General features: G+C 43.3%; 2 protein-coding genes across 5 annotated transcripts; both read left to right on the plus strand.

Moving 5' to 3' along the window:
- The first annotated feature begins 13665 nt into the window (after nt 1-13665).
- Nucleotides 13666-218273, plus strand: LOC106587564 (carbohydrate sulfotransferase 8). The gene is made up of 5 exons (XM_014176072.2): nt 13666-14403; nt 51010-51215; nt 212810-212847; nt 214552-214986; nt 215180-218273. Exons 2-5 carry the CDS (start codon nt 51041-51043, stop codon nt 215864-215866), a joined length of 1335 nt encoding a protein of 444 aa, XP_014031547.1. The 5' UTR covers nt 13666-14403; nt 51010-51040; the 3' UTR covers nt 215867-218273.
- Nucleotides 218274-229105: 10832 nt separating this feature from the next.
- Nucleotides 229106-258057, plus strand: LOC106587522 (BTB/POZ domain-containing protein kctd15). 4 transcript variants are annotated; one of them, XM_045708453.1, is made up of 5 exons: nt 229106-229933; nt 232857-233032; nt 239342-239486; nt 245107-245412; nt 254345-258057. In XM_045708453.1, exons 1-5 carry the CDS (start codon nt 229925-229927, stop codon nt 254501-254503), a joined length of 795 nt encoding a protein of 264 aa, XP_045564409.1. In that variant the 5' UTR covers nt 229106-229924; the 3' UTR covers nt 254504-258057. The 4 variants fall into 4 exon arrangements, with proteins under 4 accessions (XP_045564409.1, XP_045564408.1, XP_045564406.1 ...); XM_045708452.1 differs by lacking the exon at nt 229106-229933 and adding an exon at nt 229958-230282; XM_045708450.1 differs by lacking the exon at nt 229106-229933 and adding an exon at nt 229959-230368.
- Nucleotides 258058-260672: the final 2615 nt, after the last annotated feature.

A 260672-nucleotide genomic window follows, 5' to 3' on the forward strand; every position in this document is an offset into this window, starting at 1 on the left:
ATCCTTCTTTAACCTGTCTACTCCCCTTCATCTACACTGATTGAAGTGGATTTAACAGCTGACATCAATAAGGGATCTTAGCTTTCAACTGAAATCACCTGGTCAGTCTATGTCATGGAAAGAGCAGGTGTTCCTAATGTTTTGTACACTCAGTGTATATCTCCCTATTGTGCGAGGGAATACTTTTGAACAAATATCCAAAATTAAAATCACTTGGAGCTGATTTTGTGGTGTTTTTAAAGTATTTTATGTCTAACAATAAAAATAATAAAATAAAATACAACTTTGTACATTTTTTATGCTCAGAAAACTTTGGGGGCCAAATAAAATCACTCGCGGGCCGTCAGTTGGGGAACCCTGCCTTATTAGGGAACTATTTCTCTGTCGCAATATTTAGCAGACTGAAAGTGTTATCCGTGACATTGTGTGCCTCTAAATGTGCATAACCTGGACATGGATGGGAAAGATATTGGCACCACTCTTTTGGATTGTTCCCTGCAGATGCTCTAGATGCTCAAACTATTAACAAACTATCGACTACCACAAAATTTGGGTTAAAACAAAACAAAAAGAACTCAGTTTATCGACAAACACATATACAATTCACAGACTTACTCCTACCAAAAAGCCATCTTGTGAAAACTGCTATCCTACTCAAGACTGTGGACGTGTGGAGTTGGCATAAACATGTGAGTTTAAAGTTTACAGTATACTGACCTGGCTGTTATTTCCAGAGCCATATTGACAATCCATGCAATGGCTAAGCAAATACATGTTTGATGCCTATGAATTTTTTCTACAGATATAATAAAACTTGTGTTCAGTATCACAACCTAAATGTGTAATTGAGCTGTGGTGTAGCTACAGTATTGGTATAGTGTACACTTAGTGCCTTATTAATTTATATGCCAAAGAGGTTAAATCAGGTAATTAACTCGGCCAACCAACATTGAAGATGAAGGTGGCATAAATCTACTGTTAAGTGCAACTAAATGGCTTAATGCGCACTTAAAACCATGTTCATACATTTAATTCCATTTTACACCACTTCCCTGATCCATTCAATGCACTGGTGATAATTATTCTGCTAATCTCATTTCTAAATGTTGACAAGCAGGCCCTCTGTACCCTGCAACTAACCAAGCTCATCATACAGTGCCTTCAGAAAGTATTCGCAACCCTTGACTTATTCCACATTTAGTTGTATTACTGTCACGTCCTGACCAGTATAAGGGGTTATTTGTCATTGTAGTTTGGTCAGGGCGTGGCAGGGGGTGTTTGTTTTGTGTGTTTCGGTGTTTTTGGTGTAGGTTCTATGTTTTCTATTTCTATGTTTAAATCTAGTTTTCTATTTCTATGTTGGGTTTTTGGTAGGACCTCCAATTAGGGGCAGCTGGTTGTCGTTGCCTCTAATTGGAGGCCATATTTAGTTGAGGTTTGTTTCACTTGTGTTTTGTGGGTGGTTATTTTCTGTATAGCCTGGGAACCTTATGGAACTGTTTTTCATCTTTTGTTTAAGTGTTTTCTTTAAATAAATTAAGAAGATGAGCACTTTACCCGCTGCGCCTTGGTCCAATCCTTATGACGCCTATGACAATTACAGCCTGAATTTAAAATGGAATACATTTTGATTCTTTGGCTCTGGCCTACACACAATACCCAATAATGTCAAAGTGGAAATATATTTTTTTATTTTCTTTTACAAATTAAGAAAAAATGAAAAGCTGAATTGTCTTTAGTCCATAAGTATTCAAACACTTTGTTATGGCAAGTCACATAATAAATTGCATGGACTATGTATGCAATAATAGTGTTTAACATGATTTTTGAATGACTACCTTATCTCTGTACAACCACACATCTGTAAGGTCTCTCAGTCGAGCAGTGAATTTCAAACACAAATTCAACCAAATAGACCAGGGAGGTTTTCCATTGCCTCGCAACGAAGGGCACCTATTGCTAGATGGGTTAAAATAAAAAGTAGACATTAAATATCCCTTTGAGCATGGTGAAGTTATTAAGTACACTTTGGATGGTGTATCAATACACCCATTCACTACAAAGATACAGGTGTCCTTCCTAACTCAGTTGCCAGAGAGGAAGGAAACCACTCAGGGTTTTCACCATGAAGCCAATGGTGACTTTAAAACAGTTACAGAGTTGAATGGCTGTTATAGGAGAAAACTGAGGATGGATCAACAACATTGTAGTTACTCCACAATAATAACCTGATTGACAGAGTGAAAAGAAGGAAGCTTGTACAGAATAAAATATTCCAAATCATGCATCCTGTTTGCAACAAGGCACTAAAGTAATAGTGCAAAAAATGTGGCAAAGCAAAAAATGTGGCAAAGCAATTAACTTTTTGTCCTGAATTCAAAGTGTTATGTTTGGGACAAATCCAATACAACACATTACTCTGTACCACTCTCCATATTTTCAAGCATAGTGGTGGCTGCATCATTTTATGGGTATGCTTGTAATCGTTAAGGACTGGGGAGTATTTCAGGATAAAAAGAAACAGAATGGAGCTAAGCACAGGCAAAATCCTAGAGGAAACCTGGTTCAGTCTGCTTTCCCCCAGACACTGGGAGTTTAATTCACCTTCCAGCAGGACAATAACCTAAAACACAAGGCCAAATCTACACTGGAATTCCTTACCAAGAAGATAGTGAATGTTCCTGAGTGGCCGAGTTACAGTTTTGACTAAAATCTACTTGAAAATCTATGGTAAGACCTGAAAATGGTTGTCTAGCAATGATCAACAACCAATTTGACAGAGCTTGATGAATTTTGAAAAGAAAAATGGGCAAATTTTGTCCAATCCAGGTGTGGAAAGCTCTTAGAGACTGAGCCAGAAAGACTTACTTTAATCGCTGCCAACAGTGCCTCTACAAGGTATTGACTCAGTGGTGTGAATACTTATGTAAGATATTATGAGATATTTTAGCAAAATTTTGCGCCAAAAAATACATTCACTTTGTTATAATGGGATATTGTGTGTAGATGGGTAAAAAAAAAAAGAATACTTAATCCATTTTGAATTTAGGCTGTAACACAACATGTGGAATAAGTCAAGGGGTATGAATACTTTCTGAAGGCACTGTAAGCTTGTAGAAAAATGCCTGAGCCAGGCTGGTTCACTAATGAAGAATTTGCACATTCTGGCCGTATCACAATCACAGCCATTGGCAGTCCACATTTGTTCATAACAAGATCATATTGTATGCATGAGACTATTTATGATCTGTGACCAGGAGAGAATGGCCACTTACAGTAGGGAGAAAAAAAACTGTTTCGTAAAAAACTCATTAGTAGTGACTGCACTAAGAAAAAAGAATAACAGAAAAAGGATTTCCAAGAGTTCAGGGACTGCTCATGGTGAAAAAGTATTTGTAAAGCCTTTGTAAAAAAAATTCTCTGTAGTTTTAGTCTTTTGGTGACTTCCTCTTTCATGTATTTTTTTGTTGCCTTTTTTGTCTTTATTGGTCTCATTAATGTCAAAAGTTGACATACTCCAAATGATATTGCAGATTCCTTATAGTTCAGTAGCGATGAATCATGAGATCTAGATGGATGGACGTCTTGTTGTGAGGCTCTGTGGGATCCCTGGAAAGGGCACAGTGCACAGGAGGTTGGTGGCATCTTAATTGGGGAGGACAGGCTCGTGGTAACTGCTGGAGTGGAATAAGTGGAATTGTATCAAATACATAAACACATGGTTTCCATGTGTTTGATGCCATTCCATTTGCTCCGTTCCAGCCATTATTATGAGCCATCCTCCCCTCAGCAGCCTCCACTGGCACAATGGTATTGGTGGTGGCCTGCTCCAGACATCAGCTTGAGCCCCAGAGTGCATTAGACAGCCATTGAAATTGTGCTCTTAGAAAGAGAAAGGAACAGGCCTAAGTGCTTTAAAGCAGCCCAGTAGTGCTTTTAACATCACTTTACGTGGTGCCTCCGTGGATTCTGTGGGCTTTTTCATCATCATGGATCGGATGTTCCTTCTCTGACGCCCCAGTATAACCCTCACTAACCCCAGCCCAATACCACACACAGCAAGTCTATATACAGTAGTACTGTATGAACAGGCAGGTCATCCGTGAAACAAGTCAGTATTTGACGTCCATCCATGTCTGAGGACGTCGGGAGATGAAGTGGAAACCGACCACTCGGGGAAACAGTGAGCGTTGTTACCTTCAAGTAGGTTTCACTTTTGCTGAACCGGGTGTTCTGGATGAGGATGTTGGATGGGCGTAAGCATCTGCCACTGATTCCAAAGGGCCAAAGTTTGCAAGTTCAAATCTAGCGACAAAAAGTTGTTTTTGAGATTTTTGTTTTAAGCCTTTCCCAAACCGTAACCCTTAACCATTCGGAGTTAGTGCCTAACCTTAATATTGTGTAGTTAATGCCTAAACTTAACCTTAAACACTTTGAAATTTGACGTTTCCAACAACTTCAGAATTTGATGTTTGAAAAACATGGATGAACGTCTAATTCTGAAGGGAGACTGTGAAAGCCAGTTGGTATGAAAACCTGACCATAGCATAACACAGGTACTATAGGGAGAGCTTCATTCATAGCATCTTTCAGATTACTTTCTGATGTGGCATGCTGGAAAAAACTAATAGAGGTGGAGAGAGGACCGGATGTATTCACATGGACTAAGAGTCAGAGGAGTAAATTGAGCCAAAGGGGTAAGTTGAGCCACCCTTGTTTCTAGGAAACCCTACACAAAATGCATAATTTGAGTCTGGAGTCTTTCATTGAGTCTCTGAAGAAAGAACCCACATGGAAAAAGTGGTAAGAAAGTTAGGTCCAAAAAACTGATTTTTCACCAAGTCAAATTAATTTCTTGTGTTAGAGGCTTCATGATACTTGTATCTAAACCAATGTAGATCATTTTAAGTTTGTTCTATAATTCAGTTGGGTCTCTATAAGCTCAAATATTAGGTCCTAAACCTAGCATGAAAGTGCATCCTTATAGCTGTCTTGGCTAATATAGTCAAAATGTTTGCCTTTGGGTAAATTGAGCCAATGGTGGAGCTAATGGCAAGTTGAGCAATTTGAAGTGCTTTCTTCCCAGGTGTAATCCAAGGCATTATTGCTGGGATATGAGGTAACAACAGGGACTGGCCTATGTTAAACATGTTTAAAAAAGTACAAAGTGTTTGTGAGGTGTTAAACCTGTGTTAAAATCATAGACATTAAAACCAGTAAATACTGATAGCGCTGACGTCATCCACCTATTCCTATACAAAACTCCATCGGCGCATGAAGTCTGAATTTTTGTTAATGTGAAGAGCGCCACATTGCTGAATGTGGCTGAATGGCACCAAAAAATCACTAAGGATCATGGTGAAAGTGGCCTGTAACTAGCAGAGGATCATGGTCAATGTAGTCGTCAAACAGAGCCTCCTTATAGCCTGCCAGCCTGTGATTGGTCTGTGTCAGCATGTGGTCCTGTGTGATGACAAATGTAGTAGTCAGAATGGATCACTATTTAATTAAATATCTCGATTTGTAGCGAACATTAAAATAACTAAATCGAACTTGATCATAATGAACAAATTTTAGAGCCCAAAACGTCCGTCTAAAATGTTTTGTTTGGCTGTTCTGGCAATCGTAATTTACATAGGCTTTCTAGAGCAGACAAGGGCTTTTGGCACCGCTATGTTGCTATGCAGGAACTGCCCAGCAGAGCTAGTCACTTTACGCTCCAGACCGAACACTGGGGGCCTGGTTGAAATATGCTTAAAATTATCAAAAGACAAAAAAAATGATGATTGTGTTGAAATTGTGTTTGGGAAATATGGTTTTAAAAGGTAGTGGTAATATTTCATTCAGTACAGAAATGTATAGGCGGATTAACTTACTCTGTCCACTTTTTTTGGACAAGCTATGTTTTCAAAACTAATGTTTACATGAATTCTGATTATCTCCAGGGATACACAACATCCTGAAATATATGTAGATATTTTTGTTAGAAAGAATACTATATTTCCCATTACGGAGGGATGCTGAATGTAAAAATGGCTCAACTTACCCCACTCTCCACTACTGCATTTATATACCACATATTAGGCTTAGTAGTTTCCCCTGATCAGAGGGAATGTGATAAGGTGATATTATGCAGATGCAACACCCAGATCTGTAGCAGGCAGGCAGGGAGAGGCAGCACTGGCGGTGGCTGCTGCAGTGCGGTATGAATGTCTTCCCTTTGGCACCAAACACGTGTTGCTCCACCAGCCGCCTCCACACAGATACACACCCACCAGAGATGGGCCTAGCCTAGTAGTCCACTAGCAGTTACAGATAGAGGGGGGGGCTCTCTGCTGCCTTGGCTTTGAAACGTCTCCAGGACTCCTTTGATACTGACGTTTAAACATTCAATTTCAGTTGGAATTGAATTATTTCTGAAGTGTTGATAATGTATTTCAAATCAAGTTGTAGGCTGTACACCCCATCATGTATGAATAGAATACAGTCCTTGTCTTTGGTTAAAAAAATATAAAAAAAAATAATAATAATAATCTTCTGTCCCGCTAAAAATCCTGAACTATGCTGGGATTTTAAAATTCCACTCAACCAAGAGTCCTTCAGCTGTTTCTCATTCACTGTGGTATTTCCACATCATTTGATGAGACCCTATTGTGTGTTGCTGTTTTATGGTATGAAGTCTGTTATTAACTATTTGCTACACATGCCTACTTAACTTTTGCAGTTATTTCTGCCATGGATAATGAATTATGGTTGGATCTTGAGGGATTTTTAACATCATTGGAAACACTGCTGTATGCTTCACAATTTGATGTTTGATGTTCTGTTGGGAGGATTTGAATCATAATCTCCACGGTTAATTTTAGCCAATTATACAATGTTACATTATTACGATGTGCATCAGTGTATGAAATAAGATGGGAAATAGATTGAAAACCTAAAGATTTAATCCACTAATTTCAATCCACCCTCAGTGGAAATTGTGTATTAGTATTAACAGTCATCATCATTAGTTCTGATGAAGGCAGTGAACTGCACCATTCCACCTCTTCAATGGAAGAATCTCTCATCAAACTATCTTTCCTGACTTCAAACACCAGACTTTGTAGGAAACAGCAATAACGAACACCCTGTTAATTTTTGACTGCATAGCCCTAACTTCTATCAATGGCCAATGTTATGGTACAACCAGACCCCCATTGTAGTCAAAAAGTACAATACTATGACAGTAGTCTTAAGAAGTAGTGTCTTAACTTTTAACATCTCTGACTTGTATCTGAAGTCAACTAAATTATAAGTGACCAAAGATACATAACTGGAAGGGTATTTCAGCAAGTGATATAAGCTGAAATCAATATTTAATGTTCATTTTCACTGTGTGTTCTGATCCGGAACTCTAGAAAATTGGTTGCCTCGCACCTTGCCGACCCAGCCAGATATTGGAGCTAAATATATGGCTGGAGGACAAGTGAAGTCACAACTCATCACTTTATACTTCTCCCTCTCAGCCAGAGAGACAGATCATCCTATGGCCCTGACACAAACATGAATCCTCCTGAGCCAAATTAAGCCATCTAAAGCAGACCAGACTGCCTACTCCTAAGCAAGGTGCACTATCTGAACCAGATACCAATCGCCACATCAACTGTTGCTACTTTTCATTCTTTTAGAGGCCACTACAAAACAATAAATACATTTTGGTTTCTCAGACTTCCCAAGAATAAGACTAGTCCTCGACTAACATTCATTCTCAATGGAGACTTTTCATTGAAAATATATCTTAGTCCAGGACTAGGTGTACTCTGGGTCTGGGAAACCAGCCCAAGAAGACTAACAAAAACAATTATATTACAGTTGACACAGGAAATATACATTTTCACTCTAACGTCGTCACATGAAGTTCAGTGAATTAAACTTAATTGAATTTATCCTTCTACTCCCCTGACATAGCAGCTAGTCATGATACCCTAGCTAGAGGTTGTCCACCCAATATTGTGAGTCAGTCAGGTGTATCTAATTCTTTCCCAGCCTCCACATGCCCTCAGCCCTCACTATCGCCTTAATGCTCTCTTCTCCAGACTGCAGAGCACTGGAGCACTCAGCCAGGGGATTGGTTAGCCCACACTCTGCTCGGCTCTGCCATGTCTGCCCCCACATCTATTGATCAGGACCTGACTCCTGCACCGCTAGTAGCACTGTGTGGTGTGCCCTCACTGGAAATCTCAAATGAGCCGCTACACAGATACATTCATCTTCATCAGAGTGCAGCAGCATATTTGGATGGTTCAGGAGAAGCCTTGTAATACAGAGAAAGCAGTAGATTCAGTTGTTGTGGTTGGCCCTATCTACAGTACTTCGCAGAGTGGAGCAATATCACACAAATTGCATTATTATATATTATAAATTGGGTGGTTTGAGCCCTGAATGCTGCTAGGTTGACAGCCGTGGTACATCAAACCGTATACCAAGGGTATGACAAAAACGTTTTTTTTTACTGCTCTAGTTACGTTGATAGCCAGTTTATAATAGCAATAAGGCACCTTAGGGGTTTGTGCTATATGGCCAATATAGGCACAACGCAACGCGGGGTGCCTGGATACTGCCCTTAGCCGTGGTATATTGGCCATATACCACACCCCCTCGTGCCTTATTGCTTAAATATACACTCAGTGGCCAGTCAGCAGTGGCCGTGGCTTGCTATATAAAGCAGGCAGACAAGCATTGAGGCATTCAGTTACTGTTCGATTGAACGTTAGAAGGGGCAAAATGAGTGACCTGAGCAACTGTGAGTGTGGCTCCAGTACCTCAGAAACGGCCGGCCTCCTGGGCTTTTCATGCACGACAGTGTCTAGGGTTCACTGAGAATGGTGCAACCAACAAAAACATCCAGTCAGTGGTAGTCCTGTGAGCGAACAAAAATTAAGTTTATGAGAGAGGTCGAAGGAAAATGGCAAGAATCGTGAAAGCTAACAGGCGGGCCACAAAGAGACAAATAACAGCGCAGTACAACAGTGGTGTGCGGAACGGCAACTCAGAAGGCACAACTTGTCGGTCCTTGTCACAGATGGGCTATTGCCGGGTTCCACTCTTATCAGCTAAAAACAAGAAGAAGCAGTTTCAGTGGACACGCGATCACAAACACTGGACAATTGAAGAGCGGAACCCCACTTCCTGTTGCGTCATGCTGATGACAGAGTCAGGATTTGGCGTAAGGGTAGGCCATTAGAATTTGCAGCAACATGATGACGATTCAGAATTCATGTATATCATTAAAGAACTGAGCAGATAAAACAGTTTTGATAATTGACTAAATTATTCAAAATCTCCTGTATGAAAAACAAGGCCTTGAAGCACTATACTGTAGCTAGCTACATATTTAGGTTTGAGTCATCTCTGCTGTAGGCCTATTTCCAGGGTGCTTCAGCTCCACAGGATACACTTACCCATAATTCTAATTTTACCGCCCTGAGCTGTGACGTTGTTATAGATACAAACCACTCAGTGCAGCAGGCTGAGGGCTGTGACCCCAGGTGACATTGAAGATGCAAACACCTCTATTTCTAATGTGTCTGGTGTAGATGTCAATAGCCCAGAATTATATAGTGTGTCAGACCGCTCAGATGTAAAATGTTGGATTTACTCTTGCCAGTGTTATTCATTAAACTGTTGCTCATCCCAATTTATCATAATCAATCGGAGGACGGCTGGGCCAGCAGAGGTAATTTACAGCTAAGAGTTATGTCGTAGCTGAGTCAGTAATAAGTTAGAGCAGGATTATGTAAAGTGATATTAGATCCTGAGCCAGGGCCAGAGGTTATGTCACAGATTAATTAATCATTCAATAGAATAGATCCATACTGAACTTGTACAATTATTGGTCAACAGGTTAACTCTGGCTTGATAAGTGAAAAGTAGTTTCATGTGGACAATCTCTGAGGGATACTAGTTTTTTTCAGAGGTTATGTCTTCACGACAATGTCACATTTGTGTCACCGCGTAGACGTAGAGTACAGTAAAGTACAGTAGAGTAAAGTAGAGTAGAGTAAAGTAGAGTAGAGTAAAGTAGAGTAGAGTACAGTACAGTAGAGTACAGTAGAGTAGAGTACAGTATAAGCTACAGTACAGTAGAGTATAGTAGAGTAAAGTAGACTACAGTACAGTACAGTACAGTGCAGTAGAGCACAGTATAAGCTATAGTAAAGTATAGTACAGTATACGGTAGAGTACAGTAGAGTATAGTGGCAGTCATTATTTAAAAATAAGTTTAATAAGTTAATACGTTTTTATGTACAGTAGTTTCATGTGGACAATCTCTGAGGGATACTTGTTTTTGTCTTCACTACAATGTCACATTTGTGTCACCGCATAGACATAGAGTACAGTACAGTACACAGTAGAGTCCAGTAGAGTAAAGTAGGGTATATAGTAGAGTGTAGTAGAGTACACTGTGACCAACCCACAACCCCTGACCTGCTACAGTCATGTAACTTATGTAAAGTATCTCTCCTCAAATTACAACAACTATTTGAACACTTATCACGTTCAAGGTTAGGAAAATGTATAATATTTGCAGCCATGTTATTGTAACTGTATTGTATTGGCAGTGGCAGTCATCATTTAAAAAGCCCCCCACCCCCCCACCCCCCACCCCTCCGCCACCTCCCAGACCTAACAGTATTGATTTTGACTGATACCAGACGCCTCAGTAGGAGGAGTGATGAGCAGAGAGGAGCGTATTGATAAACGCACCATAAAGGTCTTATCTGTCTCTTGGTCAGGGGATTGTGTCAAGGCTCCTACAGTAAATGCCAGCATCCATCAGAATCAAGTTGACCAGCAGACTGCATGTTCATTAACACGCGTTAAAGCAGACAAGGACTCTCCACTGAGGTGTTGTGCAATGATCCTATGGACTTTGAGATAAGATATTGAGAGAAGCTTCTTGTCCGTTTCAATACTAATTACAACTCAGCTGCAAATATTGAAATTAGTCTACGAGGTACAAATGATCTATTTTGTTCAACAACTAGGTTTTTTGTAAAAATTCGATGAATCTGTGCATCAGCTTCAGCAAATTACCAAGTGCAGGCTAAATTTACATGGGACTAGTTAGTGTCATTTTCTAGTAAAAAATAAGTCTAAACCTGCTAGGCTATGGTATCATTGGAATGTCATTCATCTTTTCAAAATACCTGGCAATGAAAATGTAGAGCACAGATCAGATCTGCTCATCAATACATTTCTCTTATCTGACTCATTGATTGTGAAAAAGAGCCATTATTGGTATTATCATTAGTGTGCTGATGTGCTGCTGATATCCCCAGTAAGCGATCCGTAGTCTCCTTTATGATCACACACACACACACACACACACACACACACACACACACACACACACACACACACACACACACACGCACACACACACGCACACACACGCGCACACACGCACACACGCACACACACACACGCACACACGCACACACACACACACACACACACACACACACACACACACACACACACACACACACACACACACACACACACACACACACTGAAATGTGCTTGTGGTACAGTGGACTAGATGGCATGGTTTAGAGTAGACTGTTAGTTTGGCCAAAATGATGGCTTTGGATCACATTTCTTGGGCATAATAAACTGTGGAATCTGCCAACAAAGCTGTGTGAGTTTGCTTGCTGTCTTGAACCAGCAGAGGGGGATGTGCTGCTCTTGTAAGGATGAAGATCTCAGCTCTATTGATAATCTCTGCATGGTTTCTACCACACCCTGAGATTCAGCCTTGATATAGTTTTCCTTTAGACAACGTACTGGATACATGAACAATGAAATTATAAAGTGGTGTTTATTTTACTCATTCACACTTCCTGGCTCATTCAAGGAAAATCATTTTGATTGGATTTCATCTGATTCAGTGAAATAGTCATACTAGATGTATTTAGCTATACTAGATGACAGATATTGTGATACTTTGCTGTAAATTCACATCAATCTGTTTCTCCTCGATGACAGCAAAACACAGAAAATTTCAATTTTTCTCTACTGTGCGGATTAATGATTAATCAGGTGCCTGTTTCTTTTGGCAGGCAACACTGCAAACCATACTGCCTGTGAAGGTCCTATTAATAAGGATGGTTTCCCCCTTTAGCTAGTGCCCACACTATCAGGATTGTTTACATTCTGGAAGCTGCACTAAAAACAGGTAGAAAACCCCCTTCTGCCAGCCGAGCTTCATGAAGTAGCCTGGAAATGAATTATGTAGATCCAGTGGCTTTTGATTTTCACCCTGCAAGGCTTTCCTTTCCATTTTTTGATTAAACCTTTTTTTCTCTGTCAGTGTGTCCCTTTGAGAGAATGAAGGTACAAATGTCTTTGGTTTGAGAATGGAGAGCATGCTCTGCATACAGTACTGTGCAGGTTCTACTAGCTCTCCTAGCTCATGGGCCATGCCATGTGCACTTTTTAAATAGAGGGTGAGCTGGACAGTCTATTGTGGATGGCCTAAGATAGGGAAAGGCAACTGGGGGGGGGGGGGGGCAACAAAATGTAGCTTAGGGCCCCCAAAGGGCTAGTGCCGGCTTTGACTGCATGTGTGGGTATGGATGTGGGTACTCAATTGTTCTACATGGGCTCCATGGCGGGGGTGACAGATGAAGGCCTCCACTTTGATGGCACCCCACTGACAGGACCATACACGGGGGCTCTTGAGTCTTGAATCCATGCCAGGCATGCTGCTGAATACAGATTAAGTTATTGTATATGCATGAGTTAAGGTAAAGCAAGGTTACTGTACAGTATATACAGTATATGTATTCTGTGTCATACAGCATTTGTAATATTTATTTAAAAAGTACCCTCTTTCTCTCTCTCTCTCTCTCTCTCTCTCTCTCTCTCTCTCTCACACACACACACACACACACACACACACACACACACACACACACACACACACACACACACACACACACACACACACACACACACACACACACACACACTACCTTGCAGATGAGATGAGCAGGCAGGAAGCCATCCATTGATGCTATGGACATTATAAGAGAAAATGTTATTGTCCTGAGGTCATTATTGAATAAAGTGTGCCCTTCTCACATCACATCATTTATGGAGGGCAATGTATCAATAAACGTCAGCTCATCTGTCCCCCTGGTAGCTGAAACCATCTGTCTTGTGCCTGTCTGGGATGAGGTCTATGATGGACACCTAGAGACAACATAATCACATTTTCAGCAAAGCTGGCTGGGCTGATACACTTTTTGGTGTGGGGCCAAAGTCTCCATTCAGAACCATACAACTTCCCTTATGGCTTTTATTACCACATTCTCTATTGAACTATATGTGCGTTAGGCTACAGTCGAGTGCGGCATGTCTCTATCCATTCCCGACTGATTTCCCTTCTACAATTATGTAGATTGTCAAATTACCTTGGGAATGGAAAGATGTCTCAATTCAGGAAACATAGCATATCACTTTGGTTTTTCACTGTAATTAAATATACATTGTAATTTAAAAAACGATTACAGTGCGTAGTCCTAAACATACAGTGCAAGCACCATATTAAAAAAAATGTTTTACTTCCTAACTATTCTGTCGCGCTTGTCTCTGTCGCGTGGTAGCCGGCATTATTTCACTTCGCACGATATCTGCGGTTAACAGCATAAGGCGGACACCTGACAGTTATAGCGACTTCGCGCTAGACAGATAAAATTGGATTCGATACAGTGATTCCCTGGCATTGGGGGCATCGACTCGTGTTCAGGTAAACTGGAAACAATCGCTCCCAGTTACTGATTTATTCTATAATAAGGGCGCGCACTGGTTCGGTGACTGTATGCTACTGTAGTCATTTTCATATTTTTTCTCGCTTCAAATCCAAAAGATGAAAATACATTTTGCATTGAAAATATAAGATGTAGTGTTGTTTATTCTTCAGTTTTTCAACGACATTACTGTTATTGCAGCGGTTGCCTGGAGGAAAGAAGAGATACCTCTCCTTGGAGACTTCCCGGGATGCAAAACTCAAGCGCAAGACACAAGAATGGAGCGCAATACTGCTGCTGTCTGATTGGCGAACCGTCCATCGCTTCATCTTTTCACATTAGTTCTACTCGACGAAGCTCTAACCAGGTCTATTGCAACCAGGACTCGACCACGAGACATCTAACTTATAGAGACAGTAGGCTAACATTTGTCTCGGGTTTGTTTATTCGGAAAAGCCTATTATTTAAGAAATAGGCGGACGCCTTTTCCGTGGTGCTGAAGATAGGAGGACTTGGCTGATCTACGAGTGAGGAGAATCAGTACACGAGCCCACACTTTCCGCCCTGTCTTGTCAGCTTTATGATATCAGGTCCATTCGCTAAGGTAAATTTATTCCCATACGTATCTAGATAATGTTTTTGTCATGTGAGTTACGTCATAAAACATATCTAGGCCAACTGTCTTCAATCGAATGGTAGGCTGGGTTGACATCTCACCTGTATTTAGCCAGTTAAGTTTTTGTGTTCTTGTACATGGACATGTTTTGTCTATACAGAACCTCGTTACACATCATATTGATAGGCTACATTAATACATTGAGCCTGTTTAGTTTTTATTTAACTATAACAGCTTCATTAGCATATCTTTGCTTGATGTGTTTATTGTCTCACTGTCTTATACGGTTTCCAATAGATACCACAGCCACAAAGTCAAATTGGCAATATCGTAAAAATTAAAGAAAAACAAAATGTGCTTTTTGGTCTTAATTTAAGGTTAGGGTTAGGCATAAGGTTAGCAGTATGGTTAAGGTTAGGGTTAGGTTTAAAGAATATACATTGTAGAAATAGGGGGGGTTCAGGACTTTGTGGCTGTGTTAACTAGTGAAGACCGTCTCTACAGGTGACAATTGGGCAACTGTATATATATATATATATATATATATATATATATATATATATTGTTAATACAATTGTTTTTGTACAGTAAGCCTATCTCCTAGCCTACTTTTGTGCGATAAACGTTTTCCTACACATTTCTGTGGTCTTGCCTTTGCTCATAGGAATCAAACAGTGGATTGCAATAACCTATAGGTTTCATCAGCACATTTTAGAGGTGACATAATACCAATAGCCTAGTTACAGTGGATAGATGTGTTTGTTGAAGAAATGATTATGCTGCTCTCCTCTGGTATCCATTATACAGCACCATATATTGATATTGTACCTTGCCATTATGCGCATTAGTCAAGCAAATAGTATTCTTCTGCTCCTCTTTTCCCCGGTTCTCCTCTCCCAAAGTTTGAACATAATGAATGCTGCCACTGTCTTTCCCTCATTTGGAGTCATGCCTAGTTGCTCCTTGCAGACTGCCATATCAAGCATGCATTATTCAATTTAAGTGGTCAGTGAATGAACTCAAATTGTGTTCATCCTAATTATACACTGAGTACATAGGGAAAGTATCCCATTATTCATACTGCGATTCACAAGTCTCATTTTAGAGCGGGCTAGGTAGACTGACTGCAAATATTTTCTGTGATAAATGCAGAGCATTCTTATTAGGTTTGGGATATTATTTTCACCTTGTTTTGTGAGATGGGAAATGGCATATATTACATTGATGTCTGTGTCTAACTCCACTTTCAACTGAACCATGATTCTGTTCAATTTCTCATTATTACCAGATGCGCTGAGGCAGACAGAAATCGGAGAATAAATACACTCCCCAAGAAGGTACAATAACTAAAAACTGTCATTAAAAACAAACACGAGCAAATCTCCAACAGCACCTGCTGCATGCATGGTAAAGACAAGAATGTGAGTGACAGCAAGGTGTGGTTATGCGCCTGCGTTACAGAATCCAAGGGACAATAGAGTTGGGAGGATCAGCTTTATATTGTGGATTTGTGTAGGTTAAAGTGCCTGTGTGGATAACAGACGTGGATGTCGTATAGAAAGTTTTGTGTAGGCTTCATTTACTATTGCAGTTTGTATCTGACCTACAGTAGATGTGGCTCAGAGATGCCCTATGGAGCTGACCCAGAGGGTGTGTTGGATTATAAAGGCGATGGTTGCAAGGATCAGGTGTCAGTATTATCTGCAGTGCAAACTGCAAACCCTTAAATAGGCCTACATCACTTTATACTTTATGACAAAGAGTGAGTGAGTTCAGCATAATGGCTTCCATTTGTTCTCCCCTCCTTGCTTCCAAAAACATGTTACGTTTTGTGCCAAAAAAAGAAGCTCTTGGTAATTGATGACGAAGGTCAGTGATCCGTTCTTTGGCCAGTTCATGTTTTTCTCCTACAAATCTACTGCTAGGTGCTCTGCTGAACAAAATAGAAAAATATTGGGGAAAAGAACACACAAGATTGCTGTGTTTACTAGGTCTGGTGTTTACTAGCTCTGAAAAAGTGACCCAGTCTATAAGCATGGGTATGACACATTGGGGAAGATGTAATTTACAGATCAATGGAATAAATGATTATAATAATCTGTTAAAATACTCCAGCTCTTACTGATCCCTGATAGACACAGTGTTTTCAATGGCTTTTTGAGGACCTCAGCTGTCTGCCGTCATTGGGGTCCTATTGGGCATCAATATTTAGGTCTCTGTGAAGCCTCTCTGTACATTTGCTGATTATAGAAAAATGATGTGCAATATTTGTGCAGTATTGTGCAACTTATTTTTTTTGTAAGAGGAAATTAGTATGTCAATCATGTTAAAATGGCCCCCAACCCCTTTTCACTTGGTGCCAGAGAATGCAGGTGCTGTCCAACGAGAGAATAAGGCCCCCTTTGAGGTGGTGTCCATGTGACTGAATGCAATGGCTTCTGTCAGCGGCCAGGGTCATTGGACACAGCAGAGCTTTGACGCATACAAAATGTGCTTGAAGATGCTGTGCTCATACTGAGGCTGGCAGAGGCCCAGTGGAGCTGGGACATAGCACTCCAGATGGCTCTGCAGTGACCAACGGCTCCTCGGAACGGATGAAGAGCGCAGTCCAAGCCCAGCTGGAAGCTAGGGATGCCTTACGCGGGTGTGAGTGAGTGTACTTGTGTGCAGGACCGGCGTTATGGGCGAGCCTTAGGGGGCCCACCCTACCATACCTCCTTGCCCATCCAAATAAAATATTTAAATATTGATTTATTTGTCTGAGACGCGCTGACAGAAAGATGCATCAATTTCAGATAAAGCATCTGAGTGAGAGAAACAGAGACCCCCTGTCTCAATATGTCTAGACCATGTACAGTATCTGATTCTGTCTGGACCAAAAGAGTATGGAATGTCATACCATTTCTGTCCAGACAGCATCAGATATATGGGCTAAATATAATAAGACAGAGGGGCGCTGTTTTGCTCACTCGGATGCTTTCTTCGGTCAGAGAGTTTTCAGCAGAGAGGAAGAGGCAAAGAGGGCTGACAATCTCCAAAATCAGGCCAGAATAGGCCTAATGCATTTCTATTGGCATAATAAGCAGACCTAAGCTTGTCACCTGCCTTCCCGCCTTTGGGACAACGACTCCCGTTGTTAGGGCAGAGAGATGAGCATCTCGTCATTATATATAGATCTCTGGTTTCACCCTCTTGCGAATTGGAAAGGCAAGTTGGCGGGTCCACAGTGCACTGTTAGGATGCTGGCTTCCCTTAAAGTAAATTGATGTTTTGCCAAAATTTTATAATTACTCTTGTCTAAATAAAAACATTCAAAATACTTCACCAGATAGCATGACTTAGCCACAGAGGATCATTAGCTTCTTTAAAAACATAGCTGTGTAGGTCATGCCTATTTGGGAAGGCCAGAATGTGCAATAATGTCGAGCTGATGAGTTGCGGCTGTCAGTGAAAAGCATCTAAAATATGCGTGAAGATAATGTGTCTTGAGTATTTTTGAATATGTTGCAAAAAGAAGGGGAGGGGTGTGCAGCGAAGATATGTCGTGTCTATCTTCAGAATGCACACACTCAGCTCTCCAGAATGCACTCAGCTGTCTCCCATCAATTCTTGCGCATTCATTGTTTCATTCTGTGAATTGTTTGCCCTTTGATTGCTTATTTTTTAAAATAAATTCCCCATTACATATGTCACCAGTAGGCCTAGTAAATGTACCGTTAATCCCCCCGTCATTTGGTTACATTAATTTCTGTTAATGCATGTATTAATTACAGTACAGTCATTTACCATTCTCATTCTCGGAATGGAAATGTTGTTTGCAGTGTTCATAACCTGCTACACTTGTGATAAACAAGTTTTGGTTTATTTCATAACCATTACGAGTTTTGTCAATCTTTTCATTGTCTTTTGTTTGAAGTGTTCCATGAGCAATGAGCATGAGTCTGGTTTCTCAGGAGCGCCTGAGCACACATAGAAGTAGGCCTACCTAACCTGCTGCGTGTAATTATAAGAAAGTGCCCATTAGGCAATGTCTGATTGTCTTAACTCACCACTTCCACCAGTAATAAGCTGAGCTTCTCAGTGATTTCCTTTCACCTCACACATCAAATCAAATCAAATTTTATTGGTCACATACACATGGTTAGCAGATGTTAATGCGAGTGTAGCGAAATGCTTGTGCTTCTAGTTCCGACAGTGCAGTAATATCTAACAAGTAATCAAACAATTTCACAACAACTACCTTATACACACAAATGTAAAGGGATGAATAAGAATATGTACATATAAATATATGGATGAGCGATGGCCGTGCAGCATAGGCAAGATGCAGTAGAATGCAGTACATGGTATAGAGTACAGTATATGCATATGAGATGAGTAATGTAGGGTATGTAAACATTATATAAAGTGGCATTGTTTAAAGTGACTAGTGATACATTTATTACATCTAATTATTAATTGTTAAAGTGGCTAGAAATTTGAGTCTGTATGTTGGCAGCAGCCACTCAATGTCAGTGATGGCTGTTTAACAGTCTGATGGCCTTGAGATTGTTTTTCAGTCTCTCAGTCCTAGCTTTAATGCACCTGTACTGACCTCGCCTTCTGGATGATAGCGGGGTGAACAGGCAGTGGCTCGGGTGGTTGTTGTCCTTGATGATCTTTTTGGCCTTCCTGTGATATCGGGTGATGTAGGTGTCCTGGAGGGTAGGTAGTTTGCCCCCGGTGATGCGTTGTGCAGACCGCACTACCCTTTGGAGAGCCTTACTGTTGTGGGTGGAGCTGTTGCCGTACCAGGCTGTGATACAGCCCGACAGGATGCTCTCGATTGTGCATCTGTTAAAGTTTGTGAGTGTTTACAGTGACAAACCAAATTTCTTCAGCCTCCTGAGGTTGAAGAGGCGCTGTTGCGCCTTCTTCATAATGCTGTCTGTGTGGGTGGACCATTTCAGTTTGTCCGTGATGTGTACGCCGAGGAACTTAAAACTTTCCACCCTCTCCACTACTGTCTTGTCGATGTGGATAGGGGGATGCTCCCTCTGCTGTTTCCTGAAGTCCACGATCATCTCCTTTGTTTTGTTGATGTTGAGTTAGAGGTTATTTTCCTGACACCACACTCCGAGGGCCCTCACCTCCTCCCTGTATGCCGTCTCGTCGTTGTTGGTAAACAAGCCTACCACTGTAGTGTCGTCTGCAAACTTGATGATTGAATTGGAGGCGTGCATGGCCACGCAGTCATGGGTGAACAGGGAGTACAGGAGAGGGCTGAGAACGCACCCTTGTGGGGCCCCAGTGTTGAGGATCAGCGGAGTGGAGATGTTGTTTCCTACCCTCACCACCTGGGGGTGGCCCGTCAGGAAGTCCAGGACCCAGTTGCACAGGGTCTCGAGCTTAATGACAAGTTTGTAGGTTACTATGGTGTTAAATGCTGAGCTGTATTTGATGAACAGCATTCTTACATAGGTATTCCTCTTGTCCAGATGGGTTAGGGCAGTGTGCAGTGTGATTGCAATTGCGTCGTCTGTGGACCTATTGGGGCAATAAGCAAATTGTATTTAAAAAATATTTCCAACACTCCCGGCCTCGATAATCACCAAGCCTCGGAATGAAAGAGCAAAATATCATGATCTGATGATCCCATATATCCAGTGGAAACGTAATAAAAATCAGCTGTTTTTCTCGAGCTCACTGGTGCGAGAAACTCTGAGGGCTCGGAATAGGCTAGTTGACACAATGTTGCAAGTTAGCTAGCAACAGCTTCTGGCCGGACCCAGTTGATGATTTGATACAATGTTGTACTTCACTAGCGATAGCTCAAGTCAAGACAGATAGAAATGAGGCAGAGTAGAGAGTTGAATGTGATTGAAAGAACCAGAATTTTCATCAGGAGATTTTGTACTGTTTTTATTTGTCAGCTTTAGGCTTATGTATTTTACTTAGTTGACAATGGAAGTTATAGTCCTACTGATACATTGGCATATGGGCTATCTCTGAGTTCTATGCGCTAATTTCTCTAGCTGCCAATGGGCCACAGCGTATCAATGTGTCCATATGGCAGAGGCTGGTGCTCTCCCCTTAGTTACATTATTACTTTATGATTAACCACGTGAAAATGATTTTGAAAAACGGAAAACTTAATTCTTGAAATAAAACTGTTCCTCGAAAACGCGTATGTAAAAAGGATCATAACTGTCACAAAGATGGATTGAAATGATAGGATAAATTGTAAGCATCCCCAAACTTGAAACTCAAGAGCTGCCTATGGGCTTTACTATAACACCCATAAAAAAATGGTGAACGCACAAGCGAGTGCACACATAGGAGGTCCCGTGAAAAAACGTGTCCGTCTATGGATATCCAAGGCCATCCACCCTGCTTGTGTGTGTTATAGAAAGAGAGAGAAAGAGAGAGTGTGTGCGTGTGTGGCCATGTGTGTGTGTTTGTCAGAGCAATTACTTATCACACCTGTTAGTCCCTTACGGAAAAAACATATGAATTTCACATGTGAACATGTGAAGTGTTCCACATTTTTTTTCTTCATGTGATCACATGATCTTACGTGAAGTTAATGTGATAACATGTGACAACATGTAAAGCAACATGTGATAACGTGAAACTACATGGGTTAACATGTGATCACGTGTTCCAAAAACACGTTTTCACATGATTTCACATGAAAAAATGTATGGGAAATCATGTATTTTTTCTGTAAGGGGTGACTCTGTCAGAATGGACATTAGAGACAATTCACTTACTTTACCCTTTGGTTTCCAAGCTGAATCTGCAGTTTTTGTTACTATAGGATTTAGAATAATATACAGTAGATCCTTATAGATGATCAGTTACTACCATGGGGATGTATTGAAGCCATGGTACTGTGTAGCTAGGTGACCCTGGACTGGGGGAGGGGGGTTTGGATCATTCTTGAGTCTGATTAAGGACAGTGATTCAGTGTGTAGGCAGTGGCTTGTGCGACATTACAAGATCTCTCTCTTTTTAAAGAAGAACCACCTGAGATCCCAAGGCGGAGCAGGAGCGCATGACGACAAACACACACAGTGGCTTCAAAGAGCTAACCTTCCTTTGCCGTTTCCATTTGGCAGGCCGCTAGAGAGCAGAGCGGGAGAGAGAGAGAGAAAAGAAGCCTGCTCTTTTCATTGCGCCACATCTGTTCCGTGAAGGAATAAGAGCATGATCTGCACTCTGATCACAATGAATTATTCCTCATCCGGCTATAAATATGTGCTCCCTTGAACACTGAGCCTCTTTCAATGCCAGGAATCTTCGCACTCCATACAACACAGCATCACCAGGCAACACCCATGGCCTTGTCAACTGGTTTGGAGCTGGAAAATCAGAGACACCAGTTGAGTTTACTGGGTACTTCCTGCAGTTGAATGACCAAAGTGCCCTCACATTCATGGGTGGAATGTTATTCATATTTTTCATCATTTCATAATTAATTAACATTATTATCATTTTTAAGCCAGAAATCTGGTGTTTCTATGTCAAACGTTTTTTGTTATATTTTAGTCTTCTGTGATGTATATAACGTGTAATATTGGGATGCAAACTGAAAATTGAATAACTTTCAACTCTCTATCTGACATGGCACGTCTTCTTTTTTTAAGCCCATAACTATGTGTGTGAGGTGTATACTTTTGTTTCAAAGTAGATTTGTTTAAGACTACCAAGAAACCCTGATTTAGCTCACTGCAGTAAAATGTTATTAAGGAAAGCTTGACTTCTGAATTAGACTACAGCTTGATAACCAAATAATCCAATGGGTTAATAATATTGCTGAGAAAACATAAATGGAATGTGCTTTTCTCCCTCTGCAAAATGTTTATTTACATTCTCCTGAAATCAACATGCCTACAATGCAATTTATACTACCATCATTAAAGGTGACTTATGGTTTGGTAGCTACATTTCAGGCTCTTAGTCATCAATGACTATTCATTTCTAGTCAATCCTATAGGAATAGCTTCACATTTAGCTTTAGATCAGATCTGTGTACCAAATGGCACCCTATTTGCTATATAGTGCACTACTTTTGACCATAGCCCTGGTCAAAAGAAGTGCACTATAAAGGGAATAGAGTGCCATTTGATGGCAGCCTGAGCCTGAGCCTTAAACAGGAAGTGGATGAATGTGATATTGGTCCATCACCTCTAATGGGAACAAAAGGTCACCCTTAATTATTCATTTGGGATGTCAAACAATCCTCAGCTGCTGTTATTTAGAGGAGGAGATCCATTGAATAATGCAGAAGGAGGATTCTCTTTCCTCCTCCAAAACCAGAGGCACCCACACTCGTTGGTTTGGCTGTTTTATAGTAGAGCCTTATCTTTATGCTAGAGCCCCCTGTCATTTTACACCGACCCGACCTTCACTGTCACTTCTGGTGAAACTTGGGACGGCATAGAAGGTGACATCTGACTCTTGTTGTTTTTCTACATATTCTAATGCCTGTTTATAGAGTGCTCCATGCAGGGAGAGAACGATAATGCATTAAAACAGCTGAATCATTATGGTTGTCTTCCCACTCCCCCTATCTGTTGTGGTAGACTACCCTTGTCAATTGCTTTTAAGCAGCTTTCTTAAGATGTAGGGGGTGCAGCTCAAGAAGCAAAAGGAGATATTAATGCTATTAAAGTACATTAAAGTGAAGAATGGTGTAATGTGAGTCGCTACCGTGGGAAGAATAGCTGGGAGGAAGCAGAGAGGATTCAGACGAGTGTGGGGGAGAGTCTGCAAATGTGCTCTTTGTTGGGCATGAGAGAGATAGAGAGAGGAGAGAAGCAGAGAGAGAGAGAGGAACAGGGAGAGAGGGGGGTGGATGTGGAGAGAGAGAGGCAGATAGAGAGCGAAAAAGAGAGAGGCACAGAGAAATGAGAAAGAGAGCAAAAGAGAGAGGCAGAGGGAGAGAGGTGAGAGAGAGAGAGAAAGAAAGAGAGAATGACAGAGGGAGATGGAGAGAGAGAGAAAGAAAGAGAGAATGACAGAGGGAGATAGAGAGAGAGAGAGAGACCACCTCCAGACTGTTCTCTGAACATGCAGAGATGCACATGTAGAGATACATGACTCAGACTGCAGAATGAAGGAGGCAGTGGAAACACATTGATTTGGGAAATCTACACTGAGTATACAAAACATTAAGAACAACTGCTTTTTCCATGACATAGACTATCCAGCTGAATCCAGGTGAAAGCTATGATCCCTTATTGATGTCACTTGTTAAATACACTTCAATCAGTATAGATGAAGGGGAGGAGACAGGTTAAAGAAGGATTTTTAAGCCTTGAGACAATTGAGACATGGATTGTGTAAGTGTGCCATTCAGAGGGTGAATGGGCAGACAAAATATTTAACTGCCTTTGAACGGGGTATGGTAGTGGGTGCCAGGCGTACTGGTTTGTGTCAAGAACTGCAACGCTGCTGGGTTTTTCACTCTCAACAGTTTCCTGTGTGTACCAAGAATGGTCCATCACCCAAAGGACATCCAGCCAACTTGACACAACTGTGGGAAGCATTGGAGTGAACATGGGTCATTATCCCTGTGGAACGCTTTCAACACCTTGTAGACTCCATGCCTCAATGAAATGAGGCTGTTCTGAGTGTAAAATGGGGGATGCAACTCAATATTATGAAGGTGTTCCTAATGTTTGGTATACTCAGTGTATATTTAACCAGGCAATGCAGTTAAGATCAAATTCAATATGTAGGCAATCTAGTAATTGGAATAATAAAATGTTCATAGCAGAGAGTTTCTGGGACACAGGAAATCTCTTTACTCCCTGTTGCCCTAATAGAACACCAAATGATCAATACATCTCTATAATTAACAATGTACTTCAGGAGGGATGAGTTTTTATGGATACATTACTGGATACTTCAGCTCAGTCTGTCAACCAAGAGAACACATCTTATTAATGTATTTCCTGCTAGAACCAATGCTTGACTTGGAATGAAAAAGGTGCCGGTACTCATTTTGTGTGCCGGTACTGTTTATATTTATGTGCAGGAGCTCCACAATACTTTTGAGCTAATATTCTATAAGAGGAACAGGAGCTCAAGCAGTAGAACATTTGATGTGAGCTCCTGCTCAAGTCAAGCACTGGCTAGAACTGAGGTAAGATTGAAAACCAACCCAACACAAACGATGGATTGTTTGTGCTTGCCTGCAGAGTAATGCAGAGCTTTAAAACAATGCTTTTTAAAGAAAGTACCGGTAATTGCTGTCTTGCCTTTGCACTAGGCTTTATCTAAAGAACCTTCCGTAAGAACAGTACCTAAACTCTTTAAAAAAAAGGTGCTATCTTGAACCTAAAAGGGTTCTTTGGCTTTCCTCATAGGAGAACCCTTTGAAGAACCCTTTTTGGTTCCAGGTAGAACCATTTTAGTTAGGGAGCCAGGGATGTGTATTGCTATATTGCTGCTCAGGGGGATGAACATCTTCCTCCAGGCAGACAAGGTCACCGTTCGGAGGCTGAGGGCCGAGGGAGGATAAAGGCAGCAGGCAGGGGCCAGGTGCTCTGTGACTTAGTTTGTGGATGGATGGCACTCTGCCTAGAAAACAGAGCCAGGGAGCCAGGGAGCCAGAGACCAGCCGGCCCTCCGCTCGGGACTCTCCTACTACCCCTCTCTGTGGGGCTCTGAAAGCATTGCTTAACTCTTGTGGAACCCAACGCCCAGGTGCCAGGGTGTTGATCAATTAGGCAACTGTGTTTCAGCCCAAGTTAATTACACAAATGTATTCTGCACTAAAGCCTGTCAAGTTATTAGCTGGCAGCGTAGCGGTATTCAAGCCATTCCAGCCATTCTGTGATACAGTCAGACACCGGTACGCTGTCGCCGGGGCAGCCTCAGTGAGGGAACCTTTTCTCTGAGAGACCTATCAGCTGTGTTATAAAACAGAGTGAAAATAGAGTAAATGTTACTTTAACAGCAAACATTAAAACGTAGTCACAGGTTATTCAGTTGAATTGTGACACAAAAGACCAGGTTCATGCAGAAGTGTAGGTGTGGCAGGTGGTTAACAGTTGTGGTTTTATTCAAATGCATTAACAATGCTGCTGCATAGATTTGCTTTCCATTTGAATACTACATTTGACATATCGTATTGTAAACGTGTCCGTCTCTGCTAGAAAGCTAGATTAACAGAACATCTTACTGCCCATACAAACCTCTTTCTACAGATGGTGGGAGGTTCACTGGAGACGACATCATCCAAATATTATTCAGTATCACTCCTTAGAAGCCAGAAAAATGACTCAACCACAGCTTTCATAGATAGAGATAGCAACCCACTGGGCACACACTGGTTGAATCAAAGTTGTTTCCACGTCATTTCAATTAAATTATCTTGAACCAATGTGGAATAGATGTTGAATTATCTGTGCCCAGTGGGAAGCCCTCTCTCTAATTAGTATTATTTTCATTCACTCACCTTCTCCTCTCACAAGTTACTAATGTTAGGTTTGTGTCATGTGACATTCATTTTTGTAGTCATAATTAAGCTTGGGATTGTAGTGGAGCTATTTGTATTACAGATGTAGATAACTGCTATAGCCTTGACTGAACTGTTACTCTCTCTCTCTAGATATATAGCACCTTCTCCAGTGTTCAGTGTGTAGTATATATTCAGACCACACTTAATATTTATTTGGTTTATTTGTTTATTTGGATCCCCATTAGCTTTTGCAGAAGCATCAGCTACTCTTTCTGGGGTCCACAAAAAACACAAAATATGACAAGTAATAAAACACTTATAAACTGATAGACAAGGACAGTCACACACATTTTAAATACAATGATATACAAATAATACAACTACAAAATGATGTGTGTCTGTGTGTGCTTGTGTTTGTATGTGTGTGTCCTCACAGTCCTCGCTGTTCCAGGAGATGTTATTTAATCTGCTTGACTAATTGGAGATGGAAGGGAGTTCCATCATGGTTCTGTATAATACTGTGCATTGCCGTTGATTCGTTTGGACTTGGGGACTGTGAACAGAAGGCTGGTGACATGTCTTGTGGGGTATGTATGGGTGTCTGAGCTGAATGTTATTTGATTATGCAGACAATCTAGAATATTCATCACAGTCATATTTATCATGAAAACTAGAAGAGAAGCAGTTAATCTCTCGTCAACCCTCCACCAGGAAAGACTGGCATGAATGTTATTGATATTATTTCTGTATGTGTGGTTAAGAGCAAGGCATGCTAGATTTTTCTTTGCTGCACTTGACCATATTACCAGACAGTAATCAAGATGGGACAAGACCAGAGCCTTAACAATTAGTACATTTGATTTTTGTGTAAAAAAATTCAGATATTTTTATAACAGACATACCCCTTCCCATTTTCACAGCAACTTTGTCAATATGACTTGCCCATGATAATTGACCAGCCAATGTTATACCTAGGAGTTTAGCTTCCTCAACTTGCTCAATGTTCACACTATTTATGCAGCTGAGGTTTAGGTCTTACATAATGTTTTGAAACAAATACAATGCTGTTGGTTTTAGATGTATTTAAGACCATTTTATTATAAATCACCCATTCTGATACTAACTCCTTATTTGTAATTTCAGTAACCTTACTGGCTTTAGTTGCTGACATGTAGAGTGTGGAACCATCCGAATACATAGTCATTCTCGCTTTGTGTAAGGTCAATGGCAAAATTTGCTTTAATCAATTGTAAAAATAGAGAAGAGTAACGGCCCAAGGCAACTGCCCTGAGGGACACCGCACTGTACATATCTGATGTTAGAGAAGTTTCCATTGAAGAACACTGTCTGAGTTCTATTGGATAAATAACTCTCCAATCATGTGATGGCAGGTGATGTAAAGCCATAGCAAGTGAGTTTCTTCAATAACAATATATGATCAATATCCAGTAATAAAAGGCTAAGGTACATTTTTATGAGGTTATGAGGGTAGTTTCCCCGTAAATTCATTAATTCCAAGCCTTAGGAAAGGCCCAAATACATGGGACAGATATTTTTTATTAAACAGATACTGATCATTAAATTATCAATATTTACTGCACGCTTGAATTAGAAAAACACACCTTCTGAATTCATTTTACAAAATTCTCTAGCGTTTTTGCACTATTAAATGATTAAGCAAGAACTTGAGGCAGTGAAGGGATCACTCCTCTAATTGAATCAGTGTTTCCAATCACTGCCCTCTTTGGCCCTGCAGGAGGTCTGATATGATTGATGAGTGCGCTTTCCCCTGACCTCTCCCACACACTGGGAATGGGAAAAAGATTTCCAAGAAGCAAATTCTATTACCTTACATTGTTAATTTCCTACCAGTGTGGGTGTCTGAGTAATACTTTTAAAAAGAATAATAACTAAAAAATGGTCAAAACATAAACATCTTAAACAGGTAGAAAATGTGTAAAATTCGAATGAACTTACATTTTTATATAATTTAGTATCTGAACAATTTTTCTTCAATCAATGTATTTTCAAAATCGAGCTATTTCGAGCAGCACTATCGAGCAGTACTATTTTGGTTGATTTTGTGGAGTAATATTAACATTCTTCATCAAGAATATGGGAAAAATGTTATTATTGACAATGAAAGTGGTAGGAATGTTGTGCCCTTGTCATATAATTTCTACATTTACTATCAATATAGCATAAAATAATTGTTTTCCAGATTGTATTTTGACAATTATTATTATCACGATGCGTATATATAGTCACGACTGAGACAAACACCTAGTTAAATTTGGATCCCGAGGCAAAACCAGTTGAGAACCACTGCTTTACAGTAGCCGTTAAAGCTAGTCTCTGAGTGTTTGGTTATGATAGGGCCCCACCACAGTTAAACGAATTATGCTCAGGACCTATTATTCCCAAAGCATAGGTGCCTTGTATTCATATTTTAAGGATTGTCATTAAAATTAAGCATTAGTGTTCAACGGCAAGCTTTAGGTTGATGCCTTTCAGTTGCTGCAGTCTGCAAAAGCCCACACAATCCCATTTGCACCATGATCCATTTTTTGAGCAGTTATTAAACATTCATTACAATATTGTGTAATCAGTGTAAAACAGTTGCTTGATTTGACTAACATGGGTTAGCCTAGTGCTTGAAAATGGACACCACGTACTGATCTTAAGCAGTTGTGACTGTATGTGTAGGGATTGTTGGGTGACCTGAACAACTGAAACAGTAGCTATGCTAGAACAGTTCCACTTCACTGTTCCCTTACAGATCTGCCTCTCATACCAACAGCAGTGGTTGACTGCAGGTGACAGAATATGTCACACCCGATGCTATGATGTCTATTTGAGCTACAACATTTTATCCGTCAAGGATTCATTTAACCATAGGCTTAAATACCGCATCTACTGTAGTAGTATTACAATTTATAGCCCTGACGTTGGATGAGGGACCAACAATTCTGTCTTCACAGAGGCAGTGTTGCCTTTGACACTAACAAGAAGTGGACATGGCACGTGTCTCCTAACTTGTGCCATGGTCAGTCTAGCTGGCCCACTGACACTTTATTGTGAGTTAGAGGCCATAATCAAGCATCTTTAAATACGTCTGCCTCTGACAATTTAACTCAATGCCATTCTACATTACACATTTATTTTTACCTGTATATATTTTTGAAACTATTTCAATGGTTGCTCAGTGTCTCACGGACAATGTGTAAGTTCAGAAATCTTTAGAATTTCTTTATCAGTGATAACAGGTCCATGACTACATACAGTAAAGCTCATGACCAAGGGAAGACTATGAATGAGTATGTTAAGGCTGTAAATCAATATATTCAGTTGAGATGCTAAATCCATCTTTATTTTCCTTGTTCCCTTGTACGGGTATGTTTATTGATGGACATATTGTATACTCATATAAACTGGGGTTCACCATTTTTTGTTGTTGTTGTTAATGTGTCGTCCACTATACTCAACTCTGAGTCACAGCTTAGCTCATCATTTGTTAATGAAGCATTGACCTGACCATCACACAGTCACACATCCAGCATTACCATACATTGTCCTATACACTGGGTAGATACAGCATTACCATACATTGTCATATACACTGGGTAGATCCAGCATTACCATACATGGTCATATACACTGGGTAGATACAGCATTACCATACATTGTCCTATACACTGGGTAGATACAGCATTACCATACATGGTCCTATACACTGGGTAGATCCAGCATTATCATACATTGTCATATACACTGGGTAGATACAGCATTACCATACATTGTCCTATACACTGGGTAGATACAGCATTACCATACATGGTCCTATACACTGGGTAGATCCAGCATTATCATACATTGTCATATACACTGGGTAGATACAGCATTACCATACATGGTCATATATACTGGGTAGATCCAGCATTACCATACATTGTCATATACACTGGGTAGATACAGCATTACCATACATGGTCATATATACTGGGTAGATCCAGCATTCAAAGGATGTAGCTATAGTAGTAGTTGCTGGTGCGATCTGTAAAACATGCAGGAACAGACCTCGATGTTGCAACAAATAATTCATCGCAACATCGAGTGAGACCTGGAAGCTTCACTTGTATCAGAGAATATAGATATTTAAAAGTGACTCCTAGTCAGCCCCTTTCTTTTCTAAAATGCTGGTAAATGAAAGATTTGGTAGTCTGCACTCGGTTCCGCTGCTCTACGAGGTTACTTGCTCTCAGCTTCCTACGCTGCTCTACGAGGTTACTTGCTCTCAGCTACCTACGCTGCTCTACGAGGTTACTTGCTCTCAGCTACCTACGCTGCTCTACGAGGTTACTTGCTCTCAGCTACCTACGCTGCTCTACGAGGTTACTTGCTCTCAGCTACCTACGCTGCTCTACGAGGTTACTTGCTCTCAGCTACCTACGCTGCTCTACGAGGTTACTTGCTCTCAGCTACCTACGCTGCTCTACGAGGTTACTTGCTCTCAGCTACCTACGCTGCTCTACGAGGTTAGTTGCTCTCAGCTACCTACGCTGCTCTACGAGGTTAGTTGCTCTCAGCTACCTACGCTGCTCTACGAGGTTACTTGCTCTCAGCTACCTACGCTGCTCTACGAGGTTACTTGCTCTCAGCTACCTACGCTGCTCTACGAGGTTACTTGCTCTCAGCTACCTACGCTGCTCTACGAGGTTACTTGCTCTCAGCTACCTACGCTGCTCTACGAGGTTACTTGCTCTCAGCTACCTACAGCCGGTCAATTTCGTATACTAAAGGACAGCTTTCAAATGGAGCCTGTTTTGTTCAGAGTGAGTAGTCACCAGTAGTGGCAGGCCTGGAAAGCATGAGCGATGGATAGAATAAAGGGGGCTTTATTAGTAGAAGTGTTTCTGGAGACAAAGAGGGACTACAACAGGTAAAGATACAAAGACTTGACATCTGCAATTAGGATCAGGCTTCCAGGAGAGTAGATTGCCTATTACTATGTAGTAATTCTCCGTCTTCAGTATTAACACAGATTATACAATGTCTACTTTACATTAGTGACTGACGACAATGTGATGATCCAAGGGTCAATTTACAGTACAGTACATTACAGTACAGTCCATAACAGTATAGTACATTACAGTACAGTCCATAACACTGACAAATGAATGAAGAGAGCAGTCAAACATGTTTTGTAACCAAGCTGAATGCAATCTCATAGTATGTCCCACATTGTTCTACAATGTGATACTTAACATAAATATGGTGCAGTATCGTTATTCATTGTGCTGCTGGTACTGATACCAGTTCCACTGATTGTCACCTGTTGCTGCCTTTGCTCTCCAAAACTGGGGATAGGAAGGAAGTAGGTTATTTTTAAATACATGTTTTATCAGACAATATTAATCCTGTGTTGAATATGTCCCACAGAAACTCTACAAACAACCAAGAGGAAATTGCTTTCTGAAAAATGCTCCTCCCCGTGCATTTTCATTCATTCCGTTCAAATGGACTCTTGTCTATGAAAGTTAACTTGTAATACAGAAAGCCGCTGCTGTGGTAGGTTGTCTTATACCTGGAGCTGGTTAGAGCACAGTACTGGACCTATTACCACATTCTAAAAGGGGTTTGGGGCTTTTGTGAAAGCTATTGCTCTGTCTAGTCTTGAAAAGTGTTGAAGACCATCACAGGAAAGTAATTGGTTGTGTTCTGCATCTTCTAACATCACCTACAGTTTCCCTTTTATCCCCCTCTTGTCCTTTGTAGTATGAATATTGCTCAGCCAGTGGCATTTACCTAGACTCTGGTGGTCATTTAAGTCCAGCATCTCTGCTCATGACCGGGCACTGTGCCATTGCAGCACATTTTCTATTTGGAGTATGGATATTATAGCTATTTATACAATAGATGTACCTGTGTGTCACGCTCGTCGTAAAGATGGGACCAAGGCGCAGCGGGAATGTGTATGCTCATCTTCTTTATTTAATGAGAAGAAAACGAAACAAAGCGCTTAATCAAAACAACAATGACGAAAAAACAGTCCTGTGAGACAAACAGCTACACATGGAACAACTACCCACAAAAACCCATGAAAAAACACCCCTACTAAATAGGACCTTCAATTAGAGGCAACGAGAAATAGCTGCCTCCAATTGAAGGTCAAACCAATAAACTAAGCATAGAAATAGATAAACTAGACACAGACATAGAAATAGACTAACATAGAACATTGCCCAACAAACCCCGAAACACATTAAACAAACACCCCCTGCCACGTCCTGACCAAACTACAATAACAAATAACCTCTTTACTGGTCAGGACGTGACACTGTGTCTATTGTATATATTGTCAATGAAAATAGTAGAGAATACATTTTGAATGAGTTCCCCAACTTCTAAAGAAATCTAAATAATTGAAATTCCAGTGGAATCTTGCTTAAAAAGTGGAAGTTAATTGTCAACATTGAACATGCGAAAACCTTATTGGCTAAAACCTACTTCCAACCCATTGTCCCACCTGACCTTCAGCACCATTCTCAATAGTTCATACAGTAGTTCACGCCAGTGCTGTCAGCATATTGACCTTGACACTGTGTTTCAGCAATGGCCTATCAACATCTCAGTTAAACAGGAAAGGAGAGTATAAATCTCAATAATGTATATTTAATCCCACAACATAAAATATGTGCCTAGTACAGATACATAATCATGTTGAGGCAGATATATCTGCTGTTTTTTCCCAATAAGAATATTAATGTCATTAATCAACCATAAAGTAATCCCAGCTGGCCATGAGAGCTTAATGTCAACCAAGTTACTAATTCACAGCCCGTTACCTAAACTGTGTCATAATAATCATCTTTAAAACATTGTTGATGTTTCTTCCGTTTAGTGAATACACCTCAGGGGATTGAATTTGGTGTGGAGCCTGGGTCCTCTAGGTAATTTACGAGAAATGTTGACCTTGTCTAATTTCTCAGCTTGTTGCTGTAAACAGTCTGTGAGGTTAAATAATGGATGGCCAAGTGTTTACTGTGGCTCTCGTTGATATTGTCTAGGGAATATTTCATTTTTGTAGAGCAGCAATTAAAAAAAAAAGATTTTGCAGATGTTACATTATATTTGATGATCAAGCTGCTGAATCAATCTTTTTTCAGGTCCTTTTGGTACATTATCTGTGTACATATTCAGTCTTTTGCTCATTTGGATCTAATCATATTGGAACATCTAACATGTGGAACTAGAGATCAAATACTTTGTGCTGTATGACTACTATTTATTCTCTGCTACAGAATGGCTTTGCTAATAATCATAATCCTCACAGGAGTCTGGCCCAAATTCAATTATATTTCCATTTTATCTCTCCTTTGACATGTGCTAATAATGACACCTTTGTTAGGGAGATAATGTAAGGAGGACAGAGTGTACCGTACAGTAGCTTCCACTGTGAAATAGCTGTGATAGGGAAGGATGGTTAACAATGCTGTCAAAGCAATGCAAAAGATGAAAACGACTCTGTCTTCCCACCAAAGCGCAACATCGGACCACCTTTCATCTGACCCCACAGTGGACAGTTTGAAGGATAAATCAAAGGCAACTGAGAGCAAAGGACAGGGACGATGCGGGCGTTGGGGGGGTGAGGGTGGGCTTGGACTGCTGCACCGTGTGAGGCTTCACTCTCACTAATTTCAGCAATTACCAACCTGCTCTCTGTTTTAATCAGCTGGTCCTGGCACCATCAAAGCAAACATCTCAGTGCTGGCTGGGACCTGCTTGGTAATGCTGAACACCATTTAGCTAAGGGGAAGTCTGGCTCATTTCAGACAAACAGAGAACAACCCACCCATCACTCATTAGTCAGCATCTCAGTGTTGCTTTTTAATTTGAAACAAGCGTTATATGTATGATAAACACAGACGTAATGTTTAATTAGCGTATCTAAACACTACATTCTTAATGCTACTGGAAGTCTTTTCAGACACCAAGAAATGGGATGTCAAGTATATTTTATACCTGATGTATTCAGAAATGTAAAGACGGATAGTGGTAAAAAAAATAACCTGGCTGTGTTTTTCAGTGACATCTCACATACCAAAGCATGGAACAGAACAAGGTTTGCAGTGGGCTGGTACTTCAGGATTGTCGCACCAGTTATTTTTGTTGAGCACCTTCACTTTCTGTTGCTGCGTCACGCTAACTGAAATTGTGAATTGTGTTTTTACAAGAATGACAGATGTTCTGCAGAACTCTTCACATGTCGGCAATTCCACAAATAAATAAGTATCTTTCTTTAAAAGGTGTAGAAACGACCAATATTTTATTCAGTCACTTTGTCACTGATTGGCATATCTACTGTATAGCTTGTTCCTAATTTCCACGTAAAGCACCTGGAGCAGAAGAGAAGTCTCCTTTCTATGTTGTCATCTACATTCTCCTTGTTGTGTTGTCATATACTCTACACCATCCAGAGAGCCTAATACATGTTATTAACACTATAGCAGGATATTCACATATTGTAGATTTCTCATCTCCATGCCTGAAATGTAATTAGAAAGTGTTACAGTCTGAAGAAAAAACAATCCCAATAGGTATCATACTCCCCTGAGGTTGCACATGGCAACATCCTGTTGTAATGACATCAGCACCAAGAGAGTCAATTCACATGAATAATAACAATATGATTTGACAAAGGCATATCGTCTGTTGCATGGTGTTATAGTACTAATATGATTATTGTGACTGGTTTCAATCAGAGATGTGACATCAGTTTGGTTTATCCTATGATTTAACGAAAACCAAAGGCACGACCACTGGGTTACTTACAGTTTTATTTGACCATTGGTTTCATTGCATAATGCATTATTTTGTTGTCATTGTCTGAGGCTGGGGACACTCTCCTGCTGTTATGCATTTGAGTGAAATTTTAGCATTTTTGATATGGAGTGCTCTCTCTCTCTTCTCTCTCTATTTCTCGCTCTCTCTTTTCTCTTCCCTTCTCTCTTCTCTCTTTCGTATCTCTCTCTTTCTCTTTCTTTCTTTCTTTCTTTCTTTCTTTCTTTCTTTCTTTCTTTCTTTCTGTCTCTCTCTCTTTTAAAGACAAGCACCAACCCAATCTGGCAAACCAGTCTGAGAAACTGCTTCTTTAATAGATGCTATTCAAATTCAGTCCTAAAGGAGCAACAGTGTTGTCCTACTCTGCTCAGAGCAATGGGAGTCGAAATAGATTTGTGATAAGATTGGCTGCATTCCAGTGATTTCTAATTTTGAGGTCCCCCTATCTGGGTGCCATCACTGAATTTAAGTCCTTGACACTCATTCTACACCTGCGTTGCTTGCTGTTTGGGGTTTTAGGCTGGGTTTATTTACAGCACTTTGTGACATCAGCTGATGTAAGAAGGGCTTTATAAATACATTTGATTGATTGATTGATTGATTGATTACGTTACCACAGGTCATGTATACAGTATCAGACTATTGAGCTGCTGTGCCAGACCTGCACAATATCGCTGGATCCTTTACACTGCCAGTAATTTAGATGAATGTTGCGCCAAACTGGCACAATCTATCTGGCACATTTAGGCTGCCATAAATATATATGAATTTATATGATTCACGTGATTCAACAGAATGCCATGGTTGGTTGTCATAGTTTTGTATTTCCATTTCTATGAGGTTCCGTTTCGAGGCTCCACATTCCAAGTGTTTTACTGTAACATGGTCTCAATATTTTTGATGTGTACCTCATTTCATGTTTCCTCTCTCTTAATATCCACAGCTGCATTGCTATCTGTGGGATGGATCTAAATATATGTGGCATGGGGTTCTTCATTGTTGGCTCAGTAAGCCTCCTGAGACTCTCTAGGGTAAATATCAAATAACACAGTACCTTCTAATGTTCATCCAAGATTGTCTTATTGTGATGTTTGTCCTTTTCCAAGGATCATTCTCTCAGCTGGCAGATTTTACCACTGGCCATTTGAGTCTGTATAGAAATTATATAAATTGGAAGAAGCATAGGCTGTATTTTTGCATCATAATGGAAAAAGGAAAGAATAGAAAATCGAATTATGGCAGCCATACCTTGGCAATTGTTGTGTTTAGATTTAGGAGGAGAATTTTACCTATCAGGCATCATTTTTCCAGGATTCAGATTGCTTTTAAAAGCATTTTTCCTCAAATATAATTTTCAATCCCTCACGGCGCAATGCTTAATGGAAATCCCTCATTCCCAAGTGTTTAATTCCTCTCGTAGTTGAGACCTGTCACCTGGCTATGGAAATCTCTCTCTTTCGCTCTGTCTGTCTGTCTGTCTGTCTGTCTGTCTGTCTGTCTGTCTGTCTGTCTGTCTGTCTGTCTGTCTGTCTGTCTGTCTGTCTGTCTGTCTGTCTGTCTGTCTGTCTGTCTGTCTGTCTGTCTGTCTGTCTGTCTGTCTGTCTGTCTGTCTGTCTGTCTGTCTCTCTCTCTCTCTCTCTCTCTCTCATTCTTTCAAATGACTCTCTCTCTCTCTCTCTCTCTCTCTCTCTCTCTCATTCTTTCAAATGACATCTCTCTCTCTCTCTCTCTCTCTCTCTCTCTCTCTCTCTCTCTCCATTCTTTCAAATGACACCAGTTGCTCCGTGAAAACTCAATTCACAGCATAACACACCCGTTGGACATGCTTCATCATAACGCCAATGCATGGTAGAATGGAGTAAAAAGAGTTTCACTTACCCCTGTAAGGAGGGAATTCCAAAGTTTGGTTTGAGAACCAAGCGGCCCAATTATGCTAAGTACAAAGAACTGTTTAGTATATCAAGGGCAACATCAAATCCAGTTCCCATCACCATCAACATGCTCTATTTTATCCGCCAGTCCTCGGGGGGAGAACTTAGAGTAAAGATTCAGGCTGTGAAATGGAATAGAAGTAGGAGCAATTAGTTTTAAATCAGCTCTTCCTTCCCTGATATCATTACAGGGAGAGAATGTGCCAATAAACAGGCTGTTGGATAACATCAAGGCCCAAGTCTAGACTATTACCCTTGCTGATCAGGATGGATTGGTTCATCTCTGTCATTTTATCTTGGACAGTGGTGAAAAATGTCCCTCCACAGAAAAAGAATAAAAATGGAAGTCACTCAGAAAATGTACTACTTGTCCAAAAGTATTTGGTTTTAAAATACTTAAGTATCAAATGTAAAAGTATAAATCATTTAAAATTCATTATATTACCAGGCGGCACCATTTTCTTGTTTTTTATTTATTTTACGGATAGCCAGGGCCATGCTCCAACACTCAGACATCATTTACAAACGAAGCATGTGTTTAGCGAGTCCGTCAGATCAGAGGCAGTAGGGATGACCAGGGATTTTCTCTTGATAAGTGCATGAATTGGACCATTTTCTTGTCCTGCTAAGCATTCAAAATGTGACGAGTACTTTTGGGAGTCAGGGCAAATGTATGGATTAAGAAGTAAAGTATTTTCTTCAGGAATGTAGTGAGGTAAAAGTAGTCCAAAATATAAATAGTGAAGTTAAGTACTGTACAGATACCCCAAAAAACTACTTTAGTAGTACTTTCAAGTATTTTTACAAAAGTACTTTACACTACTGGTCTTGGACGTATTGCTGTCCCTTTGGTTGGTTGTCAGAAAGGGTAGCTGACGTAGATCGTCTGTAACGCATCATCAGAGTTTAGTCGGCAAAACAAAATGTTATTTGAAATTTAAAATTATTCATGAAACTGTGTTCGTCAATTTGCCAGTCAGTTGAGGTATGCCGTGCCCAGTCTAAAACGTGCACATATTTTGTGGGAATTATTCAAGGTGTTGCATATTGTTGGTGAAGACTTGATTTGACTCAATGCAATACACAATGGATTCATAAAGACAATGCATGTGTCTCTGAGAAGATGGATAGAGCCAATTGTCCACTGAAAGGGTAACGTCATAGGATAAACGTAAACCCTTTTCAACAGTATTTTTACAGTATTATTAAGGTTAGGCCTGCTGTATGTATGTGTGCATCTCAACATTTGTGTCCTGGTTCTCAGTAGAGTTCACTGTGATGTTTTCTGATGAAGTCCTGAAAGAACATTACTGTGTCTGTCTGAGTTCCTTTGTATCTGGGTCACACAGGCCTCACCAAATCTTCAGTAGTCTGTCCCTGCCGTCTCACCTGGCTTTCATGTGAATTGAAGTCAAATGGATGCGTAGGAGCTTCTGTAGGATGGTAATTACCTTCTCAGGGGCAGAAGAGACAGCAGAGTTTTCTGTCAAAACGTTCATACCGCCACCATGTGGTAAACCTAATGTTAAAGTCCTGGTTGGAATGATCTTATCTCAGATGCCATGTTGTAGTACAGATGTAGGATCTTAATTTGATAACTCTTTTGTTGCTGATAATTCTCCTGTACTGCAGGAAATGCAGATGAGCTTTGTGATTTACATAAATTCACTGAAAACCCACTGTTATATTAACAGTATTGCACTTTTCATGTAGCCTACTTTTAGCCAGGCAATAGCCTAACATTCACTCAAGCCAGATAATGGACTAAACATTAAAATCCTGTTGCTGCAGGATTATTATGCTGTGACAATATAATTCAAATTAAGATCCTATATCTGTAGGTGACACTGTATTCCAGTGACCTTTACATTCACACATAATGAGTTAGATACATAAACTTGAGTCTGTAAATCGTGGCATGAGTAAACCAATCATTAGTTTAGTAATAAAGGCCATTGTTTAATTCCCCAAAGTAGCACTAATGATTATGGAAATAATGACAGTAACAAAGGTGCATAATGAGTAATTGTGTGTGGTGTTTAAAGTATACACAGTGTCATCAATACCTGTTAGGTAGATTTTCTGAGAAAACCCGTCACAATCCCGAGAGTGCCATACTGTACTTGTAAAGGAGTCAATTTGTAGGGAAAATCAAACCCTGGTCTCAAAAGGCTGTAATCAGTGGAACAAAGTCAGACTCAGATAGGGTCTCATTGTCAGACAGACAGGTTAAGGACACCCAATCCATCACAGTTATCCTGAGGGTTGCAGGTTCCTACTGTTGTCTCAGTGCTCTATAATACACCTTAGTGTCTGTTTGCCTAAACAGTCTGCGTAGGAGATTGCTCCAGAAAGCCATGAATGAAAATGGCATCACATCTCTGTTGTTTATGGTTCAGGCGAATCTGTGTTGCGTTGTTATTGATGTCAGCAACTTGACATTTCCAAACGTCTGCATTCCCCCTGGATTCTGTCTGGTTAAACACCACACCATGCTAGCCCTATTTGGGCTCCCGAGTGGCGCAGCGGTCTACGGCACTGCAATAAAGGTAACATTTTTTTAAATGATTAATATATATATATATATAAAACTCAGTGCTAGAGGTGTCACTACAGACCCTGGTTCGATTCTAGGTTGTATCACAACTGGCCGTGATTGGGAGTCCCATAGGGCGGTGCACAATTGGCCCAGCATTGTCCAGGTTAGGGTTTGGCCAGGGTAGGCCGTCATTGTAAATAAGAATTTGTTCTTAATTGACTTGCCTAGTTAAATAAAGGTTAAATAAAAATGTAAAACTATTAACTATATATGTCCAGTTCCCCAGTTCTCTTCCACATTGCGTTTCTGTCTGTTCCAGACCTTTAAATCAACGATTGAGCTAATACTAAATAACACAGAGGTCATCTGACTTGTCTGTGTTTTACAGATTGAATTAAGTCAAATACAGATCTTATGTCGTAACTGTATGTCCAGTATTTCATAGACTGACAACTCCAACTACTGGCAAAGCTAGTCTGGTGTTCTAGCCATTGAAATGAGTTAAATATAGAGCGTGTGTGGTGTATCGCTATACTTCTCATACTGACAGCTCTCACTGCTAACAAAGCAGAGCTGAGCAGAGCACAGGCATTCTGCTTAACAGAGAAAGTACATCACCCTTTTTACATAACTTTCATTACAATTGAATGATATTTTTTTGTGATTCAGAATATTGCAGTTGAACTTGAAACATAAGTTTTTCTATACACTGTCTGCCAAGCTTGATACTCATAATTGTTGTTTTCAGACTGCTGACTACGTGTGAGTGGTGCGAGAGACGAGAGAGAGCCATCTACTGTATTTTAGCCCACCAGTCAGACTCAGTTCGGAGAGACATCTATTTCAGCCCACCAGTCAGAATCAGTTCAACCATTGTTTGTTTGTTTTTCCTCTCTGTTGGAGAGAGACTTTGTTGAGTTGACAGAGGTATTGATTTTGCAGCATGTCTCCCATCTGTCATGCTAATCCACATTAATGCTGGACACCCAAGCAAAATATTGTCCGGCTAAATCTGATGAAAGGTCGCCTCTGCTTTATTTAAGACTGTAAATCAAACTGTTTAAAGGGATGGCCATGGAACCCAGAGCTTTACAAATATCTCCCGTCGGAGTGGCTGCTGCCGCCACACTGTTAATGTGTATGTTGATTTTACTTTTATGATGTGTAACTTTTCGGAAGGCTGAATAAGAGGTGCGTCTTTATTTGAACAATATCACTTATGGGGTGATACAGTACTACCAGCTAATTCCCATGGTTTTTAATGGGTCCTTGGTAACATTAAGTATTAGAAATATACAATATCTTCTTGTTGAATATTCTAGACCACTTGTAAGTTACACTCTATGCACTCAGCTGTTGGAGAAGACTTGACGAGATGTGTCTCCCGGTGGGCATTGGCGCTTGCGTGACTAGTTGTGTGCACTCAGAATTATATTGACTCACCCTGTCAACATACACCTTTCAAATTGTGCAGAGGGTCCAGCAAGAAGCCACACATCGAACTAATAACATGTCTGCCTCTCTGCACCCGATCTTTCTCTGCCTATTGGAGGCTGGAAAATAAAAGCATTCTAGTGTTTTACTTTCAAAGTGTTGCTTTTGACTTGTTGACTACTATTCTATCTCTGTACCAAGCAAGCTGAAATATAAAAGTACAGATAAATAACCTGACTTGAGATGTAGCACTGAAACTGGAATGGACTAGTATTTTCCTGTATCCTTCTCCAACTGTCCAACTGTATCAACACAACATGTATTTCTCCTCTTCATATTTCATATAATTCCATAAATTTGCTAAATGCACCCACATGAATTTTTACATGTGGAGGCATCTTTTTGCCTGAATGGTTGGCAGCATGTGTATGGCAGACTATTTATTTGTTCTTAAGCAGAGAGACTTTTAGAAAAACCCTAGCTGGCAAACTAGCCTTTCATGAAAGCTTTTGAGTAAGGACAGACTGTAACTTACACCACGTTGGGCTAGCTAGAAAACTGTGTTTTTAAAAGGTTGACACGGAAAGGCAGTGATGTGTGAGGCTAGTAGTCATGCTGGTCCGAATCCTTAAATGCGCTTAATGCACTTCAAAACCAAACCAATCCACACAGGACTGCCCACAATTTTACCTGATGAAATGGTGCTGACCACAACAAACAGAATATACAGAAAGAATATATAGAAAAATATATGATGCTCTGATGCTCACAGACTTGGTCAGTTGACACTACCCGCATGTCTAGGAGAGGCCTTTTTACACGTCTTGTCATGCTTGTCACTGAATGCAAAACAAATGCCATTCCTCACTGGACACAGATGTCAATTCAACTTCGATTCCACGTTGGTTCAACGTCATTTCATTGAGCTGACGTGGAAACAACGTTGATTCAACCAGCTTGTGCCGAGTGGGCCCTCATTTTGGATGGAAAGACAGATCTGTACTGTGTTTAGTTACTTTGGGTATAGCGGAGCTACAATGTAATGTGTCTCCAGTATATACAGCGCTGTGAAAAGTATTTGCCTCCTTTCTGTTTATCTCTATTTTTGCATATTTTTGATACTGAATGTTATCTTGGTAAATATTTTCTTCTTCTTGAACTGCGCTGTTGGTTAAGGGCTTGTAAGTAAGCATTTCACGCTAAAGTCTACACTTGTTGTATTCGGCGCATGTGGCAAATAAAGTTTGATTTGATTTGATCAGATCTTCAACCAAAACCTGTGAGATAAAGGGATCCTGAGTGAATAAACAATAAAAATGGATACTTATTTGATTGATTTAATTAACAAAGTTATTCAACACCCAATACCCCTGTGTGAAAAAGTAATTGCCCCCTTACGCTCAATAACTGGTTTTCTAAATTTAGCTGTGATGATTGCAACCAAATGCTTCCTGTAGTTGTTGATCAGTCTCTCACATCGCAGTGGAGGAATTTTGGCCCACTCTGTATATTACGCTCATGTAATTCATCCAAACTGACAAACCGGCAAAATTTGATGCAACATCAAACAAAGCGCTAGTATCTCTCAGGACTTCCTGTTTTTGGCCTTGCATATTAATGAGGTTTAGATATAGCCCCTTCACAGCTAATGAAGGACACATATTTAGTGTAATATATGCTCAGCTTCCAAGGTTTTTGTCAGACTTTAGTGCAATATGAGTTTCTACGATCTATTAGGATGTGGCTTCACATTACAGCATTATGTATTCACTTTAATAGGGGTTGCTGATTGAATACAACTGTGAAGGAAAAGCAGCGTTCAATTGAATTAAACTGTAATTTGCATTATTGTGTTCGACGCTGCAATTATTTGATTTAATGTGAAGAGCGTTATTCAGTAAAGGACAGTACAAAAGAGCACAGCTTAGGGGACTCCTCTGCATTAGGTTTCAGATAGGTGATAGTTACACCTCTCTCTCTCTCTCTCTCTCTCTCTCTCTCTCTCTCTCTCTCTCTCTCTCTCTCTCTCTCTCTGCTCTCTCTGCTCTCTCTTACTTTCTCTCTATGAACCTAACCTTTTGTATTTGAATTAGTATATTGAGTGAACAGAAAGTCCAGGGACAATACGGACAATATGGCTAAAGCAGCTTCTGTTATGTTGTTAATGAGTTATTCTGTGTTATGTCAGACCTAATTTGTTAGAGTGGAAAGAAACAATCCTTAGACCCACATCTCAGATCTGAGTAATAGAACAGTGGTAGGCCTATCCATCTCATGCATTCTAAAAGCATAGACAGTAAACGAATGGATTTGATCCTATTGATACCTTCATAAAGACTTTGCCAGAGCCTAATACTTAAACAACATTTTAGGCAATTCCATGTTGCCCTTGGATCTCCATTCAACATCCTGGTTTAGGTTTTACTAACTTTATTTTTCAAGGATTTAAAATGGTTCCTGCCTTGTTTGTCTGTAAAACATTAAGCATTGATTAAAGGGGAGGGACGGGAGGTCAGTACAGACTCATCTCTATTGATCAGTATGTGTGTTTACCCATGCAGGCAAACAGACATTGTGGGAGTATACATTGGGCCCAGGAAGGCAAGGAACAACGGTTTCAGGGGCAGTTGAATGTCAAATGAAGTCATTGTCAATTTGTTGTCGTATGGTATGATGCAATTTAATACTAGTCTCTTTAACTCATCATCTGCAGTGTAGATTCTACACACGAACAGTTATCATGATTGAGATACAACTGTTTGCTAAAGAACAGATGGCTGTTATAGTTTTAAGGACCAACGCTGCACCATTACTTGGTAACCACCTTCCTCATTGACACCACGCTCAATACATCAACAGGTACGTTATGTACTATCGTGAAACAAAAAAAGGAGATGTGAAAAGACTTTATGACGGTGAGCATTAAGATTTGCACCGCCAGTAAAGACATTCTCCTCTCTCTATGGCCACATTATGCAACACATATCACAACATGAAATATCTCTTACCCTCATACAAACAAACCAGACACCCAGCTCTGCTTTTCTGCTTTCATTTGATTCTTCTCACAAATGGAATTCCATACAGTAGCTCTTGGGGTTCAAATGACAACATTATATGCCTATCTTTTATACCTCAGTTATATGAAAATGAGATGTTTATGTACCATAGTTGAGAATGAGTCATAAGAAGTTCTCAACACACAAAGAGACCGCATTTGAAAGCCCACAGAGAGTGAATCAAGCGTGTAGTTCTGTGCTGTGTGTTGTGTTTATGCTATTACCTGGGAGGTTTGGAAGACTTCCAGTGTAGGTAATAGGATGCATCCCAATGGTATCCTATTCCCTTTATAGTTCACTACTTATAGATTTTTGGGGCTTTGGTGGTAGGGGCGTGGTGGGGGCGTGGCCATGGGGGTGGTCAATGGTGCGGTCGCAGACACAACATTTTAGAGGCCCTCCTGTTGGTCTCAGTGACAAAATTGAGTTGTTCTAAAGCTAATTTCCTGCAATTCTACACATCTTGCTATGGCTGATGCTATCTAAGTGACTCAACATTATAACAAAATCAATGGGGGCCCCATGCCATGACAAAACTACACCTGAATGCATAATTTGTAGATTTTTTGATTCTCCCTGACTGTCTAGCTTTTATTTTGGTGATTGTTAGTTCTTATTTAAAACAATATAGGTCCATTATCTTTTCTACATACTTTATATCTGGTTTTAGTCCTTTTAAGTTAACACTGAAAACATTTAATTATCCCAATTTTCAATTAAAATAATAATAATAATAATATTATTTGGACATAAGCGGCCTGAAAAAACACTAGGGCGACCCGCCCAAAACTTTTCTATGCAGAAAAAAACCCTGCTTTTGACCAGGGACCACACGATTAGGTTAAAAGTAGTGCACTATATAGGGGATAGAATGCCATGTGGGACACACCCATACTGTACTGAGAAACTGTTTCCTCAACAAACTTCCCTCCATTTCCTCTGCTCTATTCTCCACTGCATCCCCATAATAATTCTATGAATGTCTTTCATTGGAGACTTTCACAATACCAGCAGCAACTCCTTTGCCCTCTCTAGCCTCATGCTGTGGTACTCTTTAATGAGCTCCCAGTAGCTGGTCTGCTGGGTTTCAGGCTGCTATAGCTGGAATATTACTCAAATGTGCTCATTAAATATAATTGTGCATTTTGCACAATATCGATACTGTATGTAAACCCAGATTAAGATTTTTTTTACCATTGTCTTAACAAGACATTGTGTGTGTGTGTCATATTTGCATGTTGCATTTAGCACATTTAGATGTTCTGCAGGTTGAGGTCAGGAAGTCAAATGGGCAAGTCATTATTATGGAGCTGAATATGAAGCTCTCTGGTCTGAACTTGTAATTCTATGTAACATCATTGACAATAGTGCAGTGATTGGACACAATAACACCATGGATTTTCATTTATTGAATTAAGGATGTTAATGTCCAGACTCACATTAAGCATCTCCAATCCAAAATTAAATCTAGAATCGGCTTCCTATTTTGCAACAAAGACTCCTTCACTCATGCTTCCAAATATACCCTTGTAAAACTGACTATCCTACCGATCCTTGACTTCGGCGATGTCATTTACAAAATAGCCTTCATTACTCTACTCAGCAAACTGGATGTAGTCTATCACAGTGCCATCCGTTTTGTCACCAAAGCCCCATATACTACTCACCACTGCGACCTGTATGCCCTCGTTGGCTGGCCCTCACTACATATTCGTCGCCAAACCCACTGGCTCCAGGTCATCTATAAGTCTATGCTAGGTAAAGCCCCGCCTTATCTCAGCTCACTGGTCACCATAGCAACACCCACCCATAGTACGCGCTCCAGCAGGTATATTTCACTGGTCACCCCCAAAGCCAACACTTCCTTTGGCCGCCTTTCCTTCCAGTTCTCTGCTGCCAATGACTGGAACGAATTGCAAAAATCACTGAAGCTGGAGTCTTATATCTCCCACTCTAACTTTAAGCATCAGCTGTCAGAGCAGCTTACCGATCACTGTACCTGTACACAGCCAATCTGTAAATAGCACACCCAACTACCTCATCCCCATATTGTTACTTATCCTCTTGCTCTTTTGCACCCCAGTATCTCTACTTACACATCATCATCTGCACATCTATCACTCCAGTGTTAATGCTAAATTGTAATTATTTCACCTCTATGGCCTATTTATTGCCTTAACTCCCTACTCTTCTACATTTGCACACTGTACATAGATTATTCTATTGCGTTATTGACTGTACGTTTGTTTATCCCATGTGTAACTCTGTGTTGTTGTTTTTGTCGCACTGCTTTGCTTTATCTTGGCCAGGTCGCAGTTGTAAATGAGAACTTGTTCTCAACTGGCCTACCTGGTTAAATAAAGGTGAAATAAAATAAAAATACATTTAAAAAATCATTCATTAAATCCGAAGCTTCATATAGCAGTGTAGCTAGGACATTGGCACTCTCAGCCATGCTGTGTAATATATTCTGTCTTTTCACACCTGAACATGGGAACACTACTGCAGGGGCTGTCTGTATATTAATAGCCTACCTGTGACTTCATCTGTAGCCTTTGCTGTTATGCACCATAGAGAGAATAGCTACTCTAAAGGTGTTTGGGTGTTATGTGTGAGGGTGTTTGAGCATGTCTGTTTGCATCTGAGCCGTCATCAGCCCTTTGTCTGAGTGTGTCTGGGTGTACGTGTCCCCTGCAGAGCCAGCCACGGGCAGCCAGGTCACCGTCACAGGGGGCAGGGGAATGTGTGAGGTGGCTTAGGGGCCGCTGCCGGCTGAGGTGTGGGGCTGACTGTATGTTAGATGGGGGAAGTGTGGGATGTTACGTATGTCAGCTACATGAACAGAAAGAGAGCGAGACATTGCCACTATCATACTGTAGCCAATTGGATAACTGGAAAAAAGGAGTGCAGAAACAGACCTATACTTCAGCTGTGCTTGATTGAAGTTGCCGAGCACAATGGAAACAACATAATAGTCCCAAAAGTGCAAATCTTGCCCACCTGGTGCCCCAGGCCGCCTCAGTCAGTTGCACAGATTATTTGAAAGAAAACAAATACCATCTGAACTAGAGGTCGACCGATTAAGATTTTTCAACGCCGATACTGATTGTTGGAGGACCAAAAAAGCCGATACCGATTAATCGGCCGATTTTCTAATTTATTTGTAATAAAGACAATTACAACAATACTGAATGAACACTTATTTTAACTTAATATAATACATCAATAAAATCAATTTAGCCTCAAATAAATAATGAAACATGTTCAATTTGGTTTAAATAATGCAAAAACAAAGTGTTGGAGAAGAAAGTAAAAGTGCAATATGTGCCATGTAAGAAAGCTAACGTTTAAGTGCCTTGCTCAGAACATGAGAACATATGAAAGCTGGTGGTTCCTTTTAACATGAGTCTTCAATATTCCCAGGTAAGAAGTTTTAGGTTGTAGTTATTATAGGACTATTTCTCTCTTTACGATTTGTATTTCATATACCTTTGACTATTGGATGTTCTTATAGGCACTTTAGTATTGCCAGTGTAACAGTATAGCTTCCGTCCCTCTCCTCGCTCCTACCTGGGCTCGAACCAGGAACACATCGACAACAGCCACCCTCGAAGCAGCGTTACCCATGCAGAGCAAGGGGAACAACCACTCCAAGTCTCAGAGTGAGTGACGTTTGAAACGCTATTAGCGCGCACCCCGCTAACTAGCTAGCCATTTCATCGGTTAAACCAGCCTAATCTTGGGAGTTGATAGGCTTGAAGTCATAAACAGCGCAATGCTTGAAGCATTGCGAAGAGCTGCTGGCAAAACGCACGAAAGTGCTGTTTGAATGAATGCTTACGAGCGTGCTGGTGCCTACCACCGCTCAGTCAGACTGCTCTATCAAATCATAGACTTATAATATAATAAACACACAGAAATACGAGCCTTAGGTCATTGATCCGGAAACTATCATCTCGAAAACCAAACGTTTTTTCTTTCAGTGAAATACGGAACCGTTCCGTATTTTATCTAATGGGTGGCATCCCTAAGTCTAAATATTCCTGTTACATTGCACAACCTTCAATGTTATGTCATAATTACGTAAAATTCTAGCAAATTAGTTTGCAACGAGCCAGGCGGCCCAAACTGTTGCATATACCCTGACTCTGCCTGCAATGAACGCAAGAGAAGTGACACAATTTCACCTGGTTAATATTGCTTGCTAACCTGGATTTCTTTTAGCTAAATATGCAGGTTTAAAAATATATACTTCTGTATTGATTTTAAGAAAGACATTGATGTTTATGGTTAGGTACACGTTGGAGCAATGACAGTCCTTTTTCGCGAATGCGCACCGCATCGATTATATGCAACGCAGGACAGGCTAGATAAACTAGTAATATCATCAACCATGTGTAGTTAACTAGTGATTATGATTGATTGATTGTTTTTTATAAGATAAGTTTAATGCTAGCTAGCAACTTACTTTGGCTTCTTACTGCATTCGCGTAACAGGCAGGCTCCTCATAGAGTGCAATGTAAAGCAGGTGGTTAGAGCGTTGGACTAGTTAACCGTAAGGTTGCAAGATTGAATCCCCGAGCTGACAAGGTAAAAATCTGTCGTTCTGCCCCTGAACAAGGCAGTTAACCCACCGTTCCTAGGCCGTCATTGAAAATAAGAATGTGTTCTTAACTGACTTGCCTAGTTAAATAAAGGTGTAAAAAAATAAAATATATATATATATTTTTTAAATCGGCAAATCGGTGTCCAAAAATACCGATTACCAATTGTTATGAAAAATTTAAATCGGCCCCAATTAATCAGCCATTCCGATTAATCGGTCGACCTCTAATCTGAACCCTGGTCTTTTCTACATAACAGAATAGCAGTCAGTGTGGTGGCTCATCTCATTTACTGATGGTTAATCTCCATCACAGCAGCAGAATGGATTACTCCTGACCACAGATCAGCCAGCTGCAATAAATAAGGACAATTAGCTCTGCAGTGAACATGATTTTGCCTCCCATTTTACCCCTGTCAAACCCTGGGCTCAGGTAGTAATTGAATAGTGAATGGAATAGGGCCACCAACTGAATCTTTCTTTGTCTCTTTGTTATGGAGCCAATCGTTTAATTCTGACCATAAATAGTTTCTGGGCCACCTGTTTTTTTTTCAACAAGATCATTATTGCCAAGGGAAGTTAGATATGCAGTAAGTTTTACAAAACAGAACAGAATACAAGTTTGACATTGGAAGCTGTGCAACATTCAGTCCACATACAGTTTTTGTGTGTATGTTTTTCCTGTAATCATACTTTAAAAGATCACAGTGCATACTAAATACTAATATGGTAGAAAAATGAAACATTATTATCAGAATACATTTTTCAAACATCCTTGTGTGTTTGCTTAATGAATTCAGCAGATGAATACATACACTTCCCAGCGTTTGATCCAGTTGATCAGAGGGTGTGTGTTCCCAGCAAAACAATAGATGCATCTCCGCTGCAGATGCATAAGAATGAGATATGTCCCTGGCTGATTGTACTGGCTGATTTATCCATGACTGAAGGCCAGCCAAAGTGGTTTGATATCTGATTGTACTGGCTGATTTATCCATGACTGAAGGCCAGCCAAATTGGTTTGATATCTGATTGTACTGGCTGATTTATCCATGACTGAAGGCCAGCCAAAGTGGTTTGATATCTGATTGTACTGGCTGATTTACCCATGACTGAAGGCCAGCCAAAATGGTTTGATATCTGATTGTACTGGCTGATTTATCCATGACTGAAGGCCAGCTAAAGTGGTTTGATATCTGATTGACTGCTATTGGTCTTCATTCAAGGTTATGGAATCAGTTAACTCATATGGGCTGATGAATTGTTTCTTATTTTCAATTACATGTGTTCATTATTTATATTTTTCTAGTCTCATTCTGGATATTTATAGACGCCGTTGATGACCCCCTATTCACCAGTATCTAGTTACCTTGTTACCTGTTACACCTGTTACACACAGGTGCGTCTTCTTAAGTGCGTGTCTCCACTTCATTTGTTTGTACAGCACTGATGAAGGCATAGCAGCTGAAACGTATGCTCCTTTTTATGTTTAGCACATTGCACTTTCACCTTTTTGGATTCTTTCGATCATTGATTACATCAAGTAAATGTTTGCATCTCTGCCGCCTTGGTTTTTTCCTTTTTATGGTTTGAGTGCGAGATCCCATTGAATTCTTTAGATGCTTTTTCTCTCGTGCACAGGCCACCATTCATTGTAGCCTGAGCACGGACCCTCATACTGGCTCACTGAAAAAAAAACATGGCTTCTAGATTTCATGTCAAGTTGTCCACAGTTTAACACATTTAGGACATGTGTTGTTTTACAAACGGACTTCAAAGAGCCTATGTTTATCATTAATACTGCACAGTATGTCTTTTAAGTAGTCCCTGCTTATAAAATGTAACATCTCATTAATCTTGTGTGGTAGGCTGTTAGCAGTACAAAGAGAATATGTTTCTATAGTTGTCACTCAGTAAGGTGAACACGTTTTGTATTAATCCAATGACAAGAAAACTGTTTTTTATGCGGAGTGGAACAGGGAAACCCAAGAGCAGACTCAGACGAGGACACTGGGATGAAATAACCAAGGTATTTATTGAAACACGGGGAAGATGAAGTGCAGGCCAGGGGAAGCTCGGGCGGGTTGCTGGAAACCAGGTGCGGAGGCTGAAGCGAGAGGGGTTGGGACAGGGTAAGCAGGTCCGGAGGGGAATCCAAGGTAGCAGTAGAGTGGGGAATCCAGGGCAGAGTAGCAGGATGAGGAGACTTGGGACTGGAGACAGGGACCAGAGTCAGAGCGGGCAGAACTGTAGCGGAGAGGAAAACCGTGTCAGGCAAGGAAAACAGGCACAACAGGATAACAGGATCGAAATAGTAACAAACGGCTCGAAACGTAGACTGACTGAGCAGAGATTACGATCTGGCAGTGTGGAAGTGGCAGGACTGAGTATTTGTAGAGGTCTTGATTATGGAACAGGTTGCAGCTGGTGGGGGCTGCTCTGACTCCAGCACACCTGTCTCCGCCCACACAATCACACACACACACACACACAGAGAGAGGGAGAGGGAGAGAGCACTGGGGGAGTGGCGGCAAGTCAAGGAGACAGGATGAGCAGTAGAGGGCGTGTCAGGTGCAGATGTAACACTGTTGAAGAACCATAATTAGCCTACCTTTATTAATGTCATTATAACCCATTGAACCCTATGTCATGTCATGCTATGTCCTATATTGTGCTGCTATATCTTATGTCCTGTCCCATCTGGGCTGACTCTGTCCCTGTTCTCTCTCCCCAGGCAGCAGTCTGAGCTGAGGCAGGATAGCAGGATGCTGTGGGTGGAGTGTAGGATAGTGGACGCCCTGCGTGGGAGAAGACGGATGAGGGCCACGGCCGTCAAGCTGCCCTGCTCCTTCTGGTTCCTTCTGCTGTTCGGGGCCGGAGGCCTCGTCCTCTTCATACACCTCCAGGACCTCTCAGAGATGGTCCAGCAACAGGCTCCAGGTCAGTGGGAGAGAGATTCTACCCTATTCTACAGTCAGTTTCTACTGACCTGAAACTGGAATGGGTTGATACTATCATCAGTACTGTATGTTGTGAAAGAAGCGTGACACACATACAAATAAACCCATATACATCTGTTCATATGCATGTACACATGTACTATACTTACTGTTATTGTCAACCTGCTCCTCTATTGGATTAAAGTTTGATAAGAACCGTACCAAGTTTGCATACTGAAAAGGTGAAGTAATTGGTTATGAGTTATCATGAGACAATGCCAGGATGTCAACCGTAAATGAGGGCGATGTCCTTGGTGGTGCACTGTGAGTGGTGATTGGTAATATCCTGTGAGTGGTGATATCCTTGGTGGTGTACTGTGAGTGGTGATTGGTAATATCCTGTGAGTGGTGATATCCTTGGTGGTGCACTGTGAGTGGTGATTGGTAATATCCTGTGAGTGGTGATATCCTTGGTGGTGTACTGTGAGTGGTGATTGGTAATATCCTGTGAGTGGTGATATCCTTGGTGGTGCACTGTGAGTGGTGATTGGTAATATCCTGTGAGTGGTGATATCCTTGGTGGTGTACTGTGAGTGGTGATTGGTAATATCCTGTGAGTGGTGATATCCTTGGTGGTGCACTGTGAGTGGTGATTGGTAATATCCTGTGAGTGGTGATATCCTTGGTGGTGTACTGTGAGTGGTGATTGGTAATATCCTGTGAGTGGTGATATACTTGGTGGTGCACTGTGAGTGGTGATTGGTAATATCCTGTGAGTGGTGATATCCTTGGTGGTGCACTGTGAGTGGTGATTGGTAATATCCTGTGAGTGGTGATATCCTTGGTGGTGCACTGTGAGTGGTGATTGGTAATATCCTGTGATTGGTGATATCCTTGGTGGTGTAGTGTGAGTGGTGATATCCTGTGAGGGGTGATATCCTTGGTGGTGTACTGTGAGTGGTGATATCCTGTGAGTGGTAATATCCTTGGTGTTGCACTTTGAGTGGTGATTGGTGATATGCTGTGAGTGGTGATATCCTTGGTGTTGCACTGTGAGTGGTGATTGGTGATATCCTGTGAGTGGTGATATCCTTAGTGGTGTACTGTGAGTGGTGATTGGTAATATCCTGTGAGTGGTGATATCCTTGGTGGTGCACTGTGAGTGGTGATTGGTAATATCCTTAGTGGTGTACTGTGAGGGCACCAGTGGTGAACACCTGCTACAGCACCACAGGACTGAGACACTAACTGAGAGATAGAGAGAGAGAAGGGGAGAGAGAGCTAGGGAGATAGGGCTAGGATATAGATGGGAGGGAGGGGGAGAGAGAGAGAGAGAGAGAGAGAGAGAGAGAGAGAGAGAGAGAGAGAGAGAGAGAGAGAGAGAGAGAGAGAGAGAGAGAGAGAGAGAGAGAGAGAGAGAGAGAGAGAGAGAGAGAGAGAGAGAGAGAGAGAGAGAGAGAGAGAGAGAGAGAGAGAGAGAGAGAGAGACACTACACAGAGAGAGATGGAGAGATGGGGGAGGCTCTATGAACCTGTTGTGTGTGGGTCTATCATGTGTCACCCGTGCTGTGTGTCATCATCAGTATCAGACAGGATGAGTATTGTGTCAGCCTCTATCAATAAAAGGTACTTACGGAGAGTGAGAACTCTCCTGGCTCTAATATTCCACTGATTGTCAGATGCTCGTACGGGTAATATCACACACACACACACACACACACACACACACACACACACACACTGCTGAGTGATGAGTGTGTCTAACCTAGCAACTGCAGCTCTAGTGGGCCACACACACTGTAGAAATGGCAAGGTGTTTTGGCTTGTCTATTCAGAAGGAGCACCATGCCAAGGTCAATGTCATGGTGACAAGATAGTGGCATGGCCTTTTTTTATTGAGGATTTTGTGTCTTTGAGGGGTGGTCCTTTGTAGCTCAGTTGGTAGAGCATGGTGCTTGTAACCTATAGTAGTGGGTTCAAATCCCAGGTCCATACATATGTAACAATTATGCACATGTGACTGTAAGTTGCTTTGGATAAAAGTTTCTGCAAAATGGCATATATTATATTATTACGATAAGCACTTAATGAATTTGAAGTATTTCAACTGCTGACATACTGTACAGTAATTGTACTGTACGGGTATCCATTTTCACAGCAAAAGCAAGCATGCAAGCACTATACAGGAACTAATTTAGTTAGAAAGAAACAATGCGAATTTCACAAATTATGTATGAAGTGTTACAATGAACATTCAGTGACTTCAGTATAGCTTACACTGCTGGGAAAATAATGCTGAACGGTATCTATGCCTTAAGCTACGATGCCTCACTTCCGCCAGAAGCTGATCTCTAATAGTGTTGCGTTTTAATACATTGGATGTCAGCTTCTATCTATCTTCCTCTCTCCACTGCTCATCCTCTTTGTCTGGCTGTGGAGTACAGTCACAGTCAGTGGAATGCTTTGGTCCCCCATAGTTAAGATAACACTCATAATAGCCGAACAGGAACCAGCAGTTTAACAGGATGGGCAACAGTCTCTCCTGATCTCCACAGTAACTGTTTAAGGGACAATTGAGGGGAAACCCACTAGCCACCATTCTCCTGGGGAAAAGACATGGCTCAAAGTCCTTGCAGCAAGCTGAGATAAATTGATAACATAGATTTTGACCAGTGAGCGTTTTTCCAACACTTAAAGCCTTGCTGTCACAGTGTGGGCCAACGGCTGAGAGGAAGGTCTAGTTGAATGGTGGTGTTCCAGTAAAGGCATGTGTCTTCACTCAAACACCAATAACAAATTATTGCCATCTCATTGGAACAAACCTTATGGCAAAGCAAGGTCTTTCATCATCTGAAAAAAGGACAAGGGCCCATTGAATGGACTGGTACAGTATTACACAACTCCACTGAGAGTCGTGACTTGGTCACCCACTATTCACTTGTTCCAGTTATAGTATAATTACATAGCACTAATCCATTTCTCATCCCATTTCCCCTCTGATAATCATTGCATGGAAGAGAGCATGTTAGCTCGACTCGGTTACAGTAGCTAATCTATAGAGATGCTCTGTTCACTTCAGAGGACTGCTGTGCTATGCATTGAATGGCACAAATTGAACAAAGGCACAGTGGTGTGTTTGCCAGTTATTGTCTAATTGCACTCTTACCATGCAAAGAACATCCTACCCAACGTCCTTGACATCTTTAATGATCCATGGCTTGGCATCCACAGTGAGGAGTCGTGGTTAAAAAGCCATCTGCTTGGGGTGAAGACGATAGTGTCACTGTCTCTTTTATATGCAGCATGTCGCCAGGCAGTCAAAGAACACTTCACACATCACTAATGTGATGACATGGAGAACGAAAAATATGTACTAAGGTACGAGAGCCTGTGTGTGTGTGTGTGTGTGTGTGTGTGTGTGTGTGTGTGTGTGTGTGTGTGTGTGTGTGTGTGTGTGTGTGTGTGTGTGTGTGTGTGTGTGTGTGTGTGTGTGTGTGTGTGTGTGTGCGCGCGTGTGTGTGTGCGTATGTGCGTGTGTGCGTATGTGCGTGCGTGCGTGTGTTTTTCCTTAGATGTAGCCAGGTCTCGTTGCTGAAATATAAAACCTTTCTCTATATCAGTGGTATTCAAAATCGGGGTCGGGGAACGGCAGTGGGGTCGCTCAAATATTTTTATAAATAAAGATTTAAATATATATATATACACAGTATATTTAGTACTTAGTATTTGTTAGCATCCCCAGTTAGCTGCTGCCGAGGCAGGGCTAGTCTTCCTGGGGTCCAAACAGGAAACAACATAACAAATAAAATACATAATATACATACATATACACAGCACTACATTTACATTACAATTTAGCCATTCAGCAGAAGCTCCCATCCAGAGCGACCCACAGCTAGTGCATTCATCTGGAGATAGCCAGGTGAGACAACCACATATCACAGTCATACCCCAACCACGTATCACATACATAATACAATACAATATGCATAAAAATGTCTGTCTCTTCATGGCCGGGCCGTAAGGTGTTCTTTTTTCTGGTTTTTGAATCTGGTTTTATTGCTAGTTTTGAGTTACCTGGGGTGGCAGAGAGTTCTGTGTAGTAATGGCTGTATTTAATACTGTGCGTTTCCCAGCCTCTGTTCTGGACCTGGGGACTGTGAAGAGACCTCTGGTTGAATGTCTTGTGTGATAGTGATGAGTGTCCGAACTGTGTGCCAACTGCTTGAACAGACAGTTCGGTACCTTCAACACATCAACACCTCCCACAAGCACCAATAGTAATGGAGTCAATCTCTCCTCAACTTTGAGCCAGGAGAGATTGACATGCATGTCATTGACATTCGCACTCCGTGTTCATCTAAGTGCAGTACGGGCTGCTCTGTTTTGGGCCAACTGCAATTTGCTTATGTCGTTCTTTGCCGCACCTGACCATACAACTGGACGGTAGTCCAGGTGCGACAAAACTAGGACCTGTAGGACCTGTCTGGTTGACTGAGATATCAAGAAAGTGTCACCTTATCATGGACAGACCTCTTCCCATTTATTAACCATTGAGTCTATATCTTTTGACCATATGGTCAAAAGATATAGACTCAATGGTTACTAAAATGGGAAGAGGTCTGTCCATGATAAGGTGATAAGGTGACACTTTCTAATTTTTTATTATTTTTATTTATTTCACCTTTATTTAACCAGGTAGGCAAGTTGAGAACAAGTTCTCATTTACAATTGCGACCTGGCCAAGATAAAGCAAAGCAGTTCGACACATACAACAACACAGAGTTACACATAGAGTAAAACAAACATACAGTCAATAATACAGAAGAAAAATAAGTCTATATACAATGTGAGCAAATGAGGTGAGATAAGGGAGGTAAAGGCAAAAAAGGCCATGGTGGCAAAGTAAATACAATATAGCAAGTAAAACACTGGAATGGTAGATTTGTAGTGGAAGAAAGTGCAAAGTACAAATAGAAATAATGGGGTGGAAAGGAGAAAAATAAATAAATACAGTAGGGGAAGAGGTAGTTGTTTGGGATAAATTATAGATGGGCTATGTACAGGTGCAGTGATCTGTGAGCTGCTCTGACAGCTGCTGCTTAAAGCTAGTGAGGGAGATAAGTGTTTCCAGTTTCAGAGATTTTTGTAGTTCGTTCCAGTCATTGGCAGCGGAGAACTGGAAGGAGAGACGGCCAAAGGAGGAATTGGCTTTTGGGGGTGACCAGAGAGATATATCTGCTGGAGCGCGTGCTACGGGTGGGTGCTGCTATGGTGACCAGTGAGCTGAGATAAGGGGGGACTTTACCTAGTAGGGTCTTGTAGATGACCTGGAGTCAGTGGGTTTGGCGACGAGTATGAAGCGAGGGCCAGCCAACGAGAGCGTACAGGTCGCAGTGGTGGGTAGTATATGGGGCTTTGGTGACAAAACGGATGACACTGTGATAGACTGCATCCAGTTTATTGAGTAGGGAATTGGAGGCTATTTTTTAAATGACATCGCCGAAGTCGAGGATCGGTAGGATGGTCAGTTTTACGAGGGTATGTTTGGCAGCATGAGTGAAGGATGCTTTGCTGCAAAATAGGAAGCCAATTCTAGATTTTCCCTGTGGCTCATTTGGTAGAGCATGGTGTTTGCAATGCCAGCATGGTGTGTGCAACACCAGGGTTGTGGGTTCAATTCCCACGGGGTGCCAGTATAAAAATTTAAAAAATGAAATGTATGTGTTCACTACTGTAAGTTGCTCTGGATAACAGCATCTGCTAAAATTTAAAAAAAAAAATGTAACTTTAGATTGGAGATGTTTGATGTGAGTCTGGAAGGAGAGCTTACAGTCTAACCAGACACCTAGGTATTTGTTGTTGTCCACATATTCTAAGTAAGAACCATCTAGAGTAGTGATGCTGGACGGGCGGGCAGGTGCGGGCAGCGATCGGTTGAAGAGCATGCATTTAGTTTTACTTGTATTTAAGAGCAGTTGGAGGCTACGCAAGGAGAGTTGTGTAACCCTCTCACCAGGCTCGAATATGACTCTCACAATATTAACTTATGCAGAGTATCTCAGCAGCATGGGATGTTAGGTGAGAAGGACATCTCCAATAAGAATTCCTATTGTAAACTATCTAGGGTTATGACAATAGGGTATTAACTTCAGATTAAATGATTATAGGTTTCTGTTATTGAATCAGGATGGACCATCCCATGCATTAAATTAAATTGAGACAATCAATGACTCCACCAACTCAATATACATAACGTTCCATATGTGTATTAAAACATTTTCAAACACAAATACATTTTCAGACACAACAAAAGAAATAGAAAATAATAAACCCCAATGAGTCCAAATTATGTCAAGTTCGCTTAAATAAACCGTTGGCGCGCGTTGGAGCTCAAAAAATGATGACACCCAAAAATATCCTGAAGCACCTCACGTTGTGGTTACTCACTGCTTGGTAGATATTCCCTCAGCGAAGTATGGCAGTTCCATGCAGGTTTCCTCACAAAGTCCAAGGCAAGCACAGCTACCCACGCAGACAGTACTCCTTAGCCGTAACCGATATCCCATGGGAACACGAACTCGTTAAGCTTCCCAAGCAATTATCTTCCAGTGTCACACGATGCTAGGCTAACCTCAATGCTGACAAATACCTCCACGACGAGACGGTAGCTTCAGTCTTTACTAAGTTTTAACAAAATTATAACAACTCTATTATAAAATAAAACATGTATTTCCCTTCATATCCTAGTAGGTATGGGTTTTGTTCGAGTTCTGTCGTCTTCTTTTATAATTTCTTTACCAACCGTCCTAAGGTAAAAACGTCCATTCTTTTCATCAACGTCTTTTTTCCCTCTCTTTCCCCAGGCCTCCCGTTAACCAGGTCAACTCCCATTGGCCACAACTTAACGAGCGACCTTATTGGTCAAAACTTACAATTCAAAGTAAAACAAATTATTCAATTATCTTTTAAATATATAACCAATTAATTATAACAAATAAACTCAATACCTGGTTCAAACAAGGGTATTACAGTTGTATGGCATTGAAGCTCGTCTGGAGGGTTGTTAACACAGTGTCCAAAGAAGGGCCAGAATAATACAGAATGGTGTCGTCTGCATAGAGGTGGATCAGAGACTCACCAGCAGCAAGAGTGACATCATTGATGTATATAGAGAAAAGAGTTGGCCCAAGAATTGAACCCTGTGGCACCCCCATAGAGACTACCAGAGGCCCGGACAACAGGCCCTCCGATTTGACACATTGAACTCTATTAGAGAAGTAGTTGTTGAACCAGGCAGGGCAATCATTTGAGAAACCAAGGCTATTGAGTCTGCCGATGAGGATGTGGTGATTGACAGAGTCAAAAGCCTTGGCCAGGTCAATGAATACGGTAGCACAGTATTGTTTCTTATCGATGGCGGTTACGATATCGTTTAGGACCTTGAGCATGGCTGAGGTGCACCCATGACCAGCTCTGAAACCAGATTGCATCGTGGAGAAGGTGCGGTGGGATTCGAAATGGTCGGTAATTTGTTTGTTGACTTGGCTTTCGAAGACCTTAGAAAGGCAGGGTAGGATAGATATAGGTCTGTAGCAGTTTGGGTCAAGAGTGTTCCCCTAAAATACAATCTATATAGACTGAGTGTACAAAACATTAAGAACATCTGCTCTTTCCATGAAATAGACTGACCAAGTGAATCCAGGTGAAAGCTACAATCCTTTATGGATGTCACTTGTTAAATCCACTTCAATCAGTATAGATGAAGGGGAGACAGGTTAAAGAAGGATTTTTAAGCCTTGAGACAATTGAGACATGGATTGTGTATGTGTGCCATTCAGAGGGTGAAATTGACTCTACAAGGCGTCGAAAGTGTTCCACAAGGATGCTGGCCCATGTTGACTTCAATGCTTCTCACAGTTGTGTCAAGTTGGCTGGATGTCCTTTGGGTGGTGGGCCGTTCTTGATACACAAGGGAAACTGTTGAATGTGAAAAACCCAGCAGCATTGCAGTTCTTGACATAAAACGGTGCGCATGGCACCTACTACCATAACCCTTTCAAAGGCACTTAAATATGTTGTAACGCTGCTGCGTTTTTCACGTTCAACAGTTTCCCGTGTGTATCAACAACGGCCCAACAGCCAAAGGACATCCAGCCAACTTGACACAACTGTGGGAAGCATTGGAGTCAACATGGGCCAGCATCCTTGTGGAACACTTTCGACGCCTTGTAGAGTCAATTTCACCCTCTGAATGGCACACATACACAATCCATGTCTCAATTGTCTCAAGGCTTAAAAATCCTTCTTTAACCTGTCTCCCCTTCATCTATACTGATTGAAGTGGATTTAACAAGTGACATCCATAAAGGATTGTAGCTTTCACCTGGATTCACTTGGTCAGTCTATTTCATGGAAAGAGCAGATGTTCTTAATGTTTTGTACACTCAGTCTATATAGATTGTATTTTAGGGGAACAAAAAAATAAGAGTACAGATGGGACAATATACAAGCGTTTTGAGAACGACATTTTGAAAATGTATTTATTGTTATCTTTTCATTTTGATAAGAGATGAAAATGTAATGAATTTAAGATTATTTGATGATGTAAATCAAAAGTTACAGATTTGAAGGTAGTGTCATTAAATTTGCAGTGGGTTGGGGTCGCAAGAAATTCTTACAACAAAAATGGGGTGCCCAGAAATGATTTTAGAGAAAATGGGGTCCCCTCTGAAAAAGTTTGAATACCACTGCTCTATATGATCTACCTGTGGAATGACTGTGGATGTATGTACAACTACCCTCTCATATGGTCAACAACAACCCTCTCTCCATCCCTCCCTCCATCTCTCCATTAATCCCGCTTCACATGGGGACCGCAAGGAACAGTGCATATTGTTTCAAGCTGGAAGGTAGAATTTGATCTCTCCCCACCTGAGGTCCAGTAATCCTTTAAGCCGGTCGTTCTGTTTGCAGAGTCTAATTTAGCCATCTCTTAATGTAATTAAATTGTGCTGATGATCTAGCGTGGAGGGAGGGGCTGAGCAGCAATATTTCCATGCAAATCCGCTACAATGGATGTTTGTGGAAATAAAATATATTATATGACCTTATTATTTCCTCTCCATCCTTTGCCTGTCCACCTCACAAAGCTCCCTTAACAACAACTACTTGTGTAGACCTGGCACCATCCACTCTCACTCCACTCCACTCCACTCCACTCCATCCCACCCAGTTCAGTGCATTGGAAATTAATTATTGGCAAAGCTACGTCACTCAGTCATTTTACACAACCTTAAGTGCCATGTACCCCTGACCTTTGACATAGTAGGGAAACCCTGTCTCTGGGGATTTGGTGAGAAAACAGAACTTTATTGAAACAGTGCAACCATACAGTACAATAAGAGTTTTCTGCTGACCGGTTTTGTCCCTGGATCACATGACGATCTGGATGGTTATCTGGAGAGTGTCATGGCAACCTGTGCTCATGCCAAGCTGTAGACGTTACAGATCTCCATTCTCCTCTGTACACCTCAGCCACTGAGGAGGGATAGCCTATTATGGTCTGGCAGAACACGCTGAAATCTGAACCATCCAAGTGGCCTTGATAGCTGAAACTCTGAAACCCTTTGCGTAGGTAGGTATTTAGTAGGTAGGAATTCATCTAGGTACTCATTAGGTATTGTAGGTATTCATTGCCCACATTGCCAACTCAGTCTGCTAACCTACTAGGGTATCACAATTGCTCCGTGGCAACACCAAGGTCATGTGGTGTTCTATTAACATCAATCCCCTGTGGTCATGTTCTGGGCTCTCTGGTCTGGACATAATCTGTTTTCCATAGCCATCTGATCCCACAACCAATGGCTGCCAATATGTTTCCAAATTGATTTTTTTCTCCACTTTCTTCCATTACAGTGAATGGCTCATGTCCAGAAAAATACAATGTTATCCCTACAGCAATTAATGCTATACTGTTACTCTACCAAAAGACTAAAAGCCATTTACTGTACTTTAATATGCAAGAGAGGCATATTATTATTTGGCTTTTGCCAGTTGTGTTTTTACTGCACAGACTTTTGAGAATGCTCTCTGTGTGTTGGAAAATATAGTCAGTGTGAGACACAGCCACAAATCATATTAGTGCAGCACTGAGTCTTGGGCAAGCGTTACATCTCCCCTGAACCATTCCTCAGTCCTGGACATAAAACACTTCAAAACAGCTGATCTGGTGCTATCCAGTAAGCCATGAAATACAAAATGCAGCCCAGATCAGAAAGCATCCACATGAGACAGAGGAAGCTAAACTTACTAGCAGAGAAACAAAAAAAGCAGATGCTCTGGTCTTTCCCTTTCAACTGTAGTGCAAAGGTCAAGATGCATATTTTGAGCCTCCCACTAGCACAGACATGGGCAGTTGGCAGCATGCCAGTTTTGAAGGCCCTCAGATCAATAATAAAAAAATCTATCATATTTTTGAGGGTAACGCAGTCAGGGTCTCAACTTACGAGTTAAAATAGTAGAATACGCAAGGTGCAATTTCAAAATATGGTTGTGCATAAGCACTTTTTCTCTTGTTATGTCAGTCACTGACAGTCACTTAATTATCCCACGTCAGCAAAAAATGTGTAGATTGTTAGCTGACAGATGAGAGCAGCGATGCACGCTGGGCTGTGTTCAAAAACTCCAAAAGGCTTGAAAACAGGATGTGGGTTGAGCACCAGGTAGATCCAACAGAGAAGTGGCTTTTTGAAAAGTCTTTGAAGCCCGCTATTGGAGCCTGTGCCGCTCAACATACCCAATCTGCCACATGCTGTGTCACTCTAACCCCACAGCCAAGGGTGAGCCGTACTGTACACTGTCCTGCTGCAGCACAGAGAGAACTCCTTCAGTGACCAAAGTCTCAAACACACAGATTTGAGCAGAAATCTCACGGAGGCAATTGCTCAGGAGCTCTTCTCAGAGCATCCTGGTACATTTACTGTTTACAAACTTGTCATTGCAGTTGTGGAGGCCTTGGACAGAAGTCAATACCATATAACTCAGAGTTTGTACTCGATTAAAATACAGTCTCTCACAATTGATCTAGCTTCATCCACTGCAATGCGAATTCAATGCAGAGCTTTTTGGGAGGGAGAAAAGGAGATATTTGGCGTCTCCACTGCAGCACAAAAATAATAATGAGATCATGTTTTTTGGGTAATTAGAATGAACAGGGGAGCTGGCTGAGCCACAGAAGACAGACCGATAGACAGACATACAGAGTCTATCCCCCGCAGTCGCTGATTAAAGACGGCACTCTGCCACTCAAAATGACAAGGCCCTGGCCATCAGTGTCCCTAGTCATTCCCTTATCTGTCTGACAGCAATCCTCCGTTTCCTCTCCTCTGCTTTCCATCCTGAGAAAGAGACAGTCTCCCTCCTCTCGCCATGGAAGCACCAAATAATCAGGATGGGATTGGTTATCAAAGGCCTGGTAATGAGCAGCAACTTGAATATACATGTCTAATATTGGAGCCAAAACAGCCATCCATTCCCAGCACTCCCTCTCCCTAACCAACTGAAGAACATCCCTTTTTCCCCACCACCAAACCAACAGCAGAATAAAAGAACGATTTCAAAAAGAATACTTGTTTTTTTCAGTACAATTTCCCTTATGTTTTGTGTTTTTTTTTTGCATGAGAGTTTGATTAAAAAGTAATGAAAGGTAGAACAGCAGGTAAAGTAGGACTGGGAAGCGGTAGGTAGGTATATGTTCTGACAGTCACAAGGAAGGCACCACACAGAGCAGATTTAATAAGTACTGGAAGGGAGGGCCTGAGTTGCGTAACAACCATGATTTTTCCTCAGACGGGACTGTCTTCTTCTTATGAGGCTGTTGTTCTCCTCAAAGTTTAATTGCTGTCAGAAAGCTTGTCTTTACCGTAACACACACTTCAGAAAGCTCACAGCGAGAACACTCGTCTTTACCACTGCAAAGTCTTCAGAGTTCCTCGTAGTCAAAAGTGTGTGAGAGGAGCTCTCTGCAGCCAGCATCTCCCAGCAGGCTGGAGACAGGCTGTAAAAACCAGTCACAGACACAGAGACAGGTAAGAGACAGGTATGCCATCAAAAGGAACATAAAATTCAACATACCAATTAGGATCTGGCTAAAAATACTTGAATCAGTTATAGAACCCATTTCCCTTTATGGTTGTGAGGTCTGGGGTCTGCTCAAAAACCAAGAATTCACAAAATGGGCCAAATACCAAATTGAGACTGTATGCAGAATTCTGCACAAATATCCTCTGTGTACATCATAGAACACCAAATAATGCATATAGAGCAGAATTATGCCGATACCCGCTAATTATCAAAATCCAGAAAAGAGACGTTAAATTCTACAACCACCTAAAAGGAAGCGATTCCCAAACCTTCCATAACAAAGCCATCACCTACAGAGAGATGAACCTGGAAAAGAGTCCCCTAAGCAAGCTGGTCCTGGGGCTCTGTTCACAAACACAAACACACCCCACAGAACCCCAGGACAACAACACAATTAGACCCAACCAAATCATGAGAAAACAAAAAGACAATTACTTGACACATTGGAAAGAATTAACAAAAAAACAGAGCAAACTAGAATGCTATTTGGCCCTAAACAGAGAGTACACAGTGGCAGAATACCTGACCACTGTGACTGACCCAAACTTAAGGAAAGCTTTGACTATGTACAGACTCAATTTGTAAGTCGCTCTGGATAAGAGCATCTGCTAAATGACTTAAATGTAAATGTAAAATGCTATTGAGAAAGGTCGCCGTACGCAGACCTGGCTCTCAAGAGAAGACAGGCTATGTGCACACTGCCCACAAAATGAGGTGGAAACTGAACTGTACTTTCTAACCTCTTCCCCAATGTATGACCATATTAGAGACACATATTTCCCTCAGATTCCACAGATCCACAAAGAATTCGAAAACAACCCCGATTTTGATAAACTCCCATATCTACTGGGTGAAATACCACAGTGTGCCATCACAGCAGCAAGATTTGGGACCTGTTACAACAAGAAAAGGTCAACCAGTGAATAACAAACACCATTGTAAATACAACCCATATTTATGCTTATTTATTTTGTACTTTAACCATTTGTACATCGTTACAACACTGTTTATATACATAATATGACATTTGTAATGTCTTTATTATTTTGGAACTTCTGTGAGTGTAATGTTTACTGTTAATTTTTATTGTTTATTTCATTTTTGTATATTATCTACTTCACTTGCTTTGGCAATGTTAACATATGTTTCCCATGCCAATAAATCCCCTTGAATTGAATTGACAGGCACATAGAGAGGGAGGGAGGAGGGAGGGAGGGAGGGAGGGAGGGAGGGAGGGAGGGAGGGAGGGAGGGAGGGAGGGAGGGAGGGAGGGGGGGAGAAATAGCGAAATACACCTTATAATAGCCACTGCTCTCACCAAGAACACATCCTGGGAAAGCAAAGTCAAGCTCTATATGGAAAACATTAGTAATGCCAATGTTCAAGGTCTCTACACCATTGCCTAGAATATCATATTTTCTCTGCTAAACAGGGGAAATCATGAACTAAATAACATGTTGTTAGTGAGGATTATGAAAAAGTAGCTGCTAAATGTGACCCATATATTGCACTTTGCAAATAAAAGCTTTTGTTGTGTAAATGTTTCCACACTGATACTAACCTACTGTTTTTAAAATGAGGAAGATCTTGTTCGATATTATCAAAACCTGCATGAGGAGCATTAAAATGACCTTGAAGCCTAGTTTCCATATAAATAACAATATAATATAATACTTTGTAGAATAATAGTGAAGACCTCATAACTATGAAATAACACAAATGGTATTTTATATTATGGATTCTTCAAAGTAGCCACCCTTTGCCTTGATGACAGCTTTGCACGCTCTTGGCATTCTCTCAACCAGCTTCACCTGGAATGCTTTTCCAACAGTCTTGAAGGAGTTCCCACATATGCTGAGCAGTTGTTTGCTGCTTTTCCTTCACTCTGCGGTCCAACTCATCCCAAACCATCTCAATTGGGATGAGGTCAGGTGATTGTGGAGGCCAGGTCATCTGGTGCAGCACTCCATCACTCTCCTTCTTGGTCAAATAGCCCTTACACAGCCTGGAGGTGTGTTGGGTCATTGTCCTGTTGAAAAACAATTTATAGTCCCACCAAGCGCAAACCAGATAGGATGGCGTATCGCTGCAGAATACTAGTTAAGTGTGCCTTGAATTCTAAATAAATCACTGACCTTGTCACCAGCAAAGCACCCCCACACAATCACTCCTCCTCCTCCATGCTTCATGGTGGGAACCACACATGCAGAGATAATCCGTTCACCTACTCTGCGTCTCACAAAGACCCGGCAGTTGGAACCAAAAATCTGAAATTTGGACTCATCAGACCAAAGGACAGATTTCCACCGGTCTAATGTCCATTGCTCATGTTTCTTGGCCCAAGCGAGTCTCTTCTTCTTATTGGTGTTTTCTTAGTAGTGGTTTCTTTGCAGCAATTCGACCACGAAGGCCTGATTCATGCAGTCTCCTCTGAACAGTTGATGTTGAGATGTGTCTGTTACTTGAACTCTGTGAAGCATTTATTTGGGCTGCAGTCTGAGGCTGGTAACTCTAACATGCTGACCACACACCTTGCGCCGCGTGTGCGAGTGTTGCAAATTAAATGTAAAAATACATGTTATTCAATTATTGCACCGACATTGCTCTCGCGCGCCAACGAGCGTCTGTGTTGCCAATCGCTAAAGTCAGTACTATTTGTGACGCTAAACGTGGTGCAAGTCCTGCCTCTCCCATCTCCTCATTGGTTTATAGAAGCAGATACCCACGTTCCATCTCCTCATTGGTTATACCCACATAGGTGATTGAAAGATGAACTGAGTTCGGTTGGTCGTCGTGGTAACTATGAAAGTTAGATGTCAATCACCATATAATGTCCAAAGAATAAAAAACCTGGAAGGAGGAGAGATGACCAGAAATGATTCGGTTGACCGTTTCATGTGTGGATTACATGTTGGACTAGAGGACCTTGTGCATTTCAGGTAAAATAACAACTCAACGTTTATATCCCAGGACAAATTAGCTAGCAACTGCAAGCTAGGTAGCTAAATTGCCATAAATGTTTAATGCTTTTCCACCTGTCCCCAAAATAATATAATTGGTTCAGAGTTTGTTTTGATATTTCAACCTGCGTGTCGTGATCGCGTTTGGTGTGGCGGGGACAAAATCAATTTGCGCACGATGGTGCATGATGGCGCCCACGCGCGGCCGGTTTGAGAACGGTGTAATGAATGTATCCTCTGCAGGAGAGATAACTCTAGGTCTTCCTTTCCTGTGGCGGTCCTCATGAGAGCCAGTTTTATCATAGCGCTTTATGGTTTTTGCGACTGCACTTGAAGAAAATTTCAAAGTTCTTCAAATTTTACGTATTGACTGAACTCCATGTCTTAAAGTAAGGATGGACTGTCATTTCTCTTTGCTTATTTGAGCTGTTCTTGCCATAATATGAACTTGGTCTTATACCAAATAGAGCTATCTTCTGTATACCACCCCTACCTTGTCACAACACAACTGATTTGCTAGAAGGCATTAAGAAGGAAAGAAATTCCACAAATTAACTTTTAAGAAGGCACACCTGTTAATTGAAATGCATTCCAGGTGACTACCTCATGAAGCTGGTTGAGAGAATGCCATGAGTGTGCAAAGCTGTCATCAAGTCAAAGGGTGGCTACTTTGAAGAATCTCAAATATAAAATATAGTTTGATTTGTTTAACACTTTTTTGGTTACTACATGATTCCATATGTGTTATTTCATAGTTTTGATATCTTTACTATTATTCTACAATGTAGAAAATATAAAAAATAAAGAAAAACCCTAGAATGAGTAGGTTTGTCCAAACTTTTGACTGGTGCTGTACATACAGTTGAAGTCAGAAGTTTACATACACTTAGGTTGGAGTCATTAAAACTAGTTTTTCAACCAATCTACAAAATGTCTTGTTAACAGCTATAGTTTTGGCAAGTCGGTTAGGATATCTACTTTGTGCATGACACAAGTAATTTTTCCAACAATTGTTTACATACATATTATTTCACTTAAAATTCACTGTATCACAATTCCAGTGGGTCAGAAGTTTACATAGACTAAGTTGACTGTGCATTTAAACAGCTTGGAACATTCCAGAAAATTATGTCATGGTTTTAGAAGCTTCTGATAGGTCAATTGACATAATTTGCGTCAATTGGAGGTGTACCTGTGGATGTATTTCAAGGCCTACCTTCAAACTCAGTGTATTTTTGCTTGACATCATGGGGAAATCAAAAGGAATCAGCCAAGACCTCAGAAAAATATATAAATACTAATTGAGTGTATGTAAACTTCTGACCCACTAGGAATGTGATGAAAGAAATTAAAGCTGAAATAAATCATTCTCTCTACTATTATTCTGACATTTCACATTCTTAAGATACACTGGTGATCCTAACTGACCTAAAACAGGGAATTTTTACTAGGATTAAATGTCAGAAATTGTGAAAAACTGAGTTGAAATGTATTTGGCTAAGGTATATGTAAACTTTCGACTTCAACTGTAAGTAAAAACTGTAACTCGGTCACTCAGGAACATTCACTGTCTTCTTGGTAAGCAACTCCAGTGTAGATTTGGCCTTGTGTTGTAGGTTATTGCCCTGCTGAAAGGTGAATTCATCTCTCAGTGTCTGTTGGAAAGCAAACTGAACCAGATTTTTCCTGTGCTTAGCTCCATTCCATACATATTTTTGCAAACAGGATGCGTGTTTTGGAATATTTTTATTCTGCACAGGCTTCCTTCTTTTCACGCTGCCAAATAAGTTAGTATTGTGGAGTAACTACAATGTTGTTGATCCATCCTCAGTTTTCTCCTATCACAGCCATTAAACTCTGTAACTGTTTTAAAGCCACCATTGGTCTCATGGTGAAATCCTTGAGCGGCTTCCTTCTTCTCCGGCAACTGAGACGACTATGTCTTTGTAGTGACTTGGTGTATTGATACACCATCCCAAGTGTAATTAATAACTTCACCATGCTCAAAGGGATATTTAATGTCTGCTTTGTTTACCCATCTACCAATAGGTGCCATTCTTTGCGAAGCATTGGAAAATCTCCCAGGTGTTTGTGGTTGAATCTGTGTTTGAAATTCACTGCTCGACTGAGGGACCTTTCAGATAATTGTATGTGTGGGGTACAGAGATGAGATAGTCATAACAAAATCATGGTAAACACTATTGCACACAAGTGAGTCCATGCAACTTATTATGTGATTTGTTAAGCACATTTTTATTCCTGAACTTATTTAGGCTGTAAACATTTCTAAAAACATAATTCCAAAAAGTCAACGGGTGTGAATACTTTCTGAAGGCACTGTATGTCCTCCTCGGTGATCACCCAAAAAATGTTGGGCTGGGAGGCGGGCGGACATGCAGAACATGGATATCACTGTACACCACTGAGGCTTCCATCAATGTAATCCCTCCACAAAGACCTTGGCTCTCTTAAAGTACGAGGAAGTTGAAGTCTGGCTGTGGGAAAGGAACCTAGGTATTTACCATCTGTCTGTCTGTCAAATCAAATTGTATTTGTCACATGCGCCCAATACAACAGGTGTATACTTTACCGTGAAATGCTTACTTACAACCCCTTCCCAATGTTGCAGAATTAAAAATAAGAAAAAGAATAACACAAGAGGTATAAAATGTACAATAATGAAGTTATATACAGGAAGTACCAGTACCATATAACATACTAGCCTAAACAAAATAATACTGACAAAGACACATACCACAGCATACTACAGGTCGTGGTGGGACCTATCATTTTGGGGGAGAGAATGACTGTGAGAAGGCCAGGTCTGGTGGCTTTTTAACCTCTTACATCTAGACGTTCCGCTAGCGGAACACCTGCTCCAATATCCAATGATGGGCGTGGCGCGAAATACAAAGTCCTCGAAAATCCGAAAACTTCAATTTTTCAAACATATGACTATTTTACACCATTTTAAAGACAAGACTCTCCTTTATCTAACCACACTGTCCGATTTCAAAAAGGCTTTACAGCGAAAGCAAAACATTAGATTATGTCAGCAGAGTACCCAGCCAGAAATAATCAGACACCCATTTTTCAAGCTAGCATATAATGTCACAAAAAACAAACCACAGCTAAATGCAGCACTAACCTTTGATGATCTTCATCAGATGACACTCCTAGGACATTATGTTATACAATACATGCATGTTTTGTTCAATCAAGTTCATATTTATATCAAAAACCAGCTTTTTACATTAGCATGTGACGTTCAGAACTAGCATACCCACCGAAACTTCCGGTGAATTTACTAAATTACTCACGATAAACGTTCACAAAAAACATAACAATTATTTTAAGAATTATAGATACAGAACTCCTTTATGCAATCGCGGTGTCCGATTTTAAAATAGCTTTTCGGTGAAAGCACATTTTGCAATATTCTGAGTAGATAGCTCGCCATCACGGGCTAGCTATTTTGACACCCACCAAGTTTGGCCCTCACCAAACTCAGATTTACTATAAGAAAAATTGGATTACCTTTACGATTTTTCTCGTAAAAAAGCGATAATATTCCGACCGGGAGTCGTTGTTTTCGTTCAAAGACTGAAAATAAAAACATGGAGTCGCCTCGTGCACGCGCCCCCAGTCTCATTGTTCTCAGATCGACCACTATCCAAATGCGCTACTGTTTTTCAGCCATGGCCTGCAAAGTCATCATTCACCGTTCTGCCACCCTCTGAGAGCCTATGGGAGCGTTAGAAAATGTCACGTTACAGCAGAGATCCTCAGTTTTCAATAAAGAGAGTGTAGAAGGCCAAGGAATGGTCAGAGAGGGCACTTCCTGTAAGGAATCTTCTCAGGTTTTGGCCTGCCAATTGAGTTCTGTTATACTCACAGACACCATTCAAACAGTTTTAGAAACTTTGGAGTGTTTTCTATCCAAAGCTAATAATTATATGCATATTCTAGTTTCTGGGCAGGAGTAATAATCAGATTAAATCGGGTACGTTTTTTATCCGGCCGTGAAAATACTGCCCCCTATCCATAACAAGTTAAAAGGACATTCTACTTCAAAATGAATTAAAATAAAATGATGCTGACATCTAAAATATAAGTTACCCCTCCAAAAACGAGCCCAATAACATATTGGTCCATATTATCAGGCAGGTGTGCTATTTTCGCAATAATGTCGTTTTTAGCAACAAGCATTGTCACCTGATGTTGTCCCACCTGATGCAGCATAGTGGCTATAAATAAATAGGCTGAGGGTTGCCCATCTGCATTTACCCTATTGGGCTAATCATTAGCTAGATCACAAACTCTAAAGTCTAAACATTAGGCTATCGTGTTACTAGTTAGCAACATATTGATGATTTGGATGTCCTAGAAAAAAATTCCACTGGCACTCAGACAATCAAGGATCATGTACTTTGAATATAATGTAGGCCTACCTGTTAAAACTGACCCTTGATACTCACATCAGCCACTGAAAGCAAGATCACACAGTTTTGTAACAGCAGGGGCTCTCATGCATGACTCAGTGTTGTTTTTCTTGAAGAGAGCATAAAAGGCAGTTTTGAGTCACTGGGCAACTCACGGCCGGATTCCCTTTGTAATCCATTATCGTCTACAAGCCCTGCCACATCCCATGATTCCATCTTCCTCCTATATTGTCCTTTTTCCATGTTTGATGGTTAGTCGGAGTTCGTTGTGGAATTTCTTGTATGCGTCCATGTCTTTGTCCAGTTCCTTGTTTTTTCTTCACCTTTATTTAACCAGGTAGGCCAGTTGAGAACAAGTTCTCATTTACAACTGCGACCTGGCCAAGATAAAGCAAAGCAGTGCGACAAAAACAACAACACAGAGTTACACATGGGATAAACAAATATACAGTCAAAAACACAATAGAATAATCTGTGTACAGTGTGTGCAAATGAAGTAGGGAGGTAAGGCAATAAATAGGCCATAGTGGCGAAGTAATTACAATTTAGCAATTAACACTGGAGTGATAGATGTGCAGATGAGGATGTGCAAGTAAAAATGCTGGTGTGCAAAAGAGCAGAAAAACAAAAACAAATATGGGATGAGGTAGAGAGTTGGTTGGATTGGCTATTTACAGATGGGCTGTGTACAGCTGCAGCGATCGGTAAGCTGCTCTGACAGCTGCTGCTTAAAGTTAGTGAGGGAGAAATAAGTCTCTAACTTCAGTGATTTTTGCAATTCGTTCCAGTCATTGTCAGCAGAGAACTGGAAGGAAAGGCGGCCAAATGAGGTGTTGGCTTTGGGGATGGCCAGTGAAATATACCTGCTGGAGCGCGTGCTACGGGTGGGTGTTGCTATGGTGACCAGTGAGCTGAGATAAGGCGGGGCTTTACCTAGGATAGACTTATAGATGACCTGGAGCCAGTGGGTTTGGCGACGAATCTGTAGCGAGGACCAGCCAACGAGAGCATACAGGTTGCAGTGGTGGGTAGTATATGGGGCTTTGGTGACAAAATGGATGGCACTGTGATAGACTGCATCCAATTTGCTGAGTAGAGGGTTGGAGGCTATTTTGTAAATGACATCGCCGAGGTCAAGGATAGGTAGGATAGTCAGTTTTAAGAGGGTATGTTTGGTAGCATAAGTGAAGGAGGCTTTGTTGCGAAATAGGAAGCCGATTCAAGATTTAATTTTGAATTGGAGATGCTTAATATGAGTTTGGAAGGAGAGTTTACAGTCTAGCCAGACACCTAGGTATTTATAGTTGTCCACATATTCTAAGTCAGAACCGTCCAGAGTAGTGATGCTAGTCGGGCGGGAGGGTGACTAGCTTTTAAGAGCAGTTGGTGGCTTTTAAGAGCAGTTTTACTAGCTTTTAAGAGCAGTTGGTGGCCACGGAAGGAGTGTTGTAGGGCATTGAAGCTCGTTTGGAGGTTTGTTAACACAGTGTCCAAAGAAGAGCCAGATGTATACAGAATGGTGTCATTTGCGTAGAGGTGAATCAAAGAATCACCCGCAGCAAGAGCGACATCATTGATATATACAGACAAAAGAGTCGGCCCAAGAATTGAACCCTGTGGCACCCCCATAGAGACTGCCAGAAGTCCAGACAACAGGCCCTCCGATTTGACACACTGAACTCTATCTGAGAAGTAGTTAGTGAACCAGGCGAGGCAGTCATTAGAGATACCAAGGCTGTTGACCCTGCTGATAAGAATACGGTGATTGACAGAGTCGAAAGCCTTGGCCAGGTCAAGGAAGACAGCTGCACAGTACTGTCTTTTATCGATGGCAGTTATGATATCCTTGAGCGTGGCTGAGGTGCACCCGTGACGAGCTAGGAAACCGGATTGCATAGCGGAGAAGATACGGTGGGATTTGAAATGGTCGGTGATCTGTTTGTTCACTTGGCTTTTGAAGACTTTAGAAAGGCAGGGCAGGAGAGATATAGGTCTGTAACAGTTTGGGTCTAGAGTGTCTCCCCCTTTGAAGAGGGGGATGACCGTGGCCAATTTCCAATCTTTAGGAATCTCAGACGATATGAAAGAGAGGTTGAACAGACTAGTAATAGGGGTTGCAACAATGGCGGCGGATAATTTTAGGAAGAGAGGGTCCAGATTTTCTAGCCCAGCTGATTTGTAGGGTTCCAGATTTTGCAGCTCTATCAGAACATCAGCTGTCTGGATTTGGATGAAGGAGAATCGTGGGGGGTCGGGGGATTGGGCCAGTTGCTGCGGGGGGTGCAAAGCTGTTGGCCGGGATTGGGGTTGCCAGGTGGAGAGCATGTCCAACCGAAAATAAATGCTTATTGAAATTCTTGATTATCGTGGATTTATCGGTGGTGACAGTGTTTCCTAGCCTCAGTGCAGTGGGCAGCTGGGAGGAGGTGCTCTTATTCTCCATGGACTTTACAGTGTGCCAAAACTTTTTGGAATTAGTGCTGCCAGATGAAAATTTCTGTTTGATAAAGGTAGCCTTGCTTTCCTAACTGACTGTGTATATTGGTTCCTGACTTCCCTGAAAAGTTGCATATCGCGGGGACTATTCAGTGCTAGTGCAGTACGCCACAGGATGTTTTTGTGCTGGTCAAGGGCAGTCAAGTCTGGAGTGAACCAAGGGCTATATCTGTTCTTAGTTCTAAATTTTTTGAAAGGGGCATGCTTATTTAAGATGGTGAGAAAAGCACTTTTAAAGAACAACCAGGCATCCTCTACTGACGGGATAAGGTCATTATCCTTCCAGGATATCCGGGCCAGGTCGATTAGAAAGGCCTGCTCGCAGTAGTGTTTTAGGGAGTGTTTGACAGTGATGAGGGGTTGTCGTTTGACCGCGGACCCATAACGGACGCAGGCAATGAGGCAGTGATTGCTGAGATCCTGGTTGAAAACAGCAGAGGTGTATTTAGAGGGCAAGTTGGTCAGGATGATATCTTTGTGTTTGCCGATGTTTAAGGATTTGGGGTTGTACCTGGTAGGTTCCATGATCATTTGTGTGACATTGAGGGCATCTAGCTTAGATTGTAGGACGGCCGGGGTGTTAAGCATATCCCAGTTTAGGTCACCTAACAGTACGAACTCTGACGATAGATGGGGGGGCAATCAATTCACATATGGTGTCCAGGGCACAGCTGGGAGCTGAGGGGGGTCTATAACAAGCGGCAACAGTGAGGGACTCATTTCTGTCGAGATGTATTTTTAAACGTATTAGCTCTAAGTGTTTGGGCATAGACCTGGATAGTATGACAGAACTCTGCAGGCTATCTCTACAATAGATTGCAACTCTGCCCCCTTTAGCAGTTCTATCTTGATGGACAATGTTGTAATTGCGGATGGAAATTTCTGAATTTTTGATGGCCTTCCTAAACCAGGATTCAGACACGGCTAGGACATCAGGGTTGGCGGAGTGTGCTAAAGCAGTGAATAAAGCAAACTTAGGGAGGAGGCTTCTGATGTTAACATGCATGAACCCAAGGCTTTTAAGGTTACACAAGTCAACAAATTAGAGTGCCTGGGGACTCACAGGGCCTGGATTAACCTCTACATGACCAGAGGAACAGAGGAGGAGTAGGTTAGGGGTACAGCTAAAGGCTATAAGAACTGGTCGTCTAGTGCATTGGGAACAGAGATTTAAAGGAGCAGATTTCTGGGCGTGGTAGGATAGATTCAGGGCATAATGTACAGACATGGGTATGGTAGGGTGCGAGTACAGTGGAGGTAAACCTAGGCATTGAGTGACGATGAGAGAGGTTGCATCTCTGGAGGCACCAGTTAAGCTAGGTGTGGTCTCCGCATGTGTGGGGCGTGGGACAAGGGGGCTATCTGAGGCATGTAGAGCAGGACTTGGGGCTCTGCAGTAAAATAAAACAATGAGAGCTAACCTAAACAACAGTATACAAGGCATATTGACATTAGAGAGAGGCATAAAGCAATCACAGGTGTTGATTGGGAGAGCTAAGACAACAAAGTGTAAGACAACAACAGGTAAACAGCTGAGGCGGCAAGTAGCCTAGTGGGTAGAGCGTTGGACTAGTGACTGAAAGGTTGCAAAATCGAATCCCCGAGCTGACAAGGTAAAAATTGTGTTCTGCCCCTGAACAAGGCACTGTTCCTAGGCTGTCATTGAAAATAATAATTTGTCCTTAACTGATTAGTAAAATAAAAATGTTTAAAAAGACAACAACAACGGATGAATGGGCTGAGAGGGTCAGTTAGCTACACACGGGGCCTGAGTTTGAGGCTGGGGCCGACAGGTAAACAAAATGAAGTACAGTGTTAATGAACAGTCCAGCAGGCATCAGCTGTGTAGCCGAGTGATCATAGGGTCCAATGAGCAGCAGTAGATGAAACAACCGTTTGATAAAAGAGTTTGAAATATATTGAAATGACAAAAACAAACACGTCTTACTGCTACGCCATCTTGGATCACGCTTGTAAAGTGGTAGCTCTAGTCTTTACCCCAGCCTGTAATCCATGGTTTTTGGTTTGGATACGTTTGTATGGTCACTGTGGGCATGACAGTCTTGTAGTGTGTCACTGGTACTTCCTGTTTGAGCTTTTGTTTGTAAACAGGAATCAGGACGCTAGAGTCGTGGTCTGATTTGCCGAAGGGAAGGCAAGGGTTTCTGTGGGTAGAATAAAAGTGTTCCAGAGTTTTAGCGCCCCATGTGGCGCAGGAGATGTCTGTCACTCCTCATACTACAAGGTGAGGAGTAGTCCCCCTGGCCTGAGCCTCCGAGCTCATCCTACTCCTCCGACTCCTCCTCAGGCTTTCTTCCCCCCTGGAAGGACCAAAGATTAAGCCCTCCTGCCATCACAGAGTGATAACAGGCTGTCAACTTCTAAAATGTAATCTGCTGACTCTGGGAGGAGGTGGCGGTGTCATTGGAGTGGGCCGCCTGATGCTTATCTCCTGACTGGCATGCCGTGATGGAGAGAGGAGAGAGAGAGAGAGGAAAGAGAGAGGAGAGAGAGAGGAGAGGGAGCACCGGCCCTGCCAGATACTCAGAAATAACCAGCCAGTGAATCCAACAAAGGCTCAGTCAAAGCAAAGGGATCCATCATTCCCCTCCTTTTAAAACACACACATATCTATTGAAACCACCCTGCCCTATGATGAGCCAGATTACAAATGGAGGGTGATAAACCCATCTGTTAATAAATTAAAGAAAAGATGCCAATAGACAGAGGATAATAGGCATTACTCCTTGATGATACAGACAAGCGATGAGATTCTCAGTTTTATTAAACGAGACTGCGGCATCAACTCTCAGCAAATTCCATCTCGGAATTCAGATTGCAGATTGTGACATCTAAAAGCCATATTGCTGCCAAACCAAAGTTGTGGTCCTAATGCACACTTCAATGGCGAGAGAGAGAGAGAGAGAGAGAGAGAGAGAGAGAGAGAGAGAGAGAGAGAGAGAGAGAGAGAGAGAGAGAGAGAGAGAGAGAGAGAGAGAGAGAGAGAGAGATGTAGTATTTACTGTAGTGTTTTTGCAGACATTACTGTAGCATTTACTATAGTGTTTTATTATATTTGACATAGAAGTTGAGGCTTTCTCCTTGAGTAAACCTACTGGAGAAATACTTAAAGGACAACATTTCCATAACCTGTAGGTAGGTAGGACTGGGGTCTGAACGGATAGTTCAACGCTTCTTTTTTTTCCTATAACCAGTGTGGACACAATATTATCTATATTTGGCATGTAGGTTTCTCTCTTATGGGTGGCACAAATTGGGATATGGGGGAGGGGAATGGGAAGGGTAAATACAAATTAAATACTGTAGTATTTACTATAGTAAAAACACTGATTTTGCAGACTGTACTGTAGTATTTACTACAGTGTTTTTTCCACAGTTAATATTATAGTATTTACTATAGTATTCTACAGTATTCTACAACATTATGTAGTAAGTAATACACATGATCAAGGGATACTACAGTGTGTAGTATAGTATTCTACAGTATACTACAGTTTACTACAGAATTCTATAGTAAGTACTGTAGTATTCTATAGTAAATTGTAGTCTTTTTTCATGTGGAGAGAGAGAGAACGAGAGAGAGAACGAGAGAGAGAGAGAGAGAGAGAGAGAGAGAGAGAGAGAGAGAGAGAGAGAGAGAGAGAGAGAGAGAGAGAGAGAGAGAAATAAAGAAAAAGAGAGGCTGTGATTTGGGAATTGTCAGGAACCTGTGGAATCTAGTAAATCCATCCACTATGAGAATTAGCCAGGACTTTAACAAGGGGTTTGTCATGCAGTTAATTGGTCCAACCTCTCTTTTCCAAGCAACTGACCTCGTTTCCCTTTTGTTTCTTTGAAATTATAAACTTGTAAATTGCTTGGGAAAGACCTGTCCCTGTGAAACAGCAGCTGTCAGCCATCTAGTAAAATGTACAAAGACATATTTGATCATATTAGCTATTACAGTTTTTTACAATTGCTGGGACCCATTTCTCAATACTTACATGTGTGTCACTTTTTCAAAACTCTTCACACTGTTCTCATAACCAACTTTGAGCTTGGCACAGCAGTTAATTTCACATCCAAATTGCACTAAAACTACCAAAACACTTCATACATGTCTCAAATCAACTCATTCTTCCATAACACTAGCAAAGGTTGTCACCCAACAAGCACACTTTGTCACTCATAAAACAATTACCTAAAAAACACTAACAACATGTAGCATTGCACAATGTTTTCTTTTGTCAAATGTCTTTACAAAAAAAGAATGACACCTCTACTGTTTAGAATTCACTGCAGTATATGTTACAGGAATGAATCAGACATGATTCAATATGCTTCAATGTGTTTTATGTCATTTTTTGGCATTGAGTGATTCCAAAATACAAGAATTTGTATATATACCATCTACCGATACAGATACAGTAGCAATGCTAGTCAACCCTGTCTTCTGCATTTGACCACAGGTTCTCATCCACGTCACATCCTATGTCATCTTGGGCAATACACCTAGGAAATAATCCTTTGGCATGCTTTGTCCATCCCTGGCAATCTTCTGCAGATATGTCCAGGCATCCAGCATTCATTGCATACAGGAGGGACATTTGATCATGTGGATGGTGGTCATAAACCTTCCACCTCCATGAGAAAAATAATTAATCTATGGTGTTGAGGAATGGAGAGTAAGGTGGGAGGAAAAGTGACACCATTCTGGGATGGTGAGTTGTATGCTTCCCAATTAGAGGCAGCTGGTAATCGTTGCCTCTAATTGGGGATCATATTTAGGTAGCCTTTTTCCACCTGTGTTTTGTGGGATATTGTTTTGTTTAGTGCATTGTGTGCTACGAACGGCACGTTCATATTGGTCTTTGTTGTTTTGTTAATTTTCACTTTGAAATAAAATATGTGGAACTATACGCACGCTGCGCTTTGGTCCCGTTCTTTTGAAGAACGTGACAGAATATCCCACCACACAAGGACCAAGCAGTGTGTTCATGAGGTAAAGGAGTTTTGGACATGGGAGATCATGGGAGGACACGAGACCCTTCCTTGGCGGGAGTCGCAGAAGATGCAGGAAGGACAGCGACGACGCCAGGGACCGCAGCCACAGAAACCCCAAGATTTTGTGGAGGGGGGCACGAGGGGTGGTCGACTGAGCAGTGGGGAGTGCCAGAGCCCACCTGGGAGTCGATGGAACATTGTGAGGAAGGATACCGGAGAGAGGGGTTAGCTAGGAGTATGCGGCAACGCAGGCGTTTGGAGGAGCGTGTCATCAGTCTGGTGAAACCTGTGCCGGCTCCACGCACCAGGCCTCCAGTGCGCCTCCCCAGTCCGGTACGTCTTGTGCCAGATCCACACACTCGTCCTGAAGAGCCAGAGACCGTCAGGGAGGCAATGGAGAAGTTGGGAGAGAGAGAGATGAGAGAGATGTTGGTCAGGTGTGTTCTGCACAACTTTCGACCTGAAGATCCTGTCAGCAGTCTGGTGCGTCATGGGCCAGCTCCCCGCATCCTCCCGGAAGTGCGTGTCACCAGTTCGGTGACACCTGTGCCGGATCCACACACCAGGCCTCCAGTGCACCTCCCCTGTCCGGTACGTCCTGTGCCAGCTCCCCGTACTCACCCTGAAGTGCGTGTCACCAGTCCGGTACGTCCTGTGCCGACTCCACGCACCAGGCCTCCAGTGCGCCTCCCCAGTCCGGTACGTGCTGTGCCTGCTCCCCGCACTCACCCTGAAGTGCGTGTCACCAGTCCGGTGCAACCTGTGCCAGCTCCACGCACCAGGCCTCCAGTGCGCCTCCCCAGCCCGGTACGTCCTGTGCCGGCTCCACGCACTAGGCCTCCAGTGCGCCTCTACAGCCTGGAACCTCCAGTGACGGTTTACAGTCCAGAGCTTCCAGCGACGGTTCACAGTCCAGAGCTTCCAGCGACGGTTCACGATCCGGAGCATCCAGCGACGGTTCACGGTCCGGACCTTCCAGTGAAGGTTCACGGTCTGGAGCTTCCAGCGACGGTTCATGGTCCTGAGCTTCCAGCGACGGTTCACGGTCCGGAGCTTCCAGCGACGGTTCACGGTCCGGAGCTTCCAGTGACGGTTAACGGTCCGGAGAGTCCAGGCACGGCGTCCAGTCCCACTCCATGGTCGGAGCCTTCCTCTGTGCCGGTGCCCAGTCCAGGCACGGTGTCCAGTCCCGCTCCAAGGCCGGAGCCTTCTTCTGCGCCGGTGCCCAGTCCAGGCACGGCGGCCAACCCAGCTCCATGGCTGGAGCCTTCCTCTGCGCCGGTGCCCAGTCCAGGCACGGCATCCAGTACCGCTCCAAGGCCGAAGCCTTCCTCTGCGCCGATGCCCAGTCCAGGCACGACGTTCAGCCCGGCGCCATGACCGGATCCGGGGTCTGGGCGGGGGCTACAACCCGCACCAGAGCCGCCACTGACACTAGGCACCCCCCTACCCTCCCCATTTGTTTTCAGGTTTTGCGGCCGGAGTCCGCACCTTTGGGGGGGGGGGGGGGTACTGAGAACCCTTGGTTCTCTATGGTGTTTAGGTCAGAGCGTGACTATGGGGGTGTTCTAGTCATTGTATTTCTATGTTGGTGAGTTGTATGGTTCCCAATTAGAGGCAGCTGGTAATTGTTGCCTCTAATTGGGGATCATATTTAGGTAGCCTTTTTCCACCTGTGTTTTGTGGGATATTGTTTTGTTTAGTGCATTGTGTGCTACGAACGGCATGTTCATTTTGGTCTTTGTTGTTTTGTTAAGTTTCACTTTGAAATAAAATATGTGGAACTATACGCACGCTATGCTTTGGTCCCGTCCTTTTGAAGAACGTGACATGGCCTGCAAACCACTCTGTGATTGCACAGGAGTGGTGAAATGCCACATTGTCCCATACAATTACAAACTTTGGTCGATTTCGTCTCACTGCATCTCTTTCCTCACCTGGCACAACCCTTCCATAGAGGTCATCCAGGAATGAAATGAGACGCTCGGTGTTGTAAGGCCCAATTAGCGGTTTGTGTAACAGCAATCCATCAGAGGATATTGCTGCACACATTGTGATGTTGTCACCTCTCTGGCCCGGGACATCCACTGTGGCTCTTTTCCCAATCACATTCCTTCCTCGCCGCCGTGTTTTGGCCAAGTTGAAACCAGCCTCATCCACAAAGATGAATATGTGGGGTGTTTGCCTGGCTTCAATCTCCATGACTCTCTATAATAAATCCACAAGGCAACATAAGAGTTAGGCTATTACAGTAGTTTACATTATACCTAAAAACATGCCATTGTGTGCCTCTGCCCTGTTTGGTTCTGTTCAAAACCAGTTCTGTATTTTATCGTCATGTTACCTGAACATATTGGTTCCTGAGTTGCTTGACTCATTCAGAGTTCCTCTCATCCTGACTTGATGTTATTTCAGGACTCTAGAAATTGTTGTTATTGTTACATTGTGAATATTTCTAAATGTAATGTTGTCTGCCAACACTCTGTCCCGAATCTCTGAGTTTTATGCCATTGTTTATGATGACCAAATCAACGATTGCCGTTTCCTGCACAGCAGTGAAAATCCTACCTCTCCCGCCTGTGGGAGGTAACCGTTGGGCCCTAAGCAGAAATACAAAAACAATTACACACAAGTAGGTTTGGAGGCTTTGCTCAATTTACTTCTGTAATGGGCAGTTCAGTCAGATGCCCTTGCAGAATGCACATCTTACCTGTTGTTTTGCCGGAAATTTCTCACGTTGCAGATTTGGCTGCACTCTCAGACCAGCCTCTCTCATTGATAGACCATGATTTATTGCATGATTAATTATAGTAGCCCTAATCTCATCTGAGACTACAGCCCTTGATCTTCCTCTCAGTCTTCTTCCACCACACATACGTACTCCTCTCCCTCTCCCAGCCAGTCTTCTTCCTCTGTCAGCCACTTCTCTATCTCTGCCTGGGTCCATGTTTACATTACAGTACAGCATTATTCCTAAAATGTCCCCTTTTGTATAGATGGTAATGAAATTGAAAGACTAACACCTGGGTAGGTGTTCAGCTACAATGGGAATCAGCTGTGGTTGGTCTAATTGTTTTGATAATATTTCATTCTTTTAGATTTGGAATGTATTTCAATAGGGTACTACTGTAGAAATGTAGTAAATTGCTGTCTTATTCAATTTTGTGTTGTTAGGTTTTGAACTTAAGTTGAACAGTTTTGAAAAGATTATGTTAACATGTGAAAATTGGCCTGTAGGAACATAGAGTTTTGGTGGTGGTTGTGTCTGAGTGAGAAAATAATTCATGAAATTTGAAAGATGTAGTCATTGAATGCGTTTTGTGCCAAAGCAATGAAAAAGTATCCATAGTTTAGCCCACATAGACTGATGTTGTGCTCACTGTGAGAAGAGTTTTGAAAAAGTGACCTAAGTATTGAGAAATGGGTCCTAGCGATTGTAAAATACTGTAACATCAACAAGCCATTTTTTTATCTGTAGTGTGTGTGTGTGTGTGTGTGTGTGTGTGTGTGTGTGTGTGTGTGTGTGTGTGTGTGTGTGTGTGTGTGTGTGTGTGTGTGCGTGTGCGTGTGCGAGTTACTTTATGTCTCTAATTGGGTAAAAATCAAATGTTCTGTTCCCTCACAAAAAAATGCCACTTCTGGTCTCAGAGGCAGCGAGACAGAGGCACAGAGAATGAATTAGTCACAAAGAGCAACATTTGGGGCTCTGGTGTTTACAATTTTATTTCAGACTGGAGCCAGGGCTTCTCTCTGGAGGAGTGGGGAGTATCGATCCATAAGTATCAGTCATATGGTATGAAATGGGTACATTCAGCCATTCTCTGCCCTGCCCCAGTGTAAGAGTCATGACTAGTTCCTGGTGTTGTTCTAGAGGCCAGAGAGAGAGAACACACACAGAGAACACACACACACACAGGACAGACAGGTGTGTGTAGTGGCCTGAAGGGATGGAGCCCAAACAGTGTGGACTGATAGTATAGTCCAATAAGACCCTGTGTACAACAAAGTGTGTGAGCTGGTGATTGATTGTACTGTAATGAGTTGAGCTGGGATGTCTTAGCATGGTACAGTAATAGATGTTTGTAGTGGGATTTGCAGCGGACTCGTTTGCTGAATGATGGTATGCTGTAGTTAAGGTATTTTGTGTTCGGCCGAGTGATATTGTGTGAGGTGTTTTAAGACAGTACAGACATGCGCTGACATCTGTTGTACCTTGTTGTCACGCTATTTGGTTGAATGAGAAAAATAACATGGTCGTACCCCCTGGAGGGTAACCACTCAGGGATGTAGTAGTGATGGGTGGGTTTCTGATCAGGTACTGTGTTAACTGTGAGCCCCAGAGTGTGGTACAGAGTGGGTCTCTGGCTGTTTCTGACTGGAGTGACTGAGGCAGAGTGAAGCTGCCGCTGCTGTCATTGTTCCAGCACTCTGGCCGCGGCTAACAGTGGCCGAACATCAAATTAATCTCATCACCCCATAAGGCACGACTCCATAGTTAAGAGTGGAAATTAGAAATTGCCTGTGTCGGATTTGGAGCCATCCTCTCCTCTCGCTCTCTCCATCCTCTTTCCCTCTGTTTCCATCACGTCTAAACACTCCATACCCCCGTCTCTCTCTCCTTCTCTCTCCATCCTCTCTCCCTCTGTTTCCATCACGTCTAAACACTCCATACCCCCGTCTCTCTCTCCTTCTCTCTCCATCCTCTCTCCCTCTGTTTCCATCACGTCTAAACACTCCATACCCCCGCCTCTCTTCTTCTCTCTCCTTCTCTCTCCATCCTCTCTCCCTCTGTTTCCATCACATCTAAACACTCCATACCCCCGTCTCTCTCTCCTTCTCTCTCCATCCTCTCTCCCTCTGTTTCCATCACGTCTAAACACTCCATACCCCCGTCTCTCTCTCCTTCTCTCTCCATCCTCTCTCCCTCTGTTTCCATCACGTCTAAACACTCCATACCCCCGTCTCTCTCTCCTTCTCTCTCCATCCTCTCTCCCTCTGTTTCCATCACGTCTAAACACTCCATACCCCCGCTTCTCTTCTTCTCTCTCCTTCTCTCTCCATCCTCTCTCCCTCTGTTTCCATCACGTCTAAACACTCCATACCCCCGCCTCTCTTCTTCTTTCTCCTTCTCTCTCCATCCTCTCTCCCTCTGTTTCCATCACGTCTAAACACTCCATACCCCTGCCTCTCTCTTCTCTCTCCATCCTCTCTCCCTCTGTTTCCATCACGTCTAAACACTCCATACCCGCGCCTCTCTTCTTCTCTCTCCTTCTCTCTCCATCCTCTCTCCCTCTGTTTCCATCACGTCTAAACACTCCATACCCCCGTCTCTCTCTCCTTCTCTCTCCATCCTCTCTCCCTCTGTTTCCATCACGTCTAAACACTCCATACCCCCGCCTCTCTTCTTCTCTCTCCTTCTCTCTCCATCCTCTCTCCCTCTGTTTCCATCACATCTAAACACTCCATACCCCGCCTCTCTCTTCTCTCTCCATCCTCTCTCCCTCTGTTTCCATCACGTCTAAACACTCCATACCCCCGTCTCTCTCTCCTTCTCTCTCCATCCTCTCTCCCTCTGTTTCCATCACGTCTAAACACTCCATACCCCCGTCTTTCTCTCCTTCTCTCTCCATCCTCTCTCCCTCTGTTTCCATCACGTCTAAACACTCCATACCCCCGCCTCTCTTCTTCTCTCTCCTTCTCTCTCCATCCTCTCTCCCTCTGTTTCCATCACATCTAAACACTCCATACCCCCGTCTCTCTCTCCTTCTCTCTCCATCCTCTCTCCCTCTGTTTCCATCACGTCTAAACACTCCATACCCCCGTCTCTCTCTCCTTCTCTCTCCATCCTCTCTCCCTCTGTTTCCATCACGTCTAAACACTCCATACCCCCGCTTCTCTTCTTCTCTCTCCTTCTCTCTCTATCCTCTCTCCCTCTGTTTCCATCACGTCTAAACACTCCATACCCCCGCCTCTCTTCTTCTCTCTCCTTCTCTCTCCATCCTCTCTCCCTCTGTTTCCATCACGTCTAAACACTCCATACCCCGCCTCTCTCTTCTCTCTCCATCCTCTCTCCCTCTGTTTCCATCACGTCTAAACACTCCATACCCCCGTCTCTCTCTCCTTCTCTCTCCATCCTCTCTCCCTCTGTTTCCATCACGTCTAAACACTCCATACCCCCGCCTCTCTTCTTCTCTCTCGTTCTCTCTCCATCCTCTCTCCCTCTGTTTCCATCACATCTAAACACTCCATACCCCCGCCTCTCTTCTTCTCTCTCCTTCTCTCTCTATCCTCTCTCCCTCTGTTTCCATCACGTCTAAACACTCCATACCCCCGCCTCTCTTCTTCTCTCTCCTTCTCTCTCCATCCTCTCTCCCTCTGTTTCCATCACGTTTAAACACTCCATACCCCCGCCTCTCTCTCCTTCTCTCTCCATCCTCTTTCCCTCTGTTTCCATCACGTCTAAACACTCCATACCCCCGTCTCTCTCTCCTTCTCTCTCCATCCTCTCTCCCTCTGTTTCCATCACGTCTAAACACTCCATACCACCGCCTCTCTTCTTCTCTCTCCTTCTCTCTCCATCCTCTCTCCCGCTGTTTCCATCACGTCTAAACACTCCATACCCCCGTCTCTCTCTCCTTCTCTCTCCATCCTCTCTCCCTCTGTTTCCATCACGTCTAAACACTCCATACCCGCGCCTGTCTCTTCTTCTTTCTCTCTCATTGTCTCTCAGTTTCTGTCTTTCTCTCTCTCCCCCACCCCCCTCTCGCCCTGTCTCTCTGAAAAGGAGGAGGCACAGAGACATTGTATGGGGTGTCTGCCATGAATTCACTCAGGTGCAACTGCACAATTAGCAAGCATATGTTTTACATCAATTATTTTCCCCACACACATACAGTACACACAGGGGGGTACTTCCCCTTCCTCCAACCCAGCCCCAGCAATATGGACTCCTTCCTGCCTCCTGTCCTCCCACAATGCCTCAGTTTTGAAAGGATATTCACTCTGGGCTGATGAGATTGAGGGGCTTTTCACCAGAAGCCATTAATGTCAGCTCTGAGGCTGCTACTAACCATTATAATCCTAATTTCCGACTCTGTATCCTATCTGCCATTGACATTGTTATCAGGACGTATTTCGCTGGCTGCCTGACATCCTTGAGGTTGAATAGGGCCGTTTGCCTGTGGTGTCTGAGTGGTTGTTTTAAAGGCGTATATATCCTGGCCCTTTTAACACCACTTCCAGGGTACACTGGAAAGCTTTCAAACAGCTGTCTAAAAGCACATCCTCGGGTTATGAATCAAAGGCGTTTTTTTACAAGTGTTTTTTTTTTTAACCAAATTAGACGAAGTGAGTCCATATGAGAATACAGACCATTAAATTACATGAAGACAAATTGAGTAGTTTTCTACCAATTTGACATTTTCTCTGATGATGGTATGAATCAGAATTGAAAAGCATATCCCCCTTAATACAACTTTGTGATATGTGGATAAGTGTCTGCCTGTCTGTGGGGCATTTTGTCAGCCTCTATACCACAGAAAATTGTAATGCTGGTATTTCATGGGGATTCAATGAGAGGAGCTGAGGCTAAGGGACTTATAGACATGTATAAGAACGTCTGGTTCTATGTTCCCAGGCAGTCACTGACAGACAGCAGTTATGTCATAGTGGCATATTCAATACACCCACATTGTGTTTTTGATATTTGTGGCTATATTTTCACATTTATCTGCAGGTTCTGGGGATCTCCTTTAAGCCATGAATATAAATGTTGTCTCAGGCTATTGATTATGAGTCGAAATACTATATTTAATGATTGAACTTATTTTTTGAGAACTTCATTGTGGGCGTTTTATGTGCAAAGAGGATTGTGGAGGATCCATAAGGAACGGTAGAGAGTACCGTTTCGAAATAAGCTCACTTCAATGGAGGGATTTGTAGAGCCCACTCAGAGGTGGGAGGAGGGAGCCTTTTCCTTTCAAAGCCTCCCTCAGCCCATCCATTCCAAGGCTGTGGTGTACTGTACAGTACTGTGACTGGCTCCAACCACTCAGCATGTTTTCTTCAGCCCACAACCAACACATTCTCCTTCAGCTCTAAATAGTGTGTGTGTGTGTGTGTGTGTGTGTGTGTGTGTGTGTGTGTGTGTGTGTGCGTGCGTGCGTGTTCTTAAGTATTTTCCCCAATCCCTGCAGAGTTCAGCCGTCCATACAATTTTTTTAGGATATCTCTTTCCCTCCTCAAAGGAGTATACTTTATGTTATCTTCTCTATCAATATCTCTCACTATCTCCTCTGACTGAGGTTCTTGTATGTGAGGGTTTGTGTTCCATATGGTTGATTCCCATGAAAAGCCATTGCTAGTCTCTTCATCACTTTACTCCACATAGTCACTTGGTTCCAGAAAAAGATAAAAATGTATTTCTTACATATGAGGAATGTAACATAATTGATTCTCTAAGATGTACTATTCTTTTTTTCAGAGGAGGCTGTCTTGTCCCATTGTCAAATGGCTGACCCCTAAATGGCAAATCTATCAATTTGTGGGTCAATCCCCCTGCCAGAGGAGCCACCCAGGGAAGTGAGGCAGCATTCATTATGAGACGTTGAGCTCAGAGCGACAGTAAATCTTTTTCATTTTGCCTGCTGGAGACGTTTAGGTCTGCCACCCGGATAGGACTCAGGTCACAGCTCTTGACCCTTAGCTGACGATATAAATTCAGCTCATGCTGCCTGTCTGGAACTAATGGTAATTTTCCTTCAGACTGCGTGGCCCGTGGGGTTCGCAAGCCACAGAGTGGTGTGTGTGACCATTGTAAAGGTTCCCTTCATTTGGGAACAATCAGTTGATCAGCTTCAGGGCCATTGACTTGTTCCTGTGGTAACACATACTTGACCCAGGGTGTGAGAATGTAAACGTGAAGACTTAATTTGACTGGGTCTTATTATCTCACAACCTTACATCACAGACCTGACAGCTACAGCCCACATCATATCATAGACCAGGGATCATCAACAATAGTTTTTTGAGCGGATGGTCGGGGGGCCGGAACATAATTATAAATCATTTGTAGACTGCAAATTGACCGCAAGAAGCCCAAACAGATATAATATTTAACTGAAACATAATCATTTCAAACCTTGCTTACATTTGTTTATGATCACACCTGTCTCTCTATTATGGGATCAGATTTCCAAAAATAAAATCACTTGGAGCTGATTTCCTGGTACAGTCTTTTATGTCCAACAAAGAAAAAAGAAAAATACAAAATATCAGAAAACTTGGAAATGGGGAACCCTGTCATAGACATTTTAAATTCTTTGTTACTGAATTTGTGCATTACACCAGTGGTTTGTTTGGCTGTGTCAGTGAACACTGTCCTGTAAATGAGATGTCTTAATAGTAGACCGTTGTAAATACCAGGAATTGAAGATTTTACTGATGATGGACATATTTTACTGACATTACCTGGTGTGTAGGACTTGTTGAGTGACAATCATTACTATCCCAATTTATTTCATTTTTTTGTCGTATGTCTTATTCATATCAGGGAACAGGACTGGATGAGAACCCTCTCTCTTCCTCTGTGATGCATCAGGAACATCAATGAAGCTAGAAGGGCAGGGGCCATCCTAAACCAGGCGTATAGAGAACTGATTGATTCACACACCCGAGCCGGGCAACAGAGCACTGCATAGAGACGGAGACAAGACTCACAGAGAGAACAAGCTGACAGAATTGGGGCACCAACTCTGTTATACCCATCTACCTTTTCAGTGTCCTTTTGAGTTCGCTTCATATCCTTGGAACAAGGCCACATCTCACTGCAAGGAGATAACACAAATATACATGCTCGTTATTATGACTGTGCGTTTGATATCAAGCTATTGACAAGAGAAAGGCTTGATATATCAAACGTGTGCATGTATAAATTCATACATTGTCTCCCACACAATTGCAGGCATAGAGAATTGCAGACATACACTGCGCTTTCCCCCAGTATGCAGGGTCATGCAGGTATTGGCAATAAAAGAGAGAAGATTCCACAAGCTGCTTAAGACGTTAATTCCGTAAATACCACAATGCATTTAAAGTTCAAATACAGGATGTATTTGCCTTTCATCTATATTCCCACCATGCACTAGTCTTTTTAGTGTGACAACAAGGAGGTGAATTCTGTTCATATGAAAATAGGTGCTATGAAATCCTTGAAAGTAACAATAATAAAACAAATTTGAATATTTGATGCCCCCCTGGGTGCTTATCGTGCCCCTCTACCTATCAGAATTTGGTTCTTAGGAAGAGGAACATGGCACAGAGATACCTTGTACACAGACAACATGAGGAGAAACTCTTGATTCTTTTATAGTATGTAGATTAATGAGGCGCAGGGTGTGAGTGTCAGTTTTGGGCCACGCTCTCCTGGAGACAAGCGTGTCGTGTTTGCAGAGAGGGACCCCGTGGAGCTGCTTCTGCAGATATGAACACATAGGCCTCATGATCTATGGAGATGGGGGTGAGAGTTGGAGGGAGGGTTGAGCTCGACTCCCTGTGTGTGTGCCGTGTGTGTGTGTGTGTGTGTGTGGGGGGGGGGGTGACACCGTTAGATTTGTCTGAGCCAGGGATACAGGGGAGAAGGGAAAGGAGACATGTTAGGAAAGGAAGAAGACATGTTGACTGTGTAAAGTTCCAAGCTCTAGCAGCAACAGAGCCACTCCACAGGAGAAACCCCACAGCTGCTCCATCTGGAAACCCAGCGCTCTGCTCGCTCTGCGCTTGCTCTCTGCCGTCTCCACGACAACACCCTGGGAGTGGCACAGCAGGCTCATCACGATGCTGTGTGTAGAGAGGGAGGATGACACACGCACTCCATTGTCTGTGGAAATATCACAGCCCTAACCATCGAGATATAGCCTTGGGTATTGTTGTGTTAATACAAAATTGGACCAATTGATTTAGATATTTTGGTCATTCACTGGAACTCTGTCCATTTTCTATTGACGTCTGCGTATAGAAAGCAAAAACATCACAGTTTGAGGAGAGAAAACACATACAGTATGTATTTATTTCTACATATTGTCAGCACAGAGGTGCTAATGTATTTTGTTGGTAACTGAAGAATAGATGAATTCAGACAAGACTTTGTTATTCACAGACTGGTTTTACTAATGTATTCAGCAGGGACTGAAAATTCATTTCTATATTACCTAGTTTCAAGGTAAAAGCAACCAATCATTGTGCTGCTGTGATTCTCAGGGTCGTCATTTCTCAGTTCATTGTGAAGGGCTCATATTGTAGTGCAAACTACCAATATAGATTCTCTATATTGATTCTCTATTTGTATACTCTAATACTTGAGTAAGACTTAGAAAAACTGTAACGGTATGTCCTGTATCACCATGAATTAGCATGGGCCTCAAGCAGAGTGATGGCCCTACCCAGCTGCTTTGTGGACATGTCTTGTTTGACATGGCTTGGATATCCACAAGGATTACCAATGTATTACCACATCAGTGAGGTGATTAGGATGTCTAAATTTAAACAGTCAATTAGCTGGGCATCACTGTTTGTACCTTAATGGATAGGGAAGTGAGGCAGCATTCCTTAATGGGTAGGGTCAACACTTTCCCTTCCAGCCTTCACATCAATTAAAGCAAATTCATGGATGCACTTTCCACAGCATCCCCATCATGCCTGATTTGTCTTTAAAATAAATCCATTATTTTTCTGAATTATTCCTTCATTTTTGTCCCATTTTTGTTTCCAGCCGTAAATGTGGCTCTTTTTACCATGCGTTTTGGCTTTTCCTAAAATGTGCCTGCCTCCATTCAAATCCAAATGTAACAAAATAAGTGATTCTACTGTTGAGAACGTACTTGTATTAGAAAACCCTCCATGCTGGCATACTTGTCCTGCCTCAAAGTACTCCTTGACCACTGGCTTGGTCAAAATTACCCATTAGAATAAACTGAACTGGGTCAATTAAGCCTTCTAAATCCCACAATGCACTCTGTTGTCACTTCAGGAACAGAATTCAGTCTCTTGTATTCATTGTAGTATTATTTTATCACTTGGTGTCGTTATTATTATTACGCACTCCAACAGTTGATCACCATCCTGACAGAAAACAGAGACAAAGCCTTCCAGGTGAGATGAACAGTCAGTGAATCAATCTGTTCTTTGGCCTTTCTCTTCCGCTCTGTATCCAAAAACAAAGTTAGATCTTTCATTTCAACACGTCTCAGTAGTAACAGTAAGGGTACAGGGTACCTCGTTTCAACACGTCTCAGTAGTAACAGTGAGGGTACAGGGTACCTCGTTTCAACACGTCTCAGTAGGAACAGTGAGGGTACAGGGTACCTCGTTTCAACACGTCTCAGTAGTAACAGTAAGGGTACAGGGTACCTCGTTTCAACACGTCTCAGTAGTAACAGTGAGGGTACAGGGTACCTCGTTTCAACACGTCTCAGTAGTAACAGTGAGGGTACAGGGTACCTCGTTTCAACACGTCTCAGTAGGAACAGTGAGGGTACAGGGTACCTCGTTTCAACACGTCTCAGTAGGAACAGTGAGGGTACAGGGTACCTCGTTTCAACACGTCTCAGTAGTAACAGTGAGGGTACAGGGTACCTCGTTTCAACACGTCTCAGTAGGAACAGTGAGGGTACAGGGTACCTCGTTTCAACACGTCTCAGTAGTAACAGTGAGGGTACAGGGTACCTCGTTTCAACACGTCTCAGTAGGAACAGTGAGGGTACAGGGTACCTCGTTTCAACACGTCTCAGTAGGAACAGTGAGGGTACAGGGTACCTCGTTTCAACACGTCTCAGTAGGAACAGTGAGGGTACAGTGTACCTCGTTTCAACACGTCTCAGTAGTAACAGTGAGGGTACAGGGTACCTCGTTTCAACACGTCTCAGTAGGAACAGTGAGGGTACAGGGTACCTCGTTTCAACACGTCTCAGTAGTAACAGTGAGGGTACAGGGTACCTCGTTTCAACACGTCTCAGTAGTAACAGTGAGGGTACAGGGTACCTCGTTTCAACACGTCTCAGTAGTAACAGTGAGGGTACAGGGTACCTCGTTTCAACACGTCTCAGTAGTAACAGTGAGGGTACAGGGTACCTCGTTTCAACACGTCTCAGTAGTAACAGTGAGGGTACAGGGTACCTCGTTTCAACACGTCTCAGTAGGAACAGTGAGGGTACAGGGTACCTCGTTTCAACACGTCTCAGTAGTAACAGTGAGGGTACAGGGTACCTCGTTTCAACACGTCTCAGTAGTAACAGTGAGGGTACAGGGTACCTCGTTTCAACACGTCTCAGTAGTAACAGTGAGGGTACAGGGTACCTCGTTTCAACACGTCTCAGTAGGAACAGTGAGGGTACAGGGTACCTCGTTTCAACACGTCTCAGTAGGAACAGTGAGGGTACAGGGTACCTCGTTTCAACACGTCTCAGTAGTAACAGTGAGGGTACAGGGTACCTCGTTTCAACACGTCTCAGTAGTAACAGTGAGGGTACAGGGTACCTCGTTTCAACACGTCTCAGTAGGAACAGTGAGGGTACAGGGTACCTCGTTTCAACACGTCTCAGTAGGAACAGTGAGGGTACCTCGTTTCAACACGTCTCAGTAGGAACAGTGAGGGTACAGGGTACCTCGTTTCAACACGTCTCAGTAGGAACAGTGAGGGTACAGGGTACCTCGTTTCAACATGTCTCAGTAGGAACAGTGAGGGTACAGGGTACCTCGTTTCAACATGTCTCAGTAGTAACAGTGAGGGTACAGGGTACCTCGTTTCAACACGTCTCAGTAGGAACAGTGAGGGTACAGGGTACCTACAGTATATGAGGAACATGAACTGTTTTAGGAATCTCTGTGTAACCAAGCTCAACTAATGAATCCTCTCAATGTAATTTGGCCCCTTGCTCTCCCACACTGCTCTCCTACAGTCCCGTCCTCAGAAAGGCCAGAGGGGTCGACAGGCTCAATATCCCCTTCTTTAATTACTTACCTCATTAGCACACTACACACTACACACTGCACACTCTTACTGTCTTCTGGTTCAACCTTCTACTTCTCTCACATTACTGTCTCCTGGTTAATTAAGCCTCTGTAGTGAATGTGCAACTCACTAGCAGTACAGTTTTCTGATAATGTACAGCAGCCGTATCTATTTGGCTTGCGTACAGTCATATCCTCTTGTTAAAATTTCAAACATATTTCAGATCCCAAAAATTATGCAATGTAGGGATTTTCAGTTGTTCCACTCTACCTCAGAAACATCAGTAGTATCATAAGGAATAGCGATTTTCCACTTACCTGATTTAGGTGCCTGAAGTTCAAAGCCAGCAAAATAACTATTGAAAGAACTCTCTTTTCTCTCTTATTGGTCTCTACAGAAAAGTAAAACATAAGCACTTCTCCTCACCAATCCCTTCCAGACTGATTAGAGAATGCTTGAATAATGCATGGAGGGTATTCAGGGATCAGTAGCCTTTCTGTTGACCACAGATACATCATGGCTGTATTATCACTCCTACCCAAGTTAAGTAGGCGATAAGTAAGGTGCCACTAAGGCAGTGATAAATACAGCCCCACTCATCCTTCTACCTGGAGACGCTCGGAGGGAGCAGGGGATTTTCTGATCTACTGAGTCCAATCTTGACATTTGGATTATTGATTCTCTCTTTAACGCTGGTCGTGTAGCTAGCTACACTCCCAAATGTGGTTATTTTTGGGGCGTTTGCGTCATTACCCTCAACAGATTCTCTGAATTGTATTTAATTGGTCGTGGACCTCATGATTTCTTGGTTGATTTTAGTCCTCTTCCAGGTCATGTTACCAAAAGATATGGTGACATAAGAGCACTTGGAAAGCATAGACCCTTTTAACCGCCAACCCTATCTAAATAAAACCTCCTGATCCACTTTAAAGACATGACGTACAGTACTGCCATCTAATGCAGTGACAGATCACTTCTGCCCAGTTTGTCCCATTTATCCCAAACGTTGCTTTAGAAAGCATCCATTCTGTTTGAGGCCTCCAGTTATTGCAGCCATTTGTTTGCTACGGTGTCCCTCAAGACGTGAGGACATGTGGTGGAGCCGGTTTGTTGAATGCGAGCGATGCTGAAATCCTCTCCTGTCCGCTCCGTTGGCGGTTTGACGTGATTAATATTGTCATAGACAGTATTAATGAAAATCTATTTTTAAACCTCTGCCAAAGCAAGAGCTTTCTCCTTCACACAAATAAATTGAAAGCATCTGCTTTGTGTGGATCAAAGAGGACTTTTTACATGAATATTTAATGAGTTTTAATTTCTCAGTAGCTATATTGATATTTGCTTGTTGTGGCATGTCTATTTGTATGTTGTCAGAGTTAAGATATATGTCATATTTGTACTGTACATCTGAAAGGGGTAAGAAAAAAAGCAAAGCTAAAGAAGATTTCTGTTTTAACACAAATCTATTTTTGGTGTTGTAATGGAATGGTGCATATTCAATTTATATATCTATAAATAGAGCATTAGCTCATTTATAATTCTGCAAGCAATTTGATGAACTTTTTATTACCATCATTAACTGGACTAGCTAGTGATATCATCTTTGAAGAGTTCAATTATATATTTAATTACTGAAATATGGTTAGCCTTTCTGGCGTTTTCTAATAGCTGTGATCGGACATATGAGAGATATAGGATATATCTATAGGTCAAAGGACATGCTAGGCCAGGCCTTTGGTCAAATAAGTTTTTGGTTAAATATATGGATTTGTTGTATGGTGCCATCTTGTGAATACTGCATAAGGTATTGGCTATACTTACTTGTCACTGTTGTCAGACAGCAGTTGGAACAGTTAATATTCTGTCATACTGTTGCCTCATCTCTTAGCTCACTGATAGCTTACGACTGTCTTGAGTTTACAATGCTATGCCCTGCCCTGTCTTTGTTCAAAGTGATTTTGTTATTGACGGAATACTTTGTCTCTGTGTCTTGTTTTGTGCAATTCTGCATGTTTTTTTCGGCAGCTATATCAATGTGAGGCGAATTGGAGGGAACTCACTGGTAATTACTGTCATGCTGCCAGTGTTTTCTTCAGTAATCAGCCAGAAAACAGTCATCTTCTGTGATCCCTGACGGGCTATAGACTACAGCACTGCTGCTGCCTCTAACAGACCGCCAACAGAGGGGTGTGTGTGTGTTTGTGCGTGCATGTGGACGTGGGCGTGTGTGTGAGTCTGAGGAGGGGGAGTGAGAGCTGCTAACCAAGATGGAAACTAATCTATTTCCCGGCCCACACTAAACTGTAGGCTACTTCCCACCCGCCAAGTTGATGGTAAGCAGTAGCCATGGCCACACCAGGTGGTGTGGTGTGATGACTTCGCCTGGACTGGCCAAGTCTGTGATGCTGGCATGCATGGTTAGCTGTGCAGCTGTCCATTCATGTGCATGCATTCATGTGCATGCTTTCATGCCCTGCTTACCAGGGGGAGCTGAGTCAAACCACCACACCACTTTACACAGCTGTTTTATCACACCCGTTGGGGGAGAAGAGAGAGCCTGCTTTTACTGTGTACAGTCTGACATTTAAACATGGCACACACAAATACTGTTAGCTGCTAGCTAGTGGACATTTTGACTGTACCATATGTGTCTGCAGGTCAAACTATGCCCAGTGGGGTTAACACAGTTGGAGAGCTCGGTGAGTGTAGCTGCTGCCTGGGTGAGTGTAACTAAATGGGTGCTGAGCTGTACCGGAATGTGTGGAGGAAAAATTTGACTGGCTATTGAATAGCACTTACTTTGAAGACCTGTAAGAAACTGCTGATTAGCAGTAGGCACCCCCTCTAGTGTAGACAAATCATCCCAGTGTCATGTTTCTAATTGATGGCTACATGTTTAACAGATAGGTCATCAGTGTTTTGAGGATGGGGTATCACCGTGTTGTGAATGCCTCACAATTAATAAGCTTCTTCCCAGACATTGTACCAGCTCTAACACCTATGGGACCTGACGGCCATGCAGCTTATAGCATCTCATTGTGACTGACAGATGAGTTTAGTTTTATACAGTGTACAGTGCATTCGGAAAGTATTCAGACCCCTTGACTTTTTCCACATTTTGTTACGTTACAGCCTTATTCTAAAATGGATAAAACATTTTTTGTATCATCAATCTACACACAATACCCCATAATGACAAAGAAAAACATATTTATTTTTATTTTTGCAGCTTTACTAAAAAGGAAAACATAAATACCTTATTTGCTATGAGACTCGAAATTGAGCTTAGGCGCATCCTGTTTCCATTGATGATCCTTGAGATGTTTCTACAACTTGATTGGAGTCCACCTGTGGGATATTCAATTGATTGGACATGATTTGGAAAAAACACACCTGTCTATATAAGGTCCCACAGTTGACAGTGCATGTCAGAGCAGAAACCAAGCCATGAAGTCGAAGGAATTGTCCGTAGAGCCCCGAGACAGGATTGTGTCGAGGCAGAGATCTGGGGAAGGATAACAAAAAATGTCTGTAGTATTGAAGGTCCCCAGGAACACAGTGACCTCCATAATTATTTAATGGAAGAACTTTGGAACCACCAAGACTCTTCCTAGAGCAGGCTGCCCGGCCACACTGAGCAATCGGGGGAGAAGGGCCTTGGTCAGGGAGGTGACCAAGAATTTGATGGTCTCTGTGACAGAGCTCCAGAGTTCCTCTGTGGAGATGGGAAAATCTTCCAGAAGGACAACCATCTCTGCAGCATTCCACCAATCAGGCCTTTTTGGTAGAGTGGCCAGACGGAAGCCACCCCTCAGTAAAAGGCACATGACAGCCCGCTTGGAGTTTGCCAAAAGGCACCTAAAGACTCTCAGACCACAAGATTATCTGGTCTGATGAAACCAAGATTAAACTATTTGGCCTGAATGCCAAGCGTCACCTCTGGAGGAAACTTGGCACCATCCCTACAGTGAAGCATGGTGGTGGCAGCATCATGCTGTGGGGATATTTTTCAGCAGCAGGGACTGAGAGACTAGTCAGAATCGAGGGAAAGATAAACGGAGCGAAGTACAGAGAGATCCTGTGACATGGTGAGGTTGGACCCAGGTGCAGAGAAGAGACCAGACGAGGAATCAGCGGTTAAGGATAAACATAACACTTTACTGAGAAACGGTAATGGAAGGATCACAGTAACACTTGGAAAACAACAGTCTTGAAAACTCACTCAGGAGACAAACGCACCCGGCACATAACTCAAGCTTCAGTAAAGGACAACAGAAAACACACCTCTTTTAAACAGGGAAATCATAATGAGTAAATAGAACACACAAGTACAGTCTCTGCCGCCCTCTGGTGACAGGTGGAACCATGACAGATCCTTGATGAAAACCTGTTCCAGAGCGCTCAAGACCTCAGACTGGGGTGAAGGTTAACCTTCCAACAGGACAATGACCCTAAGCGCACAGCCAGACAACGCAGGTGTGGCTTCGGGACAACTCTCTGAATGTCCTTGAGTGGCCCAGCCAGAGCCCGGACTTGAACCCGATCTAACATCTCTGGAGAGACCTGAAAATAGCTGTGCAGCAACGCTCCCCATCCAACCTGACAGAGCTTGAGAGGATCTACAGAGAAGAATGGGATAAACTCCCCATACCCAAGAAGACTCAAGGCTGTAATCGCTGCCAAAGGTGCTTCAACAAAGTACTGAGTAAAGGGTCTGAATACTTATGTAAATGTGAAATTTCAGTTGTTGTTATTTTTTATATATATTTGCAAACATTTCTAAAAACCTTTTTTGTTTTGTCATATTGGGGTATTGTGTGTAGATTGATGAGGGAAAAAATGATTTAATCAATTTTACAATAAGGCTGTAACGTAACAAAGTGTGGAAAAAGTCAAGGGGTCTAAATACTTTCCGAACACACTGTACCTCTGACAGGGTCATGGCATCAGCCATGGGAAACTACATACACTGTATAGACAAAGGTTAAAGTACTTGTGGAAAAGAGCTGTTTAAATAAATCACATTTGGTTAATGAGGTCTTCACTCCCTCAGTACCTTCGTGGGCGCGCAGTTTGAATAAATCTACTTTAAATATCTCTGTTTTATGTGAGATCTGAGATCTTTTCCCACCATTCTTTGGCCTCTGGCGTCTCTTGGCTCCTACAGTTAACAGTAAAGTTACTTGTGTCTAGAGGGGAAAGGGCAGGGGTCTCCTTGGAGAGTGGTTCATTGGCCACCTGAGATGCTCATAATGAAGAGACTTCCTCACTGACAGGATGGGTCAGTGGTTTAGATTAGCATATTAATGAGCGGGCCAAAGACGAGTGCAGCAGGATGACCTATCAGGTGACACTCCCGAGAATGTAAATGATTAATTACCCAGGAGATGAGGAACCTGTCAGAATGCAAATATGTTGATGCTATCTCCGTGTGTGTATAGTCGTTGCTACGCTAGCTATCGTTGGTCTTCTCGGTATCCGACAAAATTGAGAGTGATGGTAATTAAGTGTGAATTAATTTGATTTCTTGAGGTAAAGTTTAAAGAACAAAGTACATGGGAATTCTGCTATTAAAGCACACGGTGTAGCCATAAGAAGTCATTACACTCAAAGGAGCACCAGATCTTCAGTTTGATTGAGTTTCATTGTGATAGCCGTTACTGAGTCCTTTATACTGCACTTGGTAATGCCTTCTAGTAATTGGAGGCACAAAGGACAAAGGACGAAGAGCATGCTGGGTTATGTAAACAAACTCTGTGAGCTTCAGCACCAAAGACAGCTAAATATTCACTTCCTGAGGAGGAGCACAATGAACAGGACTCTGCCTGAGCGGGCAACCAATATTTTTTTTATCATCACATTCACACATTGTATCTGAGCTTTCTGTCCTTCTGAGTACTCACTGTCAAATAACAGGGAGACATTGATTCATGTAATCATCCTAAGAAGAGACCATCATGATAAATCCACAAGCACAGTGCATACTAGAGCTGGGATGATAAACTGAAAATTATTGACACCAACCTTAACGGCCACTTATTGCAGGCATTTTGCTGATATCGTTCACTACGATAAGTAGCCTATATTAGAGAAATGAAAAGTTTTAAATTAAATAAGTTTGCTCATAATATTAACAAACTTATTTAATTTACAACTTCACATTTCTCTGGTATAGGCTACTTGTGTGTGATTGTTAATGGGACAATTGATGGCTAGAATAATTAAACTAGTAGTAGTTTATATTGGTAAAAAAAACATTACTTTGTTGCACATTAATGTTATAAATGTATCATTATTGTTGATTTAGCGTTATCACATTAATTCAGTACATTTATCGCAATATGATATTTTTTTTAATATTGCCCAGCTCTAGTGCATACCTCAGTTAATAGTGTGCCATTACCTTGTGGGAGTGATCTTGTGGAGTGATCTTGTGGAGTGATCTTGTGGAGTGTGGACAGCAATAAATCTGTAATCCCCCATTTGTGCCTTATCAGGTGAAAATGCTAGTGTAATAGGACTACTGTAGAGTATATGAATAGGCCTACTCATATGCAGTCGTCAGACATCTATGTGAGTTTAGACAGAAAGAGACAGATAGTCAAAGCAGGCTGGTTTACACTGGAAATTGTTGGCGTACAAATGTTGTGGAACATTTTATTTTTCATACCTCCGTACAATTTTCACATTTGTACACAAGCACTATCAATATAAAGTGTATTATCTGAGTTTCAACAGGCTTATTATCTCTTTTTAAAGCCATCGCAGTAAAATAAAAGACGCCGGAACAGTCTGCAATATTTCACATCAACCGTAACTGACATTTACTTTGTGAAAGCTGCACTTAAATTTGAAGTTTCATGCCGCTGGTTTGACTTGCAGTGCAAAATAAAGCCATTTTAATAGACCCATATATAATTATAGACCCATTATGGAAATACATCCCTTTTTCAGGACCCTGTCTTTCAAAGATAATTCATAAAAATCCAAATAACTTCACAGATCTTCATTGTAAAGGGTTTAAACACTGTTTCCCATGCTTGTTCAATGAACCATAAACAATTAATGAACATGCACCTGTGGAACGGTCGTTAAGACACTAACAGCTTACAGACGGTAGGCAATTAAGGTCACAGTTATGAAAACTTAGGACACTAAAGAGGCCTTTCTACTGAAAAACACCAAAATAAAGATGCCCGGGTTCCCTGCTCATCTGCGTGAACGTGTCTTAGGCATGCCGTCGCTGGACCAGACAGGACTGGCAAAAAGGGCTCTTCACTGACGAGTCGCGGTTTTGTCTCACCAGGGGTGATGGTTGGATTCACGTTTATCGACGAAGGAATGAGCGTTACACCGAGGCCTGTACTCTGGTGCGGGATCGATTTGGAGGTGGAGGGTCCGTCATGGTCTGGGGCGGTGTGTAACAGCATCATCGGACTGAGCTTGTTGTCACTGCAGGCAATCTGAATGCTGTGCATTACAAGGAAGACATCCTCCTCCCTCAAGTGGTACCCTTCCTGCAGGCTCATCCTGACACTCCAGCATGACAATGCCACCAGCCATACTGCTCGTTCTGTGCGTGATTTCCTGCAAGACAGAAATGTCAGTGTTCTGCCATGGCCAGCGAAGAGCCCTGATCTCAATCCCATTGAGCACGTCAGGGACCTGTTGGATCGGAGGGTGAGGGCTAGGGCCATTCCCCCCAGAAATGTCTGGGAAAATGCAGGTGCCTTGGTGGAAGAGTGGGCTAACATCTCACAGCAAAAACTGGCAAATATGGTGCAGTCCATGAGGAGGAGATGCACTGCGGTATTTAATGTAGCTGGTGGCCACACCAGATACTGACTGTTACTTTTGATTTTGACCCCCCCCCCATTTGTTCAGGGACACATTATTCCATTTCTGTTAGTCACATGTCTGTGGAACTTGTTCAGTTTATGTCTCAGTTGTTGAATATTGTTATGTTCATACAAATATTTACACATGTTAAATGTGCTGAAAATAAACGCAGTTGACAGTGAGGACATTTCTTTTTTTGCTGAGTTTATATGGGTCACAATGAGGGAGCCCTGGCTGGCTGATGAGAAGGTAAATTATGTTGAAAGGTAATAAGGCATGTCAGTTTTGTGTATCTGTATTACCGCCACAGAGGCAGTCATGAGTCATGACCGTAGTCAATTCCACGTGATCATCAAGTCACGGTTATCTCCTGTTATGCACTCTGGACATGCGTTGGTAGTACCCAACTCAGTAACGACCTGATGTACTCAGTGCTCTTTTAATTAAGAAGTAAAGCCAGAGGAGGTGTGGTGTATGGCCAATATACCACAGCTAAGGGCTGTTCTTATATAGTGCCTTGATACAGCCCTTACCCACGGTATATTGGCCATATACTACAAACCCCTGAGGTGTCTTATTGCTATTTACCAATGTAATTAGAGCAGTAAAAATAAATGTTTTGTCATACCCGTGGTATACTGTCTGATATACCACGGCTGTGAGCCAATCAGCATTCAGGGCTCTGAAATCAATGCAAATGCAATCAAACATCACATCAAACACTTATCATCAAAACAGTATCATGCTTTTAAAACTCACTGTTTGGCAAAAAAAAAATACCTCACTATGTTGATCAATTTGAAGAAAGAAGTTCAACAACAGGTTGAAAGTGAGTGGAAAACATGGTTGTTGTGGATGTTGTTTCAAAGCCAACCAGAATGAAATGGACAGAGATTTCTAAGGTGATGATTATTTCAAAATGTTGCATTTAGAAAACTCATATGCATATTAGAGCTTAGGCATATACATATGCCTATATACAGTTGTAGTTGGAAGTTTACATACACCTTAGCCAAATACATTTAAACTCAGTTTTTCACAATTCCTGACATTTAATCCTAGTAAAAACGCCCTGTCTTAGGTCAGTTAGGATCACCACTTTATTTTAAGAATGTGAAATATCAGAATAATAGTAGAGAGAATGATTTATTTCAGATGTTATTTCTTTCATCACATTCTCAGTGGGTCAGAAGATGACATACACTCAATTAGTATTTGGTAGGGTTACCTTTAAATAGTTTAACTTGGGTAAAACGTTTCTGGTAGCCTTCCACAAGCTTCCCACAATAAGTTGGGTGAATTTTGGCCCATTCCTCCTGACAGAGCTGGTGCAACTGAGTCAGGTTTGTAGGCCTCCTTGCTCGCACACGCTGTTTCAGTTCTGCCCACAAATTGTCTATAGGATTGAGGTCAGGGCTTTGTGATGGCCACTCCAATACCTTGACTTTGTTGTCCTTAAGTCATTTTGCCACAACTTTGGAAGTATGCTTGGGGTCATTGTGCATTTGGAAGACCCATGTGCAACCAAGTTTTAACTTCCTGACTGATGTCTTGAGATGTTTCTTCAATATATCCACATCATTTTCCTCCCTCATGGTGCCATCTATTTTGTGAAGTGCACCAGTCCCTCCTGCAGCAAAGCACCCCCACAACATGATGCTGCCACCCCCGTGCTTCACGGTTGGGATGGTGTTCTTCGGCTTGCAAGCCTCCCCCTTTTTCCTCCAAACATAACAATGGTCATTATGGCCAAACAGTTCTATTTTTGTTCCATCAGACCAGAGGACATTTCTCCAAAAAGTACGATCTTTGTCCCCATGTGCAGTTGCAAACCATAATCTGGCTTTTTTATGGCGGTTTTGGAGCAGTGGCTTCTTCCTTGTTGAGCGGCCTTTCAGGTTATGTCGATATAGGACTCGCTTTACTGTGGATATAGATACTTTTGTACCGGTTTCCTCCAGCATTGTCACGGAGTCTAGTTGATAGGTAATCGACTAGCCGGACTGTTCCTCGGACTCCGCGTGTAGGGATTTGTACAATGCATGAACAAGGCTATTGAACTTGACATTGGTGTCTGTCTTTATTCCTTTATCCAACATATCATACTGAAACAGGGTATCAGAAGTGGCTCGAAAACCACACGTTTGTTATTTTTGTAGCTAAGTACAGTATAGGCGCAGTTACGTTCCATATGTGAACACATGCCGTTTCCTACTCCTAGTCACAACACTGATCAACTCGTTGTTATCTGGCTAGCTAGCATCACTACCTACCTCGATGACTGAAGGCAAACATATATCCTATTCCATCGCTATGGCAGCGAATATTCCGCCACCAGATCCCATGGTTCTCACAGGGGACTGGAATACTAATTGGGACAACTTCAGGGATGAATTTGAGGACTATGCGCTGGCGACCGGTCTACATGAGAAACCCAACGAGGTACAAGCGGTAACTCTGAGGAGTTTAATGGGCAGCGAATGCAGGCATATCTACCGGCACAATCTCACCCTCCCAGCACGACAACAGTGTGATGCAAAGGCTATATTGGATGCATTGGAGAATTACTTCAAACCCGCCAGAAACGTCATTTACGAGCAGTTCGTTTTCGGAAGCTGCAAACCGGAGAGTGTGAGTCAGTACACAACTTTGTAACCCGTTTGAGAGAAAAATCTGCCACTTGTGAATACAGGGGATTGAAAGATGAATTTATTTGTGACAAAATAGTACTGGGAATTGCAAATGAGGATACGCGCCGGCGTCTACTGAGAGAGAGAGAGGCTTAACATTAGTAACTGCCATCGAAATGTGCCGCACTGCTGAAGTCACTGACATGAGAATGAGAGCAATGGAAATCGAAACCCCACGCTCCGACATTGAAATTGTTCACGCTGTTGCTAGGCAGACATTCAGACAAAACCAATCGAGGCAGAGTAATTCACCACGAACGGTGAACACAGAGAGCTCCATAGCATGTAAATACTGTGGGAATACACACACGTGGCAAAGATTACTGCCCTGCCTATGGAAAACCATGCAGAGCTTGTGGAACTAATAATCACTTTGCAAAAGTGTGTCTCAAAAGCAAAAGGGTGAGTGAGGGCAAGATTCACTGTGTTGATGATGTCACTCAATGTTCAGCGTTGAACAGTGAAAGTGACATTTACATGCATGAATCCATTGGGGCTGTACACTCAAGAGGGAAGAAATGGTTTGTGACACTACGATTACACAACAAGCAACAACAATGTCAACTGGATTCCGGTGCTACATGCAATGTAATGAGCTACAAAGACAAACTCAATCTGGCACCTGACACACATCTATTGCCCAGCGATACTAGACTAAAGCTGTACTCAGGAGAGCTAATGAGCTCTATGGGCACCTTTGAGACTGAATGTGTTATTCGGGGACGCAAATACAAGCTGGAGTTTGAGATTGTGAAAACCAGTCAACATCCTCTCCTCTCAGGCTCTACATGCGAACGCCTGGGACTGATGCAGTTCACTGTACCAAATGATCTGCACATTGTGGATCATGTCCAGCATGGACCCCTGTCCAAAGAACAACTACTCAGCAGATATGACGATGTATTCAACATGCCCATTGAATCAGTGCCTGGGGAGGTACACTTTGAAGTGGATGAGAGCATCACTCCAGTCCAGTGTGCTCCTCGCAATGTGCCCATTGCAATGAAAGTGGCTGTGAAGGCCCAGCTGGACAAGTATGAGGCCGATGGCCACATGACATCTGTGACTGAACTAACTGACTGGATCAGCAATATGGTCATAGTGAAAAAAACAGAGAAGCTGAGGGTCTGCATCGACCCAAAGCATCTGAACCAAGCACTGAAACGATCCCACTACATCATGCCGACACTAGAGGATGTCCTCTACAAGCTTCCCAGGCTAGGATTTTCACCTTGGTGGACTCCCGAGAAAGCAGCTTCATGACTACCTTCTGGACCCCCTGGGGTCAGAAACGCTGACTCAAGCTCCCGTTTGGTGTCTCAGTGGCGCCTGAGGTATACCAACGCAAGTAGCACGAGTTACTGGCTAGGCTGAAGGGCATTGAACCCATCGCCGATGATGTCCTGGTCGTAGGCTTTGGTGACACAGACGAAGAAGCAGAACGCGACCACGATGTGAAGCTCCTGGCACTGATGGAGCGCTGCCGATCAGTTAAGCTTCGTCTTGGCCTGAAGAAGCTGCAGTTCAAGGTGAAAAACGTCCACTTCCATGGCCACATTCTCTCGGCAAAAGGCCTGAAGCCGGACCCAGACAAGGTCCGAGCGATCCTCGACATGCCAAATCCGTCTGAGGCAAAAGGAGTACAGCGTCTCATCGGTTTTTACAAACTATCTTGCAAAGTTCATGCCACACCTATCAGCAGTCTGTGAGCCTCTGCACCGGTTGCTGGACAAAGACACACCATGGCACTGGCTACCCAAGCACGAGGCCGCAGTGCAGGAGATGAAATCTCTGGCTTCATCCATGCCAGTGTTGCGCTACTACGACATCACGAAGCCTGTCACAATCCAGAGCGACTCCAGCCAAAGGGGACTTGGATGCTGCCTTATGCAGGAAGGCCAGCCTGTTGTGTCTGCCCTGAGAGCGCTCACCCCCACCGAACAAAACTATGCACAAATTGAGAAAGAGTGCCTCAGCATCATCTTCTCCTGCCAGCGATTCCATCACTACTTATATGGTCTAGAGCTGGTCACCGCTGAAACTGACCACAAACCACTCATTGCCATATTCAGTAAACCTCTCCTCAACACGCCCAAGAGGCTTCAAAGCATGCTCCTGACTCTGCACAACTACAGCCTGAAGGTCATTTACAAGCCAGGACCAGAGATGTACATCAGCGACACACTGAGCAAGGCAACAGCACAATGTACAGGCAGAGGCACTGCCTATCAGCGGCAGGCCATCTGTTCGCTACAGCAGGAACAACAAGATGTTCAACAGATCAATCAGGCAGACTACTTAAACGTCACAGATCACTGCCTAGCCCAGATCAGGCAACACACTGACAAGGACGAACACCTACAGTCACTGAAGTCCATGGCTCTCGCAGGTTGGCCATAACTGAAAGAGGAGACATCTTTCACAGTGAGAGAATACTGGACCTTTCGAGATGAGATCAGCGTGCAAAATGGCGTCTTTTTCAGAAGTCAGAAGGTCATTATTCCCAAATCACTATGTCCAGAGATGCTTACACGCATACACTCCAGTCACGTTGGAGGTGACGCATGCTACCGCCAGGCTCGTGAAACATTATACTGGCCAAACATGCAAGCAGAAATTAAAGACTTTGTCAGCAACTGTACCACATGCAACGAGTACGCTCATGAACTGCAAAAGGAAACCATGATGTCACACGAACTGCCCACAAGGGCCTGGCAAATAGTCAGCATGGACTTATTCAGCCACAGACAAAAGGACTATCTTGTCATTGTTGATCACTACTCTGACTTTTGGGAAATTGAACTGCTCCCTGACTTGTCTGCAGAGACGGTCATAAAGCGCTGCATGGCGCAGTTTGCAAGGCAAGGTCAGCCTGACAAGGTAATCACGGACAATGGCCCACAATTCACTGCACAGTTCAAGCGTTTCGCCTCAGAATGGCAGTTTGACCACGTGACCTCCTCTCCAAGATGCCCAAAAGCAAATGGCAAGGCAGAGTCAGCTGTCAAGATTGGAAAAAACCTGTTAAGCATGTCCTTGCGCGACAGCAATGACCCATGAAAAGCTATCTTACAGTGGAGGAACACACCCACCGAAAACATGGACAGCAGCCCAGCACAACGCCTTCTGTCCAGACGTCTGAAGACTACCATCCCCGTAGCTAACAAGCTACTTGAGCCCTGCGTCATGGTTGGCGTCACGGACAAACTGCGTCACAGAATGCAGCTCGCTAAGTGCTTCTACGACCGGACTGCTCGAGACCTACCAGAGCTGGAGGTGGGTGAAATGATAAGGATGCCGGGATAACGCTGCCGGGAGACCACACAGGACTTTGGAGGCAGGGCCCGTACCTACAGAGAGTTGCACCACGTTCTTACCTGGTGGATGTTGGTGGCTCCCTCTATCGTCGCAATCGGCTGGATCTGCACGTAACAGAGCAGACAAACCAGAACACGCCATCCACTCACCTAGATGAGCTGGATCACAGTCCAGGCCTAAGGGTAAGGGGTGCAGAATTGAGACATGAGCCAACTGAAGGTGAGGCTTCTACCCCACCAAGCTCTCCAGCTCGTGGCCCTAATCCTACCCCTGTCAGAGTCAATACTTACTCACGGGTGGGTCGGCTGTGCAAGCCACCGGACAGGCTTACTCTGTAAGCAAGAGACTGTGTTAACTTGTCCTCTGTTTATATATAAAAAAGGAAGATGACTACTGAAGTAAAAAGAAAATGTCATGCTTTTTCAATTGTTATGACTTGACTGTTAAGAACTTAAGGTTATGCCGTTATGTTTGCACTTTCTATTGAAAAGGATGATGTTACGGAGTCTAGTTGATAGGTAATCGACTAGCCGGACTGTTCCTCGGACTCCGCGTGTAGGGATTTGTACAATGCATGAACAAGGCTATTGAACTTGACATTGGTGTCTGTCTTTATTCCTTTATCCAACATATCATACTGAAACAAGCATCTTCACAAGGTCCTTTGCTGTTGTTCTGGGATTGATTTGCACTTTTCGCACCAAAGTACGTTCATCTCTAGGAGACAGAACGCGTCTCCTTCCTGAGCTGTATGACGGCTGTGTGGTCCCATGGTGTTTATACTTGCGTACTATTGTTTGTACAGATACACGTGGTACCTTCAGGCGTTTGGAAATTGCTTCCAAGGATGAACCAGACTTGTGGAGGGCTTTTTCTGAGGCTTTTCCTGAGGTCTTGGCTGATTTCTTTTGATTTACCCATGATGTCAAGCAAAGAGGCACTTAGTTTGAAGTTAGGCCTTGAAATACACAGGTACACCTCCAATTGACTCAAATTATGTCAATTAGCCTATCAGAAGCCCCTAAAGCCATGATATCCTTTTCTGGAATTTTCCAAGCTGTTTAAAGGCACAGTCAACTTCTGACCCACTGGAATTGTGAACAATCGTAAACAATTGTTGGAAAAATTACATGTGTCATGCACAAAGTAGATGTCCTAACCTACTTGCCAAAACTATAGTTTGTTAACAAGAAATTTGTGGAGTGGTTGAAAAACGAGTTTTAATGACTCCAACCTAAGTGTATGTAAACTTCCGGCTTTAACTGTATGAGCCCAAGACCCCCCAAAAAACTGAATTAAGGTAATGATTGTGCCATTATACAATACATAGCCTACCGCATATTACGCATGGCAATTTGTTTTTTAGAAAAAACATAGATAAGATGTCTTTGGTACATAATTAGTCTCGCTATACATATTAGTCTAGCTATACTCCAAAATGTAAAAAAATTATAGTAATCACCTTCAAGTGTGGACTGTATTATTATGCATATTGGATGGACTGGTTATCTTATACTACGCCCCTTTCTATCCATGGGTCTGGGAGAGAACATCTAGGCGTCGGCAATGCTGTTGCTTCCTTGATTGTGCAGAGTGGCTTACAGAATTAGCCTACAATTGTCGTGAATTTGTATTCTATTTGAAATAGCCTAGTAATAGGGCATTTTTTAATTTTCATAATTAATAAACTGACACATTACCTTTAGCTACAGAATATCTCAGGTGTGCATCAGCAGCTTGTATGCATGGAGGCCTGGAGATGCTAAACATGTTTATGTTAATTAACGGTCAATTACGTTGAGACCAGCAGTCATTTGCATGACAATAACCGGCTGACAAAATGTAATGACCTCCACAGCCCTATCCCTGACCAGGGTCCATATTCACAAAGCATCTCAGAGTAGGAGTGCTGATCTAGGATCAGGTCACCCCTGTCTATTCATTATAATCAAAAAAGTAAAACTGATCCTGGATCAACAACCCTACTCTGAGACACCTTATGAATACAAGCACATACCTACAGTACCACAGTGCAAAGACTGAGAAAGATTAGGAAACGTATCTGTCTTCTGCCAGGTCTCTCACGCTATACGTATATAGACCTACAGTAGTACTACTTTCCTCATTGGAGCAGTTCACAGGCAGGTCAGAAGGTAGGCTGAGGCAGCCTCACTACTCTTCTACTGTACTATAAGCCTGGCTGCCACCAAGATGAACCTAACAATGAGGGCAGTACTGGCTGAGGTGATGTGACAGCGATGCACATCGTTACCTTTTACTGTCACTAGAATTATAGTAAATGGTTCGTTTCCCTCCCCCTTGTCTGAAAAAAGAGAAGAGTGAAGTGTAATCTCATTCAAGACAATAGCAATGGCCTTCATGGCTGTTGTTGCTGATCAGCCTACATACATACATTACATACACGGATGAATACTGAACAACAACAGTACATGTAACAGTGACTTTGTTCATCACCATAGTAATTCATCTATTAGGTAAGGCATATTGTTCAAGTAAAAAATATCTCAACTCCAGCACGTTAATCCTCCCTTTGCCTTATTAAAAACAGGTTCTCGCTGCTCTTCGTTCAACTTCTAAACAGTGAATCTCCAACAATAGCTAAAGAGTAATAGACTGAGTAAGTAATCCCCAGCTTGGTGTAGTGTATACATGTAATTACCACCCAGGGATTGTGTTTCGTGTTAGACAGCAGCATCCCAAGCCCAGCTTGGCCTGTGGTTCCTTAATTACTGCTAATTACACTTTTATTATATCTGCTTAACTATGTTTCTGATTACTTCCTGTGAAAGAGCCAGTGGGACACAAACTGTATACATAAGATTTAGAAATTAGGCTTTGAGACCAAGTCGTACTTTTATGTATGTCACTAAACGTCCTAGAGAGAATTGTAAGAGCAGAGAGAGCTTGAACATTTCCAAGAGCAGTGAATGGTCTCTGCTGATGTGACAGAAACATTTAAAAGAAAATTACAATCTTGAGGTCATAGATGTGTCTGTTCTTAAGTCTCGCTCTCTCGCTCTCTCTCTAAAACCAAGGATCTGATATGAATGCTCAATGCAATTTTTCTTCTTTTGACTTCACATCTAACTTTTCAGATGAAATCGATGGTAGATATCTTAATTTAAGGGGGAAAAGTTCCTTTATTTCTTCCAAAGATCTGCCTAGAATGTTCTAACAGCTCTGAGTTTTTACGGTATTACCATATTAGTATCATATAATGTATCATATCATTTGTATGTGTTAGGCCTATGTAGTATGACTGAAGATGTGCAATGGGCTACCCAGCATTGTATTGGTACAGAATAATTAGACTCACACTAGAAGTAGACAGGACATCTGCCAAAGTATGGAGATTATATTGTGCATCAGTGTAACAAGAGAGCACATCGTTCACTGGGGACACAGTAGTGGAAGCAGCCAAATCATCTAATTAACTCAGTAATGTTTCATAGAGCTTTAAAACAGCTCTGGAGCTAATCAAATGGAGCAAATCAAGAACAATGGAACAACTAAAATTGAAAATGCATGTCTATGGTTATATTTTGCTTAATGGTGATGTTGTCAACATAAGTTTAGTTGTTATGGCTTGTGCTGACTATTTCATTTCATTTGGCTTTTCTGCCTACTCTGATGTGTACAACACAAATCCCCTAATAAATAACGTGGAATGCACAGCTCTGTTAGTTTCCAGAGATTTATTTACTGAGTCATTTCTAAAATGAAGGAAAAGTGTTGGCTTAGACGCTGAAGGATGGTTCCTACGGAGAGAGGATTTCAGTTCCCTCTAACGGCGCAGCAGATAATGTCTTCCTCCATTGAGACGACACAAAACATTATGCCAGTTACAAGTCATTAGATATGAGGCACCATAATGCAGCATTCTGATGATGAATTCTTTAGCTAATAATGCCAACAGAGTATGTTGCCAGTAATGAAGGACATATTGCAAAAGAATAGCAATCTATAATCGAAACGAAAGCTAGACATTCATGGAGCATCAAAAATTCCAAAAGCGATGAATAGAGGAATATTTTTAGCAAACTTTGATGGTGAGGAAATATAATACATTTTAAGTTTGGGCCTCCGGACCTCTGTGAAGATTGAATGCGTTCCGCGGGGCAAATTAGTTTGACATCCCTGCTCTATACAGTACCCTGTCAGACCCCAGTGAGCACACCACCCATTCATTTCATTCACAGAGGAGCAAAAATACTAAAATACTGTACACGACATGATTATGCATGTTCCCATGTCTTTTACCGACTAGATATACCCAGCTGTCTGTCAGCATGGCTTATCAAACAGTCACTTTTAAGCCAGGAAATCCTTTAAATAGATGCCGCACTGAGGTTGTCGGCCCCCACTACATTACCTAGTCCCAGCCAGACCATTGATAAGGGCCACATGGCAGGGCACAGAAAGGAATCAGTATGCCTGTCAGTCAGTCAAACTCCTGGCTAGTGGTGTGTGCATGCGTGTTTGTGTGTAAGAGCTGCCAGACTGATCTGAGCATATGAAAGATACCTGTGGCTCTTTATCCTCCCTGATGAGGTCACGGCTAGAGGACAGGTGAGCGGCACAGTGAGAGGCATGGCAGACCAGACGACTTGGCAGAGAGAAGCTATCCTGCCTTGTTGGAGCTGATTGAATTAGCAAGTCTGCACACCGGCTCTAACAGGAGAGAAAGATATAGAACAGAAGAGAGGAGGACAGAGAGAGAGAGAGAGAGAGAGAGAAACTCAGATGGGACCAGAATCAGATTCATTTAAATAGGTCTTCAAGTCGCCAGTTGGCGTCTCACGTTGCCTGTGAACTGAGGCGGGAAATAAGACCTAAATAATGAAATAACCTCTCATTTAATGAAATATTCATGCTTCCACATTACTTTACCTACAGTAAAATGAATAATAGCCCTTGAAAGAGGCTGCTGCTGACACTATCATGGTGTAGAGGAAGGCTTCCTACATGTTAGTGAAGATGCCTGCTGAGAATATCTCCCACTCCCTTCTCGCATCTCTCTCTCTCTCTCTCTCTCTCTCTCTCTCTCTCTCTCTCTCTCTCTTGCATTGCCCTCCATCCCCGCTGCTAGCCTTTGATTTTCTTTCTCCTATATCCTCATCTCGCTGGTGAGTCTTGTGCTGGAGATGACAGGTTACTGAGGCTAGACTTGGGAGTTCTGTGGGGGTTGAGGCTGGGTCATTAACCCAGCAACTCCACATCTCTCTAGTCCTTCTTCAGACCTGGGTTCAAATAGCATTTGTTTTCTTTCAACTACTTTAAGGGTTTGATTGAGCCTGTCTGGAAGTGCCAGATGGCAGGGTTGGCAGTTGTGGGACACTCCATTAGTTCCAATCAAACGCAGCTAATGTAATGGAGATCAAATACTATTTGAACCCAGGTCTAGTTTTTGTTGTTTGCTTCTTGCGTGCAGAGAATGTTCCTTCCTGACCGCCAGCCAGTCAAAATTACATCTCTTTAGGATTCTGTTGTCACTGGGATTAGTCTTATGGATTTTCATAAGCATAATGTGATTTAAAGACCTGACACCCATAACTTAACTGCATGACCTGTACCATTGTACGGTTGCACGATGCTTGTCCCAAACAACAGCCCCCCGTGATGTTCTACTATACTCTCTCTCTCTTCTTCCAAGGAGATGTATTTTCCCTGCACAGCAGACTACAGTACCTGTATGTGAACATTACCTGGAGTTGATGCTCATTACTCATTTCCAGCCTGCAGCATACAGTATATAGCTAAAGTTTATATTTTTCACCACAGTGCAATGTGATGCAGCCTTGCCCATCTTCTGAAGCTATCATAAAGCATGTATAATGATCTATCATTAAAGCATCCCTCGGCCAAATTGCCGTCTAGCATGGTGATAGATTGCTATTCCAACAACGTTATCTCAAAAGCAAATATTTAACATTGAAATCATCTTATATCTCAATATAAGTTGAAAATAATACACAATGTACACATAGAAGCAGAATCCCCTTTTTTAAAAATAGAATAAAAATGATTAAGATGCTGTCCTCAATAGAAGTTAGATGTTTTGAGACAGCATGGAGCATACTTCCCCTGATTTGATCATTCTGCAATTGGAGCAGAAGCAGGGCTTGGCACACAACTGCAATGTGAGCTAATTCAATGTGTAAGGCCAGATGAGATGCTAATTTCAGAAGAAATTCAGAGGGGGGGATAACACATTTTGATATCGAAAACAAAGCTCAATATCCAGTGGCTGCCCTAACCAGAGCTATATAGTCTCTCTCTATATGTACAGTATATACAGTTGAAGTCGGAAGTTTACATACACCTTAGCCAAATACATTTAAACTCAGTTTTTCACAATTACTGACATTTAATCCTAGTAAAAATGCCCTGTTTTAGGTCAGTTAGGATCACCACTTTATTTGCGACCAAGCTTTAACTTCCTGACTGATGTCTTAAATATATCCACATAATTTTCCTCCCTCATGATGCCATCTATTTTGTGAAGTACACCAGTCCCTCCTGCAGCAAAGCACCCCCACAACATGATGCTGCCACCCCCGTGTTTCACGGTTGGGATGGTGTTCTTCGGCTTGCAAGCCTCCCCCTTTTTCCTCCAAACATAACAATGGTCATTATGGCCAAACAGTTCTATTTTTGTTTCATCAGACCAGAGGACATTTCTCCAAAAAGTATGATCTTTGTCACCATGTGCAGTTGCAAACCATAGTCTGGCTTTTTATAGCAGTTTTGGAGCAGTGGCTTCTTCCTTGCTGAGCGGCCTTTCAAGTTATGTTGATATAGGATTCGTTTTACTGTGGATATAGATACTTTTGTACCGGTTTCCTCCAGCATCTTCACAAGGTCCTTTGCTGTTGTTCTGGGATTGATTTGCACTTTTCGCACCAAAGTACGTTCATCCCTTGGAGACCTGAGCGGTATGACGGCTGCGTGGTCCCATGGTGTTTATACTTGCGTACTATTGTTTGTACAGATGAACGTGGCACCTTCAGGCGTTTGGAAATTGCTCTCAAGGATGAACCAGACTTGTGGAGGTCCTCCACACATTTCTTTCTGAGGTCTTGGCTGATTTCTTTTGATTTTCCCATGATGTCAAGCAAAGAGGCACTGAGTTTGAAGGTAGGCCTTGAAATACATCCACAGGTACACCTCCAGTTGACTCAAATGATGTCAATTAGACTAATCGAAGCTAAGCCATAACATCCTTTTCTGGAATTTTCCAAGGTGTTTAAAGGCACAGTCAACTTAGTGTATGTAAACTTCTGACCCACTGGAATTGTGATACAGTGAATTATAAGTGAAGTAATCTGTCTGTAAACAATTGATGGAAAAATGACTTGTGTCATGCACAAAGTAGATGTCCTAACCGACTTGCCAAAACTATAGTTTGTTAACAAGATATTTGTGAAGTGGTTGAAAAACGAGTTTTAATGACTCCAACCGAAGTGTATGTAAACTTCTGACAGAGAGAGAGCGACAGAGAGAGAGACAAAGAGAGCGCGACTGTAACGCGTGTGGAGGACCAAGACGCAACAGGGAAGTGTATACTCATCTTCTCTTTTTAATATATAAGAAGGAGAAACAAAATAAACACGTATACAATTAACAGAAACGACACTAACAGTTCTGTCAGGTGACAAGCACAAAACAGAATACAACTACCCACAATACAAACACACCCCTAATTATAGGACCTTCAATCAGAGGCAACGATAGACAGCTGCCTCCAACTGAAGGCCCCAACACCAATTAACTAAACATAAAAATACAAATGACTAGACAGAACATAGAAATAAACTAACATAGAACAATAACCAAAACCCTGGACTAATAAATCAAATACCCCTCTCTACATGGACACATACACACAACCACATAAAACAAATACCCCCTGCCACGTCCTGACCAAATTAAACACTAACAAATAACACCTTTACAGGTCAGAACGTGACAGTACCCCCCCAAAGGTGCAAACCCCGGGTGCACCTAACAAAAAGAAAATACAAAAATATACCCCAAAACCAAAAAATTCCCAGCTTATATGGGAGGGAAGGGAGGGCGGCCACCGTCACCGACGATGCCTTTGCAACGCTCCCCCCTTCCCGCATACTAGTCCCTACGGAGGTGGCTCTGGAGCAGGACGTATCCCTCGCTCCGCCACTTGCTCACCCCTCTTCTTTGCAGACTCTGGGGCGAGGTCCCTCTTTTTCGACCTCGGACTTGGGATCCTCGCTACGAGCGACTCTGGCTGCGTCGGACTGGAGGGCGACTCTGGCTGCGTCGGGCTGGAGGGCGACTCTGGCTGCGTCGGGCTGGAGGGCGACTCTGGCTGCGTCGGACTGGAGGGCGACTCTGGCTGCGTCGGACTGTGGAACACTTCTCTCTCGGGTATAGGTGCCGGACACTCGGGCTGAGGCACTGTCATCGGGCACTCTGGGTTAGGCGCTGTCGCTGGGCGAGACGCTGTCGCTGTGCCATCTGGGCGAGGCACGTGCACTGAAGGCCTGGTACGTGGGGCTGGCGTAGGGGATGCCGGACTAGGCCCACGTACCTCAGGGCTAGTGCTAGGGGCAAGAGTAGGACGAGTTGGGCTGGGCTGCCGCACTGGGAGCCTGGTGCGTGGTGCTGGCTTCGGGGGAGTCAGACTAGAGACACGCACCTGTGGGCTTGTGCCGGGAGCTGGACTAGGCTGCCGCTTGGGAAGCCTGGTGCGCGGTGCTGGCTTCGGAGGAGCCAGACTGGATACACACACCTGTAGGCTTGTGCGTGGCGCAGGAATAGGTCGAGCTGGACTGAGCTGCCGCTCGGGAAGCCTGGTGCGCGGTGCTGGCTTCGGAGGAGCCAGACTGGAGACATGCACCTGTGGGCTTCTACGAGGAGCAGGAGTAGGATACACCGGGCCTTGGGTGAGTACCGGAAGTCTCGAGCTCACCTCCTGCACAACCAGTCCTGGCTGGATGGCAGTAGTAGCCCTGTACGTTCGGGGTGCTGGTACAGGGCGGACTGGGCTATGCAGGGGCCTGATGGTCACCGTGCGTAGAGGAGGTGTCCTGTAGCCTGGACTTCAGAGGCGTACCGGTGGCCAGACGTATTGGGCTGGCATCCTCCTTCCAGGCTGGATGCCCACTCTAGCACGGCCTTTGCTTGGGGCTGAGATCACACGCACCGGACTGTGCGTGCGCATGGGCGAGATCTTGCGTACCTCTTTGTACTTCGGCGCTCTCCACTCCATGTGCTCCCATAATAAGCACGAGGTGTTGGCTTCAGGCGCATCCTTTGCCCAGCCACCCACCCCATATGCCCCCCAAATTTTTTTATTGGGGCTGCCTCTCAGGCTTCCTTGCTAGCCTCGTCCCAACGTACTTCTCCCGGTCCTCACCGTTCCTTCGCCACGGACCTTCTACCGCCAGGATTTCCTCCCATGACCACGATTCCCTGTAGTCCTCCTGCTTCCTTGGCTCTTCTGTTGCTTGGTCCGGTTGTGATGGGTAGTTCTGTAACGGGTGTCATGTGTGGAGGACCAAGACGCAACAGGGAAGTGTATACTCATCTTCTCTTTTTAATATATAAGAAGGAGAAACAAAATAAACACGTATACAATTAACAGAAACGACACTAACAGTTCTGTCAGGTGACAAGCACAAAACAGAATACAACTACCCACAATCCACAATTCAAACACACCCCTAATTATAGGACCTTCAATCAGAGGCAACGATAGACAGCTGCCTCCAACTGAAGGCCCCAACTCCAATTAACTAAACATAGAAATACAAATGACTAGACAGAACATAGAAATAAACTAACATAGAACAATAACCAAAACCCTGGACTAATAAATCAAATACACTCTCTACATGGACACATACACACAACCACCCTGAACCACATAAAACAAATACCCCCTGCCACATCCTGACCAAACTAAACACTAACAAATAACACCTTTACAGGTCAGAACGTGACAGCGACAAAGAGAGAGCGACAGAGAGAGAGCGACAGAGAGAGAGTGAGTGAGAAAGAGAGAGCGACAGAGAGAGAAAGAGAGCAAAAGTCAGTGAGAGAGAGAGAGAAACTTCCAACTTCAACTGTATATATTCTCTCCCTATATGATACTTGTCCTAACTCTACTGCCCTCAGAGGGAGTCAGAACCTCAGAATGAGTCAGAACCTCAGAGCCTCAGAGGGAATCAGAACCTCAGAACCTCAGAGGGAGTCAGAAACACAGAACCTTGTAGAAGGCACAGGCACACCCATGGAAGATAGTCACGTCTCTGAACAGCAGATATAAAGTAGCTTTACTCATAAACCCCTACCCTTGCTTGTATGTTTGACATTTACAGATGCACAGGCACATGTCAACACCATCACCCAGCAGCAGCCACCCAGTATGACTGAGTAATGTCAGAGACATAGACACCCAACCCAGCCATCTCTGAGTCGCATCATTATAGAGTGCATAGGTCACCCCCCTGCAAACCCCTACCCGTACTTGTACGTTTGATGTTGGCAGATGCACAGCATAGTTAACAACCCCACCCAGAACCAGTCACCCAGTATCTATCTGAGCTGCTTCAGAGAGACATACAGTAGAGAGTCAGCCTCTCCTGAGGGAATGCAGTGTCCCACACACCTGGCAGCCTCACTGACCCCATGCAGAATCTCCCTGGGCCCTTCTCCAATACCAACCTTTAATTAGGCAAAGCTAGCCAAAGCTCCTATTCATCCCATGAAAAGCTGCTGTTCCTGGCAATAAATTAGCCTGTCAATCAAACCACGCACCTTAGACTCTCCCATTTCCCCATGCTCCTGATTAATGGCACGACATGCCTTTATCAACGTGCCATGTGTGGAACAGATTCATTATGCTCATAATCTCTGGGCTTCACCAGCAATGCATGTGTCAGGCAGCCCCAGCCTGAGCCGTCCACTGTCCACATGTGTGGGGGGAGGGAATAAGATAGGCACCGTATATCCAGTGGTTGTAGCTATGAGACCACACACACATGCACGCACGCAAACACACACTGTTACGATCGTCGTAGAGAGGGGACCAAAGCGCAGCATGGTAAGTGTTCATTATTAATTTATTAAACAATGAAACACTAGAACAAAGAAACAAAATGAAAAGCCAAACAGTTCCGTCAGGTAACGAAATACAAAACAGAAAACAACTACCCACAAAGCACAGGTGGAAAAAGGCTGCCTATGTATGGTTCCCAATCAGAGACAACGATAGGCAGCTGCCTCTGATTGGAAACCATACCTGGCCAAAACATAGAAATAAAATACATAGAATGCCCACCCCATATCACACCCTGACCTAACTAAACAGAGAAAAACGGCTCTCTCAGGTCAGGGCGTGACACACACACGCACACACAACTACTGCTACAGATGACAGCCATGCATCGTGGGAGCAGGGAGGTGGTCATTTATCAAATTACTGGAGAATCCAAATAACTTATTTCAGTTTTCTTTTTACAAATCAGTACACAGAGAATTGACTGAGCCTCATCAGATATACAGTAACCTCAGGATGAATACTTAGGGGCTGCTTTAAATAAATTGATCAGACAGAGTTTATTCCACAATCCCTCCTGATTATTTCAATGGGTTGAAATAGACTAAAGTCCTTGATCATCTCTTATGCAGCACATGTTGTGAACAACTCTCCACATGTATCTGTCGTTGTCAAATCAGATGCATACATTTGCATTCTAGGTAGTTCTCAACAGTTTAAGCCTGTTAGGTTTGATCATTAGTCGATCTGAGAATTCCAAGAAACCTTTATTGACACATCTGAATTCTGAGAATGATTTAAAAAATAACTACAGTTAGGTACATTGTTTATTCAATAATATGTTCACAGTCACTCCAATTACATTAGAATGTCATATTAAATGATCAAATACATTATTTTCTAAAGTGGCTGACTAAGCATGGTACAAATAAACCTTAACAGCATGACTGTGGTGGGGGTCATGATTACCGATTGCCTGAAAAGAGCTTTCAGAAAGTATTCACACCCTTGACTTTTTCCACATTTTGTTGTGTTACAGCCTGAATTGAAACTTGATTAAATTGAGATGTTGTGTCACTGATTTGCACAAAATACCCCATTATGTGAAAGTGGAATTTTGTTTGTAAAATTAAAAAATATATAAGTTCAGGAGTAAAAATGTGCTTAATTAATCACATAATAAGTTGCATGAACTCATTCCATGTTCAATAATAGTGTTTAACATGATTTTTGAATGACTACCTTATCTCAGTACCCCACACATATAATTATCTGTAAGGTCCCTCAGTCGAGCAGTGAAATCAAACACAGATTCAACCACAAAGATCAGCGAGGTTTTTCAATGCCTTGCAAAGAAGGGCACCGATTGGATAGATTTCTTTTTTTTATTATTATAAAAGCAGGCACTGAATATCCCTTTGAGCATGGTGATTAGTTATTAATTACACTTTGGATAGTGTATCAAGTCACTACAAAGATACAGGCGTCCTTCCTAATTCAGGAAGGAAACCGCTCAGGGATTTCACCATGAGGCCAATGACGACGATAAAACAGTTAATGGTTGTGATATGAGAAAACTGAGGTGGATCAACAACATTGCGGTTACTCCACAATACTAACCTAAATGACAGAGTGAAAAGAGGGAAGCCTGTACTGAATAAAAATATTCCAAAACATGTTTGCAAAAAGTGAATATAAGTAATACTGCAAAAAAAACTTTTTATCCTGAATACAAAGTCTTATGTTTGGGGCAAATCCAACACAGCACATCACTGAGTACCACACTTCATATTTTCAAGCATGCATCATGTTATGGGTATAGTAGTCATCAGCAAGGACTTGGGAGTTTTTCTAAAAAATAAACAGAATACTATTTTATTTAACTAGGCAAGTCAGTTAAGAACAAATTCTTATTTACAATGACCGCCTACACCAGCCAACCCCAGACGACGCTGGGCCAATTGTGCGCTCCCCTACGGGACTCCCAATCACAGCTGGTTGTGATACAGCCTGGATTTGAAACAGGGTGTCTGTAGTGATGCCTCAAGCACTGAGATGCAGTGCCTTAGACCACTGCGCCTCTCGGGAGCCCATATAAGCACAGGTAAAATCCTATAGGAAAACCTGGTTTAGCCTGCTTTCCAACAGACACTGGGAGACAAATTCACCTTTCAGCAGGACAATAACCAAAAAGACAAGGCCAAATCTACACTGGAGTTGCTTATGACGACATTGAATGATCCTCAGTGGCCTAGTTACAGTTTTGACTTAAATCAGCTTGAAAATGGCTGTCTAGCAATGATCTATAAATAATCAACTTGACAGAGCTTGAAGATTTTTCTTAAGAATAATGGGCAAATATTGTTCAAGCCAGGTGTGAGACTTACCCAAAAAGACTTACAGCTGTAATTGCCACCAAAGGTGCTTCTACAAAGTATTGACTCAGGGGTGTGAATACTTATATAAATTAATTAGTTCTGTATTTCATTTTCAATACATTTGCCAACATTTCTAAAAACATGTTTTCACTTTGTCATTATGCTGTATTGTGTGTAGATGGGTGAGCGTTTTATTTAATCAATTTTGAATTCAGGCTGTAACTCAGGAAAATGTGGAATTCGTCAAGTATGAATACTTTCTGAAGGCACTGTATTCAATGTGCACTAAAACAGCCAGTGGAAAAAACATTGTCTGTTTGCTGTCCAATAATGCATGGTTCACTTAAATGTATTACATGTTATTTCAGTAAACCCAGCTGGCCAGATGTATACAGTGTGAATAGATACTGTAGGTGAGAGTGGCTATGACACCAGAGTGCCATATCATCCAGCTCTGTGTAATACAGTCTTATCTGATGATCCAGGGCTCCAATGAATCCTGTAGCCATGCCTTAAATAGTGTGTGCTGCGTTTTATCCTGCTGTCTCATACTCTGCTGTTTGAAGTTGGCCAGGCAGGAAAGGAGCTCCCTTGTGAGGCCATACTGAGACAGAACAGAGAAAAGCCACACAGAGAGAGGGAGAGAGTAAGAGAGAGCGTGAGACATCGAGAGAGAGCGAGAGAGAGAGAGGAAAAGAGATAGAGGGAGGGGAAAGAGAGGGGGAGAGAGAGAGAGAGAGACAGAGTATGAGTGCGATAGGGAGAGAGCAAGAGAGAGACAGAGAGAGGGAGAGGAGAGAGAAAAAGAGAGAGAGCAAGCGAGCGAGAGAGAGACAGACACACAGAGAGAGAAAGAGAGACGGGGGTAGGGCCCTGTAAGAGCCCAACAGTAATGTACAGTAGTCACACATCTCTTATGGTGTGGGGAACAGGGGGGCTCTAGACAGAACACAGCCCATGATGTCAATTGATCTGATTTATTTTCATGATCGAGGAAATACAACAGGCCGTTACATGTGGGAAATGACTTTAGATTACAAGCCATCTTTAGGACTAATAGGAGTTTGCGTTCAGGGTTTTTTGTCTTATTACTGACTGAGTGAAAACTGGGACGTCTGATCCCTGGTGATTTCCTCATTGCTGGCTATTACTTCTTAATCAATTTGCATGTAAAATGACTAGGGAGCTGGTCCTCTCGGTCATCATCTATTACTATAGCAGCCAGAGCACTGAGCCATGCCATTCACTCCCTCCACCCTCACCCATATGTGTTGTGAACAGGCTTTTTTTTAGACAATATTGAAATGGAAAATCAGAGAAGTCCATCCAAAATATAAAATGATCTCATGGGTGAAGAACATTAGATTAACAAACTGAAAGGATAGACATGTATCATTACTGAGAAGGTGAAAGGATTGACATGTATCATTACTGAGAAGGTGAAAGGATTGACATGTATCATTACTGAGAAGGTGAAAGGATTGACATGTATCATTACTGAAAAGGTGAAAGGATTGACATGAGAAGGTGAAAGGATAGACATGTATCATTACTGAGAAGGTGAAAGGATAGACATGTATCATTACTGAGAAGGTGAAAGGATAGACATGTATCATTACTGAGAAGGTGAAAGGAGATGGAAAATTGGCTACAACAATTTTTGATGTTAAACTCTTATAACTAAATGAGTGAATGGTGTATGTTTGTGTGCATGTGTGTATGTGTGCATGCATCCATGTATGTGTGTGTGTCATCTGTAATCCTGGCTGTAGTGTGTCTAGTGAGTTGTGTTTACCCAGTAGCAGAGATTCACCCAAAGCTATGGGATGATGGAAAGAGATGTCTACAGAAGAATCAATGTGAGCCGTCCACAATGACAGATTCATTTCCAAACTAGATTTAGTGCCTCGCGGAATACACATAGAGCACATTATCTCCTGATGAAGACAACACTGTTACCTCCCATGAATACAGAGACTTGCTTCCTGAAATGTAGTTGTGAATACAGCCTGGTGAGAAAGCTGTACATCCAGAACTGGAGGAGGCATTGTGAGTCGAAACAGCCTGATCCAGCCTGACCTGTCTGAAACAGAAACAGCCTGATTCAGCCTGACCTGTCTGAAAAAGAAACAGCCTGACCTGTCTGAAACAGAAACAGCCTGACCTGTCTGAAACAGAAACAGCCTGATCCAGCCTGACCTGTCTGAAACAGAAACAGCCTGATCCAACAGCCTGACCTGTCTGAAACAGAAACAGCCTGACCTGTCTGAAACAGAAACAGCCTGATCCAGCCTGACCTGTCTGAAACAGAAACAGCCTGATCCAGCCTGACCTGTCTGAAACAGAAACAGCCTGATCCAGCCTGACCTGTCTGAAAAAGAAACAGCCTGATCCAGCCTGACCTGTCTGAAAAAGAAACAGCCTGATCCAGCCTGACCTGTCTGAAACAGAAACAGCCTGATTCAGCCTGACCTGTCTGAAACAGAAACAGCCTGATTCAGCCTGACCTGTCTGAAACAGAAACAGCCTGATTCAGCCTGACCTGTCTGAAACAGAAACAGCCTGATTCAGCCTGACCTGTCTGAAACAGAAACAGCCTGACCTATCTGAAACAGAAACAGCCTGACCTGTCTGAAACAGAAACAGCCTGACCTGTCTGAAACAGAAACAGCCTGATTCAGCCTGACCTGTCTGAAACAGAAACAGCCTGACTTATCTGAAACAGAAACAGCCTGACCTGTCTGAAACAGAAACAGCCTGATTCAGCCTGACCTGTCTGAAAAAGAAACAGCCTGACCCCGCCTGACCTGTCTGAAACAGAAACAGCCTGACCTGTCTGAAACAGAAACAGCCTGACCTATCTGAAACAGAAACAGCCTGACCTGTCTGAAACAGAACAGCCTGACCTGTCTGAAACAGAAACAGCCTGACCTGTCTGAAACAGAAACAGCCTGACCTGTCTGAAACAGAAACAGCCTGACCTGTCTGAAACAGAAACAGCCTGACCTGTCTGAAACAGAAACAGCCTGACCTGTCTGAAACAGAAACAGCCTGACCTGTCTGAAACAGAACAGCCTGACCTGTCTGAAACAGAAACAGCCTGATTCAGCCTGACCTATCTGAAACAGAAACAGCCTGACCTGTCTGAAACAGAAACAGCCTGACCTGTCTGAAACAGAAACAGCCTGACCTGTCTGAAACAGAAACAGCCTGACCTGTCTGAAACAGAAACAGCCTGACCTGTCTGAAACAGAAACAGCCTGACCTGTCTGAAACAGAACAGCCTGAACTGTCTGAAACAGAAACAGCCTGACCTGTCTGAAACAGAAACAGCTACTGTATGAGTTACAATAAGACCATTGCAATAACTCCTCATACAGTCATTACAATAACTCTGTATGTCCTTCAGGTTTAAACAATAAAGAAGCATCTTGTTAACTTCCACTGTCCAAGAGTTGCTGAATTTCACTTCAATAACTCATAATACAAAAAGTAAACTATTCAGTTCCACTCCACTCAGCTTGCTGAAAAGTAAAATGTATGTGCCAGGTGCCTTTTGGTTTGCTTGCAAAATAACAGGCAATGTGCCATCTGGAGAGGCATTATATGGAAAGGAAAAGTGTCAAGCATAATTCATATGAACATATTGTGGGTGTGGGATGAGGAGGGGGAACGGACCATCAACTCTAAAGTAGCCATAGAATATCAATCCATTCTAATCATATGTCAGTACCTTCCTCTTACTAAACACAAGACAAAATGATTGTGCTGTACACCTTGCTTTGAATCTCTCTTGGGGACCCTATAGTTAATTACCATCCCTGCCTTGAAGTTCTATAGAATAACTGGTCACACTTTAAACAGATTTAACCAAAGTATATCTAATATCAATGAAACTGTCATAATGGCTTAATGATTCCTACACAGAAGCATAGAAGGTACAGACTACATCAAAAATAGAATTGTTTTGTATCAATGATCTATCAACTGACTCCTCTGTCAACCTTGCCTTAGCAGTGGGCCTACTAGTCATTAGCTAGCTTCAGCAGCACTGAAGATCCATCAGTCTCTTTGGTTGGTCAGTAGACAGTACTGCTGAGATCCCCCTAACAACCACAGACCTCATATACTGTAGGGGTTTATATCATGTGTAAAATATATACACATGAATGGTGCCTGTTGCCTGTTATGGTGCCTGTTACCAGTGCCAAAGAGCAGCCAGCGTTTTACAGCGGCAGCTTGGAGCCCCATTAAAATAACACTCTGAGACGAGCCATAACTCACGCTCCTCCAGCGTCTTATAGAGGCTGACCCCTCACCGCCTTGATTGGGCATTTCTGTCAAAAGCCTGCAGTCACTGTGGGGGTGGTTTATGAGATACAGCCCAGAAGACCATGTTGATTTTATGAGACTCCCTTCAAATAAAATATAAAAAGTGTGCATTACCATTCATTTTGCTGCGCTGCTGTGAGATGTTTGCCTTGTCTGCTGTGGAGGATTTCTCCACGCTCAGCAATGTGATCCCTCGTATGTCACCATCACACCATCTCTACACCAAACAGACATGTGTGGAGGCTGTTCCTTTACATTGACATGTGTTAGACTACAGTAAATCGAGGCTATGCAATATTTTTGGTTTTTATTTAACCTTTATTTAACTAGGCAAGTCAGTTAAGAACAAATTCTTATTTACAATGACGGCCTACCCCGGCCAAACCCTAACACAGACGAAGCTGGGCCAATTGTGCACTGCCCTATGGGACTCCCAATCACGGTCGGTTGTGATACAGCCTGGAAACGAACCAGGGTCTGTAGTGACGCCTCTAGCACTGAGATTCAGTGCCTTAGACCGCTGCACCAGTCGGGAGCATCTGGTTGCCGCTGAATTTACTAATGGTGGCATCTCGAAACCCCATATGGGAACAGAATCTGTCAGATTGTAGCACGACAGTGGCTATACTAGTTACATCTTACTGCTGCTGAAGCTTCTGATGGTGGCATCTCAAAACCTGCAAACCGCAGATGTGAAGAGAATATCTGTCAGTCTCAGATGGTGGTGGAGGAAGTTGATGCTACAGTCCAATTAATCTAAAGGCACTGAGGTGAGATCTCAGCTATCAGCTATCAGCTATCAGCTTGGAACAGGAAACAGAATCGTACAAGACAACAATAGAGAGGTGAAAGCACCTCATTACCTGTTGTGAAGGTTTTGTTTTAACTCCTGGGACAACTGTCAACCTCTCTCTGCGTCACATCCTGTGCCATAGCAGTGCTTTACTGTGTCCAGGTCAGTACTGTATGTTCACCTTGAAGAAACCAAACAATAGTAAACATAGACAACCGACTGAGCTGAGCGAACATGTCCTGGTCCTTGTGAGTAATCTAATCTGTAGGTTTCTTATCTTCATCCGCTTTTGGCCATCCACCTCTACAAACCTCTATAGTATGAACTCTCTTTGCTCTTCTCATCACTCTGTCTCAGTAGTAGTGCTGTGTGAGTGAAGGCTGGGACACCTGCCCAGAGTGATTTACCATTTGTCTGGAGAACACTGCAGTGGGACGGGCCGTGGAGAAGAGAGGTCTTGACACACTCATCCACTGGCATCTAAACATCTTCCTCTCTTCCTCCCAGCATCAAACTGTCAGGCTTTATAGTGTGGCTGTTCACACCTGATACAGGGCATCATATAATGAAGAAATAACCTCTCAGAGGGAAATAGGTTGGACGTGAAACTATTCTTTGAGTGACAGCCCATCTCCTCTGTGACAGTGAACTGCACTGCACAAAGCTTTATGTTTCTAAACCCAGAAAAAGCCAGCACTAAATAAGACAAGACTTAGTTTGCAAGAAGCAGCCTACAATATTAGTCATTCAATACTGAACTTTAAACCACAATTCCCCTGTTGAGAAAAGAACTGCAGTATTGTCCGCAATAAAATAATTATTTATTTTGGCGTTCAGTAGCTAAGGTACTAGGGGACTTAGCTACAGTAAATTCAAATGCATTAGCTGGATTTAGTGTGCGTAGTGAGATTGTGTATTTCAACCCAAGTTATTTTAATATTGCCAATGAATCATGCTATTTATTTCAATGTATTTAAAATAAGATGGTTGTAGATATTACTCAGGCATTGAGAAGTTAATTAATTACACTCTGACTTTTAATTCAATACACATGTTAAACTCTGGGCTTGGCGGGATACTGAAATAATAGTGAACCCTCAGTATATTCAGAAATAAACATGTTTCTGACATGTTTTCGGCTTGCTGCCCATCTGAGTTAGTGGGAGGAGGGTTAAAGGCTCACTCTGGCAGCCTTGTGTTAGTATTAAAAGGCTGTTCGATACCAGCTCATAACCATGGCAATAGAAAATAGGAAGTGTTTATGGCACTAAAGGAACATTTGAGGCCCTTGGAGCAAAGGAGAGAGAGAAAGAGAGAGAGAGACCAGAGGAAGATAGAGAGGCAAATGTATGCTATTGCTTGTTTCAGATAAGACTGCATCAAATGCTGTGTGGATGATATGCCTTGAGAAAACTGTGATGTTGGAATCAGGCTTTAATCAATTAGGACTTGAGCATGATCACCAGGGCATCACAACAGACTGATAACATATTATGCTCAATGTTTTCCATCCTCTCTCCCTCCAGCTTTTTATTATAGCCTTACATTTACATTTTACATTTGAGTCATTTAGCACTGGTCCCCCGTTGAAATCAAACCCACAAACCTGGCGTTGCAAGCGCCATGCTCTCCCAATTTAGCCACACAGGGCCTCCAGCCACTGTTATGTGGCTATTTGTGCTGGTGGGAGAGAGATCATCATCACAGACCTGTTTACGTTTTAATGGGCGTGACATTAAATGTGGAAATGTTGAATAAGTGATGTGCAATGATGCTAAACAAGAGGCAGCGGACATTATTCAGTCTTCCATTACAGGAGGTACTGTAAAAACAACTGGCTTTGGTTTCTGGTAATTGGTAAGGGGTTCTGCATGAGAGCACACTAAGGCCATTCTGTCATGCTACGTGAGTTCCATTTAAAAAAGCACCAAAAAGCATATTTCTGTTCATTACTTCTACCCTTCCTACACTAAAACTAAAGCAATCGATGACAATCAGTTTGCTCCGGTGTCTTATAAGATATGTCACTCTGTAATATGACACCTAATTATTCTAGCTGTTGCCGTGCCGATTCTGGTGGTCTGGGATTCTGAGAATGTCCACATAATGAGCTGCTACGTCTGTCTGGGGAACATTTTCAAAGGGCTGTCCCTTTTCTCCGGCACACAATGCTGTCTAATAGAAAATCTGAATCATTATTTTAATTGCTTAGTTTGGGAGTTAAGGTTATGAGAATGTCACATCGCTCTATGAAGAGGTACAAAGAAAAGAGTGACATGTAAACAGGATATATATGTGCTATTGCTTGCTCTTTGGGGTCAAGGTTGGGTTTCTGTGAAGCACTTTGGGAGTGTTGAGGTAAAAAAGACTTTTGAAATACATTGGATTGATGGTTCAACATCTGCGGTTCTGTTTTAATTCAGTTGAATGATGGTTGATGGCCTTGTGGAAGCTGTGAACTGTAGGAGAAGTGTAAATATGAGGATGTTATTCACCTATAGTTGGTACTTATCTTTCTCTTTTTCTCCCATCCAACAATCCAACAATCCAAGATGGCTTGTCAAGGTTATTTAGTCCCTGCATCAGCAAACAATTTTCTAGCTTTCGATTCTTTGTCTTTGATGCTACAATGACTTGTTAGTCAGCAATCTCAGGGGCTTAGCGCTGAGTGAAATAACCTATTTATTGTGGACATCTTACATAGACCTGCGATTCTGTGTGATGTTGTACTACATCGTGTCTTTCTTTGTTCAAACAGCAGTGTTTTACACAGTATAGCCTAGGTAGTTATGCTGTGATCGCTGGCTAAACACAGATCTTATAAGGACCATTAATCTGACAGGAGGCTAATCTGATCCAGTTATCTATCTACTTCCAGGCCAAATAGCAGGCAGGTACCGCTATGCATAGGTAATGTTTCATTAATGTGAAACTATGATTCATTTAGATGATATGTCTCTATTATCTTAGAGAAATAAGATGGATAGATTATCAGTGTGATTATCAGATCAGGAAGATAATCATGTCTGCCAATAATATAGGTGGCCATTATCATCAGGTATAATAAAAGAGAGATAGAGGTCTGGGCTGGTCTCAAATGGCAGCCTACTCTGTATTTAGTGCACTGCTTTTGACCAAAGGCAAAGTCCTATGGGCCCTGGTCAAAGTAGTGCACTATATAGGGAACAGGGTGCCATTTGGGACGCAACCGTAGATGTAGATACTGTAGATTAAATTACACTATTGGCCACTAAACTGACAGGGCTATAGGCTTTATTAGTGTTTAAACTAAAACGACCTTACCTCAGACGTTATCCTCTTCTTTCATTGTTTTTAAGGTATACACAGTCTATATTAAGGATTAATTGCAAAGGTGGACAACTAAGTTAATGAAATATGAATATACTGTTTCATTCATTATTAATGCATAATGACTGTAACAGCGCAGTATTAATATAGCAGAGGTTTGAGATAATTATATGGGTGTGGTGCTATGAGACTAGAACTGGTTTCTCTGTTTAATGGCATGACGTCATTGCCAGGCTCCTGGGAATGTTGAGTAGAGGTCTGCAGTCACATACCGTATGACAAAATAGATAGAAAGGAATGTCTTAGTTGTCTGAATGACTGACTTAGTTTAGTTTTAGAATTCATCTGTTATGACACGTGCATATATTCCAGCTAAATCTTGATGTGCTTACGGTAAGATACAGTAAGATGGAAATTAAGATAGCCCGCTAACTCGAGGCAGGTACTTTTCAGACAGGGCAAGTAGAAAATGTGGGTGAAAATGTGTCTTTTCCATTATCGCGTAGCAGATTCTGGACCCATGCTAGTAGAAATTGTGGTCTACTAGCCCGGCTGGCCAGTGCTCAAAAGTTCCATCACTGTACAGTAAGATATGTCAGATATTAACCCTTTACACTCGTGGGAATTGGCCTAAATGTATAGGGCTAAATTGAAAATAATTTGCATGACAATGGTGACAATTGAAAGGCAACAGTTTGGAGATAATGGGGAAATTATTAGACCAAAGGTGAGTATACATAATGGAAAAACATTGACACTGTATGACATGAATTTTATGATTTGGAAATGTGAAGTGCACAATTGGACTGTTTTGCAATTGGGTGTTTGGCATTCTTGAATGACATCAAAGCGTTATTTATTATAATGTTACTGTACAGCCACTATGTTCTAGGTGCTTCTTAGTGCCCAAATCTGCCATTTTCAACCCGTATACGGGTACAAGGTGTAAATGGCTACCAAAGATCTACTAAACCATTCATATCTTCTCTGTACTCTGCTGGTAATTCCAACACACCCACACATCAACATCACTGGTCATTTATTGACTTACGGGTAGTTTGCCGTGGGCGAGGCCTTGGTTGCTGTATTGCCTTGGTGGAGGAGGATGATGAGGAGAAGGCAGAGGGCCAGCAACAAACACACACACACACACACACACACGCACACGCACACACACACACACACACACACACACACACACACACACACACACACACACACACCCTGGGGCTGATGGCTGTGGCCGAGGCAGAGGTAGAGAGGGAACAGGAGAAGTGAGGTGCATGGATGCTGGAGGGCAGCAGTGTTGCATTAATTAGAGCTTGTGGGGGGAAATCGCTTTTAGGGAGGAAAGTCTGCAGGGATGGTTCTCTGTCCTGAATGCACTCAGAAGATTTCTCAGTTCTAGCAGTATGATGAGGAATAGCTCAGTTACTCATACAGATGTGTCCATGAGAAGAGTGGAAATGGAATGGAACACGCACACTATGAAAGTGTCTCTAGATTAATCTGTTATGTGTATGTAAAATGCATGGTGGAAAAGTGCATGGTGGAAAAGTGCATGGTGCTATAAATGTAAGTTGCGTGTGGAAACAACATGAGCTTGACACCACACACACCTGCACAGTTGTTGCTGATTGAGAACATCAACCATCTGTTCTGTAAAATAGTTCTGTGAAAATGTTGAAAGTGTATACTAATATAGACCTGCATTCAATCAGATCAACCGACAACCACACAGCTGATACAGTGTTTTGGCGAAGTCGGAGGAGGTGTAACTGCGTTGGAGCTGTCAAATCGGTGAGCAGCTTCTCTTGATCATTGTCACGAAGCCACACCGGTCCCACTCACGTTAGAAGTTCAGAACGAGAAAGTGTAGGATATATGGAAATAATTGTGATCAAATTGAAAATCATTCAACAAAAGAATGAGAATTTCTAGCAGCCTAATCGAGGTGTAGATTACTTCTCACATTCCAGTGTTCCAACTTGTAAACAATGCTGCATGGGATTTCCTCATAATGCGACTCCGTGCAGCCAATGGCAATGTGCGCTTTAGGTATAATGCCAGGAGAGACTTGTGGATTTGACAGCTTTAATGCATTTCCACCCCCGACACAGCGGATGTTGGCTAAAGCTGATTGAATAGAGCCCATAGTGTCTCTCTCTCTCTCTCTCTCTGTCTCTCTCTCTCTCACTCTCCCCCCTCTGTCTCTCGTCCTCCCCCCTCTGTCTCTCTCACACTCTCTGTGGCCATTCATGCTTCTCTTTGTGTGTGCATCCAACAGGTAAGTTCAATTTCTCTTATACCAGACCATTTAGTTCCCCATATCAACGTGGGAGAACAAAGGGTTGCATAGAGAAAAGATGAACACCCCCATCTCCTTCCTCTAAAGAAATAAACCTCTGCACTAATCATTGCTGTAGCTCACCTGAACATCCTTCAATGACACAAAACCTCTAAAGGAGCCGTGATTATTTTTCAAGGCTGCTGAAAGGCACAGGAAACATAATGACATTAGCATTCCTTTCAATTGGTGTATTTTGGGGCTAAGAAATAGGGTTTCTATAATTCGCCCTGTCTAAAAAAAGGTCTAAAGCTCCAAAGGGAGCCACAGTAACTGTTAACCCACTCAGTGTCAGTCGCTTTAAAGACAATTCACACAACCACATACAGGGCTGGTGGGGCTCCAGAGGTGTCAATTCAACCTGGGGCAATGTGATTTGTATTCACACCTAAGAGAAAACTATACATCATCGGGATTGTCTTGTTGTTTAGATGCCTGTCAGTCAAAAACCGGTTTATGTTTAAGTGCATCTAAACCAGCTGTTGCTTCGGGGCTTTATGGTTATTTCTTTAAAAGCGTACCAGACACACCGCCATAAGACATACAGAACATGCAGTGGGTGAAAGAGGCTACAATGATGGCATGCACATTCATCAGGAAATGGTGTCATTAGTGAAAATAGTAAATAACACTTTGCTATTGAAGTAGCAACATGACTTGAATCATCAAATATTATGTTTGTTTTTTGTTGCTTGTAAATATTTGACAGTGAGTCCACAGTTAAAGACAGCACAAAGCTTGACTGTTGATTCCCAAAGAGACAAACCAGAAATAATGCATAATACATATGCTAAATGCATCCCTGTGCACAACACAGTGTAGCAGAAATGTATCAGCCAAGATGCATTCTTGCATTCGTTTGAAGACATCAAGGCAATTACTGTTTGTCCCCTAGAGAAATACTTAGGAGGACAGTACTTGTATTCTATTTTAGGTGGGGTTTTCTTCAAGATGTAGAAATGTATCCATTTATGAGCCCCAAGATAAAAGTAACCCTTATGAATAAAGCTGACATGATTTCAAAGACTTGAGTTGCAAAACAAACTGTCAGTTTGAAGGTGTACAACAACTCAACTTCACAGATGAGAGAGAGACCGACAGAGTGCGAGACAGAGAGCGACCGGTTTATTGGGTATTGTACCATATGATTTTCATACCACTGATGCAGTCTTCATACATCACCCACACACTAAAGTAGGTGAATGACCCTAATACAGCAAGCTGTGAACCAGACCCTCCCACATCCCTGTGCTCCACCACTGTTTTTAAAAAAAACTTTATTTAACTAGGCAAGTCAGTTAAGAACAAATTCTTATTTTCAATGACAGCCTAGGAACAGTGGGTTAACTGCCTTGTTCAGGGGCAGAACGACAGATTTGTACCATGTCAGCTCGGGGATTCAATCTTGCAACCTTTCGGTTACTAGTCCAACGCTCTAACCACTAGGCTACGCTGACTCCCTCCCTGCGCTCTCTAGGCCATTGCACTACCCACAACCCAATAGCTTGTTTATTGTATTCGCAATGAGTGCTTCCGCCGTACACATTCTTGTTGAGTATTGTTGAGAGGTAGAAGTTTCTGTCAGAGTGAAGAAGCTAGTTTGTTGCTCCTCTCTGAGAAGACAGGCTGGATGTCTGCGTTGTTCTGTTCCGCCTGCTTGGCTCTGCCCCAGTCTCAAACTTCCAGAGCAGCAGCTAGAGAAGCTTCTCCTCCATTAATTGGGACCCATACCATGAGCTTGTCGCTACAAAACGTGGTCGTGCTGCCTCACAGCCGGGGGAGATTTATCAGGGTCAGACTCCCACGGCTTGGAGGAAGAACCAGCCAGACCTTCACATAATCCTGCTCTCACTGGCGGGCAGAGACATTCACCTCCACGAGCGGAGCTGGAGGGAGGAGGGCGGGGGGCAGAGGGCGGGGGGAGGAGGATGGAGGGTGGGGGCGGAGGGCGGGGGGAGGAGGATGGAGGGCGGGGGGGGCGGAGGGCGGGGGGAGGAGGGAGGAGGGCGGGGGAGGAGGGTGGGGGGCGGGGGGAGGGGGGTGGAGGGCGGGGGGAGGGCGGGGGAGGAGGGTGGGGGGCGGGGGGAGTCTAGAGTCTACCAGTGCTCTGTCTCCCTCTTTGTATTCAGGGATGGATCAATGGCTGGTGCCAGAGATAGCAGCATCTTAATATAAGGTTTTAAATGAAAGGATATCTTTTAAAATCGATACATCTGCGCTCAAGAGGGCTGCTAGTAGAAGATTTTGATGAGGGCACACAATAAGATATATCATGAAACATTAATGTGCTGCCATGATAACATGTTTTTGTGCCATATTTTACTCATTGACACATGTTTTAACCAGATTGATTTTGGAGGAGAGTCTTTTTCAAACTCATAGTTATGTGCAATTTTGTTCAGAAGGAAAAATGTAAAGCTCTGTAGCATCACTATACTGAAATAAGCCTTTAAGTCATAGATATCCAACATTTAATATAGTTTTGAGAATATTTTATTTTTCAAAACATTTGCAATTTCCAGCCATGACCGTGTGATGTGTCGTTTGTGGCTATTTGCCGCTGTGATGCTTCAACAAAACCCAGAGCAAGGGATTCTGGAGCCAAGAACTGACCGTGACCTCATAAAACAATACAATGTCTGGGGAAAATTGCTTCAATCTGCCAGACCTCTCAAACTGTATTAAAGGTTTCAGACTCTTAGGCAGCCTCCAGTCATTCTTCAAAGGGAGATATAGCATTTCCTGAACCAAAGACTCCATAAGGCCATGTTCCATTGGCAGGCTCAGTGGATTAGAAGCTACCGCATCTCTAATGTGTCACTCAGTAGGGTTTTGCCCCCCATAACCTTTATCAGCTTGTCAATTACATGGAGAAGATGACCTTTTTGTAAATCACAAAATGCATTAAGGCAGCGAGGCATTGATCGACAACCTCGCCCTCTACACACACAGATACCCTTTAAGTACACTCCCGGCCGTCTTCGTATAAGTCACCTACACAATCTGTATATCTAAGTTCCTGTCAACGCTTTCTCTATGGTATCTGACTACAGGAAGGGTTGCTGCACCATCATAAAGCCTTATAGTACAGTATGTGCCAGCGCTGAGTCCTTGGATAGCACCCACTTCCTTCTTTTATCAAGATATTGCATTTAACCGCCTACATGGGGAATGGGAAGTAAAGTTCAAGGCTGCTTTTCATTTACAGTATATAATTATCTTTTTCTAGTTTTTATGACATTGATTATTCTTCATGCTCTTCCTCAGTGCTCTCCTCCCACGGTGGTGAGAGATACGTATGTAGCTTCAGGGAACTACAAAGGTCTTACTCAGCCAGCCCAGCAACACTAGCAGCTTATAGCCTGTTGTACTGTTTGTTTTTCCTTCTCTGCCGTGATTAGCTTCGGAGGGACTTTGGACCATGGGCTTGTTCTGTAGAACATGGACTGTTCCTGATACAGCCAGCCAGCCATCTGTTGACTTTGAAGTCTTCAAGTTGTCTCCAAAAGCCCACGCAATACTGCAGCAGGAGCATCCTGGCTGCATTCTATTTGTGTTTCCCTTTTTGCCATCCCCCTCATTCGATCAAATATTTGCCCTTGTATATAGCACCGTTAAATTAGGTTTCTAGACCTTTACTCTCATTTAGAAGGAAGTTAAACTCCTTTCTATTATGGAATGTAATCTTGTTTGAGCCAGACTTTCAAAGTGACTTAACGTGTGGGCTCATTCCAAAAAATTCATTAATTCCCCTCATTTTTCCTTCAGCTTCAGGAATTTAGATGATGCTATTAGTTGTCTGCAATGAGGGAATGCAAAATGGATTTATGCTTTGAACAGCAGCACAGAGCTACACATGTGGTATATTTATTTAACCTTTATTTTGACAGGGAGTCTGACCAAGGTCTCTTTTCCAGATGGGCCTTATGTAGCACCACAATACACATCAAAATACATGAAACTACACATTCATATACACAATATATGAAAATACTTCTGTTGTAGCCAGTAGAGATCTTTAGATTCCCAGGATCAGAGAATGTCTGTCCATTCTCTCATCAGTTTACTGGCTCTTACAGCTTCAGAACGTCACTTCAAAGACAATAAAAAGTGTTCTCAGATTCTTTCTGAATTCAATTGAGAGCAGCTGGAGACTATCACTATTTTATTTTCTAAAATCTTTCTAAATCACCATATTATAACTGTAGGGTCAATGTTCCATAGAGATAAAATATTGTCATTGAAAAAGACATTATTGATAATGCTACCATTACCTGTTCAATTGCCTTTTTTGGAGTAGACCAACTTTCAGGATTGTATTGCTTGTTCTGTACATCATAAGAACTGAAATAGTGGGTGCCGTCTTTGTCTCGAACAATGTCTTTAAAACGTACCTTTAATGTTACACAACATTAAAAGAAAAAAATACATTTGAGTGAGAAATTAGCAGAAATATTACATATCACGTGGCATTATTTGATCCGATAGTGTGGAGATAGGAAGACAGTGCATTAGTGAGCTGTCAGATGAAACAGAATGGAATGTTTCCCTGGGGAATGGGAGTCTTTAAACTAAGACATCAGAATCTGGGTGGAATTTGGAACACATTGTCCCTGGTTCATCCATTTAAATGGCCATTATTTTATTCATGGTCACATGTGGAGATCTGTTCACTATTAAACAAACACTTGCAGAGGAAGGACAAGTTAAAAACAAACAAAATAAAACTATTGTAAAATAGACTGAGTCCATAAAATGTATATAGCGTGTATAAGCTGGAAATACAGGCCTAAGCGTTGTTGTTCACTAGTTTGCTACAATTGGGGGAGGGGTGTTAGGGTTGGAGGGTAATAAAGGAAATGTACACTACCGTTCAAAAGTTTGGGGTCACTTAGAAATGTCCTCGTTTTGGAAAGAAATGCAATTTTTTTTGTCCATTAAAATAACATCAAATTGATCAGAAATACAGTGTAGACATTGTTAATGTTGTAAATGACCATTGTAGCTGGAAACGGCTGATTTTTTATGGAAAATCTACATAGGCATACATAGGCCCATTATCAGCAACTATCACTCCTGTGTTCCAATGGCACGTTGTGTTAGCTAGAAGGCCAGCATCCCGGAGTCGCCTCTTCACTGTTGACGTTGAGACTGGTGTTTTGCGGGTACTATTTCATGAAGCTGCCGGCTGAGCACTTGTGAGGCGTCTGTTTCTCAAAGTAGACACTCTAATGTGCTTGTCCTCTTGCTCAGTTGTGCACCGGGGCCTCCCAGTCCTCTGTCTATTCTGGTTAGAGCCAGTTTGAACTGTTCTGTGAAGGGAGTAGTATACAACGTTGTACGAGATCTAAAGTTTCTTGGCAGTTTCTCGCATGGAATAACCTTCTTTTCTCAGAACAAGAATAGACTGACGAGTTTCAGAAGAAAGTTCTTTGTTTCTGGCCATTTTCAGCCTGTAATCAAATCCACAAATGCTGATGCTACAGATACTTAACTAGTCTAAAGAAGGCCAGTTGTATTGCTTCTTTAATCAGTACAAAGGTTTTCAGCTGTGCTAACATAATTGCAAAAGGGTTTTCTAATGATCAATTAGCCTTTTAAAATTATAAATTTAGATTAGCTAACACAACGTGCCATTGGAACACAGGAGTGATGGTTGCTGATAATGGGCCTCTGTACACCTATGTAGATATTCCATAAAAAAATCTGCCGTTTCCAGCTACAATAGCCATTTACAACATTAACAATGTCTACACTGTATTTCTGATCAATTTGAGGTTATTTTAATGGACAAAAAAAATTGCTTTTCTTTCAAAAACAAGGACATTTCTAAGTGACCCCAAACTTTTGAATGGTAGTGTATATATTTGCAAAAAATAAATATGGGGGATTGGAAGTGATGAAGTGATGCAGACAACTAAACTCAGCAAAAAAAGAAACGTCCTCTCACTGTCAACTGTGTTTATTTTCAGCAACTTAACATGTGTAAATATTTGTAAGAACATAACAAGATTCAACAACTGAGACATAAACTGAACAAGTTCCACAGACATGTGACTAACAGAAATTGAATAATGTGTCCCTGAATAGGGGGGGGGGGGGGGGGGTCAAAAGTAACAGTCAGTATCTGTTGTGGCCACCGTCGACATAAAGTACTACAGTGCATCTCCTCCTCATGGACTGCACCAGATTTGCCAGTTTTTGCTGTGAGATGTTACCCCACTCTTCCACCAAGGCACCTGCAAGTTCCCGGACATTTCTGGGGGGAATGGCCCTAGCCCTCACCCTTCAATCCAACAGGTCCCAGACGTGCTCAATGGGATTGAGATCCGGGCTCTTCGCTGGCCATGGCAGAACACTGACATTCCTGTCTTGCAGGAAATCACGCACAGAACGAGCAGTATGGCTGGTGGCATTGTCATGCTGGAGTGTCATGTCAGGATGAGCCTGCAGGAAAGGTACCACATGAGGGAGGAGGATGTCTTCCCTGTAACGCACAGCGTTCAGATTGCCTGCAATGACAACAAGCTCAGTCCGATGATGCTGTGACACACCGCCCCAGGCCATGACGGACCCTCCACCTCCAAATCGATCCCGCACCAGAGTACAGGCCTCAGTGTAATGCTCATTCCTTCGTCGATAAACGCAAATCCGACCATCACCCCTGGTGAGACAAAATCGTGACTCGTCAGTGAAGAGCACTTTTTGCCAGTCCTGTCTGATCCAGCAACGGTGGGTTTGTGCCCATAGACAATGTTGTTGCCGGTGATGTCTGGTGTGGACCTGCCTTACAACAGGCCTACAAGCCCTCAGTCCAGCCTCTCTCAGCCTATTGCGGACAGTCTGAGCACTGATGGAGGGATTGTGTGTTCCTGGTGTAACTCGGGCAGTTGTTGTTGCCATCCTGTACCTGTCCCGCAGGTGTGATGTTCAGATGTACTGATCCTGTGCAGGTGTTGTTACATGTGGTCTGCCACTGTGAGGATGATCAGCTGTCCGTCCTGTCTCCTCTTTAGTGTTCTAAGTTTTCATAACTGTGACCTTAATTGCCTACCGTCTGTAAGCTGTTAGTGTCTTAACGACCGTTCCACAGGTTCATGTTCATTAATTGTTTATGGTTCATGAACAAGCATGGGAAACAGTGTTTAAACCCTTTACAATGAAGATCTGTGAAGTTATTTGGATTTTTTATGAATTATCTTTGAAAGACAGGGTCCTGAAAAAGGGACATTTCTTTTGTTGCTGAGTTTACATTGATGGAAGCTATAATCTATCTGCAATCATTAAAGCTGTTCTACCCCCTTACACACACACACTATGATAATTTTTTCAGAAACCAGGTTATTACTATATCCTTTGAAACATGATAATCAATTTTATATCAATTAAATTATTCTGGTAAGTTACCCATTTGGGCTCCCGAGTGGCGCAGCAGTCTAAGGCACTGCATCTCAGTGCTAGAGGCGTCACTACAGACCCTGGTTCGATTCCAGGCTGTATCACAACCGGCCGTGATTGGGAATCCCATAGGGCAGCGCACAATTGGCCCAGCGTTGTCTGGGTTAGGGTTTGGTCGGGGTAGACCATCATTGTTAATAAGAATTTGTTCTTAACTGATTTGCCCAGTTAAATAAAGGTCAAATTAAAAAAAATTCTAAACCAAAAAAAGTCAAATTGTGCAGTTGATTGTCCATAATAGTCACAGATCGTCATCCAACTGTAATGTGAATTTCAACATGATGATGCAGTGATCCTCAACAGAAACAGATGATGCAAGCTTTCATCTCTTCACAAGAAAAAGGAATATATTCCTGTTTTATGCCATATAGCCAACACCACTGTCCAACGCCTGTCTAAAGCCACAACCCTAGATGGACTACCACTAAAAACCCCACCATCAGACCATCTGAAAAACAGACTGACAGGCCAGGGTGACCTGCTTTCTGCTCTATATCAAATGTCAGTTGACAAGAAAAACATCCATTCCTCTCTCAAACACTTGAAAGAGAAACCATTCAAAGATATAGCAGACTTTTTTACCCTTTCTTTTTCAAGTGCTGCAACTCTCGGTAAATACTTTTGTAACTGTTCTCTTTTTATTGAAAATGTATTTCACCTCACAATTAAAAGAAGAGCCCTGAGAATCCATCCATCTGCCGTGACGTTAATAAGCAATATAGTGTGTACTATCAAGCAAATGGGTAAAAGGCAGTGATGCATGGCAATATGCATGAATTTACAACATGGTACAGACTACTAGCTAAACACACATCCACAGAATAACAGAATAGATAGATTCAACCATCCAAATTAGCCACAGCTTTTGTTCATTTGTATTGCTACAGAGAAACATAGCAAGAGTGACAAACTGTGAAATTCCATGCTATATCCAATGACCAAACAATGATTTTATTACAATGTGTGTTCTTTCTGTTGGCACATTTCAAAATGAGTCTCCTCCGTTGTGAACTCTGATGCATAGCAAAGGAATGGCAAAAGGATTGTATTTGTATGTGAGCCAGCATCAGTGACATTTGCAGGTAGCTAGCTTCACCGTCGGAGGATAGACAGCAAGACGAAAGGATTTAAAAACTGATTATAATGAAACCACTTTATATGCAAAGGAGGGCTTTAAATGGCCTTAAAAGAGCACCATGTCAGTTATATAAATGACCTTCTGTTTCCCTCTGTGTTCTCCCCTCTTTATTAATCTATTCTCAGATGAGAAGCAGCACAAACTAATGTTTTACCTCAAAGTTTGTTTTTCCTGAAATTTTTTCCCCCCATTTGACTTTTTCCTTCATAAGTATCCTTGCTGCAAGGTAAATTACTCGTATACCAACAGTACAGAGCCACAGAGCTGCAGCGATAGCTAGGCCTTGCTAAAAGGTGAGTTTTCAGAACATTAACTATTTATTGACATTCTGCACTGTGCTTCCATGCGCTGCACCATCTATTATCCCAGAGAGAGGAAGAGAGGAACAATGCATCTCATGGATGTGAAACAAGAATTCCGGGAGAGACTGAATTTGAGTCAATTTTTCTAACCTGGCAATTCATTTGTCATCCTCCCGTCCCGGCCGGAAGCCTGGCTGATACCTCCCAGGTTTTTCTGATTAAACAGGAGAGAATTAATAACAGGTGTCTAAAGGAAGGGGAAGTAGACTCACCTCCCAGCCCAGAAAACCACACACAGCTTCTTGTGAGGACAGGATAGGGCAAGCAATAACCTCAAATCTACAATTAGATGAAAAGGGACTGTCTGAGACCTTGGCCTGTAGCGTGTTCACTATGTCACCTCAGCTTGGTCGCATGGTTTATAGATCTATTGTGGCATACCGCTAGGCTGTGTTGAGCATTTCAGATAAATATAGGCTTTGCTTAGCATTTCAATACCGTAGGTGGGCTGTTTGTGTTGGAACAAATGCAAAATATATTTTTCTATTTCAGACCTCAAAACCACATCAAATTTAGATCCCAAACTACCTTCACTATGTAAACTATGACAGATTGTCTGCTTATTACACTATGTAAGCTACATTTTGATTAGATATACAATTTAGGGAAATATAATATATCTAGAGGATTTTATATCTAATCAATGGTGTCCTTTTTATGGAATTGTTCCATATTTTCTCATAATCTGCCTTTCTGTGCCTTTTAAATGGAAAATAAATGGAAGTCACATGGATGCTGAAAGTGCATGATGTTCTGTGTCTACTGTCTAGGTAACGAATTCAGGAGAATCTTTGATTACCTCTAATGTGGTTAGGGGTAATGGTGGCCTGTCTCTTAGGATCCAACCCAGAACCAAATTATATTTCAAATCCATTAAATGTTACCTCAGATCCATGATTTGCTTCCAGCAAGCAGCAACCCAGGGCAACGGGGTAATTGAATTTTAAACCTGGAGCCAGGAAGGGGATAGGTCCCTGAGCTAAGTCTTCTGTGCAAGGTGGAATATTGTTATGTACTGAGTAAAAATTGATCTATGGCACCTCTCAAGCAGTGGTAATGAGAGCTTTGTACCATGGAGAACCGGAACCCTCATTTGTTGTAACTACACACTGCCACATTGGAAATAATATATAGCGGATAGATTGACGGATAAATAACAATTATTAAATTAAGGTCTATATTTAGCTCGTCACCGGGGCTGCTACTGATTGGAAGGTTAAGGGGACAGAGGAAACACATTTAATGGCACTAGCTAGGAGAGAGAATCTGAAAGAGAGAGAGAGAGGGGGGAGAGAGAGAGAGAGAGGGAGGAGAAAGAGAGGGGGAGGAGAAAGAGGGAGGGGGAAGAGAGAGAGGAGGAAAGAGGAGAGAGAGAGAGAGAGAGAGAGAGAGAGAGAGAGAGAGAGAGAGAGAGAGAGAGAGAGAGAGAGAGGGAAAGAGGAGAGAGAGAGGGGAGAGAGAGAGGGGGAGAGAATGAGAGATAGAGAGAGTGAGAGAGAGGAGAGAGAGAGGATGGAGAGAGAGAGAGAGAGAGAGAGGGAAAGTGGAGAGAGGAGAGAGAGAGAGAGAGAGAGGGAGAGAGAGAGAGAAAGAGAGAGAGAGGGGAGAGAGAGGAGAGAGAGAGGGAGGAGAAAGAGAGGGGGAGGAGAAAGAGGGAGGGGGGAAGAGAGAGAGGAGGAAAGAGGAGAGAGAGAGGGGGAGAGGGGGAGAGAGAGAGGAGAGAGAGAGGGAGGAGAAAGAGAGGGGGAGGAGAAAGAGGGAGGGGGAGAGAGAGAGAGAGGGGGAAAGAGGAGAGAGAGAGGGGGACAGAGAGAGGAGAGCGAGAGGGGGGGAGAGAGAGAGAGAGAAGAGAGAGAGAGAGAGAGAGAGAGAGAGAGAGAGAGAGAGAGAGGGAGTGGAGAGAGAGAGCTCAGTTTCCAGAGCGATGGAACAGTGGTGTTGGTGCTATGAAATATCAAACTAGTTTGCACCTCCGACACAGAATGCGATCATCACAGAGCCCGGGCCTATGAATAACCGCATGCATTTACAATGATTGGGTGTAAATAGCTGCTATATGAGCCGTTATTTCTGTCATTGTGTGTTACAGTGTAGAGGCAGCGCTGACTGGGTCAGACAGAGTCCTTTATCATTTCAACCACTGGGCGTTGATGGATGACACAGGGCTGTAGGAAGAAAAAAGAAGAAAAAAAACATCTCAGTGAGCTGCATTTATAGTTGTACTGTACACAGAAAAGAAACATAAATAAAACTGTCTCCATATAAAGGAATGTATTAAGCACAGTGACAGTTCCACTGTATTGTTTTGTGCCTAGCTAATTGGCTACTGTGGGTGGGCTGAGTTCTCAGGAAGGAATCTTCTGAAGAGTAGAGAATAGTTTTAACAGCTACAGTATTAAACATATCTGCTCCCTGGGACCAGCAGTATAACAGATCCATGTTCCTCCTGCTTGTCGTCTCTTCTATTTAATGGCATCCTTCACTGTGGAGCCCAGACAGACAAGCACCACACTCAATACTGGATCAATCATCGGACCAATTTACCAATTAGGCTCATTATTCTCTATAAATAAACACATCTCTCTCTCCTGAGATGCTGTGTCTGCTTCCAGGCAGGCAATCAGTGCACAACCAAACACTTGACACCGATCTGATGCTGCATTCGGTTGAAGTGTAGTATGATACACAAGTATTTGATTTGGGACTATGATGATTATCTCTAATCTAATGACCTAAAGAACATCACGTAATAATGACAGGAATTAATAATGACAGGGAGCCGAAGTCGGCTCCCCTCCTTGTTCGGGCGGCGTTCGGCGGTCGACGTCACCGGCCTTCTAGCCATCGCCGCTCCATTTGTCATTTTTCCATTTGTTTTGTCTTGTTCCCCGCACACCTGGTTTACATTCACTAATCACAATGCATATATATATTCCTCTGTTCCCCCCATGTCTTTGTGTGGAATTGTTTTGTTACGTGTTTAGTGTTACGCACCAGACTGGTTTTTCCCCGGGTATCGTGTTTTGACCCATAGTATGGTTATTGTCATACATTTGCATTGTTGTGAGTGTTTTCGCGCTTATTCTCTTTTACCAATGGCTGGAGGTTTTTTGACACAGTGACGGCTGCCTTTTGTGCTTCTGCCAAATAAAGTGCGCCTGATCACAACTCTCTGCTCTCCTGCACCTGACTTCTCACCAGCAGCGCACAACCTTCACAATAAGTAATATATCATTGTAGCTACTGTTAAAAACTCAAACAGTCATATAATTGGATTGGATATTATTGTATGTGGATTTTTAAAAGATGGCACTGTTCACAATCGTTTTCTAAGTTTTTAGTAACAAAGCCATAACCATTTTCCATCTAGCTATATTGAGATAAAAAGCAATATCTAACTTTATTGTTTTGGTTACATATCAAAGGTTTACATAATCTGTGTCTAATAAAAATGTTATGCAAATGCAATATGAAGAACAGACTGTCTGCTACTGTATAGACTAAGTATCAAGATTACATGGCTTTGCCCAGGATCCTTATCATTTCACTGCACCAAATGACATCACAACTGAAGAAATCCCTGTGAAAGAAACCGTGTCCGCTGAAATCAGTGTGACCAATACAGTATGACTCACTAAGGTGATGTCTAAATCAGTTGGAAACTGTACAGTTAACATGTCATGCCCATATCTATAATTCATGGTAAAAGGATAATACAACAGTACTTGGCTATGTCCTCTCCTCCCCCGACAGCCTGCCTCTCTGCCTGAATGACTGTCTAGCTGCAGCTGCTTGTAGCCTCCGTCTCTATGATACACAAGCTGCTGTTGCTGCAGCTAACATCCTGCACTGTAGTACTGTAGCAGGGGAAAACATCTCATTCATACTGAAGACATGTCACCAGCTCTCAGAGACATTGGCATTGTCTTCAGTATCTGTACTGAACAAAGTCTCTGCCTGGGACTACTTCAGATCACTAGTTTCTTTCTACACAATGTACAGGTTGATGATTATGTCATGTATTTGTGTCCTATCGAAGAGATGAATATGCACAAGAGGGACTCGTGTAGGTCTCCTGTGCACTATCATTAGGACCTTATAATAGACAGATCATGCAGTCATAAAATGTGTTTTAAAGAGCATCAACGAGCCCAGTAGAAGTCCTTTAAAATGTACATTGTCTCTCTAGATCATGTGTTGATAACTAGGAACAGTACTGTGTCACCTGGAAGTGCTCAGGAGATGTTTCTCAGAATAGAAGAGAGAGGACTGGTTATTGACTCAGAAGTATGCCCAAGTGTGCTTTATGATTTAGTGCAGCGAGCCATCAACTCTTCGAGGAATGTGCACCAAACAAAAAAGCATTTTATCAATATTCCATCACAGTAGGTTCCTCCTGTTAATATACTAGGCCCCAGTACATCTTTGCAACCTCTTAAGACCTCACATTGGGCATTTTATCAGGTCAGATGTGTTGCTCATGGGACTGTGTTGAATTAAATAGACTGCCACTGGTCATGTCAGTCCATCCGATAGGCTTTTATGTCAAGTACGGTATTCTGGCCTCTGCATTTTTCATTCAGGCTCCAGTTCACCGTAGAGCATTTTTCTATTAGTAGTCCATTTTAGTTGTCTAGGTCTACTCAACAACCAGCAAGGTCTGCAAAGATAGGAAAGTCATTTTTATATGCATAGATATTGTGCAACATTTCGATCTGAATTCCATCTTTTATGTAATGGCATATACCTTTAAATTAATAAAGTCATTCGTATTAGGAGTTATCTTCATAACAGTTAAGGACATTGAAATGCACTATGTGATGGATTACATTCTATTCTCATCATTTTGTATGAGATTCGCTGTGTCCCCTCCTATAGAGATTCTGTCACATTTGAAAGAGCCTTGCCTCTTGGTTATAGAAGCAAGGCTGTTTAAGTTCATTCATCTCTAAAATTACTGAGATTAAAATTCAGGAATACTGTTTCCTCTCATTTTACATCTGATACTGATGAGGATTTGCGGAAAGAAATTGCATCCTTGAGGACATTGTCTATTTCCTTCCAGTGGTTTCATTTGCTTTTCCTCATGGAGGAAATTATATTGCTGTTATCATTGTTGTTGTATGAAAGGGAATTAAGTTAGCAATGGGTATTAATAATTTGGTCGCTCTCCAAGAGACACATTTTTCTATGATGACCCACCAGAGGGTATATCCACAAAAGGAAATTGATTATAGCAGACACTGAGCTCATTATACAAACTTGTCCTTCAGCAGACTGTACCTACAGCCCTTATTGAGTTTAAAGGTCAAGAACCAAGAAAACAGCAGCACAACAATAATAATTCAGTCTGAAGTAATGGAAGGAAGATATTGAACGAGAAAACATTCATCTTTTTCCTGTGACAGCAGTGTAAACCCGTATTTATCGTTCAAATAAATAAAACAAACCTCCGCTGATTGTTATAGATTTGTCTCCCCCATAGAAGTTGATTCATTTGCACCGACAGGGAAAACTGTTACTCAGTGGAAAATAATGCAAATCAGCACTGCTCTTTATAGGCCAGTAGACAGAATCCACATCAGCCTGTAAGAATACAGGGGGTAGTACTAAACTGGCGTTTTAGAATGGATTGTATTACACTACAGTATAATGTGCATGCCTTTTTCTCACAGGTCTACAATCCGGTCCTAGAGATTTAGTATGTCAAGATGGAGGAGGGTGAACGAAAGGGGGTTGCGCTTGTTGGTATGAGGCTGGGTAGAAGCCACTATGGAGTGATGCAGAACATTTCATCCCAGCTTGTGATGTGCATGGTTTTTAACAGATACCTTAGAGATGTATTATGTGGAGATAGAGGAAGTGGCGTGGCTGGCATGAGGCAGAGGTGAACCCACTATGGAGAGGGACGCAGAGTGTTTCTTGAGATGTGGATTATGATATTCATCATATGGGCAGATTGCCATTAGCTCTGGTGTGGTAATCCAAACGGCTCTCCATGATACATAAGGGTTCCTCAGATGATTGCGACCCTGAAGTGATGGGAGTTGTGCCTTGAAACCAGAGCGTAACCTCTTCACCGGTAGTTGGGGCAGGCTAACACCAGAGCACAGCTTCCTGTTTGTTTCACTGCTAACCTTGGAACACTGGGCACTGTGGTTTGGAGGTGCTATGTATTTTCTCTTGAAGATCCACCAGACATCACACTTCACTATAAGAAAATAGCACCAGTTATACTCTTCTCTTGTTTGATGCTATGGTCATACAGACCAGATCTCACTGGTAAAACCAGGGGTGAAAGTAGATGTAATGTCTTACCGGTACGGGATACCCAAGAGCGCGCACACATTTTTTTTATAACCTAGGTGTAGTCGTAGAATTACATATACACTGAGTATACAAAACATTAAGAACAACTGCTCTTTCCATGATATATACTGACCAGATGAATCCAGGTGAAAGCTACAGTATGATCCCTTATTGAAGTCACTTGTTAAATTCACTTCAATCAGTGTAAATGAAGGGGAGGAGACAGGTTAAAGAAGGATTTTTAAGACTTGAGGTAATTGAGACATGGATTGTGTATGTGTGCCATTCAGAGGGTGAATGGGCAAGACAAGTTTTAAGTGCCTTTGAACAGGGTATTGTAGTTGGTGCCAGGCGCACTGGTTTATCTCAAGAACTGCAACGCTGCTGGGTTTTTCACGCTCAACAGTTTCCTGTGTGTATCAAGAATGGTCCACCACCCAAAGGACATCCAGCCAACTTGACACAACTGTGGGAAGCATTGGAGTCAACATGGGCCAGCATCCTTGTGGAACGCTTTCAACACCTTGTAGACTCCATGCCCCGACAAATTGAGGCTGTTCTGAGTGTAAAATGGGGGATGCAACTCAATATTATGAAGGTGTTCCTAATGTTTGGTATACTCAGTGTAGAATCCCATTTAATGTCATACGATCTCTGTGGGCCTAGTAGCCGAGGCCTACTGTAGTAAAAATGTGTCATATCACTTTTAACATGCATTACCTTTTAAAGTGGCATAAATACAGCCAGTCATGATGTTTTCATCTGATTGTCAACAACCACTTCAAAAAGGCGCTCCTGTAGGCTTCCCGCGAACGTTCGTCCACTCACAAAATAATTTCAGCATGCATACAGTGCACTGTGCACCCGCAATTTGATGAATGAAAAGAGACATCTGTTACAAAACACCAACATGTATTGTAATGACATTCTGCGATTGTCATTAAGCCTACACTTGTAGCCTGAATTGATGCATCCACTGCTGTCCTCGCGCATCTCGGTCTCCGCCACTCATCTCCGCCTTGGCAAAATGTAAGTGTTCTCATCAAACCACAATGCAATTTAGAGCATATAGCACCGTTTCGAATCAATTCGCACATTTTTCATGTGGCTGACTTGCTGTAATCAGTGGCAAAAAAATAGGTGGGTAACTTGTGGTGAAAAAAGTAACGCTCCCTATACATTCCATGCATTTTTCTGCAAACGGTAGGTAAACTGTCCAGCAACAAAACAAAGGTGGGTAAAATGTGTTTAATTGTGTTTACCCTCCACTACACCACTGGCGGTAATGTTGAATAATGGTGTAATAGCCAATAGTTTTCATGGCATTTTGAGTTAATTATTGTGATACACTGTAGGCTCATGTTTTACTGGTACGGCATACCCCCACGGCATACCACCTTTATTTAACGGCTTACTTTCACCCCTGGGTAAAACAAAGGTTACTGAGTGCCAGCGGTGTGTTGATTCTGTATGCAGAGACGTTTCCACAACTGACAGTCATAATTCTTCTATTGCAGACAGAGAGCAGGATGAGGGACGTGCTTTCGTTAGGACAAATAATCACCCTCGAGACAGGTGTACAACTCTGGCAGAAGATAGTCTCAGATATGGTCATGGAACTTGCAGACACAGCAATGTATGGCTGACACAAGGGTCCTGTCCGTCCCAGTTGAAAATGAGAGATTTTAGCCGTGAGACAGGTCTACCACCGTGGCAGAATATAGTTAGTCGCAGAACTTGCAGACACAACAGCTAGAAAATGTGTCTCTATGGTCTTTATGGTCCTGTCTCAGTTAAACAATAACAGGATTCTTGAGCTGGACGTGCTCTAGGTAGGACCCTTGAGGCAGGTGTACGTGCCTTGCAGAATAGAGAGAAGTTAGTCTCAGATGTGGAACTTGCAGGCACAACAGACGTGGCTGTGAGGGTCCTATCTGAGTTAAAAATTAACGATTTGAAGCGGGACCATTGGAGCAGCAGTGGCTCCAACAGCAGAATGGTTCCTAATGCCCTGGCTTGTCCTAATGAGGCAGGTTGATGTAGGAACCATGTCCGCTGGGCACAGGGACCAGATGTCTGTCGCTCCAACACTCACACTCACTCCCTCCATCATCACAGCACAGCCCACATCCAACCAACACTCTGCTCAGGCCCAAGCCATCTGCCGTTATCCAACATAGTCAATATTTAGCCATTGGGGAAAGGAAAGGATGAGGCTTGCCTTGCTTAGTGCCTAGATCATGTTAGTGCCTCTGGTAAAACATTTCAGATAGATTTTTGCTGTCTAAACTCTAAACCAAGAAAATTTAAATAGTGCCTTGCAGCCTACACTCCTTCCACCAGCAAAGCCCTCAGTCCTGACCCCCTGCTGTTTTAAATGCTTATTTCTCAGTACCGTCAGTATAGCATACTAATGAGGTAGAAACGCAACACATTTCAGTGCTAGATCTCATCAAGCAGCAGCTGAATTAGTCTCCCAATTCACACCACATGACTCAGCACTGCATCACAGTACAGATGGAGGGCAAACACACTGACATTCAATATGGTGATTACCATCTGAGTTTAGCTAAAACAACATTTTAAACATTCACAAAGTAGCCTACAGAAAGAAAATTCTTGGAACACTTTCTTGGCTTTGTATTAAAGGTCCAATGTAGACGTTTTTCTCTCAATATCAAATCATTTCTGGGTAACAATGTAGTACCTTACTGTGATTGTTTTCAATTAAAATGGTCAAAAATAGCTTCTTAGCAAAGAGCAATTTCTCAAGGAATAATTTTGATAGGGCTTTCTGTGAGAGGTCTGAGTGAGGAGGGGAATACTCTCTTTTTAATTAGTCTATTCATTCACACCAGGCAGGCTAAAACTCCGTCCCACCAAAACAGGCTGAAATTTCAGGTGTTCTATTCAAGAAGCTCTTAAACTAAATGGCATTATCATCATTTTCACGATACACAGTATTATTCCAACCTCATAGTGTGGAAATATATATAAAACACAGCGAAATCATGTTTTTGACTGCACTGCAGAGCAAGATTTGTTGTAATTGTCATTTTTTATTATCACATTGAAAAATGTAGTCCCTCCTGTTTTGCAGTGTAGGTGAGATGATTAACAACTGTATTAATAGGTGAATCAAATGGAAAATGAACAAACAAATTAGATTATACGGTCCTAGAAAATCACGATTTACATTTGGGCAGTAGACAATATTTGTCTATCCATAGCCCAGATATTGTACTCGGTGGAACAGCGTGTTTTACCATATCCTCTCACAGTCAGTCTGGAGAAGGGCAAACCAAGCCACACCTACAGATGCAGGATCTTAATTTGATCACTCTTTTGTTGCTGAGAAATGCAGATGAGCTTCGTGATTTACATAAATTCACTGAAAAACCTAACACATGGTTATATTAAATGTATTGCACTTTTAATGTAGCCTACTTTTGGCCAGCTAATAGCCTAACCAACAATCAAGCAACATTATGGACTATTTTGCTGTGACAATAAAGTTCAAATTAAGATCCTTTATTGGTGCCAACTCAACTGAGATGAATAAAGTGAATTGAATGATTTCATATCCCATGTCAGTCCCAGTCAGGGTATTGCTTGCCCTTCCCTATAACCAGTATGCCAGAGGCTACAGATGGGTTAATATTATTGTGTCCTATCTAAGAACATGCATCAAGAGAGCAGCAATAGGTGCACCGATACATCTCTGATTTGGGTTCATATTAGTGAGTGTACACAAGACTCTGTAGATATCGTCACTGCTCAGTGTGAAGATACAGTAGGGGCAACAACCATAGGAACCCTATTTCACAGAGCTTTGTTGTAGCATTTCATAATTGATCTCTGCAGAGCAGAACATGTGTATACATTTTCCCCTCCATCTTATGGGCAATTATTACCAGGCCACGTGTCTGCAGAAACATGAGGAGAGAGCAGTGAGTTGAACAGAGATTGAAATAGAAATAAAAGTCCACTTTACTGTAGACATTCTCCCTCCATGCAGGTCTCCTTGGGGAGAGGCACAGGCCACTAATTGAAAATCCCACTTGCTACCCCTCTTAGTTTGCCCTCAGATGTCCATTCAATTCATAACAAAGAGTGTGTGTGTGTGAGAGCGTGCATGCACGCATGTATGTGTATGTAACACACCTCAGCCTGTCTGCAATCAAACATCTGAGCATCAGACAGCTTCTGAAGAGCGCATGGAGCAAAACATATCCTGTATTTATTATTTTCTGTGAGGCGAGACGCATGTGGCGCTGAACCTCTCCCATGGCATGGATTTGTATTCATATTCATAGAGCACCATGCTTTGTCTCCTCAGCCCTAGTTTACTTACACGAGTAACTTAAAAGGATGTGTTCATGTCAACTCTCTGCTTCAGCTCCCAGTAAAAAGAAAGTGGGGGTGTATTCTCCATAACACTGCAGTGGTTCTGAATTGGGGTCTGTCTGGCTGGCATAAATACCACTGTTCAGGATCTGATCTGAGGATTTTTGACTGTGACCCATTTATTATCGTTGCGTCTGTTATAGGCATTGGTTGAAGCTCAGTATTCAATTCAAGTCTCCCTACCATCATATCTAAGTCAATATGACACCAATCTCGATTCACAAATCAACTTGATTGGAGGTACACAACACACTCCCGCTTCTTGTCATGAGCCGTCCGTCTGTTACCGAGAACCACATACCGGATTTGTACCTTTTTGTAGCATTTCTGACAATGCTAACATCTTTTCAACCGAATCTCAGTTCTAACACCGGGTCGGTTGCTCGGCAACAACACAGCGGCTTGCACCGTGTTGCCAGTCATAAGAAGTATGTGCAACTATACCTAGACTACTGTATATAGCTTGCTATATGGTGGTATTCAAGCTGAGGTTAATCAATAAAAGCAGATATAAAAGCAGATATTTCTATTAGCTAGGTAGCTAACTAGCTAACGTTAGCTTGCTTGTACAAAGTCAAACAGCTAGCCATTGTAGCTACTGTAGCTAGCTAACTAACAGGCAAATAAAGGTAGCTGGCCAATAAACTAGTTAGCTAACGTAATGTTATACCAGTCAAATGAGAGCTAGCATTGGCTAGGTAGCTAACCAACAAATAATAAAAGCTAGCTAACTTTATTTTACCAAGAAAAGTTTCTGATATAAGGCTGAAGTCCTCATGTGTAAATTGCTGATCTAAACTCGTGCGTGTAATTGGAACACAAATATACAGAACATCCCTGGCTGCTATGATAGCCAGTTAACATTAACTGGCTAGGTAACGTTAGCCAACGTGTATGGCCAGTTCATCCACCACACTATATCATACTTTCTTACACAAAACATAGCTAGTTAACGTTAGTTACATTAAGTTTAAAACCACCAAACTTTGGGAAACTGCCACGCTGCTCACGTTCTTTTGCATTACACAGACCAAGCTACGGTAAAACGAGGTAGCCAGATTTCAGACAGGAAAAACACTTCAGTTAGCTATGCTACATTTCCCCAACTAAGAACAACCAAGACCACAACACAAACCATAGCCAAGAAACACATTGCTTTGTAAAGACAGTAAGATAGTTATGAACCGCATATAGCTCAATGGTTGAACCCCAAACGTACATGTAAACAGAGCCTCAGTTCAGTTGTGCACTGCAAGTGTAAAAATGCATGCTAGCATCAGACTTAACACACTCGACGGACAGCATCGCTGTTTCAAACATATAGAACACATTCCAGCTCCAATCATCCTTGACATTATTATAATCCACATTTGTGCTGACTGATTAACACAGTGTCAAGTTACTTTTCAGTGTGTTCCCAGAAAATCTGTGGGGATTCTGCACACGGTGCACCCAGGTAACACAACATCAGAATTATTGAGGGGGTTAGATTAATCTCACCCGGGTGCCCATGTAGGTGTTGATCGCATTCGATTTGGAACCAGGCTGCCTCTCGGATGTGAGCCAGGTGCCCGCTCTGTCCGACGGCGAAGTCGGCTCAAAACAAAAGTGACTTAATCGAGCATGTGTAGTAAGGAGTAGGATTCTGTGTTTTCACATGCAAGTGATTGCTTTTGATAAAAACGCTTTATCTGCCTTCCCTCCCTGCTTTCGCCTGATGATGTGACAGACCATACCCGGGCCAGATTAATCGAACCCCCTCTCTGCTTGCTTAAATTGTGTGCCATGCTGTGTGCAGTCAAAAGAAGATGACATGCTTGTGTAAACGATGTGAAATGGCTAGTTAGTTAGCGGTGGTGCGCGCTAATAGCGTTTCAATCAGTGACGTCACTCGCTCTAAGACTTGAAGTAGGGTTTCCCCTTGCGTTGCAAGGGCCACAGCTTTTGTGGCGCGATGGGTAACGATGCTTCGTGGGTGTCAGTTGTTGATGTGTGCAAGGGTCCCTGGTTCGAGCCCAGGTTGGGGCGAAGAGAGGGACGGAACCTACACTGTTACACTTGCTAACCTGGTTTGCTATATGTGATTAAGTTAGTCTGTTTTCAACAAATCAACTGTTTTAGATTATTGTATTTTAACAAAGCAAGAGAAATAAACTATCATAATAAACTAACAATCATTTTTAAATAGTCTGTTAAAATCAGTGTTTTAAGAAGCGTCGTTTGGTGGGTCATGTTTGCCTCCCGAGCCCGTTGGGGAGTTGCAGCGATGAGACAAGATCAAAATTGGGCGGAAAAAAGGAGGTAAAATACAAAAAACATATCAATAAATACAAGAAAATGGTGCTGCCTGGTTTGCTTAATATAAGGAATTTTAAATGATTTATACATTTGATCATTAAGTATATTTGAGTAATTACATTTACTTTTGATACTTAACTATATTTAAAACCAAATACTTTTAGACTTTTACTCAATAAGTATTTTACTGGGTGACTTTCACTTTTACTTGAGTAATTTTCTATTAAGGTATCTTTACTTTTACTCAAGTATGACAATTGTGTACTTTTTCCACCACTGCTTAAACCTTTATTTTAGCAATACATGTCATTGAAAAAATAAATAATAATAACCATAATAACATCCTTTTTGGTCAACAGGTGGTTGTATGTTTTACACAGTAGCCCAGATAGATAGAGCCTGTCTACATTACTGATCTCTGTAACTGTTAGCTTACCTAAGTAATATTGACATACGCTCAGAACCACTTGTGTTTCAAACATGGTCGTGTTTTATCAATTGTTGTGCTGATCAATGGAAAGTTCATTACCTCTGTCAAAATAATATGTTGGTACTTGAATACATTTTTGTTATAAAGATGGTGACGCAACAATAATACACATTTTCAATAGGCCTATATCTAAAAATACATATAGCCACATATATATACACTGAATATACAAAACATTAAGAACACCTGCTCTTTCCATGACATAGACTGACCAGGTGAATCCAGGTGAAAGCTATGATCCCTTATTGATGTCACTTATTAAATCAACTTCTATCAGTGTAGATGAAGGGGAGGAGACAGGTTAAAGAAGCCTTGAGACAATTGAGACATGGATTGTCTATGTGTGTCATTCAGATGGTGAATGGGCAAGACAAAAGATTTAAGTGCCTTTGAATGGGGTATGGTAGTAGGTGCCAGGCACACCGGTTTGTGTCAAGAACTGCAATGCTGCTGGGTTTTTCACGCTCAACAGTTTCCTGTGTGTATCAAGAATAGTCCACCACCCAAATGACATCAAGCCAACTTGACACAACTGTGGGAAGCATTGGAGTCAAAATGGGCCAGCATCCCTGTGGAACGCTTTCGACACCTTCTAGACTCCATGACCCGACTGATGAATTAAAGCTAATGTTTGGTCTACTCAGTATATACCGGTATACATTATTTTTATAGCAGGACACTGTATTCCATAATCCCTCTGAAGAGTATGAATTAGGCTATTTGAGAAGGTTGGAATCCTTAACAACCTGCCTACACATAGTTTGAAGTACAATACCAACATACCTACTGTAGTAGGTCAAAGCTGTGTGCAGGAAAACCTTGGTAGAGTATGGGTGGCAGGTAGCCTAGCAGTTAAGAGCATAGGCTCAGTAATTGAAAGGTCGCTGGTTAGAATTCCCAAGCCAACTAGGTGAAAAATGTGTTGATAATCCTTTCTTTTTCGGCTTCAGACCAATGCCTATTCTCACATAAAACTTTTTTGTTTTTAATTTACATGTTTTTTACACAGGTGATTATGCAACATTATTGTACAACATTATAATTAAGCAATAAGGCACAAGGGGGTGTGGTATATGGCCAATATACCACGTCTAAGGGCTGTATCCACGGCTAAGGGCTGTTTTTAGGCACAACACAATGCAGAGTACAGCACTTAGCCATGGATACAGCCCTTAGACATGGTATATTGGCCATCTACCACAAACCTCAGAGGTCACTTATTGCTATTTTAAACTGGTTACCAACGTAATTAGAACAGTAAAAATAAATGTTTTGTCATACTCGTGGTATACGGTCTTGATATTTTCCAGAGGGAAGTGAAAAACCAGAAACCCATTTAAGCCAATATGGAGTAAACTGGATTTTTTTGTTTGCTGAGGAGTTTTTCTGTCTGTAATACATTTTTGTTCAAGCCCAGTTCTACTACTCCTGATTCTAATATTAATGGTCTCGATGAACAGCTGAGGTCTTGATGAACAGCTGAGGTCTTGATGAACAGCTGAGGTCTTGATGAACAGCTGGGGTCTTGATGAACAGCTGAGGTCTTGATGAACAGCTGAGGTCTTGATGAACAGCTGAGGTCTTGATGAACAGCTGGGGTCTTGATGAACAGCTGAGGTCTTGATGAACAGCTGAGGTCTTGATGAACAGCTGAGGTCTTGATGAACAGCTGGGGTCTTGATGAACAGCTGAGGTCTTGATGATCAGCTGAGGTCTTGATGAACAGCTGAGGTCTTGATGAACATCTGGGGTCTTGATGAACAGCTGAGGTCTTGATGAACAGCTGAGGTCTTGATGATCAGCTACTGTAAGTAGCAGAATGAGGTGTGGTAGCGCTGGGGTTGAACAAAAAAAGCCTGCATAACCCTGTGGAACTCCTGATACAAACAGTGTAACAAAAGACAAACTGCTGAAAAACAGCTGCAAAATACAAAGTAATTAGAAAAGTACAAAACTCTTAAGAGAGATGATAGACATATTTACAAATATTAAATTGGCTAGGTGCTCTAAACACTTGAATACAAAACTTCAGCTACAAATGTTGTAAGTAATGCTGTGCACAGCTTTCCAACTCCAGTAAAAGAGCACACGTACATATGAAAACAAGTTGGAGAACTCACAATTTTGGAACAGAACATTCATTTTAAGTATTGATCGTGTGTGAAGTACCATGTTTATGTATCCTCCAGGAGGCAAACCCACAAACTTCAGATACACCGGCGGTACCTTTAGCCACTACTACAAATGCTGTTCTTAACACCTGCCTGCTTATCCCGGATGCCAGCCGCACCAACGTGTCAGAGAAAACACTGTTCACCTGACGACCGAGGTCAGCCTGCAGATGCCCGGCCCGCCACAAGGAGCTGCTAGAGCGCAATGAGCCAAGCAAAGCCCTTCCGACCAAACCCTCCCCTAATGATGCTGGGCCAATTGTGCACCGTCCTATGAGACTCCCGATCACGGCCAGTTGTAATACTGCCCGGGAACGAACCAGGGTCTGTAGTGATGCCTCTAGTGCCCTTAGACTGCAAAGCAGTGCCTTAGACAGCTGCGCCATTCGGGAGCCCCTCTTGTCTTAAAAAAACATGTAAACACACTCCAACACTCAGACATCATTTACAAACAAAGCATGTGTGTTTTGTGAATCCGCCAGATCAGAGGGAGTAGGGATGATCAGGAATGTTCTCTTGATAAGTGCATGAATTTGAGCATTTTCCTGTCCTGCTAAGCATTCAAAATGTAACAATAAAAGCAAAGTTTACTTTCACTTAATAAAAAAAAGCATGAAAAGGTTGCGCAATGGGATGTTTTACTGTGGTATCCAATACTTTTCCTTGTGTGCAGTACAAATCACATTATTGTGGAACTACCGCCTCTAAGCATCTTTCAATCATGCTGCCAAACATACCCTCATAAAACTGACCATCCTACCGATCTTCAACTTCGGCGATGTCATTTACAAAATAGCCTCCAATACCCTACTCAATAAATTGGATGCAGTCTATCACAGTGCCATCCGTTTTGTCACCAAAGCCCCATATACTACCCACCACTGCGACCTGCACGCTCTCGTTGGCTGGCCCTCGCTTCATACTCGTCGCCAAACCCAATGGCTCCAGGTCATCTACAAGATCCTGCTAGGTAAAGTTCCCCCTTATCTCAGCTCACTGGTCACCATAGCAGCACCCACCCGTAGCACGCGCTCCAGCAGGTATATCTCTCTGGTCACCCCCAAAGCCAATTCCTCCTTCGGCCGCCTCTCCTTCCAGTTCTCTGCTGCCAATGACTGGAATGAACTACAAAAATCTCTAAAACTGGAAACACTTATCTCACTCACGAGGTTTAAGCAGCAGCTGTCAGAGCAGCTCACAGATTACTGCACCTGTACATAGCCCATCTATAATTTAGCCTAAAAAAATACCTCTTCACCTACAGTATTTATTTATTTATTTATTTATTTATTTATTTTGCTCCTTTGCACCCCATTATTTCTATTTCTACTTTGCACTTTCTTCCACTACAAATCTACCATTCCAGTGTTTTACTTGCTATATTGTATTTACTTTGCCACCATGGCCTTTTTTGCCTTTACCTCCCTTATCTCACCTCATTTGCTCACATTGTATATAGACTTATTTTTCTACTGTATTATTGACTGTATGTTTGTTTTACTCCATGTGTAACTCTGTGTTGTTCTATGTGTCAAACTGCTTTGCTTTATCTTGGCCAGGTCGCAATTGTAAATGAGAACTTGTTCTCAACTTGCCTACCTGGTTAAATAAAGGTTAAATAAATAAAAGAGTATGAAGTAGGCTGTTTGAAAAGGTTTGAATCCTAAGCAATGTGCCTACACATAGTACAATGCCTTCAATTAAAGTACAATACCAACATAGCTACTGTAGAAGGTCAAAGCTGTGTGCTGGAAAACCTTGGCAGAGCATGGGATAGGCGGTGCTCATGTGAATTTCCTTTCTTTTTCGGCTTCAGACCAATGCCTATTCTCACTTAAAACATTGTTTTTTGTTTTTAATATCCAAAGGAATAGTCACAGCACAGCACATTGGCAGGGTACCTTTCTATGATTATGTAAATGCAGGGTAATCAGCAGTCACATCTCTGTGCCTGGTGTTTGTTTAAAACTCTAAGCGATAGCTACTGAAACATTTAAGATGCCTATGTGGTTCCTCCAGTCGCCCTAACAAATCTCTGGCACTATTCTCACTATTCTGTACAAACAAAGGGATTCAAATGTTTTCTCTATTGCATAACTCTATGGCATATCTCTATGGTTTTACTTTACCAATCACTTATGAACCTGTAATTCCAATCGGTCTCTTCTCAGATGCTTGGATCATCATTGCTATGAGATTTGAGTTATTCATTCCTTATTAATGTAACTCACTCTGCAAGATACATCTTTAGCTGCGACCCCCTCTTCTTCCTCCAGGCACAATAATTACTTTCAGCATCCTAGAGAATAGACAGCATCCTCTTTATTACAACATGTACTGTGACTGTGGGATTATAGCCTTTCAATGGTTTATTTTATTTTTAATGTGGAACGATTCTGACACGTTTAACTACATTATATTGTGTAACAACATCTAGTCAGTTGTAAGCCTATACTGTAGACATTTCTTACATTAGATTGCATACAGGAAAAACATACAATAATAAGACAGAGAGATACAGTTGAAGTCAGAAGTTTACATAAACCTTGCCAAATACATTTAATCTCAGTTTTTCACAATTCCTGACATTTAATCCTAGTAAAAATTCCCTGTCTTAGGTCAGTTAGGATCACCACTTTATTTTAAGAATGTGAAATGTCAGAATAATAGTAGAGAGAATGATTTATTTCAGCTTTTCTTTCTTTCATCACATTCCCAGTGGGTCAGAAGATTACATACACTCAATTGGTATTTGGTAGCATTGCCTTTAAATTGTTTAACTTGGGTCAAACGTTTCGGGTAGCCTTCCACAAGCTTCCCACAATAAGTTGCGTTTTTGGCCCATTCCTCCGACAGAGCTGGTGTAACTGAGTCATTTTAGGCCTCCTTGCTCACACATGCTTTTTCAGTTCTGCCCACAATTATAGGTCAGGCTTTGTGTGCACCTATTCTTTGTTGCCTGAAGCCATTTTGCCACAATTTTAAGTAGCTTGGGGTCATTGTCCATTTGGAAGACCCATTTGCGACCAAGCTTTAACTTCCTGACTGATGTCTTGAGATGTTGCTTCAATATATCCACATCATTTTCCTCCCTCATGATGCCATCTATTTTGTGAAGTGCACCAGTCCCTCCTGCAGCAAAACACCCTCACAGCATGATGCTGCCACCCCGTGCTTCATGGTTGGGATGGTGTTCTTCGGCTTGCAAGCCTCCCCTTTTTCCTCCAAACATAACGATGGTCATTATGGCCAAACAGTTCTATTTTAGTTTGGCTTTTTTATGGTGGTTTTAGAGCAATGGCTTCTTCCTTGCTGAGCGGCCTTTCAGGTTATGTCAATATAGGACTCGTTTTACTGTGGATATAGATACTTTTGTACCTGTTTCCTCCAGCATCTTCACAAGGTCCTTTGCTGTTGTTCTGGGATTGATTTGCACTTTTTGCACCAAAGTACGTTCATCTCTAGGAGACAGAACGCATCTCCTTCCTGAGCGGTATGACGGCTGCATGGTCCCATGGTGTTTATACTTGCATACTATTGTTTGTACAGATGAACGTAATACCTTCAGACGTTTGGAAATTGCCCCCCAGGATGACCCAGACTTGTGGAGTTCTACAATTGTTTTCTGAGGTCTTCTCTGATTTCTTTTGATTTTCCCATGATGTCAGGCAAAGAGGCACTGAGTTTGAAGGTATGGCCTTGAAATACATCCACAGGTATACCTCTAATTGACTCAAATGATGTCAATTAGCCTATCAGAAGCTTCTAACGCCATGACATAATTTTCTGGAATTTTCCAAGCTGTTTAATGGCACAGTCAACTTAGTGTATGTAAACTTACGACCCACTGGAATTGTGACACAGTAAGTTATAAGTGAAATAATCTGTCTGTAAACAATTGTTGGAAAAATTACTTGTGTCATGCACAAAGTACTGTAGATGTCCTAACCGACTTGCCAAAACTAGAGTTTGTTAACAAGACAATTGTGGAGTGGTTGAAAAACGAGTTTTAATGATTCCAACCTATGTGTATGTAAACTTCCGACTTCAATTGTAGCTTAATCTGAATGTTTTGCCAAGGTCATCAGTGCTTATCAATGCTAATATGCATTTGTCTATGATGATAATATGGCTACCGGCTGTGAGGAGTGTAACCATTAATAATGACACTAGGGTGAATAATATCTCAAGAATACCTCATTACATCTTTAAGCATGTGTATGAACTCTTATCCAGGGCAGTCGCAAAGGTGGAGGGAGTTAGTTCCACATATTCTTACATATTCCGCTTAGGAATCGCTTTGGATATCCAGGTTCATCTTATTCCTAAAGTGCATAGCACTGTATAACTAACTGTATAACTGTCCTACTGTGAATATAATGATGAACCCTGAACTCCATTACAAATATCTACTTCCTCCTCTACTATCCCACACTACTGCCTGTGGCTAACAATGCCTATTGTCTATAGCCTACGCTCAGTGTAAAAGCATTGGGCTTCATGTGTACATACAGGCAGATCAAGACATCTGGACCATGAATCACTTTAGCACGTTCTCTGATGTCATATCATCTGTGCGTGCTGTTATCAGGCTGCTGCATCAGGAGGGCAAAGCTGCCCTTTTCAATTCTCTCCTCTCTAATGCTGTTAATGTTCTCGTAATACAGCGACACAAAACCGTGCAGACTGGCGGGCAGGCGACTGACTGGCAGCCAACACTCTCTCCTCTCAACTGAAATTAGGGCAGCTGGGAAGAGGTTCTCTGAAATGATTTCTTCTCAGAACACAATAACAACATTAAACAGCATAACAATTAATATGCATGATACACACAATAAAAACATTTCAATGGTCTAGTTTGTTGGGAACAAAGCAGAATTTTCAACAATAGAGTCCTAAACATAGCTGTTTTCAGGCTCTGTTGCTCCAGTCGAGGCTTTGAGATGTATCGAAGTGTCTGTCTGTGTAGATCTATGATTATTCCTTCCCAGTGTCTCATGGTCAATTCTTTCAGGGTAACTCAAGGCCCAACCGACTAGAGGAATGCGTCTGTGTCTATCCGGTCCCTTGTTGTCAGTGATAGAGAAGGCCAATCTGTAGCAAACAGGAAGACTCCCTTTCCTCTTGTAAACACAGTATGATAAGGAAGGCAACCTTCATAATCTCCTTTGATATCCCCACTCCCCTGCGTCTCCCTTTCCCCTTGTAAACACAGTATGATAAGGAAGGCAACCTTCATAATCTCCTTTGATATCCCCACTCCCCTGCGTCTCCCTTTCCCCTTGTAAACACAGTATGATAAGGAAGGCAACCTTCATAATCTCCTTTGATATCCCCACTTCCCTGTATCTTTTTACACTGCACAGTACACAGTCCACATTCTAGGAATGCATTTCAGTTTGGATCTGAGGCCCTGTTCAGAGGCTTCCTACACAGTCTACCCTCCTCTCCAGTGACTGGATATCTACTTCATTTGTCCATCAGCTTTAATATCTTAAACCTCATTCTTGTCCATTCCTCTTATATTGCAGTGGGAAATGTGGAATAAGTGGTTGAAACATTACAGATGTAGGATCTTAATTTGAGCCAGTTTGCTACAGCTGGAAATGAATCCTGCAGCATCAGGACATATTAATTATCATGTAGGTTATAATTAATGGGCATTTTTTGTGGGGGTTGATATATTTTTTGCAAAGGAAAATCAAGTCTGACATTTCAAAGTGTAAATTACAATCTTCAGTAGTCTTTTTAAATGTCCTCCTTGCATCAGGGTGATCAAATTAAGATCCTAAACCCTTTCTACTGGGTAAATGTACTTCTACTGTAGATGACATCCTTCTTGTGAGATTTTTTGTTAGCATGGGGGAGGGGCAAAGTGTGTTTGAAAGGCTTTATTTAAATAATCTGTGACAGATGCCTTCATTATGGTTGATGAAACAAAGTAATGGTCCTGTCTCTCTAAAATGATGTGTCTGTGAGTTTGGGGGATTGAATTTGTACCCGAGAATCAACCTAGATAAAATAATGATGGATCGCTATGTTTTTTTAAAGTTATGGGAATATGTACACTACCGGTCAAAAGTTTTAGAACACTTACTCATTCAAGGGGTTTTCTTTATTTTTACTATTTTCTACATTGCAGAATAATAGTGAAGACATCAAAACTATGAAATAACACATATGGAATCATGTAGTAACCAAAAAAGTGTTAAACAAATCAAAATATATTTTATATTTGAGATTCTTCAAATAGCCACCCTTTGCCTTGATGACAGCTTTGCACACTCTTGTCATTCTTTCAACCAGCTTCATGAGGTAGTCACCTGGAATGCATTTCAATTAACGGGTGTGCCTTGTTGTGACAAGGTAGTGGGGGTATACAGAAGATAGCCCTATTTGGTAAAAGACCAAGTCCATATTATTGCAAGAACAGCTCAAATAAGCAAATCGAAACGACAGTCAATCATTACTTTTAGACATGAAGGTCAGTCAATACGGAAAATGTCAAGAACTTTGAATGTTTTTTCAAGTGCAGTCGTAAAAACCATCAAGCTCTACGATGAAACTGGCTCTCATGAGCACCACCACAGGGATGGAAGACCCAGAGTCACCTCTGCTGCAGAGGATAAGTTCATTAGAGTTACCGGCCTCATAAATTGTTCAACTGTTCAGAGGAGACTGCATGAATCAGGCTTTCATAATCGAATTGCTGCAAAGAAACCACTACTAAAGGACACCAATATAAAGAAGAGACTTGCTTGCGCCAAGAAACACAAGCAATGGACATTAGACCGGTGGAAATTTGTTCTTTGGTCTGGAGTCCAAATTGGAGATTTTTGGTTCCAACCGCCGTGTCTTTGAGGGACATGGTGTGGGCGAACGGATGATCTCCGCATGTGTATTTCCCACCATAAAGCATGGAGGAGGAGGTGTTATGGTGTGGGGGTGCTTTGTTGGTGACACTGTCTGTGATTTATTTAGAATTCAAGGCACAATTAACCAGCATGTCTACCACAGCATTCTCTAGCGATACGCCATCCCCATCTGGTTTGGGCTTAGTGGGACTGTCATGTGTTTTTCAACAGGACAATGACCCAGCACACCTCCAGGCTGTGTAAGGGCTATTTGACCAAGAAGGGGAGTGATGGAGTGCTGCATCAGATGACCAGGCCTCCACAATCCCCCAACCTCAAACAAATTGAGATGGTTTGGGATGAGTCGGACTACAGAGTGAAGGAAAAGCAGCCAACAAGTGATCAGCATATGTGGGAACTCCTTCAAGACTGTTGGAAAAGCATTCCAGGTGAAGCTGGTTAAGAGAATCCCAAGAGTGTGCAAAGCTGTCATCAAGGCAAAGGGTGGCTACTTTGAAGAATCCAAAATATAAACTATATTTTGATTTGTTTAACACTTTTTTGGTTACTACATGATTCCTTAGGTGTTATTTCATAGTTTTGATGTCTTCACTATTATTCTACAATGTATTCTACAGTGTAGAAAATAGTAAAAAAAAAATAAGGAAAACCCTTGAATGAGTAGGTGTTTTAAAAATGTTGACCGGTGGTGTACATGGAAATGGAATACATACTGTTTACCTATGCTTACTCTATCTCTTCAAATGGTTATCCTGTCCAGTCTCATTCCCATTCTAACCACCAGCAGTCTAAGAGGACCCTGCCCTCCATCTCAACCTCCGGGTCTTTCAGCCCTCTTAGCCCAAACAGGCCCTGAACAAGCCAATCTATGATTGGCTCTTTACCTTTGGGTGACTCTGACATTGAATAGCCATCACAGCACATAATAATACAGCACATATAGTTGATATACAAGACCAAAGTCAGTGGAGTTATCCATACTAGTGATGACAGAGGAGATGAATTCCCAGAATTAATTCTAGAATAGCTTTTTAGAAATCCTCTTTGGCATTTCCCAGTTAGCAGTGGCATCACTGCCAAATATGTCATCTGAAAGGAGTCTTAAAACACAAAGGAAGGAAGAAGATTTTTTGTTTTGTTTGTAAACACTTTTCTTAGATAAACGCTTTGAGGAATCTATCAATTCAGGACCAAAGTAACAAAATCCAAAACCTCCCTGTTATCAGATCTAACTTTTTTTGGCTCTTGCTTCTTCCTGCCTCTTCTCCCTCTTGAACCGACTGGTCCGACAGCCTTGGTAGAGCAGATGTTACAGCCGTCAGCTGTACTGAGAGAAAGAGCCACTGCATTAATTCAGTTAAGAGGATAAAAGATACCTGCTAAAAGGAGAGAAGGGGAAACAGGAGAAGGCTTTGAAGCAGATGGCCCTGTACTCTCTGTAGTGTGCACATTGGCAGTGTGTGCTGTGGTGAGAGAAAACATGATGGGGAGGTGAGAAACACCCCAACTGAAATACTCCAATATCAGCAGTCTAACTGAGACAAACACTATAATCAGATTGACACACTAATGACTTCTTCTAGTTTGGGTGGTAGTTTAACCTCTGCGGGATGGGTGTCCCTAAACCGGGACGGTTGTTGCTAACGTGAGCTAATGTGACTAGAATGACGTTGTATTCAACAGCCAACTTTCCGGGACATAGACATGTCTTATATGGGCAGAAAGCTTAAATTATTGTTAATCTAACTGCAGTGCCCAATTAACAGTAGCTATTACAGTGAAAAAATACCATGCTATTGTTTGAGGAGAGCGCACAACAACAAAATGGTTTAATACATTCATCTCTGAAGGTAAATTATGTACCTACATTCAGTAATCTTGCTCTGATTTGTCATCCTGAGGGTCCCAGAGATAAAATGTAGCATAGTTTTGTTTGATAAAATACATTTTTATGTTCAAATGTAGGAACTGGGTTCTATCATTTGACCCTGCTGCTGTCTCTGGCTCCACACCCACCCCACTCGGCCATCTAGATGTGTGAAAGTTAGTGTATAAGCTAATGATCCATCATGTATGACATTCCTAGGAGTGTGTAAACTTAAATGTTTTACTACCATAGCATTTGTGTATGTTCTCTATAGTTATGTACTTGAAAATGTATTAATTGACCAATTCGGCACATTTTGGAAAACTCCTGGCATTCTTGATACAACATATTGTGCAGTAATGTAATTCTTCACTGGATCAGTCTGAAACTTTGCACACACTGCTGCCATCTGGTGGCCAAAATCTAAATTACACCTAGAGTCCTATCTGAAAGTATGGCCTTTCTCTTGCATTTCAAAGATGATGGAACAAAAAATAACAAACAAAAAACCGCATCGTTTTTTGTTCGTATAATCTTTAACCAGATCTAATGTGTTATATTCTCCTACCACTTCAAAGTGTTTCCTTTCAAATGGTATCAAGAATATGCATATCCTTGCTTCAGGTCCTAAGCCAAAGGCAATTAGATTTGGGTGTGTCATTTTAGGCAAAAATGGAAAAAAAGTGTATGATCCTTAAGAGGTTTTAAGACCATTTGTCAACAATGCAAAAATATAATTGTTTAGATTGACTTTATGTTTCAGATCATCCATTTAGTTGTGAGTCCAAACAAGACTGGTGAAACAGACGTTAGATATTGTGTTGCAATACTGAATCCCAGCTACAGTAGGTACAGTAATGCAATTGCTATTGCTACATACAGTGGTTGCTAGAAATAGTATGACATTGACAAACCATGGAAACATTTACAGCATGGGCCAGTGGCATCAGAAGTGTAAACATCAGAGAAGCCCTGCAGACAAGAGGATTGCAAAGGACGATATGCTGATCTTGGTTCTACTACGTCATGTTATCAGACGGCTGAAAATGAAAGGCTTTTGGATATGTCATTATCCACAGGAACACAGTGTGTGGCAAGAGGAAATTAATATAACAAACATGAGGAAGAAAAACTCATCCTAGACTTCTTATCCTAGACCTTTCATCCTAGACCTCTCATCCTAGACCTGTAGTATAAAAATAGGACATTTCTACTGAACCGGGGAAAAAGACCCTAAGAAGATTGTACCAATCACATTTCTCTTTCCCTGTTCACCAGATTACCATGATACATTCAGCTCCTCAACCAATCCTATTACTCAGAATACCCAGCGACACAAAGACCCATTGTACCCTACTGTACGCTCCCTGCTTTTCACTACCTCAGCACTTTACAACTAAGAGGAGAAATATGATTCACCACACTTCCACAGAGGTCAGGTAGTGTTGCTGTTGGTGCCTTACACACTCACACCTTGATTGGACATGTTTTCTCATGCCTGCCCTTAAGCCCCTGGTATCAGCATGCCCTTGGGAGCCCCGAAGCTGTGTCCCAAACTGCACCCTATTCCCTATAGTGCAGTACTTTTGACCAGAGCCCTATGTAGCCCTATGGGCCCTGGTCAAAAGTAGTGCATTATAAAGGGAATAGGGTGCCATTTAGGATGCAGACCTAGTCTCATGTAGCCATCCAGAGCCTCTTAGAGGAGATTGCTATAGTGTGTCTCTAACTGTAGAATAAATCAATCTGTAGGGAGGATAGCTGTTATAAATCAGGAAGGATGGCGCCGAGCGGCGTTGCCCTATTCCATACCACTGCATTCATTCACACAGAATTAGTTTAAGGTCAACCTCATCGTGGGGCGAGCACAGAAACAACCAAGTTGCTGTCTGGGCAAAGGTGTTTTTATTCACTGTAATTTCTAAAGATCAATAGCAAGCAGCCACTGATCCACAAAGCTGGGAGGTAGGTAGAGCTAGCTATTTATAGCAGTGTGTATGTGTGTGTGCATGTGTGTGTGTGTGTGTGCGCGAGTGTGAGTATGTGTGTGTGTGTGTGTGTGTGTGTGTGTGCTTGAGCATGTTTGTGTGCTCACATGTATGTGTTCATTCCATAACCTGCAGTTCTCTTCCCTTGACCCACAGTCTCTTTGAGACTCACAGTTCGTTCCAGATAGAGAATAGAACCTGAGCCAACCAGGAGCCGAGCGACCCAGCCCACCCTTTCTTTACCGCAGGGGACTGGGGTTGTAAATCTTTGCACCAGAGTACTGGGTGGAAGAAAAGGGGTCAGAGAAAGACACCTTCCATCCAAGAGATTGTAATGAGATTCCTCCTGATGATGAGTCACAGCTGTGATCTCACCTAACGCAGATAGAGTGAATAGGTTTTCTCACGGAGCTAACGCCACGAAATACCACATTTTAATGGTACACTCACATGGTGCGGAAGAATGAATAAATCAATTAGACGTCCAATAAATTGGATGGTGGGCAGAGTGAGAGGGAGGGAGGGAGGGAGGGAGGGAGGGAGGGAGGGAGGGAGGGAGGGAGGGAGGGAGGGAGGGAGGGAGGGAGGGAGGGAGAGATGGAGGGAGGGAGGGAGAGGGATGGGAGGGACAGAGGGAGGGAGAGGGATGGGAGAGATGGAGGGAGGGAGAGGGATGGGAGGGACAGAGGGAGGGAGAGGGATGGGAGAGATGGAGGGAGGGAGGGAGGGAGGGAGGGAGGGAGGGAGGGAGGGAGGGAGGGAGGGAGGGAGGGAGGGAGGGAGGGAGGGAGGGAGGGATGGGAGAGATGGAGGGAGGGAGAGGGATGGGAGGGACAGAGGGAGGGAGAGGGATGGGAGGGATAGAGGGAGGGAGAGGGATGGGAGGGACAGAGGGAGGGAGAGGGATGGGAGGGATGGAGGGAGGGAGAGGGATGGGAGGGAGAGAGGGAGGGAGAGGGATGGGAGGGATGGAGGGAGGGAGAGGGATGGAGAGAGGGAGAGGGATGGGAGGGACAGAGGGAGGGAGAGGGATGGGAGGGATAGAGGGAGGGAGAGGGATGGGAGGGATGGAGGGAGGGAGAGGGATGGGAGGGACAGAGGGAGGGAGAGGGATGGGAGGGATAGAGGGAGGGAGAGGGATGGGAGGGATGGAGGGAGGGAGAGGGATGGGAGGGACAGAGGGAGGGAGAGGGATGGGAGGGATAGTGGGAGGGAGAGGGATGGGTGGGATAGAGGGATGGGAGGGATAGAGGAAGGGAGAGGGATGGGAGGGATGGAGAGAGGGAGAGGGATGGAGGGATGGGAGGGATGGAGGGATGGAGGGATGGGATGTGCAGCTGATGACATGCTCATCATATTATTCATTGTCACCAAGGAATACTCTCCCAACCCTGTGGTTGGGTATGAGTGACAGATGGAGACGGATGACTTTTATCTGGGGTTCCACTGAGACATGGTTTTAAAGAGATGGGATCATGCAGTAGCTACCTTTCAACTGTTTGGGGAAGAGCTGTTTCGGTTCAAAGCCGGGAGGCATGCGATAAAGAATTCATTTTTCACCTGCAATAATAAAGAGAACACTGTTAAATTATACATGTACTGTATGATCCCTTAACATGCATAACATATCTATCATCGCCAGGATGAAAAATAAATAGTTTTTATGCCGAATACAAAAAGAGCACCTTGCGCCATATTAATTAGTCAGGGAGCTATAAAGAACACATCTTAATGAACAGAGACACATTTAGACACAACATTAGGAGTCTTATTTTTCATATTTTAACTGACACCTCCCTTCTCATCTATGTGTTGAGTAAAAACATTACCTTTCTCTTTGAGAAGACATCAGACATCTTGTCTTACAGACAGACAGACAGACAGACAGACAGACAGACAGACAGACAGACAGACAGACAGACAGACAGACAGACAGACAGACAGACAGACAGACAGACAGACAGACAGACAGACAGACAGTAGTCTCTCCTCTTAAAGACAGACAGACACTACTGCCTCTCCTCTTAAAGACAGACAGACAGACAGTAGTCTCTCCTCTTAAAGACAGACAGACAGTAGTGTCTCTCCTCTTAAAGACAGACAGACAGTACTGTCTCTCCTCTTAAATACAGACAGACAGTAGTGCCTCTCCTCTTAAAGACAGACAAACATTAGTCTCTCCTCTTAAAGGCAGACAGACAGTATTGCCTCTCCTCTTAAAGACAGACAGACAGTAGTCTCTCCTCTTACAGACAGACAGTAGTCTCTCCTCTTACAGACAGACAGACAGACAGTAGTCTCTCCTCTTAAAGACAGACAGACATTAGTCTCTCCTCTTACAGACAGACAGTAGTCTCTCCTCTTAAAGACAGACAGACAGACAGACAGACAGACAGACAGACAGACAGACAGACAGACAGACAGACAGACAGACAGACAGACAGACAGACAGACAGACAGACAGACAGACAATAGTCTCTCCTCTTACAGACAGACAGACAGTAGTCTCTCCTCTTACAGACAGACAGACAGACAGACAGTAGTCTCTCCTCTTAAAGACAGACAGACATTAGTCTCTCCTCTTACAGACAGACAGACAGTAGTCTCTCCTCTTAAAGACAGACAGACAGTAGTCTCTCCTCTTACAGACAGACAGACAGACAGACAGACAGACAGACAGACACACAGACAGAGACAGACAGACAGACAGACAGACAGACAGACAGACAGACAGACAGACAGTAGTCTCTCCTCTTAAAGACAGACAGACAGTAGTCTCTCCTCTTACAGACAGACAGACAGACAGACAGACAGACAGACAGACAGACAGACAGACAGACAGACAGACAGACAGACAGACAGTAGTCTCTCCTCTTAAAGACAGACAGACATTAGTCTCTCCTCTTACAGACAGACAGACAGTAGTCTCTCCTCTTACAGACAGACAGACAGACAGATAGACAGACAGAGAGTAGTACTGCTCCCAATTTTCTTCCTCTGAGCAGTAGCAGCTGTGTGGAGACAAAGGACAGTTCTGCCTTCAACCTGTTTATTTATCTGCCCAACACAGCGCTGTGCCAATGAATCATACAGACCTTTATTTAAGCAGATTAATTCCTTCACAGTGTTTTATTCATCATCTTTTCTTTGACTGAGGATGGAGCTCAACCTTGCTTATAATATTGCTTGTCATTTTCTTCCATTGACTTGCGCATGACTAAATTGTCATGAATAATGCACATGCAGGTAAATAAAACAACATGGTTGGTGCGGGCGCACGCCTGAGATGAACAGACTGCACACAGACTCTGTCTCCAGGTGAGGAGACTGCTCTTACCTCGGAGAGATGGAAGTAGAGAGAGGGGGGAGAAAGAGAGGGAGGAAGTGCTGCACATTAGTTAAGTTCTGGAAGACTTGGCCTCAGTCCAACACGGTAAAGGAAGGAAGAGAGGGAGGAGAGAGAGAGAGAGAGAGGGACCAGTTGGTGGCACAGAGTGCTGTAATGAAGAGCAAACACAGAGTACTTGTGAACAGAAGGCGAGGCACCATGGCTGCGTTTACACAGGCAGCCCAATTTTTATATTTCTTTTCACTAATTGGTCTTTTGACAAATCAGATCAGCTCTGAAAAAGATCTGATGTGAAAATATTTTATGTGATTGGTCAAAATACTGTATAAACACAGCCCATGAGGGGGCAGCCAGTCCTCTGGCTGGACAGACAGACAGAGCAGCTGGACTGGGTGGACACTAGGACTAGGAGCTGCTCTGCTTTCTTGGCCCAAGCTAGGTGGACTCTAACTGGGGGAAGGGAAAGTGTGATATCCCACAGGAGTGCACACAGTATGGGAGGGAAGTGGAATCAGGGTGTTAGGACAGATCACAGTTAGCGGCAGTTTGTGTTTGGGATTTGGCCATGTTGATTTTTGTTTATTGTGTTGATAGCCAATAATTATCCCATTGTCAAGGCACATGGCCACAGCATGGTATGTTGCTATGTTGAAGTATAGTGGTGACAGCTCTGGCTCAGCCGTCACCTCATGTAAGAGTGAGTGAGGGGAGGTGGCACGCGTCCAGGCATGACAGATGTTTCAGTGCACACCGTTCTCCGCACTTTGTATCACTCCCATTCCCCTCATAGAGAGAGGTTGTGATTGAAACTAATGGAGGTTTATTGAAACCTCACAGTGCATTTCCCTGTGCTGGGTTTGATGTGATAACTATTAGAACTGCCACAGTGATGCTCATGGGGAGGACAGGTATCTTCAGGAAGGTTTAGGATAGGACGAGGGACAGGACGTGGTTATTATACTGTAAGTGACTGTGTATGGACCCTATAGGTAATATTCAGGGTCAGTGAGATTCCCCTCTGGCCCTGATCACACTCTGCTACACCTCCATGTGGTATATGCTGCATATGATCACGTATTGTATGTACCTGGTCTTCTGCAGCTCTCTCCTCTACCTGCCCTATGGTGAAGTGTATAGCTTGTTACGGGAGGAATGCCACCAACAGTCAGGGGATGTGTGTCAACCACAGAACTCCCCCTAAGCTTTAGAGGGTGAAACGTCATCTCACCCAGTTCTCTTTGTTCCATATACACTGAGTGTATAAAACCTTAGGAATACCTTCCTAATATTGAGTTGCAGCCCCTTTTGCCCTCAGAACATCTTCAATTTGTCGAGGCATGGACTCTACAAGATGTCGAAAGAATTCCACAGGGCCCATGTTGACTCCAACGCTTCCCACAGTTGTGTCAAGTTGGCTGGATGTCCTTTGGGTGGTGGACCATTCTTGATACCCACGGGAAACTGTTAAGCGTGAAAAACCCAGCATCGGCCTCCCGAGTGGCACGGCGGTCTAAGGCATCACTACAGACCGAGGTTCGATCCCAGGCTGTGACCAGGAGACCCATGAGGCGGAGCACAATTGGTCTAGCGTCGTCCGGGTTAGGGGAGGGTTTGGCCGGCCAGGATTTCCTTGTCCAATCGTGCTCTAGCGACTCCTTGGGACAGGCCGGGGGCCTGCAAGCTGACTTCGGTCACCAGCTGGACGGTGTTTCCTCCGACACATTGGTGCGGCTGGTTAAGTGAGCAGTGTGTCAAGAAGCAGTGCGGCTTGGCATGATCGGGTTTCAGAGGACACATGGCTCTCGACCTTCGCCTCTCCCTAGTCCGTAGGGGAGTTGCAGGGGTTGGGACAAGACTGTAACTACCAATTGGAATCCACGAAATTGGGGAGAAAAAGGGGTATAAAAAAGAAAAACCCAGCAGCGCTACAGTTGCTGACACACTCTTTTGTCTTGCCCATTCACCCTCTGAATGGCACACATGCACAATCCATGTCTCAATAGTCTCAAGGCTTAAAAATGCTTCTTTAACCTGTCTCCTTCCCTTCATCTACACTGATTTAAATGTGGATTTAACAAGTGACATCAATAAGGGATCAGAGCTTTCACCTGGATTCACCTGGTCAGTCTATGACATGGAAAGAGACTATGTCATGCTCTAAAGGTTTGTACACTGAGTGTACATGCGCTGATATCGAACACTGTCCCTGCATGGCCATGATGAGAGCTGCCTCCTCCTCGTACAACAAGGACTGTTAGGCAACAGAAGCTCAGAGGACCTCCTCATTTCATTAGCAGCTGGGCTGTGTGAGAAGCAGTAGCAGCTCCAGCATAATACAGGCTTTAGAGCTAGAGTCCCAGTGGAGCCACCAGGGGCTCCCTGCCAAAAAGCAGGAAATTAATACCGCCTCTCTCCACCTCCAATCTCTCCACCTTCACACACAAGTGGGAAAGATTACAGCCGAACTGCAACTCCTGATGAGGGAGTACACCATCACACCACACCACAACATCTATCCATCCGCCCCAACATGAAAAGACACTGGATTAGTGTTTGGAGACTAGCTACTTCCTCATGTCCCCACTAGAGCCCTCGGGAGTAAACAGGAAGTCATTCCCCATTACCCTGGCCCATCACTGAGCACGTTGTTGTCTCCTGCTAATGGGCTGACAGTTAGAGTGGGGACTGCATGTTTGTTTTTGGATGTGGTCTCGCTCGGTGCCTCTCGCAAGGTGCCGCAGACTGCTTCACTTAGCACCTTATTGGCCCAACGGTGTACTGAGCCCTGTTTAGTGCTCCGTTGTGTGATTTAATGAGACATCTAGTTATGTAGTCACTGAGGGAGAGAGAAGAAAGGGGCCGCTTCCTGAATGCTGAGCTGAGCACCTAATGATCCGCTCTGGAGACCAGTGGTGCCTGCAGCCCAGGGCTGGCTGCATGGAGCAGGCAGGTACTGCAGTAGGACTCGGCTCCAAGGCTGCAGCGGAGGGTTTCTGACTCACAATGAGTCCCCCTGTTGTTGGCAATTAGTTCAGTTGTGTCAAGTACCTGTCAGTGATTGAAATGTAATAGATGAGACCTTCTCGAAACATCTCTTCAACAAGGCGTGCTTCAGACATTAAGTACACAGTGAGGGAAATGGAGTGTCATTGAAATGTTGGGTTCTTCATGCACAAAAGCCCATTGGCTTAGTGGAGGAGGGAAGTGGAGCGCTGTGCCCCTTACTTGTAATGTAAACTATACAGGGACATGATGAACGTTGTCCAAGTTAACCATGTTTTCAAAACAGAGGAGGTGTATGTGTCCCCTCAGCACTGTGTTTTAGGTTGTGTCATTCAGACAGAGCTGCAGCTGATAAAACCGTGTCCTCCTATGACCTTGCAGGGGGCCATCAGGTGTGTGTGTGCGCATGTGTGCATGTTCGTGCACGCATTTGTGCGTGTGTTTACGTGGCAGGGGCCATCAGGTGGCTCCTGAAGGTGTCTGCTCTCGGCTCTCAGCCTGCCTTTAATATTGATGTGCTGTGTAGGCGAGGGCCTGTTGTCAGACTGCATTCAGATAAACGGCAGCACACGTACGCCCCACACACCCTGGGGGGCTATCTACCGTCTCAGGCCACTGAGGTGAGCAGAGCCGACCAGCCGGACGAGACAAAACAGAGCTCAGAGAGGGTTTGAGCTGCTGCCGTCCTTTGTTCTCCTCACATACCCATGGGGCTGCTCAAACACTACAGCCAACCGATGGGCTAGCTAAGAATCTGAGGGCCTGTCTATTAAACGCACAAAACAGACACGACTAGGGGAGGTTACAGAAATGTAAATACTGTTGAGAGGGAATTAAAATCCCATTAAGTCAAATATGTTGTTGACCTTCCCTCTGTTAGGAGAAATGATGCAGGCGGCAGGCAAACTCTAACTGTTATATAAAACTCTCCAACTCCCATGCAATTTTCAACAGCAATTGAGCTGAAAATATGAATCATTACCTAACCCCTGTTGATACAAAATATAAACAGCATCGTAGAGTAGCAGCGGTTTGAAATCATTATTCACTAGTGTCCCATCAAAGTCAACCCCACCACAGATATGGGAGCATTGGATGTGAGATAGAGGATAGATATAAACCTGCTGTGGATATTCATTTAGAAGGATATTAGAACATCTCCTCTGGGGAATATGACACACTGTCTATGGGCCAGAAGATTTGAATAGCAATAAAATATTGCTTTGGATATTCATTATAAAAGCAGTATAATCTTTTCTCTGGGTTTCATTCATTTTGAGAATTATTTATTGGTTTCTGTGGCATCTCATGTCTATGAAGTGACATTTGGAAGGTGAGTTTCTCTTTATTATGAGGATAGGAGAGTCAGTGTACCCATCCAATTTACATGTGAGAAATAGCTGGCAATTTCAGACAACACAGCTCCCCTGTACCCAGCAGACAACACAGCTCCCCTGTACCCAGCAGACAACACAGCTCCCCTGTACCCAGCAGACAACACAGCTCCCCTGTACCCAGCAGACAACACAGCTCCCCTGTACCCAGCAGACAACACAGCTCCCCTGTACCCAGGCCGACAGTGCATAGCTTTTAACATATTCATGGGATTCAAACTGTTTGCATGTAACTACTGATATTATTTATAATTAATGTTTTTGTTTCACGACACCAAACAGCAAAAGATTTACCGAACATATATCTGACCTTAGCTAGACAACTTTCATTGGTATTAGAGCTACTGTACCATGATGTGTCGTACCATTCAGATTACTGTTGTATTCATTTTACAATTACAGCCTTTTGTGCCTCTTAAGTACAGGGTGGTGTCTGGCCTGACCTTTGACTGATAGATAGTTTTCTCTCCGAGTGAGACGTCTACGGTGGGAGGTTGAGGGGGGATGGGAGGGAGGGATGAGCCTCTGCTCTGCCATGTAATTATGTCCCTCTCTCTCATCTCACCCCTCACCATGGCCAGCCTCTCCTCTCTCTCAGTACCGTGCCTGCTGTCTCTCTCTACTTACAGCTGAGCCGCAGGTGGTTGCAATCTCCGCCTGTCCTGCAGCTATAAGTATACATTGAGCAATGCCTATATAGCCTGAGACCAAGGGGATACATGTGGTTTACATTTCAGAAAGCACATACAATGATGGCAAAGCTCATTCTCACAGCACACTCCTGCAGGCACAGCTCCCCAGTCGACAGCAGACAACACAGCTCCCCTGTCGACAGCACTCAAAACAGCTCCCCTGTCGACAGCAGACAACACAGCTCCCCTGTCGACAGCAGACAACACAGCTCCCCTGTCGACAGCACACAACACAGCTCCCCTGTCGACAGCACACAACACAGCTCCCCTGTCCACAGCAGACAACACAGCTCCCCTGTCGACAGCAGACAACACAGCTCCCCTGTCGACAGCAGACAACACAGCTCCCCTGTCGACAGCACACAACACAGCTCCCCTGTCCACAGCAGACAACACAGCTCCCCTGTCGACAGCACACAACACAGCTCCCCTGTCCACAGCAGACAACACAGCTCCCCTGTCCACAGCAGACAACACAGCTCCCCTGTCCACAGCAGACAACACAGCTCCCCTGTCGACAGCAGACAACACAGCTCCCCTGTCGACAGCAGACAACACAGCTCCCCTGTCGACAGCAGACAACACAGCTCCCCTGTCGACAGCACACAACACAGCTCCCCTGTCCACAGCAGACAACACAGCTCCCCTGTCGACAGCACACAACACAGCTCCCCTGTCCACAGCAGACAACACAGCTCCCCTGTCCACAGCAGACAACACAGCTCCCCTGTCCACAGCAGACAACACAGCTCCCCTGTCCACAGCAGACAACACAGCTCCCCTGTCGACAGCAGACAACACAGCTCCCCTGTCGACAGCAGACAACACAGCTCCCCTGTCGACAGCACACAACACAGCTCCCCTGTCGACAGCAGACAACACAGCTCCCCTGTCCACAGCAGACAACACAGCTCCCCTGTCCACAGCACACAACACAGCTCCCCTGTCCACAGCAGTCAACACAGCTCCCCTGTCCACAGCAGTCAACACAGCTCCCCTGTCCACAGCAGACAACACAGCTCCCCTGTCGACAGCACACAACACAGCTCCCCTGTCCACAGCAGTCAACACAGCTCCCCTGTCCACAGCAGACAACACAGCTCCCCTGTCCACAGCAGACAACACAGCTCCCCTGTCCACAGCAGACAACACAGCTCCCCTGTCCACAGCACACAACACAGCTCCCCTGTCCACAGCAGACAACACAGCTCCCCTGTCCACAGCAGACAACACAGCTCCCCTGTCCACAGCACACAACACAGCTCCCCTGTCCACAGCAGACAACACAGCTCCCCTGTCGACAGCAGACAACACAGCTCCCCTGTCCACAGCAGACAACACAGCTCCCCTGTCCACAGCACACAACACAGCTCCCCTGTCCACAGCACACAACACAGCTCCCCTGTCCACAGCAGACAACACAGCTCCCCTGTCCACAGCACACAACACAGCTCCCCTGTCCACAGCACACAACACAGCTCCCCTGTCCACAGCACACAACACAGCTCCCCTGTCCACAGCACACAACACAGCTCCCCTGTCCACAGCACACAACACAGCTCCCCTGTCCACAGCAGACAACACAGCTCCCCTGTCCACAGCACACAACACAGCTCCCCTGTCCACAGCACACAACACAGCTCCCCTGTCCACAGCAGACAACACAGCTCCCCTGTCCACAGCAGACAACACAGCTCCCCTGTCCACAGCAGACAACACAGCTCCCCTGTCCACAGCAGACAACACAGCTCCCCTGTCCACAGCAGACAACACAGCTCCCCTGTCCACAGCAGACAACACAGCTCCCCTGTCCACAGCAGACAACACAGCTCCCCTGTCCACAGCAGACAACACAGCTCCCCTGTCCACAGCAGACAACACAGCTCCCCTGTCCACAGCAGACAACACAGCTCCCCTGTCCACAGCAGACAACACAGCTCCCCTGTCCACAGCAGACAACACAGCTCCCCTGTCCACAGCAGACAACACAGCTCCCCTGTCCACAGCAGACAACACAGCTCCCCTGTCCACAGCAGACAACACAGCTCCCCTGTCCACAGCACACAACACAGCTCCCCTGTCCACAGCACACAACACAGCTCCCCTGTCCACAGCACACAACACAGCTCCCCTGTCCACAGCAGACAACACAGCTCCCCTGTCCACAGCAGACAACACAGCTCCCCTGTCCACAGCAGACAACACAGCTCCCCTGTCCACAGCAGACAACACAGCTCCCCTGTCCACAGCAGACAACACAGCTCCCCTGTCCACAGCAGACAACACAGCTCCCCTGTCCACAGCAGACAACACAGCTCCCCTGTCCACAGCAGACAACACAGCTCCCCTGTCCACAGCAGACAACACAGCTCCCCTGTCCACAGCAGACAACACAGCTCCCCTGTCCACAGCAGACAACACAGCTCCCCTGTCCACAGCACACAACACAGCTCCCCTGTCCACAGCAGACAACACAGCTCCCCTGTCCACAGCAGACAACACAGCTCCCCTGTCCACAGCACACAACACAGCTCCCCTGTCCACAGCAGACAACACAGCTCCCCTGTCCACAGCAGACAACACAGCTCCCCTGTCCACAGCAGACAACACAGCTCCCCTGTCCACAGCAGACAACACAGCTCCCCTGTCCACAGCAGACAACACAGCTCCCCTGTCCACAGCAGACAACACAGCTCCCCTGTCCACAGCAGACAACACAGCTCCCCTGTCCACAGCAGACAACACAGCTCCCCTGTCCACAGCAGACAACACAGCTCCCCTGTCCACAGCAGACAACACAGCTCCCCTGTCCACAGCAGACAACACAGCTCCCCTGTCCACAGCACACAACACAGCTCCCCTGTCCACAGCACACAACACAGCTCCCCTGTCCACAGCAGACAACACAGCTCCCCTGTCCACAGCACACAACACAGCTCCCCTGTCCACAGCAGACAACACAGCTCCCCTGTCCACAGCAGACAACACAGCTCCCCTGTCCACAGCAGACAACACAGCTCCCCTGTCCACAGCAGACAACACAGCTCCCCTGTCCACAGCAGACAACACAGCTCCCCTGTCCACAGCAGACAACACAGCTCCCCTGTCCACAGCACACAACACAGCTCCCCTGTCCACAGCAGACAACACAGCTCCCCTGTCCACAGCAGACAACACAGCTCCCCTGTCCACAGCAGACAACACAGCTCCCCTGTCCACAGCAGACAACACAGCTCCCCTGTCCACAGCAGACAACACAGCTCCCCTGTCCACAGCAGACAACACAGCTCCCCTGTCCACAGCAGACAACACAGCTCCCCTGTCCACAGCAGACAACACAGCTCCCCTGTCCACAGCACACAACACAGCTCCCCTGTCCACAGCAGACAACACAGCTCCCCTGTCCACAGCAGACAACACAGCTCCCCTGTCCACAGCAGACAACACAGCTCCCCTGTCCACAGCAGACAACACAGCTCCCCTGTCCACAGCAGACAACACAGCTCCCCTGTCCACAGCAGACAACACAGCTCCCCTGTCCACAGCACACAACACAGCTCCCCTGTCCACAGCAGACAACACAGCTCCCCTGTCCACAGCACACAACACAGCTCCCCTGTCCACAGCACACAACACAGCTCCCCTGTCCACAGCACACAACACAGCTCCCCTGTCCACAGCAGACAACACAGCTCCCCTGTCCACAGCAGACAACACAGCTCCCCTGTCCACAGCAGACAACACAGCTCCCCTGTCCACAGCAGACAACACAGCTCCCCTGTCCACAGCAGACAACACAGCTCCCCTGTCCACAGCAGACAACACAGCTCCCCTGTCCACAGCAGACAACACAGCTCCCCTGTCCACAGCAGACAACACAGCTCCCCTGTCCACAGCACACAACACAGCTCCCCTGTCCACAGCACACAACACAGCTCCCCAGTCCACAGCACACAACACAGCTCCCCTGTCCACAGCACACAACACAGCTCCCCTGTCCACAGCACACAACACAGCTCCCCTGTCCACAGCAGACAACACAGCTCCCCTGTCCACAGCACACAACACAGCTCCCCTGTCCACAGCAGACAACACAGCTCCCCTGTCCACAGCAGACAACACAGCTCCCCTGTCCACAGCAGACAACACAGCTCCCCTGTCCACAGCAGACAACACAGCTCCCCTGTCCACAGCAGACAACACAGCTCCCCTGTCCACAGCAGACAACACAGCTCCCCTGTCCACAGCAGACAACACAGCTCCCCTGTCCACAGCAGACAACACAGCTCCCCTGTCCACAGCAGACAACACAGCTCCCCTGTCCACAGCAGACAACACAGCTCCCCTGTCCACAGCACACAACACAGCTCCCCTGTCCACAGCAGACAACACAGCTCCCCTGTCCACAGCACACAACACAGCTCCCCTGTCCACAGCACACAACACAGCTCCCCTGTCCACAGCAGACAACACAGCTCCCCTGTCCACAGCAGACAACACAGCTCCCCTGTCCACAGCAGACAACACAGCTCCCCTGTCCACAGCAGACAACACAGCTCCCCTGTCCACAGCAGACAACACAGCTCCCCTGTCCACAGCAGACAACACAGCTCCCCTGTCCACAGCAGACAACACAGCTCCCCTGTCCACAGCACACAACACAGCTCCCCTGTCCACAGCACACAACACAGCTCCCCTGTCGACAGCAGACAACACAGCTCCCCTGTCCACAGCAGACAACACAGCTCCCCTGTCCACAGCAGACAACACAGCTCCCCTGTCCACAGCAGACAACACAGCTCCCCTGTCCACAGCAGACAACACAGCTCCCCTGTCCACAGCACACAACACAGCTCCCCTGTCCACAGCACACAACACAGCTCCCCTGTCCACAGCAGACAACACAGCTCCCCTGTCCACAGCACACAACACAGCTCCCCTGTCCACAGCACACAACACAGCTCCCCTGTCCACAGCAGACAACACAGCTCCCCTGTCCACAGCAGACAACACAGCTCCCCTGTCCACAGCAGACAACACAGCTCCCCTGTCCACAGCAGACAACACAGCTCCCCTGTCCACAGCAGACAACACAGCTCCCCTGTCCACAGCAGACAACACAGCTCCCCTGTCCACAGCAGACAACACAGCTCCCCTGTCCACAGCACACAACACAGCTCCCCTGTCCACAGCAGACAACACAGCTCCCCTGTCCACAGCAGACAACACAGCTCCCACTGAAATCCTTCCAGAATGAGCTCTTTTCTTTTTTTATGATTTTTTCTCTGGCCGGGTAAACAACAGGGGCCTGTTCACTAATATAGGTGATTTTGTCCCTGGTGTAAAGTAGTATAATCCATCTCCAGCATAGTGGGGGAGGTGATTTATTGTTGCACGTTGTGCGTTAACACACCGCCTCCATTAACGAGAGACAGACGCTACCACGGTACCGCCTGTAACAGCTGACACACTGGAATAAGATGGAGCATTCAGATTATCTCCGGTATCAAATGAATTGCATGCCATGGGGTTAACCCCGGCATTATAAAACAATATCTTCTTCATCAGATCGGCTGCGCTTGGGCATGACGGTGAATAAATGAGACAGAGCTTTGCATGGGCTTGGTTCCCTCCCTCTGTTCCTCTGTTCCATGGGCTTGGTTCCCTCCCGCTGAACCTCTGTTCCATGGGCTTGGTTCCCTCCCTCTGTTCCTCTGTTCCATGGGCTTGGTTCCCTCCCTCTGTTCCTCTGTTCCATGGGCTTGGTTCCCTCCCTCTGTTCCTCTGTTCCATGGGCTTGGTTCCCTCCCTCTGTTCCTCTGTTCCATTGGCTTGGTTCCCTCCCGCTGAACCTCTGTTCCATGGGCTTGGTTCCCTCCCTCTGTTCCTCTGTTCCATGGGCTTGGTTCCCTCCCTCTGTTCCTCTGTTCCATTGGCTTGGTTCCTCCCCTGCTCTGTTCCATGGGCTTGGTTCCCGTACCTCTGTTCCATGGGCTTGGTTCCCTCCCTCTGTTCCTCTGTTCCATTGGCTTGGTTCCCTCCCGCTGAACCTCTGTTCCATGGGCTTGGTTCCCTCCCTCTGTTCCTCTGTTCCATGGGCTTGGTTCCCTCCCTCTGTTCCTCTGTTCCATTGGCTTGGTTCCCTCCCTCTGTTCTTCTCTTCCACGGGGCTACTGCTGTGTGTCTTCTCTTTTTAAGCACAGACTTCACACACACACAGGTGCGCACACACACACACACACACACACACACACACACACACACACACACACACACACACACACACACACACTCGCACACACCTAGACCTTTTGTAAAGCTGACATACTGATGTTGAATGTGTTCAGTTTGTCTGTCATTTTTTTATTTAATTCAGCAGACACTAATGATTTGCATTTATCCCCGAATATAATGACGTTATTGAATATGGAGAGATATGTGCTATGGCATAATTCAATCATTCTCAATCCTAATGGCACATCATCTTTACTGGAGCTTTTAACTTCATGGTTTTTCAACTATGTTTGACAGAAATAATTTGGAGCATAAAACTTTACTTGTCTATGAAATTCAATCCAGCTCTAATATCCTTGTATTAATGTCTAATTTTCTGCATCATAGTCATGTTCACATGCAAATTCATATTTTGCCTGGGAATGAAAACATTTAGAGCAGCAATTATCTCATACATAATTACAAGTGCATGCATGAAGGCTCAATAACATCTAGCCATAGGACACTTGTATGAAAACACTACAATTTCACATAACATGACAGGATATTTCAAATAACACAAAACATTTTTTTATTGTTCAACTTTCTCCCCCGTCAACTTTAGCCCGAAACGAATTGTGTCTGTCTGACAACTAATGAAATATTGAATTCTCTCTCAAAGAGATTTTACTAGCTATCACCTCCACATTCACACATCAATTCCACCACTACTAGGGCCGGTGCCTGGTGAGGCCCTAAATTAAATGGCTAGGAAATCCTTTCATTCTGTTGACCCATGAGAACTATTGATTGAGGGGGTATTGGGCAGAGTCCTGACTTTCTCCTTTAATCAATTAATCACACTTCCTCAATGCGCTGATTTACAACAGACTGGAGAGTGAACAGGAGCTGTCCTCTGGGACTACAGACAGGCAGTCAGGAACACACTACCTTGGAACGCATTTGCAAAGCCAACTTACACAGTGCATCTGAGAATAGATCACACAGACATTGACAATCAATGACCGAGCTAGCTAACTAATAGAACCCCATGTCCAATGGTGTAGGAGGGGAGGAGCGGTGGGAGTGCCACGTCCATTCCCCAACCTTTCTGCCTTTCAATCTTGTTTGTGAGTGTCTCTCTCTCTCTCTCTCTCTCTCTCTCTCTCTCTCTCTCTCTCTCGTGTCTCTCTATGTATCTCTCTGTCTGCCATTCTAACCAAAGGTTATTTTTTTATTGATGGAAATGTCATGAATATTTGAAGGCCCCTTACAGCTGAACATGAAAGGAAACGGGAGTCTTTGTGAAGAGTGGCATTTGTCCCGCTCATGTACAATGCACTACACTCCCTTCCTAGAAGCCATTTAGAGTCTGGGATGGGAAGCTGCTGTTTGGAAGATTCTCCCACCTATGTGGCACCCAAAGGCACCGCTACACCCCCACCAAATCAGACAGTCACCAGTCACAGGAGACACCTTATGGGTCTCTCATCAACACCTAAATCTCCACAACACGGCAGACTAGCATGGCCGTGTGTCACGTCCTGACCAGTGAAAAGGGTCATTTTGCCATAGTAGTATGGTCAGGGCGTGGCAGGTGGGTTGTTTTGTGTGTTTTGGGGTTGGTTTGTTTCTAGGGGAATTTGTTCTAGTTTTCTGTTTCTATGTTCCATTTTCCATGTGTGGCCGAGTATGGTTTCCAATCAGAGGCAGGTGTCTTTCGCTGTCTCTGATTGGAAGCCATACTTAGGCAGCCTGTTTTCCTTTGGGTTTTGTGGGTGGTTACTTTCCGTTTAGTTGTTTTACCTGACGGAACTTTTTGAGCGTTTGTTATTTTGTTGTTTGAAGTGCATTCATTAAAATCTAAAGATGAGCACTCTACACGCTGCGCCTTGGTCTAATCCTTTCGACGCCTGTGACACCGTGAGACTACAAGTCCTGTACAAAGGTCAACCAACGCAATTGACAATTTTGTATTGACATCTGCCCTATTTCAGATTATTCTCTGCATGTTTTATTGGCGCAAGACGAAACGTGAAATCTGGGGACGAGACTATGAACAGACTAGCATGGCTGGAGCCTACTAATCATTTTTGAAAGTCTACCTATTGCTCTGTAACATCTGTATTTGGTGTGTGTGGTCTAGGTCTGAGAGCTGATGATTACTGTGAGTGTAATTGAAGGATCTAGAAGTGAGTCCATAAAGGGAGGAGATCCATCCTGGAGAGTGTGATGATTACTCTCTAGACTCTCTGTGGTTAATTTGCCAGTGGCTGGTCAGACCAAGTGGAGAGTAGATGATCTGAGTGGAGGAGAGCTCCTCAGGTGTTTGTGTGAAGTGTCCAGAATAGGATGGGCTAGAGTGGCTGGAGAAGGCTGGCTGAGATAGAGTGGCTGGAGAAGGCTGGTTGAGATGGAGTAGCTGAAGAAGGCTGGCTGAGATGGAGTGGCTGGAGAAGGCTGGCTGAGATGGAGTAGCTGAAGAAGGCTGGCTGAGATGGAGTAGCTGAAGAAGGCTGGCTGTGGTAGCTAGTTGTGATATCCACTTTTGAAGTGGCCAGAAGTGGCTGGCTTGACTGGGTGGTAGAGCCGTTTCCAGTTTCCACACCAGTTGATTCATTGCCATTCCAGTCTTCTCCTCTCCTCCATTTTAAAACACAGGTGACCTTTTCTATTCCCCTGGTAAGGCTGCAGGATATATGATCTGAAAGGCTGCACTGCATCTTCAGTAAAAGCTTTTCCTTTATTGATTTGTGTTACTTAATTTTTTTCGTTGTGTTATGGTGAAAGACCATTCCTATTGTGTTAAACCACAATATCAGCAGCTGTCCATCAACTGGTTGTCATCATTGTGATGTTAATGCTTCCCCCTATATCCGTCTCAGTTCACCAGACAAAAGGTTTCAGAAATAACAAGCAACAGACTGTTTGTCCTTTCATGCTGACATGATCTGCTCATGTTTAACTTCCTGGACTAGGGTATAGTGATATTACTCCCATGTTTGCACTATTGAACAAAACTTGAGACTCAATCTTGGAATTTCATTGGATTTATGCAGGGAATGGAAAAATATTCCACCTGAAACGATAGTAATAAAGTACCATAACTCTTGTTAAAGAAAAGGAACAAATAACGTTATAAAACAGCTCATTAGCCCTGAGGTGCTAAGTCGTCCAGGTGAGCGCAGATAATGCAAAGTTGGAGATTGGCAATTATGAAAACTATCATCTTTCTGCTTATCTGGATTACTTGGGTATATTACGCCAACCAACATGTCCCAATGTTTGCATTCTGACCTTATTCCTGGGTGCCTATTTACTGTCAAAATATTTCTTCAGGCACATCATTTTTTTTCCACAACACAAACTTTTGGTGAGCGGAAATAAATTGGAACTAAATGTGAAAAGCAGGACAATTCAGAAGCACTCCCAACTCTCTACAGTGCTGTAAAGTTACAGCCCAACACATTTCAATAGAGCCATAGTAGTGTAGAACTAGATGAAGCAGCTATGAATGAATGATGCCTCCCAGGTTTAATTAGCAATTAAGGTTAATTAGCAGATGTACAGTCTCCTCTAATCTTGTGTGGCTGTGGAGTTATTAGGATTCTCTGTATGACAGAAGGACACCCAATGGACCAGCACTGAACACACATTCAGGGTGAACTAATGGTGAGACTGCAGTAATTAGCTGATGTTTTGTGACTTTCCTTGTTTAGCGAGGCCAAATGTTCCCTATCATTCACTTACTCGGCTACAGACCGGCAGACAGGTTTTTACATATTTATTAGAAGATGAGTTGTATAGATCCTTATCCAGGTAGATTGCTCACCTACAAATGTAACAAATGTAACGCAATGTGTGCATGCGTATGGGTGCGTGTGGTAGATGTGTTTTGTCGTGAATGGGTGTTCTCCCCTTGAATTCGATTTTTACCTCTATTCTATTTAGCATAGTGTGGTACTGAATCACATTATTCTAACATTGATAGAACTGTTGAATCACAAAGTAGATTCATTTTGTTTGAGAGACAAACTAAATGAAAATTGACTTTTCAAGTCAACTATAAAAATCAATATGGAAAAGGCTACACAAGTGGACTTAGTGCTCTGACAAGTGGCCTTAGTGCTCTGACAAGTGGCCTTAGTGCTCTGACAAGTGGCCTTAGTGCTCTGACAAGTGGCCTTAGTGCTCTGACAAGTGGCCTTAGTGCTCTGACAAGTGGACTTAGTGCTCTGACAAGTGGACTTAGTGCTCTGACAAGTGGACTTAGTGCTCTGGCAAGTGGCCTTAGTGCTCTGACAAGTGGACTTAGTGCTCTGACAAGTGGACTTAGTGCTCTGACAAGTGGACTTAGTTCTCTGACAAGTGGACTTAGTTCTCTGACAAGTGGACTTAGTGCTCTGACAAGTGGACTTAGTGCTCTGACAAGTGGACTTAGTGCTCTGACAAGTGGACTTAGTGCTCTGACAAGTGGACTTAGTGCTCTGACAAGTGGACTTAGTGCTCTGACAAGTGGCCTTAGTGCTCTGACAAGTGGACTTAGTGCTCTGACAAGTGGACTTAGTGCTCTGACAAGTGGCCTTAGTGCTCTGACAAGTGACATGAGTTGTTGATTAATTTGAACCATTACCATTTCAGAATGTCATGTGACAATCCGGATGTCAGCGGAGACAAACCGTAGGGCGATAAGATGACATTAAAGGTTCCAATTTAGCTGATAGTTCCATAACGTTCAGCATGATGAAAAACACTCAATAGGGGGCCCCAATTTTATGCTGACAGGCGGAGCAATTATTGTACAACACTGTGGGGGATCATTCTCTTAAAGTACTGCAACCCAACACTCCCTCTCTCCCAAGTCTCCTTTACTTCTAACTGCCTGAAAGCTTCATCGTCGCAGTAATCTGTCCTACTTTCTCTTTTTTCTAAATTACTGAAATTAATGATAAGCTAACTGCAGCTGACAGGCTGTGGGAGCTTACCTGTGGATGTGGGACTACTCTGTCAGAGTAGAGAACACTCGTATAGCTCTAACAAATCCAGGATAGATTCATGATTGCTATTAAATCCACTCTTCCAGTGCAGACATGTATTACTCCAGATATTTTAGTTATATTGGATAGTATAACTGTCATTGGGAATAACATTTACATAGGCTCTAAATCCTGTATTTTACTTATAGGCTACTGTAACATATGGAAAGAGCCGGTTCTGTGGATGAATTTAAAACCTACCATTCAAAAGAATCAGCGATTATAAACTCCCACGGTTGGTAATAGATGTAGCGATATTACTTCAGCCATACAGGGCAGCCCTGCCATGCGTCTGAGCAGGGGAGAACCTGAGAGGGTCCATGAGCTGAAGGTGTTATAAGGCATTAGGTGGCTGTCATTAATAACTCAATCCTGACAGCTGTTATGGAGGTCTAGGTTGTGGTAGGTGTGTGTGTGTGTGTGTGTGTGTGTGTGTGTGTGTGTGTGTGTGTGTGTGTGTGTGTGTGTGTGTGTGTGTGTGTGTGTGTGTGTGTGTGTGTGTGTGTGTGTGTGTCCATACTTGCGTCATTTAGTGAACCACTGCTGTCATTAGCTGGCCAACTTGGAGAGAAATAGGTCTGTTCCTCCACATTATCTAAAGCAGCCGCTCTGAGTCGACACCAAGCATGTCAATCACCAGACTGACAGCTCCTCCACCTGAGAGCTGACCTTAACGTCTCCCTGTTGTTCACTTTGTGCGACAGCATGCAGACAGAAAGAGGAGAGATTAATGACAGGGGCGACATATGCACGGTCTCAGAAAGTAAATCCACGCTGACTCTTACTATGCACAGGTTTCTATGTTGAAAAAGTATTTCAAGCACCACTGAGGCTGTGAACACTGCCTCCTCTTTACTGTAACTGCCGGTATTTTTCTTACTTTTATTTTTCAATTCACACTTAGCTTGACCGCTTTCTCTCCATCTCTCTCTGTGATTTGGCAGCATATTGTGCACACCATGGAGCCTCTCTCTGACTTGTGTTCCAGAACACTGTCAGAAGTCCATTGTCAGCCACTGAGGAGGCCTGCCTTCAAATGGAATCCCATTCAATAACACACATCTCCTATTGTGACAGTGCCCTTGTATCGCACCGACCGACAAGCTGCACTTAACTAGGGAGCCATCACTGAACCTGCTTTTCATACTGCATCAGACCTGTCAGCCAGCACAGGGAAGAGATGCTTTCACTGCTTATGAGTCCTGCAATGAGTTCAGGTTAAATGCATTAACCTTTATTTAAGCAGGGGAAGCCATTGAGACCAGGGTCTCATTTCCAATGGTGCCATGAGAATAACAGTTCAAGCAGTGAGCAACATATTTAAGTACAAAATTACAGTTACAACATCTCAAATAAATTGCGTTCCATTCAAAAGGGCAGTATAAACAAATATATACAATCAATGAAATCAAGTGCAGTTTTCATTGGTGACATTTTTTATCAGAGTGTCACGTCCTGGCCAGTATATAAAGTTAATTGTTTTGTAGTTTGGTCAGGGCGTGGCAGAGGGTATTTGTTTTATGTGGTTCGGGGTGGTGTGTTTGTTAAAAGGGTGTTTGGTTTAGTATTTCCGGGTTTTGGTTTATGTCTAGGTAGTTCTATGTGGAGTCTAGTGAGTGTATGTCTATGTTTGGTTAATTGGGGTTGGGACTCTCAGTTGAAGGCAGGTGTTGTCTATCTGCCTTTGATTGAGAGTCCCATATATTAGGGTGTGTTTGTGTTTGGGTTTTGTGGGTGATTGTTCTGTGTTGAGCCTATGCTTTGCAGACTGTTTGTTAGTTGTTCGTTTTTCGGTTTTGTTATTTTGTATGTTCATTTTTGAAGATAATTAAAAAATCAAGATGAGCATTCACGTACCTGCTGCGTTTTGGTCCTCATTCACCGACGACAACCGTGACAGAATCACCCACCACTCAAGGACCAAGCAGCAGAAGAAGGAGCAGAGGGAATTCGAGTTGGACTGGCGGGAGAAATGGACCTGGGAGGAAGTTCTGGACGGGGCCGGACCTTGGCACCAGGCTGGGGATTATCGACGCCCGCAGTGGGAAATTGAGGCAGCCAAGGCAGAGAGGCGGTGGTACGAGGCCAAGTACGCGCTGAAGGAGAAGCACGAGAGGCACCCCCAAGAAAAATTTTGGGGGGGGCACACGGTTAGTTTGGCTAGGCGTAAGAAGAGCCGGAAGCCAGCTACTCGTGGTTATATGGAGGAGCGTATGGGGTGGAGAGCGCTATGTTTCGCTGAGGAGCGCACTATCTCACCCATACGCACGCACAGTCCGGTGCGCGTTATTCCAGCCCCTCGCAGGTGCCGTGCTAGAGCGGGCATCCAGCCTGGTAGGAGGATGCCTGCGCAGCGCATCTGGTCGCCGGTACGCCTCCGAGGACCAGGCTACCCAACTCCCGCTCTACGCACGGCTACCATCAGGCCCCTGCACAGCCCAGTCTGCCCTGTACGAGCACCCCGCTCGTACAGGGCTACTAGTTCCATCCAGCCAAGGCGGGTTGTGCAGGAGGTAAGATCTAGACCGGCTGTGCGCCTCCATAGCCCTGGGTTTCCAGCTCCTGTCTCTCGTGCGGACCCGGAAGTGCGTCCACCCAGTCCGACTCGTCCTGTTCCCGCTCCCCGCACTAAACTGCAAGTGCGTAAACCCAGCCTCGCCAGTCAACAGTCATCATCAGAGCTGCCCGCCAGTCAACAGTCATCATCAGAGCTGCCCGCCAGTCAACAGTCATCATCAGAGCTGCCCGCCAGTCAACAGTCATCATCAGAGCTGCCCGCCAGTCAACAGTCATCATCAGAGCTGCCCGCCAGTCAACAGTCGTCGGAGCTGCCCGCCAGTCAACAGTCGTCGGAGCTGCCCGCCAGTCAACAGTCGTCGGAGCTGCCCGCCAGTCAACAGTCGCCGGAGTGGCCAGACTGCGCTGAACTGCCGGAGTGGCCAGACTGCGCTGAACTGCCGGAGTGGCCAGACTGCGCTGAACTGCCGGAGTGGCCAGACTGCGCTGAACTGCCGGAGTGGCCAGACTGCCCAGACGGTCCCGAGCTGCCAGACTGCCCAGACGGTCCCGAGCTGCCAGACTGCCCAGACGGTCCCGAGCTGCCAGACTGCCCAGACGGTCCCGAGCTGCCAGACTGCCCAGACGGTCCCGAGCTGCCAGACTGCCCAGACGGTCCCGAGCTGCCAGACTGCCCAGACTGTCCCGAGCTGCCAGACTGCCCAGACTGCCCAGACTGTCCCGAGCTGCCAGACTGCCCAGACGGTCCCGAGCTGCCAGACTGCCCAGACGGTCCCGAGCTGCCAGACTGCCCAGACGGTCCCGAGCTGCCAGACTGCCCAGACTGTCCCGAGCTGCCAGACTGCCCAGACTGTCCCGAGCTGCCAGACTGCCCAGACTGCCCAGACTGTCCCGAGCTGCCAGACTGCCCAGACAGCCTGGAACGGCCTGAGCCGGAGCCACCTCCAAAAAATAGGTGGGTTGGGGAGGGGGGGTGTAGCACAGTGCCGTCGTTGACGGCAGCCACCCTCCCTTCCCTCCCTTTAGTAAGGGGGAATTTTTCTTTTGGGTATTGTTTGGGGTTATTTTTTTTTGTTAAGGTGCTTCCGGGTAGCACCTTTAGGGGGGGTACTGTCACGTCCTGGCCAGTATATAAAGTTAATTGTTTTGTAGTTTGGTCAGGGCGTGGCAGAGGGTATTTGTTTTATGTGGTTCGGGGTGGTGTGTTTGTTAAAAGGGTGTTTGGTTTAGTATTTCTGGGTTTTGGTTTATGTCTAGGTAGTTCTATGTGGAGTCTAGTGAGTGTATGTCTATGTTTGGTTAATTGGGGTTGGGACTCTCAGTTGAAGGCAGGTGTTGTCTATCTGCCTTTGATTGAGAGTCCCATATATTAGGGTGTGTTTGTGTTTGGGTTTTGTGGGTGATTGTTCTGTGTTGAGCCTATGCTTTGCAGACTGTTTGTTAGTTGTTCGTTTTTCGGTTTTTTTATTTTGTATGTTCATTTTTGAAGATAATTAAAAAATCAAGATAAGCATTCACGTACCTGCTGCGTTTTGGTCCTCATTCACCGACGACAACCGTGACACAGAGCTCTAAATTCACCTTTGGGACCAAATAATCAAGTTTTAGAGTGACCTGTAGGTCATTCCAGGACGGAGGACCATAGTAACTAAAAGCAGCCTTCCCTAAGTCAGAGGAGACCCACGGAACCTCTAGTACCAACCAGTCTTGAGAGTCTTATAGTTACTAGATGTCCAATTTAGAAGTGAGGTGAGGTAGTATGGGAGTTTCTGGAGATTGAACTTTATATACAAATAATAGCCAATGTTGGGCCCTTCTGGTAGTCAGAGACTCCCAGCCAACAGAACTATATAAATGACCCGTTTCAGAAAGCTAAGCGTACAGTATGTTGCACGTCACTACTTCACAGCAGAGGTATGTAAACGCCTTGAATTGAATCAAAGCCAAGCTGAAGGTGGTGAATGGCCTGCTGCACTGAGAGGGTGTGGGAATAAATAACTTTGTCATCCGCATAGAGATGTAAGCCCCAGTTATTATTATTCAGGGACAGACCAACATTATAAATGTAAATAGTGAACCATTAAGGGTCTAGTATTGAGCCTTATGGGAGTCTTTTGATTATGTTAAGAAAATTAGACTGAACTCCATCAGCAGATACTTACACTACCATTCAAAAGTTTGGGGTCACTTAGAAATGTCTTTGTTTTTGAAAGAAAAGCACATTTTTTGTACATTAAAATAATCTAGTTTGAGAAACAGACGCCTCACAAGTCCTCAACTGGCAGCTTCATTAAATAGTACCCGCAAAAAAACAGTCTCAACGTCAACAGTGACTTTTTCTTTGCAACCTGGAGTCGCCTCTTCACTCTTGACGTTGAGACTGGTGTTTTGCGGGTACTATTTAATGAAGCTGCAGGTTGAGGACTTGTGAGGCGTCTGTTTCTCAAACTAGACACTCTAATGTACTTGTCCTCTTGTTCAATTGTGCACTGGGGCCTCCCACTCTTCTGTCTATTCTGGTTAGAGGCAGTTTGCGCTGTTCTGTGAAGGGAGTAGTACACAGCGTTGTACTAGATCTAAAGTTTCTTGGCAATTTCTCGCATGGGATAGCCTTCATTTCTCAGAACAAGAATAGGCTGACGAGTTTCAGAAGAAAGTTATTTGTTTCTGGCCATTTTGAGCCTGTAATCGAACCCACAAATGCTGATGCTCCAGATACTCAACTAGTCTAAAGAAGGCCAGTTGTATTTCTTCTTTAATCAGCACAGTTTTCAGCTGGGAAAACATAATTGCAAAATGGGTTTCTAATGATCAATTAGCCTTTTTAAAATGAAAAACTTGGATTAGCTAACATAACGTGCCATTGGAACACAGGAGTGATGGTTGCTGATAATGGGCCTCTGTACGCCTATGTAGATATTCCAAACATCTGCCGTTTCCAGCTACAATAGTCATTTACAACATTAACAATGTCTACACTGTATTTCTGATCAATTTGATGTTATTTTAATGGACAAATTTGTTTTGCTTTTCTTTCAGAAACAATGACATTTCTAAGTGACCCCAAACTTTTGAACGGTAGTGTATATTGACTTCTGTCGTGTAGGTAATTTTTGAACCACCCGCAGGCCGCTTGGTCTAGGCCAATTTCTGATAGCCTCCGTAGCAGGAGTGCATGATCTACTGTATTGAATGCTTTCGACAGATCAATATAAAGAGCAGTGTGGTGCTGTGCCCTGCCTAGTGCATTAACTATTAATTTATGATTAGAGAAGCAGCCAAGATGGTGCTGTGTCCTGGCCTAAAGCCTGACTGTTGAACATTCAGAATACCTTTTCTACCTAAAAAGAATCACACCTGACAATTTACCAAGTTCTAATATTTTCACTAGACATTCACCTTTTCAAATTGGGCGATAATTATTAAGATCGCAAGGATCCCCACCTCTGTGAAGCAGGAGACACAAGGGCCGCTTTCCACACCTTAGGAATAATACCCAAGATAATAGACAGATTAAATGTCTGAATTGCTCCACAATCAGAGGTGCAGCAAGCCATAGAAGACACGGGTCAGACATGTCTGCCCCAGTGGACTTTATTCCATCAATAACTAAGAGAGCGTCCAGAACATCTCTAGTAGTGTCTTGCTGAAGAGAGAACAGTGGGTCACCATTTACAGTAGCAGGCAAGTCTGTGATTAAACATGGGTGCATCAGAGATGAGCAGTCTTTTCAGTTGTCCTTATTGCTGCTATTTCCCCTTTCAAATAAATGGCAGTTTGCCCGTTATAGTATTGGAGTTAAATAGAACCTCATTGGACAGAGAGGTCTGGCTGCTTCTTTTTAGCGATTTAATAGCATTCCAAAACTTAGCTGGATCGCCACAAAGGTCAGAAATGGAATTAATGAAATAGTTCAATTTAGCCCTTTTTATGGAAGCAGTTAATGTGTCAGTCAGTCAGTAGAGCTACCAGTGTGTCTGGTTTCAGACCAAGCTTTATTCCTTAGTTGAAATAACTCAGCAAGTTCAGGCGTGAACCATGGGTTGACTCTATATTTAATTCTTCATCTATTCATAGCAGCATGTTTATCAGATTCAGAGATTAACATGCTAGAGAATTGTTCATGAGCAAGTTCCGGGGTGTCATTAACACTAAGTAAACCTGAATGGTAAAGGTCATTAAGGACTCTTGCTCATGGAAGTGTTTAAAAGTATCTCTTAGTGATAAGGCGTGGTTTATTTTTAGGCAACTTTGTGTTTCTGACACAGATAGGGATCACTGAGGTTCATAGCAAAAATACCACTAGTTAGGTATTTAGGAGGAATATTTGTACTTCAATCAAGTTGATTTAGCAGGATTCTTTACATTCAAATTAGTGGGCTCAGAAATCAGTTGGACTAAGTTCAGATCAATACATGCTGATTTAAGACAAGCAGATGAGGGAGTTAGCCAATCGAGATTCAGATCCCCCAATATCACTATTTCAGAGGCTATGAATTGGGCTAGCAGCTTAGAGACAGTATTGATTGCTCCTACTGTGGCGGAGGGAGGGGGTTAAATCCCTGCAACATAGAAATTAACATTCTGGGAAATAACATTTATAACTAGTAGCTCAAATCGCTTTGGAAGCGAGACATTGAGAGATTAGTTCGCTTTAAAGTTGTTTTTCACATAAATAGCTACACCGCCACCCTTCTTTGGCCTATCTATAAACATTATAATCATAAAGCGCAATGGAATTATCTTCAACAGAGCTGTTTAACTATGTTTCAGAGCTCCAGGCTTGTTTTAAAGTCTGTGAGAGTGTACAGTCTAAGGAGGGGCCAGACTGGCAGAGCAAACAGTACTAATTGGTGAAGTATATCAACAGGATTTAGATTACAGATTTTAGCATCCCTAGAACTGAGAGAATTTCTAGCAGACCATACACAGGACTGAATAGCAAAAATGGCAATTACCTGAGGGTTTGGGCTGTCAGAGAGTCACTGAGTTAGCGACTGTGCTATGTTCAAAGAGAGTCTGTGTGCTCCGCGGCCGTTTGGGTGTATTCCATCTTCATTGAAACAATCCACCCGCTTCCAAAACCGGTCCAAATTGTCAATGAAAGACACTTTCACTGTGGCACATTATGTTTTTAGCCAGATGTGAGTCTTCTGAAGCAGTTAGACCCATGGCCTATTGAGGGAAGTGGACCCGGGATACTGTAAGTAGTCGCTTGCCTGCATACTTTGCGGCTCCTATCAGGTCCATGAAGTCTTGCTCCAGGCATTCGGAGCTAACCTGCTTAATGTAATTCGAACCCACATGTATTACCAGAGAGTCAGCCTCAGGTAGCTGCTTCTATTGTAGGAACATCACTAGAATGTCATGGATTTTCACTCCAGGGAAGCACAGGGTTCTGGTATTCTCAATATAAACTAACTTCGGTACTTTTGATACTAGAATATTACAATTTTCCACAATTGTTTAGACACATTTGCTGAATCTTTGGCCCATTTTCTCAAAAATCTAAACACAAACACAAAATGCAAAACTCTACAAATTTCTAGCAAAAGCAAACACTGCATTCAAAACTGTTTTCTCTTTTTCCAAAATGTTTTTTTTTGCATCAAAATGACACACACGCGTCATATGATTAGATCTGTCTACCAACCAGCAACACACTGATGTGCTCAACACAAAACACTAGTATGAATATCCCATCAGTAGGTTTATGCCTCTTGCATTTTCAGTGTTACACTGTAGCCGGTTGTAAAAGATTGTTACAGTAATGTATACCTACTCAAATATACATAAATAAACACACTCAAATGCAATACAGTAACAAAAACATTGTCATTTATTTCCAAAATGCAGTATTTTTGAACACTTGTGTTTTGTATGTAACACTTTACATACCCAGCAGCAAAAACCAGGAAAAACATTCAGTAAGATAAAGAGTTTTCTGTACAGAAATAAAACATGAAAGTGGCTCATTCTTTCAAAACTCTAAACAAAAAAAGACAAAAACACATGCAAAATGTAAGAAAAAATGCTGCATCCTGCCTCCTATTTTGGTCTGGCCACAGCACCTCATCTACATCACAAGCGATGTTCTCCCTGGCTAAACAGCAGGGAAATAATCTTCTGGAGTGACGGATTCAGCCACCGAAAGCCCCCACATCAACTTCACCACATGCATCCTCCATTGCCTGGAGGAATGCGTGCGAGGGAATGGCGGTCATACACATTCCATCGCCATGCCGGAAAAAAATCTTCAATTGGGGTTAGGAATGGGGAATATGGTGGGAGGTATAGAACAATAAATTGTGGGTGGTGGATGAACCAGTTGCGGACCAGAGCAGCTCGGTGGAAACTCACGTTGTCCCAGATGACAACATACCTGGGCTGCTCTGGTCCACCCCTCTGCTCGGCTGGAATGAGGATGCTATGTAGTGTGTCCAGGAATGTGATGTGAAGGGCGGTGTTGTAGGGACCAAGGTTGGCATGGTGATGGAGGATGCCTTGCTGGCTTAACGGCTGCGTACATCGTGATATTCCCTCCACGCTGTCCAGAGACAGTCACAATGGCATGGTGGCCAATAATGTTCCGTCCCCATCCCCTTCGTTAGGCTTGGTTGAAGCCAGCCTCATCAATGTAAATATAAACATGCTGAATTACAGCGGCATCCAGCTCCAAGACTCTCGAAAACAGATAAGACAATATGTGACATAGACCTAGAGCAGTCAATATGGTGAGGCACAATACACTAGATTACAGTACTGTAATGTGTCTATACAGTGCTGATATGATAGTAAATTCACAATATAGTACTTACTTGCATATATTCATAGCGCTGTTCTTTAACCCTCTCTGAGTTTCGCTCAAATGGCACCCTGTAGACCTGTTTCATCCGAATTCGGTTGCGCTGTAATACACGGTCCAATGTAGACAAGCCCACCTGGTGAATGTTATTGAATATTGTGTTGTCTGCAATGATGTGGTTCTGTATTTCTCGTAGTCTAATGGTGTTGTTGACCACCACCATGTTCACAATACTGGTCTCCTGTTCTGGTGTGAACAGCCGGGGTCTTCCACCACGGCCTGGTCGTCTCTCTGTTCTGGTCTGAACGGGGTCTTCCACCATGGCCTGGTCGTCTCTCTGTTCTGCAGGAGATCCACAAATATGACATGATTAGTTACAGTAAGCTAAAATAATCTACTTTCTTTCAATAGGAAATGGCATTACTGTAACATTGGCCAACAATCACTGAGTAACATAGGCCTACTGATATGTCGGACTGCAGTATACGACAGTATGCATACATAAAGAGCATAGTGTAGATGGTAGGTAATTTACCGGTTGTCATTTCTGAATGTACGGATGATAGATGCAACCGTGTAGCAGCTCAGGTTGGGCTGAACTCTCTCCCCAGCCTCATTCATACTCAATCTATGGTTGATCACATGGTCAACTAATGTGGCCCTTTTCTCATGTGAGACAACTGTCCTTCCTCATCCTCGTCCTCCTCTTCCTCCTCTTCCTCTCACTCCTTCACCTCTAGCTCTTGCTTCACCATTGACTTCCATTTTCCTCCAAAACAGGAGAGCTCATCTGTGGCCTTTTATAGTGCTAAAGCTCTGATTTCTCAGTGAACATTTCAGCAACTAGTGTGAGGAATGGGTGTTGCCAATTGGTGTATAGAGCTTGGCATTGTGATTGGCGTTGCTTGCAAAAGGGACTAAAGAGATTTAAATTCTGAATGTTGTGCCTAATGTAGAGAACTGTGTGTAGTGTTTTACAAAAAGTGTGATATAGAATTGAAAACTGAGTGTAAAGCAGGAATTGTGCTTCTAATTTTGCAGACTTGGTTTAGGGATTTGGTACATGTTTCAGGTTTCGGTGATTGCGTTTCAAGTTCCAATTTTAGTGTGTAAACAATTGGGAAAAACTGTAAGAAATTTGAATTTTTGTTACTTTCGGTACTTCTGTCAAATGGGTATGATGGATTAAGCCTGTCTATCAGCGCAGCCGACCCCTTATTATAGTGCATTTGGGCTGCTCCACTTAGTCATTGCTAGCCTGCACTGGGAGTCTGAGCTGCATCATGTTAGCTCCCCACTCATGCTGCACAGAAGTTAAAGTCTTTCCTTGCTAGCTGACAGCTAAAGCTAACATCAATTCACTACCCTAGTACTTTGTTTGTGATACAATAGCACAAAATATGCTGATTTCAAAGCTGATTGACACCAAAAACTTTATTCATTCACTTATTCAGTCTACATCTCTCCCAAAGATGATCCTATTATCTTCTCCTTCTTCTATAAATTTGTATTGGCAGATCGCAACCAATTGAAAGGTGCATACACTGCCACCTACAGTACTAGAATGTGAATTCATTACACATTGTGACAGAAAAAGGGAAGGGAAAAGGACAAGGAAAAGGGAAGGAAATGGCCCTACCAACTAACCCTACACCCATTAAAACCTCCCCACTATTCCACTATTGGCCCTATCTGATCCTACACCAGGCCGACAGCCTGGGAGGACGGGACACTATCGTTCAACACACCTTCTGCAGTAAAATCTCATACAACCAAATACTTCTCTGCAGCTGCCACCACAAGATTTACTGTATTTTCTGTGATTTACTTTCCATTTCTGCGGTACAGTTGATGACCATGGCTATGAACGCTAAGAAACCAACCTTACTGTAGCACATGCTATTCCTATCTCTCTCTATTGACCTCGGCCTGGTCACAAGGCTCTTAGGATCCCTCGCACTGGACCCATCTTCCTCTACTACTCTCTTCACTGCCTCAGAATACAACACTTTCTGTACTACTCTGATCCTGGCAACCTCAACGTGCCTTTCTCTCACCGGACACTTCTGAATATCCAGCACCATGTGTACCCCTACAGTTAACACACACAATGTTTACCAGCGATACTACAGTGCACATTCCTTTGTCTTGTGCCCTCCTGCACACTTCTCACATCTAGGAATTTCCCTCGTACATAAAATAAGTCCCACATTCTAATGTAATGACATTGAACTCAAAAGATGCACAACGATTGAACAGAAGTAGCTGAGCTTATCTGTCTGGGTCAAGTGCCATTCTGTGACTTGAGCTAATATTCCTTATTTTTTTGCCGTGATATCATTTTGCTATCGTTTTGTTATTGAGTATCATGATGGTATAGAGTATTGTATATTAAACCTGGTATCGGTATCGAAGTCCAAATTCTGGTATAATGACAACACTAATAGAAACATGTCTACCTACAATGACAGGTGAGGGGGGTGCACATTGCGGCGAGTGGCGCCCCTGAGAGGAGGGCTGTCGCGGGGAGCAACAAGGAATGTAAATCTCAATCTTGTTTTATGCTCATTTTAACCGAGCATGGAAAAAGGTCCTTTGATTACTCAGCCCCCTGGTGTTGGAATTCCCTCCCAGTCAACCTAAAACTGCAGGACCTGGTGTCCCTGGAGGAGTTCAAAGGAATTGAGACATGTTCAGACATATATTTGTATGTCCGAACATACGGATACAAATGCCTGGTCGTGTGGTGCCAGGACAACAACCTCTCCCTCAACGTGATCAAGACTAAGAAGATGATTGTGGACTACAGGAAAAGGAGGACTGAGCACTCTCCCATTCTCATCGACGTGGCTGTAGTGGAGCAGGTTGAGAGCTTCAAGTTCCTTGGTGTCCACATCACCAACAAACTAACATGGTCCAAGCACACCAAGACAGTTGTGAAGAGGGCACAACAAAACCCCTCAGGAGACTGAAAATATGTGGCATGGGTCCTCAGATCCTCAAAAGGTTCTACAGCTGCACCATCAAGAGCATCCTGACTGGTTGCATCACTGCCTTGTATGGCAACTGCTCGGCCTCCGACCGCAAGGCACTACAGAGGGTAGTGTGTACGGCCCAGTACATCACTGGGGCCAAGCTTCCTGCCATCCAGGACCTCTATACCAGGCGGTGTCAGAGGAAGGCCCTAAAAATGGTCAAAGACTCCAGCCTCCTTAATCATAGACTGCTCTCCTGCTACCGCACAGCAAGCAGTCAGGTCTAGGTCCAAGAGGCTTCTAAACAGCTTCTACCCCCAAGCCATAAGACTACTGAACATCTAATCAAATGGCTACCCTAACTACTTGCATTGCCACCCCAACCCCTCCTCTTTTACGCTGCTTCTACTCTCTGTTATTATCTATGCATAGTCACTTTAATAACTCTACTCACATGTATATATTACCTCAATTACCTTGACTAACTGGTGCCCCCACACATTGACTCTGTACCGGTACCCCCTGTATATAGCCTCGCTATTGTTATTTTACTGCTGCTCTTTAATTATTTGTTACTTTATTTCTTATTTTTTAGTTATTTTTCTTAACTGCATTGTTGGTTAAGAGCTTGTAAGTAAGTATTACACTGTAAGGTCTACCTACACCTGTTGTATTTTAAATAAAGGTTAAATAAAAATAAAGAAATAAATTGCCGTGTGACAAATACAATTTCATTTGATTTGATCTAGTTGTTAACCGATGTCACTAGTTTGCATTACCTTATGTAAGGAAGCATGTTGTTTTACTTCACACACCACACACATGCCTGCACGCACACACACACATCCACTGTTCATTTGCTGTTGTATTTGTGCTGTTACCAGTGTCTTCTGTCTGTGTTGTCCGTTTTGTCTTAAATCGCTTTTTTTTATCCCCTGTCCCCACATGAGGCCTTTTGCTTCTTGCCAGGCCATCATTGTAAATAAGAATTTGTTCTTAATTGACTATGCTGGTTAAATAAAGGTTAAATTCAAAATAAATCCATCATTCGGTCACACAGAAGGAGCTTTTTACAGACAAATCCCTGCCCCGAGTGCATTCGCTCTTCCTCCTCGTCCTTTAGTTCAGGGAACATCTCACAGCGGCTACAGTGGAGATTCAATGGTTAGCCATTGGTAACCATTTGGCTAAAAACATGGTAGGCTAGCCACAGCTTGCAGAGCTATCTAAAAGTTAGAAAGTCCAGTAAAGCTCCAGTAATAGCGACTTCCACAGAAGGGAAAATGTAAACAAGGCAGAACAGATTATAAACGATGGTAAAAGTTGTGAAGTAGCAGTGAATAGAGACGTTAGTGGCAACTGCAAACTCTAGCTACAATACTACAGCATTGTAGAAGAGTGTGTCGTGTGTAATATATAAAAATCTAAAAATAAATACACCAGATACAAAAATTAAATTAAAGGAAAGTAGACTCTGGCCTGGTAAATTGACTCTCAATAACAAAAAGTATATCTGTGACATTTAATTTTTTTAAACAAACAACACAACAACAGTGTGCCCAGTCAGGGTACAGTAGAATTATCTCAAGTCTGATCATTAGTTTCATTAAAACTGAATTAGCTAATGGAGCATAGCTGAAGAGTTTTCCTGCAACAGATTCTGCGTATAAAAGATAGGGCTATCTTTGCTGTTCAGTTACTGGTCCACAAAACACACCATATGTTGAGGTTGTACTGTATGACTGCCTAAGCATGACATACTAACGAGATCAAATATAAAATGGCATTTGACCTGACTTGCGTGAACTGGGATGCCCGGTATAACATTAGTAAAGTGCCTTATATAAGTGCCACAGAGGAGTTCCCTCCTCAGATTCTCCAGATAGTGTATAGCCAGGCAGGGCAGTGTGCTGGAGCTACAGATGGTCAGAGTGTACCTTACCCTCAGGTAAACATTCACAGATGACAGAAGGTCTGAAAGTGCTCACGAGGTCTGCTGGGCCTGCATGACATGATTCCTTCCTATGGACAACTCTGTTCTCTCTGACTGCCCTGCACTACACTACACTGCACACCTTACTGTAGCCTATCGTAGCTGAACTAGGCAGAGGAGGGGGATGCTGTTCTGGGCCGTTGCCTGTCTGTCCTGAGGGAGTGGAGCAGAGCAAAGAGGTGCCTCAGCCTCCTGCCTCCTTTAGCCTTATCTCTGCCTTTAGACACAGAGCCAGGCCCTAAGAGCACAACACACATCCAGTCATCTAGCCACTCCATCCTCTTATATCCCGTAATGGAGCCTTTGATGGAGCTCTAATCAAATACGCATCAGTGGTGCCTAACCAGGAGTGCTGGGGATGTTTTTCCCCCACAGTTATGAGTAATGTAGCTATGATGACAACCACCACATGTTAAGGGGTAGATCGCTTCTTTACCTCTACACAAGGAGGGGGACAGGGGGGGGGACGACTGTTCCCCAATACTGGAAGGGGGGCCTGAGTGAAAATGTTTGGGAACCCCTTGTGTAAATATCTTTATACTAATGGATCTATCTGTAAATTACAACAAGACTGATGTGAGTAAGCACAAAGGCACTTGTACACATCAGGAGGTGAGTGAGCTGGACCATGGCTGTGTAGGAAGGAAGAAACACTAATGCATGACTGATCTGAACATCACAAAACCTGTGTACTTGAACTGGACCTTGGCTAGGTGGGAAGGAAGGAGCCGTAGAATTACCTATAGAATCCTCATAAATATAGTAAATTCATAGGACCTCAATGGAACGAACACTATTGGAGGATGGCAGTACTGACAGACAGACAGACAGACAGTAGGAGACTGGCCTGAGACACTTTGGGCTCACAGCTCAGATCACCACGCCATGAATAAAAGACAGGCTGCTGCTGTGTGCATAACCATCCGCTCACTGGATTCCCTTTGATACATCATAGCCCCTATTCAGCTATCTCTGGACTTAAATTGCCAATGAGAGATTGGACTGTATTGGTTAGCACAGGAAGGGCTTGATAAACTGATGTGTTTGTTTTATTTCCTGTGACTTACTCAATGATCTTTGCAGCCTACTGATACTACCATGTCTGAAACCCAAGCAAGTATAGAGAATAATGTCTAGAGAAATGTGCAATGTGCATCTATCTGCCTGTGCATCTGCAATGTGCAAAACAATTCTATCAATGTCGTTATCCGAAATAATGCCAGTGAGTTCTCTATTTACCAAGACCAAACTCTTTATGTGGTTTTCTAATTGGTCATCCAGATCTGTGAAAGCAGCAGCCTATCATCTCATCCTATTGTGGATCATCTGGATCACCTTAGGGACAGTTAGAAAAATAATGGGGTATGGAGGGGGGGGGGGTCCAAAATACAAGGAGAGTTGTCAACTTTTTTTTTGCTTTGGGGAGTGTTGTGTGGTTTATTACTACCAACAGGTGGGGTATTGCGTTTACATTCACTGGTTTTACTATGTAATGTCTTCCATTTCCTCATCATCTTGCATACGCCTCCCATATCAAGGTGTTGTGGTACTTCCCTTATGCATGCTAACTATGCCACAGCTCAACATAGTCTACCAGTCTAACTGTCTATCCTGCCCTCTATCCACTATTCCTAGTAACAAAAGTGGTAGGAGGATCGTTAGTCCAGATCTGTAATAGGCTAACTAGCAATCATACCACACAGAAAATCATTCAAATCTGCACCAATTTTCAATAGAAATCCACAAGAACATAGAGGAATAGCTGATAGACAGCGGAGAGGCCAGGTGCATCATTGCGCATGAAAGAACAGCGAAGACATGAGACACGCAGCTCAAAAGCTCCCCTATTGGTCTTGTTTAGGGACAATCAAATGATCTAGACTAGCCTACAACAAGACCATGCAATGAAGAATTGCATTATTGTTTTCAAGTGAGTACAAAATTCTATTCCAGGCTGTAAAATGCAGTGAAAATTCCATTTGAATAACGGTGCAAAAGCCTTGTGATTTGAATGAAGGTCAGTCAATACGGAACATTTCAAGAATTTTGAAAATTTCTTCAAGTGCAGTCGCAAAAACCACCAAGCACTATAATGAAACTGGCTCTGATGAGGACTGCCAAAGGAATGGAAGACCCAGAGTTATCTCTGCTGCAGAGGATACGTTCATTACAGTTACCAGCCTCAGAAATTGCAGTCCTAATAAATGCTTTACAGAGTTCAAGCAACAGACATATCTCAACATCAACTGTTCAGAGGAGACTATGTGAATCAGGCCTTCATGATCGAATTGCTGCAAAGAAAACACTACTAAAGGACACCAATAAGAGGAAGAGAATGCTTGGGCCAAGAAACACTAGCAATGGACATTAGACCAATGTCTAATGAGATTTTTGAGTTCCAACCGCTGTGTCTTTGTGAAACACAGTGTGGGTGAACGGATGATCTCCGCATGTGTTTCCCACCGTGAAGCATGGAGGAGGTGTTATAGTGTGACGGTGCTTTGCTGGTGACACTGTCTGTGATTTATTTAGAATTCAAGGCACACTTAACCAGCATGGCTACTACAGCATTCTGCAGCGATACGCCATCCCATCTGGTTTGGGCTATCATTTGTTTTTCAACAGGACAATAACCCAACACACCTCCAGGCTATGCAAGGGTTATTTGACCAAAAAGGAGAGTGACGGAGTGCTGCAACAGATGACCTCACACTCCCCCGACTTCAACCAAATTGAGATGGTTTGTGATGTGTTGGACCGTATAGTGAAGGAAAAGCAGCCAAAAAGTGCTCAGCATATGTGGGAACTACTTCAAGACTGTTGGAAAAGCATTCCAGGTGAAGCTGGTAGAGAGAATGCCAAGAGTGTGCAAAGCTGTCATCAAGGCAAAGGGTGGCTATTTGAAGAATCTGATTTGATTTGTTTATCACCTTTTTGGTTACTACATGATTCCATATATGTTATTTCATAGTTTTGATGTCTTCACTATTATTCTACAATGTAGAAAATAGTACAAATAAAGAAACACCCTTGAATGAGTAGGTGTTCTAAAACTTCTGACCGGTAGTGTATATTTGATTGTGGTGTTTCAAACGCAAACCATGATGTTGAAGCCCCCAAAGTCGGTATGCTTTGCTTATTGGTTGTGTGGTGCATTGGCACAGAAACCTGTTGGTGGAAAAATTGTTGCATATATTTTATATAATTGTAAATATAGCATAAAAATGTTGAAAATCGGATTTCCCCCTAGCTGATCATTGTCTGCAGCCGGTTCTGATTGTAGTGTAATGAAACAGGCAGGGAGAGTGAGCTCATCCGTGGTGGTCGGCCAACCATCAACCGGCCTGCATGGCTTTGAATGTGCCACAAAGCATGCTGAAGTTGCAAAATCGATATCCACGTTTATATGTTATTTGTCGTCGTAAACATTATTTAGAGTTAAAGGTCATTCAATAAGTGATAGAAGAATTTGTATGTTTAAGATAATGACTAAAGTATTCCACCCTGAAACCATATAAATGTGTGAAATGTATTAGAATCATAAAACTATAATCTGATGATGTGTGTAGTTTTAGTCAGAATTAGAACCAGGACATTTTGTTCCTGTTTAGATTATGTAAGCAGGGTGCAAGTGTGAAACAAAGGATAAGAGGAGCTATCGAAAGACAAGTTGTGCTACTGTGAAACCAATAACAGGACGTTCTGTCTCCACCCGTGGAGGGGAGAAAGTGTTAGGCTTACAGAAAATTATGAAACATGTTGCAGAATATGATAAACAATGTATGTGTGTAGTGGAAAAGTAACTGTCTGAGCAAGGTGTAGCTTAAGATTTGAACTTGTTTGTGTGTGTGTGTAAAAGATTCGCTCTGCACTTGAAGGGAAGAGCGCTCTCTGAATAAAGTGTTGATCTATTGCAGACTGGGACTTTGTCTAATTCTTCATTAACCAGAGCCTTACAACCTCTGGGAATTGGTCAAAGCTATAAAATAGTTCAGTTAGAACATTGGGATAAAAATTCTCGTGACAATAAGGGGGGAGGGTGTGCAAATTCTTTACAGTACGGGGGTCATTAAGCAGAAATCATTAAACTAACAGAAACCAACAGCACTGTGCATGTTCTTCACAGCAGCACCAGAATCTGGCCCAGTCATATCAACAGCAGCAGTCCAATCCAACAGAGTATTCCCCCTCCGCCTCAGATACAAACACATCTGACAAAAGGCCAGATGTCTCATTTGTCTGATTAACCCAGTTCTCTTTAGCCAGACATCTAGTGAAATCTGCACTATTCATGCCTTTAACATGAGTGTTTTCTTACTACTGCTTGACACACCGACTCTCTCCCCTGTTGGAGTTGGAGGGAGTAATTGGAGAAATCCCTCGGCTGTCACACGTGACACGTAAATATTATTCCAATTACAGCGTGTCCAGTCCGCTAGCTGTCAAATTCCCAGCGCCGGGAGCCAAGCCGCACCTCTCTCTCCCGTCTTTCCCACACCTCCCGACAGAAAGGTACGCGAGACACAAAGAGAGAGAGGAGAGGGGTGGAGCCAGGCAGGATGTGTGTGCAGACAAGGTGGTTGATCATTTTAAATGATCAAGTGATCAGACAGACCCAGACAGACCCAGACAGATCAGACAGATTCTACAAGGCTGTTTTCCCCTCATATTTAAGGTAACTCACTATACGCCTTAGTGTCTGAGCTTTGTTTTTGGTTTGTTTCCTCTTACATAGGTACATCAGCACTGTAGTGTGCTGGCAGTAGCAGTCAGTATGCAAGGCTATGTCATCTCTAGCAGGATCCACAAGTAGCTGTGTGTGTTTCACATCTCCCAGTGACACCTCAGCTCTGGAGACCCAGGGGCACGAGCCACCTGACGTGTGGGAGAGTTATTTCAGGCGTTTGAGAGCATCAGTCAGACAGAGAGACAGACACCGTGGTGTGGAGCAGAGTGGCGCGGCATAACACACCCTGCTCTCATTAGTACAAAGCTCTGGAGGAAGCTGAGTAATAGTTGCTGTGCTGTGACGATCAGCCCAGCCTGTCTTACAGCCTGTATCAAACACAGCACAGCACAACACAATACTACACGGTATAGCCACCCAATCAATATCAGACAGGAAGGAAGAGCTGCTTGTGTGAAAAGCACAAAAAATGATGTATTATTATTATCATCATCATTTTAGTAGTATAAGTAGTAGTAGTGGTAGTAGTGGTGGTAGTGGTAGTAGTAGTGGTAGTAGTGGTGGTAGTGGTAGTGGTGGTAATAGTAGTACTAGGGGTAGTAGTAGTGGTAGTGGTAGTAGTAGTGGTAGTAGTGGTAGTAGTAGTAGTGGTAGTGGTAGTGGTAGTGGTGGTAGTAGTGGTAGTAGTAGTACTAGTAGTAGTGGTAGTAGTGGTAGTAGTAGTAGTAGTAGTAGTAGTGGTAGTGGTAGTGGTAGTGGTAGTAGTGGTAGTAGTAGAAGTGGTAGTGGTAGTAGTAGTACTAGTAGTAGTGGTGGTAGTGGTAGTAGTAGTACTAGTAGTAGTGGTAGTAGTAGTAGTGGTATTGGTAGTGGTGGTAGTAGTAGTGGTAGTGGTGGTGGTGGTGGTAGTAGTAGTACTAGTAGTAGTGGTAGTAGTAGTAGTGGTATTGGTAGTGGTGGTAGTAGTAGTGGTAGTGGTAGTGGTAGTGGTAGTAGTAGTGGTACTAGTAGTGGTAGTGGTAGTAGTAGTGGTAGTGGTAGTAGTAGTGGTACTAGTAGTGGTAGTGGTAGTAGTAGTAGTGGTAGTGGTAGTGGTAGTGGTAGTGGTAGTAGTAGTGGTAGAGGTAGTAGTGGTAGTGGTAGTGGTAGTAGTAGTGGTACTAGTAGTGGTAGTTGTAGTGGTAGTAGTAGTGGTGGTAGTGGTAGTGGTACTAGTAGTGGTAGTGGTAGTAGTAGTGGTAGTAGTAGTAGTGGTACTAGTAGTGGTAGTAGTGGTAGTAGTGGTAGTGGTAGTAGTAGTAGTGGTACTAGTAGTGGTAGTAGTGGTAGTAGTAGTGGTAGTAGTGGTAGTGGTAGTAGTAGTGGTACTAGTAGTGGTAGTGGTAGTGGTAGTGGGAGTGGTAGTGGTAGTAGTGGTAGTGGTAGTAGTAGTGGTAGTAGTAGTGGTAGTGGTAGTGGTAGTGGTAGTAGTAGTGGTGGTAGTAGTAGTGGTACTAGTAGTGGTAGTGGTATTAGTAGTAGTAGTGGTAGTGGCAGTGGTAGTAGTGGTAGTAGTGGTAGTGATAGTGGTAGTGGTAGTGGTAGTAGTGGCAGTGGTAGTAGTGGTAGTGATAGTGGTAGTGGTAGTGGTAGTAGTGGTAGTGGTAGTAGTAGTAGAGGTAGTAGTAGAGGTACTATTAGTGTTGTTGTTGTTTGTTGTTGTTTCTGCTGCTGTTGTTTTGTTTTTGGAGTGAACCAGATGCAGTCAGGGGGCACGTAGCACAAAGCGAGAAGAAATTATAGGTTGAAGGCTGGAGGCCAAAGGTGGGGTACTTGAAAGATGAGGCACTCTGGGGAGAGGTAGAATACAAGCATGGAGAGGCAAAGTAAGGGTCTAGAGGGTAGCTAGGAGAAAATAGGAGAGGGCTGAGACTGGAGGGAAGGTAGATAGCAGAAAATAGGGGAGGCTTAAAGCTAAAGAGGAGTTACCATAGAGGCCTGGAGTGTTATTGAAGGGGAGGCGGAGGTTGTGATTGTTGCAGCCCAGAGTCTACAGGGCTTGTAATGAATGTAGGCTTGGTTTCGACAGCACAGAAAAAGTCAGGCAGTCTAAGTGTCGAGCTCAACCATTCCTGTTGCCATTATCCTGTCTTCCTGCTGAACTCATAAAGACAGCTTCCAAGGTTTGCTGTTGACAGGTAATCAATCTGAGCGATGCCCATGTGTAGGTCAGTGTCAAGGAGCAATACGATCAGGCTGTTTCAGCATCTCCTCTAATCCCCTCCACCTTCAAAAGTCGGGGTTGTTACTCCTGTTTTGAGAGACAGCAATCTTCCCCTTATAACCCATAGTAACCCTTTGCACTCTACTCCTCATCCTCCTAGGATTACTGACTTGAACTGTGGTCAGTGCAGAAGCATTGAAGCTTATCCACAGATACAAGGACGGAGCTGTCCCGTCTGCATTCTATTTCACTTAGCATTCCACCCACTGTTCCACAGCTCCACTCACATGTCCACCCTCATCAGGCCTGCCTGTAATCAGTGGGGGCCGGTGACAGGAAAACACAGAGTGCGTGAAAACAGCAGGGCTTACTTAAAAGAGATGCCAAAGTAAACAGTGACAGGGCCAATTCCATTTACTTATCTCACAGCAAATAGAATTCAGCAGGTAGATCACCACTGGTTAATGAAGATACAAGAGGAGAGGAGGAGGAGAGGAGGAGAGAAGGAGAGGGAGGAGAGGAGAGGGAGGAGAGGAGGTGGAGGAGTAGAGGGAGGAAAGGGGGGAGAGGGAGGAGAGGAGGAGAGGGAAGAGAGGATGAGAGGGAAGAGAGGAGGAGAAGGAGGAGAGCAGAAAAGGGAGGAGAAGAGACCAGAGCATCTCAACTACGGGGGAGAGGAGAGAGGTTCCAGTGGCTCAGAGATAATGTGTAGTCTGAACACAGACACCACATGGAAACACCGAGGGCAATATCCCCCTCTTTCATCTAGCTTTTCTCTCTTCTTTCACCTTCCACTCTTCAGTCCTCCTCTCCATCTGTTGCCTCCACCACAGACACAGGCAAGAGAGCAGCCAGCCGTTTTCCCCGCAGACTTGCCTCCCTACCCTCTCCTAATATCTGGCAGCGAACCAGCCAACTTTGAAAACATTACGTGCAAAAAGTGCTCCACTTTCTGAACTTTTATAGCAACCTCCAGCAGCCTGTCTGAGCTGTCATCGATAGGGGAGGGGAGGGGCTCTGTGGCGTGCGTGCTCTGCTGATAGGTCAAGAGCTTCTCAAGCATCCTAATAAGATATGTGCCAATTAAAGCCTGCTGGTGCTGCGACTTCAGCCCAGATAATTCATTTAACCCGTGGATCGCTGCTGACAGGTAGCATTTGTTTACACATCTCTGCTTTCACGAGCTGCCAACCAACCATGCCTCTGACGACTCTGCATGATATTAACACAACCGCCCCCTCCCATCCGACTACATACAGCATAACACTGTTACGCCCAGTTTCCATGGAAATCACCTATACGAAGGGACTGCCTGCGTTTCCTTACCTTGAGCTTGTTATAAACTAATAAGCAGCAGTGTGGTGATGCCTTGGCTAGAACAGCTGTAATGCCTCAGAGCATGAAAGTCAACTACTCTGAAAACAATATACTGAAGATGTTCATGTGGAGGCAGCAGGCATCTCCAACTTTATTTTAAATAGCTTTCTTTCAGCTTCCGCTGCTTTCAGTTCTATTCCACTGAATATTGATGTGGTTCATTATGCTTAGCTTGTACTCTTACAGCTGAGACATATGAGTCAAGCCATGTGTTATTTATGCTTCTTGGGCTGCTGATTAATGCAGTCTGGTTGTATACAGTACAGTACATGCTGGCCTGCCCTCAGACTTCTACTAATAAGACTGTAGTCTACGACCCCTGTGATCCTGTCCAATCTCTGACCTTCAGTTAGGATCAAAGGTTGAAGCCAATACATTTGCAGCGTCATGCAGCTCATTAACAGTTGAAGTCGGAAGTTTACATACACTTAGGTTGGAGTCATTAAAACTCGTTTTTCAACCATTCCACAAATGTCTTGTTAATTAACAAACTATAGTTTTGGCAAGTCGGTTAGGACATCTACTTTGTGCATGACACAAGTAATTTTTCCAACAATTGTTTACAGACAGATTATTTCACTTATAATTCACTGTATCACAATTCCAGTGGGTCAGAAGTTTACATACACTAAGTTGACTGTGCCTTTAAACAGCTTGGAAAATTCAAGAAAATTATGTCATGGCTAATTGACATAATTTGAGTCAATTGGAGGTGTACCTGTGGATGTATTTCAAGGCCTACCTTCAAACTCAGTGGCTCTTTGCTTGACATCATGGGAAAATCAAAAGAAATCAGCCAAGACCTCAGAAATATTTTTTTAGACCTCCACAAGTCTGGTTCATCCTTGTGAGCAATTTCCAAATGCCTGAAGGTACCACGTTCATCTGTACAAACAATAGTACGCAAGTATAAACACCATGGGACCACGAAGCCGTCATACCACTCAGGAAGGAGACGTGCTCTGTCCCAGAACAACAGCAAATCAGCAAATCAATCCCAGAACAACAGCAAAGGACCTTGTGAAGATGCTGGAGGAAACAGGTACAAAAGTATCTATATCCACAGTAAAACGAGTCCTATATCGACATAACCTGAAAGGCCGCTCAGCAAGGAAGACGCCACTGCTCCAAAACCGCTATAAAAAGCCAGACTATGGTTTGCAACTGCACATGGGGACAAAGATAGTACTTTTTGGAGAAATGTCCTCTGGTCTGATGAAACAAAAATATAACTGTTTGGCCATAATGACCATCATTATGTTTGGAGGAAAAAGGGGGAGGCTTGCAAGCCGAAGAACACCATCCCAACCGTGATGGCAGCATCATGTGGTGGGGGGGCTTTGCTGCAGGAGGGACTGGTGCACTTCACAAAATAGATGTGCAATGTTAATCTTGTATTGCTAATTACTTCAGTAAATGTGAAGCCCCAAGTTCCTTGTATTCGGAGTCTCCCTTATTATACCCATAAAGTCAGTAGGGGTTAGGACAATAGAGGCTCAGTGAGCTGAATGACTGATGAAAAGCTAGTGGCTGCTGGCTGTGCTGCTCTTTACCCACCGTGGGCACAGGCCTGGAGGGGGCATGGACACTAAGTCTCTCTGTCTTCCTCCAGCCTCTCTCCTGAGTTTCCTCTGGTTAAGAATAGGGCATTTAAAAAGTTCCTCGTGTCCATGGCAGTGATCCTTCATTTAACAAGCTCATTATTTCACCTTGTCTTTGTCCCTCGTGCTCCTCTCTGCCTCGTGCTCCTCTCTGCCGCGGCTGCGTTAGCATGAGGCGAGCGGCTGTGGTGACAGCGATCGGGGGAAGGAAGGAAGCGTTTGATGTGTGTTGGTATCGGAGGAGAGCCGTAGAGAGACAGAGGTCTTTCAGAGGGAAAGGCGGTAATGGATCCTACTAATGATATGGCCTTTGCTTTCATGACTCCCACAATAACACCGACCTGGTTCTACATTGATTAAGATTATGATTACCATGGTAACGCTGAGGTCACGCGTCTTGCCAGTTCCTGCTCCACTTTTCTTTTTTATTGCAATGTTTCTATTCTACTGAGCCATTTACTTTATGTTCCTATTTTTACATTTGATTATTTCTTATTGTTGTTGCATTTTCGAGAAGCAACCTGCAAGTAAGCATTTCATAGGAAGATGTATACCATGCGTATCCCGTACATACGACTAATAAAACTTGAAACTTGAAACATGGATATTCAGGGCCCGTATTGAAAGGATAACCTTGGGAAGCTGAAGGTTGGGGGTGTGGGAATGTAGACTGTTCTCTGAAGGTGTTAGGCAGGAAGGCAATGCATCTGAGGACATCACATAACAATGCATTAATATCCATTATCCACCTTCAATCTGCTCTCAATGTCAGCTACTGTAATGGAAGATAAAAAGAACTGAGAAAATTGTTATTGAATGAAAGGAAGTATATTTCAGCTATGCTATCCATCACAATGAATATGTTAAGTCAATGGGGACTTGCATGCTCATTTGATTCACCTGGGTTTTGTACTATTGCTGCAATTTGTGACACAGAAATAAAAGACAACTGAACTCACTGTTTACTTGCATCACGTCGGCGGAGTTTGTGAATTCCTAACTTGTAGAAGAGAATTTGCTGAACCTCATAAGGAAGCAAATTTGAACAACTGATCATTGTTTCACAGCCTGGAGAAAATCAATAGAATAGTTTGTTTGAGGGTGAAATTGCAATCAAACAGCAACATATATTAGTTTCAACCAAATTCATGGTATAGACATGTTGTTTACGAAACTAAACACACAGCTTTTTACTGTAGGCATTATGATGCTATTCAGGGCATTGCCTAGCACCCAGACTGCATTGGTAGCCAGAAAAACTAAGGGAAAGAGAGAGAAAATGTATCAGTAAAGGCAAAGATTCATTTCCTTTTTAATTGAAAGATCAGTGAAAGACTGAGATTTTTATAGCTATCTATTGCACACGCAATTACCTATCCACAAAGTCAATTCCATCTAAATTCAAGGCAATTCAGGAATTGAATTGCAATCCAGTGAAGACGTGTACTCAACTGTATTCAATTCAACAGACAGAAAGGGAACTTGCATTGAACCCAACGAGGAGCACATTGGAATTACTGATTGTACTAATTTGAGGAGAATCCAGCTCGGGGTAAAGCTGGCTGTAATCCAGCACATTAAAGCCACATAATTAAATAGAACACTATTATACCGTTTCTCTATGGATAAAGCTATGGTTGTGACAGTGAGCAACATCACTGACAAAAGCCTGGTCCCAGATCTGTTTGTGGAGTCTTGCCAACCCCACACAACGTGAAAATTACTATACAGTAGGAGTTGGCCAGACCGTACAAAGAAATCTGGTACCAGGCTAGTGAGCAGAGCAGTATGAGTGACAACACAGTGCTCCTGACAAAAACAGCACTTAGCAGGAAGCAGTTATTAGACCTCAGGAGATTTCAATTACTGGGCTGATGGGGTTCCTGATCAATGGTGAAGCATGTATCTAGATGAGATAGTCCAAGAAAGATGCTACTGTGTGTGTGTGTGTGTGTGTGTGTGTGTGTGTGTGTGTGTGTGTGTGTGTGTGTGTGTGTGTGTGTGTGTGTGTGTGTGTGTGTGTGTGTGTGTGTGTGTGTGTGTGTGTGTGTGTGTGTGTGTGTGTGTGTGTGTGTGTGTGCGTGTGCCATTAGAGCCTAGCAGTACAGTGTGTAGTGGACATTTTATCTTGGTAATAGTGTGGTGTGTCCTGTTAGATATGCATGTGTTTTATATTCAACAATGTCAACTGACGTACAAGATGCACTGAGCCATTATTAGGGTTAGGAGATCAAATAAGGCTCCGACAGCTGAACAAGATTAGAAAATGTCAAACTGTGTGCCATCACCTCCCTAAACCTGCTACAGAGAAATAAAGAGAATCCCAGACACTACAACAACCAACCTCCCAAGCCCTTCTGCAGTGCATACTAATCTAAAACAACATTGTATCTGGCTGTATGGTTGTATGGTTTTCTCTCAGCCCCTCTGAGACGTATCTAAGTGTTAGAGGAGACGGGGGCCTTGCAGATCTCACCAGTTAAGGGGGGTGGTGGGCCGTGACCCATATCTGGGGCCCCCTCACTGTGCAGTTTCCTATTACTTCCCTCTGTAGATTGGAAGTGACAGGCCACTCAGGCAAAAGTGTCTGAGCCCCTCTCCCATCAGCAGCCGCACAGCCATCCGCCGAGCTGTCAGCCTGATTACACATCAACGAGAGAGGGGGACGGGGGATGGGATGGGGGACGGGGGATGGGATGGGGGACCCCGGGAAAGGAGATGTCCAGCTGGAGGACACACACTAAACACAACGCCTGTCTGTCCTGTCCCACTGGTTGACTGGCTCAGTCACATCTGCCAATAGACATGTCACCACCTGTCTGTCTGTTTGTCCCTCAGCTCAGACATTCCTCTCTGTGTCGCAGAACCAATCTATCTTTTCTAGCTACCCCGCTAAGAAATCAACCTAGCAAATAGTTCACCGACTCCTTACTCACCCCACAACTAGGACCATCAAAACACAACTCATTTACCAACGTTTCATGGTGCTGCAGGTTCATTACTTAAATAGATCTAGATAGCTACCTGTCTCTGTGTCACCCTCTGTGTAAAGCAGCTGGTGTAGAGGAGAGGAGAGGAGAGGAGAGTCAGCATCAGGCCTTCTACCTGATATTACAGCAGGAGGAATTCACTCCATTACCTGGGTCTGATGCATCAAGGGACTACCTCTCTTTCTCAACAAGCAATAACTAAACATGTTGTCTCGTTTACTTAAGTGCTCACTCTCTCTCTCCCTCCCCCACTCTCCTTCTCTCTCTTCTCTTCCCAGGTGTGAAGCTAAGAGGAACAGCTCGGCAGTCCAGAGAGGTACGTTGTTTAATACTCCTCCTCCTTTCAATCAGAGGGAGAGAGAGAGTGTGTGTGTTTTTTATCTAATATGGTGTTGAGTGGCAGTGCAGGTTCTGTGTGTGTGTGTGTGATAACATCAGTGTAGAGAGGCTGACCTGAGGCCTCCCCCAGTGTGCCAGGGGTGGGCCAGCTCTCTGCAGCCCATGGAGAGTAAAGTAGTCTTGGTTTTTGCGAGCTGGAATGGCTCATAGGAGCAGGAGCCTGTTTCTGTAGCGTGCAACCCCTGGACATGATGCTAGTCTATTGCAGTGTCTTACCCCCAATCTATCTCCTTAATGCTGAGTGCCAAACAGACTGAGCCGCATTTTTACAGTCTTTGGTATGACTTGGCCGGGGATCGAACTCCCAAACTTCCAGTCTCAGGGCGGACACTCTAACCACAAGGCTACTGAGTTGGTCCAGCCCAGGGAGAGCCAGGGGATAAAGGCTCTGTGGAGGTCTTGGTGAGGCTGCAGGAGCGAGAGAGAAAGCGAGAGAGGGCACAGCCAGGGCTCTGACTACTAGATACTGTAATACCAGCCTGGAGATGAGGGGGTTGTGGCAGTGTGTAGCTGTAGGAGAGAGAGGGGGGGGGGGGGGCACATCCAGGGCTCAGACTACCACCTCCTGTAATACCAGCCAGGAGACGAGGGGGTTCAGTGTGAGACTAGGAGGATTTGAGGCTGCAGGAGAAAAAGCACAGCCACGGCTGGTTGCTATGTCAGGCACTCTCCTTCTGGCTCCTCTCTTTCCTCCCGCTGACCTCAGTTTGCTCTGGTCTCCTGCTCTCAATAGAGATGAGAGACTTCCATTAGTGTGAGTCCTGCATGTGGGTGTCTGATGTGGGCAGGCTACACTGTGGCTGATCCTGCTCCGCTTCCCAACATGAAACGGTCAGGGAACCATTCCTACTACTCCTTCCTCCTTTGGAGGTTTCCCAGGGGATGTAGGAGGGAGTACTGGGCCTCTGATCCAATGGATGTCAGATAGGAGATGAGCACAAATTCATGATGAGCTCCCATCACGTTATCCGATTGTACAATTAGGATTATACATGCAATGGCGCCATAATGGCTTTTAATTGAAATAAAATGTCAAAACGCATGATAGCCTCAGGCCATCTTACCATGGTAATCTGCCTGTAGTTGATTCTAATTTAGATTTCCCAATAAGTGTTTCTAAGACATTTATATGACATTAGAGCTCTGTTTATTGGTCGTTCACCCAGTCATTTACAATGTGTGGCATTTCAATCGGAAAGGTTGGAGAGTTGGTCAGGATGTAGAGAAACAGCACCACTAAGTGTTGAGTCTGAGCACTGCAGAAATCAGGAACATATAGATAAAAGAAAATTCCACCGAAGGTTTTTAAAAGAGGGTTGGTGAATTAGTTCACGGAACATTACAAAGACTGTTTCACTGAATAAACATATTTTCATTTTGAATGCCAGAGAAGTTTAAATAACCAACACCTGTTCAATCAAATCAATAAAATGTATTTAGAAATCCCTTTTTACATAAGCAATGTCATTAAGTGCTAACCCAGCCTAAATGTGTCTAACCCGGCTTAAAACACCAAAGAGCAAGCAATGCAGATGTAGAAGCACCTGTTATTGAAGTCTTGCATACATTTTACATCTTTCAGTGCCATATGTAAAGTCAATGTGTTATCTTTGTCCATCAGGCACTGTGTACTCAGGACAGTGAGGGTGTGAGAGTCAGTCCAGGCCAGGACCAGAGACTGGCTGTGGAAGGCCTAACCAGCCCCATCCCCCCCATGCAGTTCCCTGCCTTCCAGTGGACCAGACATTCAGCCACCCCTGGCTCTAGGGAACAGGACATGGGCTCCCTGCGCGTCACCAAGCGCCACAGGAAACTTCTGAAAACCAGCCCTGTGGTCTCTAACAACTCACACAACTCCTCCTCGTCCTCCTCGGGTTCCCCGGACTCTCCTGAGGAGAGCTGGCAGTGGTACAGACTGTCCCACATCCAGGAAGCTCGGCAGAGGCTGATGAAGGAGGTCTGTGCCAAGTACAAGAGCAGCATCTCCAGGACCATCACACCTCACCACGTGTCCCGGATCTATGTGGAGGACAAGTACAAGCTGCTGTACTGCGAGGTGGCTTATTGATGATCTGATTATTGCATATTGATTATTGGGCTTCTGAATATTGCTGTTATATACTGCTATCTATATTTTAACAACTTATTGATTATTGGTGTGTTTTTGTCATTGTGACTGTGATCCTGGCTGCAATGATTTAACAAACCAATGAATAAAGTATTTTTTTAATCTAATCTTATCTCTTTAGGTGCCCAAGGCGGGCTGCTCCAACTGGAAGAGGATCCTCATGGTGCTGTCTGGCCTGGCGTCGTCCACCCACGAGATCAAACACGACGCCGTCCACTACGGTAACCACCTCAAGAGGCTGGACAGCTTCGACCGCCAGGGCATCACGCAGCGCCTGGAGACCTACACCAAAGTCCTGTTTGTCCGCGAACCCCTGGAGAGGCTGGTGTCCGCCTTCAGGGACAAGTTTGAGAACCCCAACACCTACTATCATCCTGTATTCGGGAAGCCCATCATCTCCAAGTACAGGGTAAACGCCTCCAAGGTGGCCCTCAGGACAGGCAGCGGAGTGACCTTCCAGGAGTTCATGCAGTATCTGTTAGATGTGCACAGGCCTGTGGGCATGGACATTCACTGGGAGCCTACCAGCCAGCTCTGCAGCCCCTGTCTGCTGGACTACAACTTCATCGGCAAGTTTGAGACCATGGAGGAGGAGGCTAATTTCTTACTACGTAGAACTGGTGCCCCACATAACCTCACCTTCCCCAGTTTTAAAGACAGGAACCCCAAGGCTGAGAGGACTTCAACTCATTTAACCCATCGCTACTTTGCACAGCTTAGCACTTCAGAGAGACAGAGAGCTTATGACTTTTATTACATGGACTACCTTATGTTTAACTACTCCAAACCTTTTAAAGATTTGTATTGATTGACTCTCTAATCTCTGTTTGAGTCCTCAAATCTCCCCTGGCTTTAAGTGGAGGAGCGCACCATAAAAATGACTTCCTTTTACAAGTATTACTAGAAGATCATCACATGGAAACAATGTCTCGGTCAGGCATGTCATTGTGGTCCTGTATTAAATACCGATGCCTAACTGCAAAACATTGCACTCACAAACAATTTATCACCGCACAGTCAGTGACGTGAAAAGACAGTTCAATGCTTTAAAATGTGTTGCGTGAAGTGGTACCCACCTATCATTTTTTGCACTTAGTGTAGCAAATTCTTTCAAATTCTCCAAAAACATATTGACTCAGACTGAGCATTAGTCTGCCACACTACTGCTGGAGAGTGTCTGGGCGGTCTTATAGGGCAGCATCCCCCTTAAGTATCCCTAAGTACTGCTTTACCACACCATCCCACTACCCTTTAGAATACACATCCTCATCACTGTCATCAAGGCTTTTTCTGACACTAATATTTAAAAACTGTACAAAGGGCATTCAGATGACTATATATATTTTTCTATGTATTTCTATAATGGATATATTCACTGCTTCTTTGTGGGGATTTTCATTTCTGATATCACTGATTGTTATTTCAGTAATTATATGGTGAGTGTGTGTAGAGAATATCTGGCTATATTTAGGCCTCTTGGGTCCCCCTGTACATCAGACCCTGTAAAACACGTGTCAAACTCATTCCATGGAGGGCCAAGTGTCTGCAGGGTTTTGCTCCTCCCTTGTACTTGACTGATCAATGAAGGTCATTGATTAGTTAGGAACTCCCCTCACCTGGTTGTCTAGGTCTTAATTCGACACAAATATAAAGGAAATAACAAAAACCAGGATACAGTCGACCCTCCATAGAATGAGTTTGTCACCCCTGTTGTAAATCACATGGACACGTAGAAATTCCACTCCAATCTGTCCCCAATTACCCAATATGCCCCTTATACTGACACTGACAAAGTCACAAAGCAGCTTATCCTACCCATCCCTGTGTGTGTGTGTGTGTGTGTGTGTGTGTGTGTGTGTGTGTGTGTGTGTGTGTGTGTGTGTGTGTGTGTGTGTGTGTGTGTGTGTGTGTATATAACAGAGAGCGAGACGTGTGAGAGTGAGAACAACTGGAGCTGCTACTATGATCTCTTTTCATGGCTCTGAGGAGGAGTGAGCCCTGGCCCACAGCCCAGACACACTCAGACCTGCTACCGTAGGTCCAACACAAGACAGACAACTGTGAGGACAGCTTTACGATGAGATCTCTCAACAGGGTAACAACTTACACAACCCATAATAACACATAATCTACTGTCCCACAAACTGTACAGGCAATGTGTTGTAGGATCTGTGTGAGAAAGCTAGTGTTCAGAGAAGCCAGCAATTGGAGCAGTATTTCAAAATATCCTATTTTACCTCCTATGAACAACACTGATTTATAGCGCCACAGTAGAGTACCACAGCTATTCTGCACAGTGGGATGGCAGGCAAGCACACTTGGGGCCAATCAAACACCGTTTCCTGGATAAGTCAGAAATATGATTCTTCCTTGGCTGCTAGAACGCTGGGTTGGTTGGCTTTGTGAAATCCGTCTGTAACACAGTGTTACAGTGTAACAGTAAGAAACTCAATTGCATATGCTGTTGTGTTGTGAAATGTATACAGGTCATATTATCGACTTGTCCCTGAAACGTGGTTGCTGCTTTTAACTGAATAGGCCTCTAATAAGTAAGTAGAATGATCCTCATATTCAATTGTGTTCTACTCTGCAGCTCTAGTCAGAATGAATACCCCAGACAAGCCAGGGGGGTGTCTAAAAGGAAACAGCACAGGGGGAGATGCCTTTCTCTATGTGACCAATTACAAAGAAATGCACATTATTTGAATTATATATAGACACTATATTGAGATTTTAATATATTTTTTAAGAAGAAACAGAAAGAGATTACATATTTATGATGGCAAATATTATAGGATTATGTCAATGTAGTGTGTTGGCTTTTGCAGTTCCAAAATCTATATGTTGTTTAGATGGTGGTCTGATTCTATATAGTTAGCCAGACTCTGTTCCAAAGCTAAATAGCATAATATAGGTGTTACTTTAACCTACAGAATGCTCCCTCACTCACCAACCCTGTTCTATGGGGTTTCTTGGAAATGTAAGTATGTGGGTCTATGGGTACAACACAGATATATCAAAACTATTTACGGTAACAAGTGAATGTATAACTGTTTTATCGTTGGTGCAAAAGTGTATAAATACCTGTACATGGTCTGGAACCCTTTGCCTTATTTTACACTGCCAATCAAAAGGTGTATTTCAGGAAGACATTCTGCAGGTGCTTGGTTTCTTTCTGCTGAGTGTCTACTAATAAACTGTCTTTAGCATTTTCACAATGCTGCTTCTTTTTCATGCTTAACACTCTCAACAAACCATCAAAATGTTTTTGTCTCCAACATTTTCCGCATGTGGAAACAGTCAATAAGACACTTTTTCAGGTAAGAAGACACACTCAAACCAAAGTTGTGCACCCCTGGTTTACATATACTCTTTATTTTGTCTTTCCAAAATATACCTATTCCAACATCCATTGGAAGTATACTCAATTCATAGGCGAGGAAAGAAGGCCTAGATACTCTTCCCCAGTCCACAAGAAATGTTATATTGAAGGAGTAGATATATGGCTCCTGTGAATGTAATCAAGCCCGGACTACTGCATTTGGGGCCCTTGGGCCATTGACTTCCTTTTATAGCACTTTTACATATTCTGTCTTGTGGTTGTGAAAAAATGTTCAGTTTTAAAGCAAATTTCAAGCTATTCTACACATTTTGCAATTAGTCTAAGATATCATTTTTCTGTTTTAAAGATAATTTCCTACAATTTTGCACATTTTGCTTTGTTTTTTAGTGGAGCCGAGTGCTGGATGAATATGTCAGCTCAAATTGATCAATATGTAGAGTAGAGAGAATTTGAATAAACGCTGTAGGCTGATTTCCACAACAGCCTTCTGTATTAGTCATGAGAACAGTCAGGAAGTTTAAAATTCTGTTTAAATCCATTCAGAAAACAAAGGCCATCCATCTACCTCATTAGTGGGAGAAATCTCTTGACATGCAGTGGAGAGAACTTCTATGTTCTTTCAGCTCCAGGCTACAGAAAACAAGGAATACAAAAAGTCTGCTGGAAGTGAAAAAAGGAGATAACTTCTCAACTCATAAACATTGTACTGTGTTAGATATAAAAAATAATAATGATTTGAATTTCAATAATAATTCTATTTTCTACTAATGTCAGTTAAGCCCACAGCTAAACATTCTAATTCTGCCTGTGAGGTAAACATTAACATGGCTGAAGAAAATTGTGGCAATGTTTCTGCTGTGAAGAAATAACACAGCTCTCTGTTGGTGAGCATAAACACTTTTGCACGCACACATACACACACACACACACAAATGTGCTCGCGCGCACACACACACACAAATAAATGATTGACACTGTGATGGCATGACAACCTGAATCAGATCAACGGGTTGGCCCACTCTCCCATTCATTACCATAACAAATTCGCTGCTTTGCTTTCACTTCTCAATTCAGCGGGTTACATTCAAGAGACATCTATCTAAATAATATTTCATCAAAGGTTGATGATGTGGGCGAGCTCATCTGATTCATATGCATGCCAGAGTCATTTTCTCACTTTCACATGAATTTCTTGTTTGTTTTGACAATGTGCTGGAACACACTCAAGATGTGTCCTCTGCATTGAACTATTTGGGAGGAAAGCTCATTAAAATGATTTGCTAGGGGTCTATTAATAACTGTTTGATTCCAAGCAAAACGAAACATAAGAGATGTTTAGCTTTTTCCATTGAAAATCCACAGAACACATCATTATTGAGGACATATCCTTAAACACTCTGCTTTAAGACGTCATCTCACTTAGTTAACTGGCTCATCCACCAACAAGCTGTTGAGCCTGGACACAGGCCTGGTTCAGCATTTGGCAGGATGGCAAGGCTGTGTCTGGCCAATGTCTGAATAGATATTTATTCCACGGTTAAAATCTTTGGTAACACTTTAGTTGAAGGGCACCTACAGAAGGACGTCATAACATATTCAAAATCCATACATAAACACTTTCATGTACTTATGAAATGAATCTGTGTAATTGTATGTTAATTTCTATGGCACATACATCAACTGCCACCTTATTGCACTGTTCCCTGTTATTGGACAAATCCAACATGAACACAAGGTGGCAGCACATGATCTGAAACAAATGGCATGATGTGAAAATTCTATTGAACAAAGAAATATTGCATACTGGACAGTAGTATCCAGTGCTTCAATAGAGCGTGATGTAACCACAGTGTGAGTTCATACACATGCCATGTATGATAAAATTGCCACTTGTTTCAGCATATAATTCAAAAGTTGTCATGGCTGTTGTCAGAGCTCAGATTTGAAAGGAAAACATCCGTGAAATCGACTGCAACACTTTTAATTAAGCTATATGCTGTCATTGACATGAATTATGCAACAGCTTTAATGAACTTGTATCAATACACACAGGATCTATAATTAAGCTGGTCACGCAAGCTGGTGGGTGGGCATAGAGTCGTTCTCTATCCTTCAGGCTATAGCTATCTCTCTACAGAGGCGATAAAGCTCGTTTGGATCGTTGCAACATTTGGGTGATAAAAAGATACTCCTGTGTGTCTGTTACTATCTAAGGAACAGAAGTATTCCCCTAATGAAGACATTATGCAGATGTTTTTTTAATGTAAAAGTACATTTAGGCTGTGTGGAACATCTGTGCAGTGATGAGGATGGACAGGAGTAAGTATTTTCTGATGAGAAGGTTTAGAGAGGGCTAGGAGTGGGGAGGAGAGACAGGGAAAGGACAAAGATAATATATTGACACTTGGTAGACGGAGTAAACAGTTAGTACAAGTTTAGTACAGGTAAATGACAAAATTAAGAAAACACTTGAGTAAATGAGGGATACAAAGTATATTGAATGCAGGTGCTTCCACACAGGTGTAGTTGCTGAGTTAATTAAGAAATGATGCTTAGGGTCATGTATAAAAATGCTGGGCTGGCCATAATTTTGGCTGCCATGGCTATGGCCCCATAGGATCAGCAGGCATAAGGATGACAATGCCCCATCCACAGGGCAAGAGTGGTCACTGAATGGTTTGATGGGCATGAAAACGATGTAAACTATATGCCATGGTCATTTCAGTCACCAGATCTCAACCCAATTGAACACTTATGGGAGATTCTGGAGTGGCGCCTGAGACAGCGTTTTCCATCAACAAAACACCAAATTATGGAATTTCTCATGGAAGAATGGTGTCGCATCCCTCCAATAGAGTTCCGGACACTTGTAGAATCTATATCAAGGTACATTGAAGATGTTCTGGCCCAACGCCCTATTAAGACACGTAATGTTGGTGTTTCCTTTATTTTGGCAGATACATGTATCTCGTCCTATATATCTTACACACATACACTAGGATTGGCTCATATAACCACTAGTCCTTGGTTATATTTTATACATTCCATTAACAACCCTTCAGTTCATAAAGACATGCTTAGTGATGCTTGTCACATTGATGATGAAAAAAATGTGTCTCCTTTTTGTCTCATGAAGCAAAATCATATTTCATGCATGTATGTATTTGAATGTCTATTTCAAATATCATGTGACACTTATGAGGGTAGAATTAATAGAACTACTCAGACAGGATTGCCCTAGTCTATAGGTGCAGAGGTTGGCTAGCTTCTGTAAAGAATTAGTCTATGGTGTATAATGTTCTCCATTCGACACCTCCTCACCTCCAGGCACAGCCAACAAACAGGTACAGATATAGAATCTTCATTTGAGCCAGTTTGCTACAGCGGGAAAATAATCCGTAAACAGGAAATGTGAATTATTATGTGGATTCTAAATAAGGGACATTTTTGGGGGGGGTGAAACATTTGTAGGGTTGCTACGTTTTTAAAGTGGAAATTACAATCTTTAGAAGCCTTTTTAAGTTTGTGCAAGTAAATTCTCAACCACAATTTCTCAGTGATAAAAATGAAGATCCTACATCTGTAGGTATCCTATAGCACAATGCAGAAATCAGCAGGGTTCCTTTACCAATTGAAAAAAAGTCTCCATAGATTTTAATCATCTCAGATCAGACTTGTCTCATGTCTTCTGAAGTACTCAAACTGCAGTCTGAATAACACCTACAGCACACTAACAAGGTTGAAATACTTTGTTTTACTCAGGCTATTTTTCTTGCCCGTGGCTCACAGCATCATTATCTCACACACCTAAAAAGCCCTGCATCTATTTCCCTCTATGCCTTCCCCTACTGCTCCTTTCAAGGAGAGAGAGACGTACCGAGCACAGTATTCAGTGAATCATTTCCATTCTCTGACACCTTCCTTCCTAGCTGTCTATCTCCTCCATCAAGTAGAATGAGGGATGAGAGTGACAGAAGAGACACCTGGCCCTGAACAAGTGAACAACTGCTGACAGAGAGAGGATGGGAAAGAGAGGAAGAAGAGTGAGGGGCCCGCATCGCACTGCCTGATGGGATAGAATCGCACGTGGAGGCAACAAACTACCTGGGACTATCAGTTATAGTGACAGGGCAGGCGGTGGCTTTCTATTAGCAGGCCGCGGGATAGGCCCAGAGCAGAGCCCGTCCCACCCAGGATGGATGGGCCTTTCTGGTGGGACTAAATTAATACTGGGAGTCTAGTCTAGTGAATTGCTTTTGGAACAATGTCCTCCTGAGGAGCTAATCAGACAGGAGTTACCAGAGAGTGCCTGTGGGGTCAGGGCTCTGTGTATCAGGGCTGCCTGGGAGAGAGAGAGCAGGTGCACCACCACAGAAACAGGAACTCATTCCAGGGCAGGAGATAGGATCTCTTGCCTCGTCCCTCTTGGTCGCGATGGTACAGTCTTAGACCACTATGTATAGACTCTTTACAATATAGAATAACTAAATGTTTTTGATGTATTCACGAATGGCAATTAAAGGCTGGTACTTTTACAGGCTGTAAACTTAGATAGTAAACTGATACACCACAAGTAACTTATTGAGGTATCTGAGGACCCTTATAGAAGTATTCACATTTCAAATGTGCCTCAAAAGGATGTGGTTATGTTTTCTGAGAAACTGAATAAAAAAAACATATTCACTTTAATACCCACTATCAAAGTCTAGTCCAGTCCACTGGCTACTGAAACCTCTGCTATTCTAATGTGAACTCACAGAAGTATAATAACTTTATGTATTTGTGAGTTAGGACCTGACAGGATGAGGTCAGGGCTGAAACAGAGTGGATAGCAGCACTGAGACCATACATGACTGAGTCATTAAGATGTGTAAACGCACACACTGTATGGTTGCTCACAATGGAAACCTGGCGTAACTAATGGCTACTTAACGCAAAGTGTTACTGAAAGAAATCTATGACCACAGGGCGGGGAAGAGAGTGAATGCGCCCCGACCGGCTAGCGTTCCTTTCAGCCTGACATCAGGCCAGTGCGGCACAGTGGAGAGGCTTGCCTTGCTGCCCTGAGAGAGAAGAGTGCCTCTGGTCAAGTGTCTGTATCACTGCAAACACATTCACAGTGTGATTCACTGCTCAAAGGAGACACATCACAGACTCACAGGCCCATGAAAACACATACCATATTCTATAGTAACTGAGTTATACTGTAGTGTTGGGAATGCTACTGATTGTTTTGGAGCAGCCATTGTCTTTGCTTACCAAAATTGGTATTGAGCTTTTCCTAATGACAATATCTGAGTAATAATAACCACTCACTAATGACTTAGGGTCTAAAATGCCTTATCCTGCTCCTTGTAACAAAGGCAAACTCTAAGACTATGATGATATACAGTAGTACTATGTAATATTCTATATGAAGATGAAACAAAAACAAAAACATGATGATTTGTTGCACGTTCAGTGTGCGAAACTGTAAGTAAGGTTGGTGGGATTGCATGTTGTGGCCATAAAATGTAATCAGCTAGCAGCTCTAGTCCCTATCAGCCAGCTTGCTGCACAGCACAGAGCTCTCTCCCCTCTCGCCTCGGGCAACGGCCACACTCGCACCCTTCCCCCTCCTGTGTCTGTCTGTCTGTCTGTCTCTCTCAGCAGGCCCCAGCGACCCCCCCCCCCACTGCCCTGCGGCCCTGGGCTCCCACAGTGTCAGGGAGGCCTGAGTGTTGACAAAGCAGCTGGCCTTCAGAAGACACATCAAACCCAGGCCCTGGTTGCGGTTAGGGCCTGAACACTCAACAAAAGGGCTCCAAGTTTCAGTCCTAGGCCATTACTAGCCCCAACAACAGAACTACACACCCACAGACAGAGAGAAAGCAGAAAGGCCCTCAAGGGGACACAATATATTATATTCCCAGTTAGAAACAGGATCCCTGACTGCTGTATGAACTCAAAGCATATCCCATACATTGTGAATATTCAGAAGATGGCAGTGTAGTGATGGATTATCATAAATGTGAAGCATAAATCGAGGTTAGGGGGTTGGTGTCATTTTAACACATGCATCCTAATGACAATTCTGGGTCTCCCTAATGCTGGTTTTCTCCCCCTAGGCAACATTAACCGGCACCTTACAAGTGATGTATATTAGATATGAGTGGAAGCATCACTCTTCACATTGTTACTGTGAATAAAATAGTAGACACCAGCCAGTAACAAAGGAAAGTGTATTTGTTTTATATTGGTCCCTTCATCTTCAATTTTTTTTTTTATCAAGTCCCACAATTAAGAATAGAAGAGAATAGTTCTCTTAGTAGACTTGAATGTTTTTACTCTGTTAGTATTAGTATACAGTGCATTCTGAAAGTATTCAGACCACATCACCTTTTCCACATTTTGTTATGTTACAGCCTTATTCTAACATGGATTAAATCGTTTTTTTCCCTCATCCAGCTACACACAATAACCCATAATGACAAAGCAAAAACAGGTTTTTAGAAAGATTTGCAAATATATGTATTCTTTTATTTTAAATACCTTATTTACATAAGTATTCAGACCCTTTGACATGAAACCTGAATTGAGCTTAGGTGCATCCTGTTTCCATTGATCATTCTTGAGATATTTCTACAACTTGATTGGAGTCCACCTGTGGTAAATTCAATTGATTGGACGTGATATGGAGAGGCACACACCTGTCTATATAAAGTCACACAGCTGACAGTGCATGTCAGAGCAAAAACTAAGCCATGAGGTCGAAGGAATTGTCCATAGAGCTCTGAGACAGGATTGTGTTCGAGGCAGAGATCTGTTGAAGGGTACCAAAACATTTCTGCAGCATCGAAGGTCCCCAAGAACACAGTGGCCTACATCATTCTTAAATGGAAGAACTTTGAAACCACCAAGACTCTTCCTAGAGCTGGTCGCTAGGCCAAATTGAGCAATCGCGGGAGAAGGGCCTTGGTCAGGGAGGTGACCAAGATTGTCCCTCTGACAGAGCTCCAGAGTACCTCTGTGAAGATGGAAGAACCTTCCAGAAGGACAATCATTTCTGCAGCACTCCACCAATCAGGCCATTATGGTAGAGTGGCCAGACGGAAGCCACTTCTCAGTAAAAGGCACATGACAGCCCGCTTGGAGTTTGCCAAAAGCCACCTAAAGGACTCTTAGACCATGATAAGCAAGATTCTCTGGTTTGATGAAATAAAGATTGAACTCTTTGGCCTGAATGTAAAGCGTCACGTCTGGAAGAAACCTTGCACCATCCCTGTGGTGAAGCATGGTGGTGACAGCATAACGCGGTGGGGATGTTTTTCAGTGGCAGGGACTGGGAGACTATTCAGGATCAAGGGAAAGATGAACAGAGCAATGTACAGAGAGATCCTTGATGAAAACCTGCTCCAGAGTGCTTAAGACCTCAGACTAGGGCGAAGTTTAACCTTCAAACAGGACAACAACCCTAAGCACACAGCCAAGACAACGAAGGAGTGACTTCGGGACAACTCTCTGAATGTCCTTGAGTGGCCCAGCCAGAACCCGGACTTGATCTCGATCGAACATCTCTGGAGAGACTTGAAAATAGCTGTGCAGCGACACTCCCCATCCAACCTGACAGTGCTTGAGAGAATCTGCAGAGAAGAATGGGAGAAACTCCCCACAAACAGGTGTGCCAAGCTTGTAGAGTCATACCCAAGAAGACTTGAGGCTGTAACCGCTGCCAAAGGTGCTTCAACAAAGTACTGAGAAAAGGATCTAAACAGTTATGTTAATAGAATATTTCAGTTTGATTTTTGTTGATAAATTTGCCAAAATGTATAAAAAAACTGTTTTTGCTTTGTCTTTATGGGGTATTGTGTGTAGATTGATGAGGGGGAAAATATATTCAATACATTTTAGAATAAGGCTATAACATAACAAAATGTGGAGAAGGTGATGTGGTCTAAATACTTTCTGAATGCATCGTAGACCTGTCATCTACAGAGGAGAAAAGATGAGAGATTTAACTGAAGCACTGAACATTTTCCCCTGTGATTAGAGTCTTATAGACGACCACATGATGGCACTAGAAAGGATTCTCTATCAAGACTTAAATTGAAAAGATTCGCCAAATAATGTCAAAATAGAAATATGGTAAAACCAAAACAAGAATAGCCGAATAGCTAAGTTTAGGGTTAGGTTAGGGTTAGGGTTGGGGTTAGGGTTGGGGTTATGGGTAGGGCTGGGGTTGGGGTTAGCGTCGGGGTCAGGGTCAGGGTCGGGGTTAGGGTTAGGGTCGGGTTAGGGTTTGGGTTAGGGTTGGGGTTAAGGTTAGGGTTGGGGTCAGGGTCGGGGTTAGGGTCGGGTTTAGGGTCGGGGTTAGGGTTAGGGTTAGGGCTGGGTTAGGGTTTGAGTTAGGGTTGGGGGTGGGGGTGGGGTTAGGGTTGGGGTTAGGGTCAGGGTTAGGGTTGGGGTTAGGGTTAGGGTTGGGGTTAGGGTTGGGGTTGAACCAGGATGTGGTAATGAAGCTATGGTTAGGGTTAGGGTTGAGAATAGAGTTAGGTTTGAACCAGGATGTGGTAATGAAGCTATGATTAGGGTTAGGGTAAAGTCTAATCCATGTCAGAAATGTTATTAGCATTTTTCAAGACAATAAATTGCATGTTGCATTTTTGATCCAACCCAAGTAAATGCTGTTTAGTCTGCAAAACTAAGTTGACATCCAACAGCAGCATCAGACTAGGATAAAGTACCATCCCTCGTTCTGCACTTTTCCCAACTTAATTGCCAGCATTTAGGACTTGGGGGGAATCACTCTGTGCCTGTTAAAAGGTGTCTCTATCTGTCTATACGCAACACAATTCCACAAATTCTATGAATAAACTGGTACCTCTCATACTGTCTTTGAAATGATGAACAATGAGTGTCGCTGCTGCACCTCAGACACATGCCAACATCAAGCAGAATGTCAAATGACTGAGAAATGGAGCAATTGACAGGAGCGAGACTCCATAAAGCATGCATATTACTAAAAGCAAGTTCTGGATGTTCTTTTAAAACTTCCTCCACACTTGCCAGGGGAAACAGAGGAGTGTCGAGAAGGGTGCAATACTCGGGTTAGGTTACAGTTGTGAAGAGTAAACAGGCATTTAGATAGGGTGAGTACGACTGCAAACTGTTTCCTCTTCAGTACTTCATACAGTTATAGGGTGCACTCAATGAACCTCATTAAAGCATAAATGAACAGAACAATTTGGTAACCAACTTTTTTTTTAAACACTTAAATTCAAAATGTGTGATTTGTGGTCAGGCTGAATATTCTAATGCATTACTTTGACAATGTCTTAAAGATCCCAGCAGGTAGTAGTAGTATGTTGCACCTCCCAGGCCATTACTGGAGCAGAAAAGCAATTGAGCAGAATGGTGAACAGATTAGTGACTTGTGTTATACCGATGATCCAGGTTGACCGTGCCTGTTACATTGGAGCTGTAATGTCCATAAAATTTAATTTGATCAAAAGGAAGATTATGTTTGTGTCTGACACATTGCAAATATGAGTGCTACAGTATCTCACTAAGTGGTCAAGTAGTGTGATATTTTTCATTCAAGGTTGGACTTATATACACTGAATAAATAACCTCATTTTGATTAGTTTATAGACTCACTTACAATATTTTGACATTGTTATTGGTGTGTGAACTCCAAATACTCATTCATCTACTATTCTAGTGGTCAAGAAGGCCATATATGAGGCCTGCATTAAGTCTACACTACATGCAAATCTTCAAGCTGACCTACTTCTTCTTTTCACATCAGACACTCAGCAAAAATCCATAAATTAAGGAAATTAACTGATGGGGCCCAGGGCAACTTTGTAAGCTATTTAAATCTTTAAATTTACACCTCCCTGCATACTTCGTGTAATTGAACTAACTGCAGGGTTGTTACTTTAATGAGAAAAAATCCTGTCTTCTCGCCTCCAATTTGTACTCCTGAAGACAACAAATGTATGCCAGAGGGCATGTTTATCTTGCCCTGTTAGGGGGGCTGCTTCCTAAGGCAGCTCTGATTTCTATCCAATTCTTCTAGCCGTTCAGTTTGGCGCGCCAATCACCAGACATGAACCTGGAAACCACCTCCTCTACGAGACGCGTTTTAATTCGATCAATCAATGAAATTGGAGCACAAAAGGCAGCTCTCATTGCAATCGAATTCACCTTACTGTTGTATTCCTTCACTATTATTTTTTCTTTGGACCAATAATCATTTCCCACACTGGTTGGCGCCAAATATCAAGAAACCAAATAGCTGAGCGCCGTGGAGTGTCTGGATTCGACAGTAGGCCTACAGTAATTACCGTGTTCAATGCATCAATTATTCACAGTTATTTACACGTAAATAAACAAACACGCAAATAAATAAATAATCACAAGCCTATGTGAGCACCTGCACAGGAAGGAGGCAGAGCAAAGAGATATCACTTTGACTTACACAGGGTGCCTTTTAGCCTACTATAATAGGGATGCAACGCTGATTTAAATTGTTGGGGCATTGTAGCGTTTTATATAACAAAATAATACATTTGCCTAACATTTAACATAATGCATCTTTAGGTAAATTAGTAAAATGCTCTAGCTGGGCTAGCAGTCTGTCTCGCTGTTTGCATAGGAAATTGTCACTGCAGACATCTCCATCTAGCCCTGTGCTATAATTGAAATGGCGCGTTTAGCTGGAGGCAGGTTGTGAGGGCGCTTTCTGCAATAGCAGAATGCATGTCGATAGACGTCATTTGGTTTTAATGGCCTACAGGACATTTGGCGTTACTACTGGAGACATTAGTGGAGAAGGGACAGGGGAAAATCGCCGCATGAAAAGTATCCAAGGAAATCTACATATTATTATTTTATTGACACTTTGTCAACAAGTTACTAGTGTGCCTTTATAATAGCTGTAAGTACACGACTAGGGAAGCGTGCCCTGTTTTACTTATTTAAATGGGTATGGAAATGTATGCCTAGCTGGAAATGCCTGAGGAAATTTTACATCAGACGAAATGACAATGATTAAAATCTGCTTTTTTCCTGCTCTAAATATATTGAGCGACGTGACACTTGCTTGATATTGAATAGCACTTAACCGTTACCCCCTGCAAACCAGAACGTTAAACCGTTACAGGGGCTGGTCTATTTATATGTTTTACCGGAAAATACGAAAAACCTAGCAATCATTATTATATCTGGTCATAGACATCATTTTTGTAAAAGGGAGAGAGTATCACTTTTTCGTTTTGAAAATCTGACTGGGTGCGAGTAGAGCTAATTGTAGCCTAATCCTTGCCCCAGAGGCGTTTGGGCAGCCCGGAGCAAGAATTCTTTTTTAGCGCTGCTCTGTTATTTAGAGACAGGATTATTGGCTTTCTTCTCATAACAGACCGGCAGTTTCATTTAAGCAAAAAGACACTCAAGAAGCTAAAATACGAAGCAGGATTTGACCGACTCAGTTTTTAAGTGTATACAAATAAGAACCGAAACGGGAAAGGAGAGATCTCTTCTATGTATAAGGTAAGAACGCTGCTTTGCTTCTTCCTGTGCCGCTTTTGTGGAAAGAGCTTGGTCTGAGCAAGTCAGTCAGCATCAGCTATAGATAGATCTTTAAAGCCACAGCGACCCTTCTTTTTAATCAATGTAGCTTTCACTGGTAGATTCACATGCTTTAGAACAGTTTGTGGATACAGTGTTGGCAGTTTCGTTTCAAAGGAGCGGATTATACTTGAGGAATGCTTGGGTCAGCTATTGGATGGCACTCTAGTTATACGAAACCAGGGGCATGTGAAAAAGGGGAACGCAGTCATCAGCTGGGACTGATAGATACTGGAACGGATTCCCTCGGACTCCTACGATGTTTGAAACGGTATGACTAAATTCATATTAAGATACGGCATTTCCTCATGGTATGATAGCCTGCAGTATCAGCGAACAAACTATACTCAACACCAGGTAATTTGGAATAACTTCACTTGTAGTAGGGCTATGTTTTGTCCAGTCTGGGAAAGGTGTGAATGTTTGTCTAGGCTGTTGTCTTTCACTTGTTGTCTATTGATGCCGTTGGCATATTTACGCATTAATTTTACGCATTGTTCGCTTTTGAATCAAACGTCTCTGAATCATAATTTCATGATGGTAGAAATGAGTAAGACGCCATATTGTGCATCTGGTAGAAGTAGGCTATCCGTGCGCATCAGTGTAAACTGTTCAAGAGGGCAAAAGTGGATACTCTATGGATCTCTGCGACTGTGCATGTTCTTTTTGGCTATTTTATTTTACAACAATTACGCACATTCTGATCTTTACTTTGCACAATTGTCAAATGTATTTCTTTGGTACACTATTGCCCATAGTGAAAACCAACTCTTGTGAACGTTTCAAACCGGCTTATTGGCTAGAGTTACTTCAGCTAGAATGTTGGTCAATATGAAACTATTATAACACAAAGTCAAGGAACAGATGTCAGTTGATCTCATTCAAACGAGTCAATGGTAATAGTTCCGGAATTTGTATTTTTTATGTGAGAACTCTTGTGAGACTATAATGGCATCGAGTTTCTTGGCTTATAGCCTTTTAATAATGATCATCTTTACCCCCATATTGATCACATAATAAACATGCTTTCCAATATTTCACGTTACCCTCCACTTCGTCAGCTCCTCCCATCTTAACCCTGTGTGTGTGTGTGTGTGTGTGTGTGTGTGTGTGTGTGTGTGTGTGTGTGTGTGTGTGTGTGTGTCTCATATCTGGTATATATTCCCCCAACAATATTATCAGTATTGGTTACTGTGGCCCATGGCTAAGTGAAGAGGTGGGATAGCCTCATACGCCAAAAACTTCTTAAGTCTTTTGAAGTTTTTCTTTCACTGGGGCCTGAAACGTATCATCCAGCGTGCGTATTAAATGATCATTATTCCTGAAGGCTTGGTGGTGTACACAGCGAGGCGGGCAACACCCTGGAAAATTCTGTAGTCTTCAACAACACTTTGTGCCCCAGGGCATCTCGCCTGGAGCAAAGGGCTGAATGAGCCCTAACAACTGCCTTCTGTTCACCTTTCATGGTTAAAATTCAAAGTTTAGTAAATGTGCTCTTGCATGGAAGAACAAGTTGATGAAATGCCTTTCTTTCAAGTTATAATAATTTAGTTTATTCCAGCGACCCGCCATTTTTGCAGACATGATGGATATATATTTTTTCATGAAACCACATCCTAATGTAAGTTGCTTGACATTTTCTAACTATATCTGTTTCCAATTAAACTGACTCTGATATTAATTAAATGTTTGTGAGTTGAAATGTTGGGATTTAATTCACAGGCCTGTGCGTAATTTGCGCAAAATGCAAAGTAAATCCCCATAGGAAAACATGTTATCTTGATCAATCTTGATTAAATTCGATTGTGGTGATTGGTTGTATGCAAACTTGAGGAACTATGATCCCCAACACATCTGTTTATTAGCCTACATCATTGTTTAACCCAACTCTGACGCGCTGTATCCATGCGCCTCGGACTGCGCTGTGGCCTGTAGCACGCCAACCAAGTGTATGCTACCTGGATGTTACGAAGGGGTGTAAACGAAGGGGCTCTTGAATAGTTTGGGAGGGATTCATGTAACGGATAGTTGACATTCATGAAGTGGTCATATGTTTCTCATGCCTTCCATCCAATATCCCCAATATTCACACCAGCCTGAGGACTTGCATCCTTTCTCAGTTGAACATGTGGCAAAAGCGTGCCCGCGTTTCTAAAAGGTCATTGGAGGAATCCGAGCAATTAATTAAAACTCCTGACCTTGTACATTTACATTCATTTTCATGACAGATATTATAGAGTTATTAAGTAGTTTGTCTTCACATCTTGGTTGGTCCTGTTATGTTTTTATAGTGTTTGATACATATAATTCCCCTTGACTCCTATGATATGAGATGCTATTTTTGATGCACCAGTAACTTTTGTATTACATTTACATGTATAGGACATTATTGTGTGGGGGTAAAATAAAGAAAGAACACAACAGTCTTGTAAGGGGTGAATGTTTTCTTATGTCTGGTTCAGGAACAGAGTTCATCGGGAACAAATGCCCTGGATTCCGTATTCTCAGATTGGTGGTTGGTGTGTCTGGGCATATCACGTCTAACACATAACACGACCTTTAATTAGAATATTGCAGTTTGTTTTATCCCCCTAGAGGCTGACACCTAGCATTCCTCTTTATGGAGCCATAATAATCATCCTCCTATCCTGCCCTCCGGCGTTGAATGAAAAGATGCAAACATACTTCATTAGAACGGTGGCAATAATTTGAAAGCTAAATATGCGAGCAGACAGACATGGAAGTGATCTGTTAAGGCTCAGGATCGCACTGGTGGAAGATACAGACTTTCTGGAGACCCGAGTAATTTATGATGTCTATGGCTTTTCCATTTGCTTATTTTAAGGAAGGAAGAAGCATGTCACGACTGTCTTTGACCCGGTCCCCGGTATCTCCTATGTCCACACAAGGAATCCCTCTACCGGCTCAACTGACAAAGTCGAATGCTCCGGTTCACATTGACGTCGGGGGACACATGTATACTAGTAGCCTGGCTACTCTCACCAAATACCCAGACTCAAGGTAAGGAATCGGATTTTCTCATACAATAAGTGAAATGTGTTTGTCTCGTTTATTATCCACAGTGCCAAGATGTGCCACCCAAGGTGCTTTTGTTGCAGGATTCATTTAGAACATTTTTAATTCAAGAGTGTAGCCTACTGATACATATTGTACTTGAAATTGTCTCCCACCATAAACTTAAATAAGTCATTGTGCTCAGTAACACTTTTGTTAGGACATGATGCTCCAAAACCCCTCATTACAAGTTTTTGATATCAGTGATATACTTGATTGCTTTAATGATTGTTTCTCTCTAGTTTGATATTGTATATTGGATAGCCTAACCTCCATATGGCCTCATTTGAATTGTATTTGATTATAACCTGTTTATAACAGATGGAAATGTGTTAATTGCAGTTGCTGACTCTTTCATTTGCTGAAATGATGCTACAGGTTTATGCACTTTAATTGTACATTATGGAGAGAGAAAATGTCAGCTGTTATTTCCCCATTATAGTAACAAAACCAATTTATCTAAAACCATCTCTAATCCATGTCCAAATGATTTGCAACTAAAACGAGCAATGCAACTTTATAGTAAAGCTAATAGTTTATGCTGAAGTTAGTTCATGCTTTCTATAGAAATGACCCCTTATGTTATATATTCAATGAGCTACATGCTCTAGTCAATTGCTATTACTTGAAGCCAGAGTTTCAGCTAAGCCAAGGTTAACATACGTCAGTTTGTAGGAAAATCTAAGGAAATGCTTAGAGGAAAAGTATCAACATAAGCCTTGGATATTCACACAGCTCTGACAGGAAATCACTGTCAACTACTTTGTTTTCTATGTCCATAAACCAGCATGATTTATCTTGTTGTGAGAAAATCTCCATGCCTATAATAGGCCATTGTTTATCCTTAGTATTATTATGTCATGCCTGTCATTGCTATAAGCTGTGTGTTTGGTTCATTTAAGAGGGTTGGACAGCAAGACAGGACAAGACACTGCAGGTACACAATACCTGAGTGAACGTTTTTGTTATTACTAGCATTATGTGCATATTAACCCTCCGTTTTATGACATTAGAATTAGAATTTCAGTAAATCAATAGTTTATATATTTGAATGACTTTCCAGATGTTCAAATACAGGTTGTTTCATATACACTCACTGTACAGCCACACATATACCCGGATGTACATTATGCAAATGATACCGTGTTGTTTTACACTTGTCTATACTATTTATCATGTAACTTTTACACCACCATGTACCTCACACAGTGGCGGTCGGTGCCGTTTAAGACGAGGGAGGACGTTTTTTTATGAGCATGGCCTTATTTCTATTACAGCATATTGGATGACTACCATTCATATTCCATTCACCCAGTTCAATGTAACAGCGATAGGTTTAGGCTACAACATGATACTCACATTTTCCCTACACCAATCATGAGGTTGCTACAACCTAGCCTATGAATGAAAGTTTATAACGTTGGTGCACACAGGTCGAGAGAAACATTTTAGGTGACAGACAGTGACACATGGACAGACAATGACCCTTTCAATACATCTAGCTGATCTAGGATGTAATCATTAGTCCAACAGTTGCAAACAAGAGTTTCTGTTGGACAAATTCAGGTATGTTTATCCCCGTTTCGTTTTTCAACAGAATCCGCAGAATGAATACACCTCTGATCATGTGTAAACAGTTCACTTTCATAGCAGGCAGATTGTATTCCTTCTCACATCGATGCGCACTCCTCTTACCTTTTCCCTTCGCTTGTGGACTTCAATGCACAACACAGTGACCAGGCAAAAAAAACTTTCCAAGCCAAACCATATCATAACCGCTACACACAGCCTACACTGTTGAAATTCTTTTTTATGAAATTCACTGAGGATGATGGCCATTCCCTACCTCCTCTGAGGAGCCTTCACTGACCTCACATAATGGTATTGCATAATGATGTTACACATTGCATATACATTATACACAAGGGTGAAAAGCTATACAAATGAAACAAACATGCTGTATAGTAGGGAGCTCAGAAGCAGTGCTATTACAGTAAGAGTAATGACAGGATACCACTGTGTATGTGAGAGCCAGTTCTCTCTCTCTCTCTCTCTCTCTCTCTCTCTCTCTCTCTCTCTCTCTCTCTCTCTCTCTCTCTCTCTCTCTCTCTCTCTCTCTCTCTCTCTCTCTCTCTCTCTCTCTCTCTCTTTTTCTCTCTCTCTCTCTCTCTCTCTCTCTCTCTCTCTCTCTCTCTGCATCCTCAGTGTTCCACACAGTCTGCCTCAGGGGTGCACTTTCCTCTGGAGCCAGTGGAGGAGGAGCCCTTTTGTGTGAATTAGGATAATGGCTGACAGAAAGCAAAACAATTACACTGCAATATCCAGACTTATATGCAGTCTTTTTAGAGGACATCCGGTGTGTCGTGCATGGAGGAGTCTAGTCCTAGTCCGCCATCCATGATCCACTGAAACTTGACAATTAAAGAACAAGGTTCAAAGAATTGTAAGTTGATGATTACTTTTAATAGATTGCTGCGTTAATAATGCAGAGTGCGTAGAGAAACTTAGTCTAGTAACTAATGTCTGGAAATTCATCTTCCTCTGTACAGACTGCATTAAGGGACAGGGGTCATCAAACATTGATACCCGCTCTGGGGAGTTCACAGTTAAGGAGATAAGCTTCAGAGCTCCATTCTACTGAGGCTAAGGAAAGTAAATGAGAAGAATATTACACAGACAAGGAAACTATTTTGAAATGACCCTTGACACTAGTTATTACTTATTTTGATAATTAATCTGGTTTCCATTATCTATGAGGGATGGCATATAGCATATAATATAGCATAAAAACAAAAAATCACCTTGGGTATTCAAACCAGCAACCTTTAAGTTACTGGCCCAACGCTCTAACTACTAAGCTACATGCAGCCATCCCTGGTACTGTCTACTATGCTAGGGGTCCCCAAACATTTTGTCGGTGGAGAGAACATTTTGCCGTTATAAACCACATTTTCTTGCAATTCTACACATTTTGCCATGTCTCATGTGTATTCATGTGATATTTGAGTGACTCAAACATCACAACAAAATTTATGGGCAAACAAATCTAGCTAAAAAACCTTAGCTGACATGGGCTAGTTGGTCTGGACATTTCTGACAAGTTATAAATAGCTCTCTAAAGTATACAATGGATAACATGACAAGAGGAATACTGATGATGTATGATTGCACCATGTGCATTCTACAGTTTTCTTTTTTTTTAAGGGGGGTGGACCCCCACAGTTTGGAAACCACTGTAGTGTGCTACTATACCACTTGTTCTACTTTCACTCAATATACCACTCTCTAAACACACTATTACTCCCCTTTATGAATGTCTTTCACACATCAACAACATTATTCATTAAAGTTTGAAATAGGCAAGAGTTCAGTAATGTTTGAACCTTCAGTTTTAATCTCTGTGTACACTTGACAATGGGCATCCCTACCCAGTTGTAAATCTATTCACAGAGCCAGTGTACTCCCTTGAAGTTGGGTTTGATACATTCATCCAAACACACTCTCTGGGCATTTGTTTTCACAGACATATGTAAGATGTCCTGCAATGTATGTCAAAATTCATTGGGAATCTATTGAAGACAGCTCAGGTCTTTCATTTTGGAGAGAGTGAAAAGCTGCACTTGTCTTGACCCACCCACACCCCTAGCCATGAGTTTCAGACTCTAAACTGTTAGTCTGACTTGTGTGGGTCCATGAGATGTCTACCTACAGCCTGCTCACCCACGCTGCCTCTACTCAGCACCGCTGGGATGGGAGATCAGAGATGCTCCAGTCCTTCACGAACTCCCACTCTGCCCTTCTCTCTCTCTCTCTCTCTCTCTCTCGCTTTCTCACTCACTCACTCTCCTTCTCTCTTTCTCTCTCTATCACCCTCTTTCTCCCTCTCTCTCTCTCACTCTCTCTGTCTCTCTGAGCCAGGCAGGCAGGCAGGATGGTGTATAGCTCTCTCTCTCTCTACCTGTCTGACATGACAGAAACAAAGCTGGGTGAGGGCGGGGGTCCGTCTTTCAGGTGCGGAGGGTCCCCAATCAGAGATTTACCAAAAGGAAACACTAACACCGAGGGAGATACAGAAATGGAGAGAGGGAAAAAGAAAGAAAGAAATAAAGAAAGAAAGAAAAGAAAAACAGGCAGCATTTTAATTGCTTTTAAAAAAGTGGAGATGAAAAACAGAGTTAGCCTGGAGGGGTATGGTGAAATTCTAGCTGGAAGAATTGCAAGACCATATGAGAAAGGAACACCTCGGGCAATACAGGGAGATGAGTATTGGTTTTTTATAAAGCATTTTGCATCGATTTTCAGAGAGAAAGGGAGAAAGAGAGAGGGGCAAGATGGAGAGAGAGAAAGAGGGAGAGAAGGGGAGGGAAAGAGAGAGGGGGAGAAAGAGAGGGAAAAGCATCTTTAAACTGGCTCTCTTTATACAGTTAACAGGAAAGGAAAAAGAGGGCAAATTCTACATGATAGGATTCAGTCTATACCTGATGAAGCCCTTTGATACAGGCACTGTGTGTGTCTTTACAAAGCAAAGGATTGTAATGGAAAGTCAATGCATTTCGCTTTAGAGATTTAAACTATAAAGTCAAAACTGCAAAACGGTCCCATGTGGCTCAGTTGGTAGAACATGGCGCTTGCAATGCTAGAGTTGTGGGTTCGATTCCCATGGGGGACCAGTATGAAAATGCATGTACTTACTAACTGTAAGTTGCTCTGGATAAGAGTGTCTGCTAAATGACTAAAATGTAATACAGTTGTGTGTGTGTAGAGATTCCCATAGCATCTCTCTTTCTTGTCTTATAACAGGATTTAACAGTCACTGGGCAAAAGCAGCTTGTGAGAATTAGACTTTCTGGTGGTTTAACTGTACTCAGCTGACCTAAAAGCTGTTAGCATGATTAAAGAGCTGATTACATCAGAACAATGATAACAGAGAAGCCTTCTCTCTGCCAAGAGCTGTTTCTGGGAGAGAGGAGGGAAATGTTTCAGTGAAACCATTTTAAAGGTTACTCTAACCTCGACTGCCAATTCTACAGAAAACTGTTGAGTGACACATACAAATACTTAAGAAAAACAGTGATAAAGACACCATGTCAATCATGTCTCTAATAATGACCAACATAAAAGTCCTATTTCTCTTCCTTCCAGGTCTATAGTTATTATACACCTAGTGCAGATCTGAGGTGAAATGAATGAACTAATGGTTGAGAGCTACCATAGCTAATGATGTAGGATCTTAATTTGGGCCAGTTTGCTACATCAGGAATAAAATCCTGCAGCAACAGGAAATGTAAATTATTATGTGGATTATAATTAAGGGATTTTTTTTGTAAGGGAAAATCAAGTCTGAAATTTAAAAGTGGAAATTACAAACTTCAGAAGCCTTTGTAAATGTCAAATAGACTACACTTTTTTAATTTCCTGCAAAGTCCTCCTGCAACAGGGTGATCAAATTAAGATCTTACATCTTGACCTGGACAACCTCACAAGAGATGAGAGAAATGTGTAGTTGTCCAACCTTATCTCAAGGCATCGTATGGACAGTATATGGTGGGATGAAAGCTAACAGATTACTGCATTTTCCAGTGTTAGCCTTGCTCCTTATTCACTCCTGGTTACATTTTGAGAGGCCGACTATGGATGGATGCTTGGCAAGCTACAGGTGTCTTATTACTTAGAAGTTATGTCCATAATTCATGGAATTTCCCTCTGTTGTTCTGCATTCTAATGGAAAAACTGCGTCAGTGATTTTAGAGAAATTACTTTTTGAGTGAATGTTGATTCACGGCACGAGGTGTAGTAGTCACACTTGGGCTCTTACTTGTTTTCAAAGATGAACCAAATCAATAGCTAATTCAGTAGAACATTTGTATTCAAAACACAAATAGGTATCAGAGCATCATGGATTCAAACGCTATAGAGAAACATATATCATATTTCATTGTAGCAAACCCCAGGTACATGTTTGATTTACCCTTTAGTAATAGAGCTTCAAACTGAACCCATAACATGCATTTCTGTAAGTACCAGCCGAGACACTGTATGTTGTCCTAATCACACAGCAGAAGGGACACTTCAAACAGGCCTGGAACACAGGAAATGTGCCCTAAGCCCCTTGTTTCAACCAGGATGCTAATACATTTCAGACTTAGCGCTAATAAAATGGAAAAATTAATGGAGGGTAATTGTTTCATACATTTGAAGGCAGCCGCTCAACTCAACCTCATTCCATTATATGTGTGTGTGTGTTTCAATTTCCAGAATCAGCCGTCTGTTTAATGGCACAGAGCCCATCGTGCTGGACAGCTTGAAGCAGCACTACTTCATCGACAGGGATGGAGAAATATTCCGTTACATTCTCAGCTTCCTGAGGACCTGTAAACTGCTTCTCCCAGATGACTTCAAGGTACATGATGATTTGTATTTGCACACCATAACGTCATGTGTACTGTATGTGCGCTGTATGAACTCACACAGTGTAGAGATATACAAAGGATAGATGATTGATTCAAAGTTTGATCTTCCCTCTCATCTGAGAAGAATGTCCAACATGTTAGTTTTAGCTGTCTATCAATTTATATTATAAACATTATTTAGCATTACATTCACATTCTATAAGTCAATATCAGCAGTCATTTGTTTTATTACTAAAACATTGGAAATCGAATATAATTAATCCCCACCGATTTATCATTAAAGTGATGCTTTGAAGGTTTTGTATAATTTCAGCCAGTAGATCTGAAATTGCTATGCTACGAATTTCCAATTATTCTATATATATTTTTAATGCAATTTTTAAAATATGTTACAATTTGTCAGTGCTTAAGATCCCAGACTGAACATTTAATATACAGTTGAGGAAAGGTGAAAATTCGGTCTAAAACTTAGCATAGTTCTGTGATGTGAACCAAAGCCCAGAGCTGTTGTTTCTCACAAAACAATGATTTCTATAGAGGTGAGGCCAGGTGAAACAGGCCGTATAGCCCCTGTTCCACTTGTTCCAGTCTGACAGTACCACCCAGTCTCCCAGCCACTGCCTCTCTCCCTCTCTGCTCTCAATAGAGTGCCATGACAGTTTAAAGGAACTGGGCTTGAGAGGGAAGTAGGAATACTAGAGAAGGTGAGAATAATGTGGTCTTGAGTCTGACAAAGGGGAATGTGTGGGGAGGGAGTGTACTGTAGGGGATGTCTACAGACAGATACACGCACGCGGGCGCGCACGCACACGCACGCACGCACGCACGCACGCACGCACGCACGCACGCACGCACACACACGCACACACACACACACACACACACACACACACACACACACACACACACACACACTTTTATACAGTGCTTCCTGGGAAACTGGAGCTACTTTGGTCCATGTTAGCCCACTGTGGCTGCACACACCTGTCTCCTGTTTCAGAGTGCGCATGAGGAGACTCCTTCCTGGATGCGCTTGGCTTAGCAAAACAACCGGCTCTGGAAATATACACATATTATTGTTACTAAGTTATTCTACTTAGTAACAGAGCAAAGATTCAGGCCAACAATCGATCATGGACTCAGGCCAAATCTTCTGTGATATAACCACTTTGATCGATCTAAAACACAATTAGTAAAATGTAAAGTTCTGGTTGATGATGTCTAAGGAGAGCATATTCAGTGCTCCATCTGTTCCTGTCCATCCGGATCCCTTTTAGTTCAGCTTATTATACCCACATTTCCATGTCTTTCCCCTGTTGGCTTGGAGTAGTTCATCACTCTGGCTAAGGGGAGTAGAGGAGAGGCAGATCCCCCTGGCTAACTCTCAGGGCCAAGCCTTACGGCTGAATGGGGACTGACCTGAACAACAGTGAGGACATGAAAGCTTCCTTCTCATTTTTGGCAAAGTACATTTTGGTTTTGGTTTGATCTGTATAGTGTACTGTATGGAAGCTATAGCTGTTCTCATCCACTCCCATTCTACACAGTCCAATCAGCCAATGACTGTAAGTCAAACGAATGCAGCATCAGGCCTCATTGTTTCAACTCATTACATTAATTCCCTCTCTTCAAATCAAATCAAATCAAAGTTTCTTTGTCACGTGCACCGAATACAACAGGTGTAGACTTACAGTAAAATGCTTACTTACAAGCTCTAACCAACAGTGCAAAAAAGGTATTAGGTGAACAATAGGTAAGTAAAGAAATAAAAACAACAGTAAAAAGACAGTGAAAAATAACAGTAGCGAGGCTATATACAGTAGCGAGGCTATATAGTCAGGCTGATTGAGGTAGTATGTAGTACATGTAGATATGGTTAAAGTGACTATGCATATATGATAAACAGAGAGTAGCAGTAGCGTAAAAGAGGGGTTGGCGGGTGGTGGGTGGCAGGATGTAATGCAGATAGCCCGGTTAGCCAATGTGCGGGGGCACTGGTTGGTTGGGACAAATGAGGTAGTATGTACATGAATGTATAGTTCAAGTGACTATGCATATATGATAAACAGAGAGTAGCAGCAGGGTAAAAGAGGGGTTGGGGGGGCACACAATGCAAATAGTCCTGGTAGCCATTTGATTACCTGTTCAGGAATCTTATGGCTTGGGGGTAAAAACTGTTGAGAAGCCTTTTTGTCCTAGACTTGGCACTCCGGTACCGCTTGCCATGTGGTAGTAGAGAGAATAGTATGATTGGGGTGGCTGGGGTCTTTGACAATTTTTAGGGCCTTGCTCTGACACCGCCTGGTGTAGAGGTCCTGGATGATAGGCAGCTTAGGCCCCAGTGATGTACTGGGCCGTACGCACTACCCTCTGTAGTGCCTTGCGGTCGGAGGCCGAGCAATTGCCGTAGCAGGCAGTGATGCAACCAGTCAGGATGCCCTCGATGTTGCAGCTGTAGAACCTTTTGAGGATCTGAGGACCCATGCCAAATCTTTTTAGTTGCCTGAGGGGGAATAGGCTTTGTCGTGCCCTCTTCACGTGCCCTCATCCAGCCTCCTCTCTCTCTCTCTCTCTCTCTCTCTCTCTCTGTTGATCTGCATACCTTTCAATTTGTGTGAACTCTGAAAAAATGCAAATACGGTTAGGATGACTTGAGCATGTTCTTATCTGAACACAATCAGTGTTGGCGTAGCCCCAGGCCTGCCTCTCTTCTCCTGCTGGCAGCCAACATGCTGTGTGTTTAGCTAAATCAATGTGAAAGCCTGCTTAGCAGAATAGTAACAAATATTCAGCATATATCAGTAGATGTAATACAATATTCACTCTTAATGTGCCTTCCACATGACATATTTCAGACATTATTCAGACTACAATGAATCACAAAGTGTGTAAGCAATGCTCAGTCAATTAGGTGATGGTCCTTAACCATTCCGGTGTGTTTTTGCATGTGACAATTATATTCTTATATCAATGAACAGTAAGTTCTTTATTTGTCAGTACGATCCAGTAGATTTCTCAGTCACTCACAGTGCTAGACAAAGTGTTATAATATTAAGGCTAACTCATTTCACATTCATTATCGTCTTGTTCATTATCACTGCATATAGGTCAGTGGCGTTGCCATATCCATGTCAAATGACAGTGCAGAAGGTAACTTCTAATTTTGTTGGTTTAGTTAGCTGTAAAAAAGTATTTTGTTCCTGTTTCCCTCTATCTGTATGCTCTCTCTCTCTCTCTGTATGCTCCTTCTCTTTCTCTCTCTCCCCATCTCTCTATTTTGCTCTCCCTCCCTCCCTCCCTCCATCCCCCCTTCCTCCATTCTCCCTCCATCCTTCCCTGCGATGTTGCCTTGCCAGTGGGTGATCAGGTCGGATCATTATTTTGGAGCTCAACCGGCCTGTCTGGACACAGGATTGTGGGATAGATTGTCTCTTGGAGCTGGCAGCATACAGCCAAGACAGAGCTGTTGGGCCTGTCTCCCCTCTCATCCTCACTTCAGCATTACGTTAGGATTATTCTGTTGTTTTCTGTTCTGCCCGGCTCAGGCTTAGGATGACTAAAGTGCCTCGCAGACAGACCCCTGTTAAAAACACATCTATCCGTGGCTTCAGACCTGTGAAGGATGAGGAGCTACACTTCGATACAGAGAGCACCCCTAAGGGGGAACATCTCTTTATGTATTTTGTCAGCCGCAGTGAGGAGGGCGTAGAGATGCCTAGAAAAAAGTGACCGACCCACCCCTTCACATTCTGTAATCTTAAATATTAGAATGTCGGCTTAAGATGTGTTGCGTCACTGCCTGCTTCAGCTAGAGTTGGTTTTGGGCCATTCCTGGTTTTCAGATGGGGGGTTGAATGAGGGTTAAAGAAGCAGAAGGTTTTTCATGTTAGTGTTTTTCATGCAGGGGGATTTGAAAGTGGCTATTTCTTCCATCCTGACTGAGGCAGGCAGGGTTATTAAATGTTATTTGCTGCTATTGCCGTACCATACTCTGTACTCAACAGTGTTGTGGAGAGGCGAGGGAAAACTCTTTTTAGATTTGGTTCCCCCAGCACCCCTAGCACCCAACACCCACAGCCAATGATGATGCAGTCAGACTGAAACAGGCACACTCTCTTTCTTTCCTCTGCACAAACCCTAACTTACTTTAGAAGTCCATAAAGACTATAATACACTGCGATTATCAACTTTTCTCTTGAACCAGTATCTTTCATCAAGAGAATGATTAGAAGGTCCTGATACCGACCAAATACATGGAGGGTATGGCAACTCACTATGTCATGGGAAATATTGTTTCCCTTTGTGCTAGGTTGAAGATGACAATTGTTAAGACAACAAGATTCTAATATCCCATAGCTCTTTTCAACAATGTGACCAGCTATGCTAGTTAGCAACTCTGCTGCTAGTTAGCAACAGTGCTGGTCCAAGATTTGTGACGACGTTATCTTAACCTCTGTGTATTTTTGACCTACCCTTTGTACAGGAAATACATCAAATAACATTTTAGGAATGCAGCACCCATAAATGTAGCAATTTACCTTTGTCTAATTTCCAGCTAGAGCTACTGGTAGCAAAATCAATTACTGATTGTTTTGCTAGCATATTTACAATACTCATTTGACGCAATATAAAATTGTGAAATCAGAGCTTAACTTCGGGCCACTATTCACATTAGACATTACCATAAAATCCCTCTGTGCAAAGCATGCATAAAAAAATCAACCATGGCTTATATTATAATTATCCTCATGTTCACGTCTTCTCCCATATATATTCCCCTCACTTCCCCTCTGTTAGCTAGCTACCAATAGCTTGCCTTTCCTCCTCAGTCTTCCTGGTATTTTCTATGGTAGTGTTGAACGATGGTGCCATCTGGTCTTGTGGGAAATTAGAGGCAAGAGCGCAGGGGCAAATGGCCCCCAGCAAGCACAGCCCAGGGGGGGAGGCAGCTAGGCAATCTGCTGCAGCTAGACTGTCTGCACACAGGAATGTACCATCCCATCCCACATCACTGCAGCCTGGGCTCACTGAGCCTCGCCTCACTGACACAGGCCTCTATAGAGTAGAGCTCAATACAACATGCTAGAGGATTACTCAGCCCTGCCAACAGCTACTGTTGGAGTAGAGAGTGACTGGCTGATTGCAGCTACAGTATGGCCATGGTTAGCATGGCTGTGGTTCTGGTAATAAAAAAACATACAGGCCTTTCTTGTAAACAACTGGAGACTGATCTGGTTTACCAGTGAATCATTCTTCAATCTGAGATATTTGAATGTTCAATGTGGGCCTAACCGAGATAATTTGTTACCAGGAAATACCATGAGATGAATATGAGGGACTGACTATAAAAGACACTCTTTTGAAGCCACTTCGATACGGAAGTGATTTTCTCGTAGCGGGTTAGGAGAATTTACACAGCAGGTTAGGAGAATTAACATAGCAGGTTAGGAGACTGAGGTTAAGGTTAGGGAAAGGGTTAGGGTTAGCAAAAATGCTCTCCTAACTTGCTAAGAAAATCACTTTGTATCGAAGTGGCGTGAAAAGGACAAAGAGGCATGAAATGACTTGGATTTGAGTGTTTGTGCATGTTTCCTATCCTGTCCCATCCAGGAGTTCCACCTGCTGTACGAGGAGGCTCGGTACTACCAGCTGTCCCCCATGATTAAGGAGCTGGAGCGTTGGAAGCAGGAGAGGGAGCAGCGCAGGACGGCCCAGCCCTGTGACTGCCTGGTGGTGCGGGTGACGCCTGACCTAGGTGAGAGGATCGCCCTTAGCGGGGAGAAGGTGCTCATCGAGGAGATCTTCCCCGAGACTGGAGACGTCATGTGCAACTCGGTGAACGCCGGCTGGAACCAGGACCCCACGCACGTCATCCGCTTCCCCCTCAACGGTTACTGCAGGCTCAACTCTGTCCAGGTAGATAACGTTTTGTCTGTGCATGAATGTCGGCAGCCGTCTTTAATCATCACTAGAAGGTTTTTTGTCCTGGTGATGAAAACCCCAGAGAGCCTCTGTGACTTCTGTTTTCCTATAGTCTTGAGGGAGCAGGGTTTACAGTGGGTATAGTGGTGTATCACGTTTTACAGGTGTCAAGTTGACTGTTGACTGTTCTAAAGTCATCACTGGTGATCTATAGGACAAGGACTCCATTTTGAAATGTCCATGTAAAGGCATGTGACATGATTTGTAGCCTGCGTGTAGCCACAGACAAGATGACTGTTCTGTAGCAACAACCCCTCATCATAACTCACATGGGATAATAGTTACTCTGATGTGATTTAGAGTGAATATGTTTAAGATGTTCAGAGATAGTGACATGTTTTTTCAGCCACTTGTAGGTTTATGTCACAGCAATAATATTAATCTTCCTCTCAGAAAGCACTCTTCCCCCTCCGAGGTTTGAATGAGGCTTTAAGGAGCGGAGCAGCCTCTCACCACAGCTCTGTGGTATCATCAACACCTCATTGCCAATAGCCATACAGGTCAACACATAGAGGAGCCTCACCCAGCGCCCAGCATGCCCCACACTACCCCCAACACGCCAGGCAGGCGTTCTGCTCTGACACCTCCACCGCCCTCCTGCCAATGTGAGAGACCACCTCTGGGGCTGCTGCCTAGCTGCCTGTGCAGCGGGACAAAGCCTTGTCTCCTCTCCACTGTCTGCCTGCGCTGCGGCCATGTTTTCTTCTCACAAAAATGAGAGGGGTGAAAAAAAATGATATGCATAATTTACGTTTGACTCCTTTTTAAGACACAGCTCCTCTTTTTAAAAAGACTCCAATATAACACCGCCCGGGGAGATTGAAATACACGTATTGCATTTTTTAATACCATACTTACAATTTCTCAAACAGCCTAAACCGGTTTATACTTCTTTTATAGATTTTTAAATGGCTTGCAATATAATTAATTGGCCGCATCAACTAACACAACATTTTCCCACTATGTTTACCGCCGAGTCTGGTCTCAGTGTGCGCCGTACATCTGTCTCAAATGGACTGGGAAGTATCCCTCCTATTTTAGTTTTCATTATCAGGCCTTTCCCACAGACTGTGGAGCTGAGGTGAAACCAACCCACAGACTCACTGTCTCTCTGTGGAGCTGAGGTGAAACAAACCCACAGACTCACTGTCTCTCTGTGGAGCTGAGGTGAAACAAACCCACAGACTTACTGTCTCTCTGTGGAGCTGAGGTGAAACAAACCCACAGACTCACTGTCTCTCTGTGGAGCTGAGGTGAAACAAACCCACAGACTCACTGTCTCTCTGTGGAGCTGAGGTGAAACAAACCCACAGACTCACTGCCTCTCTGTGGAGCTGAGATGAAACAAACCCACAGACTCACTGTCTCTCTGTGGAGCTGAGGTGAAACCAACCCACAGACTCACTGTCTCTCTGTGGAGCTGAGGTGAAACAAACCCACAGACTCACTGTCTCTCTGTGGAGCTGAGGTGAAACAAACCCACAGACTCACTGTCTCTCTGTGGAGCTGAGGTGAAACAAACCCACAGACTCACTGTCTCTCTGTGGAGCTGAGGTGAAACAAACCCACAGACTCACTGTCTCTCTGTGGAGCTGAGGTGAAACAAACCCACAGACTCACTGTCTCTCTGTGGAGCTGAGGTGAAACAAACCCACAGACTCACTGCCTCTCTGTGGAGCTGAGATGAAACAAACCCACAGACTCACTGTCTCTCTGTGGAGCTGAGGTGAAACCAACCCACAGACTCACTGTCTCTCTGTGGAGCTGAGGTGAAACAAACCCACAGACTCACTGTCTCTCTGTGGAGCTGAGGTGAAACAAACCCACAGACTCACTGTCTCTCTGTGGAGCTGAGGTGAAACAAACCCACAGACTCACTGTCTCTCTGTGGAGCTGAGGTGAAACAAACCCACAGACTCACTGTCTCTCTGTGGAGCTGAGGTGAAACAAACCCACAGACTCACTGTCTCTCTGTGAAGCTGAGGTGAAACCAACCCCATTATTCAGTGTCTGCATCCCAAATGGCACCATATGCCCTACATAGTGGGGAATATGGCACCTTATATAGGGAATAGGATGTAATTTGGGAATCAGACAGCGTGTGAATGACTTGGTACTGGCAGAAACGGGAGCCTGCCTTCTCTTCAGGGTTTCCTGTTTGTGATGTTTGTGTTAGTGAATGAGGGACACAGTGGAGCTCTAGAGGGCTTTGTCTCAACCTATAGCCTTTTCCCGGATGGGGAGGCGTTGTTCGCGGCAGGGCTCCTTCTCTCTCTGGGCTGGCCTCTTTAAGACAAACGCGCACACACACACACACACACACACACACACACACACACACACACACACACACACACACACACACACACACACACACACACACACACACACACACACACACACACACACACACAAGCACACTGTAGGGGTTGGCAGATGTGAGGGGAACAGAGAGCAGATGGAGGTGTTTTCTGGTGTAAGGGGAGATTTTTCTAAACAACTTCCTCATCCTGTCCTGTGTCATTGTTGAGTGAAGGTATGAGAAGGTTATGAGAATAATCCTCGCCTTACCTGGCCAGACAATGTGCCTGTGATCTCATTACAGTTCCTGGACCCCGACCCAAGGGAATGCAACCACACCCTGCCCAGAGGAAGAAAGAGAAGAGAAAAAGAGAGGGAAAGTTTTGAGAAATAGATGGAAAATAGTGTTGGGAACTTGTGTATTTCCGTGTTGCCCTGGTTTGGATTCTTTAGTCTCTTCAGTCATCTGCTGCCCTTAGTTACAGCATTTCTCTTCCGATACAAGGGCAGGTACATTCATTATAATTAATCACCAATAACATTTTGGGCGGCTTACTAACTCATTCTGTCTGAGAAATCGTTCTTGCCAACTCCAATGTAAGAGAAAACCTATAAACAATCCCACCTTGGTGAGTGAACGATTAATTCCTCCAGTCATGAAAGGAATTTAGGGGGAATAATGCAAACCACCTGTGATGTAGAGCCATGGGAAAAAAGAACTGGACCGCTTAAGAGGGAAAACATTTAGCTATAAAGCCACAGAGGTGGCTTTTTTCACACACATGCACGCACACAAACACGCACACACAAACACACACACACACACACACACACACACAGTCCCGAAGCAGGAGCCGGCCGGTACACACCTCCGTACATCACAGTGATGGAGCACTGTGATCAAGCCAGACGCAATCCTTCCTTCATCACCCTGACAGCAACACTACTCTGAGACGGCCCCTGTCCTTCCTGTCCCCTCTCACTGCCAGGGCTGCCAGGGCCGGGGACATTACATGGCCCAGTCACTCTCTCTGACACGTCATGTCACATAACCAGCCTATCAATCCATACTAGGTCAGCTAGTAACAGGGAGAACATGGCTCCACCCTGCAGTTTGCCTCCGTCACCACCACCACCACCTCCATCACCACCACCACTACCATCACCACCTCCATCACCACCACCCTCACCCTTCCGAAAAAGAAAACACAGAGCACATCATGAACTTAGCTACCAAAACTATTTCTGGCCCTCCTGTGTCAAAGCTTTACTATAAACTTATTTAGTGAACTTGTCTCTTAGACAAGGCAGCAGTTGTCCCCCCTAGAAATGGAACACTTTAGTGTGATCAGACAACCACTTTCTAACAGGTCTTTTGTTGTAGATGCTTGTGATGAAGTGGAGAATGAAGATGAGGTAGAAACAGCGTTTTAATGGCCATGTATAGTTAAACAAAGTAGGACTCCCTCCATGCAGCACCACATTACTCTGAGTCTGCTCTACCTGTCACTCACACCCAGCCCTACGTCCTGACAACTGGAGACTTAGACCCCCAGCCCTACGTCCTGACAACTGGAGACTTAGACCCCCAGCCCTACGTCCTGACAACTGGAGACTTAGACCCCCAGCCCTACGTCCTGACAACTGGAGACTTAGACCCCCAGCCCTACGTCCTGACAACTGGAGACTTAGACCCCCAGCCCTACGTCCTGACAACTGCAGACTTAGACCCCCAGCCCTACGTCCTGACAACTGGAGACTTAGACCCCCAGCCCTACGTCCTGACAACTGGAGACTTAGACCCCCAGCCCTACGTCCTGACAACTGGAGACTTAGACACCCAGCCCTACGTCCTGACAACTGGAGACTTAGACCCCCAGCCCCTACGTCCTGACAACTGGAGACTTAGACCCCCAGCCCTACGTCCTGACAACTGGAGACTTAGACCCCCAGCCCTACGTCCTGACAACTGGAGACGTAGACCCCCAGCCCTACGTCCTGACAACTGGAGACTTAGACCCCCAGCCCTACGTCCTGACAACTGGAGACTTAGACCCCCAGCCCTACGTCCTGACAACTGAAGACTTAGACCCCCAGCCCTACGTCCTGACAACTGAAGACTTAGACCCCCAGCCCTACGTCCTGACAACTGAAGACTTAGACCCCCAGCCCTACGTCCTGACAACTGGAGACTTAGACCCCCAGCCCTACGTCCTGACAACTGAAGACTTAGACCCCCAGCCCTACGTCCTGACAACTGAAGACTTAGACCCCCAGCCCTACGTCCTGACAACTGGAGACTTAGACCCCCAGCCCTACGTCCTGACAACTGGAGACTTAGACCCCCAGCCCTACGTCCTGACAACTGGAGACTTAGACCCCCAGCCCTACGTCCTGACAACTGGAGACTTAGACCCCCAGCCCTACGTCCTGACAACTGGAGACTTAGACCCCCAGCCCCTACGTCCTGACACCTGGAGACTTAGACCCCCAGCCCTACGTCCTGACAACTGGAGACTTAGACCCCCAGCCCTACGTCCTGACAACTGGAGACTTAGACCCCCAGCCCTACGTCCTGACAACTGGAGACTTAGACCCCCAGCCCTACGTCCTGACAACTGGAGACTTAGACACCCAGCCCTACGTCCTGACAACTGGAGACTTAGACACCCAGCCCTACGTCCTGACAACTGAAGACTTAGACCCCCAGCCCTACGTCCTGACAACTGGAGACTTAGACCCCCAGCCCTACGTCATGACAACTGGAGACTTAGACCCCCAGCCCCTACGTCCTGACAACTGGAGACTTAGACCCCCAGCCCTACGTCCTGACAACTGGAGACTTAGACCCCCAGCCCTACGTCCTGACAACTGGAGACTTAGACCCCCAGCCCTACGTCCTGACAACTGGAGACTTAGACCCCCAGCCCTACGTCCTGACAACTGGAGACTTAGACCCCCAGCCCTACGTCCTGACAACTGGAGACTTAGACCCCCAGCCCTACGTCCTGACAACTGGAGACTTAGACCCCCAGCCCTACGTCCTGACAACTGGAGACTTAGACCCCCAGCCCCTACGTCCTGACAACTGGAGACTTAGACCCCCAGCCCTACGTCCTGACAACTGGAGACTTAGACCCCCAGCCCTACGTCCTGACAACTGGAGACTTAGACCCCCAGCCCTACGTCCTGACAACTGGAGACTTAGACCCCCAGCCCTACGTCCTGACAACTGGAGACTTAGACCCCCAGCCCTACGTCCTGACAACTGGAGACTTAGACCCCCAGCCCTACGTCCTGACAACTGGAGACTTAGACCCCCAGCCCTACGTCCTGACAACTGGAGACTTAGACCCCCAGCCCTACGTCCTGACAACTGGAGACTTAGACACCCAGCCCTACGTCCTGACAACTGGAGACTTAGACCCCCAGCCCTACGTCCTGACAACTGGAGACTTAGACCCCCAGCCCTACGTCCTGACAACTGGAGACTTAGACCCCCAGCCCTACGTCCTGACAACTGGAGACTTAGACCCCCAGCCCTACGTCCTGACAACTGGAGACTTAGACCCCCAGCCCTACGTCCTGACAACTGGAGACTTAGACCCCCAGCCCTACGTCCTGACAACTGGAGACTTAGACCCCCAGCCCTACGTCCTGACAACTGGAGACTTAGACCCCCAGCCCTACGTCCTGACAACTGGAGACTTAGACCCCCAGCCCTACGTCCTGACAACTGGAGACTTAGACCCCCAGCCCTACGTCCTGACAACTGGAGACTTAGACCCCCAGCCCTACGTCCTGACAACTGGAGACTTAGACCCCCAGCCCTACGTCCTGACAACTGGAGACCTAGACGAGTGCTGCACAGGCATCTCTAGCCCCTCTGGAGATGTGTGTGTGTGTTTGTGTGTGTGTATGCACGTTCGTGTGCCTGCATTCCTGCGTGTGTGTGTTAACTCCAGTGTTTGTGTGTGAACTCCGGTATGTGTGTGTGTGTGTGCACTCCGGTGGCCATCAATATTACATCACGCTCTGTTTCCAGCCATGAGGCTCATCCACTTTGATTCCTGCCTCACCGGCTTCTCTTGTGTCTCTACTGCGTTCTGTTCCGTTATGATGCTGGGAGGTTAGTGGAGCGAGCTTGATACGTATCCCCTGCTCATCCCCATGGCGACCCCAGGTTTGAGTGGCAGCGCTGTGATGTCCCTGTATGCTGTACAGGGGGGTGGGGGTTGAATGTGACAGTGGCTGATCCCTCTGCAGCCAAGTCAACCCTGCAACAGTGAGAATAGTTTAGTATGCTACAGTAGGCTACGTTTATGAAGGTGCACAGGGGATGAAGTGAGGCAATGCTTTTGTTCACATTCTGAGCTTCAAACAGGCAGAAAAAGGGGAACAGAAAGTGCTGCTACAGTGGAAGAAGTTAAGAAACTATGCAACTTTCAGAAACCACTGTAACTCCTGGGCAGTGAGTTTTGGGTTCTGTGAAAGAGCCAATACCTTATTTACAGCAAGAAGAGTTAAAGACACTTCAACATTGGTACATTTGGCATTTTGAATCAAAGATCAATGCACATGTGTTGAAATTCAATATGAAATTTTGAGGTTAAATTCAATATATTTACAGTGTAATAAGGCCTCATTATCAAAATGTTTTAATTAAGAGTATCTTTATTGATCAACCCTTCTCTCCTTTGTGACTGAACGCGTCGCCTAACGTGACAGAGTCTCACATATGTAAAAATAAAAAAATTATAAAAAATATGGGGTGAAAATGCAATGTGATGCAATGATCAAAGCAGAGAGTGTAATATCATTTCCATAATCGTTACTCCTCTCCATCGTCTGTCGTGGATTTGGGGAGCGTTCGTTTGATGCTTCGGCAGGTCTCTTAATTAGTGCCTCTCTTTCCCACAAATTACTGACTCCGTCATCGTCACAGAGCTTCGGAGGGGAGGGGAGGAGAAGAGAGAGGGAGAGGGGGTAGTTATCGTTATTGGAGTTAGGTGCAAGAAGAAAAATGCTGCTGGTCCACATTTAATCTCAGCTTGTGTCCCAAATGGCACCCTGGCCTATTCCCTATATAGTGGACTAGTTTAGACCAGAACGCTATGGGCCCTGGTCAAAAGTAATGCACTACATAGGAATAGGGTATAATTTGGGACGCACTCTCTGCCTTGTTTTTGCATCAGGGCAGGGGGGGAAGCAGGGCGAGGTGGTAGGGGGGTTGTCTAAACCAGCCATTAATAGCTGAGCAGGCCTGTTTAACAAGTCCTATCAGTCTGTGTGATCTGTGAATTCCTCAGCAGGCATCCTAACCCCCAGACTGAGGAGGCTGCGTGGCTCAACCACCAGGACTAATTGTCCCGCTTTAGCCCTCCAATGGGGCCACCACTCTCGCAATTAGAGAGGCCACTCTCACTTGTGTGTGTATGTGTGTGTGTGCGAGTGTGTGTTTATATGGGGCAACAGGCGAAACGCATGTATTTTGCGTGATCTTCGTCTCTGGCTTTGTATCTGGCAATATAAGGAGAGGGAGGCTAGCCCTGAGCAAGACCATTCATTTCCATACGCTGCAACACTCCATTAAAGGAACTGGGAAATAAATAAATACACAGCACTCCACACATTGGGATTTAGAGATACTCCCTCTCCTAAAAAACCCAGAAGGATTACAGGAGATGAAAAAAATCCACCACAGCCCCTAACAGCTCCTCACAGTTCCTCACAGCTCCTCACAGCTCCTCACAGCCCCTCACAGCCCCTCACAGCTCCTCACAGCCCCTCACAGCCCCTCACAGCCCCTCACAGCTCCTCACAGCTCCTTACAGCCCCTCACAGCCCCTCACAGCCCCTCACAGCCCCTCACAGCCCCTCACAGCTCCTCACAGCCCCTCGCAGCCTCTCGCAGCCCCTCCCAGCTCCTTACAGCTCCTCACAGCTCCTCACAGCCCCTCACAGCCCCTCACAGCTCCTCACAGCCCCTCACAGCCTCTCACAGCCCCTAACAGCCCCTCACAGCTCCCACTATCTTACAGGCCTCAGCCTCACTCCTCAACCCATACTGCTCATTACTCAAATTAGGAGCACTAGTTATCTCTCCATATACTGAACTCAAGCCAGCTCCCTCCAAACACACATAGCTAACTCTCTCTAATACACCCCAAACCCCCTCCATCCCTTTGAGCTTATGCCCTCATATCATCAGCAGCAGATCCTTCAACACCACCCACCCCCATGAATATTAGAGACAGTGTGATGTCTGACCACCCCTCCGGCACATATCCATCTATGTGATTGGGTTAGTGACATGTGCTACTGTATACGTGACTCATCACCAGTAAATGTGCTTTGATTGATGAGGAGGTGGTGGGTGGACAAGGTCATTATTATTGATAAGTCTGTGTTAACCCTTTGGGAGTTTTTCTTGGCCTCTGTGCTTCTACTTGTTCTTTCGGGTCTAGGCCGGGTTACTGCAAAGCATTTTGTGGCTACTAATGTACAAAGGGCTTTATGAATAGATTTGATTGATTAAACCTCTGTTGTTGCTCTGTCCCTGCAGGTTCTAGAGCGTCTGTTCCAGAAGGGTTTCAGTGTGGCAGCGTCCTGCGGCGGCGGGGTGGACTCCTCCCAGTTCAGCGAGTACGTGCTGTGCCGTGAGGACCGGCGGAGTATGTCCATGAACACCCCCATCAGGATAAAACAGGAGCCCCTGGACTAGAGAGACTTTAGCAGAGGAGAGGGACTAGCCACGAGGGGCTCCTCACCCCCCTACTGGACAGAACAGAACAAACCCAAACCCTAATATCCCTCCACCTCACACCACAAAAACCAACAAAGCAAGAAACACCTAAGTATTAGCAGACGCCTGATAACGTTGCCAGCTCTGAGGAACTCAGTGCTCTAAGGGGAATGTAGAATAAACACAAAAAAGGAAAGAAAGAAAACAAAAGGATTTGATTCTGTTTACTAATAACACCCAAAGAAATATAGGACTATGATGATGAACAGAAAGACTGAAACAGCAGCTCCATCTCTTGAACCATTTAAGCACCGTGACCAATCTCTTTTTCCTCCAGTTGTAAGGCTCTCTGACCCCTTGTGAAGAGGTGTCCTGACCTCAGTGAGGAGCACGGCCCCCTTGCCCTCAGTGCAGCGCATGGCGGTGTGTCGTCCAGTCCCGTATGTGTCTGTGTGAGGCCCATGTGTTGTGTGCGCCGTCCAGTGCAGCTGAGTGGGGACAAGACAGGTGCTATTTAGGGAGGCCTGGCCTGACAAGGGACAGGGCTGGCAGAGAGGAAGAGGAGGAAGTGACAGCCATCCAGCCCACATTGCTCTTATAGCCAGCAACCAGGCCTCGCAGCCAAGGGAGGTCCGATTGATTGTCTTTCTTATTTTCATTGTTGTTTATAAAATACAACTTTTTTGCTGTTTTTTTTTTCTGTTTTATCACAACATGGTGTAAACAATTATTAATAGGATTGTTTTATGTTTTTTTCCTCCTATATGAAGGATGTATGAGCATTGTATTCAGAGTCATTAGGTTTGAAAGCTTGAGAGAATGAGAGAGACAGAGAGAGAGAGAGAGAGAGAGAGAGAGAGAAAGAGACAGAGAGAGACAGAGAGAGAGAGAGAGAGAGAGAGAGAGAGAGAGAGAGAGAGAGAGACTTGGCAGTGGCTATAGAAACACTATTATGTCTGGAGGCTACGTGGCTAAAGCAGCAGTCTGGCTGGTAATGCATTCAGAGCTGGAGAAGGTCTCATTGTTTAAATGGGGCTGCAAGGGAACCTGGCCATTTCTACATCTTTCAGAGGAAACATTTGTAGCATGCATAAAAAGTGCGTTGGCGTTGTCGCAATTAGCTGTAAAACATATCTTACATCAAATAAGATTAACAATGTGAGAGTACATATATTTATTAAAAAGTTAAAAGTCAAAATGTAAAATGATCTGCAATGTGAAATGAGAAAATCTGAATGAAATTGTATATGAAGGCTCTGAATGTGTTGCTGGTTGTGGAATGCCAGAATGTTCCTAACTTGAAGAGGAACATGTGAACTGTATCAGTGTATCTCCATGATTGTGATGAGATGTACTCTAAATGCTTGATCACTTTGTTTGCACTTATAACACATCATCTACAAAACTTCCGCCAGCCCAAAAAAAGTTTAGTATACGTCCTGATGACCAGTGCCAATCAACCCACACATTATCTCATTGTGTTTATAGTAATTAGTACATATTAATATGTTGAGAGAGCCCAAAACAATGTAAGTAATAGCAAACTTCGGTGATAAAGCTAAGTTGCCTATTTGATGATTGTACAAAGTTTAAAATTCATGTTTTCATAATTGTTTATTTGACACAGAAATCACTATGATTATTCAAAACTATTTTATAGGAACAAACACAGTACAAACACAGTACAGTCTGACAATTGAAAGAATACATTACGTTTAATCATGGAAGCCCCTGATGTTTGTCTTGCTGACTGTCTGTCATTTCATTTCTAAGGCAGGATTATTTCAATCACTCTTCACGTGTCTGCAGCAGCATAACCTAAAATGAACTGTGAGCTGAGCATCAGAGCATTGTTTACAGAGAAAAAGAGTGGGAGGCACTTACTCTATCCTGCTGTGATTCCATGGTTTGATTCTCTACATTTGTGGATCAAAGAGAGAAACAAGAAAGAAAGAGTATAAGTTGTCATACTTTATATCTGTGTAACTGTGTTTCTCCCGTTCCAAAATCATTGATCAAAAAGAGGCCCATTCTGATCTTGGTTCAGCACCGGCTTGTTAATGAGTTTGTTTTGAAACCTCCTATGGTGGGTGTTTCACTAAACATGACGAAAATCTTAATTCAAATGGGATGGTAGTCTAATTTGTAATGAACCAACTCTCCTCTTGGTCCTAGTGTTCAGTGTCCTCTCTGTGGATGTCCACTGATTAAACAAGCCCCAGGACTTCTTCAGTCTTCAGTTCTTAAAGATGGTCAGGGTTAGTTAGTTTAGCTCCAAGAAGTCCAGAAGGCAGCACAGACCTCCTGGGGGGCCTCCCTCCCAATCAGGCTCCTCTTTGTTCTGACCTGCTACTGGCCTGGGCCCTTGCATCCAGTCGCCTCAAAGGGAATGGCCAACCAGGCCTTTCATATTGCTGAGGGATGTGGGGCTTCAGAGCCCAGCAGGTCCCCCGGGCTCCCATGCACTCCCAACTCCTCAGCAATGCCAGTAGAGACAAGGGTTGTGCCCCCCACTGCGTCATCACATTCCCAGACCCTTCTGTACAGAGCACCCTCCTAATGTTACCCCCATGGCTCACTGGACTGCACCGCACCAGACCAAACAAACATTCCCTCCCTACTTTATGTCCTCTGGTATCTCTTGATTCAACTTTACATCTGAAGGTAACCGGCTCAGTTCTCAATGGTTCTGAATAGTTAGAGTATGTGGCAGCATTTAGCTCACCTTCATCAGTTCACTTCCTTGTTGACACAAGAGTAAAGCAACTCAACAATACCTCTTACAGGTGTCAGGTTCTCACAGATACCTCATTACATTACAGGGACATTTCCTCAAACATATTGTATGTTTTCACACATACACTCAGAAAAAAAGACTGCTGTGCAGCACCATTTGTCCCTGTAGGAGAACCCCGTGAAAGTTGGCTCCAGATAGAACTGTTTTGGGTTCCAAATTGAACCTATGTTCCAAAAGGAACCTGTTAAAGTGTGCTATTTTGAACCAGAAATAGCTCTCTGATCTTAAATGGTTCTATTTGGAACCTTTTTTCAGAGGGTTCCCCTACAGGGACACATGGTGCCACATAGCACTCTTTTTTTCTGAGAGTGTACCATTTTCTTTTAGTAATTTGTGGTCAGTAAGTTGGTAGACCATAATTAACAAGGAGTCCTACCACTTCTCTGTGTGGTGTGAAGTCCAGAGACCAGAGGGCAGTTGTACAGTTGTTTGTATATTAAATTGTTATCAGGACTCTGGCTTTTACTGGGCCCTCGACCGTCTAATTAAAAAAGAGACCTCTAAGTCCTCTCATTTACTACAAAACAAAAATAATGAAAATCATTTCCAATTTGCAAGCATTATGTTGTGTACATATGGACTAAACACATTTCAAAAGGGTATACTTAAGGTACAAAATGTATATTATTTAAAATGTTTTAATAATTAGACTGTGGTATTAAAGGGCATGTGTTCACTTACAGTGTGTCCATTTGATTTTTCTTGCATATTTGCGATAATAAAAGGATGTACTGTATATTTTCTGCCTCGGTCCTGTCCTTTGTGTCATTTCTTGGATAATGGGTGTTGCTTTTTCCTCCTTTCATCTGCACTAACACTGTCTCTTTCAAGAGGTAAAATACAGTACACCTCATGCAGTTACATGTAAAACAGATCTCTTGTGGTTTCTTAGGTGGTCATGAACTTTTTCAGTTTGACCTGAAGTGAATCTACATACTATAATCCCCCAGAAAAATGTGTCAGCACCAGTTTAGTCCCTGCATGGGTAAAGAAGCGGGCGTTAGGGGTTAAATCAAGATCAGCAGTCTGAGGCGCCAAAGGGACTTTCAAATGGGCCTGCTGCTGCATCTAGAAAAAACCACCACCAGAATCTGCTCCCAAATCCCTGTGTTTAGCACCGAGTTAAACGTTTTGGTCTTTTCAAAATGCTGCTGCTTAATTAGTAGTAGAATCCGGAGGGGACTTCTTCTTGGTCTCTAGTACTGGTACTTTACTCAATTTGTACTTAGCATGTAATGCTAGTAAATGGATATGAAGTTGGTTTCAATAGTCAATTTCAGTTTGGGTACAACTAACTGTCTTGTAAAAACATTACTGTTGATTTTGTGGTTAGATTTAAATAATTAAGAGAAACTGATTACTATGCGTAGCTAACATATTAACCTGTTATATAGTACAGTAATTACAACACTTAAGCTACAGCTACACAATTTAAGTACAGTACTTTAATAAAGCTGTACTACCAAATCCAGTTACTCTGCTTAACTACAGAACTGGTATGGTATCAAGTGTTACTAAACATATTACAGATGGATATGGATATTATGGATATTCAAAGAAATTCTACTTATATCACAAAAGACTGTGTCTGCTTAGTTTAGTAAACAGTTTATTTATTCCTTTACAAAATAGGTACAAATACAGAAGTATGTTTTTCACACAAACAGGACATTTTCAGGATATGTACAGAGTTTACCAAAAATAACATAGTCCTAATAAACACATGGTCTTGTAAACAATATTTACAAATTATCCATACATTAAAACATTTTCCAAATGAGTACATCAGTAATCCTTATATTTTGGCTAAAAAGCTGAAGTAGTAGAAATGTTCTCCTGTTTATTTATTTATCAGAAATCATACAAATAATTATTAAAATATTAATAACCACTGAACAAATAGGTATTTTTGTGCTTTTAAACTTCAATTTCTTCAACTATAAGTAATTTTGAGATAAAATTGCATTGCCTAAAATGTGGCAAATGAAATGCCAATGAAAAAAGAACTCAAAAGAAAAATATATAAATAGTTAAAAAATAAGTTTCCCTTTCAACACCAGCTGACAATACTGTTTGATGCTAAAGAGACAGGAACTATTTTTTTCTATACATTGGTAACACGGCGTTCTGTTTTTTTCTCATTGTATAAGTAAAAAAAAAAACTGTATATAATAGTGCTGTTAGAAAAAAAACTTCAATGCACATTAATTTCAAATGTTGCCCATTCAACAAATAAATGACAAAGCGACACAAGACAGAAGCTGCATAGAGGCTAGTGTATTCAAAACCAACCAATAAGAGAAAGGCCATGTTAATAAGAGGATGGTCAGAAACAAGTGACAACACTGAGGCCTTGCAGAGTTGGACCCTAATGACAAGGATCTATAGCTACTGACAGAGAGGCATTACTCTCCTATCTCTCATTCTAGAGAGAACATAAAAACATACAACTCTAAAAACATTGCAATGTCAATATTAGGCTAAAATGAAGAATTCTCAAAACTGTACTTCAACAACTGTCCAGCTCCTCACACATCTGATATGTATTGTTAATAGTCTTGAAGTGAAACAGAGGAAACCCTAAGATGGGAGCTGCTTGTCGAACGACCATACTGCACTCTGGGCGTCTGCTGAGGGTATGGGCCTGGCTTCACACAATAAGTTCTTCAGACAACCTAAAGTATTGTGGAAATGGGCACAAACAATAAGACAGATGGCCAACATCTAAATTCTACAGGGACATCTAGAAAAAAAGAATCTCTCCATAAATGTGGGTACAGAGAGAGACTGCTGTGCCTTGCTCAATGGGTGACTGGCGAGAATCTACCATATTGGTGGACTGTGGAAACTCTGACCATTGTTTAATTATTGACCTGTTGGATTGGATAAGACTATCTGCATTGTATTAAAACAAAGTTTATAAAGTGAAAGAATACAAAGAATACAATTTGCTTATTGACCGTTAAATGTTACCTTTCAGGTATTTTACATTTGTTCATGTTTTTAAGTGTACTGTATGTAAATTATAAAGTATTTTTGTCTGTAATGTCTTTTTCGTTTTGTGTCGGACCCCAGGTAGACTAGCTGTCGTCATGGTGTCAGCTAATGGGGATCCAAATAAAATAACATTCTAATCATAACAAATTTCAATGCACATGATTTTACAGAATATCTCAGTATTGAGTCATTAACATTACATGTGGTAAAAATATCATACATGCTGTTTAAAAGTATTCAAAATGACTATTTACATTTAAAGAGCTCGATTTCTGTTCGGCTGTAATTCATTTTCTGAAGATAAATGTTCCAAAAAGCTGCTCTGGTCATTTTCTGGTATAAAGAATCAGACTA

The sequence above is a fragment of the Salmo salar genome, chromosome ssa26 (genome assembly GCF_905237065.1).
Source record: "Salmo salar chromosome ssa26, Ssal_v3.1, whole genome shotgun sequence".
NCBI lineage: Eukaryota > Metazoa > Chordata > Actinopteri > Salmoniformes > Salmonidae > Salmo > Salmo salar.

What these genes read in the sequence shown, in the direction of transcription:
- LOC106587564 (XM_014176072.2), top strand. Translation starts at nt 51,041, where the DNA reads ATGCTGTGGGTGGAGTGTAGGATAGTGGACGCCCTGCGTGGGAGAAGA. An exon ending in GGTCCAGCAACAGGCTCCAG is followed by an intron (nt 51,216 to 212,809) that starts GTCAGTGGGAGA and finishes TTCTCTTCCCAG; the next exon opens with GTGTGAAGCTAAGAGGAACA. An exon ending in ACAAGCTGCTGTACTGCGAG is followed by an intron (nt 214,987 to 215,179) that starts GTGGCTTATTGA and finishes TTATCTCTTTAG; the next exon opens with GTGCCCAAGGCGGGCTGCTC.
- LOC106587522 (XM_045708450.1), top strand. Translation starts at nt 230,285, where the DNA reads ATGACTAAATTCATATTAAGATACGGCATTTCCTCATGGTATGATAGC. An exon ending in CAAACTATACTCAACACCAG is followed by an intron (nt 230,369 to 232,856) that starts GTAATTTGGAAT and finishes GCTTATTTTAAG; the next exon opens with GAAGGAAGAAGCATGTCACG. An exon ending in ACCAAATACCCAGACTCAAG is followed by an intron (nt 233,033 to 239,341) that starts GTAAGGAATCGG and finishes TTCAATTTCCAG; the next exon opens with AATCAGCCGTCTGTTTAATG.